The 288,358-nt window shown below is 44.6% G+C and overlaps 1 protein-coding gene across 1 annotated transcript; it reads left to right on the top strand.

Moving 5' to 3' along the window:
• Positions 1-87,778: 87,778 nt before the first annotated feature.
• LOC141257868 (sodium-dependent serotonin transporter-like) lies at positions 87,779-275,900 on the top strand. The gene is made up of 13 exons (XM_073672880.1): positions 87,779-88,050; positions 154,857-154,991; positions 164,911-165,130; positions 187,390-187,528; positions 195,616-195,750; positions 214,818-214,921; positions 222,357-222,484; positions 235,827-235,939; positions 236,648-236,779; positions 254,080-254,179; positions 269,160-269,260; positions 270,868-271,035; positions 275,033-275,900. Exons 1-13 carry the CDS (start codon positions 87,837-87,839, stop codon positions 275,111-275,113), a joined length of 1,770 nt encoding a protein of 589 aa, XP_073528981.1. The 5' UTR covers positions 87,779-87,836; the 3' UTR covers positions 275,114-275,900.
• The last annotated feature ends 12,458 nt before the right edge of the window (positions 275,901-288,358 follow it).

Genomic DNA, 288,358 nt, shown 5'->3' with positions numbered 1-288,358 from the left:
TCAGCGCAGGTCCTTCAATTCACTGCAAAGTGCCGGGAAGCAAGTAGGAGCGGTGCGCGGGCCGCCAAAAGGTAAGTATACATTTATTTTTTATTTTATTCTTTTTTTACAGATTTTTTAATGGTACCTGGGTGTGGATGAGACTCTCCTCTCATCTACACCCGGGTACCATCCGCACATTAGAACGCTTGGATTACGCATCTACATATACAGTGATGCGTAATCCATGCGGTCTAATGCAAGTCAATGGCGGCGAAGACGCAGCACTTCCGCAAAATAATTGGTAGTGCTGCGTTTTTTTCCGCAATGATAATCCGCAGCGGAAATTTCCGCAGCATATGCACAGCACATGCGGATTATCATTGGGGAACATTGCTGCCCTTCTACCATGCGTTTTTAATGCGTTTTTAATGCTTTTCCGCAGCTGCAAAAACGCTGCGGAAACGCATTAAAAACGCATCGTGGGCACACAGCCTTAAAGAGCAAATCTGCCCTGGAGAAGAATTGTCCTGGAGAAAGGAAGATCAGAGAAAATATTTTCTGTTCCCTTACATTCTACCAGCTGCATAACACTTGGACAATTCTGCTCCTGTGTACTAATAATACAACCAGAATATTTAATGACACAAATTAAGTGCTGAACTACACTGAACCCGTGCATTGCAAAAATGTCATTGTGTGTATATACAGTATGTGAGCATACGTATTTTATATATGAATTTGTGCATGTTTTTACTACGTATATGCTTGCTTAATGTGTAAATTTGTCTATTTAATGTATTCGTGTAGAGGGGGACACACGGGGGCCGCTACCATCACACTGTGTGCCGGAACTATCTTTTCTTCGCCCAGTGCCCCCTCTACTATTAAGGACTGAAACCGGAGTGTGTGCTGCAATGTAGGATTTGCTGTACTCACTGTTACACCGTTCATGGAACCGACACCGACTTCAAGCAAGACAGGAGATCATAGATCCAGGTTAACAGACTCACTTTTACTGTGCAATTCTTCCATACACGGCTGCAGTATACAGATCAAGACAAGTTCTTTAGTTAGTGAAGTACCCTTGGTAATGTGCGTTTCCAGTGTTTTCTCTCGTCCCTTCCTGAGACTCAACATCTTCCACATCTTCTGGGAGCCGGCTGAGAAACTCCCCTCTAGGGAAACAGAGGCCTCGCCTTGAGCACCTCTAACAGGCCATGAGCCTAGGACAATGCCAGCGTCCAGATTCTGTCTCAAATGTGTCCTCATTCTGTTATGATAACTTGCACCAGTAAAACACTTCTTCACTGCTGATACTGCTGATGGAGTCTGCTTTCCTATCTGCTCAGTCGTCCTCCACACTTCATCTCTCTCTATATATGGAACAGAACCTACCCCGGTTCTGTGCATTCGGGTCTCGAACCCAGGACTGAGGTGACCTGACACAGGCCTCCCTTGACGACAGGTGTACTCTGCAAATGGTCCTCAATACTCACTCTCCCCTCCTAGACTGTCTGTAACCAGGATATGATTTTCTATAAAACTGCTCTAAAGCTGTAACTCCTCCCAGCTGATGATGTAACCCCTGTCTTAATTCTCTATTGTTTAAGCAGTGTAGTGCAGCTGAATCCCTATCTATTGGATAGTTCCCCTTCTGGGCAGACCTCCCGCATCCCGGGGGCGGCCTTAGGCAGAGCCTATGGGAAAACCGGCATACAATAATCTGCCATAGGAATTTCACAGCAAACACTTTATCATAAGTCACATAAACATATAGCAAATACAAAACACTTAACAACCCCCATCTTGACCCGACGTCTTCATCACCCAGCCCCCTACATTAGCAGGTTCAAATGATATATACAGTACAGACCAAAAGTTTGGACACACTTTCTCATTTAAAGATTTTTCTGTATTTTCATAACTATGAAAATTGTACATTCATACTGAAGGCATCAAAACTATGAATTAACACATGTGGAATTATATACTTAACAAAAAAGTGTGAAACAACTGAAAATATGTCTTATATTCTAGGTTCTTCAAAGTAGCCACCTTTTGCTTTGATGACTGCTTTGCACACTCTTGGCATAGTTTTGATGCCTTCAGCGTGAATGTACAATTTTCATAGTTATGAAAATACAGAAAAATCTTTAAATGAGAAGGTGTGTCCAAACTTTTGGTCTGTACTGTATGTGTCTATATAAATTTCTCAATCTGTGGATCTGCTGCTATTATGTGTTGCTGCAGAAATTCACCTTAACACCTCCCCTTTAGGGCTTATGCAGACGTCCGTGGATTACGATCCGATCACAGACCGCAATGCATGGAGTGGTCACTGGTCTCTTGACCTGAGTGTGATAGTCTCATAAAAATATATGAAGTTTTCATTCAGCCAGTCCGTGTATTGTGGTCTGTGATCAGACCGAGATCCACGGACATCTGCATGAGACCTTAAGCTGTGCTATGCAGTAAGGAGATTGCTCCTGTCAATAGCCAGAATGGAGCAGCCTTATCGTCATCTGGACATTCCATACTTCGGGGAGGTGCTCTTAAGTTTTCAGCTTTTTTTCTCAAATAAGTTTTATTCTGGGAAAGTTTATATTTCTAGCAAACAAGCCTATTGTGGACTTCATGTAAACACAGGTATCATATATATTGTTCTATTTGGTATATAGTGATTGAGTATATAATGTATCAATCATATATTAAGTATTGTCCTACCCAGTAACCTCTTCATTGTGTTATCCTTTCCCTATTTTATCCTTTTATGTTTATTTTATCATATCTATTCAATAAACTTTATCTATTTTAATAATGTAGTTTATGTGTCACATATGTAGGTTGTCTTTGATATAGACACATTTACGCCTGAGCATATTTGTTTATAGTCCTTATATAAACAAGCCTCTTCTGTTTTATATCTGTACTATATCCTTAAAACTACTTTCTATCTAGGAACTCAGTTGATATTGGAATGTGCTGTAGATAAAACTTCACTTTTTTTTACTCCAGTCTTCACTAAGTAAACTGGCATTAGTGGTGCTTTGCCTCTTTGAGCAACTATTACTTAGTATTATACATTTTTTTGGTTATAAATTTCTAATTAATTTGTTTTTCCCTTAACCACTTCATGATCTAGCGGTTTCCTGCTTTTTTCCATTTTTTCCTCCCTTTCTTCCAAGAGCCATAACCTTTTTATTTTTCTGTCCACATAGCTGTATGAGGGCTTGTTTGTTGCGAGACGAGTTGTACTTTTGATTGACTCCATTCATTTTATTAGGTGATGCACTGGAAAGCGGGAAAACAATTCAAATATGTTGGAATTGTAAATAAAAGTTCAATTCCACAATTGTGTTTTTGTTTTTTTATTTACCATTTTCACTATATGGTAAATCTGACCTGACATTATAATTCTCCAGTACGATTACGATCACGCAGATACCAAATATGTATAGGTTATTTTTTTATCCAAGTGGTAAAAAAAATGTCAGAAATTTGTAAAAAAAATTTGAGGCCTGTAATGTTTTAAATTTTCAGAATATGGGGTTGTGTGAGGGCTTATTTTTTGCAGCTTGAGTGGACCTTTTTACTGATACCATTTTGGGGTAGATACGATGTTTTAATTGCCTCTTATTGCAATGTTGTGGTGGCCAAAAAACTGTAATTCTGGCGTTTTAATTTTTTTCTCGTTACACCATTTACCGATTGGATTAATTTATTTTATATTTTAAAAGATTGCACTTTTAAAAACGCTGCAATACCAAATGTGTATTTTTTGTATTTTTAATTGTTTTATTTTTAATGTGGCAAAAGGGGGGTAATTTGAACTTTTGTGTTTTTTTTATTTTTTTCATATTTGTTAAAACATATTTTTTTTACTTCTCATTGTACTTAATAGTCCCCTGGGGGGACTTGAAGCTGTGATCGTCTGATCGTGTGTCCTATACAAAGCAGAGCATCATGTATGTATAATGAAAATCACGATCTCCTAAGAAAACCAGCTAAACGCTGGTTTTCACAGGAGGATTGTCATAAAAAGCACAGAGATCTTCAGCAAACCCTGGGCTGTTATAGCAATTCATCGGTGCCCTGTGATCACATCATGGCTGCACCGATGCCACCAGGGTTTAAATGGCGCTATCAGAGATTAACAGCGGCATTTAACTGGTTAACAGCCAAGGGCGGGGCTATGCTCCCCCTGCAGCTGTTAGACGCATATGATGCCTGATTAAATCAGTCATCATCTGCCGCAAAAGACGCGGGCACAGCGTGAATGATCAATATGGTGAAATTATCACTACTGTATATGCTTGTAAATGGTCTGGCAGTATATTTTGTCTCTTATATTGCAGTATTGATGGTAATATTGTTCTTGCTAAAGTTGTGTTTGGTAATAATCAGTGTGGTGGCATTATTCCTTCGCTATATGGTGGTATTATGTGGTCATAGTAATATCATTTACCCTTATATAGTGGTATAATTGGTAATATTGTAATAGAGACCCACTATTTTGAGTGGTTGGCGTGACCATGGGGTAACATCGACGTGTGTGCTTACTAATGCCAGGGCTGAATTTCAGTCCCAGCCCCTAGATGACAGAACCAAACATACTGAGAGATTATGCAGTAGAATCCTCTAGGTAATATTAGATATGTACCTGTTGGGACACATCAAATCTTCTAGAACTGAGTGTGCCCTTAAAAGGTCTACTCTGCTGATCACAGTGGCACATTGAATTATGCCATCCATCCATTGTCTGTTAAATTCAAGTAGGCTCTTTGGCTCTGATCTGATTAGATCACGGAGAAGTTCATAAATTGAATTTCTGTGCAGAAAAACCCCACAGCTTACAATACTGTGCAGAAAAACATATATTGGTTGCTAAGGCCTCATTCAGATATCTGTTTTTCACATACGTGATCTATCCATGTTTTTCACCGATAAAACGCAAACACATTTAAGTTTTTTTTTTGTAAATCGTATTTCCACAAAAATTACACAGAGACATGTTCTTTTTGATCCAAGTCAAGGATCAAAATCACCCATACACACAGTGCTGAACTGGCCATTGTGCAAATCTGGCAAATGGGCTGGATTGGCCGTGGGCTGCATCAAATGCAACATTGTTAACAGCATCGGTGTCCTCAGAAACTTTTCGTATGGTACCTCGTGATTTGTATGTGCGTCTCTGAACAGTGACATTATTGCAATAAACAGGCAATGAAAGTCATTATTATCAAGGAGGCTCAATGGTGGATTATCATTATAGGGAGAGCACAGGAGACATTTTTATCATTATTATAAGAAAGGACAGGGGTGTTTGTAAGAAGGAGTTACAAGGTCATTACTTTTATAAAGGGTTAAACTGGAATTATTATTAAAGTAGGAATATGGGGACATTATTTCTATATGGCTGGAGTCACACTAGCGTATAAAAAAATCGGTCTCATGTTGATTCTGAAAAGTAGGACGAGTGTCATGCGAGTGTCATGTGATTACAATGCGATTTTTCTTAGCTAGCATTTGTATGACATCTGTACAACATGCGTATGCAATCCATATGCAATGCGTTTCTAACATCATCTATTTCATACTGTAATTCTCTATGTAGTTTAAAACGAGTTTCATCACATAACATTAATTAATAATTAATTAATGTTGTTATCCACACAATGACTCACCCCATCATATATTTGAAAAAAGCGCCGATAGAAAAGCGTCTTAGAAAATAGACATGCGCAGTGTATTGGCGATATCGGTGCTTTTTGCAAACATATGATGGGGTGAGTGGACAACAACACACATCTGACTTAATTATTAATTAATGTTTTGTGATGAACTGTATGCACTTTATTGTATTGTACACACTGTAATGCACTTTGGTTAACCCCTTTCTGGCCCAGGGCTTATTAATACGTATCTGTGCCCTGGGCCTTATGGGCCTGATACGTATTAATACGCCCTGGTGATTTCGCACACAAGCGGTGCGGGCGAGATCGCCGCCGGGTGTCAGCTGATTGTTACAGCTGACACATGGTGCTATGTGCAGGGAGCGGTCCCGCACCGCTCCCGGCACATTAACCCCCGAAATGCTGCGATCGAAATCGATCGCAGCATTCCAGTGGCAAGAGGAGGTAAGCGCTATACTTACCTTCTCTGCCGGTGTCCAGCGGAGTCTGAGTCCGGTCCCGGATGTTGCCATGGTGACCCGATGTCATCATGACAACATCCGGGTCACCAGGAGGCAGGAAGTTGCTTTGGTCATGCGCAGTGCACGACCAAAGTAACTTCTCCCTGTGCGGCGCTGACAGGCTGCATGGCATAGGGAGCAGCTGCTCTCTATGCTATACAGCCGATCAGGCTGCAAAAAGTGAAAGTCCCATAGTGGAACAAAGTGTAAAAGTCATAACAATGTCAGAAAGTGAAAGAAAAATGAAAAAAAATATTGTAAAAATATTTAAAAAAAATGAAAAAAAAAAAAAAAAATCTATATATATTGTACCCATAAATAAATAATCTTATGGAAAAAAAAAACAAAACAATAAAAGTACACATATTTGGTATCGCCGCATCCGGAACGACCTGACCTATAAAATTGTCCTGCTAGTTAACCCCTTTAGTGAACACGGTAAAAAAAAAAAAAAAAACGAAACATAAAACGATGTTTTATCATCATACCGTCATACCGCCAGATAAAAAATGGAATAAAACACGATCAAAAAGACGAATGTAGATAAAAATGGTACCGCTGAAAACGTCATCTTGTCCCGCAAAAAACAAGCCGCCATACCGCTCCAACGTCCGAAAAATAAAAAAGTTATAGCTCTCAGAATAAAGCAATGCAAAAACAATTCTTTTTTTAATAAAATAGTTTTTATTGTGTAAAAGCGCCAAAACATAAAAAAATATATAAATGCAGTGCCGCTGTAAACTAACTGACCCGAAGAATAAAGCTACCTTATCAATTTTGCCACATGCAGAACGGCATAAAAACAAAAAACAAAGAAACAATTCCTGAATTGTTGGTTTTTGTTTATTCTGCCTTCTAAAAATCAGAATAGAAAGCGATCAATATGTCACGTGCCCAAAAAATGGTACCAATAAAAATGTCAACTTGTCCCGCAAAAAACAAGCCCTTACATGACTCTGTTGGCCGAAATATGGAAAAATTATAGCTCTCAAAATATGGCGACGCAAAAACTAGTCTTTGCAAAAAAATGTGTCTTTTAGTGTATGACACTGTCAATCATAAAAACCCGATATGAATCTGGCATCGCTGTAATTGCACCGACCTGAAGAATAAAGACGTCTAATCACTTATACTGCACAAGGAACGGCGTAAAAAATAAACTTTAGGGTTACGGTTGTGCTAGGGTTAGGGTTGTGCTAGGGTTGGGGTTATGCTAGGGTTAGGGTTGTGCTAGGGTTAGGGTTGTGCTAGGGTTAGGGTTGGGCTAGGGTTAGGGTTGGGCTAGGGTTAGGGTTGTGCTTGGGCTAGGGTTAGGCTAGGGTTAGAGTTAGGCTAGGGTTAGGCTAGGGTTAGGGTTGGGCTAAGGTTAGGGTTGGGGTTGGGATTTTTTCAGAAGTAAAGAAAAAAATGATGACGATATGGCGACTAATGTTGAGCGCAAGTGCTCGCTACTTGAGTTTGCATCGGGTGTTCGGGTATGCTCTGAGTATAGCGGGTGCTCGAGTGACATGCTCGAGTCTCCACCCCAAATGTTTTGCAGCTGTTATACAGCCAAAAAAAACTCGCGGGGATTGCCTGCCATGCACGAGCGATCCTCGCATGTTTTTTTTTGGGTGTCTAATAACCGTGAAACATGCGGGGCAGGGACTAGAGCATGTCACTTGAGCACCTGCGATACTTGGTGCATACCCGAGTACCCGATGCAAACTCAAATAGCGAGCACTTGCACTCAAGACTAATGACAACTTATTCAATATGATGACCTAATGTTTTCAAATGTTCACTATACCCCTTGATAAAATACTGGAGGGGTGTAGTTTCCAAAATGGAGTCACTGGGGGGAGAGGGGGTGGTTTCCACTATTTAGGCACATCAGGGGCTCCCCAAATGCAACATGGCGTCTGCTAATTATTCAAGCAAATTTTACATTCAAAAACTCAAATGGCGCTCCTTCCCTTCCGAACCCTGCCGTGCGCCCAAACAGTGGTTTTCTCCCACATATGGGGTATCGGTTTTCTCAGGAGAAATTGCACAACAAATTGCATGGTGAAATTTCTCCTGTTACCCTTTTGAAAATGCAAAATTAGGGGCTGAAAAACATTTTTGTTGAAAAATGTGAAAATGTTATTTTTACGGTTCAATGTTATAAACTTCTGTGAAGCACCTGGGGGTTTAGGGTGCTCACCACACATCTAGATAAGTTCCTTAAGGGCCTAGTTTCCAAAATGGGGTCACTTGTGGGGGGTTTCCATTGTTTAGGCACATCAGGGGCTCCCCAAATGCAACATGGCGTCCGCTAATTATTCAAGCAAATTTTATGTTCAAAAAGTTAAATGGCACTCCTTCCCTTCCGAACCCTGCCATGCGCCCAAACAGTGGTTTTCCCCCACTTATGGGGTATCGGTATACTCAGGAGAAATTGCACAACAAATTGCATGGTGCAATTTCTCCTGTTACCCTTGTGAAAATGCAAAATTGGGGGCTGAAAAACATTTTTGTTGGAAAAATGTGAAAATTTTATTTTTACGGCTCAATGTTATAAACTTCTGTGAAGCACTTGGGGGTTCAAGGTGCTCACCGCACATCTAGATAAGTACCCTATGTGGTCTAGTTTCCAAAATGGGGTCACTTGTGGGGGATTTCCACTGTTTAGGCACATCAGGGACTCCCCAAACGCAACATGGCTTCCGCTAATTATTCAAGCAAATTTTACATTCAAAAAGTCAAATGGCGTACCTTCCCTTCCAAGCCCTGCCGTGCGCCCAAACAGTGGTTTTTCCTCACATATGGGGTATCTGCATCCTCAGGGGAAATTTCACAACTAATTTTGGGGTCCATTTTTTACTCTTTCCCCTGTGAAAATAAAAAAATTTGGGTCTAAAGTAACATTTTTCTGGAAAAAGTTAAATGTTTATTTTTTTCTTCTGCATTTCAAAAATTCCCGAGAAGCACCTGAAGGGTTAATAAAGTTCTTGAATGTGGTTTTGAGCACCTTGAGGGGTGCAGTTTTTAGAATGATGTCACTTTTGGGTATTTTCTGTCATAAGGGCCCCTAAAAGTCACGTCAAATGTGACGTGGTCTCTAAAAAATGGTTTTGTAAATTTTGTTGTAAAAATGAAAAATCGCTGGTCAACTTTTAACCCTTATTGCTCCCTACTAAAAAAAATGTTGGTTCCAATATTGTGCTGATGTAAAATAGACATGTGGGAAATGTTATTTAGTAAATATTTTGTGTGACATATCTTTCTGATTTAAGGGCATAAAAATTAAAATTTTGAAAATTGCTAATTTTTCAAAATTTTCGCCAAATTTCAGTTTTTTTCACAAATAAACGCAAGTGATATTGAAGAAATTTTACCACTATCATGAAGTACAATATATCTCGAATAAACAATCTCAGAATCAACAGGATCCGTTGAAGCATTCTAGAGTAATTACCTCATAAAGTGACAGTGGTCAGAATTGTAAAAATTGGCCTGGTCATTACCCTCGGGGGTAAAGGGGTTAAGAGTCATTGTAAAGCACTGTTATACACTTTATGGATATCATGTATTATACATTGTCATATACCCTTTATGTACATATTCAATTAATCACTTATTAGACAAGGCTAAGCACCAGAATTGGAGCATCTAATGGATGCTCCATTTCTGGGGCGGCTGAGGACTGGTCTTATTAGGCTGGGATGGGGCCAATATCCATGGACCTTTGACTTTCCAAGCCTATTAATATCAGCCTGCAGCTGTCTGATTAGCCTCTGCTGGTTATTAAAAATAAGGGGGATGCCATGTCATTTTTCTTTAGAGTCCCCCCTTTTTAATAACCTGTAAAGGCTAAGTAGACTTCTGTGAGCTGATATTAATAGGCTGGGAAGCTCCATGGTTATCGTACTCTTCCCAGTCTGGTAATATAAGCCCACAGCTGTCTGCTTTCCCTTAGCTTGTTAAAGATATTAAAAATATGGGGGACTCCACATAGTTTTTTATAAATAATGTATTTTTTTAATGGGTAAACTAAAGCTAAAAACCCTTTAGTGCCACATGAAAGGCAGTAAACGTTGCTAGTTTATTATATGTATGGGCTTGTGACATTACATTTTTACGTGACATCTATCTTTCTATCTGTCTATTGTTTCTATCTATTGTATCTATCTATTCTATATCTTTATTCTATCTATCTATCTATCTATCTATCTATCCTATCTATTCTATTCTAACAGTTCGGCCTGTAAATTTACTGTACTTGGCTGAAATGTCGGGTTTCTTTTGAGATGAGTGCATAAAAATCGGACGCCACACATATGGTCCATGTGCCATGCGATTTTTTTTTTCTTGCACCCATTGATCTGCATTGGCGAGTGCAATCCCATTCTCGCAGACAATCGCAGCATGCTGCAAATTTTTTTCTCAGTCCCATTCGAGCTGAGAAAAACCTTGCAGATGAGCACTGACTCATTAAATAACATTGGTCAGAGTGCAATGTGTAGCATCGGCGCCTCCGCCTCCTGCCGGGCAGCGACGCCGTTCCCCTCATCGCCGCGGTCCTGGTCCGGCGTCTTCCGGCTGCCCTGCTGCTGTGGCGCACACCGCGTGCAGCTTCCCGGGCACTGTGCTTAGGGCGCGCGCTCCCTCCCTCTTAAAGGGGCCGCACGCGCCGTCCTAAAGAGTCCCCGGCCAAAGGCCGGAGGACTTCTCCTATATAAGGCACCTTCTCCAAAATGGAGGTGCCAGTGCAAGGTTGTTGTTCCGTATGCTAACACTTGCTTCAGCCCTCAGATCCCACTGCCAGTCTGTCCTGCCCGCCAGTCTGTCTAACAGTCTAGTCTGCCAGTCTGTCTTCAGTCCAGAACGCCAGTCTATCTAATAGTTCTGCCCGCCAGTCTGCCAGTTACCTGCCATGCCCGCCAGCTTGCCTACCTGGAGCACCTGCCAGTTACCTGCCGTGCCCGCCAGCTTGCCTACCTGGAGCACCTGCCAGTTACCTGTTGTGCCCGCCAGCCTGCCTACCCGGAGTACCTGTCTGACTATCTGCCGTACCTGATTGGTGATCTACCCGGACCACCCGTCTGCCTTCCTGCCGTGCTCATCCGCTGTACCGGTCAGTTCCTGTCATCTGACCCGTGGGAGTCACCTGCTCTCACACAAGGTCGGTCCCAGAGTGGCACCTTGTTCACCTGCCCGGTCCCTCCCTGGTTCACGGAGTCGACTAAGTCGCCGTGTGACCTGGGTCAGGCCGAGTAGGCACTTAGTCACGCTCCTCTGGTCCCTCCTTGCACCGAAGCACAGAGGTTCCGCCACCCGGACTCGTAACAGTTTGCACAGGCCATGGAACCCGGTGGCCCCCAGGCTCCTTCGCTCTCTGACCTGTACCAGGAGGTCTCACGTCAGAGATCCGAACAGGAAATGATCCTGTCCTATCTGCGGACTGTCAACTCCTGCCTGGACACGCTGTCCTCCTCGTCTGTGTCCGTCTCTAGCCGAGCGGCACCCGCTCCGGCGGCACCTCAACCCAGTGGTGCTGTGGCACCCGGCTTAGGACCCTGGCTCTCTGCGCCTCCACATTTTGGTGGTGACCCGGCCCTATGTCGGGGCTACATAAACCAGTGCATGCTGCACTTTGAACTCCTGGCACACCAGTTCACCTCCGACCGGGCCAAGGTGGCGTTCATCATGTCTCACCTCACCGGGGAGGCATTTGCATGGCTAAACCCTCAGTGGGAAAGAGGGGATCCCCTGGTGTCCAATCTTCTGGCTTTCCTCGCTGCCTTCCGGAAGGTCTTCGATGAGCCCGGACGAAAATCTTCTACTGCCTCCTCACTTCTCCGTCTCCACCAAGGGATTCTCACTGTGGGCCAGTATGTCATACGTTTCCGAACCCTCGCATCTGAACTTGCCTGGAACAACGAGGCCCTGGTGTCCACCTTTTGGGAGGGTCTTTCCGGACGAATCAAGGATGAGCTAGCCGGTCATGACATCCTTTCCACCATGGACAACCTGGTGTCATTAGGATCCGTTTTCTGGAACATGCTAAGGAGAATACCCGGGAGAGAAGATTTCCGCATCTAGCTCCAACATTCCAAAGGCCAGCCTCGCAACCAGCAATTCCACGGGCATGTTCGTCTGAGCCAATGCAAATTGACCAAACCAAGATGGTTACGTCTCACCTGGAGACACGCCGAGCCAAGGGGAGTTGCTTCTACTGTGCTAGTATAGAGCATCTGATCCGTTCCTGCCCGGTGAGGCCGGGAAACTCCAGTGTCTAGGACCGCTTGGAGAAGTTGTCCTAGGCAAGAGTAAATCCACTCCGTCCTTGACTCTGTCTGTTTCTATTTCCAGTGGTGAGACACGCTTCTTCGAGACTACCCATGTGGATTCCGGAGCCGCTGGAAATCTCATTCAACAGGCTGTTGTGGAGCGGTATCAGATTCCTACCGTACGTCTGGCTGAACCGTTGGCGGTTGCCTCCATGGATGGGAGGCTTCTTCTGGAAACCATCTGGCTCGTCACTGAGCCTGTAACCCTTCAGGTGGGAATGCTCCACTCGGAGAAGATCTCCTTTCATGTGCTGTCCGATCTCTCTCACCCCCTCTTGCTTGGTCTACCCTGGTTACAAAGACATGAGCCCGTCCTGAATTGGAGATCTGGTGAAGTGCTCCTTTGGGGTCAGGAATGCCATGAGTCCTGTCTGGTTCGGGTTCGTCCTGCTCGACCCCTGTCTACTCCGGCTAATCTACCTAGTCTGCCAGCACCCTACTGGTCCTATGCTGATGTCAAAAAGGAAGCGGAGACACTACCGCCTCATAGGCCATATGATTGCCCCATCGACCTGGTACCTGGTGCTTCTCCTCCCATGGGCGAATCTACCCCTTGTCACTGGCTGAGACCCGGGCCATGTTGGAGTACATAGAAGAGAATCTTGCCAGGGGATTTATCCATAAATCCACCTCTCCGGCTGGAGCAGGATTCTTCTTCGTCAAGAAGAAAGACGGCTCTCTACATCCCTGTATCGATTACAGGGGCCTTAACCAGATTACCATCAAAAATAAGTACCCCCTGCCTCTCATCTCGGAGCTGTTTGACCGCCTTAAAGGCGCGAAGATCTTCACCGAGCTCGATCTTCGTGGGGCGTACAATTTGGTCGGATCCGCCAGGGAGACGAGTGGAAGACGGCATTCAACACCCGGGACCGTCACTACGAATACCGCGCGATGCCCTTTGGTCTCTGTAATGCTCCAGCCGTCTTCCAGGAGCTGGTTAACGACATCTTCCATGATCTCCTTTATTCTTGCGTAGTGGTGTACCTAGACAATTTCTTGGTTTTCTCTCCGGATCTGCCCTCACACCGGAAGGATGTTCATCAGGTTCTGCTAAGGCTCCGGAAGAATCGCCTATAAGCTAAATTCGAGAAATGCCTCTTTGAGCAGACCTCTCAGCCGTTCCTGGGCTATATTATCTCCGAGACTGGTCTGCGGATGGATCCCGAGAAGGTGTCTGTCGTCTTAACGTGGCCCCGACCGAAGGGGTTGAAGGCGATTCAGCGATTCCTGGGCATCTCAAACTATTACCGCCTCTTCATTCCTCATTTCTCCTCCCAGACTGCTCCCATCTCCGTGCTCACCCGTAGAGGAGCAAATCCCAGGGAATGGACTTCTGAAGCAGAGAAGGCCTTTGTCTCCCTTAAATAAGCCTTCTCCTCCTCTCCTGTGCTGCACCATCCGGATTGCAACAAGCAGTTCTTCCTGGAGGTTGATGCATCCTCCTCCGGAGCCGGAGCGGTGTTCACCCAGAAATCCTCGTCCGGGAGAATGGTAACCTGCGGCTTCTTCTTCAAACTCTTCTCCTCGTCCGAGCGCAACTACTACATAGGAGATCATGAGCTGCTGGCCATTAAATTAGCGCTGGAGGAGTGGCGCTACTTGCTGGAGGAGACTCTGCACCCGGTGGTCATCTACACTGACCACAAAAACCCAAAGACTAAATCCACGCCAGGCCAGGTGGTCTCTATTCTTTGCCCGATTCTGCTTCACGCTGCATTACCGCCTGGTGGACAAGAACATTAAATCTGACTCTTTATCCCGCTCATTCCTGTCTTCCGACCAAGAGGAGGAACCTCTACATATCATTGACCCCTGCAAAGTAATGTCTGTTGCTCCGTTTGACCTGTCTCATCTTCCACCCGGTAAGACCTTGGTAGCGGTTCCGGATTCTACTCTGGGGCCATTCATCCAAACTAGCCGGTCATGCTGGCCAGAGGAAGACCTTTCTGCTCGTTGCCCAACATTACTGGTGGCCTTCCCTGCGCAAGGATGATGCGGACTTTGTCGCGGCTTGTTCCTCTTGTGCTCGTAACAAGGTTCCCAGGCACCTTCCATCCGGCCGTCTACTTCCTCTTCCCGTGCCTTCCGCTCCGTGGCAACGCATTGCAATGAACTTCATCACGGATCTCCCTATTTCTGCCGGTTGCACTGTCATTTGGGTGGTCGCTGACCGCTTTTCTACGATGGCTCACTTCATCCCTCTGGTCTTCCGTCTGCATCTGTGCTGGCTAAGGACTTCATCCATCACATCTTCCGTCTTCACGGCCTACCCCTCCACATTGTGTCTGATCACGGAGTTCAGTTCACTTCGCGCTTCTGGAGAGCTACGTGCAAGCTGCTGGATGTCTCTTTGGATTTCTCTTCTGCTTATCATCCTCAGTCCAGTGGTCAAGTGGAACATTTCAACCAGATCCTTACCAGCTTTCTTCGGCACTTTGTCAACGCTCACCATAATGATTGGGTTGAGCTCTTGCCCTGGGCTGTGTTCTCCTTTAACAACCATGAGAGCGAGCCTTCTACTAAATCCTTGTTTTTTGCGGTCTACGGTCGACACCCCCGGATTTAGTTTCCCGTCTCCTCTTCTGTGGACAATCCTGCCGCGGAGTCTCATGTCAGCGAATTTTCGGCTATTTGAGAAAACACTAGATATGCACTTCTTCAATCTTCCGAGCGGATGAAGAGACATGATGATAAGAGACGTCTGGATCCGCTTCAATTCCGTCCAGGAGACAAGGTCTGGCTTTCCTCCAAATATGTCCGTCTCAAGATACCTTCTTATAAGTTGGGTTCGCGGTTCATCGGTCCGTTCGAGGTTCTGAACCAAATCAATCCCGTGGCTTACCAGCTGAAATTCCCGGTCACCTTACGGATTCCCAACTCCTTTCATGTATCCCTCCTCAAACCAGTTGTCCTTAATTCCTTCTCTGACGATCCAGGTACCACTCCAGCTCCAGTCTCCGCTGAGGACGTCATTGAGGTAAAAAACATTTTGGCCACCAAGAGGGTAAGAGGAAAGACTTTCTTTCTTGTGGATTGGAAGGGGTTTGGTCTGGAGGAGAGGTCTTGGGAACCCAGGGAGAACATTCATGCCCCTCATCTTCTTAAAGAATTTCTCGCGGGCCTAAAGAAGAGGGGGCGTAAAGGGGGGGTTACTGTAGCATCGGCGTCTCTGCTTCCTGCCGGGCAGAGACGCCGTTCCCCTCACCGCTTCAGTCCTGGTCCGTCGTCTTCAGGCTCCCCTGCTGCTGTGGCGCGCACCGCGTGCAGCTTCCCGGGCACTGTGCTTAGTGCGCGTGCGCCCTCCCTCTTAAAGGGGCCGCGCACGCCGTCCTAAAGAGTCCCCGGCCAATGGTCGGAAGACTTCTCCTATATAAGGCACCTCCTCCAAAATGGAGGTGCCTGTGCAAGGTTGTTGTTCCATGTGCTAACACTTGCTTCAGCCCTCAGGTCCCGATGCCAGTCTGTCCTGCCCGCCAGTCTAACAGTCCAGTCCGCCAGTCTGTCTTCAGTACAGCCCGCCAGTCTGTCTAATAGTTCTGCCCGCTAGTCTGCCAGTTACCTGCCGTGCCCGCCAGCTTGCCTACCTGGAGAACCTGCCAGTTACCTGCTGTACCCGCCAGCTTGCCTACCTGGTGCACCTGCCAGTTACCTGTTGTGCCCGCCAGCCAGCCTACCTGGAGCACCTGCCAGTTACCTGTCGTGCCTGCCAGCCAGCCTACCTGGAGCACCTGCCAGTTACCTGTCGTGCCCGCCCGCCTGCCTACCCGGAGTACCTGTCTGACTATCTGCCGTACCTGCCTGATGATCTACCCGGACCACCCATCTGCCTTCCTGCTGTGCTCATCCATTGTACCGGTCAGTTCCTGTCATCTGACCCGTATGAGTCACTTGCTCTCACACAAGGTCGGTCCCAGAGTGGCACCTGGTTCACCTGCCCAGTCCCTCCCTGGTTCACGGAGTCGACTAAGTCGCCGTGTGACCTGGGTCAGGCCGAATAGGCACTTAGTCATGCCCCTCGGGTCCCTCCTTGCACCGAAGCTCAGAGGTTCCACCACCTGGACCCGTAACACAATGCAATGTTTTCTCACATTGCACTCCTCCGTATAACACTGTGTTCCAAATTATTATGCAAACAATATTTTCTCAGATTTTCCCAAATTACCTATATGAATTGCAGTCATTGTAATTTTCCAGTCAAATAACTATTAGAGTACAATTGAAAGGTTTTTGTACAAACTGCCTATGATAACAGTATATTTTTTAAAAAATAAAAAACTCAAACTGCACTCAAAATGCATGTTCCAAATTATTATGCACAGCAGAGTTTTCAACCTATTCATTTTAATAAAGAACAAAAAAATGCTCATTTTTGAAATTATAAGCATTAGCAGGTTATTACAAACTGAAATCAAGCAGTTTTCAACTCAAAACTTTATTCTAGGTGATGTTACATTTGCACATAGGACCCCTTGTTCGAAAGGAGCTTGAGCTTGACTGGAAAATTACAATGACTGCAATTCATATAGGTAATTTGGGAAAATCTGAGAAAATATTATTTGCATAATAATTTGGAACACAGTGTATAGTATTATATGCCAGTGTGGGCGAGCCCGATGGTGCTAAGTGTGAGGAGATGCAGGGAAACACTATTACTATGAGGAAGTACAAAAGTAACATTATTTACTGTGTAGGGCCACTGCAGGAGGGTGCTATTACTATACAGAGCAAAGATGGGGCATTATTACTGTCCAGGGCACTGGTTATAGAACAGTATGGTTTGTGTAGAGGTGGGGGAATATGAGGAGGGTGCTGGAAAAACAATAAGCCAAAGATGTCTGTGTGTTATATTTTGTAGAGGCAAGTTATGGAAGGAAGAACAGGTCATGGCGGTCCATGTCGAATGGAAGAGAAAAGGGAAAATGAATGACTATGATCAATGAGAATATCACTAGTGAGAACCTGTACAGTATACACATATATGATCTGCAGAGCACTGCTGTAGAACTTATCATAGCATTATATGGTCACTATATGGTGGTAATATTAGTTCTAGTACAGTGGTTTTGGTTAATGACCAGTATGGCATCATTATCACTGTTATGCACACGCCCGGACTGACTGGCGTGTGCGGGAGTAGTGGTTCCACTAGACCATGGACCGGAGAGTGCCTGGAGGGGCGTGACTAAGTATCTGGCCGATCCGACCAAGGTGGCACGACGGCATACGACGCCAGTGCACCAGGGAGAAACCGGGCAGAGGGACCAGGTGCTACTCCAGGTCAAACTCCGGACACGGGGGTTGACCCACACAGGGATTACTGGAACAGGCAGGCTAGGCTGGCACAGACTGGTGGATATAAGCAAACACGGCAGGTATGTGACGCGCCCCTGGGCCTGTGTCGCACTGCGGTGCGCACGCGGGAACTTACCCGGAGCCGGATCCGTGGAGGGTTGTAGTCTCGTGGCGGTGACCCGGTCCGTGCCCAGGGAGTCAAACTGGACGGCAGTCTATTAGTAGTAAATAGTTGATGACTACGCCACCCGTTGAGTGCAGCCAGGAAGCTGCTGCTGCAGGGCAGACCGCTGAGGCCGGTGGTAGGATTGTGCAGCGTGATAGTATAACCCCCAACGGGAGGGGTATGGCCTCAGGGCAGCCGACGTGGATGATGGGGGTAGCAGGAACCACTCAGAGACGGTACGGTGTAGTTCAGGGTCTTTACTGGTAACAACGACAGACCCTCCCGGAGTACTTGCTAGCAAACGGGGCCTGGTCAGTCTTTGAGCAGATGGGATCTCCCCTGGCCAGGCGTAGTTGTAGGCCTCCCAAACTGACTGTACTCTTCTGGCTACCTTGCTAGAAGCTGATGTAAGTAGCCCACGTCCCTGAGTGTACCGTGTGGTGCTCACCCGTATGGCCGGTGACTCGGGGCCTTCTAATGGCTTCCGCTCCACGATGGCGGTGCTGGTCCCACGCGTGTGACCGTGCCTTCGGGCTTCTGGGCCAGAGGACCTGAAATCCCCTGCCCGACGGATTCTGCTGCTGGGTAGGAGTTAGTCCCCACAGCCTCGGACTCCGGGTCCGGTAAAGAATCTTCTTAGTCAGGGCGAGCTCTGTAGCTGCCAGCCCCTGACTCCTTGTAACTCTGCTGTTTCCTATGCTGCTTCTCTTCTCCACTCTCCTTGTCTGACTCACCCTGCCTCAGCCCCGGGTTTATACAGGGGAAGTTCTTCCCCTCCCAAGACTGGGCAGGAGGTGTGGCATGCACAGGATCCCTGACCAAAGGACCTCCCACCTGCTCTCAGACATAATATCTCTATCACTGTGGCAACCAGACCCCTGGGGTGTCACATATGCAGACGGGTGGATACAGGCGAATATGCAGGCAGGGAGGTACTGGCCGAAAGGACGGGCTGGAGCACAGAGAGGACAAGACCCAGTACAGACTGGGTCACAGAAACAGAACCGCAGATGCGGTAGCCAAACACAGCAGAGAGGGAACGCCCGAATCGGTGGGCAAGAGCAGAGCAGGACGGGACTGCCGGAGCAGCGAGCACAAGCAGAGCAGGACAGGACTGCCGGAGCAGCGAGCAGATGCAGAGCAGGACGGGGCTGCCGGAGCAGCGAGCAGAAGCAGAGCAGGACAGGACTGCCGGAGCAGCGAGCAGATGCAGAGCAGAAACCGCAGGAGCGGCAAGCAAGGCAAGAGCAGAGTGGAAACCGCAAGAGCGGTAAACAAGGCAGGAGCAGAGCGGAAACCGCAGAGCGGCTAAGAAGGCCGCAGCAGAGCGGAAACCGCAGAGCGGCAAACAAGGCAGGAGCAGAGCGGAAACCGCAGAGCGGTAAACAAGGCAGGAGCAGAGCGGAAACCGCAGAGCGGCTAAGAAGGCCGCAGCAGAGCGGAAACCGCAGAGCGGCAAACAAGGCAGGAGCAGAGCGGAAACCGCAGAGCGGTAAACAAGGCAGGAGCAGAGCGGAAACCGCAGAGCGGTAAACAAGGCAGGAGCAGAGCGGAAACCGCAGAGCGGTAAACAAGGCAGGAGCAGAGCGGAAACCACAGAGCGGCAACCAAGGCAGGCGCAGAGCAGAAACCGCAAGAGCGGCAAGCTAAGCAGGAGCAGAGCGGAAACCGCAGAGCGGTAAACAAGTCAGGAGCAGAGCAGAAACCGCAAGAGCGGCAAGATAAGCAGGAGCAGAGCGGAAACCGCAGAGCGGTAAACAAGGCAGGAGCAGAGCGGAAACCGCAGAGCGGTAGGCGAGGCAGAAGCAGAGCGGAAACCGCAGAGCGGCTAGAACCGCCGGAGCGGCGAACGAGACAAGGCAAGGGGATAGGACTCTGTTCACAAAGAACAGACGGAGAAGGAAAGGCAGAACCAGAAGCACACAAAGTACTTACAAAGAAGTAGCGAGCGTACACTAAATTCACAACAGAGGTACAGAAACGACGAGAAGGAATTTAGGAGCAAGTTCAGACTCTGCAGAAAGACGCAGAAAACAGACATAGAGGGAAAAGGGAGAAAAGGCTAAAGTAGAAACGAGGCACAGACAACTGGGAACCGAGGAACGGGAACAAATACAGCAAGGCTGGGACACAAACAGGACTCTGTTCAGACGGGAACAGATACCGCAAGGCACAGACAACTGGAAACAGAGGAACGGGAACAAATACAGCAAGGCTGGGACACAAACAGGACTCTGTTCAGACGGGAACAGATACCGCAAGGCACAGACAGGCAGATCTAGGAATACAGCCCCTAGAAGGCGAAAGAACAGGCTAGAAGCGTGTTCACAAGAACAGACCACAGTTCAGACACAGAACTGGAGAACAGGCAGGAAAACAGGATAGGACCTGGCACGTCAGAGACAAAAAGCCAACTGACAGGACACAATGCTCAGGCGCCATCTTGAGGAAGAAGGTGGTATAAATACCCAAAGATGGACAGCAATAGGCTGATGGTGCAACAGGGGCGTGTCCGCAGCAGGTACAAGAAACAGGAAGTTCAGCGGGCGTCGCCCTATGCAGCCAAAACAGACAAACAGACAGCAAGGAGGGAAGCCAGAGAGACATTCTGGACTGGAGATCAAGTGCGCGCTCTTGCACAGTGGGAGATGGACCACCATGCAAGGACGCTGCCAGGTATGTTACAATCACTACAGTATATGCTGGTTATGGTTTGGTGGTATTTGTCTGTTATATTGCTATATGATTTATTATTATATAGTGGTATTATTAGAAATATGTATTAAATCTTGATTTCCTACAAGCAAAGTTATATAAGTCATAAAGACACCCAATCTGGGAAAGGGGACAGAGCCGGCATGGGCCTGTGTGCTTTCAAATGCCAGGGCTGACTTTTAGTCCATGTCTGTCCCTGTATACAAGTATTTATGTCCAAGAAAATTATAAATATCACATGGATACCATCTGATGGTAAAAGCTGAAACACTATCCAAACACTGATTAAAATCTGAAACAGAACACTTCTGAAAGTTAATCTGATTTTCTTCACATACAGTATAGGTCAAAAGATTGGACACAATGATTTTCTTTGCTGTTATTGGAATCTACACTTTGTAGATTTAGGCCGAAGGCAGCAAAACCATGAAGAGACATATATGGAAACAAATACTAAAGAAACACATGTGAAACAATCCAAAATCTGAGTTAAACCTTAGATTCCTTGCTGTCATCTGCCGTACATGTATGGCGCAAGTTGGTAGTGGGTATATGGACCCATACCTGGCAGATAATGGTTGTGACAGACAGCCAGGGCCTGCCTCCAACAGCCGCGAGTGGAGCTGAGTGCCGCCCATGACTGTTAACCTGTTAAACGCTGCTGTCAAATTCTGACAGTAGCATTAACAGCACGCTGGCATGGGGGGGGCATCATTCTATGCTCCCATCGGCGCCCCCATGATGTGATTGCGGGGTGCTGAAGGGTTGGTATTGCAGATGGGGGTCTATTGAAGACTTCCATGCCTGTCATTCGGAGCTCCCTTGAAACCCAAACGGGCTTCAAAGTAGACCATTATTTTTACTATATGCAGCAATATTATGTTATTGCTGTATATAGAACAAGCGATCAGATGATCATAGGTTCTAGTACCCTAACAAATGCAGTGAAAAGTAAGAGAAAAAAGTTTTAAAAATATGAAAAAAAAACAAAAAACATAAATATTCACATCACCCCCCCTTCTTCCTCATTAAAAAGATAATAAATAAAAAAATACACATGTGGTATTGTCAAGTCCAGAAAAGTCAGACTTATCAAAATATAAAAATAATTAACCCGATTGGTAAACACCTCAAAGAGAAAAAAAATTCAAAACGTTAAAATTGCAGGTTTTTTAGTCGCCACAATACCGCAAAAAATGATGAAAGAACTGATGAAAATCTTGTATCTATCTGAAAATGGTATCAATAAAAACGTCTTGCCCCACAAAAATTAAGCCTTGACACAGGTCTATCGACCAAAAAATAAAAATGTCACGAGTCTCAGAAAATGGCGACACTGTCAAAAAAATATATATATATTTTTTTATAAATTTCTGATTTTTCATCATTAAAACTATTTAAAAAACTGGACAAGTTTGGTATCACTGTTATCGTACTGGTGAGGAGAATCATACTGCCAGGTCATTTTTACCACACAATGCACACATGTCAAAACTCGTCACCCCCCCCAAAAAAAAAGGCCATCTCTCATACGTCTGTATGGACAGAAAAATAAAAAAAGTTATTGGGAGAAGGGGAGGGAAAAACAAAATGCAAAAACTGAAATTGACCATGTCGGGAAGGAGTTAAAAAACCCTTTTTATGCAGAAAACAATGTTATACCATATTGTCATTTTTTCAAGCAGCTTCATCTAGTAGAGACCTGGAATGGCTTTACAACAGTCCTGAAGGAGTTCCCATTGGTGCTGAGCGCTTGTTGTTTGCTTCACAGTCCAACTCATCTCAAACCACCTCAGTTGGGTTGAGTTTGGAGGATTGTGGAGGCCATGTCATCTGACACATAACTCCATAACCCTCTTTCTCGGTCACATAGTCCTTACATAGCTCAGAAGTGTGCTTAGGGTCATTGTCCTTTTGCAACACAAGCAGGGCTAGCTGGGACTAAAAACATCAAAAGTCGAAACATTTTTGCACAACTTCGCGTTGTGCAAAAAGTTTTAAACATTTCAATCAGTTTTACACTAGAAAACTGGCGAAAACTGTTTGAAGAATCGGGGCCATTGAGTGCTTAATGCTGTGTTTGCTGATTTGTTTTAAGTTTGTCATTAGTCTATTTCATTTTTAGGACAGGGCATTGCGGCATGTTGTTTGATGATAATTCCCTAATCTGCAATGCGTTTCAATTAAATTCTAACTAGAAAAGCATCTTCAGCAGTACGAAACATCCTGTTTGTATATTTCCATTCATTTTAGCATTTTCTATCCTGCAGCAATAAATTGATAAATCTAAAAGTAAAGATCAAACTGTGTAACACGTTTTTAATTATATGAATCACTATAATACAATCAGGGCTGTAAATGGCACCAAAAAGGAACATGGATTATACTCAATGATATGTCTATTTCTACATGGCTATTTCTGAATGTTAGGCTGGGTTCACATACGTCTGGTTTTATATTGGACATTTTTATTAATGGGAGGAACTTATCCCATTGTTTTAATTAGGATTGTTCCCACCTGTCCAGAGGATCAGTTGTTGTGTCAGACAGGTGCAAGTGCTGGTCCTGAGGCCGGATCACAGCGTTTAATGTAACCTTGTATCTAGGACCAACGCCTGGGAGTATATGGGGAAATAGCCTGAAGGTAATTTATACATTTGTGCATAAATTGAGATTAAAAGTTGCATCAAGATAAAAAAAATGGGCCTGATGAAATGTATACACAGTATGTGAATTCATCCTTTTCAGCCTGTAAATGTTTGCAAGCCAACTTGTAAATGTGAAGCACATTTTAATTAAAAGATAAATAATTTACACATTCTTAATTACGGTAAGTCTCCTTATCTATACCACAGCAAAATAAGATTTCATTGTCCACTTGATCTCTGTATGTTTAAATATTGATTGCAAAGAGGACTTACAGATGCAGAACTCAGGTCAATGGAAATCAGGCAACGTAAATCTCAATGCAAAAATGGTGCAATTTATACAGAATGTAGAAGAAAGAAAACTCTGTGTACCTTCATGAAAAATAAGACATATTGGTGCCTAATATGAGCGGCATATGGATTCTTACTACACAAATCTGTATCATGATTGTATGCAGGGACCCTTAGGGCTTATTTGTACATAATTGCAAACATTTCTCTGGCTGAATATTTGTTTGCTATGTGTGAACACAGTCTATACATAAAGTATATATCCAATAGTCAGAACTTGTCGGCCTTAAAGGGTCAAGACGAGTGTATTTTACATCTGTGCACTGGCCATATGCAAACGGATAGCATACAGACAGCACACGGACCAATGCAAGTCAATGGTGTGGTTCATGTAAGCGTTTTTACAAACAGACCAATGGGTGAGTGCACTACTTTGATCTGTTTTTAAGATCAGGTTGTCCATTAAACTTAAAGAAGTTGTCCACTACTTTTACATTGATGCCCTATCCGTAGGAATTGAATGGGAGGCGGATCTGCAGTACACCGCGGCGGCCACTACCACTTGACGGCAGACTTCTAAGGTGGCCAGCAATGAGTCCAGACCTGAATCCCATAGAACACCTGTGGAGAGATCTCAAAATGGCAGTTTGGAGAAGACACCCTTCAAATATCAGGGACCTGGAGCAATTTGCTAAAGAAGAATGGTCTACAATTCCAGCAGAGCATTGTAAGAAATTCATTGATGGTTACCGGAAGCGGTTGTTTGCAGTTATTTTGGCTAAAGGTTGTGCAACCAAGTATTAGGCTGAGGGTGCAAATACTTTTGTCCGGCCCTTTTTTTGGAGTTTTGTGTGAAATGATCAATGATTTGATTTTTGCTTCATTCTCTTTTGTGTTTTTTCCTTGCAAGCAAATTAAATGAAGATAATAAGACCAAAGAATTTGTGATTGCAATCATTTTCAGGAAGAAACTGAGTATTATCTGACAGAGTTGTAGGGGTGCCAATACTTTTGGCCACCACTGTACATCATGTTTACCTAGCTTTCTGGCCCACTTTCTAGGGGGTCGCGGAACACCACTCTTGAAGCCAGACCAGTGTGAAAAGATTGTTGGTTGGATAGCAGATAATGCTTACAGTCAGTTTGCTACCACCACCCTGTCTTCCACACGGTCCAGTCTCAGTAGACGTGAGTCTGGACCACATATTCCTCACCCTGAACCTCCTTCCTCCCACCATGCCGAGTGCCCGGAGACAAGTAATCCCACGCTTGGACACTCCGAAAAGCTGTTCACATTTCCATTTATAGATTCTGGCCTCTCGCTCTGTCCACGTCAAGTGGGGCATGAGGAGATCGCATGTAGCGATGCATACGTGGAAAACGAGGTGGTGGACGATTAAGTCACTGACTCAACCTGGGAAGGTGACATGCATAGTGAGGACAGCAGCACAGATGGGGATGGGGCAGTAGCACCACAACAGGCAGGAAGAAGCAGTGGGGAGGCCACAGACACAAAGTAGGCAACTGTTCCCCAGATCCCCAGAAAACCAATACGAGGGAAGTTGGCAGTCCAACTCTTAGGTCTTCCCGAGTCTGGCTCTTTTTTTAAAGACTGTACATTTAACCCAAAATAGGCCATTTGTAACATCTGCCATGCCAGCATCAGCAGGGGCAACAAAACTATCAGCCTGACCACCACCAGCATGCTCAGGCAAATGACAGCAAAATACCCGACTAGTTTAGCCGAATGCCAGGGTCCAGAAACAGTGTCTGCGGGTGACACCACTGCCTGTGCCACTGTTGTGCGTGCACACCAATCCCCGGTCCATGACGCAGGCGAAGATGCCTCCCACCCTGCACCTGTCGATATACCCTTGCAACCACCGTCAGCAACCACGTCCACGTCCTTATCCCAGTGCAGCGTTCAGTTGTCCCTACCCCAGTCCTTGGAACGCAAGCGCAAATATGCAGCCACCCACCCACAGGCCAGAATACTAAACTGCCACATTTCCAGACTGCATGAGCTGGAAATGTTGCCTTTTAGGCTTGTGGAGATGGAAGCTTTCCACAATGTCATGGCGGCAGCCGTCCCTCTGTACTCTTTCCCCAGCCGCCACTATTTCTCCCAGTGTGTCGTCCCTGCCTTACACAAGCACATGTCCCAGAACATTACCCGTGCCCTCACCAACGCAGTTACTGGGAAGGTCCACCTAACCACAGACACGTGGACAAGTGGACAAGTGCTTGTGGGTAGGGACACTACATTTCACTGACGACACACTATGTGAATATTGTGGGACCCAGTCGGACCCTGGGACAGAACACGTGCTACTGACGCCGAGGATTGCGGGCCCTGGTTCAATCAGGGAAGCTCCCACCTTCTACAGCTGTTCCTGCACCTCCTCCTCCTCTTCTTTAGCCTCCATCTCCGAAACGACCACACCAGTCACTAGCTGGAAGCAGTGCAGCACTGCCTCGTCCAAGCAGCAACAGCTGAAGCTAATCTGTTTAGGTGACAAACTGCACACCGCTGCAGAGTTGTTGAAAGCTGTAACAGAACAGGCAGATCTGTGGCTCTCACCCCTGAACCTACAACCAGGCATGGTTGTGTGTGACAATGGCCAGAACCTGGTGGCGGCTCTGAAGCTTGGCAACCTAACAAATGTACCATGCCTGACCCATGTGGTCAACTTATTTGTTCAGCGGTTTCTCAAAACCTACCCTGATCTGCCTGAGCTGCTTGTAAAAATATGCAGCGTGTGTGCCCATTTCCGAAAGTTAGCTACAGCTTCCGTCGCCCTGACAGTGCTTCAGCAGCGATTGCAACTTCCAGCTCACCGACTGGTGTGCGATGTCATCACGCATTGGAACTCAACGTTGCATATGTTGTCAAGGATTTGTGAGCAGCAGAGGGCAGTTGTTGAGTACCAGCTCCAACACTCCTCCCGATATTCCGGTCAGCCTCCACCCATAAGAGTTGATGAGTGGACACGGATGTCTGACATCTGTGCGGTTCTCCAAAACTTTGAGGACTTCACCAAGATGGTGAGCGGTGATGACGCCATAATTAGTGTAACCATCCCACTTCTCTGTCTACTGAAGCGCTTGCTGCTCACAATTAAAGAACAGGCGCAGCACGATGAGATGGGAAGGAATTATACAGGGTGCCCAGCCTCATCTCATCTCAACGCAGATTGGGTGATAATGAGGAGGAGGAGGAGCAGGAGCTGGTTTTCTGCACTACACATGGTACTATCCACACCACATTCATCCCGTCTTTTCAGCGTAGATGGCCTGAAGAGGGGGAGGAGAGGGAGTACCAGGAGGAGGATGAGAAGGAGAACATGGACAGTCGTCCTCTTGGCAGGAACAGGGAAGTCTTGGCTGTTGGCAGTCTGGCACACATAGCTCAGTTTATGTTCCGCTGCCTTTCCCATGACCATCGCGTTGTATGCATTTTGAGCAACAGTAATTACTGGTTGATCACATTTCTAGACCCACGCTACAAGCAGAACTTTCTATCTCTTCTTCCAGTGACGGAAAGGTCTAATAAAATGTTGCAGTACCAGAAGGCCCTTGTTGAAGAATTAGTAAAAAAAAATCCCACCTGACAATGCTGGTGGCGCAGGTCACAGTTCCTTGGACAACCATGGAGTACAGGCGAGGGAGACACAAACCATATGCAGCAGAGGCAGGGGTACACTGTTAAAGGTCTGGGACAGTTTTCTCAGACACTCCCAGTGCCCAGGCACTGATGCGCAGGGTACTCTGACAATGAGGGAAAAGTTTTGGAAGATGCTGAATTAGTACCTTGGAGACCGTACCAGCGTCCTCCGTGATTCCTCTGTGCCTTACAACTATTGGGTATCCAAGCTGGACACGTGGCATTAACAACTGTTAAGAGGAGACTTTGTGCAGCAGGCCTTCATGGTAAAATAGCTGCTAGGAAACCACTGCTAAGGACAGGCAACAAGCAGAAGAGACTTGTTTGAGTTAAAGAACAAAGGGAATGGACATTAGACCAGTGGAAACCTGTGCTTTGGTCTGATGAGTCCAAATTTGAGATCTTCGGTTCCAACCACCGTGTCTTTGTGTGCCGCAGAAAAGGTGAACGGATGGACTCTACATGCCTGGTTCCCACCGTGAAGCATGGAGAAGGAGGTGTGATGGTGTGGAGGTGCTTTGCTGGTGACACTGTTGGGGATTTATTCAAAATTGAAGGCATACTGAACCAGCATGGCTACCACAGCATCTTGCAGCGGCATGCTATTCCATCCGGTTTGCGTTTAGTTGGACCATCATTTATTTTTCAACAGGACAATGACCCCAAACACACCTCCAGGCTGTGTAAGGGCTAATTGACCAAGAAGTAGAGTGATGGGGTGCTGCACCAGATGACCCGGCCTCCACAGTCACCAGACCTGAACCCAATTGAGATGGTTTGGGGTGAGCTGGACCGCAGAGTGAAGGCAAAAGGGCCAACAAGTGCTAAGCATCTCTGGGAACTCCTTCAAGATTGTTGGAACACCATTTCCGGTGACTACCTCTTGAAGCTCATCAAGAGAATGCCAAGCGTGTGCAAAACAGTCATCAAAGCAAAAGGTGGCTACTTTGAAGAACCTAGAATATAAGACATATTTTCAGTTGTTTCACACTTTTTTGTTAAGTACCGTATTTTTCGGACTATAACAAGCACTGGACCATAAGACACACCTATGTTTTAGAGGAGGAAAAAAAAAATAAAAAATTTAAGCAAAAAATGTGGTCATGATGCACTTTTAAGGGGGAGGGGGTCTTCTGCTGACACTGGTATAGAGGTAATGTCCCCCAATTCTGACAATATCCCCCATCCTGGTATATATGCCACCCCCCTTCCTTTTATACGTGGTCCCCATCCCCATCCTGGTATGCATGGAACCCCTCCATCCTGGTATGCATGGCACCCCTCATCCCTATCCTGGTATGCATGGCACCCCTCATCCCTGTCCTGGTATGCATGGCACTCCTAATCCCTATCCTAGTATGCATGGTCCCCCAAATCCCCCGCATGCTGCACATAAAAAAAAATAAACACTCCTACTCACCTCTCTTCTCTCCTCCAGCGCTGCGTCCTGTCTCCCTGCACTGATCTCTCCATGTGAGCCGCCCATGACGTCACTGCCAAGCACGGCTCACAAGGAGAAATCAGCTGCCGGAAGTCACTGCTCCCCACGCCGGGATTGTGTGCGCGGGGACCAGTGACTTCACTCTCCTTCATAGCTGGCACACAGCGGAGCCGCGCTGCGGCTCCTGCCGGCTATCTCGTGTGCCCGCTCATTAAAGGGCATGAATATTCACCCCCATGGGCGTGGAGAGAGGTTGAATATTCATACCCTTTAACAGCGGGCACAGGCGATTCCAGCAGCAGCAGGAGCCGCAGCGTGGCTACACTGTGTGCTGCTATTAAGGAGCATGAATATTCAGTGCTCCCCACGCCCCATGGGCATGGGGAGCAGTGAATATTCATTTTCTTTAGCAGCGGGGACAGTGTAGGCTGCAGCGGGCGGCTGCTGCCTCCTGTGCCCCGCTCCTCCACCTCTACCGCTCCCCCCACACCCAATATATATATATATACACCCCCCCAACATTCGGACTATAAGATGCACCCCCAATTTTCCTCCAAAATTTTGGAGGAAAAAAGTGCGTCTTATAGTCCGAAAAATACGGTATATAATTCCATATGTGTTAATTCATAGTTTTGATGCCTTCAGTGTGAATGTACAATTTTCAAAGTCATGAAAATACAGAAAAATCTTTAAATGAGAAGGTGTGTCCAAACTTTTGGTCTGCACTGTGTATATATATATATATATATATATATATATATATATATATATATATATATATACAGTGCCTACAAGTAGTATTCAACCCCCTGCAGATTTAGCTGGTTTGATAAGATGCAAATAAGTTAGAGCCTTCAAACTGCAAACGAGAGTAGGTTTCATGAACAGAAGCATAAATCTTACAAACCAAAAAGTTATGTTGCTCAGTTGAATTTTATTAAATTTTAAACATAAAAGTGTGGGTCAATTATTATACAACCCCTATGTTTAATATTTTGTGGAATAACCCTTGTTTGCAATTACAGCTAATAATCGTCTTTTATAAGACCTGATCAGGCCGGCACAGGTCTGTGGAGTTATCTTGGCCCACTCCTCCATGCAGATCTTCTCCAAGTTATCTAGGTTCTTTGGGTGTCTCATGTGGACTTTATTCTTGAGCTCCTTCCACAAGTTTTTAATTGGGTTAAGGTCAGGAGACTGACTAGGTCACTCCAACACCTTGACTTTTTCCCTCTTGAACCAGGCCTTGGTTTTCTTGGCTGTGTGCTTTGGGTCGTTGTCTTGTTGGAAGATGAAATTACGACCCATCTTAAGATCCTTGATGGAGGAGCGGAGGTTCTTGGCCAAAATCTCCAGGTAGGCCGTGCTATCCTTCTTCCCATGGATACGGACCAGATGGCCAGGCCCCTTGGCTGAGAAACAGCCCCACAGCATGATGATGCCACCACCATGCTTGACTGTAGGGATGGTATTCTTGGGGTCGTATGCAGTGCCATCCAGTCACGTGTGTGGTTGGCACCAAAGATCTCGATCTTGGTCTCATCAGACCATAGAACCTTGAACCAGTCTGTCTCAGAGTCCTCCAAGTGATCATGAGCAAACTGTAGACGAGCCTTGACATGCCGCTTTGAAAGTAAAGGTACCATACAGGCTCGTCTGGAACGGAGACCATTGCGGTGGAGTACGTTACTTATGGTATTGACTGAAACCAATGTCCCCACTGCCATGAGATCTTCCCGGAGCTCCTTCCTTGTTGTCCTTGGGTTAGCCTTGACTCTTCGGACAAGCCTGGCCTCGGCACGGGAGGACACTTTCAAAGGCTGTCCAGGCCGTGGAAGGCTAACAGTAGTTCCATAAGCCTTCCACTTACGGATGATGCTCCCAACAGTGGAGACAGGTAGGTCCAACTCCTTGGAAAGGGTTTTGTACCCCTTGCCAGCCTTGTGACCCTCCACGATCTTGTCTCTGATGGCCTTGGAATGCTCCTTTGTCTTTCCCATGTTGACCATGTCTGAGTGCTGTTCACAAGTTTGGGGAGGGTCTTAAGTAGTCAGAAAAGGCTGGCAAAAGAGATCTTTAATCCACCCATGTGAAGCTCATTATTCTTGGTGCCTGAACTACTTCTTAATACTTTAGGGGGACCAAACAGAATTCTTGTGGTTTGAGGGGTTGAATAATAAATGACACTCTGAATTAACTTTTAACGTTTTAAAAAAAAAAAAAAAAAAAAATTTGCTGCAGTGCATTTCCCACTTCCAGGCTGATCTACAGTACAAATGTCACAATGCCAAGTTAATTCCGCATGTGTCAACCAGCTAAATCTGCAGGGGTTGAATACTACTTGTAGGCACTGTATATATATATATATATATATATATATATATATATATATATATATATATATATATATATATATATATATATATATATACCATATATATACCCCACAGGGGTAAATGTTTTTCAGCCCATGCACTTAGTGCATGGGCATTACCAGTCTAGGAGACCCACTCCTTACTAAAGTGAATTTTTTTTTTGCTGAGGCCCTCCACTATGTCTCTTTAAAGTGGTATTGGAGTGTGTCCTAATTTTTGGTAACCCTTGCACATACTGCATTATTTTTATTAATTATTATTATAGTGCCATTTATTCTATGTCACTTTACATGTGAAAAGGAGTATACATAATAAAACAAGTATAATAATCTTAGACAATAGAAGTCACTGACTGGTAAGGGAGGAGAGAGGACCCTGCCCACGAGGGCTCACAATCTACAAGTTATGGGTGAGGATACAGTAGGTGAGGGTATTGGTGGTAGTGCAGCGGTATGGTGAACCTCTGGTTACTGTAGGTTGTAGGCTTGTCGGAACATGTAGGTCTTCAGGTTCCTTTTGAAGGTTTCCACGGTAGGCGAGTGTCTGATATTTTGGGGTAGAGAGATCCAGAGTAGGGGGGATGCATGGGAGAAATCTTGTATGCGATTGTGGGAAGAGGAGATAAGAGGGGAGTAGAGAAGGAGATCTTGTGAGGATCGGAGGTTGCGTGCAGGTAAGTACCAGGATACTAGGTCACAGATGTAAATAGTAGACAGGTTGTGGATGGCTTTGTAAGCCATGGTTAGGGTTTTGAACTGGAGTCTCTGGGTAATGGGGAGCCAGGGAAGGGATTGACAGAGGGGAGAGGCCGGGGAATAGCGGGGGGACAAATGGATTAGTCAGGAGGCAGAATTTAGGATAGATTGGAGGGGTTCGAGAGTGTTAGAAGAAAGGCCACAGAGCAGGAGGTTACAGTAGTCAAGGCGGGAGATGATGAGAGCATGGATTAGGGTTTTTGCTGACTTTTGAGTAAGGAATGTACGGATGCAGGAAATATTTTTGAGTTGGAGTAGGCAGGAAGTGGAAAGGGCTTGGATACTACATATGCAATAACAGTATAGGAGACCCACTCCTTAATAATTTTTAATACAATTTTTCTAAGGCACTTCACTACGTCTGTTCAAAGTGGTATTGGAGTGCTTCTTAATTTTTGTGAGCCCTTGCACTTACTACATATGAAATAGCAGTGTAGGAGACCCACTCCTTAATAGTTTTTTAATACAATTTTTCTAAGGCCCTTCACTACATGTCTTCAAAGTGGTATTGGAGTGCGCCCTAATATTTGTTAGCCATTGCACTTACTGTATACGCAATAACCGTATAGGAGACCCACTCCTTTATCATTTTTAATACAATTTTCCTCAGGCCATTGACTACGTCTCTTTAAAGTGGTATTGGAGTGCGTCCTAATTTTTGGCAGCCCTTGTACTGCATACAACTTAACAGTATAGGAGACCCACTCCATAATAATGGGAAGGCCAATTCAAATCGATTCTATATTCCACAATATTACCTCTCTTATCTGCAATTCGTGTATGGGTGAGCTATAGCACTAGGGATAGCGTATTACACACATCCAGCCAGGGATTATTGCCTTATACTCCGTGATGCTGCAACCAAAAAAAAAAAAGTCTATTCTATTTCCTATTAATACTGCTGTTAGCTGCATTTAGAATAGGGAAATGTGCTAGATATCATCAGCAGGAAATGAGTGTTCATTCTGGTCGCATATATCTCTTCCACAGTCCATAACATGTTTTTTTCCAAAAATCAGTGACCGATTCATGTTTTTTAATATAGTCTGCAGTCAGAAATTCATCAAAACAGGCAGGGTTGCTTGCATTCCTCCACAGTTTGGTGCTGCCACGTACCAAAAAAACTCATCGGGGCTGGTTAAAATCTATTGTATATTCTACAATATTACCTCTCTTATCTGCAATTCGTGTACGGGTGAGGTATCGCACTATGGATAGCGTATTGCACTCACCCAGCCAGGGATTATTGCCTCATATTCCTTGCTGCTGCAAGCAAACAAAAAAAAATTATATTCCCTATTGATACCGCTGTTAGCTTCATTTAGAGTAGAGACAGGTGCCGGGTGGTAACATCTGTTGGAAATGAGTGTTCATTGTCGTCAAAAACATCCCTTCCACAGTCCATAACTATATTAATTCTTTCCATACACTCATTGACCTATTCATAATTTTTATGATGATCTGTACTTGACAGAAATTAATCGAAGTTGGCAGAAATTTTTCAAATATGACAGAAATTAATCATGCTGTTCTCATTCCATTTCAGCCCTGTTTCCATAGATTTGAAAAATTTTCAGACCCCCTCCAGACCTTCAGGGGGAGGGGAGGGGTGCGCTGGAAAAATGCTCGAGTTTCCCATTGACTTCCATTATACTCATTACATCTGAGCACCCGGGCATTACGGTTTGCTCAACCCAACTAATGAGTACCTGAGCATTTTAGTGCTCACTCATCACTAGTAGTGAAGAAACTGGGAATATCACCATAGAAAACTTAAACCATAATGGGGAGTGTTGTACTCCAGAAGCATCCAGCAAATAGAGGGGTCACAAGAGAAGGGGAGTGTTTTAGCAAAGCCCCAGGGGGGTTGTGGGGCAGTTGTTTACTGTCTGGCCGGAGCCAAAGAGAAAGGTGGCTTATAATCTGTATCTCACAGAAGGCAAAGGAACAGAATTCAGGTCAGGAGGGAAGCTAACAGTGTGGAGTTTTATCGGCCACGAAGTTAAGGACTGGAAGGAAGCCTGTCATAGAGATCATCTCCCTCATCACACCCTTCCCCCCTCCATCTCCATGCAGGATAAAGAATGCTGTGTACTATTGAGTCCTTGTGAAGGAAAAGCTTGTGATTGTGTATGCATTAAAACTGTGCTGTACTGTGCTACCAGATAATAGACTGTGTACTGCTGTGCTGCAAATGAGACTGTACTGTTATTACTGGAGTCTGTTGCACAAAGAGACATTTGCATTGCACTGCCTGTGCCTCATTAAATGTTACTGTTCTACCGTTTATGAAGACTCTTGTCAGATGTGTCTGGTCAGCAACTGAATCTATCGTGTGCCTGAGAGAAGCTGCAGCCTATGGTTGCCCTGAGTAACGGTTCCCCCAGGATTCCAACGAATTCATGTAACTGGTCTCGCCCCTATCTGAACTTAGGAGGCGTGTATGTAACATTGGTGGCCCGTACGGAGAATCCTGAGCGGGTATTAGCGTGTAGAGGGAGAAGAGGAAAAGTGTCTGGAAAAACACAGCACCTCAACTCAACTCTGCTACACTAGTTAAAGGGGACCAGCCCTAAAGAAAACTCACTAGCAGCAATGGATGTGGAAATACAAATGGACAGAATTAGTGAGCTGCTTCTTCAGTTAACCTGTGAAGAATTGAGAACAGTAGCAGAACATATAAAGATGTCAGAAGAACAGATTTGTAAAGCACACAACCGCAGGCAACTGTTAGCTGCCATTAATGCAAAAATGGATGAGCTGGGGGAGAAAGAAGCTGAAGACGACATGGGGACATTCCTCCAGGAACTAACACAGTTTCTAGCCAGGTTGAAGTTGGAGGATGGAGGGGCGGCACCAATTACCAAAAGCGGGAATCTCCGTCCACAGACTGAACTACATGAATTGAAAGAACAATTCAAAGCCCTAACAACAGCCCTGCAGGAATCGACCAAAACCTCTGAATGGGTGATAGACTCAGACAGGACCTTTAACCTGCTCGGGTTAGATAAATCAGGGAGACAGTCCTCTCTCACATCACAAATCACCATAAAGAAAGAATTCAAGATCCTGGGACAGATTGGAGTGTGAACAGCAAGAGAGACTGTATTATAGGAACTTGTTGCACCAGATCGATGCTGGCTTACAGAAAGGCTACCAGCCAGATGAGATCCTTGAGGGGGTGGTGAAAGCAATCAGCCCAGGACTGAACCTCTGTAGTATGCTAGAAATGAAGAGTCAATTGACCTTGCAACAGCTGAAGATGATTTTAAAAGGGCACTATAAAGAAGAGAGTACTTCAGAATTGTTTCACCGACTCATTAACCTCTCACAGAAAAATAATGAATCACCCCAAAGTTTCTTGTTCAGAGCAATTGAACTAAAGGATAGACTGTTGTTTGCATCCAGAGATGTAGAAGCAGAAGAAGTTCTTGAGATTATTGGGAACGGGATTAATCAGCAAAGATATCAAGTTGCAGCTGAAACAGTACCTCAAAGATCCTGGCATTCTGGACAAAGTCCTAATTGAAAAAATGAATGAGGCCGTTAATTTGGAGACAGAGAGCGAACAGAAGTTAAAGAAAAGCTCTGCTCCTAAAATCACCAAAATGAGTCAGCCGAAGTTGGAGACCCCCGGTGGCCAGTCCGAAGATCATCATAGAGACCCTCCAGTGCCATCTCCGAGAGGGAACCTTAAATCACCAACAAAAGAGAGGCGTGCCAGCACTGACTGGGAGGAAGTAATAGGAGAACTGCGAGCCGAGTTGATTGAGGTGAAAAAGTTGATTCGTTCCAGGCCAGGTCGAGTATCCCTCAGACCCAGGAGTGGGTTCCAAAACAGAAGCTACCCGGCTTGTGAAGCGTGCCGTTCATCAAATCAGAGTACGGTGTGTGTCCACTATCTAAGATGTGGTGAGGAAGGACATTATGCCAAGGAATGCCAATGGTCACGGTCGTTTGGGTTAAAAGACAGGAGGTTACCAGTGCAGGCCACTGGTAACCGCAACACGGAGGAGGCCCCAGAAACAAATCCAAATCTCACCAAACCCCACAACGGCGCATGAGATAAAACTGCTGTGTCAGTACTATCCCCAAGTGTGTTCCCGTCTATGTTATGCACACGCCCGGACTGGCTGGCGTGTGCGTGATTAGTGATCCCACTGTGCCATGAACTGGAGAATGCCTGGAGGGGCGTAACTAAGTATCAACCCGATCTGACCCAGGTCGCACGCTGGCTACGACGCCGTGCACCAGGGAGGAACCGAGCAGAGGGACCAGGTGCCACTCCAGGTCAGACCCCGGACACGGCTGTTGATCCACACCGGGGAATACAAGAACAGGCAGGTTAGAGCACAGGCTGGGTAGGGTCCAGTACAGACTGGGAGATGGGTTCAGAGCCGCAGATGCGGAAATCAAGCAAACCGCAGGTGCGGTGGACACGGCTGAGCAAAGCGAAACCGCAGGTGCGGTGGACAAGGCTGAGCAGAGCGAAACCGCAGGTGCGGTGGACTGGGCTGAGCAGAGCGAAACCACAGATGCGGTGGACAAGGCAGAGCAGAGCGAAACCGCAGGTGCGGTGGACAGGGCTGAGCAGAGCGAAACCGCAGGTGCGGTGGACAGGGCTGAGCAGAGCGAAACCGCAGATGCGGTGGACAAGGCTGAGCAGAGCAAAACTGCAGATGCGGTGGACAAGGCTGAGCAGAGCGAAACCACAGATGCGGTGGACTACGCTGAGCAGAGCGAAACCGCCGATGCGGTGGACTAGGCTGAGCAGAGTGAAACCGCCGATGCGGTGAACTAGGCTGAACAGAGTGAAACCGCCGATGCGGTGGACAAGGCTGAGCAGAGTGAAACCGCCGATGCGGTGGACAAGGCTGAGCAGAGCGAAACCGCAGATGCGGTGGACAAGGCTGAGCAGAGCGAAACCGCAGGTGCGGTGGACAAGGCAGAGCAGAGCGAAACCGCAGATGCGGTGGACAAGGCAGAGCAGAGCGAAACCACAGATGCGGTGGACAAGGCAGAGCAGAGCGAAACCGCAGATGCGGTGGACAAGGCTGAGCAGAGCGAAACCGCAGATGCGGTGGACAAGGCAGAGCGGGCAGGAACCGCCGGAGCGGTAAGCAAGGCAGAGCAGAGGGGACAGGGCTCTGTTCACACAGAACAGACTGGAAGGGAAAGGCAGAACCAGATACACACAAGGTACTTGCAAAGAAGTAGCGAGTGGACTCCAAACTCACAAACGGAAGGACAGCGACAACGAGTAGGAGTTAGGTGCAGGTTCAGACTCTGCAGAAAAAGAGAGGAAATGAACATAGAGACAAAACAGGTAACAGGTTAGGAGACAGTTCAGACAGGAACTGTTACTGCAACGAAATACAGGAACGAGCCTGGGTATACGGCCCCCAGAGGCAGAAACGAACAGGCAAGGAGCGTGTTCAGACAGGCCTGGAAATACAGCCTCCAGGAAGGCGGACAGGCAAGAAAAAACAGAACAGGACCTGGCACCTCAGAGGCAAAAAGCCCTCTGAGGATAAACGTTGCTCAGGCACTAGCTTCCAAGTGAAGCTGGTTTAAATATCCAGTGACAGACAGCAATAGGCTGAGGACGCATAAGGGGTGTGCCCACAGCAGCTACAAGAAACAGGAAGTAACCAGGCCACCGCCCTAAACAGTCAGAACAGAGACAAACAGACAGCATGAATAGAAGCCAGGCTAGCAGACTGGACTGAAGATCAAGTTTGCGATCTTGCATAGTGAGAGATGGTGCACCATGCAAGCCCGCCACCAGGTATGTTACAGTCTACAACAGCTGCAAGGGAGACAGGGGCATCAGTTACTTAATGCCCAGTGCGGAGGTCAAACGATGTACTCCTGGGAGGAGGATTCCTCGGTCAGTGAAAATAGCCTCATCAGCCTAATCAGTGAAAGGTGCTTTATACAATGCCAGCTAGATGGACTCCAAGTAAAAGCACTGTGGGACACAGGCGCCCAAGCGACCTTTTAAATGTAGAATGGAGAAGGCGCTAGCTGCCACACACTTGCCTTCGGTCACTAAAAGAACTCTTGGGACCAGTGGAACTCCACGGCAAAGCCGTCAACCAGATCGAAATCCCTTTCATAGGCTGGGTGGAAGTGACTTTCCAACTCAGGGCCACGAAGAACAGCAACACCATTGAGCTTTTGGTACCTTTTCTCGTGACCAGTGATCAGAACGTGGCAGAGGATCCTATCCTGGGTTATAGTGTAATCAGTGAGGTCATCACGAAACACAAGGCAGAGGCGTTGGTGGTGGATGCAATCGCCACATCTCGCACCAAACCCAACACCGTGGCGGAAAACGTGATTCAAAGAGTAAAGAAAGCACAGAATACAATGGACCTAAAAGAAGTCAAGGTAGGCTTGCGCCCAACCATCATCCCTGCAAACCAAATGGTGGGGGTGAGGTGTGGAGTCCGGGTAGAACCGGGAAGAAAAGTCCAGAAAAGACTGTTCGTGCCAAAAGACTCCGGAAGGCCTAATTCAAGGTGAGACTGTGCTTACGATTCCTACTGGTGGGTTTGCTCGAGTGACAGTACCGGTGATAAATACTACGAAACACAAAATTAGACTGGATGCAAAGACTGTGTTAGGTCACATCGAAACCATTAAAACGGTATATCCAGCCAGTGTGAGACCAGCCCAGGGGTCTACCGTGAATTCAGTCTCCACACCCAGGAACAGGAGTTGCCCAGGGGAGGAAATTGCGCAACCCACCTCGGGGTCCTGGGATCCCCCAGTACCCCTGTAACACTTGTGTGCTGAAGATCTAGCGGTAGCAAAACCGATGCTGAGAGAAGAGTGTCATGCGTTCTCCAAAGATGACTCTGATATAGGCTGTATCCCGTCGTTGCATTAGAAAATCAATTTGAAAGACACGACCCCAGTAAGCTGAAGTTACATGTCTGTGCCAAAACCATTACATCGTGAAGTGAAAGAATATTTACGAGATCTCATAAACAGAGGTTGGGTCCAAAAGTCGAAGTCGTCTTATTCCTCTCCTATTGTTTGTGTTAGGAAGAAGGACGGTACGTTGAGACTCTGTTGTGATTACTGGGAACTAAACCGAAAGTCAGTACCTGATCAACATCCGATACCAAATATCCAAGATATGCTGGATAGCCTATCAGGAAGCACCTGGTTTTCTGTCCTCGATCAGGGTAAGGCATACCACCAAGGGTTTGTCGAACGGTCCAGTAGACCCTTGATAGCATTCATCACACCATGAGGATTATATGAGTGGATCCGCATACCGTTTGGGCTCAGTTCAGCTCCAGCAGAATTTCAGAGGAGCATGGAGACATGTTTAGAAGGATTGAGGGACGATATCTGCCAGCCGTACTTGGATGACAATGTGGTACACAGCAAAACCTTCCAGGAGCATGTTGAACATGTGAGGACCATATTACAACGGTATCAACAACACGGAGTTAAGTTGACTCCAAAGAAGTGTAAACTGTTCAAAAGACAAGTCCGATTTCTAGGGAAAATTGTGTCCGGAGAAGGATATACCATGAACCCAGCAGAAATCGCTCCGGTGCTGGCCTTAAAAGACAAGCCAGCCTCTACCGTCGTGGAGTTGAGGCAGATATTAGGATTCCTCTCCTACTATCGTACTTACGTTCGGAACTTCTCCAGGATTGCCGCCCCACTATGCCTCCTCTTGGGGGGGATGACAGAGACAACAACCCCCACGGAGAAAAAGAAGAACGCGGGGCTTAAAAGAAACAACGCCATTTCGTCCCAACAGCCCATTCTCTGGACAGCAGACCACCAGGAGGTATTGGAAGAACTAGTAGACTACCTGGTAAAACCACCCATCTTGGGATATCCTGATTTCAATTTACCATTTGTTCTTCATTGTTACGCTACTCAAGTTGGACTGGTAGCTGCTCTGTATCAGTATCAAGATGGAAAAATGAGAGTCATCGGTTACGGTTCTAGAACATTGACAGACGCTTAGAAGAATTACCATCTACATTCCGGAAAGTTGGAGTTCCTGGCATTGAAAGGGGCTATCTGTGAACGATTTAGAGATTATCTCTACTACAGCAAAGAGTTTGAGGTATACACTGACAACAACTCTTTGACCTATGTCCTTACTACAGCCAAACCGAATGCAACGGGTCAGAGATGGGTCGCTGAAGTTGCTGACTTCAATTTCAGCATCAAGTACAGGTCAGGAAAATGCAATGCGGATGCTGACGGATTGTCAAGAATGCCACTAGAGCCTGAGGAGTTCATACAAGAATACTCGGAGGACGTCAGTCTGGAAGCAATTGAGAGCACTACCCAAACAGTGCAAGCTTATCAGGAGGAAGACACACCATTGTGGTGTCCGTTGACGGTGGAAACCATGGAAACCACCATAAAAGCGAGAGAACAAGATGACCCCCGGTCTATTCAACAACTACCAAAAGGGAAAATCCGTGGAGCACAACAGGAAGATCAGATAATTTTCTAGAATACTACTTTATGTGAACCAAAATCGGTTTCCAAGTAAACGGGAGAGAGACAATGAGTCACCAGCAGTATCTGTTTTAATTAAAGAATGGACGAAGCTCTACCTCAGTGAAGACTGTATCCTGTATCGTAAAGGAGGACAAAACCGGCAGTTGGTACTACCCAGAGTTTTCCATAGGTTGGTCTTCAAATAACTCCATGAAAACACGGGACACCTGGGAGTGGAAAGGACAACAAATTTGATCTGTGAACGTTTCTTCTGGCCGTACATGCAGAGAGATATTGAGAGGTACGTGACCAGGGAGTGTGGGTGTCTGAAAGATAAACGTCCCAACACATCAACCCCAGGCACCTATGGGCAAAATCCAAACTATGTATCCGTTTGAGATGGTCTCAATAGACTTTCTACATCTCGTGACGTGCAAGGGTGGTTACAAATACATCTTGGTGATGATGGACCATTTCACTCGATTTGCTCTAGCATATGCCATCACCAATAAATCGGGTCGAACAGTGACAGAGAAAATCTTCAATGATTTTGCTTTGAGGTTTGGGTTCCCTATGAGGTTACAACACGACCAAGGAAGAGAATTTGAGAACCAGCTCTTTGCCAAGGTAGGAAAGTACTGTAGAATTCAGAGATCCCACACAATGCCCTATCACCCAGAGGGTAATGGACAAGTGGAACGTTTTAACTGGACATTATTGTCGATGTTGCGCACTTTAACAGCTGATGAGAAGAAAGACTGGAAGAGTTACTCACCCTTTTTCGCATTGTATGGATGACCGCCAAGACTGCCAATCGACATCATGTTCGATACTCCGGTGTCAGAGACTTACAGAACGTATCCGGAGTACGTTCGGAAATTGAAGGAACGGATGGCAGAGGCATACAACATAGCGTCCAAAGTGGTTGCGCAAGGACAGAGCAAGAGTAAGGAGTACTATGATCGAAAATGTTATGGAGCATAACTGGCACCGGGAAGCCGGGTGCTAGTCAAGAATGTACATCAGAAAGGCGGTCCAGGAAAACTTTGTTCGTACTGGGAAGACAAGGTGTATGTGGTCTTAAGGAGGAAAGCTGATGACAGCCCAGTGTACGAAATCCGATTGGAAACGGGAGACAAGAAAACCAGAATAGTCCATCGGAATTTACTACTACCCTGTGATTATCTCCCTCCGGAGGTGGATAGTGACCTTGAAAGTTCCGATGGAGAAGAACACACCCTTGTATTTCTCAGACCAGCAAGGAGAGGGATGTACCATCTTCAGGAGAGTGAACTAAGTCCTGAGGCTTCAGAGTTCGTACCAAGGAGTACAGATGAAGTCCAATTCAGATCTGAGGATCGAACATCGGTCCCTGAAGAGCCCAATCGACACTTAGGAGGAGCGGAATTACCAGACCGTGCGGAAACAAGCGAATCAGGAGAAGTACAGGAACCTACAGAGGCAGCTCCAAGAGCATCTGAGGAAGCAAGGGAAATGAGTGCAGCGGAAGAAACTTCTGTGGCTGAAGAACCTGAGTTCTCTGAGGAACAACCCACCAGAAGGATGTCGACTCGAAAAGTGAGGAGGCCCGTGATGCTGACGTATGAGACACTTGGTGAACCGAGCCAAGTGCCAAGGACTGTCGACTGGAAACATGTATGTCTGCCTGCGAACCAAGTAAGCCCACTTGAGTGGTATTCACCACCGAGAGGCAGTATGGAAGATTTTGCCTGGTGGAAAGACTTGTTTTCATGCTTTGATTTTCCTTAAAAGACTTTGTAGAAACAAAGAACTGTTAAATCATAGAGAGAGACAGCTGGTTGAAGACGTACGAAAAGCTCCAGCTGAAGAGATGCTGATTGTTTTAATTGTGTTAATTGTTTATTTCTTACAGGCATCCTACAAGAAAAAGGTCGTAAGATTAGGTTGTTATCAATGTTTATGAGCATCCAACTTTCACCACTGTCTCACAATTGGTCAGATTGACCAATCAAGACGAATGTCGAGGACGACATTCAAAAAGGAGGGAGGAGTGTGACATGCAGAAGTAGTGCTGTTGCAGAGTGTGACATACAGAAGTAGTGCTGTTGCTTTAAAAGCATTCAGCAACTATAAGAAGTAATGCAAGCACATGAGACAGGAAGTGTTGTGCTCCAGAAGCATCCAGCAACTAGAGGGGTTAACACAGTCACAGGAGAAGGGGAGTATTTTAGCAGAGCCCCAGGGCAGGGGATTGTGGGGAAGTTGTTTACTGTCTGGCCGGAGCCGAAGAGAAAGGTGGGTTATGATCCGTATCTCACAGAAGGCAAGGGAACAGAATTCAGGTCAGGAAGGAAGCTAAACAAAGGTCAGGTGCTGCAAAAATAAATATAAATAAGGGGAATACAAAAGAGCAGAAAACACACGCAAGGAACAGATAGGCTTATCAAGAATAACCATTTACTGTATATCTATTTAATAAAGAAACCCATTAGATTATGAATATATCATTATAGTAGGGATAATACATGGGGCTCTGGTCCAAAGATATAATATACATGTAAAAGCAAATTAATCAATATACCGATGATGCGAAAACCATTCGCATGACTCGGGAAGGATATCCAACATGACACTGCTTGCAAGAAAATAAAACAATGGAAACATTTTTGCAAAAAATAATGAAAATAAATATGAAAAAAATAATGAAATACTACAAATAATGAATACTAAGTGAAAAAAGATATAAAAAATGGTGTATACATGAAAGACACACAGACATAAAAATAAGCATATATTGAAAAATAAGGACACAGACATATAAACACATGGAAAATTACATAAAAACATAGATATAGTTCTTGCAGTCACATCCATATATACAGTAATCTGTTCCTTGTTTGTGTTTTCTGTTATTTTGTATTCCCCTTATTTTTATCTGGGTTATATATATCAGGTTATTACGTGACTTTAGCATTTTTTAAAGTCTGCACAACCTATTGTTTATATTTTGGTTGCGTGCCTGGCAACCGGTCACGTGACTTCTATGTATCTCCAACGTCTGTAGTCGGCAGCCCCGCATGGGTCCCCTCCTACCTTCATGCGGGGACATCAGCTTACTCACTACCCCTGCCGCAGCAGCGTCCTCTGGATCTTTCTCCTGCCTCTATGCACACCGCACTGTCTCCCGGCGGCGCCCCTAGTGCGCGTGCACCGGTGCCTTCCTGCTCTTAAAGGGGCAGCGAGCACATGGTAAATTCCCGCAACTAACAGCTGGGAGGCATTTAGTTAATGTGAACACCTGCAAGATGTCTCCCAGCCAATAGCTGGGAGGGTTATTGTATAAAAGGCACCCTCCCCAATAGGGATATGCCTGAGCAACCCCTATAGTTTCTGTTAGGTGGTTTGGTGTGTGCAACTGTATATTGCCAGGTCCCCTGTCCATCGTCTGTTAGTACTATTCCTGTATCCTGTGTCCCATAGTCTATTATAGAGATTCCCTATCCTGTACTGTCCCTGTAGTCGTGTGTAGATCATACATTACTGCATCCACGGTATCTGTACCCGTGGCCGCATCGGCGGTACCAGTACTGTTTCCCACTGGCTGTCCTGACTGCACAGTCTGAACCTGTCCCAAATGCCCGTCCTTGTCTAGGAATCTGAGTTAACGTCTCTGACTCTTGAGGTCAGCTGCTACTGCAGAACATCACCCTGGAGGGGCACCTAGCAGCTACCTGCCGCACCAGCCTGACTTCACCACTAGAGGCTGCAGTGAACACAAAGGTAGCTGCCTAGTTACGCCCCTCCAGGGTAGCTCCTGTCCTTTGGCACAGTGGGTCCACGAGCCACGTGCACCACCTGCGAGCGTGACAGTATCACTGTCATGTGATTTGGTGTATGTCATGTGTTTCACCATGGATGGCCCAAGACACTCGCTGGTTTCATCCCGAGAGCCGCACGCAGCATGGTTCAAGTACTTGGCGTGCGCCATGCTGGTCATGTAACCGGATCGTGTTCTTGTGATTCTTTGTTGGTTGTTGTGATCCGCTCCTTCCGCTGAAGTCAGCTTCCGGCCTGTATAGTGAGCATTGCTGTGTTCATAAATAGTGAGAGCACACATTGGCTGTTTACGTGTCAGGAGCCGGAGACATACCCCATACTGGTGCTGAGTAAGCAATACGGTGACTTTATTGGATGATTCCCATTTAAATACCCTGCATTCTCACAATATATCACCCCTGGACAAAGCTTTTCTTGCGAAACGTGCAGCGGGACATCACCCTCTACCTTTGTACTGTATTCTTGAAGCCATGTGGGTATATAATGGGTTTCTTTGTTACATAGCTTAACTTTGATTTTTGGCTAGATGGGGTGCTTATTGTAATTACTGTGTCTACTTACCTTATTCCCATATATACTTATTTTTCTCATTTACCTACTTATATTATATAGAGAATTATTACTTGTAATAAATATACCTTTGTGTCTGCATTTATTATTGAATTAGCAAGGTCCCCATTAAGGTTTAATTTTTTCTATGGTGATATTTCCTGTTTGCTCAGTACCTCTAGTGTCTTTGTTGTTTTTATATATTAATACTAAATATCTCATTGATTTTATTGGCTTGAATTGTTCTGAGATTGGTGTTTTCTGATTTTCCATGCATTAGAGCCTTACTATATTGATTGTGCATATAGGTGTTCATGCCTGGAAAATATGTGTAAGGCACTGAGTTCCCCTTGGAGTCAATTGAATATATTAATGTCCAAATGAGTTCCACCTATCTGGTTAAGGGAAAACGGATTGTAACAAGAGGTAACCAACAGCGTACTTAACAACACACTGCAGTATCAGACTTTTAGGCTATCTAAATTGTATAAAAAATTATCCCCTTTGGAGGAGCCGATACTTGCATTGATGTTTTTTATAGACAGGTGGTGCTAAAAGAAGAAGCTGTGCCATGTTCATTTGTTTGGGTGCAACAATTATCATTTTTTGTGGAAAAAATATCCCTTTAACCCCTTTACAACCCAAGGTGGTTTGCACGTTAATGACCAGACCAATTTTTACAATTCTGACCACTGTCACTTTATGAGGTAATTACTCTGGAACGCTTCAACGGATCCCCCTGATTTTGAGATTGTTTTTTTGTGACATATTGTACTTCATGATTGTGGTAAAATTTCTTCGATATCACTTGCGTTTATTTGTGAAAAAAATGGAAATTTTGCGAAAATTTAGAAAATGTAGCAATTTTCAAAATTTTAATTTTTATGCTCTTAAATCAGAGAGATATGTCACACAAAAAAGTTAATAAATAACATTTCCCACATGTCTACTTTACATCAGCACAATTTTGGAACTAATTTTTTTTTTTATTAGGGAGCTATAAGGGTTAAAAGTTGACCAGCGATTTCTCATTTTTCCAACAAAATTTACAAAACCATTGTTTTAGGGACCACATCACATTTGAAGTAACTTTGAGGGGCCTTTATGACAGAAAATACCCAAAAGTGACACCATTCTAAAAATTGCACCCCTCAAGGTGCTCAAAACCACATTCAAAAACTTTATTAACCCTTCAGGTGCTTCACAGGAATTTTTGGAATGTGGAAGAAAGGGGTAACAGGAAAAAATGGACCCCAAAATTTGTTGTGCAATTTCCCCTGAGCATGCAGATACCCCATATGAGGGGAACAAAAACACTGTTTGGGTGCATGGCAGGGTTCGGAAGGGAAGGAGCGCCATTTGACTTTTTGAAAGTAAAATTTGCTTGAATAATTAGCGGACGCCATGTTGCGTTTGGGAAGCCCCTGATGTGCCTAAACAGTGGAAACCCCCCACAAGTGACACCATCTTGGAAACTAGACCCCTCAGGGAACTTATCTAGATATGTGGTGAGCACCTTGAACCCCCAGGTGCTTCACAAAAGTTTATAACATTGAGCCGTAAAAATAAAATTTTCACATTTTTCCCACAAAAATGGTTTTCAGCTCCCAATTTTGCATTTTCATAAGGGTAACAGGAGAAATTGCACCATGCAGTTTATTGTGCAATTTCTCCTGAGTAAGCAGATACCCCATATGTAGGGGAAAACCACTGCTTGGGCATGCGGCAGGGTTCGGAAGGGAATGAGCACCATTTGACTATTTGAATATAAAATTTGCTTGAATAATTAGCGGATTTGCCCCTGATGTGCCTAAACAGTGGAAACTCCCCACAAGTGACACCATTTTGGAAACTAGGCCCCTCAGGGAACTTATCTAGATGTGTAGTAAGCACCCTGAACCCCCCAAGTGTTTTACAGAAGTTTATAACATGGAGCCGTAAAAATAAACAAATCAAACTTTTTCCACAAAAATTATGTTTTAGCCCCAATTTTTTTATTTTCACAAGGGTAAGAGGAGAAAATGGACCCAAAAAACTTTTGTGCAATTTCTCCTGAGTACACCAATACCCCATATGTGGGGAAAATACAGTGTTTGGGCACACAGCAGAGTTCAGAAGGGAAGGAGCACTGTGTGACTTTTTGAACGCAAAATTGGCTGGAATCGAGAGCGGACGCCATGTCGCGTTTGGAGAGCCCCGTTTTGGATGTGCCTAAATAGTGGAAACCCCCCACAAGTGACCCCATTTTGGAAACTAAACCCCTCAAGGATTTTATCAAGGGGTATAGTGAACATTTTTAACCCAGAGGTACGACACAGAATTTGATAACATTAGGTCATCATATTGAAGAAGTTGTCATTAGTCTTCAGCGCAAGTGCTCGCTACTTGAGTTTACCCGCGATAGTATGCACCATACAAAAAATTGAACAGAACAATATGGCAAGAGATTTTTACCATAATTGGTATATAATGAATATGGGTACTCCCAATATATATGCAACCTACAGACGAGCGGAGTAAGGTCCCCCAAAAAAAGGCATAAACCAGAACAATAAAGGTGCAGCCAAAGCGTAATTTTTATTAGACATACATGATAAATGACACAAAATCTTAAAAATAGCAGGTCAAATGGAGGGGAATGCACAAAAACAGAGTGGTAGTCCATTAGGTCCACATGGGATTATCTATGGGGTTGTTGCATGATTCAGGGTCTATAGATAATAGGCACATACATAATTCATCATAATAAACTTGAATATCTCTAATTCTAACCAAATGGGGCACAAGTAAGAAGTATAGAATGTTTAGAGTAAGGACCCGGTACCACGCTGAAGCCCCGACGCGCGTTTTGCATATGCTTCCTCGGGGGGCTGTGGTTGTGTGTGCGGGGGCACTCTTTATATATCTGTGTAATCCAGTGTACCTAGAACGCACGCCGATAGCGTGGCGCATGCACAGTGATATCCTCCACTTCCGTCGCATCATTTCCGGCCAGTTCCTGGTGAGAATGTGGGTGGGAACAATTGTTCCAGTGACATCAGTGACCCACACTTCCATCATACGGAAGCCTTGTGAGACGCAGCCGGACACGTGGCACACCGCGCATGCGCCACTAGCGGTGGCCATTTGTAAAGAGGGCCAGGTAAGGTCAAAAGACGGAGTTCAGAATCAGATAATGAAAACAAGTAAGTAGACAAGAAAAAGAAATGGACACCAACGGGTACCACATATAAACCATCAAATGAATACATCCATGGTAGTAACACATATTATTTTGAATGCATATTCATTTTCCAAAATGCACAACCTAAATAGTTTATATCTTGTATTATTTCATAAATATCGAATAATTGAATCTACAGAGTAAAAGAATACTTGTTAGCAGAAAATTACACCATATGATTCATATTGTTAAATATATGGGATGAAGACTTGTCCCTTGATTTTCAAGAGGTCCTGAGGCTAGTCCAGATATATGGAGGGAGTGGCCCCAATGTATAACACTACTATAAAGAACATAAAAATTATAAAAATTAGCAACACACATATTTAAAACATAGGGAAAATCTATGGGAGCGAGGCAAAGCTAAGTTGTTCATTTAGACCCAAAGGGGTCATTGTATCCAGGTTAACTATCCAGCGACACTCCAGCTGCGCCAGCATCCATTTGTAGTTTCCTCCCCTTGTGCCAAGGCTTACCTTGTCAATTCCTCTAAATTTGAGGTCAGAGGGGTCGCAATTATGGCACTGCCTGAAGTGTCGCGGGATAGTTTTCAATGTTGCTAAATCAAGTACATCCCGTGCAGCTATGATGTCCCTGATGTGCTCCCTAACTCGGACTCGAAATTCTCTAGATGTTAATCCCACGTAACGGAGATTACAGGTACACCTGGCTAGGTAGACTACATATGTAGAGCTGCAACAGATGTACTGCGTGATTTTAAAATCCCTGGTCCCGTCAACAGACGTGAATGAGGTGGCATGGACTATATTTCTGCAGGCTAAACAAGACCCGCAGGGATAACATCCCCATCTCTGTTTCCCAGCGCCAAATAAAGTGGGAACGGGAGCGACATAGTGGCTTCTAACCAAGGAGTCCCTCAAACTCCTACCTCTCCTTGCTGTCATCATGGGCCTATCCGGTAGGATTTTATTTAATATTGGTTCTATTTTGAGGACAGGCCAATGCTTGATTAAGATTTGTCGAATCTCTGACCAGCGACTATTGAAAGTAGATATAAACCTAATAGGTGGATCTCTCTCAGGTTGCTTGTAGGGGTTAGTTAGTAACAAATGTCGTGGAGCTTTCCTTGCACGTAAGTAACCCTTTCTAATACTGCGATTACTGTAACCACGTTCTCTGAATCTATGACCCAGGTCGCAAACCTGAGCCTCAAAGGTCCCATCAGTGGAGCAGATGCGTTTCATTCTAAGGTACTATCCATCAGGAATGGCCTGAATTGTCGAAGATGTATGTGCAGATTTGGCAAGTAATAAGGAATTAACCGATGTTTCTTTCCGAAAAACATCCGTTTGTATCAGGCCATCCTGCTGGACAATAATCCTAACATCCAAGAAGTCAATCTGATGCTTATCACACTTATATGTAAATTTGATGTTCCGATCGTAAACAGTTAAGTGTGGTAATAAAATCATGAAGCCCAGACTCGGGACCTTGCCAGATGATGAAAACATCATCAATAAATCTATACCAGCACTGCGCATGGGACGCGGTGCCCGCGCCGTCCCCAAAAATCCCCCTCTCCCAGAAGCCAAGAAAGAGATTAGCGTAGGACAGCGCACACGCTGCGCCCATCACAGTGCCCCGTTCTTGTAAGAAAAATCTGTCCTTGAATGTAAAGAAGTTATGGGTGAGTATAAATTGTAATAACTCCAGGATCAGGGAACGTAATGAGATATCCAGGTCACTAGCGCCAAGGAAAAACTCCACAGCCGGTAATCCATCCTTGTGCCCGATGCTGGTATAAAGCGACTCCACATCAACTGCAACTAATAACATATCCGCATCAAGGCACAAGCCATCAACCTTCCTAAAGACGTCACCAGTGTCTCTGACATAGGAGGTCAGTGTCTCCACCAATGGATGGAGATAGTATTCAATGAATTTACGTACGGTATAGCTATTGGGCTTAGTTATGAAATGATACAATATATAATAACTGAATTAGCTGTGTATCAATTAAAATTTAACTTTTAATCATAATCATAAAATAAGGTGCAGGTGCTCACAGACTGACATATACACAATAAAACAGTGATCCACTCGTACACTCCTTTTCTCCAGTTATCACACCCAATAACATCAGGTGTTCACATGAGCTTTCACATGTATAAATAGTTACCCCCACCTATATTCAAGGCAGGAACATTTTTTTTTGCTCAAATACAATAATGGTCATGCAACAAAACAGCATCTAGTGGTACCCTTCAGTGACTATCTTATTAAAATACTAACTAGATAAGGGTCAATGTAAAAGATGCTTGTTAGATAGGAGAAAATATAAAGGTAACATATTTATTTACCCATAAAGCAGCAATTTGTAGTGTTAAAGTCTACCCAAAATAAATAACCCTCTTTCATGGTTATGATACTAAAATTGTACACATACACCAAGGGACAGGGACGGACTCACTTAATTTCTAACCCTATACCACATATTCCCAGTTTAAATAGACCTGAGAAAGAGAAAGGGAATATAAATGGAGTGATCTCACCCGTAAATCTTAGAGACTTCTATTATTCATTCTCATAGAGGTGAGCATCATCATAAAACGAACCACCCCGAAGCGTTTCTTCAAATTGAGTCTTCAGGGGGAACAGAGGTTCAAAAGTTTCCATTCAGGGGGTAAGATATTCTTAGTTTGCGCTGCTACAGCACATGGGAAGGTCCCTCTTTTAAATATCACGCGCTGCACCTGGATTGGTTGCAGCCTGTCACATGCTGTCATTCCAAACCTATGCTAAAACCACTTCCTCCTCCGTGGAACGCTGCCTGACACGCACGCGTCATTTCCGGGGGTGTGGCTATGATGCACCTCCAGGTTTTCTATGACGCACTTCCGGGTTTGCGTGGAACGCATCTTCAATGCGCTCCGAAGAGTGCTTGTCACACCCAGGTGTGCGGCAATGGACCCAAACAAAGCGCTCAGGTCCATAGCCATAGAACACCCCTATTGCCAGGGAGATAGGCAGTCCCTGCGGACATCTGCATTCCCCCGTAGCCTATGCGGGGCATCTTGTGGAACCCTTATGTAAACTCTATAAAGGAGCTCCACATGCCCTTTCTCAGTATGTACGGAATCAAAAATTACGTTAATCTTGTTTTTATGCTTGACCGAAAGGGACAATACTAGCAGAGGCAATATCTCTGATTAGACAATAAATCCATTAAATTAAGAGAGGTGATGGTAACTAATATTTTGATGTTTTTCATTTGAAAAATTTAAATCACCACAAAAACTTGAGATGAAAAAGTAAGAAGGGGAAAATATATTAAACACATAACCCCATGGGCGTACCCAGGGTCAGAACTAGGGGGGGGGGGGGGTAAGCCATGGTCACAGATACCGAAGAGAAATATATATATAGTACAATGCAAAGATTTCACTTCTTACATTAGATGAGTGATATCTATTGTAAATTCCACAATAGCTCAGAAACCGGCGAATCGCTCCACACAGTATACTGGCCCCCATAAAATGCTCCATACGGGATACTGGTCCCCATATAACGCTCCATACAGACTACTGGCCCCCATATAACGCTCCATACAGGATACTGGCCCCCATATAACGCTCGATACAGAATACTGGGCCTCATATAACGCTCCATACGGAATACTGGCCCGCATATAACGCTCCATACAGGATACTGGCCCCCATATAATGCTCCATACAGAATACTGGCCCCCATAAAATGCTCCATACCGAATATTGGCCCCCATATAACGCTCCATATGGAATACTGGCCCCCATATAACACTCCATACAGGATACTGGCCCCCATATAACACTCCATACGGAATACTGGCCCCCATATAACGCTCCATACAGGATACTGGCCCCCATATAACGCTCCATACAGAATACTGGCCCCCATATAACGCTCCATGCAGGTTACTGGCCCCCATATAACGCTCCATGCAGGATACTGGCCCCCATATAACGCTCCATTCAGGATACTGGTCCCCATATAATGCTCCATGCAGGCTGTCCCCCACACATAATGCCTCATGCAGGCTGTTCCCCCCCACATAATGCCCCACGCAGGCTGTTCCCACCACATAATGCCCCACGCAGGCTGTTTCCCCCACATAATGTCCCATGCAGGCTGTTCCCCCCATATAATGCCCCATGCAGGATGACACCCCCCCTTCCTTATAATGCTCCATGCAGGATGTCACCCCCCCTCCCTTATAATGCCCCATGCAGGATGTCACACCCCCCCTCCCTTATAATGCCCCATGCAGTATGTCACCCCCCTCCCTTATAATGCCCCATGCAGGATGACACTCCTCCTTCCTTATAATTCCCCATGCATGATGTCACCCCCCCCTCCCTTATAATGCCCCGTGCAGTATGTCACACTCACCCCCTCCCTTATAATGCCCCATGCAGTATGTCACCCCCCCCCCCTTATAATGCCCCATGCAGGATGTCACACACACCCTCTCCCTTATAATGCCCCATGCAGGATGTCACCCCCCCTTATAATGCCCCATGCAGGATGTCACCCCCACTTATAATGCCCCATGCAGGATGTCACACACCCCTCCCTTATAATGCCCCATGCAGGATGTCACCCCCCCCTCCCTTATAATGCCCCATGCAGGATGTCACACTTCCCCTCCCTTATAATGCCCCATGCAGGATGTCACCCCCCCTTATAATGCCCCATTCAGGATGTCACCCACCCCTTATAATGCCCCATGCAGGATGTCACCCCCCCCTTTATAATGCCCCATTCAGGATGTCACAACCCCCACCCCCCCTCCCTTATACTGCCCCATGCAGGATGTCACACAACCACCCCATATAATGCCCCATGCAGGATGTCACACACCCCCACCTCACCTCCCCTCCCTTATACTGCCACAGGCCTCCATACAATAAAAAAAAAATCAAATACTCACCTCACTTCTCACCTGCTGCCGCTGCTCCGGACTCCAGCGTCGCCGGCCTCATCCCACTCTGCGCTGTGACTGCTCAGGAGAGAGCGCGGTGTAAAGACGTCACCGCGCCCTCTTACCTGAGACGTCACAGTGCAGCAGCCGCGGAGGATGCAGGAGCTGCTGCGGAGGAACGGGGAGGGGTAAGTATTGTGCCGGGTGCCGGGGCCCTGAGCAAGCGGGGAGGAGCGGACACTGACACTGCTCTCCTCCGCTTACGGGTCCCATAGCGCGCGGGGTGCCCGACGGTGAGGGCCCCCCCGCCTGCTCAAGGCCCCGGGATTTGCCCGGGTGCGCCGGGTGCTGACGCCGGCCCTGGTGTGCAGCATGCGTCCCTGCTTCTAGGGAGGGGCAGCTGCCCCCCCTGCCCCACAGTGGGTACGCCCATGAATAACCCAATAATAATTGAGTAACCAGTTCCTTTTGGTGGTGCGAGACACAGAGAACCTGAGCACATACAAACAGGAGGAAAGAAGGAAAAAGGACCAATGGGCAATATCCTCTTTATGTCCCTAACTGACTTAATCCCTACCTACGTGGAGGTTGGCACCCTACCATCCTAAGCCAGTGGTGCCCCCACTCAACGTCAGCTGTCCCTGCCTAAGCTGTCCCTCTCCTGACCCTTATGTGTTAATAAAGGGAGAAAAGGATAGTTGTTCATTCAAGCCAAACGGAGTGCTGGTCCTTAGTTCAAAAATCCACCGGGTTTCTTTTTGCAATATAAGGGCATCCCAATCACCTCCTCTAATTGGTTGGGTAATTTTGTCAATTCCCATTAATGTGATTTTCTTATGATCCCCTTATGCATGGTATTGGCATGGCAGGCCAAGGGAGTATCTCGTTTGTTAATAATATCTCTGATGTGCTCTCCTATCCTTTTCCGAAACTCTCTCTTAGTTTTCCCTATATATTCAAGTTGACATTCACATGTTGCTTTATATACAATCCCTTTTGTGCGACAGTTGATAAGGTGTCTAATCTCATAGACCACACCTGTTACATTTCCTGTAAAGTTTTTCCCTTGTGTGATGAAGTCACAGGACTTGCAGCCCCCACATCGAAAGGAGCCCCTACAACCCCGATCCAACCACGACTGAGCTCTTTTTGGCTGATAGTGACTATGAACAAGGCGATCTCGTAGACACCTACCTCTTCTATAAGTAATCTGGGGAGCTGTTGGAATGACATTTTTGAGATCACAATCCATGTGTAAGACAGACCAGTGTCTCTGGAGAATCGCTCTGATACCATTAGATTGATTAGAGAAGCGCGTAATAAATCTTACCACCTCATTTTTTCCATCTGTTTAGGCTGAGGGTTTAGAATAGATGTTCTATCTCTATTGAGGGATTCTTTAAAGGCCTCTCCCAAAATTTGCTTAGGGTATCCTCTTTCCCTAAATCTCCCCCTCAGATCCCATGCCTGCTCCTTGAAATTCTCAATATCCGAGCAATTTCTCCTCATTCTAAGGAATTGGCCCTTAGGGATACCCCTCTTCAGAGGAACAGGATGACAACTATGCCATCTCAGGAGGGAGTTGGTTGCTGTAGGCTTTCTGTAGGTATCAGTAACAAGTAAGCCATCGCAATTTTTCTGTATAAGGACATCCAGAAAAGATAGTCTAGATGTATGGGCCTCATAGGTAAATTTAAGGCCGATTGGATTGTCGTTTAGTTCAGTAGCAAATTCTCCAAAGCTTTCAGGACTCACCCTCCAAAGAGCAAATACATCATCGATGTAGCGAAGCCACATCTAGATGTTATTAACCTGGTCCCTGGGGGGTTCTCCAAATACAAAATTTTCTTCCCTCCAACCCAGGAGCAGATTAGCATAAGAGGGGGCACAGGGGCTCCCCATTGCTGTGCCCCTGAGCTGGTGGAAGTACGTCTGGTCAAACATGAAAATATTCCTTGTAAGACAAAATTCCAATGCTTTCATAACAAACTCATTATGTGCAGCAAATTGTTGTCCCCTAGATTTCAAATAGTATTGAACAGCTTTTAGTCCCCAGTCGTGGGGGATCGAGGAGTAAAGGGCCTCCACATCGATGCTACACAGAATTGTGTCTGCATCCACCGTAATACCGTCAATTTTGCCCAAAAGGTCCATTGTGTCTCGCACATAAGAACTAAGTGACACCACTAAAGGTTTCCAAATTTTGTCAATGTAGATACCTAAATTTTGTGTCAGACTGTTAACCCCTGACACAATGGGGGGAGTAGTTCCCTTGTGCACTTTGGGCAAACAATAAAATGTTGCCAAAACAGGATGGACCGGATACAGGAAGTCTCTTTCATTACTGTCAATGACTCTTTTTTTCAAGGCCATATTCCAAGAGTTTTTTTAGATCATTTGAGAATTGTTTAGTGGGATTTTCTAATAATCTCCTCACTTAGTAAGGAAAGGCATAACTCATGATACTTTATAGTGTCCATTATCACGATGTTCCCACCTTTATCCGAAGGTTTGATCGTTATGTCTTTATCTTGTTCTAGCCTAAGTAAACAATCCATCTGAGTCTTGGAGAGATTAAAACGACAGTCTGATTTGTCCATATCAAGAGCTCTAAGTTCACCAATCACAAGATCAAGAAATACATCTATTGGACTGATGTCTCCTGTGGAAGGGGGCATCTTCCGACTCCTACTCTTGAGATTGGTGAACGGGCCCATCCCATTTACATTTGGATTAATGTCTCCCAGATGGCATAAAATCAGACATCCTGCAAGAGTCCATCATCAATACCCAACTCAAGGCTTTTCTTTTTGTCTTCCCTGATGAAGTGTTTTTTCCATTTTAATTTACGTATAAATAGGTGCAGATCTTTTACTGTCTCAAAAATATCACAATCTGTAGTAGGTACAAAAGAGAGTCCTTTACTAAGGACACACATTTCGTCTGTAGAAATATTTCTTGAGGAAAGATTAATAACTTTGGAGTCTATATTGGATTGTATCCTGTTAGACGATTCCTGAGAGGGTAAATGGGGTCTAAAAAACCTCCCCTTTGGGGTGACCTTTTTCCCTTACCACGCCCTCGACCCTTCCCTCGTCCTTTTCCCTTTTGATTCCTACCTCGTCCCTCTGAGTCTGAAAAATCTGTTTCGGATGAGGATAGATCTGTTTCTATATTACTACGATTACGTATAGTTGCTACAGAATAGGCTTTGTTCTCTTTAAATTCCTGTAAATCTCGGCTGAAAAATAGATGTTTTTTTTCTTTCAAATGAAACTGGAACCTTTCAACAGTATTTTGTAAAGAGAGCTCCTTTTGTGAAAACTCAAACTCAGACATAAATTTCTTTGTTATTTCAATCTGACTATTTAACTTTTCATTAAGTGATGCTAAATTAATTTTTTCTTCTTCCAGAAGAAGTTTCATCAGTCTAATTGCACATGTTTTTGTGGTGATTTAAATTTTTCAAATGAAAAACATCAAAATATTAGTTACCATCACCTCTCTTAATTTAATGGATTTATTGTCTAATCAGAGATATTGCCTCTGCTAGTATTGTCCCTTTCGGTCAAGCATAAAAACAAGACTAACGTAATTTTTTATTCTGTACATGCTGTGAAAGGGCATGTGGAGCTCCTTTATAGAGTTTACATAAGGGTTCCACAAGATGCCCCGCATAGGCTACGGGGGAATGCAGATGTCCGCAGGGACTGCCTATCTCCCTGGCAATAGGGGTGTTCTATGGCTATGGACCTGAGCGCTTTGTTTGGGTCCATTGCCACACACCTGGGTGTGACAAGCACTCTTTGGAGCGCATTGAAGATTCGTTCCACGCAAACCCGGAAGTGCGTCATAGAAAACCCGGAGGTGCGTCATAACCACACCCCCGGAAATGACGCGTGTGTGTCAGGCAGCGTTCCACGGAGGAGGAAGTGGTTTTAGCATAGGTTTGGAATTGCAGCATGTGACAGGCTGCAACCAATCCAGGTGCAGCGCGTGATATTTAAAAGAGAGACCTTCCCATGTGCTGTAGCAGCGCAAACTAAGAATATCTTACCCCCTGAATGGAAACTTTTGAACCTCTGTCCCCCCTGAAGACTCAATTTGAAGAAATGCGTCGGAGTAGTTCATATTATGATGATGCTCACCTCTATGAGAATGAATAATAGAAGTCTCTAAGATTTATGGGTGAGATCACTCCATTTATATTCCCTTTCTCTTTCTCAGGTCTATTTAAACTGGGAATATATGGTATAGGGTTAGATTTTAAGTGAGTCCGTCCCTGGCCCTTGGTGTATGTGTACAATTTTAGTATCATAACCATGAAAGAGGGTTATTTATTTTGGGTAGACTTTAACACTACAAATTGCTGCTTTATGGGTAAAAAAATATGTTACCTTTATATTTTCTCCTATCTAACAAGCATCTTTTACATTGACCCTTATCTAGTTAGTATTTTAATAAGATAGTCACTGAAGGGTACCACTAGATGCTGTTTTGTTGCATGACCATTATTGTATTTGAGCAAAAAAAAATTTTCCTGCCTTGAATATAGGTGGGGTAACCATTTATACATGTGAAAGGTCATGTGAACACCTGATGTTATTGGGTGTGATAATTGGAGAAAAGGAGTGTACGAGTGGATCACTCTTTTATTGTGTATACAGTACAGACCAAAAGTTTGGACACACCTTCTCATTTAAAGATTTTTCTATATTTTCATGACTATGAAAATTGTACATTCACACTTAAGGCATCTAAACTATGAATTAACACATGTGGAATTATATACTTAGCAAAAAAGTGTGAAACAACTGAAAATATGTCTAATATTCTAGGTTCTTCAAAGTAGCCACCTTTTGCTTTGATGACTGCTTTGCACACTCTTGGCATTCTCTTGATGAGCTTCAAGAGGTAGTCACCGGAAATGGTTTTCACTTCACAGGTGTGCCCTGTCAGGTTTAATAAGTGGGATTTCTTGCCTTATAAAAGGGGGTTGGGTCCATCAGTTGTGTTGTGCAGAAGTCTGGTGGATACACAGCTGATAATCCTACTGAATGGACTGTTAAAATTTGTATTATGGCAAGAAAAAAGCAGCTAAGTAAAGAAAAACGAGTGCCCATCATTACTTTTAAGAAATGAAGGTCAGTCGGTCTGAAAAATTGGGCAAACTTTGAAAGTGTCCCCAAGTGCAGTTGCAAAAACCATCAAGCGCTACAAAAAAAACTGGCTCACATGAGGACCGCCCCAGGAAAGGAAGACCAAGAGTCACCTCTGCTTCTGAGGATAAGTTTATCCGAGTCACAAGCCTCAGAAATCGCAGGTTAACAGCAGCTCAGATTAGAGACCAGATCAATGCCACACAGAGTTCTAGCAGCAGACACATCTCTACAACAACTGTTAAGAGGAGACTTTGTGCAGCAGGCCTTCATGGTAAAATAGCTGCTAGGAAACCACTGCTATGGACAGGCAACAAGCAGAAGAGACTTGGTTGGGCTAAAGAACACAAGGAATGGACATTAGACCAGTGGAAATCTGTGCTTTGGTCTGATGAGTCCAAATTTGAGATCTTTGGTTCCAACCACCATGTCTTTGTGCGACGCAGAAAAGGTGAACTGATGGCCTCTACATGCCTGGATCCCATCGTGAAGCATGGAGGAGGAGGTGTGATGGTGTGGGGGTGCTTTGTTGGTGACACTGTTTGGGATTTATTGAAATTTGAAGGCATACTGAACCAGCATGGCTACCACAGCATCTTGCAGCGGCATGCTATTCCATCCGGTTTGCGTTTAGTTGGGCCATCATTTATTTTCCAACAGGACAATGACCCCAAACACACCTCCAGGCTGTGTAAGGGCTATTTGACCAAGAAGGAGAGTGATGGGGTGCTACGCCAGATGACCTGGCCTCCACAGTCACCAGACCTGAACCCAGTCGAGATGGTTTGGGGTGAGCTGGACCGCAGAGTGAATGCAAAAGGACCAACAAGTGCTAAGCATCTCTGGGAACTCCTTTAAGATTGCTGGAAGACCATTTCTGGTGACTACCTCTTGAAGCTCATCAAGAGAATGCCAAGAGTGTGCAAACCAGTCATCAAAGCAAAAGGTGGCTACTTTGAAGAACCTAGAATATAAGACATATTTTCAGTTGTTTCACACTTTTTTGTTAACTGTATAATTCCACATGTGTTAATTCATAGTTTTGATGCCTTCAGTATGAATGTACATTTTTCATAGTCATGAAAATACAGAAAAATCTTTAAATGAGAAGGTGTGTCCAAACTTTTGGTCTGTACTGTATGTCAGTCTGTGAGCACCTGCACCTTATTTTATGATTCTGATTAAAAGTTAAATTTTAATTGATACACAGCTAATTCAGCTATTCAATGAATTTGCAGATTGGATCACACAGCCCTCCAATGCCAGAGACAATGGGACATCCTGGAGGATCTGAGGGGTTCTTATGTATTTTTGGTAATAAATAAAAAGTAGGAACTATAGGGCACTTGACACAAAGACCATCAAAAATCTTTTTATGGATAATTCCCTGCATGTGCGTCTTAACTAGGATTTCAAAAAGTTCGGCAGAGAATGTAGCCAAAGGATTATTAGGGAGAGGAGTGTATGATGTACGGTCCCGAAGCTGTCTAAAGGCTTCCCTCTCATACTTCGCCACAGGCCAGACGACCACATTACCCCCCTTGTCCGCGGATTTAGAGACAACATCCTTCAGGGATTGTAACTCCCTAAGTGCCTCACGCTGTGTGCGGGTCAAATTGTCATTTCTAAGTCCCCCAGATAATGTCCTCAGATCTTTCATAACTAATTTATTAAAAATCTCTACCTGTGGACATAGGGAAAAGGGAGGGAAGGTGGTGGATCTGGCCATGACAGAGGTAGGGAAAATACCTGTAGGTGCTGGGGTACTCTCTCTTTCCAATTCCTCCAAGACAGATAAGGCCTCTCTCTCCATAGTAGTGTTCAGATCAACATCACGGGTGGGTCTGGTGTGAAGTTTACGCAAAATTACTTTCCTCAGGAACAGTTGTAAGTCCTTCAATACTAGGAAAAAGTTATAATTATTAGTAGGAACAAAGGTCAAGCCCAATGATAGAACCTCCCTTTGAGTATGGGATAATATATGACTCGAGAGGTTAATTACCTTCAAATTGTTAGATTTAGATTTTTTCTCCATAGACTGTGGGGGGGTTAATTTTCGTTTATAGTTGGATTTCCCCTTCCACTGTCCCAGGTATCTCTCACCCATAGGTTTTTGCCATGGTGATACCAGCCTGGCTGCTTCTAGATGATTCTACATCCACTAATGATAGGGATGAAGTTGAATTCCACCGATTCCCAGGAGATGTTCTATTAGAGCCCTTTTTACCTCTCCATCTGTAGACCTGTTTTTGATTGAAGTCAGAAAGGTCCCTCTGATATTTTTTGATTTTAGAAGCCACTATGTCTTTCTCCCACTTAAGAAATTCAATATCCAGTTCCTGATTAAATTTAGTCAATGCAATCTCTGCTTCGCTTTCAAATAGCGATGATTCATTAGATCAAATCAGGAGGTCCACATACAATTTGACCCACACACAGCGTGAGGCACTTAGGGAGTTACAATTCCTGAAGGATGTGGTCTTTAAACCCGCGGACAAGGGGGGTAATGTGGTGGTCTGGCCTGTGGCGAAGTATGAGAGGGAAGCCTTTAGACAGCTTCGGGACCGTACATCATACACTCCTCTCCCTAATAATCCTTTGGCTACATTCTCTGCCGAACTCTTTGAAATCCTAGATTAGGCTCACATGCAGGGAATTATCCCTAAAAAGATTTTTGATGGTCTTTTTGTCAAGTACCCTATAGTTCCTACTTTTTATTTATTACCAAAAATACATAAGAACCCCTCAGAACCTCCAGGACGTCCTATTGTCTCTGGAATTGGAGGGCTGTGTGATCCAATCTGCAAATTCATTCAATACTATCTCCATCCATTGGTGGAGACACTGCCCTCCTATGTCAGAGACACTGGTGACATCCTTAGGAAGGTTGATGGCTTGTGCCTTGATGCGGATATGTTATTAGTTGCAGTTGACGTGGAGTCGCTTTATACCAGCATCGGGCACAAGGATGGATTACAGGCTGTGGAGTTTTTCCTTGGCGCTAGTGACCTGGATATCTCATTACGTTCCCTGATTAAATTTAGTCAATGCTTCCGGGGTTAATTTAGTAACTAGATTGTCCTGAAGCCGGGCAATCTCTGCTTCGATTTCAAATAGTGATGATTCATTAGATCGAATCAAGAGGTCCATATATCCCTTAGAACACGTGGAGGATAATTCCTCCCACTGTTTTTTCAATGAATCATCCTCAAAATTGAAAGCTGGGAAAACCTGGATCCGGAGACCTCGCGGGATCAGTCCTTTCGCCATATAACGTTCCAAGGAGGCCTTATTCCACCAAAGGCGGTTTTTTTTATTGAGAAGGTCCTTCAATTTATACATCAAATCATCATTTTCCCTATAGTTTAAAACCACAGTGGACTCCTCTCCAAAACCTTATTAAGTTTAGTGAGTCAAGTCTGCTCACGTGCTTTATGATCCATATGTTCAGATTCCGAAGCTGTGAAAAGACACAGTATTAAACAGACATACAAAAAATTGAGCCGAAGGACCTTCTCATTAAAAAACCTGCCTTTGGTGGAATAAGGCCTTCTTGGAACGTTATATGGTGAAAGGACTGATCCTGCGAGGGGTCCAGATCCAGGTTTTCCCAGTTATCAATTTTGAGGATGATTCATTGAAAAAACAGTGGGAGGAATTATCCTCCACGTGTTCTAGGGGATATGTGGACCTCCTGAAGTCTGGGCTTCATGATTTTATTACCACACTTAACTGTAACGATCGGAACATCAAACTTACATATAAGTGTGATAAGCATCAGATTGACTTCTTGGATGTTAGGATTATTGTCCAGCAGGATGGCCTGATACAAACGGATGTTTTCCGGAATGAAACATCGGTTAATTCCTTATTACATGCCAAATCTGCACATACATCTTCTACAATTCAGGCCATTCCTGTTGGACAATACCTTAGAATGAAATGCATCTGCTCCACTGATGGGACCTTTGAGGCTCAGGCTTGCGACCTGGGTCATAGATTCCGAGAACGTGGTTACAGTAATCGCAGTATTAGAAAGGGTTACTTACGTGCAAGGAAAGTTCCACGACATTTGTTACTAACTAATCCCTACAAGCAACCTGAGAGAGATCCACCTATTAGGTTTATATCTACTTTCAATAGTCGCTGGTCAGAGATTCGACAAATCTTAACCAAGCATTGGCCCGTCCTCAAAACAGAACCAATATTAAATAAAATCCTACCAGATAGGCCCATGATGAAAGCAAGGAGAGGTAGGAGTTTGAGGGACTCCTTGGTTAGAAGCCACTATGTCGCTCCCATTCCCACTTTATTTGGCGCTGGGAAATAGAGATGGGGATGTTATCCCTGCGGGTCTTGTTTAGCCTGCAGAAATATAGTCCATGCCACCTCGTTCACGTCTGTTGACGGGACCAGGGATTTTAAAATCACGCAGTACATTTCTTGCAGCTCTACATATGTAGTCTACCTAGCCAGGTGTACCTGTAATCTCAGTTACGTGGGATTAACATCTAGAGAATTTCGAGTCCGAGTTAGGGAGCACATCAGGGACATCATAGCTTCACGGGATGTACTTGATTTAACAACATTGAAAACTGTCCCGCGACACTTCAGGCAGTGCCATAATTGCGACCCCTCTGACCTCAAATTTAGAGGAATTGACAAGATACGCCTTGGCACAAGGGGAGGAAACTACAAACGGATGCTGGCGCAGTTTGAGTGTCGCTGGATAGTTAACCTGGATACAATTGTGGCACCCCAGGGGTCTGGTCTCCACAATAATAGCAATATTATGTCTGAGAGCAGGTGGGAGGTCTCTTGGTCAGGGATCTTATGCATGCCACACCTCCTGCCCAGTCCTGGGAGGGGAAGAACTTCCCCTATATAAACCTGGGGCTGAGGCAGGGTAGAGAGAAAGAGAGAACAAGAGGAGAGAAGAGAAGCAGCATAGGAAGAAACAACAGGAGCTCTGTGGGAGCAGTGCTACAAGGAGTCAGGGGCTGGAAGCTGTAGAGCTCGCCCTGACTGAGAAGTTATCACCGGACCCGGAGTCCGAGGCTGTGGGGACTAATCCTTACCCAGCAGCAGAAACCGACCGGCAGGGGATTGCAGGTCCTCTGGCCCAGAAACCCGAAGGCACGGTCACACGCGTGGGACCAGCACCGCCATCGTGGAGCGGAAGCCAATAGAAGGCCCCGAGTCACCGGCCATACGGGTGAGCACCACACGGTACACTCAGGGACGTGGGCTACTTTTACCCGCCTCTAGCAAGGTAGCCAGAAGTGTACAGTTAGCTGGAAAGGCCTACAACTCCGCCTGGCCAGGGGAGATCCCATCTGCTCAAGGACTGACCAGGCCCCGATCGCTAGCAAGTACTCCGGGAGGGTCTATCTTTGTCACCAGTAAAGACCCTGAACTACACGCATCGTCTCTGAGTGGTTCCTGCTACCCCCATCATCCACGTCGGCTGCCCTGAGGCCATACCCCTCCCGTTGGGGGTTATACCATCCCCGCTGCACCATCCTTCCACCGGCCTCAGCGGTCTGCCCTGCAGCGGCAGCTCCAAAGCTGCATTCAACAGGTGGCGTAGTCATCCAACATCTACTGCTAATAGACTCGCCACTTAGTTTGACTCCCTGGGCACGGACCGGGTCACCGCCACGAGACTACTACCCCCATCTGATCCGGCTCCGGGTAAGCCCCCGTGCACGCGATGCCGCACGACACAGAAGGCCCAGGGGCGCGTCAACTTTTGGCGTAGTCGGCAGGATTTCGTGCCCGCAACCACCGGGTACTGCGTGCCTGAAACAGACTGTTCAAACTTACCAGTGGTGAAGTTTCCCGCCATCCGGCGCCATCTTTTGCCTTCTTCCCGCCATCCGCGAAGTTTTCCCGCCATCCGGCGCCATCTTCTGCCTTCTTCCCGCCATCCGTGGAGTTTTCCCGCCGTTGGACGCCATCTTGAAGACGCCGCGCGGGAAGAAGAGGGGCGTGGACTCCGAAGGCGCGCGAGAACTGAAGCCCCGCCTCACGTCCGGACGTTGCGTAAGGTCCTGGAAGGAGCCCAGCAGACGCCGACGTCACAGGAGCGCGACGGAAGGTCCTCGACCCTGACGATCCACTGCGGAGCCGCGGCCTACGGAAGAGGATCATCGCAAGGTAGGCCACGGTCCACTGGGGGGGAGGAAGATGTCGGATACGGAGGAGAGCTTCACTGCCTCAACCCCCGCCAGCGCCAGCGCTGCTGCAGTCATGCCTTTCACCATGCCCTATATCCCGGGAGCAGCCTGGCTACCCCAATACTCAGGGGAGTCACATACCCTGAATGACTTTAGAGAAAACCTGGATAGCCTCTTCCAGGTGTACCCCCTCACAGAAGAGCAAAAAGTGAGCATCCTGGTGGCCCAACTAACCGGGGCAGCCCAAAGGGAGGTAAAGTCCTGGCCACCTGGGAGGAGGACTGTCGCAGGGATACTAACCCGGCTGAGGGACACCTTTGATACCCGCACCTCAGCCGAGATTAAGCTTAAATTCTATGGGTGCAAGCAGCGAGCACATGAGAGTATAAGGGACTATGCACTAAACCTACAAGAGGCCCTGAGAGCCATTAAGCAGACCGACCCCGACAGCGTGGGAAACGAGGACAGGCTGTTGACCGAACAATTTATAGAGGGACTATATTGCAATGCCCACCGAACCCAGTTGCGGGCAATGGCCTTACAGGATCCTCATCTGGACTTTGCACAGTTCAAGGACAGAGCCATCCGGGTGCTCCGAGAACCGGCACCGGGTGGCGTTGTGACCCACAGGCGCCCAGCTATCACTTACCACCAGGAGGCGGCGCCCTTGTCGGCAGGGCCTGTGGGGGCTGATGCGCAGGCTTTGAACAATGACCCGGCTCCAGACCTGCACCATCAGGTCCAAGAGCTAGCTAAAAGCGTTGCTGCGCTAACCCGAACTGTGCAGTCTTTACAGGTTTCCACTCCAGGGAAGATCCAGCTGGCATCCGGACCGGAGGACATCCCATGGCGCCGACCAAGGAGGACCCCACCGGCCAGAGGAAGACCCAGCGACCGATACAACGAGGACGGACAACCCATCTGCCGCCGCTGCAATCAACCCGGACATATGGCAAGGTACTGTCCTTTAAACTGGCACAACCTGGGGTAGAGGGCCAACCCCCAGGAAAAAGATCACCAGGCCCATCGAGCTGGCGCGACAAATATGTGGGAGGACGTCCGGTCTTGCCTGTGGTACTGGATGGCATTCCTATGAGTGCCCTACTTGACACCGGGTCACAGGTCACCACCATCCCGTACGTGCTCTTCAAGCAGTACTGGAATGACTCGGATATAACCCGCTACCCTGATGACGACTTGAGTATCATCGCCAGCAATGGTCAACCCGTGCCGCAGATCGGATTTAAAGAGATGACCATTAAAATCGGTAGAGTCGAACTGGCAGCACAGGGACTGATCATTGTAGACATTGACAAGCGTGAGAGTCACCCAAAGATAACTCTAGGAACTAATGTGATTGAAAATTGTCTTGCAGAGGTGATTTTCATTTTACAGCAGGTTGCCAAGAACGCCAGCTCCGGCCAGCAGCGAGTGCTCCAGAAAGAGATCCGGGCACTGATGCGACGGCAACAGGTGGAACTCTCCGGCGGTGAGATTGGTAGCGTAAGAATGTGTGACCCTTTCCCTATTGCCATGCCCCCGAAAAGTGAAATGATGATTTGGTGTCGGGCAGCTATTGGTCTGAGAGGTAGAGATTACCAAGCAATGGTAGAACCAGCCTATTCAGACAGTAGGCCCACCATTTTGACAGCCCGGGGGGTGGTTGATGTACGCCATGGAAGGGTGCCCGTTCGCATAATAAATATCGGGAAGAGGGAAGTGTACCTACCCCGGTATGCCACGCTAGCCAAATTATACACCATCAACCAAAATTCTATACAGTCTGTGGAACCCTTGCCTCCATCTCACCCGGAGGAAGGTAACAGCTCTAAGAAAATAATGGAGGATTGGTGTCAGCAACTACATTTGGGTACTGACTCCACTCCCTCCCATCAGAAACAGGGAGTCTATCGGGTGGTTCAAGAGTACGAGAGAGTGTTTAGTAAACACCCGTTAGACTTCGGGCGAGTCAAGGGGGTGGAACACCACATCCCCACGGGAGACCATCCTCCCATAAAAGAGAGGTATCGACCCGTACCCCCTGCGCACTACCAACACGCCAAGGGGATGCTTAGAGACATGAAGGAGGCTGGGGTAATCAAGGATAGCTGTAGCCCCTGGGCAGCCCCACTAGTCTTAGTCAAAAAGAAAGACAACACCATGAGAATGTGTGTAGATTACCGGAAAATCAACCGAATCACACACAAGGATGCGTACCCCTTACCAAGGATAGAGGAGTCTTTGGCTGCTTTAAAATCTGCTAACTTCTTCTCTACCTTGGATCTCACTAGCGGGTACTGGCAGGTTCCTGTAGCAGAGGCGGACCGGGAGAAGACCGCATTCACCACCCCGATGGGACTTAGCGAGTTTACTTGTATGCCGTTCGGACTCTGCAATGCACCAGGAACCTTCCAACGATTAATGGAGTGCTGTCTGGGACACAGAAACTTCGAGACGGTCCTGCTGTACCTGGACGATGTTATCGTATATTCCAAGACTTATGAGGACCACCTGAAACACCTGGCGGAAGTGTTCGAAGCCCTGGCAAGTTATGGCCTGAAGGTGAAACCCTCTAAGTGTCACCTCCTGAAGCCAAAGGTGCAGTACCTGGGACACGTGGTGAGTGCTGACGGAGTGGCTCCTGACCCTGATAAGATCACCGCAATTAAGGAATGGCCAAGCCCCTCCAGCGTAAAGGAAGTGAGGCAGTTCCTCGGGTTGGTAGGCTACTACCGAAGGTTTATTCCCGGTTTCACCAGAAAGGCAGCTCCTATGCAGGACCTCCTGATAGGCCAGTCCAGGAAGGCCAAGAACCAGAAGCCACCCTTCAGATGGGAGAAGCTGGAAGAAGAGTCCTTCCGCCAGCTGAAGATGGCCCTCACGGGGGATGAAATCCTGGCATACCCTGATTATAGCCAGCCCTTTATCCTCTACACCGACGCCAGTAACATCGGGCTAGGAGCCGTACTGTCCCAGATTCAGCAGGGGAAAGAACGGGTAATTGCTTACGCCAGCCGAAAACTGCGACCCACCGAAAGAAACCCTGAAAATTACAGCTCATTTAAGCTAGAGTTCCTGGCAGTGGTGTGGGCAGTCACCGAACGCTTTAAGCACTACCTCGCTTCTTCCCGGTTCACCGTGTACACGGATAACAACCCGTTGACACACCTGAACACTGCAAGACTCGGTGCCCTAGAGCAGAGATGGATGGCCCGTTTGTCCAACTATGAGTTTACAATCAAATACCGGGCAGGACGCTCCAATACCAACGCGGACGCCCTGTCCAGGATGCCAAATCTACCGGACGTAGGGGAAGACTCAGAGGGACTGGAAGAAGTTGAACTCCCCACATTCCACCGTCATGGGACTATCCAGTATTCCCACCGTGTAAGGAGTAAATCCGCTACGTTCAACCCTTTACCTCATTACAACTGGGCGGAGACGCAAGACAGTGACCCTGCCGTCCGACTGGTAAAGGAGATGCTGACTCGGCCAGATGCACGCCTTGACCCAGACGCTCCGGAGGAAGCCAAGCAACTGTGGGCTGAGAAGAGTCGACTGTTCCTTTACAAGGGGAAGTTGTGCCGCAGAATGGTTAACTCCCGGACGCATGAATTAATCTGGCAAGTAGTGGTGCCAAGAAGAGACGCAGCTATGGTGATGGAGGCATACCACGACGGAGCTGGGCACTTCGGATGGAAGAAGCTGGAGTTCTTGCTGCGCGGGCGGTTCCATTGGGTGGGCATGAGAGGAACCATCGAGAGGTGGTGCAGAGACTGTGGCCCGTGCAACCTAAGAAGGAAGGACCGTGCCAGCCAGAAGACTCCCCTGCAGTCCATCGTCACCCGGCAGCCGTTGGAACTGGTAGCCTTGGATCATGTAAAACTGACCCCAAGCAGAAGTGGCTACGTCTACGCACTAACCATCGTGGATCACTACTCCCGGTTCTTGGTTGTCGTCCCCGTCAAGGACTTAACAGCTCGAACAGCAGCTAGAGCCTTCCAGCAGCATTTCTGCCGTCCACACGGGTACCCGGACCAAGTGTTGACGGATCAGGGACCTGCCTTTGAAGCGGAGGTCTTCCAAGAATTCTGCACTCTGTATGGCTGCCGGAAGATAAGGACGACACCCTATCATCCGCAAACTAATGGACTTTGTGAGAAAATGAACCAGGTGGTGATAGATCTTCTAAAAACATTGCCCCTGGAAGAACGCAGTCTGTGGCCCGAGAGGTTGCCCGACCTAGTGGACCTATACAACCACATCCCGGTAGGTTCCACTAACTGTACCCCGGCTTACCTGATGAGGGCAAGACCTGGTAAGCTACCTGTTGACCTGGAGATGGGAGTCCTGACACCCGAGGACACTTCACCAGAAGCAGACTGGGACACAGAGAGGCAGCAGCAGTACCGGAAAGTACAGGAGAGCGTGGAGCGTAGTCTCTGTCAAGCTAGGGAAAGACAAGAGAAAACTTACAACCAGTATGCTCCCGCTGTTCCCCTGGTGCCCGGAGAGCAGGTCTTGAAGAGGAAAAGACGGCTCCATAAGTTGGAAGACCAGTGGGAGAAGGACCCGTACACCGTACTGCCCTCAAGCCACGACAACCCGAAGGTCTGTACCATCAGCAAAGACGGAGGGGAAACCACAACCATTGTATCCCGGGATCACCTGAAGAAGTGTCCCGAATAGCTACGGAACCCTGAAGAGGAACAAGAAGACCCTCGACCCGTAGAGGAAGGGAAAGATATGGTTAGTACTGTGCTCGGAGACTTTCCTCGGTCCTGGACTCAAGTCAATGGTGCAGTTGTAGTACCCGTCCTCACGTTCCTCCAACCAGAATCCCAAGTACTTACAGAGCAACCGGTAGAGCTGGAAGAACAGCCGGTCCAGGAGGCAGAAGACTCCACACAAGCAGACCAGGAGGATCAACCCTCTGCTTATAGTGAGCCTGCCATACCCCTAGTGAGCCAAAGGGTCCGTAGACGGCTGCCCAGTTTACCCTTGACAGCTCCTATACCCTGTAGCTCAGGACCAGTCAACCAGCTTCGTAGGTCCACTAGGGTCACTAGAGGCCAGCTGCCCGTACGGTGGAGGATCTAAGTGTTTAAGTTATTTTATTAATGTTTATCTGTTATTGTTGCTTGTGTATAATTTTGTGTTTCTAGTTATTTACAGGAGTCTTTGGTGGATTTACCGGGAATCCTTTGTGTATAGTTGGAGCGTAACCCAGGACGGACTAAAGACTGTTAAGGACTCGGGGCAGGACAGACCCCTACCTGGTTACGTCTCCCTGTTTTGGTGAAATGGACACCTTTGTTTTCTTCAAAGACTGCACCCGGTTGCGGACACACCGTGACCATCTTTATGTGTTTCCTTATTGTATTTTATTGTTGTTGTTATACCCTGTTATGTTTTTGTAAAATATGTTTAGTCCCGGAGTACTAAATTTCACTAGGGGGGAATGTGGCACCCCAGGGGTCTGGTCTCCACAATAATAGCAATATTATGTCTGAGAGCAGGTGGGAGGTCTCTTGGTCAGGGATCTTATGCATGCCACACCTCCTGCCCAGTCCTGGGAGGGGAAGAACTTCCCCTATATAAACCTGGGGCTGAGGCAGGGTAGAGAGAAAGAGAGAACAAGAGGAGAGAAGAGAAGCAGCATAGGAAGAAACAACAGGAGCTCTGTGGGAGCAGTGCTACAAGGAGTCAGGGGCTGGAAGCTGTAGAGCTCGCCCTGACTGAGAAGTTATCACCGGACCCGGAGTCCGAGGCTGTGGGGACTAATCCTTACCCAGCAGCAGAAACCGACCGGCAGGGGATTGCAGGTCCTCTGGCCCAGAAACCCGAAGGCACGGTCACACGCGTGGGACCAGCACCGCCATCGTGGAGCGGAAGCCAATAGAAGGCCCCGAGTCACCGGCCATACGGGTGAGCACCACACGGTACACTCAGGGACGTGGGCTACTTTTACCCGCCTCTAGCAAGGTAGCCAGAAGAGTACAGTTAGCTGGGAAGGCCTACAACTCCGCCTGGCCAGGGGAGATCCCATCTGCTCAAGGACTGACCAGGCCCCGATCGCTAGCAAGTACTCCGGGAGGGTCTATCTTTGTCACCAGTAAAGACCCTGAACTACACGCATCGTCTCTGAGTGGTTCCTGCTACCCCCATCATCCACGTCGGCTGCCCTGAGGCCATACCCCTCCCGTTGGGGGTTATACCATCCCCGCTGCACCATCCTTCCACCGGCCTCAGCGGTCTGCCCTGCAGCGGCAGCTCCAAAGCTGCATTCAACGGGTGGCGTAGTCATCCAACATCTACTGCTAATAGACTCGCCACTTAGTTTGACTCCCTGGGCACGGACCGGGTCACCGCCACGAGACTACTACCCCCATCTGATCCGGCTCCGGGTAAGCCCCCGTGCACGCGATGCCGCACGACACAGAAGGCCCAGGGGCGCGTCACAATGACCCCTTTGGGTCTAAATGAACAACTTAGCTTTGCCTCGTTCCTATAGATTTTCCCTATGTTTTAAATATGTGTGTTGTTAATTTTTAGAACTTTTATGTTCTTTATAGTAGTGTTATACATCGGGTCCACTCCCTCCATATATCTGGACTAGCCTCAGGACCTCTTGAAGATCAAGGGACAAGTCTTCATCCCATATATTTAACGATATGAATCATATCGTGTAATTTTCTGCTAGCAAGTATTCTTTTACTCTGTAGATTGAATTATTTGATACTTATGAAATAATACAACATATAAACTATTTAGGTTGTGCATTTTGGAAAATGAATATGCATTCAAAATAATGTGTTACTACCATGGAAGTATTCATTTGATTTTCATTATCTGATTCTGAACTCTGTCTTTTGCCCTTACCTGGCCCTCTTTACAAATGGCCACCGCTAGTGGCGCATGCGCGGTGTGCCACATGTCCGGCTGCGTCTCACAAGGCTTCCGTATGATGGGAGTGTGGGTCACGGACGTCACTGGAACAATTGTTCCCACTCACACTCTCACCAGGAACTGTCCGGAAATGACACAACGAAAGTGGATGATATCACTGTGCACACGCCACGCTATCGGCGTGTGTTCTAGGTACACTGGATTAGACAGATATATAAAGAGTGCCTCCGCACACACAACCACAGCCCCCCGAGGAAGCATACGCGAAACGTGCGTTGGGGCATCAGCGTGGTACCGGGTCCTTACTCTAAACATGGGTGAGTCGCATGGGTTGTTTGATGGATAGTTTTTTCAGTCCTCTTTACTACTCCTACCTTATTTATGTCTGTCACTCAAGGGTGATACTTATTGTCTGAGGACAGGCACTGTTCTTCATTCTATACTTCTTACTTGTGCCCCATTTGGTTAGAATTAGAGATATTCAAGTTTATTATGATGAATTATGTATGTGCCTATTATCTATAGACCCTGAATCATGCAACAACCCCATAGATAATCCCATGTGGACTTAATGGACTACCACTCTGTTTTTGTGCATTCCCCTCCATTTAACCTGCTATTTTTAAGATTATGTGTCTTTTATCATGTATGTCTAATAAAAATTACATTTTAGCTGAACCTTTATTGTTATGGTTTATGACTTTTTTTTGGGGACCTTACTCAATTTGTCTGTAGGTTGCATATATATTGGGAGTACTCATATTCATTATATACCAATTATGGTAAAAATCTCAAAATCTCTTGCCATTTGTATGTCTGTTTAATACTGTGTCTTTTCACAGCTTCTGGATCCGAACATATGGATCATAAAGCACGTGAGCAGACTTGGCTCACTAAACTTAACAAGGTTTTTGGAGAGGAGTCCACTGTGGTTTTAAACTCTAGGGAAAATGATGATTTGATGTATAAATTGAAGGACCTTCTCAATAAAAAAACCTGCCTTTGGTAGAATAAGGCCTTTTTGGAATGTTATATGGCGAAAGGACTGATCCCGCGAGGTCTCCGGATCCAGGTTTTCCCAGCTTTCAATTTTGAGGATGATTCATATGCACCATGTATCGTGGGTGCTTGAGTGACATGCTCGAGTCCCCGCCCACATGTTTCACGGTTATTAGACACCAAAAGGAAAACATGCGGGGATCACGTGTGCATAGCAGGCAATCCCCGCAAGGTTTTTTTGGCCGCGAAGCATATGGGGCGGAGACTCGAACATGTCACTCGAGCACCCGCGATACTCAGTGCATACGCGAGCACCCGATGCAAACTCAAGTAGCGAGCACTTGCGCTTAACACTAGTCGCCATATCGTCATCTTTTCTTTTTTTTTTTTACTTTTGAAAAAAATCCCAACCCTAATGCTAGCCCAACCCTAACCCTAGCCCAACCTTAGCCCAACCCCAACCCTAGCCCAACCCTAACCCCAACCCTAACCCCAACCCTAGCCCATCCCCTAACCCTATCCCAACCCTAGCCCAGGGCCGGCGTCAGCACCCGGCGCACCCGGACAAGTGCCGGGGCCCTGAACAGGCGTGGGGCCGACTCGCGGTCGGGCTGCTTGCTCAGGGCCCCGGCAGCCGGATACTTACCTCTCCCCGTGCCTCCACAGATCTGCTGTCTTCCTGCTGTGCGCTCCCTGTGACGTCTCAGGTCAGAGGATGCGGTGACGTCTTTCTATCACGCCCTCCCCTGAGCCATCACAGGCAGCGCAGAGTGGGAAGACACCGGCGACGCTGGAGTCCAGACCTGAGCAGTGGCAGCAGGTGAGGAGGAGTGAGGTGAGTATTTGATTATTTTATTTTTCATGTATGGAGGCATGGGGCATTATATGGGGGGGGTGACATCCTGCATGGGGCATTATAAAGAGGGAGGGTGACATCCTGAATGGGGCATTATAAAGAGGGGGGGTGACATCCTGCATGGGGCATTATATGGGGGGTGACATCCTTCATGGGGCATTATATGGGGGGGTGACATCCTGCATGGGGCATTATAAAGAGGGGGTGACATCCTGCATGGAGCATTATATGGGGGGGTGACATCCTGTATCCTGTACAGAGCGTTTTATGGGGGCCAGTATTCTGTATGGAGCGTTATATGGGGGCCAGTATTCCGTATGGAGCATTATATGGGGGCCAGTATTCCGTATGGAGCGTTATATGGGGGCCAGTATTCCGTATGGAGCGTTATATGGGGGCCAGTATTCTGTATGGAGCGTTATATGGGGGCCAGTATCCTGTATGGAGCATTTTATGGGGGCCAGTATACTGTGTGGAGCGATTCACCGGTTTCTGAGCTATTGTGGAATTTACAATAGATATCACTCATGTAATGTAAGAAGTGAAATCTTTGTCCTTGCACTATATATATATTTCTCTGCCGAATCCGTGCATCATGAATCGTAGTATGTGTTAAAGGGGCCCACTGAGACTCTTTTGCCCGGGGCCCAGAAAAACCTGGAGTCAGCCCTGCCCTAGCCCAACCTTAACCCCAACCCCAACCCTAACCCTAACCTTAGCCCAAACCCCAACCCTAATCCTAATCCCAACCCTAACCCTAATCAGAGAGTTTATTTTTTACGCCATTCCTCATGTGGTATAAGATGACGTGATTAGACGACTCTATTCTTTGGGTCGGTGCGATTACAGCGATACCAGAATCATATCGGGTTTTTATGATTTACTGCTGTCACACACTAAAAGACGCATTTTTTTGTAAAATCTAGTTTTTGCATCGCCATATTTTGAGAGCTAAAATTTTTCCATATTTGGGCCGACAGAGTCATGTGATGGCTTCTTTTTTGCGGGATGAGTTGACGTTTTTATTGATGCCATTTTCAGGCACGTGACATTTTTTGATCGCTTTCTATTCCGATTTTTGGGAGGCAGAATAAACAAAAACCAACAATTTAGGAATTTTTTATTTTTTATTTTTTTATGCTGTTCCGCGTGTGGTAAAATTTATAAGGTAGCTTTATTTTTCGGGTCAGTACATTTACAGCAGTACCACATTTATATTGTTTTTCTATGTTTTGGCGCTTTTACACAATAAAAGCTATTTTATAGAAAAAAATATTTTTTTGCATCGCTTTATTCTGAGAGCTATAACTTTTTAATTTTTCGGCTGATGGAGCTGTATGGCCGCTTGTTTTTTTGCGGGGCAAGATGACGTTTTAAGCGGTACCATTTTTATTTATATTCGTCTTTTTGATCATCTCGTGTTATTCCATTTTTTGAGCTGATTCAACACACTTCCCTACTGACAAAATTTGTTGCCTCTTTGATGGGCTTCAAAAAGCAATATGCATCCCTCATTAGTTGCCAATGTGAGACCTCAAAGAAACCCATGCTGCAGTTTGACTGCTGCATGATGTAGCCCATGACTGATTTATGCTGTTCGTACAAATACTGCAACATATACAGTGCCCAACTACAGCGGATTGCGATGTCGCAAGGGGGCCATGCATGGAGCATGAGATATTTTGCCTGACTATAAGGCAGCCAGAATATTCCGACAATCACAGGAGCCAGCCAGTGGGTTAGTTTCCTCTTGATGCACAACAGCAACAGTCATGTAAGTTGAGTGGAATCTGGAGGAGGAGTAGGAGGAGACAGATAACTGCCATATGGCAATGTAAACAGACTTGGCTGCCAGTCACAGCAGCTTCACCACATGTCACAGATGCATTGCTGCTCAGGGGCGGACACAGACTGTAGTGGGCCCCTGTGCAAGAAATTTTTTGGGCCCCCCCCCCCTGCGCTTCATAAGGCAACAAAGTTATCTAAACATAACCCCCCCCCATGTGCATCTCTCGCCCCCCCATGTGCAGCTCTCATCCCCCCCATGTGCAGCTCTCATCCCCCCCATGTGCAGCTCTCATCCCCCCCATGTGCAGCTCTCATCCCCCCCCATGTGCAGCTCTCATCCCCCCCGTGCATCTCCCATCCCCCCCATGTGCATCTCTCATCCCCCCCATGTGCATCTCTCATCCCCCCCCATGTGCATCTCTCATCCCCCCCACTCCTAGTTAACTACTTGTATTTAAAACAAATAAAACTTGTTATACTTACCCCCATGCGATCCCTGCAGAATCCTGGCGCTCGTCCACGTCGCTGCCACCAGACGGTGCCACATGCATAGCCATCAGCTTTTGTTTTGGCCAAAAGATTTTTAAAGCCGCCACCACGATAAGGTAGACTCTTCTGGCAGGGCCCTACTCTAACCTATTAAAATTTTCTTAAAATATCCAATACTCTTTTTAGATATATTTTTATTTAGTTTTCTTTAAGGGAATGTGTCATATACATTTTTTTTTAAAAATGACCAATAATACCACATACAGGGAATACTGCCACACCATGACCAGACCACATATTACCACAACATAGTGACCGAATAATACCACACAGAAGGGGGAAAAACTGCCACACCATGACCAGACCACATATTACCACCACATTACTAATATTACCACCACATTACTAATATTACCATAAGTGTCATTATGCACGGGAGCTCTATACATGGTATGTATAATGTAAGTGTCCAGGTAATCTAGTGATCACCAGTGACATTATACACAGGAGCTCTGTATATAGTGTCAGTGTACAGGTAATACAGTGATCATCAGTGACATTATACACAGGAGCTCTGTATATAGTGTCAGTGTACAGGTAATACAGTGATCACCAGTGACATTATACACAGGAGCCCGGTACATAGTATATAGTGTAAGTGTACATGTAATACACTGACTCACTGGTGACGTCTCTAGGTGAAGTCCTTCAGCTACGCTTTTCTCCTTCATCCAGCACAGACCGCCATTACGTCTTCCAGCCAGGACTCGTCTCTGCATAAAATAACACAGTTATCTAGAGCACATTCCCCAACTTCTACATTACGCAGCTGAATACAGACGTGTATCCACCATCAATATATGGTTAGTTATTATACAACCTACCATTCCAAATATAAATTGTAATCCACCACGGTGCCCCCATTAACTGTAAATAGGCACTTAATATATAATTTAATTAGAACCTCTACTCTTTCCGCCAATTTGTTACCAGTTACACTCCTGCATCCGCAACGCCCCCTACTCTATACTTCCTGCTCCCCGCATTCATTATTTACATGCACCCCCTGCCCCAATTCATTATATCATGTCCTGCTCTCCCCACCCCATCATCATTTACTGTCCCCCACCCCACATTCATTATGTGCAGCTCATTATCCCCCTACTCCCAATTCCCCCATGTGCAGCTCATTTTCTCCCAATTCCCCCATGTGCAGCTCTCACCCCCCCATGTGCACATCTCTCATCCCCCTCCCCCACATGTGCCCCTCTCTCATCCCCCTCCCCCACATGTGCACCTCTCTCATCCCCCTCCCCCACATGTGCACCTCTCTCATCCCCCTCCCCCACATGTGCACCTCTCTCATCCCCCTCCCCCACATGTGCACCTCTCTCATCCCCCTCCCCCACATGTGCACCTCTCTCATTCCCCCTCCCCCACATGTGCACCTCTCTCATCCCCCTCCCCCACATGTGCACCTCTCTCATCCCCCTCCCCCACATGTGCACCTCTCTCATCCCCCTCCCCCACATGTGCACCTCTCTCATCCCCCTCCCCCACATGTGCACCTCTCTCATCCCCCTCCCCCACATGTGAACCTCTCTCATCCCCCTCCCCCACATGTGCACCTCTCTCATCCCCCTCCCCCACATGTGCACCTCTCTCATCCCCCTCCCCCACATGTGCACCTCTCTCATTCCCCTCCCCCACATGTGCCCCTCTCTCATCCCCCCCATGTGCACATCTCTCATCCCCCTCCCCCACATGTGCACCTCTCTCATCCCCCTCCCCCACATGTGCACCTCTCTCATCCCCCTCCCCCACATGTGCACCTCTCTCATCCCCCTCCCCCACATGTGCACCTCTCTCATTCCCCTCCCCCACATGTGCACACCTCTCATCCCCCTCCCCCACATGTGCACCTCTCTCATCCCCCTCCCCCACATGTGCACCTCTCTCATTCCCCTCCCCCACATGTGCACCTCCCATTCCCCCCACTCCTAGTAAATTGTATTTAAAAAAAAAAAAAACTTGTTATACTTACCCCCATGCGATCCCTGCAGAATCCTCGTCCAAATCGATGACACCAGGTTCTCCTGACTTCCGGTCATGTGACGGTGCCGTCACATGACCGGAAGTCAGAGAAATCATGACAGAGATGTTCCGGCCCCGGCGCTTAGCATGGGGCCGGGGGCCCCATGAGGAGAGAGACACACAAGAGGGGGGCCCCCAAGGGGGCCCCTACCGGCTGGGCCCCATACTGGAGTCAGGGCAGTCATGCCCTGATGGCGGCCCTGCTGGAGGCTGAAGGGGCCCCCTCTCCCTCGGGGCCCCCGTTCAATGAACCGGCTGCACGGGCGGTAGTTCCGCCCCTGTTGCTGCTGCTGAAAACATTCACCCAGTGAGCTGTGAAACTCATGTATTGTCCTTGGCCATAGTTGCTACTCCAGGTTTCTGCAGTATACTTTGGAGCTCAAAGACAAGTCCAGACAGCAGCCTAAGTTCTCCTTTACAGGAAAAAAGAGAGCGGGCTCCCCTTTCTGTGAGAAATAATGGTGGCTTGATTTCTTCCAGGGAGCCTAAGAACACACCATCATTTCTCAAAAACCAGCAGAATCCATAAGTTGGTAAGGCAGCGACTGAACCACAAGCAACTTGACAAGATTCAAATTTAGTTGGCAAACCAGCAGATGCCTGTCTGGGAGTGGTCAGTTGTTTCCTCACCACACAATCGGCAGTGGATATTTGCTGTTTCAATGGAGGAGGTGTAATTGGAATAAAACACACAGAAGAGGAGGATGACCATGATAATGGTGGTGACGACACCAAACAAGTGCTACCTAAGGGAGCTGCTTTGCTGACAAAAAGACGAAAGTGGCGAAGAAGGGTGAGGAGTCAACTTGAGGATTGCTCAAATTGCTGGCTGGCTTGACTTTGCCAGATAAGCAACTGATGCCCCTTCTTGTGCTGATGGAGAGCTATAATTCCTTGACTTATTTTCCTCTTGCAGAACTGCAATATGCCAAAGAATCATTTAGCATCAATGTGCAAATGAACTTGCCACACACAAGCCCCCATGTATCACTCACTTCAACGGCGATCAGACCTTTCAGGCTGTGTAGGTCCTCCACCAAAAGCACGTACAGCATTATCTGCCCAGAACTGACCGCAAGAAAAGCTGACTTGGTCCCAGAGGATGTATTTAACACATAGCCCCTGTGCTTGTTTATTGCCGATGAGCGCAACCTCCTTCTCTAATGACTGCAACTCCTCGTCACCCATGTCTGGTTCCAAGGTTTTGTCCAACAAAAAATCATCATCATCATAGTCATCCATGATTTGACTGACAGGTAAGTGTCTCTGCGCTCCTTGACCCTCACCCCTGTCTGACTCACACTCCAAAGTTTTCACTGGCTCAAAGTGCTAAAACGCGTGTCATAACATGGAAAAAATAAAAAAAATTTATGCAGCGTTTTTCCTGCCAAGAGACACATTTTTGACACATAAATGTCTAAAGCAAATATGTGCGCAAATTAATGAGGGCACATACCTTTATGCAAAAGATGTTATCTTATGATACTTGTCTATAATTGCTAGCTGCACGTTTCATAGACAGTACTAATTCACATTGACACTTACTAAAAATATATTTCCCCTGATTTGTAGCTGATTTTCCCTCTAGATCAGAGGCTAGAAAAACTCAGCAAACTATTTGTACGGCCAATCGGAGGAGTTTTTGGCCACATTGGAGCTTTGACTTTTCTGATTTGTGCCCTAATGATTGTTAGTTATCAATATAGATTTTCTTTTCACATATATAATACTCATCTGTAAAATTATCATATCGGTAAGAAATAGTATTGTAACAACCAAAACAAGATAGCCTTATGTAAGCCATGTCCATACCTTCCAACTCTTGGAAGAACAGAAAGAGGGCTAATGTTGGCATTGCGCAAATTTTGGCCACACCCCTAGCCACACCCAATCCACACACATTAGTCACTTTTTTCTCCCCTGGCAGGAGCAGATATCAGAGGGGTGGTGGCAGGCGACCCATCACATGACTCAATGACGTCACCGCAGGTCCTTCACACCACCGCGAACATTCCAAGAGACCGGACGCAGCAAAGATGACACCAGGAAGACACCGGAAGGTCAGTATAATCTTTTTTTTTTTTTCACCATTCTTATTCTTTTTTTAACTATTACTTGGTCACACTATATAAATCCATGCCGGTTGCATGGATTTATATTGTGTGACCAACTTGTCAAGCACTTTCCAAGTGATGCTCAAAATCGCTTGGAAAATTGCTTGAAAAAACGCATGCGAAAACGCATGTAAAAACGCTTCTCTCTGGCAGAAAAAACGCATGTAAATCTGCATGCATTTTTTTCTGCCAGAGAGAGGCAAAAACGCTCTGCATCAAATCTGCTACGTGGGCACATAGCCTTACATCTGCACCAAAAGTACATCAAATATGGGGGAGAACGCATAAAAGAAACACAGCAAACACACAATAATCAGAGAGGATTGTCATTGTGTCACCTGCAAAAAACATGTAGAAAAAAACGCAGTAGAAAAAACACAGAATTCATGCTACGAATGAACACGGCCTTAGCGTTACATTTTTACTACTTTTTATGGGTTTAATAGACAAAAATATCAATCACGCCATTTACCGATCCCTGTAAATAATCTGATCGCTGCGTTACGCAGGTTGCTACGATTACAGGGACACCAAATATGTCCGTGTTATTTGCTGATTTCTGATGTTTATTATACTTTTTAAAAATTTTATTAAAAATGACATTATTGTAATTGTTTTTCATAAATTTTGAGTAATTTCAAAGGTAGAAAAAAAAATCTCTTTTATTTTCTTTCTAGAATACAAATACATAGAAATACACTGCTATGTACAGATATACGTACATGAATATGAATGATAACAATAAAACTTTTTCTCCACTCATTGTTATTGGTTGGGTGAAGCCATTTATTGTCAAAGTACTGTTTTTTGTCTTTTTAAATCTTAATGACAACCTTTAACATCCAAATGACCATGATCAAAGGTTCACATACCCTGGTGATCTTGGCCTGATAACATGCACAGAATTTGACACAAATGGGTTTGAATGGCTACTAAAGGTAACATCCTCACCTGTGACCTGTTTGCTTGTAATCAGTGTATGTGCATAAAAGCTGAGCGAGTTTCTGGGATCCAGACAGACTCTTGCATCTTTCTTCCAGCCACTGACGTTTCTGGATTGTGAGTCATGGGGAAAGCAAAAGAATTGTCAATGGATCTACGGGAAAAGGTAGTTGAACTGTATAACACAGGAAAGGGATACAAAAAGATATCCAAGGAATTGATACCACGGTCAGGTAGACCAACAAAAATTTCGACCACAACTGCCAGGAAAATTGTTAGTGATGCAAAGAAAAACCCACAAATTGTTATGATCTGCAACAAGTACTAAGGAAAGAAAGGGGAAAGCTATCCCTACAGTAAGACTAAGCTGAATCCCTGCGATGTAGCGGGCTGCCTGTTCCTTGCGAACAGACCCGCCTTAGTCCTCGGCTAGTCTGAACGAAGACCTATAGCATAAAGGGGAGGAGTCCCTAAAAGAACTAAGGACTGGAACAAAAATGGGACACCTCCTTAACAGATAAAGTTGTTGCAGAACGCAAAAAGATAAACTGACAAAAAGGTACTAGAGGTCCCAGAAGGACCAAGCAAACTGACAGAGATAGGCACAGAAGCACCTGGCTATCAAAACAGTCAAACAACACTGATGTCCAGCACAGCCAAAAGGGCGGAGCTGGAATATAAAGGCAGATGGTCACGTGACCGCAAAACACAAGATGGAAAAAACAAACAGGAGGGTTCTAACACAAATAACATCAGCTGTTTTAAGATGCACAATAAGGAGGCACTTGAAGAAAAATGGGCTGCATGGTCGAGTCGCCAGAAGAAAGCCATTACTGCGCAAATGCCACAAATAATCTCACCTACAATATACCAAACAGCAGAGAGACAAGCCTCAAAACTTCTGGAACCAGGTAATTTGGAGTGATGAGACCAAAATTGTACTTTTTGGGCACAACCATAAACGTTACATTTGGAGAGAGGGTCAACAAGGCCTATGATGAAAGGAACACCATTCCTACTGTAAAGCATGAAGGTGGATCGCTGATGTTTTGGGGATGTGTGAGCTACAAAGTCACAGGAAACTTGGTAAAAGTTGAAGGAAAGATGAATGCAGCACGTTATCAGCAAATACTGGAGGCAAATTTGCACTCATCAGCCCGGAAGCTGCGCATGGGACGTACTTGGACATTCCAACATGACACCGATCCAAAACGCAAGGACAAGTCGACCTGTCATTGGCTACAGCAGAACAAAGTGATGGTTCTGGAGTGGCCATCTCAGTCTCCTGACTTCAATATCATTGAGCCACTCTGGGGAGATCTCAAGCGCGCCGTTCATGCTAGACATCCCAGGAATTTACAGGAACTGGAGGCTTTTTGCCAAGAAGAATGGGCAGCTTTACCATCTGAGAAAATAAAGAACCTCATCCACAGCTACCACAAAAGACTTCTAGCTGTCATTGATGTTAGAGGGGGCAATACACGGTATTAAGAACTGGGGTATGTGAACCTTTGATCAGGGTCATTTTGATGTTTTTGGTTGTCATTAAGATTTAAAAAGAGAAAACACAGTAGTTTGACAATAAATGGCTTCACCCAACCAATAACCATGAGTGGAGAAAAGATTTTTTTTGTTATCATTCATATTCTCTGAAACAAGGCCAAGAAAGCAACAATTCTGCTGGGGTATGTAAACTTTTGAGCACAACTGTATCTCTATGTACGAGTATCATCTGTCTATGGCGTAAATGGCTGCAATAAAATTCAAGTGTGTAAAATTCTCACAGTGACATCGCTGGTGCTTGTGGCTCATGGTTTTAGCTCCTGCCTGCAATTATAGAGGCTGTGGGTTTGAGTCCCAGAGATGTGCGACCCCCCACACCACCCCGCCATGCTGGGACAGTCCCACTGAATCTGGGATTGTTGGGAGCTATGCATGTCTCAGCCTTCACCCCAAATAATTTGTACACTTCTCTATGAGAGACATTGTCTCTGAATGCAGTCATTTGCTTTCCCTCTTTTTTCTTTACCGGACTTGAAACTCCATAGAGTATTCATAACTCTTCAGAGTTACATTCTTAGGAAACCTTTTTTTCTGTGGATTTTACTTTGTTTAAGGCTATGTGCCCACGATCAGGCAATAGTAGCCTTTTGGAAGCAGCGTATTTTCACTGCGTCCAAAACGTTGCATTCAAATCACGCAGTTAAATCCGCATGTGTTCATTGAAGCATGGGGATTTACCTCATCTAATGAATGGCTACTAGTGAAACTACGCGTCTCCGCTGCAGATAATTAACATGCTGCGGCTCGTAAACCCCGCCACGTATGAGTTTATGCGTCAAATAGAAGCACAGTGGACATGGGATTTCTATAAATCACATCCACTGTGCTTCTAATGTAGAACGCAGCGTTTTGTAAGCAGCGCAGGTCTTGGGCACATACCCTAATTGATTAAATATGTTTAGTTTCTCATTAAACACCACTCCTTTTTCTCAATTTCAGAGCAGAGATATAACTGTGAAGTTTTCTGACTCTGAGATTTGACCACTTTTAACTGGACAAATGAAATCTTGACCAGAGTGAAGAAAAGGTATCACACATTACTCAATACAGGGGCCAATTTTGTATACACAGATATATTCAGATCAGATGAAACTCTAATTCTACTCCCCTTTTTTGCTTGATAAGCATAAACACCCCCAGGGAAACTTTCCTTCAAGGAAGGAAAGTCCACAAAACTTTTATTTATTCAAACTGACACAAAAAATATGCTCATAATGAGGATTCCACTTCTACGCTTGACTAGCAGCCTCAGGGCAGGCATAAGCCTGATTTTTCATTTTTCTTGATACTTTGAAATTGTTATAGCGATATGCCCGTGTATTACACAAGTTTAATAAGGAGAAATAATAGAATAAAAGTTAAATTTGCAGATCATTGATACCATAGTCTCTATTTATCTTCATTAATAAATTGAATTTAATGATATAACAATGTTTGTATTGCTATTATATAGTCTTTAGATTTTTAAAGTTTAGATTCTAAAGTTCTAGAATTGTTTCCATTAGATTATATTTGGAAATTTCTTTCTTGTCCGCTTAGTTTCTTCTTTTAAAGAAAATTTGTTGGGGACATGATTTTGTGGCAGCTTCTTCCAATCTTCCAATTAAAAAATGCTTTCCTATGAGCAGTGTTATTCACTTAAAGAACCATTCCAGTATATATTTTTTTATTTCAGCACTGGAGTGGTATCACTAATCCATGTACCTTGCCCCAGTTATATACTTATCAGCTGCCATCAGCAGCGGTTCCTGACGCCACTTTGGCCCCTTTCTGCCATCTTATGACTGCAACTTCTGACTGATTGGATGTGTAAATCAATCAATGTAGTCTATGAGAGCCTCGCTTCAGCAAACACTGGAGCGATCCAGCAAATTACAGAAGACGACTGGAGCGACAGTGAGAATAGATGAAGATGGTGTCTGGTAAGTATATTACTCGGGGCAAAGAACTTACATTAGCTATGCCACTCCAGCGCTGAAATTAAAAAAAAAAGCTGATGTTGTGCTTTAACCCTTTAAGGAGGGAGCCAATTATGTACTTAATGACCAAGACAAATTATACAATTCTGACCACTGTCACTTTATGAGGTAATACCTCTGGAACGCTTCAATGGATCTCACTGATTCCGAGATTGTTTTTCGTGACATATTGTACTTCGTGATAGTGGTAAAATTTCTTCAATATGACTTGCGTTAATTTGTGAAAAAAAATGGAAATTTGACGAAAAATTTTGAAAATTTAGAATTTTTATGCCCTTAAATCAGAGAGATTTGTCACAAAAAAAAGTTAATAAATAACATTTCCCACATGTCTACTTTACATCAGCACAATTTTGTAACCAAAATTTTTTTTGTTAGGAAGTTAAAAGGGTTAAAAGTTGACCAGCGATTTCTCATTTTTCCAACAAAATTTACAAAACCATTTTTTTTAGCGACCACGTCACATTTGAAATGACTTTGATGGGTCTACATGACAGAATATACCCAAAAGTGACACCATTCTAAAAACTGCACCTTTCAAGGTGCTCAAAACCACATTCAAGAAGTTTATTAACCCTCCACGTGCTTCACAGGAACTGAAGCAACGTGGAAGGAAAAAATTAACATTTAACTTTTTTTCACACAAATTTTACGTCAGGCCCCAAATTTTTAATTTTCTCAAGGTTAACAAGAGAAAATGGGCCACAAAATTTGTTGTGCAATTTCTCCTGAGTAAGCCGATACCCCATATGTGAGGAAAAAACACTGTTTGGGCGCATGGCAGGGTTCGGAAGGGTAGGAGCGACATTTGACTTTTTGAATGTAAAATTTGCTTGAATAATTATCGGACACCATGTTGCGTTTGGGGAGCCCCTGATGTGCCTAAACAGTGGAAACACCCCACAAGTGACCCCATTTTGGAAACTAGACCCCTTAAGGATTTTTTAAAGGGATATAGTGAACATTTTGAACCCAGGGGTACAACACAGAATTTGATAACATTAGGTCATCCTATTGAATAAGTTGTCACTAGTCTTGAGCGCAAGTGCTCGCTACTTGAGTTTGCATCAGGTGTTCGGGTATGCACCGAGTATCGCGGGTGCTCGAGTGACATGCTCGAGTCCCTGCCCCGCATGTTTCACGGTTCTAACACATACGGGGATCGCTCATGTATGGCAGGCAATCTCCACGTGTTTTTCTTGGCTGTGTAACAACTGTAAAACATGCAGGGCGAGGACTCAAGCATGTCACTTAAGCACCCACAATACTCTGTGCATACCAGAGCACCCGGTGCAAACTCAAATAGCGAGCACTTGCGCTCAACACTCGTCGCCATATCGTCATCATTTTTTTTTCTTTACTTTTGAAAAAATCCCAACCCTAACCCTAGCAAAACCCTAACCCTAACCCTAGCCCTAATCCTAACCGTAACCCTAACCCTAACCCTGGGCTAACCCTAACCCTTGGCTAACTCTAACCCTAACCCTGGGCTAACCCTAACCCTAGGTTAACCCTAACCCTGGTCTAACCCTAACCCTGGCCTAACCCTAACCCTAACTCTGGGCTAACCCTACCCTAACCCTGAAAAAAAAAAATATTTTTATTTTATAATTTTTATTTACCTAAGGGGGGTACAAGAGGGGGTTTGATTTTTTATTTTGATCACTGTGATATGGTTTATCACAGTGATCAAAATGAACCAATAAGGAAAATTCCCTGTTGTTGCCGGGCAGATCTCGGTGGGGGCACTGCGCATGCGCCTGCCATTTTTTTTACCGGAAGATGCCGGGGAGCGGAGGGACATGTATATCATGTCAGAGGAGAGAGAAATGATTGCAAACCGCGGACACACTTTTTTTTTTTGTGATTGCCGCTATTCGGCGAATAGCTCCGATCACGTGACAGGGGACTGGAAAAACCGGCCCTGATCATATTCTCCAGGGTCTCAGCTACCCCCAGTAGCTGAGACTCTGGAGAATTTCCGACTCGGGTGGGGGGGGGCGCTACACCATGAAAATGCGACGCTGAGGAATAAGTACCCTTAACTGCCGCCGTGAAAATGTGTTACGGCGGTCGTTGAGGGGATAAGGAAGCTGATGGACAGGTCTGGTCAGATTTGGTCACATGCCTATGAGTTTAAAAACAGGACAGCTGTGAAGTCTGTGAGGAAGTCTGCTATGACACTAATATACTGCATTAATAAGTGTGCTGTTCAGCCATCCTCTGCAGAACTTACAGCTATTGCAGGGACATATGCCTAATATAATATGTTTTGAATATATTCCATAAGCTGGATGTACAGTGTTTGTATACCTTTGTTATAATATGTTTTCATGTATTTGTAGCTATAATTTCCCACTATGCCTTTCTCTTTAGCTCCTCCTATCCTGTTTTCTCACATCCTGTTCTTTCTGGTCAGAGCCATCTTGGCAGTAATGTGCTGGAGATAGGATTTTTTAGGTTAAATGGAATCTGTCACCCATTGGGACTTTTCAGACCGCTAATATGGGCATACAGGTTATAGAATTGTTAATCTATACTTACCTGTATGGCCCATATTAGCGGTCTGTTTTCTGTGTAATCGCATTTTTATTAAATGACTTCTTGGTGTCGCCCGGACGCTAAGAAATCCCCGCCTACTAGCCCTATTATCATACTTACCCCATCTCTCCTGCACATCACAGGGCCCTGTGACGTGCTGTTCCCGGCCGGATCCCGCACCTGCATGGCTCTGCTCTTCTCCCTGCCGTCTGTACAGCCTTGTGGAGCAGGGAACTTGTGCACAGGCGTCGGCCTTCCCAGCATTTCTATAACCTGTATGCCCATTTTAGCGGTCTGAAAAGTCCCAAGGGGGTGACAGATTCCCTTTAAATCTATCCTCTATCCTCCATCCTCTATCCTCCGTCTTTTATCTTCTACCCCTAATACTTGTCCCTTCATCTTGTCTAGACATCGCTACCTCATCATATCAAGGTACAGTGAATAAACTACCTAAAAGTTTGCCCACTACATCTCCCTCCCTAGATTATCGAAGTGCAGCTAGTCAGATTACTCACTATCCTCTCCTCTCTAATCTATCTACCATTGCTTGTACAGAGATCCGTGCTCATATCCCTTAGACACATCTCACATATGTACATTGGTGGCAGAATAATAATCGCCACAAAATCATTGTCACATTTACTCCAGGACTTGCTCCTGCGACGTCTGTTTTTTTCCACCAGGTGCTGCTGTATTCATTTTGTGGACGGCACAGGTGATAGAAGAGACATAAGAATCAGAAGCTCTAGGCGGTGCAGGCACTGTCCAGCCACTAAGATTAGGGTGGCTGGGACCTGTAGTGCCATTCAGCCTGGCAGTACGGATGTGTGTGCTGTCTAGCTAAATTATTGCTAATATAATAAAAGTTGTCTTTTTTAACATAAATGTATTTAACACCACACAGATTTTTCTAGTTTACATGATATTACATTATTTTCTTTTGGTCTGTGCATCAACATTTGGCACGCATTCTCAATTGCTTCCTGACATGAATGGGAAGCTTGCCATAAGGCAATTAGATATTTACAGCAGCGTGTCTGGCAGCACAATTGATGTATGATTGATTTTTATTTTACTTTTGTGAGACCCATTGTATGTTAAAGTTGCAAACAAGTGTTGAGCTAAAAGGAATACAGTTATTATTATTATTATTTATTATAGCGCCATTTATTCCATGGCGCTTTACATGTGAATACAGTTGTTTTATGTCATCTCCTTTAGTCGCAATGAACTATGCTTTTGGATTTGGCACAGTGAAGGTGGAGAATCCACTTTATATTATGCCCTCCTCCTTTTACTCTCTGCCTCCCATCAATAGGATTAAGAAATTCTCCCTGACTTACACTTATTTCGCTGAAATCCTGCCTGGTTTACACGAGAGACATCATGTCTGAGCAGAACTCCACAGCTCCTGGAGACAAGCTCTCCAAACATGATGCAGTTCCTTCCAACAATAACACTTTACCACTTTCAATTTCTCAGACTGATTCAAGGGACAAGTGGAGCAAAAAGATGGACTTTCTACTCTCTGTCATTGGATTTGCAGTTGACTTGGGAAATGTGTGGAGGTTCCCGTACATCTGCTATCAGAATGGTGGAGGTAGGTTATATATTTGTCAATGCAACTGAAAATATTTGTTAGTGTCAATAATTTTTAATTTACTAATTGCATAGTTTTGAATAAACACTAATCAAAAGTCTATGAATCAAGTACAAACTGAATGCAAAATCTATAATTAGAAAATACTAAAGTCTAATATTAGAATACATTAATAGTATTAATTCCCAGTGATTTGCAAACATGGTTCGTTTTTAAGAATAATATTCATATTAATTATATCGATTTTCAATTCAGTTTTTTTTAAAGCAAACACATAAATGATCGTTGTTATCATACTTTGTGTATGTGTTTATTGTACAACAGAATATTTACGTTTTAAAATAAGCATAATCCTGGGATCAAAAAGATGTAACATTTTAATATTTTAATATCTGTTTTGCAGCTGCAAGAGTCATACCTTTTCGGTTACCTATATTTGGTTTATTAGAACCATGGAGAATCTGAAGTTTGTTTTTGCAATACTGCATTTTTTTTCAGAGGTTGCAATTTTTAAGTATTTAATATTAGTGTTATGTAAGGAAAAATTAATGCAAGGCTAAATTAATGCATTTAATTTATCAATCGCTTTCATACAAAATGATACGATTACAAAACAACATTTTGAACGGTATGGTATGCTACTACAGGTGCTTCTCACAAAATTAGAATATCATCAAAAAGTTGAATTATTTCAGTTCTTCAATACAAAAAGTGAAACTCATATATTATATAGAGTCATTACAAACAGAGTGATCTATTTCAAGTGTTTATTTCTGTTAATGTTGATGATTATGGCTTACAGCCAATGAAAACACAAAAGTCATTATCTCAGTAAATTAGAATAATTAACAAAAAAAACCTGCAAAGGCTTCCAAAGCATTTAAAAAGGTCCCTTAGTCTGTTTCAGTAGCCTCCACAATCATGAGGAAGATTGCTGACTTCACAGATGTCCAGAAGGCAGTCATTGACACACTCCACATGGAGGGTAAGCAACAAAAGGTCATTGCTAAAGAAGCTGGCTGTTCACAGAGTGCTGTATCCAAGCATATTAATGGAAAGTTGAGTGGAAGGAAAAAGTGTTGTAGAAAAAGGTGCACAAGCAACCGGGATAACCGCAGCCTTGAAAGGATTGTTAAGAAAAGGCTATTCAAAAATTTGGGGGAGATTCACAAGGAGTGGACTCCTGCTTGAGTCATTGCTTCAAGAGCCACCACACACAGACGTATCCAGGACATGGGCTACAAGTGTCGCATTCCTTGTGTCAAGCCACTCATGACCAATAGACAACGCCAGAAGCTTCTTACCTGGGCCAAGGAGAAAAAGACCTGGACTGTTGATCGGTGGTCCAAGGTGTTGTTTTCAAATGAAGTAAATTTTGCATTTCTTTTGGAAATCAAGGTCCCAGAGTAGGGAGGAAGAGTGGAGAGGCACACAATCCAAGCTGCTTGAGGTCTAGTGTGAAGTTTCCACAATCAGTGATGGTTTGGGGAGCCATGTCATCTGCTGCTGTAAGTCCACTGTGTTTTATCAAGACCAAAGTCAGGGCAGCCATCTACCAGGAAATTTTAGAGCACTTCATGTTTCCCTCTGCCGATAAGCTTTTTGGAGATGGAAATTTCATTCTCCAGCAGGACTTGGCACCTGTCCACACTGCCAAAAGTATCAGTACCTGGTAACAGTATCACTGTGCTTGATTGGCCAGCAAACTCGCCTTACCTTAACCCCATAGAGAAACTGTGAGGTATTGTCAAGAGGAAGATGAGAGACACCAGACCCAACAATGCAGACGAGCTGAAGGCTGCTATCAAAGCAATCTGGGCTTCTGTAACACCTCAGCAGTGCCACAGGCTGATCGCCTCCATGCCACGCAGCATTGATGCAGTAATTGCTGCAAAAGGAGCTGTTAATCAGCCTTGTCTAGCATGTTACTTTCTTGTATTTTCAACCTATATCATAATGATCAAATATAATTAGCCTTTTTTGAAAGTTGCTTGTACTTCTAGTTGTGCCTTGTTAACATAAGATTGTAGATTGAATTGTATCATCGTGTTTGTACAATATGTTATGATAGAGAAATTGTATGCTAGTTTTCATTTTATTTTAGGCATCCATACTTTATAGTGACATACACTGACATTTTCCATACAGTCGGCAGTGAAAGGGAATCTGTCAGCAAGTTTTTGCTGTATAATCTGAAGAGTTTGGACCTCGTTCTAACATCAGTCTGTTTAACCCCTTTGTTCTGATCCGTTATCTTTCTGGTATTTTGACCTCGGACCGTTACCTGACTACGCCTTTGTCTCTTCCCTCTGTTTATGACGTACCCTCCTGGCTTTTGACTTAGACTCCTTGACTATCCCGACTCACGGCTTGTCCGTGAGAAGTGACTCAGCGTCACAGGTATACACCATAAGTGGTCTATTAAGTTTCTTGAGGGGCCTCATGAGAAACCATAACTGTTGTGTAGGGCAGAACCAATAAGCTGAAATAGATTCTGCTCAATATTAATATTAACATATTATTATTTTATATTAATATTCATTTTGGCACTTAATATTGAGCAGAATTAAGTATGGTGAATAGCTACTACTGCTAATACATGTTATGATAGGGCATATTGTAATGTATTTTCATCAGTAGCAGCTAATAAAACGTTTTAACAATTTCTGCTATTTATAAAGTTTATAAAAAGCAGTAAATCATACTACTACTGTTTTTCCAGCAATTGCATTGTGCTCAACAGTTTGCACCATGATCTACTCGCCGTTCCCCTCCTAAGTATGATGATCCCCACAGTCCCCCTTACATAGTATGATGGATCCTACAGCACATAGTTTGATGCCCTCACAGCCCTTCACACACAGTATAATGCACGCACAACCCACCCGCACAGTATGATATTCTCACATACAGCAAGATGTCCCCACACATAATATGATGCCCCAACAGCTCTTGACACTGTATGATGGCCCACACAGTCCTAGTTTCCTCAAATTCACAGGTCCACATGGATTATAACACTTTGTATTTCAATTTACAAGGATCGCAAAAAAAAAAATGCCCGGAGTCTTTTCATACACTGCTGAAGACTGAGAGAGCATGCTAATGATGTTAGGTGCAGCCGTGAAGGCTTCCTCATAATGCCCAGCTGCTATCGGATCACATGGCCTAGCATAGCCAATCACGTGCACTATCACAGTCTGGAAAAAAAATGATAAAAAGGCAAAACAGTGCCATTTTAGGAGTTTACAGCATAGTAATGGGAGTTCAGAGTTCATTAAAATAAAAGGATACAAAGAGTTTGTGATGGTTGTGATGTACTATTGCAGTGCTAAAACACATTGGAATTGGGAGTGGTAGTCTTAGTCTGTGAATACTAATCCAAAGATTCTAGTGATATAGGGAAGTGCTGTACCTGTATAGTCAGTGTGACTGTGAAATGATTGCTCTGTTACTGAAGTAACAGCACCTCAATAACAGCATTTTTTCTTCATACATTGAAAACAAGGAGAGCAGAACAAAACCCATCTGTCCTATTTTGCTACTAAGCAAAAAATCCTGAAACCAATGCTTGTGTGGCACAGAAAGTGTGCTTCCTGGCTTGTAAGACAGGCAAGCTACTTTTTTTTTAAGACAAAACAGAAATCTCCTTAATCCAGAAATTTAAACACAACTATCTGTCTCAAGTGTGAAAGCTCATCAAGAGAATGCCAATAGTGTGCAAAGCAGTCATCAAAGCAAAAGGTGGCTACTTTGAAGAACCTTGAATATAAGACATATTTTCAGTTATTTCACACTTTTTTGTTAAGTATATAATGCCACATGTGTTAATTCATAGTTTTGATGCCTTCAGTGTGAATGTACAATTTTCATAGTCATGAAAATACAGAAAAATCTTTAAATGAGAAGGTGTGTCCAAACTTTTGGTCTGTACTATATATATATATAGCTGTCCATGGTGCTGTTCTGACATGTAAATTTCTTTTATGTTTTCTACATGCAACAAAGTACTCACAAAAGTGGTGTTAGGAAAGCATCCAGAAATAGAATAGATGGGCTATGTGGCCTTTTTTGCTGTCAATCTTTTTTGTTTCTAAGTGATTTATTAATTGTCTTTTTATTGCTCATTTCATATAAGTACAGCGCCTTATGAAAGTATTTGGCCCCCTTGAACTTTTCTACCTTTTGCCACATTTTTGGCTTCAAACATAGATATAAAATTCTAATTTTTTTGGGAAGAATCAACAACAAGTGGGACACAATCGTGAAGTGGAATACAATTTATTGGATATTTTAAACTTTTTTAAAAAAATTAAAAACTGAAAAGTGGGGCGTGCAATATTATTTGGCCCCTTTACTTTCAGTGCAGTAAAATCACTTCAGAAGTTCAGTGAGGATCTCTGAATGATCCAATGTTGTCCTAAATGACTGGTAATGATAAATAGAATCTACCTGTGTGTAATCAAGTCTCCGTATAAATGCACCTGCTCTGTGATAGTCTCAGGGTTCTGTTTCAAGTGCAGAGAGCTTCATGAAGACCAAGGAACACACCAGGCAGGTCCGAGATACTGTTGTGGCGAAGTTTAAAGCCGGATTTGGATACAAAAAGATTTCCCAAGTTTTAATCATCTCAAGGAGCACTGTGCAAGCGATCATATTGAAATGGAAGGAGTATCAGACGACTGCAAATCTAATAAGACCCCGCCATCCCTCTAAACTTTCATCTCGAACAAGGAGAAGACTGATCAGAGATGCAGCCAAAAGGCCCACGATCACTATGGATGAACTGCAGAGATCTACAGCTGAGGTGGGAGAGTCTGTTCATAGGACAACAATCAGTCGTACACTGCACAAATCTGGCCTTTATAGAAGAGTGGCAAGAAGAAAGCCATTTCTCAAAGATATCCATAAAAAGTCTCGTTTGAAGTTTGCCATAAGCCACCTGGGAGACACAACAAACATGTGGAATAAGGTGCTCTGGTCAGATGAAACCAAAATCAAACTTTTTGACCACAATGCAAAACGATATGTTTGGCGTAAAAGCAACACAGCTCATCACACTTAAAACACCATCCCCACTGTCAAACATGGTGGTGGCAGCATCATGGTTTGGGCCTGCTTTTCTTCAGCAGGGACAGGGAAGATGGTTAAAATTGATGGGAAGATGGACGGAGCCAAATACAGGAAGAAAACCTGTTGGAGTCTGCAAAAGACCTGAGACTGGGACAGAGATTTATCTTCTAACAAGACAATGATCCCAAACATAAAGCAAAATCTAGAATGGAATGGTTCAAAAATAAACGTATCCAGGTGTTAGAATGGCCAAGTCAAAGTCCAGACCTGAATCCAATCGAGAATCTGTGGAAAGAGCTGAAAACTGCTGTTCACAAACGCTCTCCATCCAACCTCACTGAGCTCGAGCTGTTTTGCAAGGAAGAATGGGAAGAATTTCAGCCTCTCGATGTGCAAAACTGAAAGAAACATAGCCCAAGCGACTGCAGCTGTAATCGCAGCAAAAGGTGGCGCTACAAAGTATTAACTCAAGGGGGTCGAATAATATTGCACGCCCCACTTTTCAGTTTTTAATTTTTTTAAAAAGTTTAAAATATCCAATAAATTTCGTTCCACTTCACGATTGTGTCCCACTTGTTGTTTATTCTTCCCCGAAAAATTAGAATTTTATATCTTTATGTTTGAAGACAGAAATGTGGCAAAAGGTAGAAAAGTTCAAGGGGGCCAAATACTTTCACAAGGCACTGTGTATACTGCACTAAAACACATACTAATATATATTAAAGCGAACTTGTCATCATGATTTTGCTAAGTAAACTACATACACTGTCAGGTTGGTGTCATTACACTGATTAACATGATACCTGGGTTGATGAAATCTGTCTTTTGGTTGTTGGTTAATCTGTATTTTCAACAGGTCTTTATTTGGTCCCTTTTCTTATATTCATACTTACGGGCTTAAATAACAGGTCACTGAACATTCAGTGACCTGCCTCCTTTTTTAAATACTGTGCTTGCGCCGTTCATATTATGGTCTTTGAAAAAAAATGTAATGACAGCAAAATGGCTTTTGTTGAAGGAAAAAAATTTGGCTGCAGTAAAATACTTGCGCAGTAGTATCTATCGCTTGCCGGTGCTTGCGCAGTAGCATCTATCGCTTACCGATAGATGCTACTGTGCAAACGCCAGTGGAGGCGCAATTGTGCTGCAGCCAAATTTTTTTCCTCCAACAAAATGGCGTCGCCGGAGGTGCTTGCGCAGTAGCATCTGTCGGCAAGATAGACTACAACATGAAGTGCAGTATTTAAAATAGGAGGCAGGTCACTGAATGTTCAGTGACCAGTCATTTAAGCCCATACAGAAGAATATGAGAACAGAGCACCAAATAAAGACACCCCGCAGGCCGCCCCGAAGCATGAGAATCTCATTAACTGAAAACTGGAAATACAGATTAAACAACAACCACAAGACGGATTTCTTCAACCCATGTATCATTTTAATCAGTGTAACGGCGCCCACCTGACACTGCCTGTAGTTTACTTAGCAAAATCATGATGACAGGTTCGCTTTAAATACATTTTACAAATACAAGCCACATTCTACATTGTTCCAGTTACTGCTCATAGAATAGTTCTTAACAATTTGAGAATATGTTTCATTGTAAGTGTATTAAAATTGCAAACATATTAAAAATGAAATACATACACTTCCATTATGTTGCAATTATTTAATGGGATTTGTTGTTGTTACTATTAGCCATGTGGAACAGTCTTTTATTTGTTGTGTTTAATAGAAATATACAACGTAGTTCAAATAATTTTTTAATATACATTAGAGCAGGAAATTCTGTCATTACTTACACTTAATGTTTAAATGCCTTGTTTCTGAAGAGTAATTTTCAAATAAATTAGATAGCTGGAAACAGGATAGAAAACAGGCGGACAGCAAATGTGGTTACCTTTTAAAAAAATAATGAAATAGAAACTTTAAATAAGGAGTGCAGAGGGAGTAAGGAATCGTTAAAAAATGTATTGGTTTAACTGATAAGGTGGTGTGTGAAGCATCGTCATTGATACCAAGTTAAAATGGTTCTTTTATTTCACTGAGGAACAATTTTGAACATAATTTTTGTGGAGTTCAATTTTTTTGCTGATTTAGACTAAGATAAACATGCTGATTTCAAAACTGTTGTTCATTTTCTTCTATCGCGTCAGGTTTTCTCTCTACAGCTTATCTTAATGCGATTACTCTAGGCTGGATCGAGGTTAGCCCTAGTACTCTATTGGCCGAGAGCGAATAGCCCTTGAGTGGGTATGGAGTGGAGGACGACCTTGGCGACCAGGTTATTTGTCTAGGCTATTCAGTTGCACGTGAGACAGTGTGGCGATAGGTTGTATGCCGCTCTATACAGTAAAACATATTCCAAAAGTCTCTATACAAGGGGTTATCAGAATTTTTTTTTTTACATACTTATTTCCTTTCTCTTAGATCGTGTATGTTTCTGCTATTTCTCGTCGTTAGTGCCTAAACAGCCCTGATTCCTTTTGTTATATCTGTAGCAATTTCACCATTCCCAGTTGTCAGAGTTTCACAGCGACAGGGAGGAGATCACACAATATCTCACCGTGCCGTCACTTTGTCAGGATTTCGTCAGGGATTCGCAAGCACACGATCCCGACTACTCACTACGTAGGTATCGGCAAGCGACCAGTGAGCATATGGCGTCACACCTTTGGATTCCAACGCATGGAATATATGTATACGCCCCGTATGGTCACTGTCAGCTTCACGATAGCCCAATTATTATTATTCGCTGTCACCACCAGCCGAGTCTGAAATATAATACAGGCCTGGCTGGATGCCTGCGTTCTGGTAGCGTATATGGCTTAGGGGGCGGGAACGATTATAGAGCAAAAGAAACAAGGTTATTAAATTTTATATTTAATCCAAAAGGGAGGCAGTGTTATGAAAAATATACAAGATTTTACAAAAGGAAACAATTCAGTACAGAATATACAGTTACACAAAATAAACAGGATTAAAGAAGAAACTTACTCTATACAGTTTGCAGGGACGACTCAGTATAGGTAGAGGGGAGACACTCTAGATTTGACTGTTCTCGAACAGGATCCATTGCTATATTAAATATATACTCCCTGAAAAGTATGCTCATCCATCTTCCGTGGATTCTTTTATGTCTAAGCGGAGACCAGCCCACACACCCCCTGGGATGACATCACGGGGGCTGGTCTCCAGCCTGCACAATTTTATTAAGATATCTTGTTTTTATGATAACTTATAGTGGGTTGAATGTAGAGACCCGAAAGTGATAGCATATTTTCTGTTATGATTTTACCTTTCTCCAGAGACCACACACGGTATAGCAGCCAACTGCTATTTTGTTGCTTTTGTGCTAGAGCTCCCCAGAGAGGCTTACAGCAATGGGAAAATATCCATATTGTTCCCTAGCTGACCCTGTCACTAAAAATATAGGTCCCATTATTATCAGAATTATGGAACTTGAGATATTCCATATTTCGTATCGGTGCCAACCAGACTGGGGCTTCGGTAAAATTCCCTTTGACGTCCTGGGAACCAAGCCTCTACAGCTAGATGTAAATTGTCACGGGTCTGTGTCTAATTATCCCCTGCCTCTGCCATTTTAAGTGCGTTGGTAGCACCTTCTGTGCCAGCATTTGTTTACAAGTCACTTCTGCTGTAGGTGATAATTTGCCGAGAGATTTCTCTTTAGATTGTCAGCTCTTCTCTTGTAACAAATAGTGGATAAGAGAGGGGTGAGAGGGGCTTCAGGGAGAGAGAAAAATCCTTAATATTTTTCTTAATATCTCCATGACACCAGCCAAAGGACGAACATCAGAACATTTTTCAAGCAAGCCTATTTTGCATATTTCAAAGTAAAACTTGGTGAACAAGATAAGTCTTGGGCCCCTTTCAAGTTGTGTAACCAGTGTGTTGAGAGTTTACGGATGTGGACGAAGGGAACACGTGATAAGATGCCAATTGCTATACCTATGGTTTGGTGCGAGCCAAGAAATCATTCCAATGTCTGTTACATTTGTAAAGTGAAAACTTCAGGATAAAACAAGAAAAATATAAAATAGAGTATCTTAGTCTACTATAAGCTATATGTCCAGTGCCTCATTCAGCTGAAATACCAGTGCCAGTTTTTCTCCAACTACTCCCTTTTCAAGAACAGCATTATGGTAAAGGACAAAGTAACAGCAATGATGAAGATTTTGAAATTGAAGATGTCTCAGCATGAGTTGAACCATTTGGCACAAGATTTTGGACTATCAAAAAAGGCTTCAGAACTCCTAGCATCAAGACTGCATGAGAAAAACTTGCTTGAAGAAGGAGTAATGGTATCCTACTTTCCATCCAAAGAAAGTGCATTTCTGCAATACTTTAGAAGTGACAGTGGTTTTGAATAATGCCATAACATATATGGTTTAATTGAGAAATTGGGAATTCCAATCTATAACGAAAATGAATGGTGACTGTTCATAGCTCAAAGCGGAGCTTAAAATGTGTTTTCCTCCCCAGTGGCAATTTGTTTGGTGTAGTCCTAATTGGCTCTTTGGTTTCTCTTTGTGAAGAATATGAGAGAGTCATTGAGTTGTTGCAATATCACAAAAACAATTGGATTATCTGTGTGTCACGGGTGTATCAGAAGTGACAGACAGTCGCCCTGCAGTTGGTTGCAGGAGATCTCTAAGTTTGGCATTACAGACATCTTCTTAGATGAGAGGCTGTCTCTAGGACCTAGCGGCTACCTCCCTCTGGTAATTAGCTTCCAGGCCTGGGTGAATATATACCTGGTGTGTCTGAGAGAGAGGTGTCGGCTATATTCATTTCTACTTGTGAAGGCTTAGCAAGAGCAGTACTTCATCCTCTCTGGAGCTTGAGACCGACTTCGCATTTGTCTGGAGTCATCTAATGCTATACATTCTCCCCCTGTTTGTCTACCCTTGTTGTCTATAGAGTTTAGTGAAGATCGACTAGTGCTCATCTCCTCCCATCCCTAGCCTTAGCCATACGCCAGGGAAAGACAGGGCGAGGCACACATGCAGCCATTGCTGAAGAGGCAATATAGGGATGGTAGTTGAGACAAGGTGACACTAGACCAGACTAGGAGGTCTCCACTTCCCCCTTTCCCTAGTCTCTGTGCTCTCTTTCCCTCTTCCCTCTGTGTTGCACTAAGTCTTTCCCACACCTGGCGTGACACTGTGTTGACATTAAAATGTTATGCTTATTTCTTCGTTAGCAACATGGATGCACCAAGTATCCTTGTTTTCTGTGCATGTGGGACAGCAGAGCTTGCGAGAAGCATTGGGTGATGAAGGATTAGCCTCCAAGATCTGACCTCAAACCTGGTGATCCAAATATTCTACATGAGCCACTTGTTGACAGCAAGAACATTATTCCCACCTCTGCACATGAAACTGGGTCTCATGAAGCAATTCGTTAAAGATTTGCCAAATGAAGGAGACTGTTTCAAGTACCTCATTTTGGCATTTTCTAGCCTGTCATTTGAAAAAATAAAGGCAGGTGTGTTTGATGGTCCACAGATTCTGCCGCTCTTCAAAGATGAACATTTCATTGGGACAATGACAGAACTCTAAAAGAATGTTTGGTTATCATTCAAAGACTTTGTGTAGGACTTTCTTGGAAATACACAAGCAAAATTGTCCAGAAACTCTTGCAGACCTTCAAAATGCTTGGTTGCAATTGAGCATCAAGGTGCATTTTCTGCATTGCCATCTTGCTAACTTCCTTGAAAACCTTGGTGCAGTCAGTGATGAGCAAAATGAAAGATTCCACCAATAATAATAATAAGAATCTTGAACGTCATGGAGGGACAGTATCAGTGTAGGTGGGAAGTACATATGATGGCTGGTTATTGTGGGAGCATAAGGCGAAGTTGTCCACAGGTGGAACACTCCAGGAAAAGCTACAAGCGTAAATTTTTAACTTAACTGCTTCCTAACTTTACACAATTTGACTTACGGTAACATATCCTTGAATAAAATAGCTTTAAATAAACATTACATTCAGTTTATTTTTTGCATTATTTTACATTCTATGTACATTTTGTATGGTTTTGGAAAGAAAAGAAGGGTATCTTGTAACTTAAAATGTTGATGTCATAGAGAAAAACTGGGGTCACTTTTGGATTCAGAAGCCAAAAGTTAGTCAAAAACAAGTGTCTAGATCTAACTCAGCGAAAATTGTGTTTCCTAGATAATTATCACCTTGGTATGTTGCTCGCTCCTGTACTTGAGGTGTCTGAAACATGTATAAAATTTATGTGGGACACAAAAAACGAAATCCGAACAGTGAGTAACGTACTCAGTGTAAGGATTCCGCTGTTTCTACACTCCTGATGGTCATCACATAGCTGCTCATATGCAGTTTGCATGGTTGCAATCACATGCCCACTGCTTTCTCTTTCACTTCTCTCAATTATCTCATTTGAGGCTCACTGCTACTTCAATTCAGAGTTTAGAGTACTGTTTGTTGCTTAGATTTGTACTTCCTCCCCATAGAAGTAAAAAAAATGTTCTAACCCATGTCCTTCATACTTATGCCATGTGCAGTTTGTCAAGAAATCCCAGGGGTTGTCTCTTTGATGCTAGGATGGAATCCCAAGTGACGTAATCAATCAGGATATCCACCATCCAGGGCACCAAAAAGACATACAATGGGCACATCAACATCAGAGCGAGACCGTGGTGCAATGGAAGAAGGTGGCTTGGTGTGATGTTTTCTTTTACATCATTTGGATGGTGAGTTGTGTGTGTAAATCACTTACTTGGGGAAAACATGACATCAGGATTGGGTCCAAATATTCATGTTACATTGACACGTACACTTATTGTACCTCTTACATACAGGTGCTTCTCACAAAATTAGAATATAATCAAAAAGTTAATTTATTTCAGTTCTTCAATACAAAAAGTGAAACTCATATATTATATAGAGTCATTACTGTAACATACCTGGTGGCGTTCTTGCATAGTGCTCCATCCCCCACTATGCAAGATCGCAAACATGATCACCAGTCCGGTCTGCTAGCCTGGCTTCTTTCCATGCTGTTTGCTTGCCTCTGTTCTGACTGCTTAAGGGCAGCGCCCGATCTCTTCCTGCTTCTTGTAGCTGCTGTGGGCACACCCCTAATGCGTTCTCAGCCTATTGCTGTCCATCACTGGATATTTAAACCAGCTTCACCTGGAAGCTGGTGCCTGAGCAACGTGTTCATTCAGTGTGCTCTTTCACTCTGAATGTGCAAGGTCCTATTCTGTGTTTTCTTGCCTGCCTGCCTGCCTGCCTGTCTGCCTTCCTGGAGGCTGTATTTCCAGGCCTGTCTGAACACGCTCCTAGCCTGTTCGTCCCGCCCTCTGGGGACCGCATACCCAGACTCGCTCCTGTATCTCGCTGCAGTAACAGTTCCTGTCTGAACTGTCTCCTATCCTGCTTCCTGTTTTTCTCTCTGTCCATACCTTCCCTTTCTCCTGCATTGTCTGAACCAGTACTTGGCTTTACCTTGGCTCGTTCCTGTATTCTGTTGCAGTAACAGTTCCTGTCTGAACTGTCTCCTAACCTGTTACTTGTTTTGTCTCTATGTCCATTTCTTCCCTTTTGCTGCAGTGTCTGAACCAGCACTTGGCTTTACCTAGGCTCGTTCCTGTATTTCGTTGCAGTACAGTTCTTGTCTGAACTGTCTCCTGGCCTCTTACCTGTTTTGTCTCTGTGTCCGTTTCCTCTCTTTTTCAGCAGCGTCTGTACCTGCACCTAACTCCTACTCGTTGTCGCTGCACTTCTGTTTGTGAGTTTGGAGTCACTCGCTACTTCTTTGCAAGTACCTTGTGTGTATCTGGTTCTGCTTTTCCCTTCCAGTCTGTTCCGTGTGAACAGAGCCCTGTCCCCTCTGCTCTGTCTTTGCTCACTGCTTTGGCGGTTTATCTCTGTTCTGCCTTACTTACCGCTCTTGCGGTTTCTGCCCGCTCTGCTCAGCCTTGTCCACCGCTCTTGCGGTTTCTGCCCGCTCGGCTCAGCCTTGTCCACCGCACTTGCGGTTTCGCTCTGCTCAGCCCTGTCCACTGCACTTGCGGGTTCGCTCTGCTCAGCCCTGTCCACCGCACCTGCGGTTTCGCTCTGCTCTGCCTTGTCCACCGCACCTGCGGTTTCGCTCTGCTCTGCCTTGTCCACCGCATCTGCGGTTTCGCTCTGCTCTGCCTTGTCCACCGTATCTGCAGTTTCGCTCTGCTCAGCCTTGTCCACCCACGTGCGGTTTCGCTCTGCTCAGCCCTGTCCACCGCATCTGCTGTTTCGCTTTACTCTGCTTGATTACTGCATCTGCGGCTCTGAACCCGTCTCCTAGTCTGTACTGGACCCTACCCAGCCTGTGCTCTAACCTGCCTGTTCCTGTATTCCCCGGTGTGGGTCAACAGCCGTGTCCGGGGTCTGACCTGGAGTCGCACCTGGTCCCTCTGCTCAGTTCCTCCCTGGTGCACAGGCGTCGTATGCCGTCGTGCGACCTTGGTCGGATCGGGTAGATACTTAGTTATGCCCCTCCAGGCACTCTCCGGTTCATGGTCCAGTGGGATCACTAAACACGCACACGCCAGTCAGTCCGGGCATGTGCATAACAATTACAAACAGAGTGATCTATTTCAAGTGTTTATTTCTGTTAATGTTGATGATTATGGCTTACAGACAATGAAAACACAAAAGTCATTATCTCAGTAAATTAGAATACTTTATAATACCAGTTTGAAAAATGTTTTTAAAATCCAAAATGTTGGCCTACTGAAATGTATGTTATGCACTCAATACTTTGTCGCGGCTCCTTTTGCATCAATTACCCCATCAATGCGGCGTGGCATGGAGGCGATCAGCCAGTGGAACTGCTGAGGTTGCTTAGGTTGCTTTCATAGGAGCCTTCAGCTCATCTGCATTGTTGGGTCTGGTGCCTCTCATCTTCCTCTTGACAATACCCCATAGATTCTCTATGGGGTTAAGGTCAGGCGAGTTTGCTTGGCAATCAAGCACAGTTATACTGTTGTTTTTAAAACAGGTATTGGTAATTTTGGCCGTGTGGACAGGTGCCAAGTCCTGCTGGAGAATGAAATTTCCATCTCCAAAAAGCTTGTCGGCAGAGGGAAGCATGAAGTGTTCTAAAATTTACTGGTAGACGGCTGCGCTGACATTGGTCTTGATAAAACACAGTGGACCTACACCAGCAGATGACATGGCTCCCCAACCCATCATTGATTGTGGAAACTTCACACTAGACCTCAAGCAGCTTGGATTGTGTACCTCTCCACTCTTCCTCCAGACTCTGGGACCTTGATTTCCAAATGAAATGCAAAATTTACTTTCATTTGAAAACAACACCTTGGACCACTGAGCAAAAGTCCAGGTCTTTTTCTCCTTGGCCCAGGTAAGACACTTCTGGCGTTGTTTATTGGTCATGAGTAGCTTGACGCAAGGAATGCGACACTTGTAGCCCATGTCCTGGATACGTCTGTGTGTGGTGGCTCTTGAAGCAATGACTCCAGCAGCAGTCCTCTCCTTGAGAATCTCCCCCAAATTTTTGAATAGCCTTTTCTTAACAATCCTTTCAAGGCTGCGGTTATCCTAGTTGCTTGCGCACCTTTTTCTACAACACTTTTTCCTTCCACTCAACTTTCCATTAATATGCTTGGATACAGCACTCTGTGAACAGCCAGCTTCTTTAGCAATGACCTTTTGTTGCTTACCCTACTTGTGGAGTGTGTCAATGACTTGCATCTGGACATCTGTCAAGTCAGCAGTCTTTCCCATGATTGTGGAGCCTACTGATACAGACTAAGGGACCTTTTTAAATGCTTAGGAAGCCTTTGCAGGTGTTTTTTGTTAATTATTCTGATTTACTAAGATAATGATTTTTCTGTTTTCATTGACTGTAAGCCATAATCATCAACATTAACAGAAATAAACACTTGAAATAGATCACTCTGTTTGTAATGACTCTATATAATGAGTTTCACTTTTTGTATTGAAGAACTGAAATAAATTAACTTTTTGATGATATTCTAATTTTGTAAGACGCACCTGTATATTCTTTTGCAGACCAAATATACATCTTAAAGGAGTTTTCTGATCACAATATATTGGTGGCCAAGCCACAGGATAGGTCCTCAATATGAGATCTATGAGGATCCGACACATAGCATCTCCACTGGTCAGCTATTATTTACTCCATTCAAAGTGTATAGACCTGGCTGCCTCTGAAGAGAATAACAGATGATCAGTGGGGATGTCGGGTGTCGAACCCCCACCAATGTGATATTGATGACCTATTGCTGTGACTGGACAATCCCCTTAGGGCAATGGTAATCTGTTATGGAATTTTGCAGCAGGCACCCAACCGCTCTGCAAAGATTGTTTAGGGATGGTTTGAGGAACTTGATAAAGAGACAAAGGTAATAATTTGGCCTCCAAATTCCTTATATATCAATCTAATTGAGCATCTATGGTATATGTTGGAAAAACAGCTATGATTTGTTTAAAGGAACCGGTCTCGTCACAAAACGCTAATATACTGCAGATATTGAGTCCGCCTGGATGTTAATAACAGTTTAAAGCCATGCAACCGCTGCACTGAAAGCCAACTGCCAGGAGGAAATAAACTTTATTACTCCCGACAGCCCCCGGTTTCAGGCATAAAGATGCAGACAATGCAGCTTATTTCACTGCACAGTACATAGTGAGTGGCGGCTGAAACTATGCCCCAGTATTAACTGACAACTAACTCAGCAGTGCATCAGTGTTGAACCGGCAGGCAGTCAGTGGCAGATTGTGACTAGAGCTGCTACTCACTGTATACTGAGTGGTGACTGAAGCCACACCTCCATGACTGAAAGCCCAAGACTGCTGGGAAGAATAAATAAATTAAAAAAATGAAATCCTCCCTGTAGCTGGGCATAGCTTTAGAACGCTGCTAACCTGAAGATTAACCTCATATTTGCAGGTTAATAGCGTTTTAGAACATGACAGGTTCCCTTTAAAGGCTCAACATTCCAACTTTCATGATGTAAAGGATCTGCTGCTAACATCTTGACACCACATATACCTCATACCAAAGAGGCCTTTTTAAGTCTTGTGGAGTCAATGCCCCCACAAAAGCTACAAGATTCTCTTTAAAAAAAAAAAGCAATGCATCATTCAGGTGCATAAGGTGTGGCCCCATGTGGTGGTAAATAATAAAAAAAATATAATCCTAAAATGAGCTCTTGTATCATAATACTTTAAGGAGTTTTCAATTCTAGACAATTTTTATTAAAAATTATTTTATGTCCATACCTTCATACCACTTGGCTCCTGCTGTCATTATTGCATCACACCTAGTCCAGAACTTCATGATGTGATCACATCAGTGTCATTGTGCATGAAATTGTGCAGAGATGTATCTAGGGGGAGGCAGGTGGACATTTGCATCAGGCCTGCTGACTGCTTCCATTTCCATACACAGTTGTCATGCGTTTGCTGTGCATACGGAGCAGAAGCTGCTGGATCATAGGAGACCCAGATATCTCTGCTATGCAGCCAGTAGGCTGATTTTCCCTTGTAATGGTACAAATATACCAGTCTTAGTTAAGAGTAATAAAATGAAAATAAAAATGCTGAAATACTGAAATGCCTCCTTATCACCCCAAAGGTCTCTAATGACCTTAGGGGACATAATATCTAATATCAATAAATAAATAAAAAATATCAGGTAATAAATAAATAAAAATGGTCATTTAAATCCAAATCGCTATTACTAGCCCCACACCCATAAAAAAAACATGTCGGATATATAAAAATAATTATTATAGAATAAGAAACAAATTGTTAGATTAATTTTAGTGGTCATAAAAAAACAAACTAAAAAATGAGAAAAACAGACACTTATTTCCTTTATTTTCTCATCGATATTGCCTGACATCAGCAAAAAAAAAGAGAGACTATGACAGTAGCCCCTGAGCCCCTCCACACATGCGGGCTCCATTGGAGGATTTTAATTCATGTCCCAATGCTGTAAGGTGTTATTTAATTTCAGATTTATGTAGCTTATCCATGCTCTATGCAAAAAAGAAAAAACACATATTTATAAGGTTGAGAGTATATTTGTTGATCTTTGTTTTATTGCTTGGAAATCAAAATGTCGGGGCGTGGCCTGGACACTGAGGATGTAAGCCGCAGGAGTCCAGAGCTCCATGACTGTAAACTCTAAAGCAACTTCTACATCTACTGGAAGAATTTTTTTCATTCTATTTCCACTCTGGACCTTTTCAGCACCTAATTGGGATCATTCTGACACCAGACCTGTGGATATCGGACATTTATATCTGAAGATATTCCCTCCTGAAGCTGGCGGGTAAGCTGAACCCCAGATAAGGGATCTCCCCTGTCATGTCTGGCGCGCAGGCCAGCGCGGGAAAAGGTCGCGGCAACTCTGCTTGAGCTTTGTGCAGCCTATGGGTCTCTGCCCTACTTAATAGGTCCCACACTATAACTGGATCTTTGTCACAAACATTCTGACACCCTATATCTGAGATCCGGTGGCATCACAGCAGAGAAATTCACCGTTCTCTCTGGCGGTCCCTAGCTTCATCTGCCCCTGCTGGGAAAACTACGGTCCTCTGCTCCCCGTCATACCGCCGAGTGATTCCCTCATTGGGGGCCCTTCAAGAACTGTCTGTGCCCCCTGTTCAGCCGTGGTGGGGGTCACTGGACTGCTCCTGTGGATGTCCACTGCGGGCTCTGCAGTACACTCACACCAGCCACGGGGTTAAGCATCCCCGCCGCCTTCTCCGGTGTCCTGCACCCCCCCTCTACCTGGTCCTGCCTATTCTGCCCACCAACGGGTTCAGTGAGGGGCCCTGAGCAGATTGACACCTCTCATGAGGTGATCGGTGGTGGCACAGGGAAGATATTAAAGAAGAAAGCCGGCGGGTCTCCTGCCTGACTGCGGCGCCGGTAAAAGTGAAAGTGGATTGCGGTCCTCCTCTGCTCCGGTGTGCACCGCTATTGCCTGTGGGGATCATACTTACCTGAGCTGGTCTTCCACCTGGGACCCCTCTGGACATCCTCTGGTCACCCTCTGCTGGACTTCCCGCAGTGGCCGCTGTCCTGGAACACCTGCAGTCTCACAGAGCGTCTTCTCCTCCGCCAGATCCAGTGTGAAGTGCAGTTTGCACCAGTCCTCTTCTCTGTGGACATCCTCTCCTCTGGATCCACTGTGCTTTTTGCAGTCCATCCTGACCATCTATGTTGTCCTGGTCCGGACCTGGCAAGCTCTGCTGGGAGACTCTAGCAGAATACAGGGATTGCCTGCTTCTCTGCTGCACTACTTCCCTGCTCCTCTGCTGACCGTGGGAAGCATATAGCTCAATCTCTTTCATCATTTCACCAGCAGTATCTTTACTTTTGTGGTTCTTTTCCTCCCAGCCTCTCTAAAATTTTGGGTCTGGTAGAAATAATACATTTTGAAGGAACATTTTTGAATAAGTGACACTTGAACTCTAAAACACCTCCCTATTGTGAATCTCCAGAGTTCACAGTCCTTCAGTGATCTGTATACATAACTCACCTCCAGCTCCCTCTGGGATCCATCTTATTTTCCCTAAGGTTCCCACAGTGTGAACCACAACGGAATTTATTGCCAACCCTATGGAACACCGTTACTGTACACTTCTTCTGCCCGTAGGAGCGCCTACGGGATCTCGTCACCCAGTTCTTTCATCCAACGTTTGACACATTGCTGGACCTCGATATACTACTTCATACCTCTTTCCTGGCTGATAGTGGCCGTCGCAGAAGAAGAATTACGGCACCACTGGCTTTGCTGCAGCTTTTGTCTGGAATCTCCAATCAGAAACTTCTACAGGTTCGCCACTTCTCATCATCCTGACCTGTTCATCTAGTCTATTTCAAGAATCATCTGAACGCGTCGGAACTGTTTGATCACCTTCAGGTATTTTAGCTTCCACCGGGAGCCATTACTATTTCACCTTCGTAATCCCTACTGCGATAATACCCGCGGGGATTACAACACTCATCTCCCTTTTGACACGACATACCCCCAGAGGACTTTAGCTCAACAATTCTCTGGATCTCTCGGTGTTTGATTCTATATGGGATAGGAATTATTTGTTTTACAGTGATTCTACTATAAGCTGTGCATTGTAACAAAATTGTCTTGTTGTATTACTCCAATTATTGTATTACTTGCTTATATTCCTCAAACTCACTGTGTTATCATAATTCTTTTAATTCCATTCCTTAGACCTGCCAAAATAAGTCTCACGAAAAATAAAATTCCCTCCTCAAATAAAACTTCTGATCTCTCCAACAAATCCAAAACTCAGAGAGAAAAACTCTCCCACTCTCAATCACACTCCTGTGCCTCTTCCTCCAGAACTTCAGACGACCCTACCTATATTAACAGCCCAATTAAATCCAGATCCCCTCTTAAAAGAGACGATAGTAAAACTACTACTAAAAATAAAAACTCATTATCTATGCTTAATTCAGCCTTTGAAGTAGAGATGGATCTTTCCATCTCAACAAAAAATAAAGAGCCGGGTGATTGGGGCCATCTAAATACTTCTTCTCATGAAGTTTCAGAAGAGGAGTTCGGCTCTGATAAAAAACGCTTTAAAAAAGACTCGTTAGCTTCCCATAACACTCAGTCTCCCAGTTCCAGTCCTAGTATCCATTTTGGAACCGAGGAGAACTCTTTGGCTAACTTTATGGACAATCTAACTAGATCATTAAAAGAGAACATGAACCTTGGCTTTGAAAAACAAGCCGACCTCATTCAATCTAACTTTAACATCCTCAACCAAAAATTTGAGGGTAATAAAAAAAGAATTATCCAGGTAGAGGAAAAAACTGACATTCTCATAAAAGACAACCAAGACATTCACTTAGAGCTCCGCAAACTAAAGTCTAAAATAGCGGACTTGGAAGACAGAAGCCGCAGGAATAATTTAAAACTGCGAGGAATTCCTGAAAGTGTCACTCAAAATAACCTATCTGAATATGTCAAAACAATCTTCAAAAAGGCTCTTCCCTCACTAACTAACTATGATTTAAACATAGACAGGATCCACAGGCTACCTCGTCCATCTTCTATTCCCTCTGACAATCCTAGGGATATTATCCTGCGAATACACTTCTACAATACTATGGAAAAGATCCAAAATTACATTAAGGAAAACAAATCTTTTCCAGACCCTTACGGCCATATCAAGGTCTTTGCCGACCTCTCTAGAGAAACTATTGAAGGAAGAAAAGCATTTAGAGAAGTCATAGCTTCTCTGAGAAGTAAAAACATACTTTACAGGTGGGGTTTTCCCCTAAAAATCCTGATACTCTTCAGAGGTAAAACAATTCCGATCTTCACTCCTGATGAAGGAATTAACTTTATTGCTTCTCTCAAAGAAAGCTCTTCCCAACGGTCAAACGCTGAATGGTTTAATCTGAAATCCTAGTCTTCTTTACAGCTTTTCTTTTGATCCTAATAGGTTACATGGTATGAAAATGTTCCACGTTATGTTAAACTTTCAGAACATGGTATAATAATTATTTAATAAAATAATAAAAAATATAAATATATATATATATATATATATATATATATATATATATATATATATAAATAACAATTTTATTCATTTTATTATACCATGATGTCTTCATTCTCTGATATTACTTTCATGGTCCTCACTCACGAACTTTCCCCACAAAGAAGTAGAACCCTCCGCTGGGCTGGGTTCCTTCAGGAGGACTTGATTTAAAGCTTATATTTGAAGTTTATACTTGTGATTTGTGATTCATTAATATTTTCACTGTTATTCACTTCTGTTATCAATCAATATTTGATTATTTTATCTTGGTCTTTGTATTTTATTTGTTGCTTATTATTCACCCTAAAATCTAATCTGTCAAACCTGACTATCCAGACTCCCATTATCATTTCACATAACAACCAAAGAACTTAATCTAGTATATACCACTGTGCACCTACTACACCATGAGTATTACATTTTTGTCATATAATGTGAGAGGCCTAAACAGCCCAAACAAAAGACATTCCATTTGGAAGGAAATCAGTAACAGTCATGGCAGATGTGATATGTCTCCAGGAAACAAAATTTTCACAAATAAATCACCCAAAATTTTCACACAAAAATTTTCCCAATTTATTTTCGAATCCTTAAACCCCCCCAAAAAGCGGGAGTTGCCACAATAATAAAAAACTCGATTTCCTTTAAACTGATAGAAGAACATAGTGATTCCTCGGGCAGATATCATATCTTGATCTGCTATCTGAATAATCAATTGAGCACCATTGTTAATATTTATGCCCCTAATAAAAGACATATTTCTGTCTTGGACAAATTAATGAGAAAAGTTCAGTTAGTAAGAAAAGGTGTCTTAATTCTGTTAGGTGACTTTAATATAGCCCCAGATGGACACTTAGATTCCTCCTCCCCAACTCGTCATACCGCTGCCACTCTCAATAATTGGATCTTTAAAAATTAATTTTTTTGATGTTTTTCGGTGTATCAACACAACATCTGTCGAATATACCCATTTTTCTGACATGCACCAATCCGTTTCTAGAATTGATCTTATTATCACTGACGTGTTTTCTCTCCCTAAATTTAAGAAAGTAACAATTCTTCCAAGAACTGTCTCCGACCATTCACCAGTTGTGTGCGAAATCTCTTTAGGACCTAATCTCCAAAATAAAATCTTGTGGAAATGCAACTCTTCTCTTTTACAAAATCCCAATTATACGGAAGAAATTGATTCTGCCCTAAAAAATTTCTTTGTTGATAACTGTACCGAGGGAATGGACTCTTTCATCTGTTGGAATGCTCATAAAGCATTTATGAGAGGGGTCCTGATGCAGATCTCGTCTAGATGCAAGAAAAAATATAGAACTAAACTAACTTCTTTGCAATCTCAAATAAAAACCAAAGACCTCCAACTCAACTCCTCCTCTCCCTCTTTATTAATACAAAAGGAAATTTTCAATCTCAGACAAGAGCTAAAACATTAAATTTTCTCCTCTTATAACTCACTGATTAAATCCTCTAAATACAATTTCTATACTTCTGTAAACAAACCAACTAGATTCATGATGCGTCGTCTAAAATCCAACAGACTAAAAAATAGAATTGATAAAATCACTTCTTCTAAAGGGGTCCCGTCATCTCACCTGAAAGAGATTGCGGACATTTTTGCACATTACTATTACAAGCTGTATAACTTACACCTCAACCCTCTCTCTCCCCAACCAAATAAAAATGATATTGACTCATTCCTTTCGTCCACTAATCTTCCCAAGATTAACCCTAATGACTTAGATCAATTAACCGCCCCGTTCTCCGAAAAAGAAATCGAAGATACCATCCAAAATCTAAAAAAACATAATGCTCCAGGCCCTGATGGTTTTACCAATGAGTACTTTAAAATTTTTAACAAACATTTGATCCCAAAAATGACCCAAATATTCAACTTAGCCTCTTCCCAAGGATCTTTCCCAGCAGAAATGCTTAAAGCTAACATTATATTAATTCCAAAATCTAAAGACGAATTAGATCAGGTCAAAAATTTCAGACCAATCTCACTGCTTAATACAGACCTTAAAATTTACTCTAAAATTCTGGCAAATAGATTACAAAATACCCTCTGTGATGAAAGCCGGCCGGTGGGTGCAGCTCTCTGGCGCCCCCTTACCTCTCAGGTCAGTCAAGGTACTGCACCTAGAGAAAGTAGTGCCAGGAAGCTGCAACCAGCGCAGGGAACACGGTAGTGTGTTATCCCTTCAACGTCACTAAACCGTAACGTCACTACACAGCACAACTCGCTAGCGCCCTCTTAGCCTCAGGTCAGTCAAGGAACTGCACCTAGGATAAGCGGTCGCCAGGGAGACTGTCCTGTAACCTACTGGGTATCGGGGCCCTCTGTAGTGAGGGCGGTATATATATCTTCCTTGGCCGCGCCAGGAATATATATATCTGAACCTCCGACCGTCACTACCAGCCTTCCCCAATCCCCAGTTGGTATGCTGCCACCAGTCCCTATTTTAGATATACGCCCAGTCCGTGAATGGGCCTATATCGGGTCAGGAACCAACCCTGGGTAGCGTTTTTGGCTTGAGCCGAGCTCACACGGACGTGCGTTCGTTATGCAGAATAAAAGGCAGGCCCACAATTACTTGAGGTAATTGATTATAATAATACACTAGATACACGATATACAACTAAATATACACAGGTATAAGGTCAGGCTAAACTATACAACAATGGAATACAACACACAGAATCACCACAGCATATCAGTTACCGGTTTCTTGATTCTCTTGTGACGCAGGGAGAGGATTCTGCGGTCGCAGGCACGGTTCTTTGTTACAGGCTGAGGCCTACCACCGCATGGTCAAACTGCTCCTCCCCTTGGTGGCCTCAGCTGGTGCTCAGATGTTCAGCACCCCACTCTTGGGTCAAGACTGACTTGTCTCTTGTCTGTCCTGCTATCTTACCTGCCCTGTCCCGCCCACTGCTGGTGGGGTCAGCTGGCTCAGTCTCCACCCTCAGGTCTAACTTCGATCAGAAGCCCAAATTCTATGGAACCCAATAACTTCTTCTGGGATGGTCTCATGATACCCCCAGGGGTTCCCATGGATTCGGGCCGCCGCAACCGACCTTTTGATATCAATTATGATACCATACGGTCCTCAGGAATGGCTCCGCGCTATATCTTGGCTTCCAGAGCACGTACAAACGTCTACCGCGGAGGCTTGTGTGCGCAATGGCTCCGGGACGCCGTGATATTTTTTTATTGGCCCATCCCATGCAACATGCGTGTACTTTTCATGTTTCTATATCTTATGCCTCCATGCTTGTGACAGACAAAGAAACTAGTCCTATGGGACAAATGGTCAGGTACAGATAGACAAAGCACCCCCCCCTGCTGGCTGTGTTTCCTCTCGAAGTCTTTGAAGCTCCTAGCATTCAAGTGTTAAGTAGGCTTCTTATCTTACAGGAGCCTGGATGGGGGGAAACTATCTAGTTGACGTTTTAACAGAAGGTCCCAAGGGTGGGGGCTGCTGAAGTGTGGCCATCCCTGGATATGATTTATCATTACCAAGATGGCGGCTACAGGTTCATCACACCTCCCCCTATACGAGGGCGCGAGGGGGTAGCACATTCCTGTGTTCCCCCGTGCGTCCTTCTGCACCCTCCCCTTGCCGGGATAACCCGTCAGCGTTACCGTGGTCACGGCCTCTTCTGTGGCGAATGGAGAAGTGGTACTGCTGGAGAGCGAGGCTCCAGCGTAGCAACCTGCCATTCGACCCAGAGACCGTGTGTAACCAGCTGAGGGGGTTGTGGTCCGTCTCCACGGTGAAATGGCTCCCGTACAAGTAGGGCTGCAGACGCTGCAGGGCCCATACAATTGCCAGGCATTCTTTTTCCACCGTGGAGTAAGCCACCTCCCGGGGCAGTAGCTTCCTGCTCAGGTACAAGACAGGATGTTCCTGGCCTGTCGTGTTGACCTGACTTAGCACAGCACCGAGGCCAAAGTCACTGGCGTCGGTCTGTACCACAAACGGCCGGTCGAAGTCGGCAGCTTGCAGTACAGGGGAGCTACTTAGGGCGGCCTTGAGTGCCCCGAAAGCTGTCTCGCAGGCGACTGTCCAGTCGACTGCGACGGGCAGCTTCTTCTTGGTGAGGTCCGTCAGGGGCTTGGCCAGGGTGCTATAGTGTGGGACGAACCTCCTATAGTACCCGGCGGTCCCCAAGAAGGACATCACCTGCTTTTTGGTCCTAGGAGTGGGCCAGGATGCGATGGCATCCACTTTCCCCGGTTCTGGCTTCAGAACCCCCCCGCCTACCCGGTGACCCAGGTAGAGGACCTCACTCATGCCCAGCTGGCACTTTTCCGGCTTGATGGTCAAGCCTGCCCGGTGGATCCGACCGAGCACCTGCCGCAGGTGCTCTAGGTGATCCTCCCAAGTGGGACTGAAGACTGCAATATCGTCCAAGTACGCAGCCGCGTACCCTTCAAGTCCCTCAAGCAGCGTATTGACCATCCGCTGAAAAGTGGCAGGGGCATTCTTCATGCCGAATGGCATCACTGTGGACTCGTACAGTCCAAAAGGGGTGATAAAGGCAGAGCGTTCCCTTGCCGCGGGGGTCAGAGGAATCTGCCAGTACCCCCGGCTCAGATCCATGATGGTCAGGTACTTAGCCCCGGCCATCCGATCGAGCAGGTCATCGATGCGTGGTATGGGGAACGCATCGGTGGCCGTTACAGCGTTGAGCCCCCGGTAGTCCACGCAGAACCGTGTAGTTCGGTCCTTCTTTGGTACGAGGACTACAGGCGAGGCCCACGCGCTGCTGGATGCCTGGATCACCCCCAGCTTCAGCATCTCGTCTATCTCTTGGCGCATGTTTCCCTGCACCTCGAAAGAGACCCGATATGCTGAACGCCGGATCGGCGGGTGATCGCCAGTGTCCACGTCGTGGACAGCCATCTCAGTCCTTCCGGGCAGGCTGCTGAACAGCCCCCGGAAGGGGTGCAGGGTGGTCCCCAGCTGGGACCGTTGGTCCTCCGTGAGCTGGTGGCCAACCCCCACATCCTCGATGGACCCACCCGCCTTGGCTTGGGTGAGCAGATCCAGGAGGGTTTCTACCTCTCCTTCCTCGGGAAGGTTGCACACTGGGTGGGCAGTCGCTTCCCGCTCATGATGAGCCTTCATCATGTTCACGTGGAAGGCCTTCCTCCTTCCACGGGCGTGATCCAGGGTGACCAGATAGGTGACGGCATTGAGTTTCTGGTGCACGAAGTAGGGACCTTCCCAGGCTGCCTGAAGCTTGTTCTGTGGTACGGGGACCAGTACCCACACCTTTTGACCCACCTGGTAGGTCCTCTCACAAGCATTCTGGTCGTACCACCGCTTCTGGTCGGCCTGGGCCTGGGCCATATTGTCCTGCACCAGCTTTGCCAAGGCCATCATCCTGTCCCGGTGGCGCACGACATACTCGATGACCGACACCTCGGGGGTGGCCAAATCCCCTTCCCATGCTTCCTTCACCAGAGCCAGGGGGCCCCGTACCCGTCGCCCGTACAGGAGCTCAAAGGGGGAGAACCCCGTTGAGGCCTGCGGAACCTCCCGGTAAGCAAATAGGAGGTGTGGGAGGTAACGCTCCCAGTCTCTCCCGTGGGAGTCGACCAACATCTTAAGCATCTGCTTTAAGGTGCCATTGAACCGCTCACACAGGCCATTAGTCTGTGGGTGATACGGGCTGGCCACCAGATGTTGCACCTGCATTTGCTTACAGAGGGACTCCATCAGCCGCGACATGAACTGGGTCCCTCGGTCGGTGAGCATTTCTTGGGGGAAACCCACTCTGGAGAAGATCTCCAGTAAGGCGGTAGCCACCTTGTCGGCCCGAATGGACGACAAAGCTACCGCTTCCGGGTACCGGGTGGCATAGTCCACTACTGTGAGTATGAAGCATTTCCCGGAGTGGCTGGGAGTGGACAGAGGTCCAATAAGATCCACAGCAACCCTCGAGAAAGGCTCTTCGATGATTGGCAGAGTTACCAGTGGGGCTTTGGGGCGCGGCCCCGCCTTCCCCACCCTCTGACAGGTGTCACACGAACGGCAGTAGGCACCCACCGCGGCTCCCATCCCAGGCCAGTAGAAATGCTGAGCTATCCTGGCCTTGGTTTTAGCGATCCCTAGGTGTCCGGCCATCGGAATCTCGTGTGCGATCCGCAACAATTCCGCCCTGAACGGATAGGGTACCACTAACTGTCGGTCCCTGGGCCACGCCTCCGGTGAACCCTGCTGGACCGTTACCCGGTACAGCCGTCCCTGGTCCCAGACCACCCGCTCGCAGTCTGACTCCATGGGAGGCTGTGCCGCCTGTTCCTTGAGAGCTTTCAGGCTGTCGTCTGCTTCCAACGCAGCCTGAAATTCCTGACTTGATGTGGCCAGAATCGACGAAACTGCCACATCCTCTGTCAGCCCCTCCGGGCATGTCACCTGGCCGCTGTCTGACCCGGCAGACACTTGGTCAGAAGTGGGGAAGCCGTCGGACCTCTGCAAGGCTCCTTGGGCTCCGGCGCTCCCACTCCTGGTGACAGCGGCTATGACCGCTGTGACCGTGGGTAGTGCCTGCTTCCCCTCTGTTTCTGACCAAGCCGCCCGATCAGGCAGGCTTCCTAGGCCTTTGGACATCTCGGATGTGGGGAACTCCTGCCCTGGGGTCTTACCTGGCGGCTCCTCTCTTGGGACACCCCCACCTCCCATGGCCTGTTCCTCCCCCTGCAGTGGGCCTATACTCAGCAGCCTGGATACCCCTGGGAGCCCTACACTGCCGGTAGCTGCCCCCCTCTCCATCCCTGAGCTTCCCTCTACAGAATCCTGCCCGCCCCCTCCCTCACCGGAGGACAAGAGGTCACGGCACGCCGGCTGAGCACCTCTGCGGGCATCCCCACACTCCCCACCTGCTTTCACTAACCCTGTTTGTGTTGTGTCTGTGCAGGTGTTACCCTCAGGTTTCACTCCCTCCTCCTCAGCAGGACACACACTACATACAACATGGTTGGCATTAGCAGCAGACAAATCAATACACTCTTGGGGGGCCGAACTTGGGGGTTCAGAGGGTACATACTGCGATACTAGACGCCCCAAGTCGGTCCCTAATAAAACATTTGCGGGAATATTTGGCGTTACTCCCACCTCCCGCATCCCCCTTCCGGCACCCCAGTCCAAATACACCATGGCAACGGGAAGGGCCGGCTCCACGCCTCCAACCCCGGAGACGGAAAGAGTCTTTCCTGGTACCAAGTCCTGGGGGGACACCACCTCAGGCCGTACCAGTGTTCGTTCAGCGCCCGTGTCCCGCAGTCCCATGACCGCAGAACGGCCTATGGTGACGGGTTGGATGTTGTCCAGGGACCTACCACCACCCCCTCCCACACACAAAACATTGGGCGCTCTCTGGGACTGGGATGGGGTCTTTTGGCGCTGGGGACACTCAGCCCTAAAGTGTCCTGGTTTGTTGCATAGATGACAACGTCTTACGTCTGGTCCTTGCCTGGAGAGGGCAACAGGGGGATACACCCCTTGTGTTCTAGGGGCCGGGGAAACAGGGGCATGACTGGGCTTACCCCCTCTCCAGGTGCTGCTGGCAGACTTCTTCAGCTCAGGCGCCCTGTTATTGGCATACTCGTCTGCCAGGGCGGCTGTAGCAGAAGCCCCTGTTGGTTTTCGGTCACGGAGGAACTGTCGGAGGTCCTCTGGGCAGTTCCACAAGAACTGCTCTGTGACGAACAGTTCCTGGACCTCCTGGCGGGTAGTAAGCGCTAGACCCGAGGTCCAGTGCTCTGCGGCTCTCAACAGCGCCCGCATATGATCGGTCCAGGTGTCCTTGGGGCCACGCAGCAGGCTCCGGAACTTCTGGCGGTACGACTCGGGAGTGAGGTTGTACTGCCGGATCAGGGCCCGCTTGATGCAGTCGTAGTTCTGTACCTCCCCGGCAGGTAAGTCCCCCAAGGCATCCAGGGACTTACCCCTCAAACGGGGGGTCAGGTATCTGGCCCACTGATCCCGGGCCAGATGGTGCTGAAGACAGGTCCGTTCAAATGCCACCAGAAAGGAGTCCAGGTCCCCATCCTTCTCCAGTAGAGGGAAGTCCTCAGCTCGGACTTTGGACGACTTGGTCTCCTGATGGGTTGGTTGCTCTAGCGGAAGCCCCCGCTGGGCCAGGTCCAGTTGGTGCTGGCGCTCCGCAGCTCGCTCTGCACGCTCCGCAGCCTCCCGGCGCTCTGCAGCCCGCTCTGCACGCTCCGCAGCCTCCCGGCGCTCCGCAGCTTCGCGCTCCTCCTCCGCTGCCTTCTCTGATGCTGCCAGGAGGGTTTTGTAGACGGCATCGCCATGAGACTGGAGACTTGCCATAGCCGCTTGTAAAAGGGCTTGTGATCTGGACAGGCTGGGCTGGGTAGGTGGTGGGCAGCCCACTGCGGGACCGTATACTGGGGACTGGCTCCCTGAGGTGCCCGGGCTGGACTCCTCCTCGCCATGAGTAACAATGTCCTCCCCTCCTGCCACCCGGACCGTAGCATTAGCCTCCTGCAGGGTCTTGCTCCTGGTGCCGTCTGCCATCTTGGTAACCGACACCGCTGCAACCCTGAGTTTGCACACACCTTGTTATACTTTTAGCCTGACCGTCTAACGTTGGGCTGACCTTAAGACTCCAGCAGTGGAAGTTACCACTGGCAGTCTTTAGTGCCTGGGAGTAGGGGTCCCACAACACTATTATTCTGCAATCCCACCGCTCTGCCACCAATGTGATGAAAGCCGGCCGGTGGGTGCAGCTCTCTGGCGCCCCCTTACCTCTCAGGTCAGTCAAGGTACTGCACCTAGAGAAAGTAGTGCCAGGAAGCTGCAACCAGCGCAGGGAACACGGTAGTGTGTTATCCCTTCAACGTCACTAAACCGTAACGTCACTACACAGCACAACTCGCTAGCGCCCTCTTAGCCTCAGGTCAGTCAAGGAACTGCACCTAGGATAAGCGGTCGCCAGGGAGACTGTCCTGTAACCTACTGGGTATCGGGGCCCTCTGTAGTGAGGGCGGTATATATATCTTCCTTGGCCGCGCCAGGAATATATATATCTGAACCTCCGACCGTCACTACCAGCCTTCCCCAATCCCCAGTTGGTATGCTGCCACCAGTCCCTATTTTAGATATACGCCCAGTCCGTGAATGGGCCTATATCGGGTCAGGAACCAACCCTGGGTAGCGTTTTTGGCTTGAGCCGAGCTCACACGGACGTGCGTTCGTTATGCAGAATAAAAGGCAGGCCCACAATTACTTGAGGTAATTGATTATAATAATACACTAGATACACGATATACAACTAAATATACACAGGTATAAGGTCAGGCTAAACTATACAACAATGGAATACAACACACAGAATCACCACAGCATATCAGTTACCGGTTTCTTGATTCTCTTGTGACGCAGGGAGAGGATTCTGCGGTCGCAGGCACGGTTCTTTGTTACAGGCTGAGGCCTACCACCGCATGGTCAAACTGCTCCTCCCCTTGGTGGCCTCAGCTGGTGCTCAGATGTTCAGCACCCCACTCTTGGGTCAAGACTGACTTGTCTCTTGTCTGTCCTGCTATCTTACCTGCCCTGTCCCGCCCACTGCTGGTGGGGTCAGCTGGCTCAGTCTCCACCCTCAGGTCTAACTTCGATCAGAAGCCCAAATTCTATGGAACCCAATAACTTCTTCTGGGATGGTCTCATGATACCCCCAGGGGTTCCCATGGATTCGGGCCGCCGCAACCGACCTTTTGATATCAATTATGATACCATACGGTCCTCAGGAATGGCTCCGCGCTATATCTTGGCTTCCAGAGCACGTACAAACGTCTACCGCGGAGGCTTGTGTGCGCAATGGCTCCGGGACGCCGTGATATTTTTTTATTGGCCCATCCCATGCAACATGCGTGTACTTTTCATGTTTCTATATCTTATGCCTCCATGCTTGTGACAGACAAAGAAACTAGTCCTATGGGACAAATGGTCAGGTACAGATAGACAAAGCACCCCCCCCTGCTGGCTGTGTTTCCTCTCGAAGTCTTTGAAGCTCCTAGCATTCAAGTGTTAAGTAGGCTTCTTATCTTACAGGAGCCTGGATGGGGGGAAACTATCTAGTTGACGTTTTAACAGAAGGTCCCAAGGGTGGGGGCTGCTGAAGTGTGGCCATCCCTGGATATGATTTATCATTACCAAGATGGCGGCTACAGGTTCATCACACCCTCCCATACCTACCGTATATTCCGGCGTATAAGACGACCTGGTGTATAAGACGACCCCCCTACTTTCCTGTTAAAATATAGAGTTTAGGATATATTCACCGTATAAGACTACCCCTTTTCCAACGCATACCAAACACCGGTAAAAATTAAAAAAAAACAGATTTGAATTTAACATGGTCCTTTTTTTAATTTAAATTCTTATGACATGCAGGTATATAGCAGGAAAACTGTCACTCATAAACATATTAAAATAGGGGGGACCCCACGTCATTTTTTGGGGGGGTCCCCCATTCTAATAGCTAGTAAAGGCTAGGTATTCAGCTGGGGGCTGATATTAGTAGCCTGGGAAGCTCCGTGGGTATTACCCCCTTCCCAGACTTCAAACATCTGCCCCAGCCGTCTGCTTAACCTCCGCTAGAGACTATAATGATGGTGGATCCCACGCCAATTTTCTTTTTAAAAAATCCTTTATTTTAACACTAAATGACAATTGAGGGGTTAATAAAGATGCAGTCCCTAAATTATTATTAATTTTGTAATTAATTTTTCCCAAAAATGTTGACGTGGGCTTCGCCATATTTTTGTGTCCAGCCAGGTACAGCAGGCAGGAACGGGCTGCCCCCAACCACCAGCTGCCTATTTGTACCTGGCCGGACACAACAATATAGGGAAGCCCTTTTTTTTTTAATTATTTCATGAAATAATTAAAAAAAAAAAGACGTGGGGCTTCGCCCTATTTTTGTGTCCAGCCAGGTACAACTAGGCAGCTGGGGGCTGGAATCTGCAGCGCAGGGAGGCCCAAGCTTTCTGCCCCCCCCCCGCTGCAAATTGCAGTCCGCAGCCACCCCGGAAAATGGCGCGTTCATAGAAGCGCCATCTTCTGGCGCTGTACCCAACTCATCCAGGGCCCTGGTGCGGTGGCTCACTGGGTAATAAAGGGGTTAAGGCCAGCTTGGCATTATCAGCTGGCCCTAAGCCCGAAATTCATGGGGTCACGCCAATATTAGACATGACCGCCATGAATTTCTAGTAAAGTAATTAAAAAAAACACAAACACCCAGAATAAAGTCCTTTAATTGAAATAAAGACACAATTTTTTAATGTTCTAAATTAAACCATACTTACCATCACGCCCATTCCAGCTGAAGCCAACGATCTCCTGCAATAAAAGTAAAATAATAAAGCAACCTCATCCTTAACTCTCCATGGTTCCCAGGACCGGTCCAGCTCTGCTACATTCACATGACAGGCTGGACCGCAGCAGAACGCTGCCGTTCAGCTTGCCATGCGGCAGACACTGAGAAGCGCAGGCATGCTTGTGCTCCTCAGTGTCTGACTGTGACGGCATCCAGATGAGCCGAGATCATGTCCAATGAACTCGGCTCACCTCATGCACGTCACTGACAGCGTGGGAAAATTCTCCTGCTCCCCGCATGCGCAGTAGAAGTTTCCCACGCTGTCAGTGACGGACGTCCAGGAGGTGAGCTGAGTTCATTGTCGGCTCATCTGGATGCCGTCACAGCCAGACACTGCAGAGCGCAAGCATGCCTGCGCTTCTCAGTGTCTGTGGGATGACAGGCTGGATGGCAGCTTTCTGCTGCGGTCCAGCCTGTCATCTCGATGTAGCAGAGCTGGACCGGTCCTGGGAACCATGGAGAGGTAAGGATGAGGTTGCTTTATTATTTTACTTTTATTGCAGGAGATCGTTGGCTTCAGCTGGAATGGGCGTGATGGTAAGTATGGTTTAATTTAGAACAATAAAGAATTGTGTGTTTATTTCAATTAAAGGACTTTATTCTGGGTGTTTGTGTTTTTTTTAACTTTGACTATGGGGTTAGTAATGGGGGTGTCTTATAGACGCCTCTCCATTACTAACCTGGGCTTGATGTCAGCTGGCATTATAAGCTGACATCAACCCCAGCCCTATTACCCCCTGCCACCGCACCAGGGCAGCGTGGAAGAGCGAGGCTAAGTGCCAGAATTGGCGCATCCTATGGATGCGCCATTTCTGGGGCGGCTGACGGCTGGTGTTTCTAGCCTGGGAGGGGGCCAATATTCATGGCTCCCTTCCTGGGCTATTAATATCAGCCCCCAGCTGTCTGCCTAGCCTTTGCTAGCTATTAAATTAGGGGGGACCCCACGTCATTTTTTTTGGGGGGTCCCCCATTTTAATAGCTAGTAAAGGCTAAGTATTCAGCTGGGGGCTGATATTAGTAGCCTGGGAAGCTCCGTGGGTATTACCCCCTTCCCAGGCTTCAAACATCTGCCCCAGCTGTCTGCTTAACCTCCGCTAGAGACTAAAATTAAGGGGAACCCCACGCCAATTTTTTTTTAAATAAATCCGTTATTTTAACACTAGATGACAAGTACAGTAACCAGCACTGTCACTGTACTTCTTATATATGTGACTGACATGTTTCTATCTATCTAATCTATGTGTGATGCTCTATCTTTCTGTTATAAATTGTCGGGTACAGATGCTGAATTGCCGGCCGGCTTTTTTAAAGAGACGGTGCATGAAAACACTAATATTTGTTTTAATAAATCCTTTACACTAAATGACAAGTACAGTAAGCAATACTGTCACTGTACTTCATATATATGTGACTGACATGTTTCTATCTATCTAATCTATGTGTGATGCTCTATTCTTTCTATTCTAAATTGTTGGGTGCCGGCTTATGCCGCTGCTGAATTGCCGGCTTTTCATATATTGTCACAGAAGCGATGCGAACTTCCCTGCTCCGGACACAGCGCACCGCTTCTGTGACAAGTGAAAGCTGTCGGCACAGAAGCCCTGCGCTGTGTCCGGAGCTGGGAATACGCAGCGATGTGTCAGTTTCAGCACAGAAGCGCTGACTGTCTGGACCTACCGCCGCCGTATTTTAACTCCCTCCACCTTATATTAACTCCGACATGGCAGGGATACGGCCACGGCAGCTTATTAACACCCCCAGAGTATCCCCACATGTCAATTTCTGAAAGTTCAAAAGCATTACCGGCGTATAAGACGACCCCAGACTAGACAGAAGATTTTTCAGTCTTCAAAAGTCGTCTTATACGCCGGAATATACGGTAATTAACAATGACCAAATTGGTTTTGTTGAAGGCAGACAAGCCACGGAAGGAACAAGGAGAATTATTAATATTGTTAAACTGATCAATTCCTCGAAGCGTTCCGCAATTTTCCTTACCCTTGATGCCGAAAAGGCTTTCGACCGACTGAACTGGAGCTATTTAAATTCAACACTCCTTAAATTCGGCTTTAACGATAAATCACTTCTTTTTATTTCAGCTCTCTACTCAAATCCTAGCGCTAGTATCTACATAAACAACCATCTTTCAAAATCGTTTACATTATCCAACGGTACCAGACAAGGGTGTCCGTTATCCCCTCTCCTTTTTGCTCTCGCAATGGAGCCTCTAGCTCAAACAATAAGGGATAATCCAAAAATATCTGGAATCTCAATCCCCTCACGACAATACAAAATAAGTCTGTTTGCGGATGACCTCTTTTTGACTCTCTCTGATCCTGTCCACTCTATTTGTGAACTCACCAAAATTCTCAACACATTCTCAAAAATCTCATATTTCAAGATCAATGAATGCAAATCTAAAATTCTGCATTTCAATCTCAATGACTACTCCATAGATAAAATTAAAAACCTCTCATCATTTTCTTGGACAGAAAAAGAACTCCCCTATTTAGGTATCTCAACCACCAAAAATATTAATTCAATGATCTTTCTTAACATTGACAATTTAAACACTACTATAGCTAAGGACTTACTTGCCTTGGGTAATCATGACCTTTCATGGTTGGGTAAAATATTAATAATTAAATGTATCATTCTTCCGAAAATTTTATACCTTTTTAGAACATTACCTTTTACGATTTCCTCCTCCTCTTTATTGAGGCTACAAGACCAAATTAATTCCTTTATCTGGAATTATAAAAAAGCTAGAGTCCCCACTAACATTCTATACAAGAAAAATCAAAATGGCGGTGCCAGTCTCCCTAACATTACAGCTTATTATTTGGCCAATTTGATCAAACAAAGTTCTTACTGGTTCATTCCAGATAACCTTCCAGCCTGGTATAATCTGGAATTTCACCAAAATAATAACTCCCCTCCTTGCGACTTGTTATATAAACAATTATTTAAAAATTCTTCCAACTACTCTAATAACCCAATTTTCCAAGCTACTATTTTCGCTTGGGAAAAAATCTCAAAGCCCAGAAGGAAGGTAAAAAAAATTTGACATTATTAAAACTCTTCCTTTATCTTTTATAGCTTCTCCTAACAACTCCCTAATCTCCTCTCAATGGTCGAATCTTGGCCTTAAAAAAGTAAGAGATTTATATAATGGTGACAATATCTGTTTATATTCTGAATTAAAAACCAAATTTAATCTACCTTCATCTGATTTTTTTCATTTTGTGATTCTTAAAAGATTATATAAAACGATCTTAAAAAAAAATTATATTCCTAGTTCAACAACGACATTGAATTCGTTGAAAATTCATATTTCGCCAAATGGGAATCTGATTTAAAAATTTCTCCAGATTTAGATGCTATAAATTACTCCTACTCAGCTACTATATCAACATCTCTTCAAGAGTCTTATTATAAAATTTTGACTAGATGGTATTACACCCCCTCTAGATAATCCCATATTAGTTCTGAATCATCTCCATTGTGTTGGAGAAATTGCGGTATTAAAGCTGACCTATTACACATCTTCTGGTCCTGCCCGAAAATCAAAATCTTATGGGATCAAATCTCCTGCCTCATAAACCAGTTACTCAACAGGTCACTAAAAATCACCCCACAGATGGCTCTATTATCTATTGATTTAGAAACTCTGGAACCTCAGTGCAGATGTCTCCTCATACACATATTTCTTGTAGTCAAAAACTCATTGGCCGTCTTTTGTAAGTAAACAAACATTCCCAAATTATCAGATATTCTCGACAAAATCTCTACACCCAGGGAATTTGAACTTAGATTTGCTATTATAAATAATTGTCTTCCTAAGCATATCACGAAATGGGATCTTTGGTCTGATGCTTACTCTTAAAACCCCTTTGCTTGTAAAAGAAGATTTATATTCTGTTATTGGGTGAATATTGATTGCTTATTCTTTATAACTGTTCATTAATGATTATTACTAATATACTAAGATATCATTATGTTTTTGACATTACAACTTACCTTTGTCATATCTGTTTACTTTATTATGTCCTCCTTTATTTCCCTCCTCCCTTTTTCCCATTAGTTCCCCCTACCATACTCCCACCCCTCCCTCAACTCCCTTATCTTTTCCTCGTATTACATTTCCTCCTCCCCATTCACCCTCCCTGTTTTATAAAAATTTTATCAATAAAAATTATTGGAAAAGTAAATCAAAATGTCTTCTGTTATATACTATATATACAGTACAGACCAAAAGTTTGGACACACCTTCTCATTTAAAGATTTTTCTGTATTTTCATGACTATGAAAATTGTACATTCACACTGAAGGCATCAAAACTATGAATTAACACATGTGGAATTATATACTTAACAAAAAAGTGTGAAACAACTGAAAATGTCTGATATTCTAGGTTCTTCAAAGTAGCCACCTTTTGCTATAATGACTGCTTTGCACACTCTTGGCATTCTCTTGATGAGCTTCAAGAGGTAGTCACCGGAAATGGTTTCCACTTCACAGGTGTGCCCTGTCAGGTTTAATAAGTGGGATTTCTTGCCTTATAAATGGGGTTGGGACTATCAGTTGTGTTGTGCAGTAGTCTGGTGGATACACAGCTGATAGTCCTACTGAATAGACTGTTATAATTTGTATTATGGCAAGAAAAAAGCAGCTAAGTAAAGAAAAACAAGTGGCCATCATTAATTTAAGAAATGAAGGTCAGTCAGTGCGAAAAATTGGGAAAACTGAAAAAGTGTCCCCAAGTGCAGTTGCAAAAACCATCAAGCGCTACAAAGAAACATGAGGACCGCCCCAGGAAAGGAAGACCAAGAGTCACCTCTGCTTCTGAGGATAAGTTTATCCGAGTCACCAGCCTCAGAAATCGCAGGTTAACAGCAGATCAGATTAGAGACCAGGTCAATGCCACACAGAGTTCTAGCAGCAGACACATCTCTTCAACAACTGTTAAGAGGAGACTTTGTGCAGCAGGCCTTCATGGTAAAATAGTTGCTAGGAAACCACTGCTAAGGACAGGCAACAAGCAGAAGAGACTTGTTTGGGCTAAAGAACACAAGGAATGGACACTAGACCAGTGGAAATCTGTGCTTTGGTCTGATGAGTCCAAATTTGAGATCTTAGGTTCCAACCACCATGTCTTTGTGCTATGCAGAAAAGGTGAACGGATGGACTCTACATGCCTGGTTCCCACCGTGAAGCATGGAGGAGGAGTTGTGATGGTGTGGGGGTGCTTTGCTGGTGACACTGTTGGGGATTTATTCAAAATTGAAGGCATACTGAACCAGCATGGCTACCACAGCATCTTGCAGCAGCATGCTATTCCATCCGGATTGCGTTTAGTTGGACCATCATTTATTTTTCAACAGGACAATGACCCCAAACACACCTCCAGGCTGTGTAAGGGCTATTTGACCAAAGAGGAGAGTGATGGGGTGTTACGCCAGATGACCTGGCCTCCACAGTCACCAGACCTGAACCCAATCGAGATGGTTTGGGGTGAGCTGGACTGCAGAGTGAAGGCAAAAGGACCAACAGGTGCTAAGCATCTCTGGGAACTCCTTCAAGATTGTTGGAAGACCATTTCCGGTGACTACCTCTTGAAGCTCATCAAGAGAATGCCAAGAGTATGCAAAGCAGTCATCAAAGCAAAAGGTGGCTACTTTGAAGAATCTAGAATATAAGACATATCTTCAGTTGTTTCACACTTTTTTGTTAAGTATATAATGCCACATGTGTTAATTCATAGTTTTGATGCCTTCAGTGTGAATGCACAATTTTCATAGTCAAGAAAATACAGAAAAATCTTTAAATGAGAAGGTGTGTCCAAACTTTTGGTCTGTACTGTGTATATATATATATATATATATATATATATATATATATATATATATACATACAGTACAGACCAAAAGTTTGGACACACCTTCTCATTTAATGATTTTTCTGTATTTTCATGACTATGAAAATTGTACATTCACACTGAAGGCATCAAAACTATGAATTAACACATGTGGAATTATATACTTAACAAAAAAGTGTGAAACAACTGAAAATATGTCTTATATTCTATGTTCTTCAAAATAGCCACCTTTTGCTTTGATGACTGCTTTGCACACTCTTGGCATTCTCTTAATGAGCTTCAAGAGGTAGTCACCGGAAGTGGTCTTCCAACAATCTTGAAGGAGTTCCCAGAGATGCTTAGCACTTGTTGGCCCTTTTGCCTTCACTCTATGGTCTCTCTCACCCCAAACCATCTCGATTGGGTTCAGGTCTGGTGACTGTGGAGGCCAGGTCATCTGGCGTAGCACCCCATCACTCTTCCTCTTGGTCAAATAGCCCTTACACAGCCTGGAGGTGTGTTTGGGGTCATTGTCCTGTTGAAAAATAAATGACGGTCCAACTAAATGCAAACCGGATGGAATAGCATGCCGCTGCAAGATGCTGTGGTAGCCATGCTGGTTCAGTATGCCTTCAATTTTGAATAAATCCCCAACAGTGTCACCAGCAAAGCATCCCCACACCATCACACCTCCTCCTCCATGCTTCACGGCGGGAACCAGGCATGTAGAGTCCATCTGTTCACCTTTTCTGCGTCGCACAAAGACACGGTGGTTGAAACCAAAGATCTCAAATTTGGACTCATCAGACCAAAGCAAAGATTTCCACTGGTCTAATGTCTATTCCGTGTGTTCTTTAGCCCAAACAAGTCTCTTCTGCTTGTTGCCTGTCCTTAGCAGTGGTTTCCTAGCAGCTATTTTACCATGAAGGCCTGCTGCACAAAGTCTCCTCTTAACAGTTGTTGAAGAGATGGGTCTGCTGCTAGAACTCTGTGTGGCATTGACCTGGTCTCTAATCTGATCTGCTGTTAACCTGCGATTTCTGAGGCTGGTGACTCGGATAAACTTATCCTCAGAAGCAGAGGTGACTCTTGGTCTTCCTTTCCTGGGGCGGTCCTCATGTGAGCCAGTTTCTTTGTAGCACTTGATGGTTTTTGCAACTGCACTTGGGGACACTTTCAAAGTTTTCCCAATTTTTCGCACTGACTGACCTTCATTTCTTAAAGTAATGATGGCCACTTGTTTTTCTTTACTTAGCTGCTTTTTTCTTACCATAATACAAATTCTAACAGTCTATTCAGTAGGACCATCAGCTGTGAATCCACCAGACTTCTGCACAACACAACTGATGGTCCCAACCCAATTTATAAGGCAAGAAATCCCACTTATTAAACCTGACAGGGCACACCTGTGAAGTGAAAACCATTTCTGGTGACTACCTCTTGAAGCTCATCAAGAGAATGCCAAGAGTGTGCATAGCAGTCATGAAAGCAAAAGGTGGCTACTTTGAAGAACCTAGAATATAAGACATATTTTCAGTTGTTTCACACTTTTTTGTTAAGTATATAATTCCACATGTGTTAATTCATAGTTTTGTTGCCTTCAATGTGAATGTACAATTTTCATAGTCATGAAAATACAGAAAAATCTTTAAATGAGAAGGTGTGTCCAAACTTTTGGTCTGTACTGTATATATATATATATATATATATATAAAAATATAGATATCGATTATATATATATATAGCTATAGATATATATATCGATTATATATATACAGTTGTATGAAAAAGTTTGGGCACCCCTATTAATCTTAAGCTTAATGTTTTATAAAAATTGGTGTTTTTGCAACAGCTATTTCAGTTTGATATATGTAATAACTGTTGGACACAGTAATGTTTCTGCCTTGAAATGAGGTTTATTGTACTAACAGAAAATGTGCAATCTGCATTCAAACAAAATTTGACAGGTGCATAAGTATGGGCACCTCACCAGAAAAGTGACATTAATATTTAGTAGATCCTCCTTTTGCAAAAATAACAGCCTCTAGTCGCTTCCTGTAGCTTTTAATGATTTCCTGGATCCTGGATGAAGGTATTTTTGACCATTCCTCTTTACAAAACAATTCCAGTTCAGTTAAGTTTGATGGTCGCTGAGCATGGACAGCCCTCTTCAAATGATCCCACAGATGTTCAATGATATTCAGGTCTGGGGACTGGGATGGCCATTCCAGAACATTGTAATTGTTCCTCTGCATGAATGCCTGAGTAGATTTGGAGCGGTGTTTTGGATCATTGTCTTGCTGAAAGATCCATCCCCTGCGTAACTTCAACTTTGTCACTGATTCTTGAACATTATTGTCAAGAATCTGCTGATACTGAGTGGAATCCATGCGTCCCTCAACTTTAACAAGATTCCCGGTGCCCGCATTGGCCACACAGCCCCAAAGCATAATGGAACCTCCACCAAATTTTACTGTGGGTAGCAAGTGTTTTTCTTGGAATGCTGTGTTTTTTTGCCGCCATGCATAATGTCTTTTTGTATGACCAAACAACTCAATCTTGGTTTCATCAGTCCACAGGACCTTCTTCCAAAAAGAAATTGGCTTCTCCAAATGTGCTTTTGCATACCTCAGCCGACTCTGTTTGTGGCGTGCTTGCAGAAACGGCTTCTTTCGCATCACTCTCCCATACAGCTTCTCATTGTGCAAAGTGCGTTGTATAGTTGACCGATGCACAGTGACACCATCTGCAGCAAGTTGATGCTGCAGCTCTCTGGAGGTGGTCTGAGGATTGTCCTTGACTGATCTCACCATTCTTCTTCTCTGCCTTTCTGATGTTTTTCTTGGCCTGCCACTTCTGGCCTTAACAGGAACTGTCCCTGTGTTTTTCATTTCCTTACTATGTTCCTCACAGTGTAAACTGACAGGTTAAATCTCTGAGACAGCTTTTTGTATCCTTCCCCTGAACAACTATGTTAAATAATCTTTGTTTTCAGATCATTTGACAGTTGTTTTGAGGAGCCCATGATGCCACTCTTCAGAGGAGATTCAAACAGGAGAACAACTTGCAAGTGGCCACTTTAAGTAGCTTTTCTCATGATTGCATACACCTGGCTATGAAGTTCAAAGCTCAGTGAGGTTACAAAACCAAAAAAAGTGCTTTAGTAAGTCAGTAAAAAGTAGGTAGGAGTATTTAAAACAAGAAAATGATAAGTGTGCCCATACTTATGCACCTGGCAAATTTTGTTTGAATGCAGATTGCACATTTTCTGTTAGTACAATAAACCTCATTTCAAGGCAGAAACATTACTGTGTCCAACAGTTATTACATATATCAAACTGAAATAACTGTTGCAAAAACACCAATTTTTATAAAACATTAAGCTTAAGATTAATAGGGGTGCCCAAACTTTTTCATATAACTGTATATAGATATACTGTGTGTATGTATGTGTGTCTATGTATATATATATATGTGAAGCCTCATTATCAAAGAAGCCCTTTTAGTTTACCCTGGGTGATGGGGGACTCGGAGTCGGGTCCTGTGATGGAGAGATGTGGTGCAGCCATGGCCCGGACCTGACCCGTGCTCAGGGCCGTCACATTAAAAGAGATGGTGTGGGCTTATCCGGGTTGAGTGGCTGATTAACGACTACGCCACCTGTGACACCTGGTGAAGGCCACCAGCGCCGCTGCAGTCCGCTGAGGCATGGTGTTATGGCGGCCAGAGTTATTACTACTCTCCACAGGCGGAGCGAGGCCTCAGGGCAGAGAGACAGGAGGATGGGGGTAGTAGTAGAGGAAGACGGGCGCCGCGTCGTGCGGTGTAGCGCAGAATAAACAGTCCGGAGGCCATAGGGGTGAACTTCCAAGGCTTTACTCACTTTAGAGATGGCAAAAGGAAGGCGACTCCCTGCTCCTTGCGGAGTCCTGCGGTCACCAGAGACGGGGGTCCGACAACCTCCAGTAAGTCCAGCATTCAGTCGGGACCCTACACCAGAGTGTTCCTGAACTACAGACCAAATCCTTTCTTGTCCGTGTGTGTGCAAATAGGCCGGGACTCCCTCTGAGCTCCTCTCAGAACAAGGGCACGGGTGGCAGCTCCGCTCCGATACCCGGTGGGATCCTCTGGTACTACCGGGCTTTCCCATCCAGGGCATAGAGTAGCAAGGTCGGGTGTCAGGGGCCGGTACCCCTTTTGCAGCCTAAGTCCCTCTGAATAAATCAGCATGGCGAGGACAGGTGGCGTACGCCGCTCCGTCTGCATCCTGCCTGGGATCCATTTGCTGTGGAGCCACACTCTTAAGCTCCGGGTTCTTGGTCCTGGTCCTTGGCCGGGTTGAGACATTCCTGGTCTACAACCTACCTCTCGTCCCAAGGCCAGGGTACGAGGGCTGTGTCCCTTGCCAGTGCAGTCCCACACAGGATCTGCGCTCCGGGAGGGAGGTCACATTACATACAGTATTTGACAGCACAGAAGAACAGCCGAAAGACTAGCGAAAGGCTAGACAAAGGACCAAGATCAAAGATGGCTTTTTATTAAATATGAAATTTAAAGTGTAACTAACTTGTAAGTCCTCCACCCTCACCCACTAACTGGTTCCCCTAACTCTTGGTTCCCCAGTCTCCCTGTAACCAGGGGAGCAGCACCTAGTGCATACCAGCTCCATCTGGTGGAGAAATGTGGTGTTGGATGCAAAGGCTGGGTCACGACTATCACACTGTCCTTACCTCAGAGGAGGAACACCACACTCCATTAGAGAAGTGCAGCATCCCTGTGGTGGTCGAACCCTCAGGGGCGCCACATATATATATATATTTATACAGTATATATTGTAAGATGGCTGTTGGACACATAATTGAAGGGCGATAGGTATCATAGAAATGGTTAATAGGGAAAGTCAAGAACAGGGTTTACTATCAGTGAGAGAGTTGGGTCAGACTGGCTGCTCACATATCCCCACTCCGGACCCCCACTTCCTTCCTAAAGGAAGTCCAGCTGTATCATTAGCTGTCTGTGTGTGTAAGGTGAAAAGACCTTGCTTGAAGCTGAGTGAAGGTCTCACATTTAACCTTTTACAGCCTGTGCCGTATTAGTACGCACAGGCTGTAATCACCTGGTTCAGTGAGGGCTCCGACGCTGAGCCCTCACTGAACCGAGCACATGTCAGCTGATTATTACAGCTGACATGTGCCCGCAACAGCCACGGGTGGAATCGTGATCCACCCACGGCTGTTAACATGTTAAATGCCGCTGTCAATTTCGGACAGCGGCATTTAACAGCGCCGCGCCGAAGCGCGTCACTTACCCCGCCCATCGGTGACCCAGTCACGTGATCGCGGGTCACCGATGGGTGGTCATGACAACCCTGGGTCTGCAGCAGACACCAGTGGTTGTCATGAGCGGGTCGCTATGAGCGCCACCTAGTGGTCGGCGCTCATAGCACAGGACCATTTATGCTACATACAGGTGATCTGCTGATCATCTGTATGTAGCAGAGGCGATCAGACAGTTGCTGCTTCTAGTCTCCTATAGAGACTATAGAAGCAAGCAAAAAGTGAAAAAAAAAATGTTATTAAAAATATAAAAAAAATATAAAAGTTTAAATCACCCCCCTTTCGCCCCATTCAAAATAAAATAATAAAAAATAAACCCCACATACACATATTTGGTATTGCCGCATTCAGAATCGCCCGATCTATCAATATAAAAACAGAATTAATTTGATAGGTAAACGGCGTAACGAGAAAAAAATTTTAAATACCAGAATTACGTTTTTTGGTCCCCGCAACATTGCAATAAAATGCAATAACGGGCGATCAAAATATTGGATCTACCCCAAAATGTTATCAATAAAAACTTCAGCTCGGTGCGCAAAAAATAAGCCCTTACCCAGCCCCAGATCCCGAAAAATGGAGACGCTACAGGTCTTAGAAAATGGGACTATTTTTTTTTTTTTTTACCAAACTTTGAAATTTTTTTTCACCACTTAAATAACAAAGAACCTATACATGTTTGATATCTACGAACTCTTAATGGCCTTGGCGAATAATAATGTCAGGTCAGTTTTAGCATTCAGTGAATGTGGTAAAAAAATAAATAAAAAACAACTGTGGTATTGCACTTTTTTTGCAATTTCACCGCACTTGGAATTTGTTTCCCATTTTCCCGTACACGATATGGTAAAACTAGTAATGGCATTGAAAAGTACAACTCGTCCCGCAAAAAATAAGCCCTCACACGGTCATATTGACCAAAAAATAAAAACGCCATGGCTCTGGGAACAAGGGGAGCAAAAAACGAAAATGCAAAAACGCAAAATCCCAGGGTTGCTAAGGGGTTAAACGGGTGAGACCGTGCTGTATAAATATGGACTGTTTATTTTCTGTTTTTGTTTTTTTATACTTTTTGTACCCAGAAGAGGCTGTTTTTGTTTGTTAAGCCAGACGGTTTATGTACATTTAAGTAAACCGCATGTTTGTTTGAATCGGATCCCAGCATATACCTGAGAGCTGATCCCTTACAATATATATGTATGTATATATATTGTAAGATGGCTGCCGGACAGGTCCTTGAGGAGAGATATGTATCAACGAGGTTGGTAGCTTCGGTGATGTAAACCCAGGAAAGCATGCTCCAGCACACGTAGTGCTAAGAGGGTTAATAGGGCGTACCAGGGCCGGGTTTTACGAGCAGTCATAAGAGATGGGAGGGAATGGCTGCTTACATATCTCCACCGCCCGGGGGCGTTGTTTTTCAAATATAATGGAGACCAAGTGTCTCATTCAGTGTCTGTGGCAGGAGGTGTGGAGACATCCAGTGTGTTTGTGCTGAAGGACACTGACTGTGAGCAGGTGAACCCACAGTACTGTACAGACTGTTTATTTTCCTGTTTTGTTTTGTTACTTTCTGCCAGACAAGGCTGTGTTTAGTTTACTTATAAAGTGCGGTTTATGAAGTTCCAATAAACCTGCCTTGGACATTTTTAAAGAAACCGCTTCCTGTGCCTACCTCAAAAGCAACTGAGTGAGTAAAACCCTACAATTGGTGCTGGAAGCACGTGCAAGAATCCCAAGGGGCAGTGTGACTGCTACAGGAAAAAGTTTATGTCCTGGGTGAAGGCCGCCAGCCAGCAAGGGACTTTGGGCAGCATGGAGGAGCTGATAAAGCAACTAGTGTGTTATGGACACGCCCGGGCTGACTGGCGTGTGCGTGATTTAGTGATTCCACTGTGCCATGAACCGGAGAGTGCCTGGAGGGGCGTAACTAAGTATCTACCAGATCCGACCAAGGTCGCACGACGGCTAACGACGCCGTGCACCAGGGAGGAACCGAGCAGAGGGACCAGGTGCTACTCGAGGCCAGACCCCGGACACGGCTGTTGACCCACACCGGGGAATACAGGAACAGGCAGGTTAGGCTGGCACACAGACAGGTGGGTATTGGCAGGCATGGCTGGCATGCAGACAGGTGGGCACTAGCAGGCACGGCTGGAGTGCAGACAGGAGGATACTGGCAGGCACAGCTGGTATGCAGACAGGAGGGTACTGACAAGTACGGCTGGTGTGCAGACGGGGAGGTACTAGCAGGTTGGAGCACAGTCTGGATAGGGTCCAGTACAGACTGGGATTCAGGAAAAGAACCGCAGATGCGGTAGACAAGCAGAGCAGAGAGGAACCGCTGGAGCGGTGGGCAAGGCGGAGCAGGGAGAAACCGCCGGAGCGGTGAGCAAGGCAGAGCAGGCAGGAACCGCCGGAGCGGTGAGCAAGGCAGAGCAGACGGGAACCGCTGGAGCGGTGAGCAAGGCAGAGCAGGCAGGAACCGCTGGAGCGGTGAGCAAGGCAGAGCAGGCAGGAACCACCGGAGCGGTGAGCAAGGCAGAGCAGGCAGGAACCGCCGAAGCGGTGAGCAAGGCAGAGCAGGCAGGAACCGCCGGAGCGGTGAGCAAGGCAGAGCAGGCAGGAACCGCCGGAGCTGTGAGCAAGGCAGAGCAGGCAGGAACCGCCGGAGCGGCGAGCAAGGCAGAGCAGGCAGGAACCGCCGGAGCGGTGAGCAAGGCAGAGAGGACAGGGCTCTGCTCACACTGAACAGACTGGAAGGGAAAAGCAGAACCAGATACACTCAAGGTACTTGCAATGAAGTAGCGAGTGGACTCTAGACTCACAAACGGAAGTACAGCGACAACGAGTAGGAGTTAGGTGCAGGTTCAGACTCTGCAGAAAAAGGGAAAGTACGGACATAGAGAAAAACAGGTAGCAGGCTAGGAGAGTGTTCAGACAGGAACTGAGTGTTCAGACAGGAACTGACACTGCAGCGAGATACAGGAGCGAGTCTGGGTATGTGCCCCCCAGAATGGTGGACAAACAAGCTAGAAGACACAGATAACAGGTCTGGGTATGCGGTCCCCAGAAGGCGGGACGAACAGGCTAGGAGCGTGTTCAGACAGGCCTGGGAATACAGCCTCCAGGAAGGCGGACAGGCAGGGAAAACAGAACAGGACCTGGCACATCAGAGGCAAGAAGCCCTCTGAGGATAAGCATTGCTCAGGCATCAGCTCCAAGGTGGAGCTGGTTTAAATATCAAGTGACAGACAGCAATAGGCTGGGGACGCATTAGGGGTGTGCCCACAGCAGCTGCAAGAAACAGGAAGTAACCGGGCCATCACCCTAAGCAGTCAGAACAGAGACAAGCAGACAGCATGAATAGAAGCCAGGCTAGCAGACTGGACTGAAGATCAAGTTTGCGATCTTGCATAGTGGGAGATGGTGCACTATGCAAGCCCGCCACCAGGTATGTTACATAGTGCAGGCTAATCTCCAGCAGCATCAACAGCAGCAGCAGCAGTGGCAACAGCAGCAGCATCAGCAGCAGCAGCAGTGGCATTAGCAGCAACAGCACAAGCAGCATATGGAGCTCCTAGCCGAGGTGATCCGTGGCAGGGCAACCGCCCTACTCCCAAGTCCAGGTGATGACTCACACGTCAGGAAGACGGTAAGAAGAGCCTTACAAAAGATGACCCCGGGGGATGATGCCAAGGCATTCCTGACTGTATTAGAAAGGGTGGCAGAATGGGAGAAATTGCCTCCGGAGCCGTGGGTGGAGGTTCTGGTGCCATATGTAACGGGAGCCGCAGAAGGACTATTATGACCTGGCCTTGCAGGACGCAAAGGAGTACGCCAAAATAAAAACTGAGATCTTGTTGTCCTTGGGAGTGAATTTGACTGTCAGGGCGCAACAGGTGCACCACTGGGCCTATTGCAATGACAAATCTCCCCGATCCCAAATGTTAAACCTCCTACACCTGGTCCAAAAGTGTTTTCTTCCTCCCCAGCACAGATGGTGTAGAAAGTTGTCATGGACAGGTTCATACACTCCCTTCCGAGGTCGGTACAATCCTGGGTTGCCCAGGGAGATCCCTGTAATGCTGATGACCTGATGGGGTTGGTGAGAAGGTACCAGGCGGTAGAGAGTTCCTTGGGGAAGCAAGGGGTCATAGCATCTCCATACTGGAGTTCCCAAAGGGGGGCAGACACCCAAAAGAGGGGCACTAGAGCCACATCTGGGGGGCGTCCTAGAGCCAAGGAGGGGTCCGAGTTGCTGCCAAAGGCCCCTTCCAATGTCGTAATTTGTTGGAGGTGTCACACCCCAGGTCACATAGCCGCCTGTTGCCCCGGGCGCCGAGTTGCTGCCAAAGGCCCCTTCCAGTGTCGCAATTTGTTGGAGGTGTCACACCCCAGGTCACATAGCCGTCTGTTGCCCCATGACCAACAAGCCAATGGACTGCAGTGCAGGACGGCGCTGCTCGTATTTTGCATATCCTGCCTGCAGTGCTTTTCCTCAACCAGGCGAGGGATCGCAAGCATGCCCCGTGTCAGTGAATGGAGTGCAAATGACTGGTCTGTTGGACTCGGTGAGTTTGGTAACCCTAGTGAAGGCTACAATTCCTCATCGGCTGATTCCGGGGAAAAAGGTCAGCTTCCGTTGTATCCATGGCGACGCTAAGGACTACCCTGTGGCCCAAGTGGTCATAGACACAAACTGTGGCACCGAGTCCCATGAAGTGGGCGTAGTCAAGGATCTGTTGCACCCTGTTTATAATAGGGCAGGACTTTGCCTTGTTTTGGGACTTGTGGGAGAAAGGAAGGATGCTGACTTGTTCAGACAATAACCAGGTTGCTCCTAAAGAAACTTCATCGCAGGCCGCAGCCGATGGGTTTCCTTTTTGTGTGCTTGTTGGGGATGAGGATGAGGCAGCATCCCCAGAGGCCAACATCCCTGAGCTGAAGGTGTCCGAGGGAAACTTTGGAACCGACCAGCTCAGATACTTAACTCTAAAAGGGGTGTTTGATTATGTCACTGTTCTGAATGGTGTTGCTCAAGAGCCATACTTTGCCATAAATTGGGAGCTACTATATCAGGTCACCAAGCTCAGAGGAGAGGTAATAGAGCAGTTACTAGTGCCAGGGCCGTACAGACACAGGGTGTTAGATATGGCCCATGGACATGTCTTAGGTGGTCATCTGGGGGTAGAAAAAATCCATGAAAGGATCCTCCAGAGGTTCTACTGGCCCGGGTGTCACAGAGAGATCAGGAATTATTTTAGGTCCTGTCCCACGTGTCAGCTGACCTCCCCGGTGGTTCACTTCCGTTGCCCTTTAGTGCTACAGCCTATCATTGAGTTCCCATTCGATCACATCACCATGGATCTAGTGGGACCCCTGGTCAAGTCCGCCAGAGGACATCAGTATATCCTGGTGGTACTGGACTATGCTAAACGGTATCCGGAGGCCATACCACTACGAAACTCCTATTCCTAGTGTACAGCCCACGAGTTGATCCATATATTTTCCAGGACGGGGTTGCCTAAAGAGATCCTAACGGACTCCATTTATGTCAAAGGTGATGAAGAGCTGTGCAAGACCCTGCAAATCACACAACTCAGGACCTCTGTCTACCACCCACAGTCAGATAGCTTGGTAGAGAGGTTTAATAAAACCTTGAAGGCCCTGTTGAAGGTGGCAGAGAAAGAAGGCCAGGACTGGGACTGTCTTCTGCCATACCTTCTATTCTCCATCAGAGAAGTCCAACAGGCCTCTACAGGATTCTCCCCTTTTGAGCTGTTGTATGGCTGACACCCTGAACGTAGCGAAGGAGAGCTGGGAGGCGGAGTCTACACCCTACAGGAGTGTAATAGAACATGTGGCCCAGATGCAAGACAGAATTGCAGAGGTGATCCCCATTGTGAAAGAACACCTCCACAAAGCGCAAGAGGTACAGTCGAGAGTGTACAATAGGTCGGCGAGAGTGAGATAGTTCCTGGCTAAGTGGCAGGGCCCCTATGAAGTAGGGGAAGAGTTTGGCGATGTCAACTATAAAGTCCACCAACCAGGGAGAAGGAAGCCCTACTAGGTGTACCGCGTCAACCTGATCAAGCCATGGCGAGAATGGAACATGGAAGCTCCCAAAAGCAACAGTACCAAGAGTTGCTACAGCGGAACAGGGACCTATTTTCAGATCTACCAGAGTGTGCGCAGATCATAGAGCATGAGGTGCTTACTGAGCATCATGTCCAAGTAAACATGAAGCCATATCGGATTGCTGAAGCCCGTTAAGAGGTAATCTTGAAAAAGGTGAAGCACATGCTGAGTCTGGGAGTCATTGAAGAGTCCAAGAGTGTCTGATCCAGCCCCATAGTCTTAATGCCGAAACCAGATGGAGAATGGCGGTTTTGTAATGACTATAGGAAACTGAATGAGGTCTCTAAGTTTGATTCGTACCCAATGCCCAGGGTAGATGAACTAATCTAAAGGCTAGGGCCGGCCAGGTACATTACCAACCTTGACCTCAGAAAAGAGTATTGGCAAATTCATATGGCTCAAAATGCCAAGGAGAAGACAGCCTTTTCAACACCAGATAGGTGTTTTCAATACACAAAGATGCCATTTGGGTTGCAAGGGGCTCCAGCTACCTTCCAGAGAGCCATGGATTGGATCCTAGCTCCCCACAAGAAGTATGCAGTGGCCTAACTGGATGATATCGTGATCTACAGCCAGGATTGGGGAAGCCATCTGAGCAAAGTCCAGGTGATATTCGATGCCCTACGGAAGGCGGGGTTTTCCATCAACCTGAAGAAATGTGTTATGGGCATGGAGGAAGCCAAATATTTGGGCTATGTTGTAGGCGGAGGCGAGATAAAGCCCCAAATAAATAAAGTTGATGCGATCCAGGGTTGGACACAAAGCGCTCCTGGGCATCGTGGGCTACTGCCGCCAGTTCATCCCTAACTTCGCCATGATAGCCGCCCCTTTGACAGATTTCCTTAAATGGACAAAGTCGGCTATGGCTAAGTGGTCTCCAGAGGGTGAGACAGCTTTCCATTAACTGAAGCTAGCTCTGTATAAACAGCCAGTGCTGGTGGCACCGGATTTCTCAAAGGAGTTTGTGGTCCAGATGGATGCGTCAGATACAAGGCTGGGTGCTCTTCTGTCACAAGAGATGAACGGGGAAAAGCACCCCATAATGTATTAAAGCCGGAAGCTGACATCTTGTGAGAAAAATTACTCCATAGTGGAGAAGGAATGTTTGGCCTTCAAGTGGTCGTTGAACACTCTAAGATACTACTTCTTAGGCAGGAAGTTCAGGCTGGTATCAGACCATGCCCCACTAAGGTGGATGAGGGAAAAGAAGGGGAACAATGCCCGAGTGACCAGGTGGTTCCTAGCCCTGCAGGATTTTAGCTTCCATGTAGAGCATAGGCCCAGGAAACTGCATGGCAATGCTGACACATTGTCGATGGTCCACTGTTTGATAGTGGAAGGTGCCAAGCCCCCCGAATTTCGGAAGAGGGGAGGTATGTAAGATGGCTGCCGGACAGGTCCTTGAGGGGAGATACAGTGCTGGCCAAAAGTATTGGCACCCCTGCAATTCTGTCAGATAATACTCAGTTTCTTCCTGAAAATGATTGCAATAACAAATTCTTTGGTTTTATTCTCTTCATTTAATTTGTCTTCAATGAAAAAAACACAAAAAGAATTGTCCTAAAGCCAAATTGGATATAATTCCACACCAAACCTAAAAAAGGGGGTGGACAAAAGTATTGGCACTGTTTGAAAAATCATGTGATGCTTCTCTAATTCGTGTAATTAACAGCACCTGTATCTTACCTGTGGCACCTAACAGGTGTTGGCAATAACTAAATCACACTTGTAGCCAGTTAACATGGATTAAAGTTGACTCAACCTCTGTCCTGTGTCCTTGTGTGTACCACATTGAGCATGGAGAAAAGAAAGAAGACCAAAGAACTGTCTGAGGACTTGAGAAACCAAATTGTGAGGAAGCATGAGCAATCTCAAGGCTACAAGTCCATCTCCAAAGACCTGAATGTTCCTGTGTCTTCCGTGCGCAGTGTCATCAAGAAGTTTAAAGCCTATGGCACTGTGGCTAACCTCCCTAGATGTGGACGGAAAAGAAAAATTGACGAGAGATTTCAACGCAAGATTGTGCGGATGGTGGATAAAGAACCTCGACTAACATCCAAACAAGTTCAAGCTGCCCTGCAGTCCGAGGGTACAACAGTGTCAACCCGTACTATCCGTCGACGTCTGAATGAAAAGGGACTGTATGGTAGGATACCCAGGAAGACCCCACTTCTTACCCCGAGACATAAAAAAGCCAGGCTGGAGTTTGCCAAAACTTACCTGAGAAAGCCTAAAACATTTTGGAAGAATGTTCTCTGGTCAGATGAGACAAAAGTAGAACTTTATGGGAAAAAGCATCAACATAGAGTGTACAGGAAAAAAAAAGAGGCATTCAAAGAAAATAACACGGTCCCTACAGTCAAACATGGCGGAGGTTCCCTGATGTTTTGGGGTTGCTTTGCTGCCTCTGGCACTGGACTGCTTGACCGTGTGCATGGCATTATGAAGTCTGAAGACTACCAACAAATTTTGCAGCGTAATGTAGGGCCCAGTGTGAGAAAGCTGGGTCTCCCTCAGAGGTCATGGGTCTTCCAGCAGGACAATGACCCAAAACACACTTCCAAAAGCACTATAAAATGGTTTCAGAGAAAGCACTGGAGACTTCTAAGGTGGCCAGCAATGAGTCCACACCTGTGGAGAGATCTCAAAATGGCAGTTTGGAGAAGGCACCCTTCAAATATCAGGGAACTGGAGCAGTTTGCCAAAGAAGAATGGTCTACAATTCCAGCAGAGCATTGTAAGAAACTCATTGATGGTTACCGGAAGCAGTTGTTCACAGTTATTTTGGCTAAAGGTTGTGCAACCAAGTATTAGGCTGAGGGTGCCAATACTTTTGTCCGGCCCTTTTTTGTGTGAAATGATCAATGATTTGATTTTTGCATCATTCTCTTTTGTGTTTTTTTCCTTGCAAGCAAATTAAATGAGGAGAATAATACCAAAGAATTTGTGATTGCAATCATTTTCAGGAAGAAACTGAGTATTATCTGACAGAATTGCAGAGGTGCCAATACTGCAAAGCAGTCATCAAAGCAAAAGGTGGGTACTTTGAAGGACCTAGAATATAAGACATATTTTCAGTTGTTTCACACTTTTTTGTTAAGTATATAATTTCACATGTGTTAATTCATAGTTTTGATGCCTTTAGTGTGAATGTACAATTTTCATAGTCATGAAAATACAGAAAAATCTTTAAATGAGGTGTGTCCAAACTTTTAGTCTGTACTGTATATATATATATATATATATATATATACAGTACAGACCAAAAGTTTGGACACACCTTCTCATTTAAAGATTTTTCTGTATTTTCATGACTATGAAAATTGTACATTCACACTGAAGGCATCAAAACTATGAATTAACACATGTGGAATTATATACTTAATAAAAAAGTGTGAAACAACTGAAAATATGTCTTATATTCAAGGTTCTTCAAAGTAGCCACCTTTTGCTTTGATGACTGCTTTGCACACTCTTGGCATTCTCTTGATGAGCTTCAAGAGGTAGTCACTGGAAATGGTTTTCACTTCACAGGTGTGCCCTGTCAGGTTTAATAAGTGGGATTTCTTGCCTTTTAAATGGGGTTTGGACCATCAGTTGTGTTGTGCAGAAGTCTGGTGGATACACAGCTGATAGTCCTACTGAATAGACTGTTAGAATTTGTATTATGGCAAGAAAAAAGCAGCTAAGTAAAGAAAAACGAGTGGCCATCATTACTTTAAGAAATGAAGGTCAGTCAGTCTGAAAAATTGGGAAAACTTTGAAAGTGTCCCCAAGTGCAGTTGCAAAACCATCAAGTGCTACAAAGAAACTGGCTCATATGAGGACCGCCCCAGGAAAGGAAGACCAAGAGTCACCTCTGCTTCTGAGGATAAGTTTATCCGAGTCACCAGCCTCAGAAATCGCAGGTTAACAGCAGCTCAGATTAGAGACCAGGTCAATGCCACACAGAGTTCTAGCAGCAGACACATCTCTACAACAACTGTTAAGAGGAGACTTTGTGCAGCAGGCCTTCATGGTAAAATAGCTGCTAGGAAACCACTGCTAAAGACAGACAACAAGCAGAAGAGACTTGTTTGGGCTAAAGAACACAAGGAATGGACATTAGACCAGTAGAAATATGTGCTTTGGTCTGATGAGTCCAAATTTGAGATCTTTGGTTCCAACCACCGTGTCTTTGTGCGACGCAGAAAAGGTGAACGGGTGGACTCTACATGCCTGGTTCCCACCGTGAAGCACGGAGGAGGAGGTGTGATGGTGTGGGGGTGCTTTGCTGGTGACACTGTTGGGGATTTATTCAAAATGGAAGGCATAATGAACCAGCATAGCTACCACAGCATCTTGCAGTGGCACGCTATTCCATCCGGTTCGCGTTTAGATGGACCATTATTTATTTTTCAACAGGACAATGACCCCAAACACACCTCCAGGCTGTGTAAGGGCTATTTGACCAAGAAGGAGAATGATGGGGTGCTACGCTAGATAACCTGGCCTCCACAGTCACCAGATCTGAACCCAATCGGGATGGTTTGGGTTGAGCTGGACCGCAGAGTGAAGGCAAAAGGGCCAACAAGTGCTAAGCATCTCTGGGAACTCCTTCAAGATTGTTGGAAGACCATTTCCGGTGACTACCTCTTGTAGCTCATCAAGAGAATGTCAAGAGTGTGCAAAGCAGTCATCAAAGCAAAAGGTGGCTACTTTGAAGAACCTAGAATATAAGACATATTTTCATTTGTTTCACACTTTTTTGTTAAGTATATAATTCCACATGTGTTAATTCATAGTTTTGATGCCTTCAGTGTGAATGTACAATTTTCATAGTCATGAAAATACAGAAAAATCTTTAAATGAGAAGGTGTGTCCAAACTTTTGGTCTGTACTGTATATATATATATATATTTATTGTGTGTGTGTGTATGTATGTATATATATATATATATATATATATCTATAATATAACCGGGGATGCGGGTCTCTGTCCGAAGCCTCGATAGACTGCGCATGCGTGACGCGCAGTCTGGCTCCAGACAGAAGACCGCATCCAGCCGTTACAGGTAAGAGGAGGTGTATGGCGTCGGAGATCGCGGTATGCGTAGGCACTGAACGCACACTGTGATCTCCGGCGCCATACTTGCATACTTACCTGCCCGGGAAGAGCGTTGCCACGGCGCCTCTCTTCAGCGGAGACCAGGGGCGGAGTGAGACGTCGGATCGGCGCATGCGCATAGCGCTATCCGGCGCCATTTTACTGAAGACACATTTACAGTGTGTCTTCAGCAAAATGGCGCCGGACAGCGCGGTGCTCTGGCGCCGGACAGCGCGGTGCTCTGGCGCTGCACTCCTCCCCCGGCCTCCGGCAGAACAGGACGCTGCAGCGCTGGAGTACAGAGAAGAAAGGTGAGTATAACTGTTTATTTTTTGGGAGATGTGTGTATAGTGGGGGGGTGAGGGGTGCCACGCATACCGGGATTAGGGGAGCCATGCATACCAGAATAGGGATGAGGGGAGCCATGCATACCAGAATAGGGATGAGGGGTGCCACGCATACCGGGATTGGGGATGAGGGGTGCCACGCATACCAGGATTGGGGATGAGGGGTGCCACGCATACCAGGATTGGGGAAGAGGGGTGCCACGCATACCAGGATTGGGGATGAGGGGTGCCACGCATACCAAAATAGGGATGAGGGGTGCCACGCATACCAGGATTGGGGATGAGGGGTGCCACACATACCGGGATTGGGGATGAGGGGTGACACGCATACCGGGATTGGGGATGAGGGGTGCCACGCATACCAGGATTGGGGATGAGGGGAGCCACGCATACCGGGATTGGGGATGAGGGGTGCCACGCATACCGGGATTGGGGATGAGGGGTGCCACACATAATGGGATTGGGGATGAGGGGAGCCACGCATACCGGGATTGGGGATGAGGAGTGCCACACATAGCAGAATAGGGATGAGGGGTGCCACGCATACCAGAATAGGGATGAGAGGTGCCACACATCCCAGGATAGGGATAAGGGGTGCCACGCATACCGGGATTGGGGATGAGGGGTGCCACGCATACCAGGATTGGGGACGAGGGGTGCGACGCATACCAGGATTGGGGATGAAAGGTGCCACGCATACCAGAATAGAGATGAGGGGTGCCACGCATACCGGGATTGGGGATGAAGGGTGCCACGCATACCGGGATTGGGGATGAGGGGTGACACGCATACCGGGATTGGGGATGAGGGGTGCCACGCATACCGGGATTGGGGATGAGGGGTGCCACGCATACCAGGATTGGGGATGAGGGGTGCCACGCATACCGGGATTGGGGATGAGGGGTGCCACGCATACCGGGATTGGGGATGAGGGGTGCCACGCATACCAGAATAGGGATGAGGGGTGCCACGCATACCAGAATAGGGATGAGGGGTGCCACACATACCGGGATTGGGGATGAGGGGTTCCACGCATACCGGGATTGGGGATGAGGGGTGCCACGCATACCGGGATTGGGGATGAGGGGTGCCACGCATACCAGAATAGGGATGAGGGGTGCCACGCATACCAGAATGGGGATGAGGGGTGCCACACATACCGAGATTGGGGATGAGGGGTGCCACGCATACCGGGATTGGGGATGAGGGGTGCCACGCATACCAGAATAGGGATGAGGGGTGCCACGCATACCAGGATTGGGGATGAGGGGTGCCACGCATACTGGGATTGGGGATGAGGGGAGCCACGCATACCGGGATTGGAGATGAGGGGTGCCACGCATACCGGGATTGGGGACGAGGGGTGCCACGCATAACGGGATAGGATGGTGGGGGCAGCACAAATACCAGGAGGGGGACAGCACATACCAACATGGGAGACCATATACCAATAAAAATGCTCGCCACCCGGGCGTAGAACGGGTTCAATAGCTAGTATATATATATATACACACACAGTGGGTGAAATAAGTATTGAATACAATTTTTCTCACCTGATGTTGGTAGCAACTAGTGATGATCGAGTATGCCTCATTAACCCTTTTGGCGAGCAAGCTCTGTTGCTCAGCAAGTATTTTGGCTGTTAGACAGCTGTGACACATGCAGAGATGTATGTATGTATATAATATATATATATATATATATATATACAGTACAGACCAAAAGTTTGGACACACCTTCTCACTTAAAGATTTTTCTGTATTTTCATGACTTTGAAAATTGTCCATTCACACTGAAGGCATCAAAACTATGAATTAACACATGTGGAATTATATACTTAACAAAAAAGTGTGAAACAACTGAAAATATGTCTTATATTCTAGGTTCTTCAAAGTAGCCACCTTTTGCTTTGATGACTTCTTTGCACACTCTTGGCATTCTCTTGATGAGCTTCAAGAGGTAGTCACCGGAAATGGTCTTCCAACAATCTTGAAGGAGTTCCCAGAGATGCTTAGCACTTGTTGGCCCTTTTGCCTTCACTCTGCGGTCCAGCTCACCCCAAACCATCTCGATTGGGTTCAGGTCTGGTGACTGTGGAGGCCAGGTCATCTGGTGTAGCACCCCATCACTCTCCCTCTTGGTCAAATAGCCCTTACACAGCCTGGAGCTGTGTTTGGGGTCATTGTCCTGTTGAAAAATAAATGATGGTCCAACTAAACGCAAACCGGATGGAATAGCATGTCGCTGCAAGATGCTGTGGTAGCCATGCTGGTTCAGTATGCCTTCAATTTTGAATAAATCCCCAACGGTGTCACCAGCAAAACACCCCCACACCATCACACCTCCTCCTCCATGCTTCACGGTGGGAACCAGGCATGTAGAGTCCAATCGTTCACCTTTTTTGCGTCTCACAAAGACACGGTGGTTGGAACCAAAGATCTCAAATTTGGACTCATCAGACCAAAGCACAGATTTCCACTGGTCTAATGTCCATTCCTTGTGTTCTTTAGCCCAAACAAGTCTCTTCTGCTTGTTGCCTGTCCTTAGCAGTGGTTTCCTAGCAGCTATTTTACCATGAAGGCCTGCTGCACAAAGTCTCCTCTTAACAGTTGTTGAAGAGATGTGTCTGCTGCTAGAACTCTGTGTGGCATTGGCCTGGTCTCTAATCTGAGCTGCTGTTAACCTGCGATTTCTGAGGCTGGTGACTCGGATAAACTTATCTTCAGAAGCAGAGGTGACTCTTGGTCTTCCTTTCCTGGGGCGGTCCTCATGTGAGCCAGTTTCTTTGTAGCGCTTTATGGTTTTTGCAACTACACTTGGGGACACATTCAAAGTTTTCCCAATTTTTCTGACTGACTGACCTTCATTTCTTAAAGTAATGATGGCCACTCGTTTTTCTTTACTTAGCTGCTTTTTTTTTGCCATAATACAAATTCTAACAGTCTATTCAGCAGGACTATCACCTGTGTATCCACCTGACTTCTGGACAACACAACTGATGGTCCCAACCCCATTTATAAGGCAAGAAATCCCACTTATTAAACCTGACAGGGCACACCTGTGAAGTGAAAACCATTTCCAGTGACTACCTCTTGAAGCTCATCAAGAGAATGCCAAGAGTGTGCAAAGCAGTCATCAAAGCAAAAGGTAGCTACTTTGAAGAACCTAGAAAATAAGACATATTTTCAGTTGTTTCACACTTTTTTGTTAAGTATATAATTCCACATGTGTTAATTCATAGTTTTGATGCCTTCAGTGTGAATGTACAATTTTCATAGTCATGAAAATACAGAAAAATCTTTAAATGAGAAGGTGTGTCCAAACTTTTGGTCTGTACTGTGTATATATATATATATATATATATATATATATATATATATATATATATATATATATATATATATATATATATATATATATATATATAGTTAGGTCCATATATATTTGGACAGAGACAACATTTTTCTAATTTTGGTTCTAGACATTACCACAATGAATTTTAAACAAAACAATTCAGATGCAGTTGAAGTTCAGACTTTCAGCTTTCATTTGAGGGTATCCACATTAAAATTGGATGAAGGGTTTAGGAGTTTCAGCTCCTTAACATGTGCCACCCTGTTTTTAAAGGAACCAAAAGTAATTGGACAATTGACTCCAAGGCTATTTCATGGACAGGTGTGGGCAATCCCTTCGTTATGTCATTCTCAATTAAGCAGATAAAAGGCCTGGAGTTGATTTGAGGTGTGGTGCTTGAATTTGGAAGGTTTTGCTGTGAAGTAAACATGCAGTCATAGGAGCTCTCCATGCAGGTGAAACAAGCCATCCTTAAGCTGCAAAAACAGAAGAAACCCATCCGAGAAATTGCTACAATATTAGGAGTGGCAAAATCTACAGTTTGGTACATCCTGAGAAAGAAAGAAAGCACTGGTGAACTCATCAATGCAAAAAGACCTGGGCGCCCACGGAAGACAACAGTGGTGGATGATCGCAGAATAATCTCCATGGTGAAGAGAAACCCCTTCACAACAGCCAACCAAGTGAACAACACTCTCCAGGAGGTAGGTGTATCAATATCCAAATCTACCATAAAGAGAAGACTGCATGAAAGTAAATACAGAGGGTTCACTGCACGGTGCAAGCCACTCATAAGCATCAAGAATAGAAAGGCTAGACTGGACTTTGCTAAAAAACATCTAAAAAAGCCAGCACAGTTCTGGAAGAACATTCATTGGACAGATGAAACCAAGATCAACCTCTAACAGAATGATGTAAAGAGAAAAGTATGGCGAAGGCGTGGTACAGCTCATGATCCAAAGCATACCACATCATCTGTAAAACACGGCGGAGGCAGTGTGATGGCTTGGACATGCATGGCTGCCAGTGGCACTGGGTCACTAGTGTTTATTGATGATGTGACACAGGACAGAAGCAGCCGAATGAATTCTGATGTATTCAGAGCCATACTGTGTGCTCAGATCCAGCCAAATGCAGCCAAACTGATTGGTCGTCATTTCATACTACAGATAGACAATGACCCAAAAGATAAAGCCAAAGCAACCCAGGAGTTTATTAAAGCAAAGAAGTGGAATATTCTTGAATGGCCAAGTCAGTCACCTGATCTCAACCCAATTGAGCATGCATTTCACTTGTTAAAGACTAAACTTCAGACAGAAAGGCCCACAAACAAACAGCAACTGAAAACCACCACAGTGAAGGCCTGGCACAGCATCAAAAAGGAGGAAACACAGCGTCTGGTGATGTCCATGAGTTCAAGACTAGTGTTGAGCCACCCCCGTAGTGTTCGGGTTCGGTTCGTCGAACACCGGGATGTTCGAGGAACTGTTCGTCGAACTGTTCGTTGAACACCTTAGAACACCGTCGAACACCGTTAAAACCAATGGCAGGCAAACAAAAACACATAGAAACACATAGAAAACACCTGCAAAGGTGTCCAAAAGCTGACAAACTGCTCAGAAGACACTCTCTTTAAAAAAGCCGGCCGGCAAATTCAGCAGCGGCATACACCGGTACCCGACAATTTAGACAAGAAGGAATAGAGCATCACACATAGATTAGATAGATAGAAACATGTCAGTCACACATATAAGAAGCACAGTGACAGTGTTGCTTACTGCACTTGTCATTTAGTGTAAAGGATTTATTAAAAAAAATATTAGTGTTTTCATGCACCGTCTCTTTAAAAAAGCCGGCCGGCAATTCAGCATCGGTAACCGACAATTTAGAACAGAAAGAATAGAGCTTCACACATAGATTAGATAGATAGAAACATGTCAGTCACATTTATAATAAGTACAGTGACAGTGTTGGTTACTGTACTTGTCATTTAGTGTTAAAATAAAGGATTTATTAAAATAAAAATTGGCGTGGGATCCCCCATAATTTTAGGCTCTAGCGGAGGTGAAGCAGACGGCTGGGGCAGATGTTTGAAGCCTCGGAAGGGGGTAATACCCACGGAGCTTCCCAGGCTACTAATATCAGCCCCCAGCTGAATACTTAGCCTTTACTAGCTATTAAAATGGGGGACCCCCCCAAAAAAATGATGTAGGGTCCCCCCTATTTTAATAGCTAGCAAAGGCTAGGCAGACAGCTGGGGGCTGATATTAATAGCTCAGGAAGGGTGCCATGAATATTGGCCCCCTCCCAGGCTAGAAACACCAGCCGTCAGCCGCCCCAGAAATGGCGCATCCATAGGATGCGCCAATTCTGGCACTTAGCCTCGCTCTTCCCACTGCCCTGTAGCGGTGGCAGTGGGGTAATAGGGCTGGGGTTGATGTCAGCTTATAATGCCAGCTGACATCAAGCCCAGGTTAGTAATGGAGAGGCGTCTATAAGACACCCCCATTACTAACCCCATAGTCAAAGTTAAAAAAAACACAAACACCCAGAATAAAGTCCTTTAATTGAAATAAACACACAATTCTTTATTGTTCTAAATTAAACCATACTTACCGTCACGCCCATTCCAGCTGAAGCCAACGATCTCCTGTAATAAAAATAAAATAATAAACCAACATCATCCTTACCTTTCCATGGTTCCCAGGACAGCTCCAGCTCTGCTACATCGAGATGACAGGCTGGAGCGCAGCAGAACGCTGCCATCCAGCCTGTCATCCTGCGGACACTGAGAAGCGCAGGCATGCTTGCGCTCCTCAGTGTCTCGCTGTGACGGCATCCAGATGAGCCGAGGTCATGTCCAATGAACTCGGCTCACCTCATGCACGTCACTTACAGCGTGGGAGAATTCTCACGCTGAAGCGCTGAGTGCAGGAGAATTTTCCCACGCTGTCAGTGACGTGCATGAGGTGAGCTGAGTTCATTGGACATGAGCTCACCTCATGCACGTCACTGACAGCGTGGGAGAATTCTCCTGCACTCAGCACTTCAGCGTGAGAATTTTCCCACGCTGTCAGTGACGTGCATGAGGTGAGCTGAGTTCATTGGACATGACCTCAGCTCATCTTTATGCCGTCACAGCGAGACACTGAGTAGCGCAAGCATGCCTGCTCTTCTCAGTGTCTGCGGCATGACAGGCTGGATGGCAGCTTTCTGCTGCGGTCCAGCCTGTCATCTCGATATAGCAGAGCTGAAGCTGTCGTGGGAACCATGGAAAGGTAAGGATGAGGTTGGTTTATTATTTTTCTTTTATTGCAGGAGATCGTTGGCTTCAGCTGGAATGGGCGTGATGGTAAGTATGGTTTAATTTAGAACAATAAAGAATTGTGTGTTTATTTCAATTAAAGGACTTTATTCTGGGTGTTGTGTTTTTTTTAAATACTTTACTAGAAATTCATGGCGGTCATGTCTAATACTGGCGTGACCCCATGAATTTTGGGCTTGGGGCCAGCTGATAATACCAAGCTGGCCCTAACCCCTTTATTAACCAGTGAGCCACCGCACCAGGGCCCTGGATGAGTTGGGTACAGCGCCAGAAGATGGCGCTTCTATGAACGCGCCATTTTCCGTGGTGGCTGCGGACTGCAATTTGCAGCGGGGGGGGGGCCCAGAAAGCTTGGGCCTCCCTGCGCTGCAGATTCCAGCCCCCAGCTGCCTAGTTGTACCTGGCTGGACACAAAAATAGGGCGAAGCCCCACGTATTTTTTTTTTAATTATTTCATGAAATTCATGAAATAATTAAGAAAAAAAGGCCTTCCCTATATTGTTGTGTCCGGCCAGGTACAAATAGTCAGCTGGTGGTTGGGGGCAGCCCGTTCCTGCCTGCTGTACCTGGCTGGACACAAATATAGTGCGAAGCCCCACTTCAATTTTTTTTAATTATTTCATGAAATTCATGAAATAACTAAGAAAAAAAGGCCTTCCCTATATTGTTGTGTCCGGCCAGGTACAAATAGGCAGCTGGTGGTTGGGGGCAGCCCGTTCCTGCCTGCTGTACCTGGCTGGACACAAATATAGTGCGAAGCCCCACTTCATTTTTTTTTAATTATTTCATGAAATTCATGAAATAATTAAGAAAAAAAGGCCTTCCCTATATTGTTGTGTCCGGCCAGGTACAAATAGTCAGCTGGTGGTTGGGGGCAGCCCGTTCCTGCCTGCTGTACCTGGCTGGACACAAATATAGTGCGAAGCCCCACTTCAATTTTTTTTAATTATTTCATGAAATTCATGAAATAATTAAGAAAAAAAGGCCTTCCCTATATTGTTGTGTCCGGCCAGGTACAAATAGGCAGCTGGTGGTTGGGGGCAGCCCGTTCCTGCCTGCTGTACCTGGCTGGACACAAATATAGTGCGAAGCCCCACTTCAATTTTTTTAAATTATTTCAGGAAATTCATGAAATAATTAAAAAAAAATTGACGTGGGGCTTCGCACTATATTTGTGTCCAGTCAGGTGCAGCAGGCAGGAACGGGCTGCCCCCAACCACCAGCTGCCTATTTGTACCTGGCTGAACACAACAATATAGGGAAGCCCTTTTTTTCTTAATTATTTCATGAAATAATTTAAAGAAAATTGACGTGGGGCTTCGCCCTGTTTTTGTGTCCAGCCAGGTAAAACTAGGCAGCTGGGGGCTGGAATCCGCAGCGCAGGGAGGCCCAAGCTTTCTGGGCCACCCCCGCTGCAAATTGCAGTCCGCAACCACCCCGGAAAATGGCGCGTTCATAGAAGCGCCATCTTCTGGCGCTGTACCCAACTCATCCAGGGCCCTGATGCGGTGGCTCACTGGGTAATAAAGGGGTTAGGGCCAGCTTGGCATTATCAGCTGGCCCTAAGCCCGAAATTCATGGGGTCACGCCAATATTAGACATGACCACCATGAATTTCTAGTAAAGTATTTAAAAAAAACACAACACCCAGAAAAAAGTCCTTTAATTGAAATAAACAAACAATTCTTTATTGTTCTAAATTAAACCATACTTACCGTCACGCCCATTCCAGCTGAAGCCAACGATCTCCTGAAATAAAAGAAAAATAATAAAGCAACATCATCCTTACCTTTCCATGGTTCCCATGACAGCTTCAGCTCTGCTACATCGAGATGACAGGCTGGACCGCAGCAGAACGCTGCCATCCAGCCTGTCATCCCGCAGACACTGAGAAGCGCAGGCTTGCTTGCGCTCCACAGTGTCTCTCTGTGAGGGCATCCAGATGAGCCGAGTTAATGTCCAATGAACTCGGCTCACCTCATGCACGTCTCTGACCTCATTGAGCTTTGAACTTCATAACCAGGTGTATGCAATCATGAGAAAAGCTACTTAAAGTGGCCACTTGCAAGTTGTTCTCCTGTTTGAATCTCCTCTGAAGAGTGGCATCATGGGCTCCTCAAAACAACTGTCAAATGATCTGAAAACAAAGATTATTCAACATAGTTGTTCAGGGGAAGGATACAAAAAGCTGTCTCAGAGATTTAACCTGTCAGTTTACACTGTGAGGAACATAGTAAGGAAATGAAAAACACAGGGACAGTTCTTGTTAAGGCCAGAAGTGGCAGGCCAAGAAAAACATCAGAAAAGCAGAGAAGAAGAATGGTGAGATCAGTCAAGGACAATCCTCAGACCACCTCCAGAGAGCTGCAGCATCAACTTGCTGCAGATGGTGTCACTGTGCATCGGTCAACTATACAACGCACTTTGCACAATGAGAAGCTGTATGGGAGAGTGATGCGAAAGAAGCCGTTTCTGCAAGCACGCCACAAACAGAGTCGGCTGAGGTATGCAAAAGCACATTTGGAGAAGCTAATTTCTTTTTGGAAGAAGGTCCTGTGGACTGATGAAACCAAGATTGAGTTGTTTGGTCATACAAAAAGACATTATGCATGGCGGCAAAAAAACACAGCATTCCAAGAAAAACACTTGCTACCCACAGTAAAATTTGGTGGAGGTTCCATCATGCTTTGGGGCTGTGCGGCCAATGGCGGCACTGGGAATCTTGTTAAAGTTGAGGGACGCATGGATTCCACTCAGTATCAGCAGATTCTTGACAATAATATTCAAGAATCAGTGATAAAGTTGAAGTTACGCAGGGGATGGATCTTTCAGCAAGACAATGATCCAAAACACCGCTCCAAATCTACTCAGGCATTCATGCAGAGGAACAATTACAATGTTCTGGAATGGCCATCCCAGTCCCCAGACCTGAATATCATTGAACATCTGTGGGATCATTTGAAGAGGGCTGTCCGTGCTCGGCGACCATCAAACTTTACTGAACTGGAATTGTTTTGTAAAGAGGAATGGTCAAAAATACTTTCATCCAGGATCCAGGAACTCATTAAAAGCTACAGGAAGCGACTAGAGGCTGTTATTTTTGCAAAAGGAGGATCTACTAAATATTAATGTCACTTTTCTGGTGAGGTGCCCATACTTATGCACCTGTCAAATTTTGTTTGAATGAAGATTGCACATTTTCTGTTAGTACAATAAACCTCATTTCAAGGCAGAAACATTACTGTGTCCAACAGTTATTACATATATCAAACTGAAATAGCTGTTGCAAAAACATCAATTTTTATAAAACATTAAGCTTAAGATTAATAGGGGTGCCCAAACTTTTTCATATAACTGTATATACAGTACAGACCAAAAGTTTGGACACACCTCATTTAAAGATTTTTCTGTATTTTCATGACTATGAAAATTGTACATTCACACTGAAGGCATCAAAACTATGAATTAACACATGTGGAATTATATACTTAACAAAAAAGTGTGAAACAACTGAAAATATGTCTTATATTCTAGGTTCTTCAAAGTAGCTACCTTTTGCTTTGATGACTGCTTTGCACACTCTTGGCATTCTCTTGATGAGCTTCAAGAGGTAGTCACCGGAAATGGTTTTCACTTTACAGGTGTGCCCTGTCAGGTTTAATAAGTGGGATTTCTTGCCTTATAAATGGGGTTGGGACCATCAGTTGTGTTGTGCAGAAGTCTGGTGGATACACAGCTGATAGTCCTGCTGAATAGACTGTTAGAATTTGTATTATGGCAAGAAAAAAAGCAGCTAAGTAAAGAAAAACGAGTGGCCATCATTACTTTAAGAAATGAAGGTCAGTCAAACCGAAAAATTGGGAAATCTTTGAAAGTGTCCCCAAATGCAGTTGCAAAAACCATCAAGCGCTACAAAGAAACTGGCTCACATGAGGACCGCCCCAGGAAAGGAAGACCTAGAGTCACCTCTGCTTCTGAGGATAAGTTTATCCGAGTCACCAGCCTCAGAAATCGCAGGTTAACAGCAGCTCAGATTAGAGACCAGGCCAATGCCACACAGAGTTCTAGCAGCAGACACATCTCTTCAACAACTGTTAAGAGGAGACTTTGTGCAGCAGGCCTTCATGGTAAAATAGCTGCTAGGAAACTACTGCTAAGGACAGGCAACAAGCAAAAGAGACTTGTTTGGGCTAAAGAACACAAGGAATGGACATTAGACCAGTGGAAATCTGTGCTTTGGTCTGATGAGTCCAAATTTGAGATCTTTGGTTCCAACCACCATGTCTTTGTGCGACGCAGAAAAGGTGAACGGATGGACTCTACATGTCTGGTTCCCACCGTGAAGCATGGAGGAGGAGGTGTGATGGTGTGGGGGTGTTTTGCTGGTGACACTGTTGGGGATTTATTCAAAATTGAAGGCATACTGAACCAGCATGGCTACCACAGCATCTTGCAGCGGCATGCTATTCCATCTGGTTTGCGTTTAGTTGGACCATCATTTATTTTTCAACAGGACAATGACCCCAAACACACCTCCAGGCTGTGTAAGGGCTATTTGACCAAGAGGGAGAGTGATGGGATGCTACCCCAGATGACCTGGCCTCCACAGTCACCAGACCTGAACCCAATCGAGATGGTTTGGGGTGAGCTGGACCGCAGAGTGAAGGCAAAGGGGCCAACAAGTGCTAAGCATCTCTGGGAACTCCTTCAAGATTGTTGGAAGACTATTTCCGGTGACTACCTCTTGAAGCTCATCAAGAGAATGCCAAGAGTGTGCAAAGCAGTCATCAAAGCAAAAGGTGGATACTTTGAAGTACCTAGAATATAAGACATATTTTCAGTTGTTTCACACTTTTTTGTTAAGTATATAATTCCACATGTGTTAATTCAAATTAAGTTTTGATGCCTTCAGTGTGAATGTACAATTTTCATAGTCAAGAAAATACAGAAAAATGTTTAAATGAGAAGGTGTGTCCAAACTTTTGGTCTGTACTGTGTATATATATATATATATATATATATATATATATATATATATATATATATATGTGTGTATCTCAAAGCGCACCTTGTTGATAACTGGTCATAGTTGCACAAAAAGTTGACCAATATCAAGATATCTCAATGATCTATAATATCAGTGATTTCTAGTATTTTTTTTTTCCAGACATAAAAAAGACAAGCTTTGTACTGTATATCATGATCTCTATGTTGTACTGACATTGTATTATCTATTATTTTAGGAGCATTCCTGATTCCATACACCATTATGGCTCTATTTGGTGGCGTCCCTCTCTTTTTCATGGAGTTGGCTTTAGGACAGTTTCACAGAACAGGTGCTATTCCCATATGGAAACGCATCTGCCCTATTTTTAAAGGTAACATTGTTCTTGTTTGTATACTTTTGTGTCTAGAACATTCACTTTCTAATGTAATTCTACATTTTCAAATAATTTTCAGGCTACCTTCAGGAGGTCTAAAACCTACAAAAGACAAAAAATATATCACATGCTCTACCATCATTATATATAAATGTAAAGCAAAGTTGCATATGAAATATAGGGCACTTAGTGAACTATTTTTGATCAAAAAAAGTATACAAGCCGTCCCACCAGCGACAAGGTGACCCTATTTGGGACGGTCCTACACTGTCTATATTAAAAACCTTACTGTATATCAAAGTTGAAGTAATGCATATAAAAGGGTAGACAAATAGAACCGGTCCCAAAATCAGACCACCCAAGCCCATGGTAAGCTACATATATACTAACCAGCTCAACAAGGGGGATGCCACACCCCTAATTTGCACAGAATGCAAACAAGACAAAAAAACAAGCAATGTGAACTGAGAGCTAAGATGGTAGCTAAGATGGTACACATGCAAGAAATAAGAGCATGTTCACACTAGCAAAAAGATACAAATAATATAATAATAATAGTTGTCTGAAATAATACAAAGTTGAGTAGAACGGACCAATAAAATAATTTAGTGTGAAAATTTACATTATTCTTTAGCCCAAGTGGATGAAATTATCCTGAGGAGCTTCCCATCAGCCACGCATACAAAACATGCACACAACTTATTGTCTTGTGTACTGTGCTATTTTTGATGGAAGCACATCTATATATATAATTGTCTTATCCTGTCTGTCTGTCTGTCTGTCTATCTGTCTGTCTGTCTGTCTGTCCAGGAAATCCCGCGTCGCTCATTGGTCCGGCAGCGGCCAATCAGCGCCGCGGGATTTCTGAAAAAATCACCAAATTTAAATATCGGCCGCGACCAATCAGCACAGCGGTGTTTAAATCTGGAGCCAAGATCGGTGATTGGTCGCGGCCGATATATAAATTTGGCGCCCAAATCGGTGATTGATCGCGGGCAGCGCCAGCGACCAATCAGCGATTTTTAACACAATGTCCGGACCTTTGTAACACCATGCGGATACTGTGGGGACATCAGCGGCTAGGGTGTGAAGGGAGGACCGGGGAGCGCCGCTGCCTGTGCGGATACTTCTGCTGCGAGAACCAGGGACATGAGCGGCCGCTCGCAGCAGAAGTATCCCGACACGCAACGCCGCTCCCTGGTCCTCCCTTCACACCCTAGCCGCTGATGTCCCCATAGTATCCGCATGGTTTTACAAGGTCCGGACATTTGTGTTAAAAATCGCTAATTGGTCGCAGGCGCTGCCCGCGACCAATCACCGATTTGGGCGCCAAATTTAAATATCGGCCGCGACCAATCACTGATCTTGGCTCCACATTTCAACACCGCTGTACTGATTGGTCGCGGACGCTATTTAAATGTGGCGCCAAAATCGGTGATTGGTGGCGGGCAGCGCCTGTGACCAATTAGAGATTTTTAACACAAATGTCCGGATCTTTGTAACACCATGCTGATACTGTGGGGACATCAGCGGCCAGGGTGTGAAGGTAGGACCGGGGAGCGGCGTTGCGGGTCCGGATACTTCTGCTGCGACCGCCCGGTCATGTCCCGGCTTCTCGGAGCGGAAGTATCCGCACAGGGAGCGCCACTGAAATCCATGCGGCTAGCGTGTGTAGGGAGGACCGGGGAGCGGCGCTGCGGGTCCGGATACTTCTGCTGCGAGCGCCCGCTCATGTCCCGGCTTCTCGGAGCGGAAGTAGCCGCACAGGCAGCCGCTCCCCGGTCCTCACCAATACGATACGCTGATTGGTCGCGCCCTCCCGACGCGACCAATCAGAGATTTCAACGCTGAATTCAAACACACTGTCCGCTGCTTAGTAACACGGCGCGCGACATTTAAAACCTGCTTCTATGATTGGTCGCGGACAGATTTCCGCGCCAAATTTAAACACGCTCTCCGGCCAATTACCACAACATTTCAAATATCTACGCCACGTACGGGAGATAGCACGACTAACTCCGCCCATGTGGTCTTGTGACTTACAAAATGCTCATAACGTACTGAGCAGGTTTTCTCTGTCACACTGTGCGAGGGACTTCAGTCAGACTGTGCGAGGGACTTCTGTCACACTGTGCGAGGGACTTCAGTCACACTGTGCGAGGGACTTCAGTCACACTGTGAGAGGGACTTCTGTCACACTGTGCGAGGGACATCAGTCACACTGTGCGAGGGACTTCTGTCACACTGTGCGAGGGACTTCTGTCACACTGTGCGAGGGACTTCAGTCACACTGTGCGAGGGACTTCTGTCACACTGTGCGCACTGAAGAGATACTTCTTTACGCTTCCTGTTTTATAATGGGTCGTAAGCGAAAATACGCCATGGAGGAAGACAGAAAAGCAGCGGAAGCAGCAAGAAAACGACAACGTCGAGAGCAACAGACACCACAACATACTGCCGCCAGACAAGCCCAGGATGTGGAAGCTCACAAAAAACGTCGGGAACAGGAGATACCGCAACACACTGCCGCCAGACAAGCCCAGGATGCGGAATCTCACAAAAAACGCCGGGAACAGGAGACACCGCAACACACTGCCGCCAGACAAGCCCAGGATGCCGAATATCACCAAAAACGCCGGGAACAGGAGACACCGCAACACACTGCCGCCAGACAAGCCCAGGATGCAGAAACTCACCAAAAACGACGGGAACAGGAGACACCGCAACACACTGCCGCCAGACAAGCCCAGGATGCGGAAGCTCAACAAAAACGCCGGGAACAGGAGACACCGCAACAAACTGCCGCAAGACAAGCCCAGGATGCGGAAGCTCAACAAAAACGCTGGGAACAGGAGACACCGCAACACACTGCCGCCAGACAAGCTCAGGATGCCGAATCTCACAAAAAATGCCGGGAACAGGAGACACCGCAACACACTGCCGCCAGACAAGCCCAGGATGCCGAATCTCAACAAAAACGCCGGGAACAGGAGACACCGCAACACACTGCCGCAAGACAAGCCCAGGATGCGGAAGCTCAAAAAAAACGCCGGGAACAGGACACACCGCAACACACTGCCGCCAGACAAGCCCAGGATGCGGAATCTCAACAAAAACGCCGGGAACAAGAGACACCACAACACACTGTCGCCAGACAAGCCCAGGATGCGGAATCTCACATACAATGTCGGAAACAGGAGACAACACAACACACTGTCGCCAGACAAGCCCAGGATGCGGAATCTCACAGACAACGTCGGAAACAGGAGACAACACAAGACACTGCCGCCAGACAAGCACAGGATGCGGAATCTCACAGACAACGTCGGGAACGGGAAACACCGCAACACACTGCGGCTAGACACGAACACGATGCAGAATCCCATAGACAATGTCGTCTGAATGAATCTCCAGAATCCAGGACAAACCGAGAACAACACGATCGACAAATTTATCAAAAAAGAATGCTCTACCAACTAAGGCAAACCCAGCAGAACATTCAACAACTTGCACGTCACGTAACAGACAATGAAACTATCATTATTCAACACTACTGTGGGAAGATGAATGTAGTTTGTTCAAAATGCGAATCTATGAATTTTATCGAGGAAAAAACATCTGACAATCAGTTTACTCAATGCTGTCAAAAAGGAAAAGTGATGCTACCAAGATGTCACTACTCAGATCTGTTTGAGCAGTTGATGAAAGGAACGCATGAACACAGTAGAAATTTGATGGAAAATATCAGAAGTATCAACAGTTCTCATGCGTTTGCATCATTTGGTGCCAACATTGCACCGCCCCCTGGATTCGGACCGTATTGTTTTAAAATTCATGGCCAGATCTACCACCGTACTGGAACACTTCACCCAGAACTAGGACAACCACCAACATTTGCACAATTATACATCTTTGATCCAAATGAGGCTACAGAACAAAGGATGAACCGAAAAGAAAATGAAAAGTGTAATGCAGAACTGATGAACCTAATTGCCGTACATTTACAAACAATCAGCCCATTTGCTGCCGCATATCGCATGCTAAAAGACGTTGAAGCTGAGGAGGAACAGAGAGCTATACAAAATGGGACGGAAATGCCTTCTATTATCATGGCCATTAAACAAGAACGTCAACAAGATCCCCGATGTTACAACAAACCACGTGTAAGTGAGGTCGCAGTTGTTTTTCAAAACGATGATGGAGAGCCTCCTTTTCATAGAGATATATTAGTCCATCTTAAGCCAGACAAAAACAACCCTTTCGTTCCTAAAACACAACGGATTAGCATTTTGCACAGCAACCTTGATGCTCTTCTGTATCCGCTATTCTTTCCAAGCGGTGATCAAGGGTGGCATGAAAACCTACACCAGCAAGGAACTTCAAGAAGAATTACACAACTACAGTACCACAGTTTTCTTCTGTCTGTGCGAAAATACTTCAATCCTATTTTAAACGGTGGGAAACTGACACAACAGTACTTAGTAGACGCATACGTTAAAATTGAAGCAAATCGGCTCAATTTCATACGAAGAAATCAAAAACAACTTAAAGTTGAAGACTACTGCGTTCTTCAAGAACATTTGCAAAAACAATCCATTCAAAAAGGAATTCCAATTGGAAAAACAGTAATTCTCCCGTCGTCCTTTGAAGGTAGCCCCCGCAACATGCCACAGCGTTATCAAGATGCAATGGCAATAGTAACAAAGTATGGAAGACCTGACATTTTTTTAACAATGACCTGTAATCCTAAATGGCCGGAAATTACAGAAAATCTACAACCCTGGCAGCAAGTTGAACACAGGCCGGACTTAGTTGCACGCGTATTTCGACTAAAACTCAGCAGCCTTTTTGAAGACATCAAAAAAGGCCTTTTTGGAACAGTCGTAGCAATGGTACACGTCATAGAGTTTCAGAAACGAGGTCTCCCACATGCGCATGTACTAATTATTTTAGATGCGGATTCCAAGTTTCGCACGGAGGATGAAATTGACAACATAGTGTGGGCTGAAATTCCTAACCAAGAAAAGTATCCTGAACTGTATAATATTGTAATCTGTAATATGGTTCATGGCCCATGCGGTGTAGCAAATCCAAAAAGTCCATGCATGGAAAACGGAAAGTGTACAAAAAGGTTTCCAAAGCAGTTGAAACAGCACACTGTTAAAGATTTGGACGGCTACCCATCCTACCGGAGACAACTGATTGATAACATTGTACACAACAAAAAGATTATAAATAACTCATGGATAGTTCCATACAACCCGTACTTATTAAAACGCTACAACTGTCACATCAACGTTGAAATCTGCGCTTCAATAAAAAGTGTTAAATATCTTTTCAAGTACATCTACAAGGGGCATGACAAAGCTAACGTCGAAATTCAACAAAAAACAGTCAATCACGATGAATCATCACGGTTTGTTGACTCAAGATATGTCAGTGCTCCAGAAGCTGCTTGGAGAATATTTGCATTTCCAATGCATTCACAGTCCCATGCCATTATACGTTTAGCTATTCATTTACCAAATCAACAGCAGCTTTATTTCTTTGAAAATGCTCAAGTCGAAGATGTCTCCAAAAATTTAAGCACAACGTCAACATTAATGGAATGGTTTTTGCTGAACCAACGTGACGAAAACGCAAGGCAGTATTTGTATCGAGAGATTCCAGAGCATTACGTTTGGAATAAAACTTGGAAGCCAAGACAACGAGGACTTAGCAGAATAATTGGACGCATGTATACTGTTAGTGTCAAAGATCAAGAAAGATATTGCCTTCGGCTGTTACTACTGCATGTCAAAGGAGCTAGAAGTTACTAAGATTTGAAAACAGTTAATGGAGTATTGCACGATACATTTAAAGCTGCAGCTTAGGCTTTGGGACTTCTATTGGATGATACTATGTGGACACTTACTTTAGAAGACGCAGTTACTCTACATATGCCTAAGAAACTTCGTGAATTGTTTGCCTACATTTGTGTCTTTGGACCGCCTACAAATCTGGCTCAACTTTGGACAAATTTCAAAGAACATATAATTGAAGATTACTGCTTACGTCTTCACAACAAAAGTGGAAATTGTCACAATTGCGAATCTTATGCCATGCAAGATGTCCAAAATATCCTACTACTGCATGTAAAAAAGTTTTCAGACTTTAATTTGCCACAGCCTGCAAGTCAAGTTGCACTTATTCAAGAGTATGACGAAGCTTATGAATTATTGTTGGCAACAGAGAAGAAAAACTTCTTAAATCAAGAACAACGGATTGCACATGACACTATTGTGAGCGCTGTAGAAAACCAAGCCGATCCAACGCCAAAATGTTTCTTTATTAACGGTCCTGGAGGCAGCAGTAAAACATACCTATATGAAGTTTTAATGCATTACGTTAGAGGGTTAGGAAAAGTCGTATTGCCATCGGCTACAACAGGTATTGCAGCAAACCTTTTACGAGGAGGTCGCACTATGCATTCACTCTTTGGGATACCAGTTCCGGTCAATGAAATCTCCGTTTCCAGAATCAAACAAGACACATTTGCAGGAAAACAGTTGAACAGTGCAAATCTTTTGATACTTGATGAGTGCACCATGGCGCCCAAATATGCTTTGAGCTTAATTGACAGTCTTCTGCGTGAAGTTATGACTACAAATATTGCTGAAAAAAATGAAATTCCTTTTGGAGGTAAAGTTTTTGTCCTTGGCGGAGATTTTAGGCAATGCCTTCCAGTTGTACCGAATGGAACAAGAACAAATATTATCAAGTCAACCTTAAAAATGTCAGATCTTTGGAAAGAGTTTAATAAACTACAACTAATTAACAACATGCGATCTTCTGACCCAGAGTACAGCAACTGGCTTCTTAAACTTGGTAATGGTGAACTGAGCAATGAATATAACCTTGGAGAAGACATTATTGAAATACCAGAAGACATGGTGTGCACTGACTGCATCGTAAGTGATGTTTTTGGACAACGCGTTGAAATAGATGTAAACGACCAAAGCAGTGTTGAGAGGGCCTCTTCCTATGCAATTCTCTGTCCCAAGAACGATGACGTAGCTCTGCTAAATTCCTGTGTGATGGATAGAATGCCTGGAGAGTATAAATTATACAAAAGTGATGATTCGGTGGATGTCGACAATGAGGATGAACGAGAGCATTATCCAGTTGAATTTTTAAATAGTGTTACTCCATCAGGAATGCCATTCCACAGACTACAACTTAAAGTTGGAGCAATCGTAATGTTACTTCGGAATCTAAATACAAGAAATGGTCTATGTAATGGAACTCTCCTTATTGTTACTGGACTCCATTCCCACATAATTCAAGCAACAGTGATCACTGGATCTGCAAAAGGAGAGGAAGTGTTCATTCCACGCATTGATTTATGTCCTTCAGACACCGGTCTTCCATTTAGGCTTCGACGTCGACAGTTTCCAGTAAAACCAGCATTTGCCATGACAATAAACAAGTCACAAGGTCAAACTCTACAACGTGTTAGCATATATTTACCGGAGCCCGTTTTTGGACATGGACAACTCTATGTTGCATTTTCAAGAGTTAAAATGAGATCCAATGTCAAGGTGCAAGTTTTGGATACCCATTTACAAGGAAAGTTGCTTCCAGATAGTCCAAAAGTATTCACCAAAAATGTCGTGTACAAAAATATTTTAGGTTGATATTGTTAATAAATAAATTCTAGGGTCGTACTTCTTTTGTCCGATGATTTATTGTAAAATATTGTTACATATTCATGGAATGGTTTATATATTTTGATCATCTGTTTAATAATTTTGTTCCGTTGTATTAAGTTCTATAACCAATAATAGTTAATAAAGTATTATTCTGTGTATTCATTGTATTATTGTTAAATCTTCATAGTGGCATCTGCAGCATGTGCTACTAAAGTGAATGCAGATTTGTGCCTCTCCACGCACTTAGTCCCGGCGTGGAAAGCAGCGAATCTACAGACAGCAGCTAATCACAGCAGTATCTGAGAGCGCGTGCTGTGCCTCACATCCTGCGAGGAGCTGCTGAAAACAGGACAGACAGCGCTAGAGCAGAGAAAGGAAACAAGGGGAGGATTAGGGTTTAGTTTTTGAACTGTGCTGTAGAGATGGGGGAATGAGTAGGTCATACAAAACCAGGATAAGGGGGCCATACAAGCTAAGATGAGGAAGGCGTACAATCCAAAATAAGTCAGCCATACAAACCAGGATTAGAGGAATGAGGCAGCCATACAAACCACATTGACAGACCGCGCTGTGGATGCTGGATGTGACACGATGACGGATAACCCCGGCCACAGCCCGTCATTCACTGTGGTGCGTGGAACAGCAGACCCCTGGCTGCAGCCGCAAATAGTTGTGATGTAAACTGAAGCAACATACGGCTGCAGGCGGGAGAATTACGTGCTGGCTGTGTGTCGTCAGCGATGTTGTCACAAGCAGGATTGACAACATGACGTAATGACAAAATTCATTAGGGGCACCGAGGGGATACATTGTGAAGTTAATTAAAAGTAGTGCACAACCCATTTAAACACTGCTTCACTGCTTAGTGGCGCCCGGTCAGCCGCATGCATATTCTAGATTACCCGATGCATTAGAATCGGGCCACCATCTAGTTTCATGTAATCAGATAGCAGTGATATCTTATTTGTGAAATAAGAAAAAGCTATGATGAATCCATTTTTAGACCCTGATTTGTTTAGGCCTTTGTAATTTGTCAAAATATGAGCCCACTAGAAGATCTCCAATTCACCTACAGTATGGACTATTCAAGTCTTGGATAAAATATATGATTAGCCTGTTTTCATTAATTACCCTAAAATAAGGAATAAATCTTCTTATTTTGGAGATTTGTGATATCTTTATTAGAAAACAACAATATACATGCACTTATTCAGTTGTCATAATCTTACTGGGTGTCGTATCTGGTTGTTTCTATGTCCTACGCTATAAAACATTGCCCCAATTCATCAAGACCTTTTTCGCCGGTCTTGATGAGGGGCCGTGTTGCGGTCAGTCGTTCCTGATCAATTAAGTGGCGAAAGCCTTTTAATGAATCAGGAGAGTCTGACAAGTGGCAGGTGCCTCTATTTACCTAGCCACTAATCCTACTCCAGTTAGAGATTGAGTAAAATTTCTGGCTTAAGGTAACCACAGCTCATTATGAAGTAGACAAGCTGTGGAGTCACACTCATGCTGCGTCTTGTCCCTCCCCATCTGTGCCCATTTTCGCAGAGCTTTAAGAAAGTGACGTGTAGCTACATTTTTGTGCAACTCCGAGTAGTGCAAAAACTTTTCAACTTTTTAAAGCAATTTGCGCCAGAATTCTTGTAGAATTGCTTTAAAGAATCGGGGGCCATGATTTCATATATTGTACTAATGAGAGTTAACAAATCTAAATCAGCTTTATGTAGGTCACAATAAATTAATCTTAAGAACCAGACATATGCCTTAATCTGTGTGCATAGTGGATAAAAATGCAAAAAAGAAATAATTTGTATGTACAATAAAACCCTTATTTATTGCATTAATAAATGAAATGATGCCTTACAAAAAAAATGTCATACGTCATTATCGGTGGAGTTTTTTGTTTAATCTATTTGTTCATCTCAGGTTAGGCTAAGTTTATACTAGCATTCGGTATTCTATTATAGAAATAGAAAGACTGAACTCCTACAAAAAACAAATCTGTCCTATGACAGATACAGTGCCAAACAAACATCATTCGCTATTAAGGAGTCTGGTTTCCAATCGAAAGGCTATCAGGTTAACAAAGGCTCCAGCATAAGTATGAATCTAGCCTTATTTTGTCTTATAAAAATGGAAAATACTTTTTATTTGTCAGATTTAAGGCGTTTCGCATGTTTAACACAAAGAAAACAATATTTTAATCAGTGCTTTGCTTCTAGGTATTGGATTCGCTATATGCATCATTGGATTGTATGTGTCCTTCTACTACAATACCATAATTGCTTGGGCTTTGTACTACTTATATTCCTCTTTTTCCACAACTTTACCATGGACAAGTTGTGACAATCCCTGGAATACAGCAAACTGCACTAATTATTTTGGAAAGAGCAACATCACTTGGACTAATGACTCCAAATCTCCGGCAGAAGAGTTTTATACGTAAGTGCATGTAAGTGGATTTAACTTAGATGGTCTAGATTTACGATATTGTTGAGTTAAGACTAAGAGATGATTTACTAGATATTTTAAACCAATACAATAACTGATTATCTATCTATCCACATATAATATATATATATACACTACCGTTCAAAAGTTTGGGGTCACCCAGACAATTTTGTGTTTTCCATGAAAACTCATACTTTCATTTATCAAATGAGATGCAAAATGAATAGAAAATCTAGTCCAGACATTGACAAGGTTAGAAATAATGATTTTTATTTGAAAGAATAATTTTCTCCTTCAAACTTTGCATTTGTCAAAGAATGCTCCCTTTGCAGCAATTCCAGCATTGCAGACCTTTGGCATTCTAGCTGTTAATTTGCTGAGGTAACCTTGAGAAATTTCACCCCATGCTTCCTGAAGCCCCTCCCACAAGTTGGATTGGCTTGATGGGCACTTTTTGCGTACCATACGGTCAAGCTGCTCCCACAACAGCTCAATGGGGTTGAGATCTGGTGACTGCGCTGACCACTCCATTACAGATAGAATACCAGCTGCCTGCTTCTGCCCTAAATAGTTCATGCATAATTTGGAGGCATCTCATCTTTTTATCTAGTTTCAGATGCGATTTTCATATTCACACCTGTTACTAGCCACAGGTGAGTTTGAACGAGAATCACATGGTTGAAATAAAGTTGTTTATCCACAATTTTGGAAAGGTGCCAACAATTTTGTTCTGCCTATTTTGGGGGTTTTATGTGAAATTATGTCCAATTTTCCTTTTTTTGCTCTGTTTCTTTTATGTTGTTCTAATACACACAAATGACATAAATATGTATATAACAAAACATGTGTAGTTGCAATAACTTTCTGGGAGAAATACTTAATTTTCTGGAATAATTTCAAGGGTGCCAACACTTTCAGCCATGACTCTATATACAGTGCTCAGCACAAAAAAATAAAGCCCCTTTGAAAAGTAAGATTTTAATCAATATCTCACTGAATACAAGAACTAAATTGTGTTCCAAATTATTATGCAAATAATATTTTCTCAGATTTTCCCAAATTACCTATATGAAATGCAGTCATTGTAATTTTCCAGTCAAATACCTATTAGAGTACAATTGAAAGGTTTTTTGTACAAAATGCCTATGATAACAGTATATTTTTTAAAAAATAAAACACTCAAATTGCACTCAAAATGCATGTTCCAAATTATTATGCACAGCAGAGTTTTCAACCTTTTCATTTTAATAAAGAACAAAAAAATTGTCATTTTTGAAATTATAAGCATTAGCAGGTTATTACAAACTGAAATCAAACAGTTTTCAACTCAAAACTTTATTCTAGGTGATGTTACATTTGCACATAGGACCCCTTGTTCGAAAGGAGCTTATGAACTCTCTCATCCATTGAATTTGTCAGGTTTTGGATGGTTTCTGCTTCAATTGTTTTGCATGAGGACAGAATACCCTCCCAGAGCTGTTGCTTAGATGTGAACTGCCTCCCGCTATCATAGACACTCCTTTTGATGATGCTCCAGAGGTTCTCAATGGGGTTGAGGTCAGGGGAGCATGGGTGCCACACCATAAGTTTGTCCCCTTTTATGCCCATATCAGCCAGAGATGCAGATGTGTTATGTGCAGCATGAGACGTGGGCATTATCATGCATGAAAATGATCTTGCTGCGGAATGCACGGTTCTTCTTCTTGAACCATGGCAGGAAGTGCTGTTTGAGAAACTCAACATACATTATGGAGTTCATCTTTACCCCTTCAGGGATCCTAAAAGGGCCGACAATGTCTCTCCCCATGATTCCAGCCCAAAACATTACTCCACCTCCTCGTCAGCGCCGTAGCCGTGTTTGCATGGGGTGTCCATCAACCAGCCATCCTCCACTCCATCCATCTGGACCATCGAGATCATTTCATGCATGATAATGCCCCGTCTCATGCTGCACATAACACATCTGCATCTCTGGCTGCTATGGGCATAAAAGGGGACAAACTTATGGTGTGGCACCCATGCTCCCCTGACCTCAACCCCATTGAGAACCTCTGGAGCATCATCAAAAGGAGTGTCTATGATGGCGGGAGGCAGTTCACATCTAAGCAACAGCTCTGGGAGGGTATTCTGTCCTCATGCAAAACAATTAAAGCAGAAACCATCCAAAACCTGACAAATTCAATGGACGAGAGAGTTCAGAAGCTCCTTTCGAACAAGGGGTCCTATGTGCAAATGTAACATCACCTAGAATAAAGTTTTGAGTTGAAAACTGTTTGATTTCAGTTTGTAATAACCTGCTAATGCTTATAATTTAAAAAATGACCATTTTTTTGTTCTTTATTAAAATGAAAAGGTTGAAAACTCTGCTGTGCATAATAATTTGGAACATGCATTTTGAGTGCAGTTTGAGTTTTTTATTTTTTAAAAAATATACTGTTATCATAGGCAGTTTGTACAAAAACCTTTCAATTGTACTCTAATAGTTATTTGACTGGAAAATTACAATGACTGCAATTCATATAGGTAATTTGGGAAAATCTGAGAAAATATTATTTGCATAATAATTTGGAACACAGTGTATTTCTAAAATGTTAACAAGACTGAGTTTCATAGAACATTTATAACCCACTACATGAAAGTAAGGTTAATAATATAACTTTCATTATAAAATCTTCAGTTTTACTCAAATTAGTTGATGCAAAAATTAATACACCCCACATAAAAAACTACTATATCTAGTATTTTGTATGACCTCCATGATTTTTAAGGACATCTCCAAGTCTTCATGACATGGAATGAACAAGTTGGCAACATATTGCAATATTTATCCATTCTTCAAGAATGACCTCTTTTAGAGTCTAAATCATGAATCTCCATGAGATGAGTTAATAAATGAGAGCTCAATTTGTCTCTTCAGAATTCCCCATAGGTGTTTCATTTGGGTTCAGATTAGGAGACATATTTGGCCACTGAAATACTTTCACCCTGTTCTTCTTTAGAAATGCAACAGATGTGTGTTTTAGATCATTGTCATGTTGGAAAAGTAAATTTCGACGAAGGATTGTCAGTTTGATAAAGCTAATCTGTCATAGTATGCCAAGATAACAATGAAAATGTGGCTAGTGAGATGCACATACCAATGTCTAATCACTATATATGTTAATTTCCTTGATACTTAACAGTCCGCAAGTGATGTTATTGTGCATTTTCGTGGTGGTTTTCCCGCGCGGAAACGCCGTGAAAACGCATCAAAAACGCTCTGCCAGCTATTGCAATGGTAATCCTGATGTGCTGTGAACATGATGCAAAAATTTCCGCTCAGGATTACCATTGTGGAAAAAAACGCAGCATGTCCATTATTCGGGTGTTTCCGCCGCAAACTCGCGCCAATTGACTTGAATTGAACTGCAGCAAATGTGTGGGTGGTACCCGGGTCGGGAGAGGAGGACTACTACTCCTCTCATCCGACTGCCGCTCCTGCTGATAACAGCGATAGCGGTGTGGCTGGGGGGAGCAGTAGTCTCCTCAGCCAAGCCGGCGTGCCTGCGATGGTAAAAAAAGAAAAAAAAAAAAAAAATTAAAAAAAAAAAACACTATACTCACCTGTCCAGCGCCTGCCGGTGTCCTCCTGGTCCTAGTCCCCGGCGATGTTCTCCTCCCGGCAGCTGGCAGTACACTGCGGGGAGCGCGCTTGCTCCCAGCAGTTTACTGCGCTGCCAGGACCTCTGGTCACGTGAGGGATCAGCTGATCACTCACGTGACCTCACCATGGGAACATTCTGAAGAATGTTCTACTGGTATGAGCTCACCGGGGCTGATCAGCTGATGAACCCCAGTGACCTCACTCCTGCAGTAGCAATGTACACTGACAGGAGTGATTTTACACTCCTGTCAGTACACATTGCTGTCTTCTACAGCAGTGACATCAGTGATTGCTGATGTCACTGCTGTTGAAGTGACCCGGATCGCCGTCGTGATGGAATCGTGGACTGTGTCATGACGGCGGACAGGTGAGGGATATGGTTGTTTGTTTTTTCACTTTTTTTTCAGAAGAGCAAGGGCTTCGCGGACAGAGTACAATAAAAAAAAAATTTAAAACCGTGTGTTTTCTATTTCATTAAAATACTTTATTGAAAAGGCGGCGATAACTTTACTACGCAGTTAGTAATGAGGGTGTTTTATAGATGCCTTCCAATACTAACCTGGGCTTCAGAGCGGAGGTTGAGCGCCAGATTTGGCGCATCTTGTGAATGCGCCATTTCTGGGACTGCTGAGGGGCAATATTAATAGCCACGGAGGGGGCTAGTATCCATGACCCCTTCCCTGGCTATTAATATCAGCCCGCAGCTGTCTGTTTAGCCTTTTCTGGTTAGATTTTATAGGGGAACCCCATGTCAATTGTTTTCTGGGGTCCCCCTGTAATCTAGCCAGTAAAAGCTAAACAAACAGCTGTGGGCTGATATTAATAGCCAGGGAACGATTTTGGCTAATAGCCCCTTCCCCGGCTACTAATATCAACCCCCATTGGTCAGCTTTCCTTCTGCTGGATATAAAAATGACGCGGGAGCCCATGCCATTTTTTTTTAAATTTTAGGCTCTGCGCCCATGATCCGGACGTAGTAGCGCTTTGGACGTATATTTTTTGCTGCGTCCAAAACGTTGTATTCTATTGAATGCAGGTAAATCCACATGTCTTCACTAAACCATGTGTATTTACCGCATTCAATACTTTCTAGTGGTCAAATTTATGTTGCGGAGACTAGCAACTCAGCAAGACAATTTGACATGCTGCGGTCCTGAAAGACGCGCCACATGTCAGTGTCCACGGGTGATCCGCAGCCTCAGGTACACGCATAGTGGACATGGGATTTCTAGAGATCCCATCCACGATGCTGTACCATCTGGACTGGTCTCTTGACCTCAATGTCATTGAGCCACCATTGAGCCACTCTGGGGAGATCTCAAGCTCGCAGTTCATGCTAGACAGACCCAGAAATTTACAGGAACTGGAGGCTTTTTGCCAAGAGGAATGGGCAGCTTTACCATCTGAGAAATTGAAGAACCTCATCCACAACTGCCACAAAAGACTTCAAGCTGTCATTGTTGTAAGAGGGTGCAATACACGGTATTAAGAACTGGGGTATGTGAACTTTTGATCAGGGTCATTTGGATGTTTTTGGTTGTCATTAAGATTTAAAAAGAGAAAACACAGTAGTTTGACAATAAATGGCTTCACCCAACCAATAACCTTGAGTGGAGAAAAAGTTTTTTTGTTATCATTCATATTCTCTGAAACAAGGCCAAGAAAGGAAAAATTCTGCCGGGATCTGTAAACTTTTGAGCACAACTGTACCGATAACAAAAGTGCCGCATTAGAATTCCACGTTTTGGAAGCAGCAAAAATATGCTGTGTCCAAAGCGCTGCTGAGTGCTGATCGGAGGGACATAGCGGCTAAAGAAACAGCTGTGAGCTGTTAATAATGGCCAAGCACCATGTTTTCAAATGGCACCTTCTTAGGCTAAAAATAGCAGCTCACAGCTTCCCCATAAATTACATGAATGTAAATGCTAATAAGATTGGGCGAATGGGATTAGCTGACACCTAGCTCTTTTGCTTGGTGATGACAAGGTGTCAATCAGACTCTTTCATCACCAAGCCTAATTAAAGTAAAGTAAAGCGTTAAATAAACACACAGACATAGAGCAAACACTTTATTTGAAATACAACAGACACATTCTTTAATCTTATCAATTAACCAATATACTCACACCAGTTATGAAGGTAATCCAAGGGTTTAAGCAATGTCCCACCAAATAACTTTATTTAGGTACAAAAAGCATTCATTGATGTATAAAAATGCTTCAAAAACCACGGCAAAATCGCGTGTTTTTTCCGCAGCGTTTTTCCTGCCAAGGAGAGGCAGAAACGCTCAGGAAATTTCTGCTTCAAATCCTCAACGCCTAAAGTAGTAACATTTTTATTTTTATTTTCTAAACCCTTTCTGTGCCGCTGTACTTTCTGGTAATAATGGCATCTCTCTGGAGGGGAAGGAGTGAAATCACAAGATGCACAGCAGAGAGAGGGAGTAAGACAAGCAATGCTTACTTCTCTCTTCTACAGTTAGTGTGAAGGTTAAGTGAACAAAGAAACACAGTAAGGAAGCCGTGGTGCTTTCCACTAAGGAGGCAATTGATTTTCTGAACACACCTACATACAGTATCTCATTGGTCCGATGGAGCTTGGGCATAAATATGAGAAGCAAGCATGATGCATAAGGACAGAAGGATAGAAGCTGAAGGTAGGTAGTGACATAGTGGGGGTGGGAACTTACTGGGAGAGGAAAGGAGGTGAGAACCCTTTGCCAAGAGGGCTAGAAACGATCTTGTAGATATATAGTACACGCAAAGATTTTTTCTAACCCTCTCAGCAAATCTATTTCACCTCCTTCCCTCCACAAGTGTGCTTGAGAGCCATGTATATACACTTTTTCATTCTGTTCTGAGCCTCATTTCTCAACTGTTCTAAGCCAGAATATGTCAAGAACTACTCAACTATATGTCAAGAACTACTCAACTATATGAATAAAAATGACAGTCCCAGTCCATCATTACTTTAACTCATAAAGGTCAGTCAAGCCGGAAAATTGCTAGAACCTTGAAGGTATTCTAAAGTATAGTCAAAACCATTAATCACTATGTTGAAACTAGCTCTCATGAGGTCTGCCCCAGGAAAGGAAGACCAACTGCAGAGGACTGCAAACAAAATGAATAGACTTGTTTGAGCCAAACAACCCAGGGACTGGACATAGATCAATAATAATCTATACTGTGGTCTGATGATACCAACCACTGTATTTTTGTGAGCAACAGAAAAGCTAAGTATCTGGTCTCTACATGTGTGGTGCACACCATGAAGCATGGAGGAGGAGGTGTGACAGAGTGGTGGTGCTTTTCTGCTGACGCTGTCAGTGATTTTTTCCAAATTCAAAGCACACTTACCCAGCATGGCTATTCCAGCATTCTGAAAGGACATGCCATCCCATCTGGTTTGCACTTAGTGAGACCATCATTTGTGTTATAACAGGGAAATGACCCAAAACACAGGCTATGTAAGGACTATGTGACCAATAGTGAGAGGGATTGTCTGCTGCATCATATGACATGGCCTCTACAATTACCCGACCTCAGCTTAATTGAGATGGTTTGGAATAAGTCGAACCACAGGGTAAATGCAAAGCAGCCAACAAGTGCTCAGCACCTCTGGGAACTCCTTCAAGACTGTTGGAAAAACATTCCAGGTAACTATCTAATAAAGCTGTTAGAGAGAGTGCCAATGGGGTATATGACGCGCCCCCTGGGCCGTGGGGGGGGCACCCGGAGCCGGGCCTAGTAGACGCTGGGGGTTGTAGTCACCGTGGCGGCGACCCGGTCCGTGACCCAGGGCGGTCAAAGCAGGGTAGTCTAAGTGTATAGGCCGACTACGCCACCTGTGGAATGCGGTTATTAGGAACCGCCGCTGCGGGGAAGTCAGCTGAAGCTGGTGGTGTGCGCAGCAGGGTGATGTAACTCCCCACAGGTAGAGTGTAGCTTCAGGGCAGCGTGAGTGGATGATGGAGGTGATGGTGCAGGGAATCAGTAGTGACAACGCGGAATCTTTGCAATGCAGTCTCAGGGTCTTTACTCACAGTTCTTTCACTCCAAGTCATTACTGCAGGTTTATAACTTCCCGCGTCGTCCTGTGTTTACTAAGTGAGGGGCTCAGACGACTCCCAGGTAGCTCCGGAGCATTTAACAGGACCCCCTTCTGTGTGTCCTCTCTGGCCTCTCTCCTTGTACCTCACATCTAGCGGCACCTCTGTCCAGTGTCCTCGGGCCTTGGCGGCCAACGTGTGTTCCGTCCCCTGGCCCTATGTGGCTACTTTCCTGGTGGCTGGTGTGGGCGGCCTGCTGTACTTGAAGTGCTGCAGCCTCCGGTTCCCAGTTGAGCCCTGAAGTCTCTGCTGGTTGGGGGACCCGGTTCCCCTTCTTTGCCTGACCCCCTTACTCTTCTAGTAACGGCGGGCGTACGGATGACCTGCTGCACGGCCCGTACCCCTAGGGTCCCTTCTCTCCTCGTCCTGGAGCCATCCTGCTCCCTCTCCTTTCCAGGCTCAGGCCTAGTGGCAGGGCCTGCCTGTGGAGCAGAGCTCATACAGAGCCTCTGCCCCCTGCCTGCACCTCAGTCTGACTGACTGGAACTCTCCCACTGACTACTCACTAATCTAAGATGGTTCCTCACTAATATACCTTTTACTACTGTGCTCCCAGGATCTACGTCCTCCACCCATCCACTACATAGTTCCCCCTCTCTAAGTGGTTCCTCCCCACTCCAGCCAGGGCTTAGGGACAGTTGTGCTCTCCCGTAGGAACATTGTCGCCCTGTCCCCCGGAAATGTGGTGTAATGGATGTACAGTAGTGTTAGGGTCCTGAGCCATACTCCTTCCTTACCTGAGAGTGAGATACCACACCTCTGGGTGAGATGCAATACCTCTGTGGCGACCGAACCCTCAGGGGCGCCACATATACACCTGTCATCAGAATAAAAAGAGGGTACTTTGAGGAATGTAAGATTCAACACCTATTTTGGTTTGTTTTACATGCATTTCTTTTTTTTTTTTCCCGTACGTGCTCCTTCATGGTTTTGATTGGTACCAAATATGTTTGTTAATAGTTTAATATATATATATATATATATATATATATATATATATATATATATATATATATATATATATATATATATATACAGTACAGACTAAAAGTTTGGACACACCTTCTCATTTAAAGATTTTTCTGTATTTTCATGACTATGAAAATTGTACATTCACACTGAAGGCATCAAAACTATGAATTAACACGTGGAATTATATACTTAACAAAAAAAGTGTGAAACAACTGAAAATATGTCTTATATTCTAGGTTCTTCAAAGTAGCCACCTTTTGCTTTGATGACTGCTTTGCACACTCTTGGCATTCTCTTGATGAGCTTCAAGAGGTAGTCACCGGAAATGGTCTTCCAACAATCTTGAAGGAGTTCCCAGAGATGCTTAGCACTTGTTGGCCCTTTTGCCTTCAATCTGCGGTCCAGCTCACCCCAAACCATCTCGATTGGGTTCAGGTCTGGTGACTGTGGAGGCCAGGTCATTTGGCGTCGCACCCCATCACTCTCCCTCTTGCTTAGATGTTCTTTGTAAAAAATAAAGTCTTCTGTCTTGACACCTCACCCCACAAGCCAGACATATGAAGAATATGGAAGATTGTTGTCACATGCAGTACGCAACCAGTACTTTCCAGAAATTCCTGTAGCTCCTTTAATTTTGCCTCTTGGCAGCTTCCCGTACGAATTTTCTTCTTGTCTTCTTATCAATTTTTGAGGAACGTCTAGTTCTAGATAATGTCACTTTTGTGTCAAATTTAAGCCACTTCTTGAGGACCACCTTCACAGTGTTCCATGGTATATCTAATGCCCTGGAAACATTTTTGTACCTCTCTCCTAACTGATAACTTTCAAGAATAAGATCCCACTGCTGTGTTGTAAGCTATTTACGGACCATGTATTTTGCTATAAAATGCAACTAAGAAAAGTTGCTAGAGTTGATCAGAATCACTTTAAATGATGGCAGCTTTATACTGACTACATAGTTACATAGTTACATAGTTTATAAGGCTGAAAAAAGACAGGCGTCCATCCAGTTCAGCCTATTTCTTGTGCACTGCAGCTATTCCGCAGCGTTGATCCAGAGGAAGGCAAAAAAAAAAACATGCGGTATAGGCCAAATTACACTCATTGAGGAAAAATTCACTTCCCGACTCCAATCTGGCAGTCAGATTAAATCCCTGGATTAATTAACTATCACTAAGCATAAGATGTTATTTTATTGTTCTCAAGAAAGGCGTCCAGGCCTCTCTTGAACTCATTAAGTGAGTTGGACATCACCACTTCCTCTCCCAGAGAGTTCCAGAGTCTCACGGCTCTGACCGTAAAGAATCCCCTTCTCTGCTGGTGCAGGAACCTCCTTTCCTCCAGACGCATAGTGTGCCCCCTCGTCTTTGTCACCATCCTTGGTATAAACAGGTCATGGGAGAGATCTCTGTACTGCCCCCTGATGTATTTATACATGTTTATGAGGTCTCCCCTAAGCCTTCTCTTTTCCAACCATTCCCTTTATTACCTTAGTCGCCCTCCTTTGTACCCTCTCTAGCTCCAATATGTCTTTCCTGAGCACCGGAGCCCAGAACTGTGCACAATATTCTAAGTGCGGCCTTACCAGCGCTTTATACAGATGAAGAACAATGTTCTCATCATATGCCCCTATTCCTCTTCTGATGCATGCCATGACTCTATTTGCCTTCGCAGCTGCTGCCTGACACTGGGCACTCCAATTTAATTTGTTGTTAACCAAGATGCCCAGGTCCTTCTCCATGTCAGATTTCCCCAACGGTTTCCCATTTAATATGTATGGGTGACTGCTGTTTTTCTTTCCCATGTGCATGACCTTACATTTAGCGACATTGAACCCCATTTGCCATTTTTTGGCCCAACTCCCCAATTTATCTAAATCCTCCTGTAGCTGTGCCCTATCCTCATCTGTATTAACTACTTTACAAAGTTTAGTATCATCTGCAAATATTGCTATTTTACTATGCAACCCTTCCACTAGATCATTAATAAATATATTAAATAACATAGGGCCCAAGACAGACCCTTGAGGCACCCCGCTAGTAACCCTGACACACCCTGAGCTTACTCCATTGATAACCACCCTCTGCTTTCTATCACTCAGCCAGCTATTTACCCACTTGCACACATTATCCCCCAGACCAAGCATTCTCATTTTATATACCAACCTTTTGTGTGGTATGGTATCAAACGCTTTGGAGAAGTCAAGGTATACAACATCCACTGACTCTCCCCGGTCCAGCTGTGAGCTCACCTCCTCGTAGAAGGCCATCAGGTTTGTTTGGCAGGAGCGATCCCTCATGAATCCATGTTGATATGGAGTTAGACAGTTATTATCATTAAGATATTCTACAATGGCATCTCTAAGAAATCCTTCAAACAATTTACCCACAACAGACGTTAAGCTTACTGGTCTATAGTTCCCAGGGTCACTTTTAGACCCCTTTTTGAATATTGGTACCACATTTGCTTGGCGCCAGTCTAGTAGGACAGTCCCTGTCCATAAAGAGTGCTTGAATATAAGATACAGCGGTCTGTCTATCACATTACTTAATTATTTTAGTACCTGGGGGTGTATGTCATCTGGGCCTGGTGACTTGTCTATTTTGATATTATTTAGGCGTTTCTGAACTTCCTCCTGGGTTAGGTGGGTGATATTTAGTGATATTTAGTGATATTTAACGTGTTTAAATGTAATTGACTAATTTTGAACAAAACGCACCCCCAATAAAACTAGGGAGATCACACTTATGCAACTGCATTATTTTAGTTTTGTTATTTTTTATTTCCACTCTGTATATGTATACAGTAGGTGAAATAAGTATTGAACATGTCACCAATTTTCTTTGGAAATATTTCAAAAGGTGCTATTGACATGAAATTCTCACCAGTTACCAGTTACCAGTAACAACCCATCCAGTCCACACCGGTAAGGAAATCAAACCATAGATGTGCATAAATTAAGTTATGTGTAATAATGAGAAATATTTAGATAAGCCTGAGAAATACTGGGAGAATATAGTCTAGTCAGATGAGACCAAAATTGAACTCTTTGGATGCCATAATACACACCATGTTTGGAGGCCACAAGGCACTGCATATCACCCCAAAATCACCATATCATAAGTGAAGTTTAGACATGGGAACATAATGATGTGGGACTGTTTTTCAGCATACAGCACTGGCAGACTTTGTATAATTGAAGGAAGAATGAATAGACAAATGCACAGAAAATATTCTTGATAAAAATCTGCTGCCCTCTACAAGGATGATGAAGGTGAAATGAGGGTGGACATTTCAGCAAGAAAATGATCCCAAACACACAGCTAAGAAAACTCTAAATTGGCTTCTAATAAAGAAAATAAAGCTGCTAGAATGGCCCAGGCAATCACTTGACCTGAATCCAATAGATCATAGAATCATAGAATCATAGAATCATAGAATGGTAGAGTTGGAAGGGACCTCCTGGGTCATCTGGTCCAACCCCCTGCTCAAAGCAGGATTCACTAGATCATCTCAGACAGATGTCTGTCCAGCCTCTGTTTGAAGACGTCCATTGAAGGGGAACTCACCACCTCTCGTGGCAGCCTGTTCCACTCATTAATCACCCTAACTGTCAAAAAGTTTTTTCTAATATCTAATCTGTGTCTCCTCCCATTTAGTTTCATCCCATTGCTTCTAGTCTTTCCTTGTGCAAATGAGAATAAAGATGATCCTTCTACAATGTGACAGCCCTTGACATATTTGTAGACAGCTATTAAGTCGCCTCTCAGTCTTCTTTTTTGCAAGCTAAACATTCCCAAATCCTGCAACCGTTCCTCATAGGACATGGTTTGCAGACCAGTCACCATTCTGGTCGCTCTTCTCTGAACTTGCTCCAGTTTGTCTATGTCTTTTTTAAAATGTGGTGCCCAAAACTGTACACAGTATTCCAGATGAGGTCTGACCAAAGAGGAGTAAAGACCAATAATGACTTCACGTGATCTAGACTGTATGCTTCTGTTAATACATCCCAGAATTGTATTTGCCTTTTTTGCTGCTGCATCACACTGTTGACTCATGTTCAGTCTATGATCTATTAGTATACCTAAGTCTTTTTCACATGTACTGTTGCTTAGCTCTATTCCTCCCATTCTGTATATGCTTTTTTCATTTTTATTGCCCAGATGTAGTACTTTGCATTTTTCCCTGTTAAAAACCATTCTGTTGGTTGCTGCCCACTGCTCCAGTTTATTTAGGTCTTTTTGAATCCTCTCTCTCTCTTCTCTAGTATTAGCTATCCCTCCTAGCTTTGTGTCATCAGCAAATTTAATCAGTTTACCCTCAATTCCTTCATCTAAATCATTGATAAAGATGTTGAACAATACAGGTCCCAGGACGGAGCCCTGTGGTACCCCACTTGAGACATTCATCCAGCTGGATGTGAAGCCATTTACAACCACCCTTTGAGTCCGATCACTAAGCCAGTTATGAATCCACCTAACAGTTGCCTGGTCCATTGCATACTTGGTCATTTTTTCAATAAGGATGATGTGAGATACTTTGTCAAATGCTTTGCTGAAGTCAAGATATACTATATCTACAGCATTTCCCTGATCCACCCAGTCAGTGATTCTGTCATAGAAGGAAATTAAGTTAGTCTGACATGACTTGTTAGTTACAAACCCATGCTGACTCTGGTTAATCACTTCATTCTTATCCATGTACTTACATACATGTTGTTTAATAATTTGTTCAAAGATCTTTCCTGGTATAGAAGTCAGACTCACCGGCCTATAGTTCCCTGGGTCCACCTTCTTCCCCTTTTTGAAGATAGGAACAACATTTGCTCTTCTCCAGTCTTCTGGGACTTCTCCTGTTCTCCAAGAATTTTCAAAGATTATGGAGAGTGGTTCTAAAATTTCTTCTACAATCTCCTTCAGTACTCTGGGGTGTAATTCATCTGGACCTGGAGACTTGAACTCATTTATGTTAGCTAAATATTCCCTCACAATCTCTCTGTTTACTGATAACTTGGATTCCTCTATTCCTTTAAAAGGACAGTGAAGATCAGTTGATGTTACATTTTCTTTCTGAGAGAAAACAGATGCAAAATAGGAATTAAAAAGTTCGGCCTTCTCAACATCCTCTCTTACCATTTCTCCATTTTCATCCTGTAAAAATCCTATAGCATCTTTGACTTTTCTTTTACTTTTGACATACCCCCAAAATCCTTTTTTATTGCTTTTGACATCTCTTGCAAGCCTTAATTCATTGTCAGCTTTAGCTAACCTGATACGTGCCCTACAGGATCTGCAGACTGCATTATAATCTTCTTTAGATATGCCTCCCTCTTTCCATTTAATAAACATTTCTTTCTTTCTTTTTAGCCTGTGTTTAAGTTCTGTGTTCATCCATCCTGGTTTCCTTAAATGCTTCCCATTTTTCCTACTTTTCGGGATTGTTAACGATTGTGCTTTGAGAATCTCATTTTTAAAAATTTCCCATCCTTCCTGGACATTTTTGTCCTTAAGGACATCCAGCCATTGGATCCCTCCTATTCTCTTTCTGAGTCTCTTAAAATCTGCCTTTCTAAAATCTAACCTTGAAGTTTGAGTCTTCACATGTCTTCCTCCTCTAGTTATCCAAAATTCTATAATAGCATGATCGCTGCCTCCTAGGGTCCCAGCCACCTTTACCTCCTCAACCATTTCCTCCCTGTTTATAAGAATTAGATCCAAAGTAGCAGATCCCCTTGTTTTCTCCCCTACCTTTTGGAAGATAAAGTTGTCAGCAAGAGAGGATAAGAATTTGCTTGACCTGTTAGTTTTACTTGAGAGAGATTCCCAACAAATGTCTGGATAGTTGAAATCTCCCATGACCACTACGTCATATTTTTTGGAGAACTTGGTCATTTGATACATAAAGAGTTCATCCATATCTTCAGCTTGCCCAGGTGGCCTGTAGTAAATGCCTACAATGGTGTCCTTTCCGTTGTTCTCTCCTTGTATTCTTACCCAAACAGTTTCCACAGAACTCCCAGTCTCTGAAGCTTCAATCTCTGTGCAGATATACGCTTTTCTAACATACAATGCAACACCTCCTCCTCGTTTATCAAGTCTGTTTCTTGCAAATAAGTTGTATCCTTTTAGCCTTTTATTCCAATCATGTGTATCGTCCCACCAAGTTTCAGTGATTCCAATGACATCATATTCCTTTTCCTGCATTAGTAGTTCCAATTCTCCTTGTTTGTTGCCCATGCTTTGTGCATTTGTATAAAAACATTTTAGTTTGTGATTGGTTTCTCTTCCTCCCATATTTTTATTATTTCGATTTTTTTGTCTTTGTTCTTCTTTTCCACTTCCAGTAGCAGAGATCTCAATAGTATTTGTCAGCTGTATGGCTTTTTCTGGCCTTTTGCTTCCACTCCCACATTGTTCTAGTTTAAAGCTCTTCTGATGAGTGTAGCAAGGCGACTTCCAAATACATGTTTTCCAGTCTTCGTAAGGTGCACCCCATCTCTAGCAAGTAGTCCATCGTATAGGTAATTCATTCCGTGATCCAGAAATCCAAATCCTTGTTGACGGCACCATCGACGTAGCCAGTTGTTCACCTGTAGAATCTTATTCCACCTCATTGTTCCATGGCCATCCACTGGGAGGATGGATGAGAAGACCACCTGCGCTCCCAATTCTTTCACTTTCTTGCCTAAGTCTTCAAAGTCACTGCAGATGGTTTCCAGGTCCTTTCTTGCGGTGTCATTTGTCCCCACATGTATTAGCAGGAATGGGTAGTGATCTGTAGGTCTGAAGAGTCTTGATATCCTGTCAGACACATCTTTAATTTTTGCTCCTGGAAGACAGCACATTTCTCTTGAGGTTATGTCTGGTCTGCAGATAGCGGTCTCTGTTCCTCTTAACAGGGAATCCCCCATGACCACCACTCTCCGTTTTTTCTTCACAACATTCTTCTTTCTCCATCCAGGAGGATTCTGAGGGCTTACAAGGTTATTCATTGCTGGCAAAGTCTTATCTTGCTGTATTTCTTCATGGTTCTCCTGTGTGAGAGCCTGGTACTGGTTCCTGAGCAGTATGGGTGCTGACTGCCTCTCGATCCTCCTGCTTCTGTGGGTCACATGCTTCCATTCCTCTGTTTCGTCAGGTGCAGTTCGAATTTCTTCTCTTTCTGAATCATGAAGAGATAATTCTGCTCTGTCTAAGAACTCTTCACCTTCCTTAATGATTTTCAAGGTAGTTAACCTCTCTTCTAGATTTCGCAACTTTTCCTCCAACAGGGACACAAGCTTGCATTTCTGGCATGTGAAGTCTGGCTTTTCCACTGGCAAGTCTGTGAACATGTAGCAGGATATGCAGCTCACCAAATGGCTCCTGGACTCTTCCATGTTCTTATTGTTAATGTTCTGAAAACAGTGAAAAAAGCTTAAAAAAAAAGGTTCAAAAAGCTTCAAAATGCGCGCGCCGGTAGGCGCGCGGTTTACCGATGTCCTTTTTTCAGCTCCAACAGCCAAAATCCAGTGTTCTTTGAGCTCGCGGAGACTCTTCACTTACCCCAAAATGCAGTGGGAATATGCAAATTATCTCCTCAGGACTCCTCCCCTGGTTTACCGATGTCCTTTTTTCAGCTCCAACAGCCAAAATCCAGTGTTCTTTGAGCTCGCGGAGACTCTTCACTTACCCCAAAATGCAGTGGGAATATGCAAATTATCTCCTCAGGACTCCTCCCCTGGTTTACCGATGTCCTTTTTTCAGCTCCAACAGCCAAAATCCAGTGTTCTTTGAGCTCGCGGAGACTCTTCACTTACCCCAAAATGCAGTGGGAATATGCAAATTATCTCCTCAGGACTCCTCCCCTGGTTTACCGATGTCCTTTTTTCAGCTCCAACAGCCAAAATCCAGTGTTCTTTGAGCTCGCGGAGACTCTTCACTTACCCCAAAATGCAGTGGGAATATGCAAATTATCTCCTCAGGACTCCTCCCCTGGTTTACCGATGTCCTTTTTTCAGCTCCAACAGCCAAAATCCAGTGTTCTTTGAGCTCGCGGAGACTCTTCACTTACCCCAAAATGCAGTGGGAATATGCAAATTATCTCCTCAGGACTCCTCCCCTGGTTTACCGATGTCCTTTTTTCAGCTCCAACAGCCAAAATCCAGTGTTCTTTGAGCTCGCGGAGACTCTTCACTTACCCCAAAATGCAGTGGGAATATGCAAATTATCTCCTCAGGACTCCTCCCCTGGTTTACCGATGTCCTTTTTTCAGCTCCAACAGCCAAAATCCAGTGTTCTTTGAGCTCGCGGAGACTCTTCACTTACCCCAAAATGCAGTGGGAATATGCAAATTATCTCCTCAGGACTCCTCCCCTGGTTTACCGATGTCCTTTTTTCAGCTCCAACAGCCAAAATCCAGTGTTCTTTGAGCTCGCGGAGACTCTTCACTTACCCCAAAATGCAGTGGGAATATGCAAATTATCTCCTCAGGACTCCTCCCCTGGTTTACCGATGTCCTTTTTTCAGCTCCAACAGCCAAAATCCAGTGTTCTTTGAGCTCGCGGAGACTCTTCACTTACCCCAAAATGCAGTGGGAATATGCAAATTATCTCCTCAGGACTCCTCCCCTGGTTTACCGATGTCCTTTTTTCAGCTCCAACAGCCAAAATCCAGTGTTCTTTGAGCTCGCGGAGACTCTTCACTTACCCCAAAATGCAGTGGGAATATGCAAATTATCTCCTCAGGACTCCTCCCCTGGTTTACCGATGTCCTTTTTTCAGCTCCAACAGCCAAAATCCAGTGTTCTTTGAGCTCGCGGAGACTCTTCACTTACCCCAAAATGCAGTGGGAATATGCAAATTATCTCCTCAGGACTCCTCCCCTGGTTTACCGATGTCCTTTTTTCAGCTCCAACAGCCAAAATCCAGTGTTCTTTGAGCTCGCGGAGACTCTTCACTTACCCCAAAATGCAGTGGGAATATGCAAATTATCTCCTCAGGACTCCTCCCCTGGTTTACCGATGTCCTTTTTTCAGCTCCAACAGCCAAAATCCAGTGTTCTTTGAGCTCGCGGAGACTCTTCACTTACCCCAAAATGCAGTGGGAATATGCAAATTATCTCCTCAGGACTCCTCCCCTGGTTTACCGATGTCCTTTTTTCAGCTCCAACAGCCAAAATCCAGTGTTCTTTGAGCTCGCGGAGACTCTTCACTTACCCCAAAATGCAGTGGGAATATGCAAATTATCTCCTCAGGACTCCTCCCCTGGTTTACCGATGTCCTTTTTTCAGCTCCAACAGCCAAAATCCAGTGTTCTTTGAGCTCGCGGAGACTCTTCACTTACCCCAAAATGCAGTGGGAATATGCAAATTATCTCCTCAGGACTCCTCCCCTGGTTTACCGATGTCCTTTTTTCAGCTCCAACAGCCAAAATCCAGTGTTCTTTGAGCTCGCGGAGACTCTTCACTTACCCCAAAATGCAGTGGGAATATGCAAATTATCTCCTCAGGACTCCTCCCCTGGTTTACCGATGTCCTTTTTTCAGCTCCAACAGCCAAAATCCAGTGTTCTTTGAGCTCGCGGAGACTCTTCACTTACCCCAAAATGCAGTGGGAATATGCAAATTATCTCCTCAGGACTCCTCCCCTGGTTTACCGATGTCCTTTTTTCAGCTCCAACAGCCAAAATCCAGTGTTCTTTGAGCTCGCGGAGACTCTTCACTTACCCCAAAATGCAGTGGGAATATGCAAATTATCTCCTCAGGACTCCTCCCCTGGTTTACCGATGTCCTTTTTTCAGCTCCAACAGCCAAAATCCAGTGTTCTTTGAGCTCGCGGAGACTCTTCACTTACCCCAAAATGCAGTGGGAATATGCAAATTATCTCCTCAGGACTCCTCCCCTGGTTTACCGATGTCCTTTTTTCAGCTCCAACAGCCAAAATCCAGTGTTCTTTGAGCTCGCGGAGACTCTTCACTTACCCCAAAATGCAGTGGGAATATGCAAATTATCTCCTCAGGACTCCTCCCCTGGTTTACCGATGTCCTTTTTTCAGCTCCAACAGCCAAAATCCAGTGTTCTTTGAGCTCGCGGAGACTCTTCACTTACCCCAAAATGCAGTGGGAATATGCAAATTATCTCCTCAGGACTCCTCCCCTGGTTTACCGATGTCCTTTTTTCAGCTCCAACAGCCAAAATCCAGTGTTCTTTGAGCTCGCGGAGACTCTTCACTTACCCCAAAATGCAGTGGGAATATGCAAATTATCTCCTCAGGACTCCTCCCCTGGTTTACCGATGTCCTCTTTTCAGCTCCAACAGCCAAAATCCAGTGTTCTTTGAGCTCGCGGAGACTCTTCACTTACCCCAAAATGCAGTGGGAATATGCAAATTATCTCCTCAGGACTCCTCCCCTGGGGATTTGCACAAAGTGCTGTTGTAAAGCATTGTGTGCTATATGTGAATAGTCATTGGTGTGGTCCCAGGCTCAGGAGTTATCCTAGCTTACAAGCGAGTTTGAGTAGCCTTCAGCACATGTGCAATGATATACTGGCTTTTTTTTGCATATTGCACATGTTCTGAATGTCACTGGAGCCTGCAAATTAGGACTGTACAACTGTTCCTGAGGTTTGGACCTCCCCAATGATTATTCACAGGTACTGCTTCTGACTTTATAACTTTTCTTTCATGCTAAAAATGACACTTTAAAGAGTGATATAATTCTGTTATTATCCTGTATAACACTAAGGCGTGAGGTATTGGGCATATATGATGAAATCTTCCCCCCTTCCCTCGTGGCCATTTTCTTTTTTTTGCACTCTTGTCCTTCTTTTCAGAGCCTTAATGTTTTTATTTTCCCACCAATATAGCCATGAGCTTGTTTTTTTTGGTGGAACAAGTTGTGGGTTTCAATATTCTGGAAAAAAAATTCTTGAATATGACATATTGAAAAAATTACACCTTATTCACCCTGTGACAAAAAAATTACCCATTATTCTGCGAGTCAGTATGATTTTGGCAATACAAAATATGTATTAGTTTTTTTTATATTTTACTAAATTAAAAAATATTTTTTTTTTATTGTTCCATAATTTTTTTTACAGGGTTGACTTTTTTTTGACAGGGATTTTTTGACAGAGATTCCACAGGCAGATAGACACGAGGCGGAAACAGTCAATGGATTATTTATTTCCTCCAATATGGCGGGAACTTACAGTAGTTTGGAAACTGTTAAACAGTATGGAACAGAGTAATCACAAGTAAATTATACAATACGAAATACATAATAGATCTTAGAGTTCAATTTGAATGACAGAGAATTCTCTTAGGAATTATACTTGTGTCCCTCTGACAGGGGTGGTACACCCATTCCTGTGAGAGCTACTGTGTTGGCTCCTCCTGAAGCAATGGCCTTAGCGAGGGTCACCGGGTTTTTCCGCTAGGCCGCAAGTCCTCCTAACAAAGTCTACCAAAGCACGTTGAGCCTTCTACTCTCCAACTGACCGCCACCCTACTTGTTGTCCTAGCCCAGGTTGACCCCTGTACCATACGTCAGTGATGGAAGTGACGGTCCAGCTCACTCGCGTCTTCCCTCCACCACCGCAGGCATTCTCTGGTCAAAAGTCTCCTCACGGATCTTTGGTGCTTAACTAACGGCAGGTGTCTCCCAGGTCTGAGGAAAAGAGAGCTGGGTTCCGGCTCTTGACAGGCGTTGTCTGGGCTCTGGATCTTGAACGGTGCAGGTCTGAGATTCGGGCCTTGTCTGGCATGGCCTGGGCTCCGTGTCTTGATTGGGTCCTTGGGTGTGTCCGCAAGTCTTTATCGGCATAGTCGGGGCTCTGGATCTCACTTGGTGCGATCTCGGTCCTGTCTGACAGAAGCCAGAACCCTGCAGGCACACGCTTCCCGCTGAGGCCTGTCACTCTAGCTACAGTGTCTTCTCTTGTGCACATCTGCACGTCTCTCTTGGCACCAAACCTCGCACCGGTTTGACGCGCAGGCACTTTATATTCAGGAACTTCGTCACCAGAGGCACCTGGCTGGGTGTTGCATTTGAACTCGTCCCCCCTGCAACTCTTCTTGTTCTGGTTAGTTCTGCATGGTCCTGTCTGGACAGTAGGTGGCAGTCTCCTCGCATTGTCGCCTCCTCCTACACCATTTTGGAGTAGTTCAAATTCAGACTTAGTTATATCACAGTCTGAATATGGATGCCGATGCACAGACTGGCTTGACGTCTCCTGACACAAACTCACCAGCCTTGTAGGCATATATGAGGCTGTTGAGTTCAGGTCAGTAGACCCATAGCCAGTGTGTACTTTGCTGTCCATACATGGATGATGACATACGGACATCTGAATATGGCCTTATACTCATCCTTATGACAGTGTGTCTTGATTCCAGTCTTTCACATTGCCAGATATGAGTCAATGGATGTAAATGCTTATTTTTTCTCTGGCTGGGTCCTACAAAGCAGTTGGAGCATGACTGCTGATTGGCTGAGGTGCAGGTGCAATGCTGCAGCTTCATAAAATTTGCAGCATCTTTCATCTGTACTACTAGAATCTGTTTTCACGATGCCTATTGTTATTGACTGTGTAAGTGTGCAGAAACCGCCCAGCCATCAACAATATGCAATCAATATGCAATCCATTTCTAATTATACAGCTATGAATCTGCAATTATACAGTTCATGAAGCTGCTGCATCACTGCCGAGCCTCTGTCGCTTGGTAGCCTCACTTCATGGGGCTTCAGGTTTGACTGTGTCTGATTACTATTATCTTCATTAGTCCAGTCTGCAGAGTGATGATATTCAGTCCCTATATGGTGGTAATATTCTCTGACAATATGTGATTTTTTTTGGTGATCCTGTAATATTATTTATTCAGCAACAGTGTGGTAGTGGTATTCAGTAACTACATTGTGGTATTATCCAATTCACTGTATTGCGGTGTTATTCAGTTGATGTATGACGATGCTATTCATTTTCTGTATGGTGGTATTATCCAGTCATGATCCAGTGGTATTATTCCGTCACTGTACAGTTGTGTTATCCATATTATAGAATGTTATGTTATCCTGTCATGATATGGTGGTGTAATTCACTATCAGTTTGATGGCATTGTCCAGATTCAATGTGGTGATGTTATTTAGTAAAAGTATGGCGGTATTATCCAGCCATGGTAGGGTAATAATATTTAGTAAGTCTGGAGTGCTCTGTTTCCATGGTCCTGCAGTGAGAAGGAGTGGGGGACATGAGACCCCTGTTCTAGTAATGGATGGTGGTTGTAGACAGAGCTATTATACATTCAATACCTATCCTATGGATACATGTTAATAAGTGTTACTTGTGGGGAAAAAACATCAGGTAAAGAAAACCTTGTAGTCTTTAATCTGCTATCTGTAATCTGAGAAGGTATATTGCCATGGCTGAGTGTCTCACTCTATTATTTTATATATTAGTAGCTAAAACACAAGAAAAAAGACAATCAGAATACAGTTTGTAATTGTGTGAAAGTGTGTGGCTTACACATTGTGTATCATTGTGTTGTTGCAGGAGGCACGTTCTGGGCATCCATGAAGCAGATGGTTTAGATCACGTTGGAGGGATCCGGTGGCAGCTCCTTGTCTGTCTGTTTCTCATTTTTACTATTGTTTACTTCAGTTTGTGGAAGGGCGTGAAAACATCTGGAAAGGTAAGCTGTATTATATACCTCTCCAACACCTTTGTTCTTGTGTACATGGAGCATTTTCTTTTAAAGGGAATCTGTCACCAGGTTTTTGTTACCCCATTTGAGAACAGCATAATGTAGGGGCAAAGTCCCTGATTCCAGCGATACTTCACTTACTGGGCTACTTGAAGTTTCATCTGTGTCAGATCTACTAATTCTCTGAATGCTGAGCTGTGTATAACCCCATTCTCACCACTGATTGGCAGCTTTATGCCCATATACAGTGTACACAGAAATCTGCCAATCAGTGGTGAGGGCAGAGTTATACGGAAATTATGAATATGCTTGACTACCTGGCAGCAGGTTTACTAGTCCTATAGTGATAATCTCCTGCTGATAAAACAGTGATTTTATCAAACTACACCAAGCAACCCACTGCTGGAATCAGGGTCTCCGCCCTGATATCATTCTGCTCTCAGATTAGGTGAGAATGCAGCACACAGAAGAGTCTGTCTGATATATAAAGTACAACTCACAAAGTCATATGATAGTCACAGTAAAAATGTGAAAGGTACATAAAATGTAACTTACTCTATACTAAATGCACTTAAAATACGGCCACAATATATTAAAGAAAAGTTGGTAAGATCATCAAAAGTTTTATCTGTCACCTAACGAGACGCAGGAATTATAATATCCTAATGGTATCTAACAGAAGTTAGTTAACCCCAAATCTGTTAATATCCTTTAACATATCACATAGTAATCATAAAGCAAAAACCAAGTATGTAAAAAAGGAACAATCTCACCCATTCAGTTGATCAATATGGTAGGATATGTAGATACCAATAATATTGGAATCATCCAGAGGCACTCAAGTAGCGGGTCCTATAAGTCCCAAAGACATGGTGCTGCCTGGCCCTAAGGTCCCTTTGACGTCTGCCCTAATCAGAACAGTGCACAGCTATCCCTGCCAAAAATATTGCCCTACATGTTCCCTATGTGCTTCCCAAGCACCTTGATCCCATGAATGGGTGAAATCGTTCCTTTTTTATATACATGGTTTTTGTTTTATGATTACAATGTGATATGGTAAAGGATAGTAACAGATCTGATGATACTACCCACTGTTAGATGCCACCAATTTGTCCTGACTCTATTTGTCGCTTATGCTCATTAGTTGGGGTATATCAGTTTGTATATGGTCTGACCACTGTCATGATCATCTTTAATCTTTGAGTCAATTATATGATCCTTAAAGAGGTATTCCCATCTCAAAGATCCTATCCCAATATGTAGTAAGTGTAATAATAATAATATTTGCAAATACCTCCAATTAGAAATTTAGTTTTTCTGATTCGCTATGTCGCTTACCCCATGTGCAGGGCATTGCAGTAGCTTAGGAATCCATGGTTACTACCACTCATATAGTTACAGTTAGTTGTTAGTGGTCGCAACCATGGATACCTAAGCTACTGCAGTGCCCTGTACATGGGGTAAGCGACATAGCAAATCAGAAGAACTATTCTACTTTTCTAACTGGAGGTATTTGCTAATTTAATTATTATTATACCTTCTGCATATTGGGATAGGATCTTGAAGATGGGAATACCCCTTTAACTGTTTGTTTAACATCTGCATACACTGTAGTGTTTTACAGCTAATTAGATTACCCTTTTGAGATTCACTCTTAGACTGCTGATTGGTGTAGATAAGAGTCCTATAAGAAGAATTTGAACCTTTCAGACATTAATTTTATATACTTTTGATATGCCATAAATGTCACAGAAGGTCATACCCTTTTAATTTTTTGTGTGGCACCCGGATTGTTTCAGATTGACAATGTGGGCCTTGTACCAAAATAAGGTTGTGCACCCCTGATGTAGATACCTTGTACCAAAATAAGGTTGTGCACCCCTGATGTAGATACCTTGTACCAAAATAAGGTTGTGCACCCCTGATGTAGATACCTTGTACCAAAATAAGGTTGTGCACCCCTGATGTAGATACCTTGTACCAAAATAAGATTGTGCACCCCTGATGTAGTTGGTGACTTGGATCTAATCAGAGTCCCTATAGCAAAATTTCCTGAAATATTAACAAAAGACTCCAGAGTCTGGTTTGCGAATCTGACAATATAACATAAAAATGAAATAATACTAATTTTACAAATGTTTTAGAATTAGCACACATGGACATGGACAAATAGAAAATAATTATAGAATTTTTTTAGGGTAATATAAAGGCAACCTTGTGCCATTGTGGAGCCCTATCATTTAAATAATTGTATGTGTTTATTGACATAACATATATAAAATGCTGTGCAAAAGTTTTATTCAGGTATGGAAAAATGCTGTAAAGTAAGTATGCTTTAAAATAGAACTGTTAATAATTTATTTTTATCAATTACCAAAATTCAAAGTGAATGATCAAAAAAAAGAAAACTAAATCACATCACATTTGGTGTTACCCTTTGCCTTCAAAACTGCATCAGTTCTTCTAGGTACCCTTGCACACAGTTTTTAAAGGAACTCTGCAGGCAGGTTGTTCCAAATGTAAGGGGGATGGACGCCACCACCCCTTTAAGAAGGACTTTTCCTTGTTATTATTCCCACATGCATCAGTAGTTGTCCCTGTGTGAGTGTAATGTCTAATGTAATGTTGATGCTTTTATGTGTTCTCCCTGTATTGTACAGTGCAGTAGTTGCCTAGTTACAGCAGCATGGCAGAGCTGGCCAGGGGGAAGAGCGTAGCAGGGAGGAGCAGAGGCAGTGAGCTGAGAGACAGGAGACAGGAAGTCAAGGAGCAGTGTCTGGGCGGCCATGCCCAGGACAAGGTGTCAGTGAAGAGCTCCAGAGAAAGGGAGCTTGTGTGAAGACGGGGGTGTCCCCGCAAAGAAGAAATCGAGGCAGTGGGGCCGTAAGCCCACGAGTGAGGACCTGCTCGTGACAGGTCAGGACCGAGGACAGGTCGAGGCAGTGGGGCCGTAAGCCCATGAGTAAGGACCAGTGATGGTGTAAATGCACTCAGAGAAGAGGCCAGTACACGAGACATCAAGGGTCCATGTGAGTACCAGAGAGTCCGGCAGCCAGAGACCTGAGCCAGGGTTAGAAGGTGCGCGGGAGAGAGAGAGAGTGCCGGCAGCCCTCAGCAGGAGCTGAGGACCGAACAGAGGCTGTGGAAAAGGGATGTACATATATATATATATATCTGAGTAGCACAGCGAGAGAGAACAGGGACTGTGGAAAAGGGATAGGAGCCTTATCCGAGTAGCACAGCTTCCCTAGGACAAGCGGCAACCAGGACAGAGGGTGTGCTGAAGGTGAAAGTCTGCCTGCTGTGATAAACTGAGTCGGAAAGTAGAGAAACGGCTTATTGTCCCTGCATAAGACCTGGGCCTGAGAATATCTGCTGCACCTGCCTGTACACTGCAATCTGTCAGTAAAGTTGGTTTTATTTAAAAGCACTAACTCTATCCGTTTATTCTTGTGCGAGGTGCCGGGGTGCTCGCTGAAGGTTGCTCAGTAGACTAGCCCACGACTACGACCCCTTGCCACCTCGTTGCACAAATATCTTGGAGAAATAACCACATATATTCTATGGATGATGACTTGCACAAATCCTTCTATCTCTTCATATAATCCCAGATAGAACTGGATAACATTTAGATCAGGACTCTGTGGGGACCATATCAGTATTTCCAGGACTTTTTGTTCTTCTTTACACTGAAGATACTTCTTCATAACATTGGCTGTATGTTTGGAATCTTTGACCTGCTGCAGAATGAATTTGGAACCAATCAGATGCCTCTTTGATGGTATTGTATGATGCATGTGTCTGCCAGTATGTCTCAGCATTGAGAATACCATTAATCATGACTAAATCCCCAATTTTCTGAAATGCAGTCCCAAACTTGCAAGAAACCTCTCCATGATTCACTGTTGCTTGCAGACACTCATTATTGCATCGTTCTCCAGCCCTTCAGTAAACAAACTACCTTCTATTATAGTCAAATATTTCAAATTTTGACACATTAGTGCAGAGCACCTGCTGTTGTTTTTCTGCTCCTCAATTCCCATGTCTCCATGGATAGTTGAGTCACTTGTTTCTATGTCAATGGTATGGCTTTTTGGCCACAATTCTTCAATGAAGACCACTTCTAGCTGAATAGTAGATGGATGTACAGGTGCTTCTCACAAAATTAGAATATCATCAAAAAGTCAATTTATTTCAGTTCTTCAATACAAAAAGTCAAACTCATATATTATATAGAGTCATTACAAACAGAGTGATCTACAGTACAGACCAAAAGTTTGGACACACCTTCTCATTTAAAGATTTTTCTGTATTTTCATGACTATGAAAATTTTACATTCACACTGAAGGCATCAAAACTATGAATTAACACATGTGGAATTATATACTTAACAAAAAAGTATGAAACAACTGAAAATATGTCTTATATTCTAGGTTCTTCAAAGTAGCCACCTTTTGCTTTGATGACTGCTTTGCACACTCTTGGCATTCTCTTGATGAGCTTCAAGAGGTAGTCACCGGAAATGGTTTTCACTTCACAGGTGTGCCCTGTCAGGTTTAATAAGAGGGATTTCTTGCCTTATAAATGGGGTTGGGACCATCAGTTGTGTTGTGCATTTGTCTGGTGGATACACAGCTGATAGTCCTACTGAATAGACTGTTAGAATTTGTATTATGGCAAGAAAAAAGCAGCCAAGTAAAGAAAAACGAGTGGCCATCATTACTTTTAGAAATGAAAAATTGGGCAAACTTTGAAAGTGTCCCCAAGTGCAGTTGCAAAAACCATCAAGCGCTACAAAGAAACTGCCTCACATGAGGACCGCCCCAGGAAAGGAAGACCAAGAGTCACCTCTGCTTCTGAGGATAAGTTTATCTGAGTCACCAGCCTCAGAAATCGCAGGTTAACAGCAGCTCAGATTAGAGACCAGGTCAATGCCACACAGAGTTCTAGCAGCAGACACATCTCTTCAACAACTGTTAAGAGGAGACTTTGTGCAGCAGGCCTTCATGGTAAAATAGCTGCTAGGAAACCACTGCTAAGGACAGGCAACAAGCAGAAGAGACTTGTTTGGGCTAAAGAACACAAGGAATGGACATTAGAGCAGTGGAAATCTGTGCTTTGGTTTGATGAGTCCAAATTTGAGATCTTTGGTTCCAACCACCGTGTCTTTGTGCGACACAGAAAAGGTGAACCAATGGACTCTACATGCCAGGTTCCCACCGTGAAGCATGGAGGAGGAGGTGTGATGGTGTGGGGGTGCTTTGCTGGAGACACTGTTGGGGATTTATTCAAAATTGAAGGCATACTGAACCAGCATGGCTACCACAGCATCTTGCAGCGGCATGCTATTCCATCCGGTTTGCGTTTAGTTAGACCATCATTTATTTTTCAACAGGACAATAACCCCAAACACACCTCCAGGCTGTGTAAGGGCTATTTGACCAAGAAGGAGAGTGATGGGGTGCTACGCCAGATGACCTGGCCTCCACAGTCACCAGACCTGAACCCAATCGAGATGGTTTGGGGTGAGCTGGACCGCAGAGTGAAGGCAAAAGGGCCAACAAGTGCTAAGCATCTCTGGGAACTTCTTCAAGATTGTTGGAAGACCATTTCCGGTGACTACTTCTTGAAGCTCATCAAGAGAATGCCAAGAGTGTGCAAAGCAGTCTCATCAAAGCAAAAGGTGGCTACTTTGAAGAACCTAGAATATAAGACATATTTTCAGTTGTTTCACACTTTTTTGTTAAGTATATAATTCCACATGTGTTAAATCATAGTTTTGATGCCTTCAGTGTGAATGTACAATTTTCAAAAAACACCTGCAAAGGCTTCCAAAGCGTTTAAAAAGGTCCCTTAGTCTGTTTCAGTAGGCTTCACAATCATGGGGAAGACTGCTGACTTGACAGATGTCCAGAAGACCGTCATTGACACACTCCACAAGGAGGGTAAGCCACAAAAGGTCAATGTTAAAGAAGCTGGTTGTTCACAGAGTGCTGTATCCAAGCATATTAATGGAAAGTTGAGTGGAAGGAAAAAGTGTGGTAGAAAAAGGTGACAAGCAACCGGGATAACCGCAGCCTTGAAAGGATTGTCAAGAAAAGGCCATTCAAAAATTTGGGGGAGATTCACAAGGAGAGGACTGCTGAGTCATTGCTTCAAGAGCCACCACGCACAGAGGTATCCAGGACATGGGCTAGAAGTGTCGCATTCCTCGTGTTAAGCCACTCATGACCAATAGACAATGCAAGAAGCGTCTTACCTGGGCCAAGGAGAAAGAGGCCTGGACTGTTGCTCAGTGGTCCAAGGTGTTGTTTTCAGATGAAAGTAAATTTTACAATTCATTTGGAAATCAAGGTCCCAGAGTCTGGAGGAAGAGTGGAGAGGCACACAATCCAAGCTGCTTGAGGTCTAGTGTGAAGTTTCCACAATCAGTGATGGTTTGGGGAGCCATGTCATCTGCTGGTGTAGGTTCACTGTGTTTTATCAAGACCAAAGTCATGGCAGCAGTCTACCAGTAAATTTTAGAGCACTTCATGCTTCCCTCTGCCGACAAGCTTTTTGGAGATGGAAATTTCATTCTCCAGCAGGACTTGGCACCTGTCCACACTGCCAAAGTACCAATACCTGGTTTAAAAACAACAGTATCACTGTGCTTGATTGGCCAGCAAACTCGCCTGACCTTAACCCCATAGAGAGTCTATGGGGTATTGTCAAGAGGAAGATGAGAGACACCAGACCCAACAATGCAGACTAGATGAAGGCTGCTATCAAAGCAACCTGGGCTTCCATAACACCTGAGCAGTGGCACAGGCTGATCGCCTCCATGCCACACCGCATTGATGCAGTAATTGATGCAAAAGGAGCCCCGACCAAGTATTGAGTGCATTTACTGAACATACATTTCAGTAGGCCAACATTTCGGATTTTAAAAACATTTTTCAAGCAGTTGTTATAAAGTATTCTAATTTACTGAGATAATGACTTTTGTGTTTTCATTGGCTGTAAGCCATAATCATCAACATTAACAGAAATAAACACTTGAAATAGATCACTCTGTTTGTAATGAATCTATATAATATATGAGTTTCACTTTTTGTATTGAAGAATTGAAATAAATTAACTTTTTGATGATATTCTAATTTTGTGAGCAGCACCTGTAGCTGGCACCCACTGCTTACTGCCTGTTTCTGAGCTAATTATATTGCTGGACATCTGATTTAGAAGGGAAATCAGCATGATATGCCTTTCGCCTGCTGCAATAAGTTTCTTTAGCCGACCACTGCATCTATGGTCTTCAAAGTTTCCCGTTCCCTGGTGCTTCTTAAAAAGGGCTTGAAGATAACATCTTGAAACCCCAGTTTGCTTTGAAATCTTTGTTTGGGAGAGACCTTGCTGATGCTGAATAACTAACTTGTGTCTTGTTGCTGTGCTCAGTCTCACCGTAGTTAATCACGTGTGACAGGAAACTGTCTTCCATAACCTCACCTTTTGTAGTAGAGTTTGGCTGTTCTCCACCCGGTTTTAAAACTCCTGAACAGCTGTTTCTGTTGATGCCTGTATTTCAACCTAGATATGAAAATGATGTAAATGATCACTTATTTGGTATAATTGGTTATTCATACACCTGACTATAATCTTAAAAAATCCCTGTGTAGAATAATTTATACTATTTTGAAGGCAAAAAAAGGGTGGTCACACCAAATATTGATTTTGATTTAGATTTTTTTTTATTTATTTGCATTTTAATAATTGATACATAGAAGCAATATACAAACAATTTTATTTTTTAATGCATTCTTTCTTTGCAGCATTTTTTTACATCTGTCTAAAACTTTTGCAAAGTAGTGTATGTAGCTTAAATAATTGAAATGAAGAGAATAAAATCTCTAATTAAATAATAAAGCTACTAGGAAGGGCTGATGTGAAGTTTATGAGGGGTAAGCAGTGACCTACCAATAGAGAACTGAAAAGATATCTTGATGTTTGTGCCATAGAAAAAACTACTGTGAAGAGAAAGAGAAATGGTCCTGTAAAATGTCAATTCTACAGTTACACCCACGGCTTTGCCTTCCAGGTAGTATGGGTGACAGCGACTCTTCCCTATGTGGTCCTTCTAATACTCCTGATCAGAGGTGCTACATTGCCCGGAGCATGGAGAGGAATCCTGTTCTACCTGAGACCCAACTGGCAGAAGTTGACAGACACTGCAGTAAGGAACAAAATGCCATAAATGTGAACATACTGTTTGTAAGCACAAACACATTCTTCTCCTAGGTGAACCATACACAAAGTAATTTTTCTTAGCAATATGATTGAATATCATATATATATATATATATATATATATATATATATATATATATATATATATATATATATATGTATGTATATATATATATATATATATATATATATATATATGAATATTTTGTTCACAGCAAATAGGTCATCAGCTAGGTCTACCATTAACTATAATGCAATTCAGAATGCCCATACTAAAATATCACACCACACAATTGCTTATATACAGATTGTGAATTATAGGGATTGTATGGTTATCCGCTAGCTTCCTGGAATTCTGACCTCAGACTGTGACCTGACTACGCCTTTATCTTACCCCTCTGTTTATGACGAGCTCTCTTTTTATCTGACCCTGGATCTCTTGATTACCCTGTCTCACCGCTTGTCCATGAGTCAGCGTCACATTATGACTGGCCTTATACTTTTTTCCCCACTAGTATGGATTCAATTCGTACACTTTACAATCAGGTGGCGAATCTGACCCAGATGATTCTGGATCTGGCCAAGGAGCACCAGAATCTAGAATCATCGCAGTCCCAGCTGCAGGGTCAGTTTTCTTGTGTGATGAGTGTTTCCCAGAGCTGTCCACTACTGCCAGTAGCTATGACATCTGTACCTTCTGACGTGCAATTGGTCTCTCACGAACCAGTAGTGGCCCTTCCTGATAAGAATAAACAGTTTAGTAGGGTGTGCCAGGAGAGCTGTAGGCTATTTTTTACCCTGCAACCCTGGTCCTCAGGGGATCAGTCCCAACGGGTGGGAATAATCATGTTCCTACTGTGAGGAAGCCCTCGAACTTGAACATTTTCTTTGTCCCCACAAGCCCCAGAACGGTCTTCTGTTGACACCTTTTTTGATGCCTTAAGGTTGATCTATGACAAACCTGACAGGATCCAGGTCGCAAAGAGGCAAGGACCTGACACAGGGGGGCCGCACCGCTGAGGACTATACTACCGAGTTTCAGCAATGTTACATAGTTACATAGTTTATAAGGCCGAAAAAAGACAAGCGTCCATCCAGTTCAGCCTATTTCTTGAGCACTGCAGCTATTCCGCAGCATTGATCCAGGGGAAGGCAAAAAAAAAACATGCGGTATAGGCCAATTTACATCATTGAGGAAAAATTCACTTCCCGACTCCAATCTGGCAGTCAGATTAAATCCCTGGATTAATTAACTATCACTAAGCATAAGATGTAATTTTATTGTTCTCAAGAAAGGCGTCCAGGCCTCTCTTGAACTCATTAAGTGAGTTGGACATCACCACTTCCTCTCCCAGAGAGTTCCAGAGTCTCACGGCTCTGACCGTAAAGAATCCCCTTCTATGCTGGTGCAGGAACCTCCTTTCCTCCAGACGCATAGTGTGCCCCCTCGTCTTTGTCACCATCCTTGGTATAAAAAGGTCATGGGAGAGATCTCTGTACTGCCCCCTGATGTATTTATACATGTTTATGAGGTCTCCCCTAAGCCTTCTCTTTTCCAACGTAAATAGGTCTAATTTTGACAACCTCTCTGGGTATTCTAGTCCCTCCATTCCCTTTATTACCTTAGTCGCCCTCCTTTGTACCCACTCTAGCTCCAATATGTCTTTCCTGAGCACCGGAGACCAGAACTGTGCACAATATTCTAAGTGCGGCCTTACCAGCGCTTTATACAGAGGAAGAACAATGTTCTCATCATATGACCCTATTCCTCTTCTGATGCATGCCATGACTCTATTTGCCTTCACAGCTGCTGCCTGACACTGGGCACTCCAATTTAATTTGCTATTAACCAAGACGCCCAGGTCCTTCTCCATGTCAGATTTCCCCAACGGTTTCCCATTTAATATGTATGGGTGACTGCTGTTTTTCTTTCCCATGTGCATGACCTTACATTTATCGGCATTGAACCCCATTTGCCATTTTTTGGCCCAACTCCCCAATTTATCTAAATCCTCCTGTAGCTGTGCCCTATCCTCATCTGTATTAACTACTTTACAAAGTTTAGTATCATCTGCAAATATTGCTATTTTACTATGCAACCCTTCCACTAGATCATTAATAAATATATTAAATAATATAGGGCCCAAGACAGACCCTTGAGGCATCCCGCTAGTAACCCTGAAACACCCTGAGCTTACTCCATTGATAACCACCCTCTGCTTTCTATCACTCAGCCAGCTATTTACCCACTGGTAATGGTCCACTGAAGTTCTGTGGAATGATGCGGTTCTCAGGTGCCAGTTCCATAGAGGCCTTTCTGAAACACCTAAAGACGCTCTGGCTCTGCATACTCCATCTTGTTCATTGGGGGAGGCCATGACCCAGGCCATTTGGATGGATCACAGAATTCAGGAGAGGTGTGGTGAGTGGAATGGTGTTTCAGTCATTCCTCCGAATCTGTCTACTTACTTGAGGTGGAACCGATGGAATTTGGAGCTGCCAGCTCTCGGGCCCTTGAGAGGAAACGTTGACGCAACCTCGGACTCTGCATCTACTGTGGTTGCACTGGGCATTTTCTTAAGGATTGCTCGATACACTCTCAAGAAAGCAAGTAGTCGGGAAACGCCTAACTCTGGGTTATTGTCAAGGGGGTCACCCAGACTTTCAGGTACCTTTTTACTCCTCAGTGAAAATACTGCTAAACATGGAACCACTTTTCAAGAACCAGTTGTTATCAGCGTTAGCTTTCATTGTCTGCGGGTCTACAGGCAACTTTATTGATTCTGGACTGGTTCAGAAATTAGGATTAGGGTCAGTTAGATTGGAAAGACCCATTAAAAATGTTGCCATTGATATTACACCGTTACTTCAGATTCTTGTCCAGCTGGTAATAGTGGAGGTCACACTGCAAGTGGGAACACTTCACTCTGAGACCATCTCCTGTTTTGTTTTGGATAGTTTACCTGCTGGGTTGGTGTTGCAATTTCCATGGCTGCTTATTCACAATCCGGTTATCGATTGGTATCAGAAGGATATTGTTAAATGGAGCCTCAATTGTCATAAGAGATGTCTTAGTTCTGTACAAATTTGCTCTACAAGTCTGGGTTACCGAAAAGACTTTGGGGATGTGTTTTTGAAAAAAGTGGTAGAGATAGTACCTCCCCATCATCCTTATGATTAACCCCTTAATAACATCTGACGTACTAATACGCGTCTGTGCCCTGGGACTTAAGAGCCAGACCCGTATTAGTACGTCATCGCGATCGCGCGCGCACACAGGCTGTGCGGGCGCGATCGCCGCCGGGTGTCAGCTGATTGTCACAGCTGACACCCGGTACTATGTGCAGGGAGCGGTCCTGCACCGCTCCCAGCACATTAACCCCCGCGATGCTGCGATCGAAGTCGATCGCGGCATTGCGGGGGCAAGGGGAGGTGATCGGCGATACTCACCTACTCTTCCGGCTTCCAGCGCAGTCTGCAAAGGCTTCCCGGGTGTTGCCATGATGACCCGATGTCGTCATGACAACATCCGGGTCACCAGAGAGCAGGAAGATTGCTTGGACATGCGCAGTGCATCTCCAAGCAATCTTCACACTGTGCACTTCTGACAGCCTTCATGGCATAGGGATGGTGCTCCATTCCTGTGCCATGCAGGCGATCAGAAAAAAAAAAGTGAAAGTCCCAGAGTGGGACAAAGTAATAAAGTTTATAAACTGTGTGAAAGTGGAAAAAAGAAAAAAAAAAAATGTGCAAAAATATTATAAAAAAATAAAAAAAATAATACACCAAAAATAAAAATATAATGTACCCATCAATAAATATTATTATAAAAAAAATAAAAAAAAAACAATAAAAGTAGACATATTTGGTATCGCCGCGTCCGGAAAAACCTGACCTATAAAACTGTCCCACTAGTTAACCCCTTTAGTGAACACGGTAAAAAAAAAAAAAAAAAAAACGAAGCAAAAAACAATGCTTTATCACCATACCGCCAAATAAAAAGTGGAATAACACGCGATCAAAAAGACGCATATAAATAAAAATGATACCGCTGAAAACGTCATCTCGTCCCGCAAAAAACAAGCTGCCATACAGCTCCATCAGCCGAAAAATAAAAAAGTTATAGCTCTCAGAATAAAGCGATACTAAAAAATATTTTTTTCTATAAAATAGCTTTTATTGTGTATAAGCGCCAAAACATAGAAAAATGATACAAATGTGGTACCGCTGTAAACGTACTGACCCGAAGAATAAAGCTACCTCATCAATTTTACCACACGCGGAACAGAATAAAAAAAAAAACAATTCCTGAATTGTTGGTTTTTGTTTATTCTGCCTCCCAAAAATCGGAATAGAAAGCGATCAAAAAATGTCACGTGCCTGAAAATGGCACCAATAACAACGTCAAGTCATCCCGCAAAAAACGAGCCGTCACATGACTGTCTGCCAAAATCTGGAAAAATTATAGCTCTCAAAATATGGCGATGCAAAAACTAGATTTTACAAAAAATGCGTCTTTTAGTGTGTGACAGCTGTCAGTCATAAAAACCCCATATGATTCTGGTATTGCTGTAATCACACCGACCCGAAGAATAAAGTCGTCTAATCACTTATACCGCACAAGGAACGGCGTCAAAAATAAACTCTTGGGTTAGGATTGGGCTAGGGTTAGGGCTGGGTTTGGGGCTAGGGTTGTGCTGGGGCTAGGGTTGTGCTGGGGCTAGGGTTGTGCTGGGGCTAGGGTTGTGCTGGGGCTAGGGTTGTGCTAGGGTTAGGGTTGTGCTAGGGTTAGGGCTGGGGTTGGGATTTTTTTCAAAAGTAAGAAAAAAAGATGACGATATGGCGACTAGTGTTGAGAGCAAGTGTTCGCTACTTGAGTTTGCATCGGGTGCTCTGGTATGCATTGAGTATCGTGGGTATTTGAGTGACATGCTCGAGTCTCTGCCCCATATGCTTCGCGGCCAAAAAACTTTACGGGGATTGCATGCCATGCACAAGCGATCCCCGCATGTTTTTTTTTGGGTGTCTAATAACCGTGAAACATGCGGAGCAGGGACTCGAGCATGTCACTCGAGCACACGCTGTACATGGTGCATACCTGAGTAGCCGATGCAAACTCAAGTAGCGAGCACTTGCACTCAAGAATAATGACAACTTATTCAATATGATGACCTAATGTAAACAAATTCTGTGCCGTACCTCTGGGTTCAAAATGTTCACTATACACCTTAATAAAATCCTTGAGGGGTATAGTTTCCAAAATGGGGACACTTGTGGGGGAGCTCCACTGTTTAGGCACATCACGGGCTCTCCAAACGCGACATGGTGTCCGCTAACAAATTGAATGGAAAATCAGCTCAAATTGTTAGCGGACACCACATTGCGTTTGGAGAGCCCCTCTGTGCCCAAACTTTGGAGCTCCCCCACAAGTGACCCCATTTTGGAAACTAGACCCCCCAAGGCACCTTTCTAGATGCATAGTGAGCACTTGGAACCCCCAGGTGCTTCACAAATTGATTCGTAATAATGAAAAAGTGAAAAAAAAACACTTTTTCATTTTTATGAATCAATTTGTGAAGCACCTGGGGTTCCAAGTGCTCACTATGAATCTAGATAGGTGCCTTGGGGGGTCTAGTTTCCAAAATGGGGTCACTTGTGGGGGAGCTCCAATGTTTGGGCACACAGGGACTCTCCAAATGCAACATGATATCCGCTAACAAATTGTCGGCTCAAATTCTTAGCGGATATCATGTTGCATTTGGAGAGTCCCTGTGTGCCCAAACATTGGAGCTCCCCCACAAGTGACCCCATTTTGGAAACTAGACCCCCCAAGGCACCTATCTAGATGCATAGTGAGCACTTGGAACCCCAGGTGCTTCACAAATTGATTCATAAAAATGAAAAAGTGTTTTTTTTTCACTTTTTCATTATTACGAATCAATTTGTGAAGCACCTGGGGGTTCCAAGTGCTCACTATGCATCTAGAAAGGTGCCTTGGGGGGTCTAGTTTCCAAAATGGGGTCACTTGTGGGGGAGCTCCAAAGTTTGGGCACAGAGGGGCTCTCCAAACGCAATGTGGTGTCCGCTAACAATTTGAGCCGATTTTCCATTCAATTTGTTAGCGGATACCATGTTGCATTTAGAGAGTCCCTGTGTGCCCAAACATTGGAGCTCCCCCACAAGTGACCCCATTTTGGAAACTAGACCCCCCAAGGCACCTATCTAGATGCATAGTGAGCACTTGGAACCCCAGGTGCTTCACAAATTGATTCATAAAAATGAAAAAGTGTTTTTTTTTTCACTTTTTCATTATTACGAATCAATTTGTGAAGCACCTGGGGGTTCCAAGTGCTCACTATGCATCTAGAAAGGTGCCTTGGGGGGTCTAGTTTCCAAAATGGGGTCACTTGTGGGGGAGCTCCAAAGTTTGGGCACAGAGGGGCTCTCCAAACGCAATGTGGTGTCCGCTAACAATTTGAGCCGATTTTCCATTCAATTTGTTAGCGGATACCATGTTGCATTTAGAGAGTCCCTGTGTGCCCAAACATTGGAGCTCCCCCACAAGTGACCCCATTTTGGAAACTAGACCCCCCAAGGCACCTATCTAGATGCATAGTGAGCACTTGGAACCCCAGGTGCTTCACAAATTGATTCATAAAAATGAAAAAGTGTTTTTTTTTTCACTTTTTCATTATTATGAATCAATTTGTGAAGCACCTGGGGGTTCCAAGTGCTCACTATGCATCTAGAAAGGTGCCTTGGGGGGTCTAGTTTCCAAAATGGGGTCACTTGTGGGGGAGCTCCAAAGTTTGGGCACAGAGGGGCTCTCCAAACGCAATGTGGTGTCCGCTAACAATTTGAGCCGATTTTCCATTCAATTTGTTAGCGGATACCATGTTGCATTTAGAGAGTCCCTGTGTGCCCAAACATTGGAGCTCCCCCACAAGTGACCCCATTTTGGAAACTAGACCCCCCAAGGCACCTATCTAGATGCATAGTGAGCACTTGGAACCCCTAGGTGCTTCACAAATTGATTCGTAAAAATGAAAATGTGTTTTTTTTTTCACTTTTTCATTATTACGAATCAATTTGTGAAGCACCTGGGGGTTCCAAGTGCTCACTATGCATCTAGAAAGGTGCCTTGGGGGGTCTAGTTTCCAAAATGGGGTCACTTGTGTGGAGCTCCAAAGTTTGGGCACAGAGGGGCTCTCCAAACGCAATGTGGTGTCCGCTAACAATTTGAGCTGATTTTCCATTCAATTTGTTAGCGGATACCATGTTGCATTTAGAGAGTCCCTGTGTGCCCAAACATTGGAGCTCCCCCACAAGTGACCCCATTTTGGAAACTAGACCCCCCAAGGCACCTATCTAGATGCATAGTGAGCAGTTGGAACCCCCAGGTGCTTCACAAATTGATTCGTAAAAATGAAAAAGTGGGTTTTTTTTCACTTTTTCATTTTTACGAATCAATTTGTGAAGCACCTGGGGGTTGCAACTGCTCACTATGCATCTAGATAGGTGCCTTGTGGGGTCTAGTTTCCAAAATGGGGTCACTTGTGGGGGAGCTCTAATGTTTGGGCACACAGGGGCTCTCTAAACGCAACATGGTGTCCGCTAATTATTCAAGCAAATTTTACAATCAAAAAGTCAAATGGCGCTCCTTCCCTTCCGAGCCCTACAGTGCGCCCAAACAGTGTTTTTTCCCCAAATATTGGGTATCTGCGTGCCCAGGGGAAATTGCACAACAAATTTTGTGGTCCATTTTTTCTTGTTACCCCTGTGAAAATAAAAAAAATTGGGTCTAAAGTAACATTTTTGTGAAAAAAGTTAAATGTTCATTTTTTTCTTCCACATTCAAAAAATTCCTATGAAGCACCTGAAGGGTTAATAAAGTTATTGAATGTGGTTTTGAGCACCTTGAGGGGTGCAGTTTTTAGAATGGTGTCACTTTTGGGTATTTTCTGTCATAAAGACCTCTCAAAGTGACTTCAAATGTGATGTGGTCCCTAAAAAAATGGTTTTGTAAATTTTAACCCTTATAGCTCCCTAACAAAAAAAAATTTTGGTTCCAAAATTGTGCTGATGTAAAGTAGACATGTGGGAAATGTTATTTATTAACTCTTTTGTGTGACATATCGCTCTGATTTCAGGGCTTAAAAATTCAAATTTTGAAAATTGCAAAATTTTCAAAATTTTCGCCAAATTTCCGTTTTTTTCACAAATAAACGCAAGTGATATCGAAGAAATTTTTCCACAATCATGAAGTACAATATGTCATGAAAAAACAATCTCAGAATCAGGGGGATCCGTTGAAGCGTTCCAGAGTAATTACCTCATAAAGTGACAGTGGTCAGAATTGTAAAAATTGGCCCGGTCATTAACGTGCAAACCACCCGCGGGGCTTAAGGGGTTAATATCACAATCTTGTCCCTAATGCCATATTACCTAAAGCTCACTTATACAATTTGTTTGAGCCTGAATGTGCCGCCATGAAAGAATATGTGGACTAAAGGTTACGGAAAGGTCATATCCGTCCTTCCTCCTCGCTGTTTTTTTTTTGTTTAAAAGGAACATGGTAGCCTCCGTCCTAGCCTCGATTTCTGTGAATTAACCAAAATTATGGTTAGGAATACATGCCCATGTCCTCTCATCCCCAACTTATAGAATCAGCTTATGGAGGCTAAGTGGTTTTCTAAACTTGATCTTAGAGGGGTTATTTGTAAATCTTGCCATGCCTTTTGGGTTAACCAATGTGCCAGCAGTATTTCAAAATTTTATGAACGATATCTTTTCTGATTGCACTGGAAGGTTTATTGTGGTATACCTAGATAATATTCTAATTTTTTTTGCCCAATCTGGATTTGCACTATGAACATGTCCACTTTGTATTACAGAAGCTGAGAGAGAATTCTTTGTTTGCTAAAGTGGAGAAATGTACTTTTTCTGTTCAAGTAATATCGTTCTTGGGGTTCATTGCATTAGCTGAAGGGTTTAAGATGGATCCTGAAAGGTGCAGGCCACAACCCCGAGATACGAATCTGGACAACTAATCATATGAAAAATAGTTGCAAGTCAAATTTATGTATGAGATAGCCAAGATGATTGTCTATAAAATGATAAAATGATGGTAGTCTCACGTTTGAAGCAGTAGTGGATGGTAAGATATGGAGCCTGAAAGTCAAAAGTTCAAAACATTGTTACCCTTTTGCTCATCAGTGTATATCACATAGTGTCTGATAGATTTCAGCTGGTGTCATGACTTTCCATGGCTTTTTGCACCTCTCTTTCTTCATGTGTTCAATACTTTTCCGTGTGTCATTTCTCATTATTACACATAACTGTGTAATACCACATCTGTGGTTTGATTTCTTTGCCTGTGTGGATTGGATGGGTTGTTACCGACATCTGGTGAGAATTTCATGTCAATAACACCTTTAGAAATATATTTACTTAGAAAATTGGTGACATATTCAATACTTATGTCACACACTGTATATACAACAGCCTCAGTGTCTCCTATGTGATGTATATACAGCAGTAAGCAGTGATTCATTTCTCTCTTTAAGGAGACATGTAGTGTAATATACATATGTGTTCGGAACAAGTTACTGCTGTGAGCCGTTCTTTACAAAACTCATAATCACATTAGTCACCTGCGTTCCAAATGAAAGCAAATCTGGAAAAGCAGCTGCAAATAGCAACATCATCACTACCACCTAACATCACAGTCTCACCGAAGAGTAGCCGCTGCAGCCATCATATTAGCAATGAGTTAATTAAATGTTTGACCAAATATAGCAGGCTAATATTTAAGATAATAATTGCGTATGGCCCCTGAATGATGATATAAATATCGGCCCATGGCAGTAAAAAGGTTCCCCACTCTTGGTTTAGATGAATGGTGCCTAAACCATGATGCATATACTCCAAAGGATATGCATTATGGGTCCAGGGGGATATGAAGTTGCCGCCTATCATGTTAGAGAAGGTCTGCTGTGGCTTTCTGAAAATTGTAGAAAACACCTGATAATAGGTTAATAGATAATATAAGTGGACACACTTAAATTCTGCATAAAAAATCTTCTTCCAGTAATGTCAGCAGAAAGCAAGGTGAAAAAAATGGCTCCCTCCCTGCTTGAAAATCTAAATAATGGCAAAGGAATTATCATTTTTTGTAGGGCAGTATGTCTATACTGTGTTTGTGCATTTTTTTCATGAGTAGTGTACATGTGTATTTATTGTATTAATTTATTTTACTCGCTGATATAATCACATTCATTTTTCAGTGCATTACATACATCATCATCACTGTCCCCATTGGGGCTCACAATCTAAAATCTGTATCAGTATGTCTTTGGAGTGTGGGAGGAAACCAGAATACCCAGAAGAAACCCACTCAAACATGGGGAGAACATACAAACTCCTTGCAGATGTTGTCCTTGGTGGGATTTGACCCCAGTACCCCAGCACTGTAAGGCTGCAGTGCTAACCATTGAGCCACCATGCTGCTCATTGAATAGGTGTGTGCGTGTGTGCAGGTCTTTACATTTTGAAATGCATTATAAAAATCAAAGTTAATTTCACACATCACAGTTTGTTCTTTTTTTGATAGTACTATGTCTGTGACCGGATAAACTGTACTGAGGTGGGTGATGATAATTGCACTGGAATGGGTGGTGGCATTAATTGTACTATGGGTGTATGGCGGCATTAACTGTGTAAAATTGTTCATCTCCAGATGAGTGAAATCGATGTTCTCTTGTGGTGTTTTTTTTTAATAATCGGTCATTATTTGTGATTTATTTATGCATGACTTTGCATTTATGACAACATCACAATGTAATCAGCTGTCAGCTAAGTTAAGATTGCAGTGAAACATAGCTTTAGGGGTACTTGGCTGAATTTTTTTTTTACTTGGGGGTACTAAGAAAAAGAAGCTTAAGAACACGGTTGTAGATGACAAAAGGCATTTATTTTAAGGATGCATTTGATGACAGCTACCAGTATGGTTTCTTGCATTCTGATTGAGAAACCTTTTAAAATGATCTCTAACTAGATTTCATGAAAATGTAGTCAACATTTATTCAAATTTTCCATGGATTCCATAGAAATCATCATAAAGTTTCAACATTTCTACTTGGTGTTTCTAATATAATTGGGCTTTGCTGTGGCATACTATGCTTATTGTTCGACTAGATCTGATCAAATCTTATATTATGGTAGGAAATTTTAATCTTTTATTAATTAGATTTATTATGTGAAGTATAGCCAAATGTTATACAGGACATGTTCTTAAGCTACAAAATGTTTTATATCTATGTAATAAGATGGAAATAGAGAGACAAAAGCTAATAAGATTCACATCCATTGAGCTCTATGTCTGATTATGTAGGGGCAGCTGGTTTAACATCAGACATGCTTGTATTTGTAGAGCTGATTAGATCAGAGATGTGAATAGTAAATATTGCATTGTAATATCCTGTGTACAGACAGAAGAAACCCTTGGAAATGTAAATGTTTCATTCAATTACACATCTCATTTTTCTCAATATTGTATTAATGCTTTTTCTTCAGTTTTGCAAATCCCAGATTACAATAGACTTCCTGTCTGTAATTACAGACCAGGAATCTCTCTTAAAAATTTGAAATTCAATTAGGTTTATACTTTCAAATGATCATGTTAAGTAACATCCAGCTACCATCTGATTTATAAATAGCACATAGTGTATTTAAGTAGTGTGTATATGTATGAAAATTATAGACCTTTTCTATGCAAAAAAGCAGTACTATTAAATTCTTCATCACTCCAGTGGAGATGGTCCCGCATCGGTGCAGCCAAAACAAGCCGTATCAGCACAAGACATGATGCCAGTATATACCGCACATGAATGCTGCAGCCAGCCTCTGATTGTTTGCTAAGATCATATACTATTAGGACTAAGACTGGTGAGGAACAATGTGATCATCAGTGATAGAGTGATGGGTGACTTAGCATATATATATATACACTCACATTTTAACAAATGCAGGTGCCAACATTATTTAAAAAGCAGTCCTGTCTATGATTAGCACTAGTGATGAGCGAGCATGCTCGTTGCTCGAGATTTACGAGTATGCTCAGGTGAGCACCTATTATCTTCAGCGTGCTCGGGCTTTAAGTTTCCGTCACTCCGTGAACATGATTTGCAACTGTTTAACAGCTTTAATACATGTGAGGAATGCCTGTTTTTCCAGCATTCCTCACATGTATTAAAACTGTCAAACAGTCGCAAATCGTGTTCACGGAGCCGAGGAAAACTTAAAGCCTGAGCACGCTGAATATAATAGGTGCTCGCCCGAGCATACTCGTAAATCTCGAGCAACGAGCATACTCCATCATTACTAATTAGCACTTCAACACTTTTTTTCTATATTTTTAAAACACATGACATCTCTGTTTGGTAATAAATACCCATTGTACATTTTTACGTTAGCAATAACATATTATGTTTATTATGATTTCATTTTCCTAATTTTGAAATTTGACCCCAGCATAACACCTCTATGTAATAACATGATAAAAGTACAACATAGCAAAACTGTATAAAACGAAATAAATATGAATGAAAGTGGTTCAATCTAGCTGACATTCAGAATAAAAAATAAGCACCCAACGCTATTAAAATTAGTTGATAATGGAATAATTTTAATATAAATTTATTTTACCTGATATCAAGAAGAAAGAAACGTAAGGTACTTAAAGAAAATGAATGTGTGGCCAGTAATCTGCCAATGCAAATTCAATGGGAAACTCGGTCTTTGAGTCGTCAGTGTCCATGTGCTGCTCCCTAAGTAATGGGCAGCAGTCTGGTTATGCCATGTAGGCACTGTGAGGCAATGAGGGGGATCATATGCGAGGGTCATTACGTTTCTCCCAGGATGTACATAGAAACATACTGAACCCACTGGAGAGCATTGTAATTACAGCCACAGCTGTGGTTACAATGCAAAGTAAAAGAGAGTGTGGACTTGGTCAAGCTATTTGACCAAGTCAAATTTAGGAAAGCATTACAAGGTCTGTGTGAGACTGAACACAGGTCAGAGCTAGAAAGAGCAAAGCCATTGCCACACCCACGAGTTACAAGGTGGTGCAGTTGTCCACGGCTATGGATTGATATGGACTGTTACGGACAATCCGGCTGCGAACCGTAGGATAACGTTTGAGTTTATTTTTGTAAGTTGCCAAAATAAAGACATTTGAGTTGAACTATCTTGGGTCACTGCCTCATTACCGCACTGTTATGAAAGCCGCTGCCTTACATATGGTGGAGAATGCGGCAGTGTGAACTAAGGCATACCCCAAAGAAATCTCACCAAAGAAGAAAATGGAGTACTTTACTATTAATCTCTATTAAAGTTTATTAGAAAAAATGAATAACAATTAAAATAATAATCAAGATAGCATATGGTTTAAAAAGACGACCAAAAGATGTCCCAGTAATGTGCAAGAAACACGATAAAGCATTAGTTTCTAAATATATAGGGTAAGTATTCATTCGTGAAAGTGATCTACCATTTCAGTCATGATTGTTATAGTCCATACGGTAAGTATATACAGTGCATTGTGAAAGTATTTGACCCCCTTGAACTTTTCTACCTTTTGCCACATTCCTGGCTTCAAACATAAAGATATAAAATTCAAATTTTTGGGGAAGAATCAACAACAAGTGGGACGCAATCGTGAAGTGGACCGAAATTTATTGGATATTTTAAACTTTTTTACCAAGTTTTAATCATCTCAAGGAGCACTGTGCAAGCCATCATATTGAAATGGAAGGAGTATCAGACCACTGCAAATCTACCAAGACCCGGCCGTCCCTCTAAACTTTCATCTCGAACAAGGAGAAGACTGAACAGAAATGCAGCCAAAAGGCCCATGATCACTCTGGATGAACTGCAGAGATCTACAGCTGAGGTGGGAGAGTCTGTCCATTGGACAACAATCAGTCATACACTGCACAAATACTGCCTTTATGGAAGAGTGTAGCAAGAAGAAAGCCATTTCTCAAAGAAATCCATAAAAAGTCTCACTTGAAGTTTGCCACAAGCTACCTGGGAGACACACCAAACATGTGGAATAAGGTGCTCTGGTCAGATGAAACCAAAATCGAACTTTTTGGCCACAATGCAAAACCATATGTTTAGCGTAAAAGCAACAAAGCTCATCACCCTCAAAACACCATCCCCACTGGTGGTGGCAGCATCATGGTTTGGGCCTGCTTTTCTTCAGCAGGGAAAGGGAAGATGGTTAAAATTGATGGGAAGATGGACAGAGCCAAATACAGGACCATTCTGGAAGAAAACCTGTTGGAGTCTGCAAAAGACCTGAGACTGGGACGGAGATTTATCTTCCAACAAGACAATGATCCCAAACATAAAGCAAAATCTACAATGGAATGGTTCAAAAATTAACGTATCCAGGTGTTAGAATGGCCAAGTCAAAGTCAAGACCTGAATCCAATCGAGAATCTGTGGAAAGAGCATAAAACTGCTGTTCACAAACGCCCTCCATCCAACCTCAATGAGCTTGAGCTGTTTTGCAAGGAAGAATGGGCAAGAATTTCAGCCTCTCGATGTGCAAAACTGATAGAGACATACCCCAAGCGACTTGCAGCTGTAATCGCAGCAAAAGGTGGCGTTACAAAGTATTAACTCAAGGGGGCCGAATAATATTGCACGCCCCACTTTTCAGTTTTTAATTTGCTAAAAAAGTTTAAAATATCCAATAAATTTCGTTCCACTCCACTTGTTGTTGATTCTTCCCAAAAAAATAGAATTTTATATCTTTATATTTGAAGCAAGAAATTTGGCAAAAGGTAGAAAAGTTCAAGGGGGCCAAATACTTTCACAATGCACTATATGTATAGAAACACCTTCACCCATGCAAACAAGGCAACTACAGTGTCAAATATCATGTGGTTGCTCTGATGTAATGCTGAAATATCACTTAACTATGTTTCGCAGATTGGTTTCTCACATCCACATCCACAACCACCTCTTAATTTAATCAAAATAGTGCATCAAACCAACCTAAATAATAACACCTAGTCAACCCAATGTCAAAAATGGAATGAATTACCCCCTAATAATCATGATTGTTTAATAAAGTGCTACCCCAAAGAAAACTGCATGTCAGTGATAAAGCCTGCAACATTACAACTCTGGCCCAAGGACAACATGGCGCAACAGCAGTAGACTAACAGCGTGTTAGCACAGCAGATTGTGGCTCTACATGATACACCCCCACCAGGGACCCCGGTCTGTCCTGAGGCCCAGGACAAAGTCAGGTCAGTACTGAGGAAGATGAGTCCGGAGGACGACATGGAAGCCTTCCTAACAGTCTTTGAAAGAACCGTGGAGCGGGAGAGTTTGCTGAACTCCCAGTGGGCTGAAGTGGTGGCCCTGTTTCTGATGGGAGATGTTCAGAAGGCCTACTTTGACCTCACCCAGGAGGATGCCCAGGACTAAGGGAAGTTCAAAGGTGAGATCCTTGCCCAGATGGGGGTTAATATTTATGTACAGGCACAGAGAGTTTTCCAGTGGACCTTTGTGGAGGCCCGACCCGCTAGGTCTCAGGTATATGACTTGTTGCATTTAGTAAAAAAACTGGCTGCAGCCTGAGACTTTGAGCCCAGCAGCCCAGATGGTAGAGAGGATAGTAGTCGACTGGTTGGTGAAAACTCTGCCTGTACCTGTAGCACTGGGTGGGATAAGGGGACCCAGGTAACCCAGATGAGATGGTTAGCCTGATCGAGCGTTATATGGCCACCCAGGAATTGGTATGGGACTCTGCCCCACTACGGGTATCACGCTGGCTCCTTCAAGCCCAGGAGCCTGGAAAAGGGATACGTCCCTCTGCTGGGGTCAGCCAGAACTGAGCCCATAATGAGGGGTTTCCCCAGAATGAGGGTGGCAGGAGATCAGTTTCCCCTAAACCAGTCTTGTGGACTAGCAGTGCCACCGCTATCAGGTGGTGGCTGTGCCAAGGGCCAGCACTTGTGACTGCTGAACCCATGTACTGTGGGTTTACTTGCCGGGTATGGATGTATGCCCAGACCGTCTACACCACGGATGTCGTCGCCACAGCTGGTGGACACCATGATGTGCCAGGTGCGCCTCAACGGACACCAGGCAGGGGCTCTCTTGGACTCAGGGAGCCTAGTGACACTCGTCTATGAATCATTGATTTCTGGGTTAGAACCCACCCCGGTAAAAGTTGGGGTCATTTGTATACACAGCGAACTCTGAGAGTATCCGACAGCGTAGTTTACCTTTTCCACTAGGTGCAGGAAAGTTAAACAGAGGTGGAAGTAGTGAAGACCCTTCCTTATAGGACTGTTTTGGGAAGGAACTTGCCCCTTTTCTGGTCCCACTGGGAAGTAAAATTAACCCTCCCAGAGTAAAGGTCTGTCCGGGCACAGAACCTGAAGATCTGTAGGAAGGTAGTGAGACGGATCTCTCCCTCTAATCTGGGGCTTGGGAGTGGCCCATGTCCACGATTCCCATTTACATTTTCAGTTACGGTTTGGGTGTGTGAGTATTTGGTTTTGCAAACAACAGAGCAAGAGCTGTGTTTGTTAGGTCTGTGTGAGACTGAACACAGGTCAGAACCAGAGAGAGCAAAGCCATTGCCGCACCCACGAGTTACAAGGTGCTGCAGTCGCCCAAGGCAACGGATTGATAGGGACTGTTACGGACGACCCGGCTGCAAACTGGAGGATAATGCTTGAGTTTATTTTCGTAAGTTGCCAAAATAAAGACATTTGAGTTGAACTATCTTGGGTCACTGCCCCATTACCGCACTGTCGTGAAAGTCGCTGCCCTACAGCACACATTGCTTTGTTGACTTATGCCATCCCACAGCCATGCCATGCTGAACCACTAAGTAATAAAGTACAAATGAGCAAATATGTTAATTTTGTCACGTTTCTAATAAAACCCCTTTAATACTCTTTTCTACTCATAATACTTTCTGTTATTTGCAAAGTACTGTAAGTGATTAAATCTTTTTTGCTATGTGTGAACATATACATCCTGTCAACTGAGCAATGTTAACACTCCACTACTAACAGTTTGGAAGCCTATAAAAGCTAACTTCTGCATGACATATAGTATATTAGTGGTTATGTTTAGTTAATAAAATCACAATTTCAGTCTGCAATCTTCATTCCTTCATTTTTTTTAGCCCCCATGATAGGCAATTTGCAGCCTGATCTAAGTTTCAAAATTTTATATTGTGGGGGTGTCTCTGTCAGTAATACATGATGCAAGCACTGTACAAGGTACAGCTTATACATTAGCACAACTTCTATCCTTCATTTATACAGGGTGGGCCATTTATATGGATACACCTAAATTAAATGGGAATGGTTGGTGATATCAACTTCCTATTTGTGGCAAATTAGTATATGGGAGGGGAAAACTTTTCCAGATGTGTGGTGACCATGGTGGCCATTTTGAAGTTGGCCATTTTGGATCCAACTTTATTTTTTTCAATGGGAAGAGGGTCATGTGACACATCAAACTTATTGAGAATTTCATAAGAAAAACAATGGTGTGCTTGGTTTTAATGTAACTTTATTCTTTCATGAGTTTTTTACAAGTTTATGACCACTTATAAAATATGTTCAAAGTGCTGTCCATTGTGTTGGATTGTCAATGCAACCCTCTTCTCCCACTCTTGACACACTGATAGCAACACCGCAGAAGAAATGCTAGCACAGGCTTCCAGTATCCGTTGTTTCAGATGCTGCACACCTCGTATCTTCACAGCATAGACAATTGCCTTCAGATGACCCCAAAGATAAAAGTCTAAGGGGGTCAGATCGGGAGACCTTGGTGGCCATTCAACTGGCCCACGATGACCAATCCACTTTCCAGGAAACTGTTCATGTAGGAATGCTCGGACTTGACACCCATAATGTTGTGGTGCACCATCTTGTTGGAAAAACTCAGGGAACGTGCCATCTTCAGTGCATAAAGAGGGCAACACATCATTATGTAGCAATTTCAGACATCCAGTGGCATTGAGGTTTCCATTGATGAAGAATGGCCCCACTATCTTTGTACCCCATATACCACACCATACCATCAAGATACGAGATGTGCAGCATCTGAAACAACGGATACTGGAAGCCTGTGCTAGCATTTCTTCATGCGGTGTTGCTATCAGTATGTCAAGAGTGAGAGAAGAGGGTTGCATTGACAATCCAACACAATGGGCAGCACTTTGAACATATTTTATAAGTGGTGATAAACTTGTAAAAAAACTCATGAAAGAATAAAGTTATGTTAAAACCAAGCACACCATTGTTTTTCTTATGAAATTCTCAATAAGTTTGATGTGTCACATGGCCCTCTTCCCATTGAAAAAAATAAAGTTGGATCCAAAATGGCCAACTTCAAAATGGCCACCATGGTCACCACCCATCTGGAATAGTTTTCCCCCTCCCATATACTAATGTGCCACAAACAGGAAGTTGATATCACCAACCATTCCCATTTAATTTAGGTGTATTCATATAAATGGCCCACCCTGTAGTTTGATTTGCAGCACATTTGAGATTGTACATACTTTCTACCTTGTCCATATTGTGGAGACCTGTGTACAAGTGCTATCTCCAACACTGAGAGAACGAAGGCATAGAGCAGAGAGAGACATCAGGACTGAGCTGGAGCTTTGACTGATTTTTAATATGTTTAAGCACTCGGCTAAAAAAAGGACTAACAGATTCTCTCTTCAGCTGCAAAATGGTCGATTTTTTTTTAAAGAAGGCTAACAAGAAAGTTGCTAACTTTGCATTTAGGAACAATAAAAAAAATTATCTGCTGTACATAGTCATTAAACAGCCTAATTCAATAGCATTAAGAAAATCAGTAATCAAAACATACAGTAAATATCTCTAATCTTTTAGTGATAAGGTGCAGTTCCCACATCACTGTCTCTAATTCATGAAACACGCTTTGTCGTATGCATTCTGTTGGTAAATAATGTGTTGTCGTTTCGTCCTCAAGGTGTGGATAGATGCCGCAGCTCAGATCTTTTTCTCATTGGGACCTGGATTTGGTGTTCTTCTAGCACTAGCAAGTTATAATCCATTCAACAACAACTGTTACAGGTAGGATACTACAACATTATCTGATCATACCAATTAGTCTGCAATTTATTCATTTTATTTCCAATCATTCTTACAGAAAACTGTAGTGTTCTGTAAAGTTCGAATTTACTGTATATAGACACTTTATATGGCCAAAAGTATGTGGACACCTGACCCTCACATAATATGGACAAACTTTAGTAAGGTAACAGGTCCCCTTCTGCAGTTTAGAAAACCTCTGCTATAATATTCCATAATATTTGAGTGTGTCTGTGAGACTATATACTTATTCAGCCAAAAGAGCATTTGCTTGTCAATGCCTATCAAGCTTAACAACAAAGATAGGAGCATAACTATAATAGCTGCAGTAGTTTCTGTCGCCCCCGGGTCCTTGAGCCTAAGGGTTCCCCAAAGAGTATTTTGACCTATATGAAAATACCAATACTATTAACCCCTTTACCCCCACTCCATTTTCCATTTTTGTTTTTTGCTCCCCTTCTTCCCAGAGTCATAACTTTTTATTTTTAGGTCAATATGGCCATGTGAGGTCTCATTTTTTGCGGGACAAGTTGGACTTTTGAACAACACCATTGGTTTTACCATATCGTGTACTGGAAAATGGGAAAAAAATTCCAAGTGCGGTGAAATTGCAAAAAAAGTGCAATACCACAGTTGTTGTTTTTATTATTTTTACCATGCTCACTAAATGCTAAAAGTGACATTATAATTTCCCAGGTCATTACGAGTATGTAGATACCAAACATGTATAGGTTCAGTTTTATTTAAGTGGTGAAGAAAAAATCCAAAGTTTGTTAAAAAAAAAGTCGCCATTTTCCAGGACACGTAGCATTTCCATTTTTCGGGATCTGGGGTCGGGTGAGGGCTTATTTTTGCGCGCCGAGCTGACTTTTTTGGGGTAGATACGATGTTTTGATAGCCTGTTAATGAATATTATTGCAATGTCGCGGAGACCAAAAAAATGTAATACTGGCGTTTTTGATTTTTTTTCTCATTGCGCCATTAACCGATCGGATTAATTCATTTTATATTGATAGATGGAGTGATTCTAAAAGCGGCGATACCAAATATGTGTATATATGAGATTTTTTTTTATTGTTTTATTTTGAATGGGGCGATAGGGGGGGTGATTTAAACTTTTATTTTTTTTATATTTTTAAAAACTTTTTTTTTACTTTACACTGGCTTCAATAGTCTCCATGGGAGACTAGAAGCTGTGATTGTTTGATCGCCTCTGCTACACACAGGTGATCATCAGATTGCCTGTGTGTAGCAGCAATGCTCACTGGCTATGAGCACCAACCACTGGGCGGAGCTCATAGCCTCCCAGCAATGACAACCACGGGGGGTCTTCTGAAGACCCCGGGTTGTCATGCCAACCCATCAGCGGTAATGTGACTTGGGCGCCGATGGGTGGGACTTTTGACGTCCTTCTGTCGCGGCCATGTTAAATGCCGCTGTCAGAGATTGAGAGCGGCATTTAACATGTTAACAGCCTTGGGTGGATCACTATTCCACCTTCGGCTGTTAGTGTGGCGCCCTGCTGTGCACTGGTGCCACAGAACCCAGAAGGGTGCATGGATGGACTTCTCCACAAGAGGCCCTCACACATTCACACACTTCCACCCTACCACCTCAGACCAGCAGAGGGAGTCCGTTAGGGACTTATATAGGGAGGGTGGAGCCAGGCAGCTCAGTAGTTGGTGAGATCAGTCAGACTGAGAGAGAGTCTGAGAGCGTGCTGACGCTCAGAGAGCAGCGAAGAGGCAGCACGCTGGCTGCTGTGCTTAGGCGAGCCAAGGCCTACAGCACGAGTGAAGGCCTAGTGAGGGCCCTGAGTGTGGCTGAAGGCGAGAGGAGAAGGAAGAAGTAGCGAGGGGGCAGAGGAGCATACCAGGCTCACCCCGAGGTATATACCGGACACCTGGTCCGCGCCTACGGGGTCCCTTATACCCAGTAGGGACCACCGGAACCCCTGGAGGACTACAGGTCCCAGGTTTACCAAACGCTGAATACAGTACCAGGGCTAGGAGTCACGGAGGCCCCAGCGACCAGGGAGAGTGATCTCCAAGAGAAGGCCCTACCACCAGGTCAGCAGGTGCAAGAGAGAGACAGTAACCAAGCTAGGCCTAGCTCCAGGCAGGTCAGAAGCTTAGCGAGTAAAGCCACGGATCTGGAGGCCCTATACCCGCTCACTGGGGAGAGTCCAAAAGTGCGCCCTTCGTCCGGAGTACCCTGGACCGTGCCTGCATCTTCACCAGTAAAGGTACTGAAGCTTACCCCCGTGTGAGTGTCCGTCTTTCCTCCGGGACCGTCCTGCCGTCTCTCTCCCCTGCACCACCACCCGTTACATCCCACGCTGCCCTGAGGCCTGCTCCACCTGTGGGGAGCCGTTCCATCACAAGCTGCCCTACCATCTGCCTCAGAGCACTGCTCCGCACGGTGGCCCCCCCTTTTGCCACATTCCACAGGTGGCGTCACAAACTTTCCAAATTCTCTATAAATAATCCCCCTTTTTATTGACCGCCCTGGGTCACGGACCGGGCCAGCCACTGTGATATCCCCGCCGTACCGGCATCCATAGGCCCGGCTGCCGAGTACCCCACGGCCCAGGTGGCACGTCATTAGTGGCACATGACAGCTGAACAGATCATGTACGGTACATTTCGGAAAGGGGTTAAAGAATTAAAGACCAGTAATAGTTGAGGACCCTGTTGGAAATTTTGTACATGTCTTGTGCCTATGTAACTTCCAGATGCAGTTTGAATTTAGTGATGCATCAGGGGATAGGTGATGTATATGCTCCACTCTGTTCAGTACTCCATAAGGTTATGTAGGGTGCTGCCTCTGGCTGAGCTGTTGCTACACCTAGATGCTTCCAGTTCAATGGTAACCACCCAGCAATAGGTATGGCCTAGCAATGACGAAAGACAACAATAAAGTAAAAAAATGATAATTTACTTAATATTACTTTACATAAGTTTCTTTAACTGTGTGATGGCTAAAGTGCAATGCAGTGTGATAAAACAAAAATAGTTCCTTAAGTTTATTGGTCACTTCTCAAGGAGTCACATTCAGGTGGACTCCTGGATGATGCACGTACCCATAGGCGGATTATAATGAGGGCAATTTGGGCTACCGCCCGGGGCCCCGGGGCTCCAGGGGATCCATGGCCAGATTGCCCTCATTATAATATGTGCCGGGCCCCCGGACCGCTCCCCCAGCAGCGGCTCACCGCCGCTACTTCTTCTTCGGCCGGGCCAGCACTGCACCTGTTAACTTCCCTTTGTGCTGGCCCGGCCGCGTCACTACTAGGAGACACGGCCCTGTGTGCGGCTGTGTCTGCTAGTGTGACGTCACGCAGTGCGCGCTGCACTGCTGCACCGGAGAGGAGCTCGAGGACTGGAGCCGAGCCGGGGGAGAGTGAGTGTGTGTGTGTGTGTTTGTGTGAGAGTGTGTGTGAGTGTGTGTATGTGTGTGTGTGATTGATTGAGTGAGTGAGCGTGTGTGTGTGTGCAGGCAGGTATCATTGTGTGATGTCTGTTTATATGTATTTTTGTGGTTCAAATGTGTTTATACGTGTATGTATATGTGTATGTCTGTATATGTTTGTGTGTGTGCGTGACTGCGTGCGGCCTCCCACTGTGTATAGATGGTGCCGTGCGGCCTCCTGCTGTGTATAGATGGCGCCGTGCGGCCTCCTGCTGTGTATATATGGCTACGTGCGGCCTCCTGCTGTGTATAGATGGCTACGTGCGGCCTCCCGCTGTGTATAGATGGCTACATGCGGCCTCCTGCTGTGTATAGATGGCTATGTGTGGCCTACCGCTGTATATAGATGGCTATGTGCGGCCTCCCGCTGTTTATAGATGGCTACGTGTGGCCTCCTGCTGTGTATAGATGGCTACGTGCGGCCTCTCGCTGTGTATAGATGGCTACGTGCGGCCTCCCGCTGTGTATAGATGGCTACATGTGGCCTCCTGCTATGTATTGATGGCTACGTGCGGCCTCCTGCTGTATATAGATGGCTACGTGCAGCCTCCCGCTGTGTATAGATGGCTACGTGCGGCCTCCTGCTGTGTATAGATGGCTACGTGTGGCCTCCTGCTGTGTATAGATGGCACATGCGGCATCCTGCTGTGTATAGATGGCTATGTGTGGCCTACCGCTGTATATAGATGGCTACGTGCAGCCTCCCGCTGTGTATAGATGGCTACGTGCAGCCTCCTTCTGTGTATAGATGGCTACGTGCGGTCTCCTGCTGTGTATAGATGGCTACGTGCAGCCTTCCGCTGTGTATAGATTGCTACATGAGGCCTCCCGCTGTGTATAGATGGCTACGTGCAGCCTCCCGCTGTGTATAGATGGCTATGTGCGGCCTACCGCTGTGTATAGATGGCTATGTGCGGCCTCCCGCTGTTTATAGATGACTACGTGTGGCCTCCTGCTGTGTATAGATGGCTACGTGCGGCCTCTCGCTGAAAATAGATGGCTACGTGCGGCCTCCCGCTGTATATAGATGGCTACATGTGGCCTCCTGCTATGTAATGATGGCTACGTGCGGCCTCCTGCTGTATATAGATGGCTACGTGCAGCCTCCCGCTGTGTATAGATGGCTACGTGCGGCCTCCTGCTGTGTATAGATGGCTACGTGCGGCCTCCTGCTGTGTATAGATGGCTACGTGCGGCCTCCTGCTGTGTATAGATGGCTACATGCGGCATCCTGCTGTGTATAGATGGCTATGTGTGGCCTACCGCTGTATATAGATGGCTACGTGCAACCTCCCGCTGTGTATAGATGGCTACGTGCAGCCTCCTGCTGTGTATAGATGGCTACGTGCGGCCTCCCGCTGTGTATAGATGGCTACGTGCGGCCTCCCGCTGTGTATAGATGGCTATGTGCGGCCTCGCGCTGTTTATAGATGACTACGTGTGGCCTCCTGCTGTGTATAGATGGCTACGTGCGGCCTCTCGCTGTGTATAGATGGCTACGTGCGGCCTCCCACTGTATATAGATGGCTACATGTGGCCTCCTGCTATGTATTGATGGCTACGTGCGGCCTCCTGCTGTATATAGATGGCTACGTGCAGCCTCCCGCTGTGTATAGATGGCTACGTGCGGCCTCCTGCTGTGTATAGATGGCTACATGCGGCATCCTGCTGTGTATAGATGGCTACGTGCGGCCTCCCGCTGTGTATAGATGGCTGCATGCAGCCTCCCGCTGTGTATAGATGGCGCCGTGCGGCCTCCTGCTGTGTATAGATGGCTACGTGCGGCCTCCTGCTATGTATAGATGGCTGCGTGCGGCCTCCCGCTGTGTATAGATGACTACGTGCTGCCTCCTGCTCTGTATAGATGGCTACGTGCGGCCTCCTGCTGTGTATAGATGGCTACGTGTGCTCAATATTAAGCCATACAATTAATGTAAGGCTATGTGCCCACGATGCAGAAATGCTACAGATTTTTTTTGAGTGTTTCTGCTCTCCCTGGCAGAAAAAAATGCATGCGGATTGTACATGCGTTTTTCTTGCCAGGGACAAGCGGATGTGAAGCGTTCTTCACGTGCATTTCCGCATGCGGGTTGTCAAGCGCTTTCCAAGCGATTTTAGCATCACTTGGAAAAGTACTTGACAACTTGGTCACACTATATAAATCCATGCAACCGGCATGGATTTAGATAGTGTGACTGTAAAAGAATGGTAAAAAATAAAAAATAAATATATACTTACCTTCTGATGGCCTGCCGACGTCAGCGGTTGCGTGATCCGTCACATGACTAAATGATGTCACCACAGGTCCTTTAGTCTACCGCGAGCTGCCGGCAAGCCAGGACGCATCGGATAAAGACACCGGGGGCCATCAGAAGGTAAGTATAATATTTATTTTTTATTTTACTCTTTTTTTTACAGGTTCTATGGTACCCGGGTCCAGAGGAGAGTCTCCTCTTCTCCAGCCACGGGTACCATCCGCACATTGAAACGCATGGAATTCGCATGTACAGATGCAGTGATGCGGATTCCATGCGTTTCAATGCAAGTCAATGGCGGCAAAAACGCCGCGCTTCCGCAAAATAATTGGTAGTGCTGCGGATTTTTCCGCAATGATAATCCGCAGCGGAAATTTCCGCAGCATGTGCACAGCACATGCGGATTATCATTGGGGAACATGGCAGACCTTCTACCAAGCGTTTTTTTAGGTGTTTCTGCAGCGGAATTGCTTAAAAAACGCATAGTGTACACAGACTAAAAAAAATTATTATAATTAATATATTAATATTGTGCCAAATTAATTTCACGTGAACTATCACATGATCTATCACAGGGGATCATGTGACATGTGATTGATACATCAGGTGTGGGGGGGGGGCGCTCCTTCTAAACTGCCCGGGGCCCTTGCTACTCTTAATTCACCCCTGCACGTACCAAAGAAATATGATCATGGTTTGACAACAGCTTACACCAGGACTCCAACCAGTCTCTCTTTTATGGGGATTGTGTCTGCAGCACTCTCTCTCTACTGATCAGCCATCTCAAGAAGATCCTATGGTAGGCTGTCATGCAACTTTCTGACAGGTTGTCAAAGGCCAATGGTTCCCACACACTGCTACCCCCTCCACCAAATATTATGATTCAGACTATGTGATGACCATTCTAGCACTTTCACTTTGTTGTCTATAAGAAATTTTATCACTACTTTGAAGGTTTCAACTTTCAAATTTCAATTGCAGGCTGATATTTTGATGAGTTGTCGCTTCAGTATTTCTAGATACACTCCTTTTATTATGATGCCATCTATCTTCTAAAGTGGTACAAAAAGAAAGGCTTACACACAAAACCAGGCTTTTCTTTTTTGTCGCACTTGTCTCCTTTTTACAAATTGGCAGCAGTCTGTTTTTAGCTATCGGTAGTGTCCATTCTTTTTATGTATTAATATCTATTTTCTAAAGTACACCGATTCTTTATGTAGAAAAAAACAGGCTTAAAACAAAGGACTTATATAAAAAATGGTTTATTTGTGTTTCTACCACATAACCCCTAAAGAGTCTCACATTCCAAGAGTCATACCTGTTTAATTTTTTCTTTCAGTTGACATTTATATTGATACAACATTTAGAACATTTCTCATTCTGTTTTTGGGGAGTCAAAGTGACTTAAAAACAGGAATTCTGCATTGTTTTTTATTTCAGTGTTGACTGTGCAAATTGCATATAGTCATAAATTTCTAGTCTGGTCTGTACAAGCACAAGAATAACAATTATATGTATGCAAAATCTCTATGACAAAAATGTATGTCACGAAGAATTAATAGGCAACCACCCATGATGTATATTTTCTTTATGGGTCCTTTAGTGGTTAAGTAAAATAATTGGTATCATAACTACTTGTAGTATTAGGTTGACAGTAATCAACCCTTGCATGTACTTTTATTGCCTTTCAGAGATGCTATTATCACCAGTGTGGTCAACTGCTTGACCAGCTTCCTTTCCGGATTTGTAATCTTTACAGTGCTGGGTTATATGGCTGAAATGCGTGATGTCGAAGTGGAAGATGTTGCAAAGGACAAAGGTAAGCAGTCAGTCTTCTGTGTTTCTAAATTCATATTATATTGATATTAGTTATTAATATTGCAAGAATAATGGATTTCAATGTATTTTATATTGGAATACCCCCCCAACCATAATCCAGCTCACATGGCAATCTGACAATACTTAACTCCTTACCCCTGAAGGCTGTTTGCACGTTAATGACTAGGCCAATTTTTACAATTCTGACCAGTGTCACTTTATGAGGTAATAACTCTGGAACGCCTCAATGGATCCCACTGATTCTGAGATAGTTTTTTTGTGTGCCATATTGTACTTCATCATAGTGGTAACATTTATTTGATATGACTGGGGCTTATTTGTGAAAAAAAAAATCAGAAATTTGTCAAAAATTTTGTGATACAAAAATAGAATATACCTAGCCGACATGTAAAGTAAATATAATAATATGGACAAAATAAATGCCATATATACTCATGTATAAGCCGACTTTTTCAGCACATTTTTTATGATGAAAAAGCCCTCCTCGGCTTATACTCGAGTGTATACTTACATTCCGGCTGTGGAAGGTGAGTGGGGGGTTGCGGCGGCGGAGGAGCAGTGCACAGGCAGTAGCCTGCTACTGCAGCTACCACGTGTGCCTGCTGCTAAAGAAAATGAATATCCACTCTTCTCCACGCCCATGGGCGTGGAGAGGAGTGAATATTCATTTTCTTTAATAGTGCACGTGTTATGCACACGCCTGGACTGACTGGCGTGTGCGGGAGAAGTGGTTCCACTGGACCATGAACCGGAGAGTGCCTGGAGGGGCGTGACTAAGTATCTGGCCGATCCGACCAAGATGGCACGACGGCATACGACGCCAGTGCACCAGGGAGAAACCGGGCAGAGGGACCAGGTGCTATTCCAGGTCAAACTCCGGACACGGGGGTTGACCCACACAGGGATTACTGGAACAGGCAGGAAAGGCTGGCACAGACTGGTGGATATAAGCGAACACGGCAGGTATGCAGACGGGTGGATACAGGCGAATATGCAGGCAGGGAGGTACTGGCCGAAAGGACGGGCTGGAGCACAGAGAGGACAAGACCCAGTACAGACTGGGTCACAGAAACAGAACCGCAGATGCGGTAGCCAAACACAGCAGAGAGGGAACGCCCGAAGCGGTGGGCAAGAGCTGAGCAAGACGGGACTGCCGGAGCAGCGAGCACAAGCAGAGCAGGACAGGACTGCCGGAGCAGCGAGCAGATGCAGAGCAGGACGGGGCTGCCGGAGCAGCGAGCAGAAGCAGAGCAGGACAGGACTGCCGGAGCAGCGAGCAGATGCAGAGCAGAAACCGCAGGAGCGGCAAGCAAGGCAAGAGCAGAGTGGAAACCGCAAGAGCGGTAAACAAGGCAGGAGCAGAGCGGAAACCGCAGAGCGGCTAAGAAGGCCGCAGCAGAGAGGAAACCGCAGAGCGGCAAACAAGGCAGGAGCAGAGCGGAAACCGCAGAGCGGTAAACAAGGCAGGAGCAGAGCGGAAACCGCAGAGCGGCTAAGAAGGCCGCAGCAGAGCGGAAACCGCAGAGCGGCAAACAAGGCAGGAGCAGAGCGGAAACCGCAGAGCGGTAAACAAGGCAGGAGCAGAGCGGAAACCGCAGAGCGGTTAACAAGGCAGGAGCAGAGCGGAAACCGCAGAGCGGCTAAGAAGGCAGGAGCAGAGCGGAAACCGCAGAGCGGCAAACAAGGCAGGAGCACAGCAGAAACCGCAAGAGCGGCAAACAAGGCAGGAGCAGAGCAGAAACCGCAAGAGCGGCAAGCTAAGCAGGAGCAGAGCGGAAACCGCAGAGCGGTAAACAAGGCAGGAGCAGAGCGGAAACCGCAGAGCGGTAGGCGAGGCAGAAGCAGAGCGGAAACCGCAGAGCGGCTAGAACCGCCGGAGCGGCGAACGAGACAAGGCAAGGGGATAGGACTCTGTTCACAAAGAACAGACGGAGAAGGAAAGGCAGAACCAGAAGCACACAAAGTACTTATAAAGAAGTAGCGAGCGTACACTAAATTCACAACAGAGGTACAGAGACGACGAGAAGGAATTTAGGAGCAAGTTCAGACTCTGCAGAAAGACGCAGAAAACAGACATAGAGGGAAAAGGGAGAAAAGGCTAAAGTAGAAACGAGGCACAGACAACTGGGAACAGAGGAACGGAAACAAATACAGCAAGGCTGGAACACAAACAGGACACTGTTTAGACAGGAACAGATACCGCAAGGCACAGACAGGCAGATCTAGGAATACGGCCCCTAGAAGGCAAAAGAACAGGCTGGAAGCGTGTTCACAAGAACAGACCACAGTTCAGACACAGAACTGGAAACCAGGCAGGAAAACAGGATAGGACCTGGCACGTCAGAGACAAAAAGCCAACTGACAGGACACAATGCTCAGGCGCCATCTTGAGGAAGAAGGTGGAATAAATACCCAAAGATGGACAGCAATAGGCTGAAGATGCAACAGGGGCGCGTCCGCAGCAGCTACAAGAAACAGGAAGTTCAGCGGGCGTCGCCCTATGCAGCCAAAGTAGAGCAGAGCAGAGCACAAGGAAAGAAGCCAGACCAGGAAGCTGGGCGGGAGATGAAGTTTGCGATCTTGCATGATGAGAGATGGAACACCATGCAAGAACGCCGCCAGGTATGCTACAGTACCCCCCCCCCCTTACGCCCCCTCTTCTTCAGGCCTGCAAGGATCTTCCGCAGGGAATTTGGGGGCCAATCCCTCTCTTCAAGGAGATTACTTCTATTGTCCACAGGAGGAGACAAAACTGGTTTCATAATCTGGATGGCTAGGATGCGACTTCCCATCCAGCCATCTTCAGCAACAGATGAAACGGGTGAAGTACCAGAAACAGCACACAAAAAAGTCTCCCTACATTTATTTTTAGGCAGCACCCCAAAAAGTTCAGGAGACAACTGGAGGTCCTCCGCCGGGTTGGAGGGGTGCAGAGACTCGGGGGTAGCCTCTGCTTCGGGGTACATCTTGCCAAGCTCACAGGATGAAATGGGCAAAGTATCAGGTACAAGGTGTAGAGAAGTCACTGCCTCTTTGCTATGTGGTGGTACCCCGGAGGATTCAGGAAACAACTGGGGGTCCTCCGCCAGGTTGGAGGGGTACCGAGACTCGAGGGTAACCTCTGCTTCGGAGTACACTAGGTCAGACTCACTGGAAGAAGCGGGCGAGGTATCAGGTACCGAGTAAAGGAGAGTCTCTGTCCATTCGTTATCAGGTAGCACCCCGAAGGGTTCAGGAGACGACTGGAGGTCCTCCACCTGGTCGGAGGGGTGTAGAGACTCGGGGGTAACCTCTGCTTCGGAGTACACTAGGTCGGACTCACTGGAAGAAGCGGGCGAGGTATCAGGTACCGAGAAAAGGAGAGTCTCTGTCCATTCGCTATCAGGTAGCACCCCGAAGGGTTCTGGAGACGACTGGAGGTCCTCCGCCTGGTCGGAGGGGTGTAGAGACTCGGGGGTAACATCTGCTTCGAAGTACACTAAGTTGGACTCACTGGACGAAGCGAGCGAGGTATCAGGTACAGAGAATAGGAGAGTCTCTGTCCTTTCGCTACCAGGTAGCACCCCGAAAGGTTCTGGAGACAACTGGAGGTCCTCCGCCTGGTCAGAGGGGTGTAGAGACTCGGGAGTAACTACCACTTTGAGGCACCCATTGTCAGGCCCACAGGACTGAGCAGACGAAGTATCGGGTACCGGGTGTAGGGAAGTCTCTCTCCAATTGTCATAGAGTGGTATCCCGGAGGATTCAGGAGGCAACAGGGGGTCCTCCGCCAGGTAGTAGAGGTGTACAGACTCGGAGGAAATCACAGCTTCGGAGCATCCTTGGACATGCACACTGGTTAAAGTGGGTGTAGTATCTGATGCCAGGTGCAGGAAGCTCTCCTGTGTGGACTCTGGATGGGTAGCAGTCTCTTCTGGCAGGAGAACTGGTGCACCACCCACGCACATCACCCGCTGGGGCTTCTCCGGGATGCAGGGAGATGAAGCTTCAGTAGGGACTTCAAGGTAGGGGTCAGGAGGTCTCTGGGAGGACAGACTCTGGCGTGACGGCTTGCCTCTTCGTCTAGCACGTCTGGACTGCCTCTTGAGGTTGGGAGAAGTATTCCAGAGAGTGTAGTCATCCTGAGTGGATTCTGGGCAAGCAACAGTCTTTTCGGGCAGGAGAACTTGTGCGCTACCTATGCACATTACCCGTCGGGGCTGCTCCGGGATACAGGGAAGTGAAGCTTCAGCAGGGGCTTCAGGGTTAGGATCATCGAAAGCCAAAAGGAAGGCCACCAGGAAGGCCTGTAGGTCAAGAACGATAGGATCCTGTGCTTCCCATAGGGGGTTGATCCATTCCAAGGCATCACCCGCTAGGTTGGACATTATAAATCCCACCTTAACCCGATCGGAAGAATAAGCATTGGCATAGAACCGGAACTGCAGCAAGCATTGCCACACAAACGCACGGCATTGTTTTGGATCCCCGTAGTACCGTGGTGGATCCGCGGGAGCAGGTGCAGCTTCAGCAGGGACTCCAGGATTGGGGTCATCGAAGACCATTAGGAAAGCCACCAGGAAGGCCTGCAGGTCAAGGACGATAGGATCCCAAGCTTCCCATAGGGGGGTGACCCACTTCAAGGCATCACCCGCTAGGTAGTCAATTATAAATGCCACTTTAGACCAATCAGAAGGAAAAGAAAGAGGGTAGAACTTGAAGTGTAGCATGCATTGCTCCACAAATGTACGACTTAGTTTTGGATCCCCATAGTACTGGGGCGGATCCGCAGGAACGGCTGCAGAAAGCTCCATCTGGACGGGTGCGTAATTCGCCTGGAACTCAGCTAGAGAAAAAAAAAAATTATTTATTTATTTTTAATGCACGTATTTAGCTGAAAAACGCCTCAGAGAGCGAAGGCCGTGGGGCTCAACGGGAACCATGGCCTGAGCATGCTGTTATGCACACGCCCGGACTGACTGGCGTGTGCGGGAGAAGTGGTTCCACTGGACCATGAACCGGAGAGTGCCTGGAGGGGCGTGACTAAGTATCTGGCCGATCCGACCAAGATGGCACGACGGCATACGACGCCAGTGCACCAGGAAGAAACCGGGCAGAGGGACCAGGTGCTACTCCAGGTCAAACTCCGGACACGGGGGTTGACCCACACAGGGATTACTGGAACAGGCAGGAAAGGCTGGCACAGACTGGTGGATATAAGCGAACACGGCAGGTATGCAGACGGGTGGATACAGGCGAATATGCAGGCAGGGAGGTACTGGCCGAAAGGACGGGATGGAGCACAGAGAGGACAAGACCCAGTACAGACTGGGTCACAGAAACAGAACCGCAGATGCGGTAGCCAAACACAGCAGAGAGGGAACGCCCGAAGCGGTGGGCAAGAGCAGAGCAGGACGGGACTGCCGGAGCAGCAAGCACAAGCAGAGCAGGACAGGACTGCCGGAGCAGCGAGCAGATGCAGAGCAGGACGGGGCTGCCGGAGCAGCGAGCAGAAGCAGAGCAGGACAGGACTGCCGGAGCAGCGAGCAGATGCAGAGCAGAAACCGCAGGAGCGGCAAGCAAGGCAAGAGCAGAGTGGAAACCGCAAGAGCGGTAAACAAGGCAGGAGCAGAGCGGAAACCGCAGAGCGGCTAAGAAGGCCACAGCAGAGCGGAAACCGCAGAGCGGCAAACAAGGCAGGAGCAGAGCGGAAACCGCAGAGCGGTAAACAAGGCAGGAGCAGAGCGGAAACCGCAGAGCGGCTAAGAAGGCCGCAGCAGAGCGGAAACCGCAGAGCGGCAAACAAGGCAGGAGCAGAGCGGAAACCGCAGAGCGGTAAACAAGGCAGGAGCAGAGCGGAAACCGCAGAGCGGTAAACAAGGCAGGAGCAGAGCGGAAACCGCAGAGCGGCTAAGAAGGCAGGAGCAGAGCGGAAACCGCAGAGCGGCAAACAAGGCAGGAGCAGAGCAGAAACCGCAAGAGCGGCAAACAAGGCAGGAGCAGAGCAGAAACCGCAAGAGCGGCAAGCTAAGCAGGAGCAGAGCGGAAACCGCAGAGCGGTAAACAAGGCAGGAGCAGAGCGGAAACCGCAGAGCGGTAGGTGAGGCAGAAGCAGAGCGGAAACCGCAGAGCGGCTAGAACCGCCGGAGCGGCGAACGAGACAAGGCAAGGGGATAGGACTCTGTTCACAAAGAACAGACGGAGAAGGAAAGGCAGAACCAGAAGCACACAAAGTACTTACAAAGAAGTAGCGAGCGTACACTAAATTCACAACAGAGGTACAGAGACGACGAGAAGGAATTTAGGAGCAAGTTCAGACTCTGCAGAAAGACGCAGAAAACAGACATAGAGGGAAAAGGGAGAAAAGGCTAAAGTAGAAACGAGGCACAGACAACTGGGAACAGAGGAACGGAAACAAATACAGCAAGGCTGGAACACAAACAGGACACTGTTCAAACAGGAACAGATACCGCAAGGCACAGACAGGCAGATCTAGGAATACGGCCCCTAGAAGGCGAAAGAACAGGCTGGAAGCGTGTTCACAAGAACAGACCACAGTTCAGACACAGAACTGGAAACCAGGCAGGAAAACAGGATAGGACCTGGCACGTCAGAGACAAAAAGCCAACTGACAGGACACAATGCTCAGGCGCCATCTTGAGGAAGAAGGTGGAATAAATACCCAAAGATGGACAGCAATAGGATGAAGATGCAACAGGGGCGCGTCCGCAGCAGCTACAAGAAACAGGAAGTTCAGCGGGCGTCGCCCTATGCAGCCAAAGTAGAGCAGAGCAGAGCACAAGGAAAGAAGCCAGACCAGGAAGCTGGGCGGGAGATGAAGTTTGCGATCTTGCATGATGAGAGATGGAACACCATGCAAGAACGCCGCCAGGTATGCTACAGCACGCAGTATCAGTCGCAGCCGCCGGCTTCCTGCTGCGGCTCAGTGATCCTCTGTGCATGCTACAAAAAAGAATGAATATTCACTCTTCTCCACGCCCATAGTCTCGACGTGGAGAGGACTGAATAACCCCGGAGCTCACCTCAGCGTCTCAGGGCGCATGGCAGTGATGTCATGCGCTGCTTAGATGCTGAGATCAGCTGCTGCTGGCAGCAGAAGAGGTCGCAGCGCTGGAGCAGAGGGGAGGGAGGTGAGTAGAAGTGTTTATTTTTTTAATGTATGCAGTGATGGAGAGCCATGTATACCAGGATAGGGGGGCTCTGCATAACAGGATTGGGGATGAGGGGGCCATGCATACCAGGATTGGGGATGAGGGGGCCATGCATACCAGGATTGGGGGTGAGGGGGCCATGCATACCAGAATTGGGAATGAGGGTGCCATCCATATCAGGATTGGGGATGAGGGGGCCATGCATAACAGGATTGGGGATGAGGGGGCCATGCATACCAGGATTGGGGATGAGGGGGTCATGCTTACCAGGATTGGTGATGAGGAGGCCATGCATACCAGGATTGGTGATGAGTGGGCAATTCTTACCAGGATAGAGAAATTTACCAGTAGCTGCTGCATTTCCCACCCTAGGCTTATATTTGAGTCTATAAGTTTTCCCAGTTTTTTGTGGTAAAATTAGGTGCCTTGGCTTATATTTGTGTCAGTTTATACTCAAGTATATATGGTAATATTAAATTTCACCATAATAAATAATAAAATGTATAGTGGCAATAGAAAAGTAATAAGTGAATCAAGTAATTACAATAAAATAAAAAATAAACAGAAAATAAATACACAATGAAAAAAATAAAAAAGCTAAAAGTAAAAAAGAAAATAAATAAATAAAAAAAATTATGAAAGAAAAATAAAAGTAAAAAAAGAGAATAATGAAATGAAAAACAATAATAATAATAATAATAAATGTAGACAAAAATAGGCCATCAAATGGCACCCCTTCATTTTTTTCATAGACTGTACAATATCTTCAGAAATAAATGGAAACGTACCAAAGTTATATGCCTAGGATTTTTTAATTAGTTGTCCAAAGTAATACAACAATAAAACATTGTTTTTCAACTTCCATGTTGCAATTTCAAAGAAGAAACTGAATAAACAGCATGTGCAGCAATAAAAGCACCCCTAATTAATACTTGGTTGCACACCCTTTGGCATTGATGACAGCCTCCAAACATTTTTTGTAGCCATCTAAAAGCTTCTTGAACTTCTCAGGTGCAATTTTCTCCCACTCTTCCTTTGTAATTTGTTGAAACTCTTGAATGTTTGCCGGGTTCTTTTTCCCAATGGCAGATTTCAGCTTACCCCAAAGATTTTGACTCATTGCTAGCCATTTTAAAACAGTACACTTTTTCTTTTTCAACCATTCCTGTGTACTTTTGGATGTGTGCTTTGGGTCATTGACTTGCTGGAGGACCCATGATCTTTGATCAAACCAAGTTTTCTTATACTGGTTAGGACATTTTGCTCTAAAATCTCTTGATAATTCACTGATTTCGTGATTCCTGTGATACGGTCAAGGCCTCCAGTACCAGATGCAGCAAAGCAACCCTACAGCATTATGGATCTTCCACCATGATTAACTGTTGGTAAGGTGTACTTTTCCTTATAAACTTCATTGCGACGACTGTTGCTTTGCATTGCCAAAAACTCTATTTTTCTCTTATCTGTCCACAGAACTTTTTCCCAGAAGGATTGTGGTTTGTCAAGGTACTCTTTGGCAAAGATCAGTTGTTCCTTTTTATGTCTTTTCTTCAGCAATGGTTTATTCCTTGGCCTTCGCTCATAAAGCTCTGCTTGGTTTAGTGTGCGGTGTATGGTACTTGTTGAAACCATGACCTCAGACTGTTCCAGGTTGGCCTTCAAGTCTTTGGATGTTTGCCATAGTGTTTTTTCCACCATTCTCACCAACCTTCAAAGACATCTCTTGTCAATTTTCCTCTTTCCCCCTTGTCCAGGGAGGTTCTTGACGGATCCATACTTGGCAAACTTCTTACTAACATTGCGCACTGTTGAACCTGGGATACCAAGGTTTTTGGAGATAGCCTTATACCCTTTGGAAGTCTTGTCTTTGCTAATAAAAGCAGTTTTGATGTCGTCATACAGCTCCTTTGTCTTCATCATTGTGAGAAAGGAACAGGGCCTACCATGTGGCTTTTTAAAACACTGAAGTCATCATTTATTGGCTAATTCATGTCACATGGGCACCGACAATCACAGGTGAATCTCTTTTGTGATTTACCACAGGCGAGTCAAAATGTGTTTCCATAGCAAGCTTTAGGTTTTTCTATTTTTCCCTCCCATTGTTTTTGGTTTTAAATTATTGTTTATCATTTGCTCTTTTGTATTTAACACGAGGGCTCTATACAAAAAAACTGTTTCACTTGATTGATTTTTTTAGGAGATATTCCACATTATGTACTTAAAGTTCATGAGTGCCAATAACAATGAGCAGGACTGTACATTTAAAAACACACCAGCAGCATACCTTCATAATATAATAATTATGGGAAAACCCCTATTTAGCCCACACATATAAGAATGAGAGCTATATTCCTCCTAGCTTGTATAGCAATATCACTGTGCACTAAAATAAATGTGAAAGACATATGCAAGAGTTGTAAATCAAAGTTTCAAAAAAAGCAAATAATGGCACATGATAAATGGCAAATACTAAAGTGCAAATGGAGGCAATCAGAGTGCTGCTGCGGAGGTAAGGGATGACGCTTTGCACTGTGGCCAAGTACAGCTTTGTCAGGGGTATCACCCACAGGATAGGTGATAACTTGCTGATAGGAAGGTGTCCAAATTCTGGGACCCACAACAATCGGTAGAACAGGAAACAATAAGCAGGACTGTAAAAGTAAATCTTCTTTAATGAAATTGAGACACACCATTTAGGTCTATACAATGAATGGAAATATACTGTTTGCAGTCTATCCCCTATTCTACAGTGGATATTGTGTGTCTACTATATTGTTGTTATACTCACATGAAGAAAGAAGAATCCACTATGAATTTCTTTTAAAAGCCATGTTGCCTCCAATTTTGGCAGTGTGTCTCCTGATGAGTTGCTCAAACAGAGCGACGAAACGCGTCGAGACTGAGATATCATGTATATAATTCACTTGGGGATAGTTTTTTTGTTTTTGTGTTTTATCTAGTCGATTCTCTATGTCACTCTGAGAATTGAAATACATGTGTGCACCATGTTGTATGATATACAGGTTATTTAATATAGGATTTTTGATTAAAAGTTATATTTTAGCATCCCTTTCTGTGAGTCCTATTAGGTAGGATATATATAGGATATATATATTGTAGTGCGGTGGTGTTCACAATGTGCGGTAATGAGGCAGTGGCCCAGTAAAGTGCAACTTAAATGTCTTTATTTTCCAAAAACTCACAAAGTAAAGGTAAACGGTATCCTTCAGATCGCAGCCGGGTAGTAACACAGTCCATCTCCAAACCCGTTACTGTGGGCTACTGCACCGCCATGTCGCGCTGATGTGCGCCAGAAGTTTTGCTTTCCTTGACTCTGTGTTTGCTTCACACAAGCCTGTGTTGCAGTGCCACTTGCTCTGCAGCTTGCAGACAAAACACTGACACACTAAGACCTTTGCTGCCGGTTTTTAAATGGAATCTGTGGCCATGAGCCACTTGTAATACCCGGCTGGAGGGAGTGAACCGCCCCACTGCCACCTGTAGTTCACTCCCAAAATAAAAGCCCATGCCGAGTTTTCTTAAATCCAACTTAGCCAAATAGCTTGACCAAGTTCAAACTTTACTTTTATTCTGCACTGCAACCACAACTGTGTCTGTGATTGCAATGCACTCCCGCGGGTTCAATCTGCCTCTATGCGCATCCTGGGGGATACATACCATCCCTCATATATGATCTCCCTCACTGCCTCACAATACCCTTCAGTGATACTTACTGAAGAGCAATATAATCAGAGGAACCTGAAAAAACAAAATACAAGAAAAAAAACAAAAATAAGTAAAGAATAAAATTAAAGGCCCAATAATTATTAAAATCGAAAAAGATTTAAGAAAAGACTTGAAACTGACTGCTTCATTAAGGCCGTGTGGTGCGACTGTATTAAGAGTAACTATCCAAAGTGTCTCCTTTTGGAGAAGTATACTCTTAATATCGCCACCTATAATACCCAGGTAAGTATGGTCAACACCACATGCAAGACAACTTTTTGGATTACAATTATGATGGTCCTAAAAGTGTCTTGGAATTGTTTTTAACTTCTCAAAATCATGACAATTGGCTGTATTTCTAATGTCTCTCACATGCTCTTGGACATGCAAGCTGAGGGTTACAGTGGTCATACCTATATAGATTAGGCCACAAGGGCAAATGGCATAATATATGACTGCCTCTGTGTTACATGTAATGTGATGAACGATTTTAAAGGTCTTGTCGCTTAGCGAATTACAAATTTCCGTAGTCCTTGAAATACTGTATGTCTGCAGGCAGAACATCCACCACAGGGAAATGAACCACATGGTGGACCTCTACCTCCAAACAAGTAGCGATTTTTTTGGAGGAACATAATGACTATTGATCAGCATGTCCCACAAATTGCGTGACCTGCGCCAAGTGACAACTGAATATATAGTGAGATGTTGTTTATGATCCCTATTGGTGAGGAGGATGGGCCAGTGCTTGGAGAGAATATTTTTCATTGGAACCCAATTAGAGTTAAAAGTAGTGATAAATCAGGGTTTCAAATCAGACAAAGGTTGTTTGGTCTTAAGTTGGCCTGAGAGAAGGGAATGCCTATTCGAAAGTAGTGATGTCATAAATCCTTTTTTGATGTCCCTGTGATTATATCCTCTACCTTTGAAGCTAAGGGTAAGATCATTAGCTTGCTGAACAAAGGTACGGTCATTGAAACAGATCGTTCCAGCTCTCAAAAATGGACTGATGGAAATAAATTGCTTCAATTGTGGGAGATGTGAGGTGGTAGAATGAAGTAAAGCGTTTGTACTGTTGCCTTGCGGAAAATATCTGTACCAAAAGTACCATCAACTGATTTTATAATCATCACATCAAGGAAGTCTATCTGTGATTGACTATATTTCCAAGTTAGTTTTATGTTAAGATCATTAACATTAAGATAATTAAGAAAATTGTCTAACTGCGATGTGGAGCCCTGCCAGATGAAAAGAACAACATATATACATATAGTGAGACCATAAGATAATGGTATTATGGCCATGCGTATTAAGTACAACCTCTCTCTCCCACAACCCCAGGATACTAGGAGATGAACTGCACTAGGAAACCTAAGTTCAAGCTCGGTGTGGAGGGTGGAACTACCTAATATATCATCTGATTGCAAGGGATAGGCCAGAAAAGTTAAACTCTGCAGGACACATAGGGGTTAAATTCCTGCAGAGTCTGGTCACACCTCCCTATAGCCAGGTGGGGATTCTCCAATGCAGCAATGCTTGAAAAGTTGCAAGAGGGAGTTCAGCATGATGGCCCAAGACTGAGAGGAGCAGAGAGCGCAGTGAGTAGAACGGCGCTGAGAAAGCGTGCAAGCTACCAGATTGACAGAGAATATGATGGATTATGACACATTAGCACTTTTAGCTTCAGTTCTGGACCTGCATTCTGTGATATATTACATGAATGTATTATGATGCACAAGAATAGTTATACAATAATATATTCTGGTTATATTATTGTTCAGACATTGTGGATGTTATAGCTATGTTGCATTGGCACTACCCTTTTAAAGAAAGACCTATATATAACTTTATGAATTGTTGTCCTTCGTGTTGTTCAATAAAGCTTTGGTTTTATTTGTAGGATACTTTAGTGGCTCTAATTTTAAAGTGGTACATATTCTGTACTGAAAGATATAAATACAGACATATGATAAAATAACAGAACTGTCAACACCAACTTGTTGACAGTTTCCAGGTATCAATGGGTGTTTTATTTAAAGGGGTTGTCCACTAATTAGGCAACCCCTTCTGAAACCCTAGGTCCCCCCCCCCCAGCAAAAAAATAATACTTATACTCGACTCTGGTGCCTGCACTGTTCCAGTGGTGTTGGTGCTGCCTCTCCCAGGGATCGCGTGACATTGTTATGTCCCTCAATCCCTGCAACCAATCAGCGCTGGCTTCACTCAAACAAAATAAAAACAAACCGAAAAAATAAAAGCAACATAAAGGTTATATAGAAAAATTGCTGGATTTTGCGTATATAATATGTTAGCTATATAATTAATAATACTCAAAAGTGGTACCTTTTATTTATCATGAGTTACATCACAATGTGCTATTTAACAACTATGCAGTGAGAACATGGTTTAATATGCTTTGCATTATTTTGTATGTTTTCTCAATAGGACCTAGCCTTCTGTTTATAACATACCCAGAAGCAATTGCTAACATGGTTGGCTCAACTTTCTTTGCTATTATATTTTTTCTGATGATGATCACTCTCGGTTTGGATAGTACAGTAAGTCAACTCAACTCATGTACCATCCATCAAATTCATATTCTTCCTATCTCTTCCATACATACATTACAAAACAATCAAAATAGATTTATACTGACAGCAAACAAGTATTATTGAAAGCATTATTAAAAGCAACCAAAGATTTAGCTAAGGGAATCATTTAGAAAATGAGGTTGCCTGATACTTTAATATTGATGGCTATTATAATAATATTGATAAGACATAAATATCAGATCGGTGGGGGTCGTCACCCCTGCCAATCAGATGTTCCCAATGCTTGAGGCAGAATGGAAAACCACAGCTCCATCAAATACGTAGAGGCTGGAGTGGGGTACTTCATATCCACCAATATTCATTTTAATAGATTTACAGTAACGGTCCATGGCCACTATGCAGTTGACGGAGCTGTGCTGTGCAGCTCATCGTCTAGTCAAATCCGTCCGGCGCTGCCACCTGGAATAGCTGATTGTAAGGGGTGCTGGATGTCACACCCCCCACTGATCTAATATTGCTTACTTATCCTAAGAATAGGCCATCAATAATAAAGTACCAAAAAACCCTTTAATACAATTTCAAGAGGTGGTTTCTGACTGTAGCCTTTCAATATATGATAGAATTATTTCAATCATTTGTACACCAATTTTCCACTTGCCTATAACACCATTCCAGTATTAATAATAATACCATTTCTATATTTATCATGATTAGTTTGGAGGTCTTGAAGCTGTTATAACCGCAATCATGGATGAATATCCAGACATTTTGGGTAAGAGGAGAGAGCTGTTTGTCCTTGGATTGGTCACAGTCTGCTTTACTGGTTCACTCAGCACTTTAACGCAGGTACGATGGAATTCTGAGAAAACAGACATCATTCAAGTACTGCGGGTTATATACAATGATAGTACCATATGTAACACAAATTGCTACATTATATGAACTTGTTCTCCAATATGCAAACTTGATTTATAGAACCTGACAGGGAAGATTTCACTATGAACCAAGAAGACTTTGCATTTTAACCCCTTCTTGACCTTGCGATTTTCCGTTTTCGTTTTTTGCTCCCCTTCTTCCCAGAGCCATAACTTTTACATTTTTCCATCAATGTGGCCATGTGAGGGCTTGTTTTTCTTGAGGGACGAGTTGTACTTTTGAACAACACCACTGATTTGACCATACAGTGTACTGGAAAACGGGAAAAAAATTCCAAGTGTGTTGAAATTGCAAAAAAAGTGCAATTCCACAATTGTTTTTTTTTTTTTTTACCATGTTTACTAATTGCTAAAACTGACATGCCATTATGATTCTCCAGGTCATTACGAGTATGTATATACCAAACATGCATAGGTTTCTTTTTAGTATTAAAAAAAAAAAAAAAAAAAAAGCGCCATTTTTTGAGACCCTTAGAGTCTCCATTTTTCAGCATCTGTGTGCGGATGAGGACTTATTTTTTGCACATCGAGCTAACGTTTTTATTGATACCATTTTGGGGTACATATGAGGTTTTGATCACCGGTTATTGCATTTTATTGGAATGTTTCGGTGAATAACAAAATGTAATTTTGGCGTTTTGATTTTTTTCTCATTACACTGTTTACCATTCGGATTACTTGTTTTTATATTTTGATAGATTAGAAATTTCTAAATGCAGCGATACCAAATATTTTCATACTAGGTACCTTCCATGCAGGGTGCAAACTTTTGCATCTGGCCGTTTTCCTTTTTTTATTTTTCAAAACGTAAAAGATGAATATATATACTGTATATTGTTACGGGTCCAGGTGGTGGAACCTATGTGCTTAGGAGCAAGGAGGGACCAGAGGGGTGTGACTAAGTACCTACTCGGCCTGACCAAGGTCGCACGGCGGCTCAATCGACTCCGTAAACCAGGGAGGGACCGAACAGGGGGACCAGGTGCCACTCTGGGACAGACCTTGTGTGAGAGCAGGTGACTCCCACGGGTCAGATGGCAGGAACTGACCGGTACAGCGGATGAGCACGGCTGGAAGGCTGACGGGTGGTCCGGGCTGATAAGCAGGCTGGTTCGGCAGATAACCAGATGGGTGCGCCGGGTAGGCAAGCTAGCGGACATGACAGGTAACAGGCAGGTGCTCCAGGTAGGCAAGCTGGCGGGCACAACAGGTAACTGGCAGGTGCTTCCAGGTAAGCAGGCTGGCGGGTAACGCGCCCAAGGGATGGGGACTCGGCGCCCGGGCCTTGCTGTTAGTTTTAGGGGATGCCGCGGTGGCCAGCTCCCGAGGCCGTACCCTGGGGCACTCTTTAAAAGAAAGAAGGAATAATGGGGGAAAGGTGTATGGGATAGGAAAGAGTTTGTGACGCCACCTGTGGTGTCTTGTGAGGATCACCAGCGCTGCTACAGTCCTCTGAGGCCGATGATCGGGCAGCTTAGATGGTGCGGCTCCCAACAGGTGGAGTGGGGCCTCAGGGCAGCGTAGGAGAAGGGATGCAGGACAGAGGGGACCCAGCCGGGTCGGAGGAAGAATAGGCACACACACGACAGTTCACTTCAGTACCTTTACTGGTGGTGTTTCAGGCACGATCCAGGGCACTGTAGGGTGAAGGGCAGTGTTTAGCGATACCTTCCGATATCGGGAAATATCGGATCGGATTGGATCGGACCGATACCCAAAAAGTATCGGATATCGCCGATTCTGATACCGGAAACCAATGCAAGTCAATGGGACGCTAATATCGGAATGCCATCCCAGCGTGAGAGAATTCTCCTGATTGTTTAAAAGCCGGCGGGCGGTAAAAAGCCGGCGGGCGGTAAAAAGCCGCTGGCTTTTAAACAATCACACAGCCCCATACTGCTTCCCCGCAGACTCCCACCCCGATCCTGCGCTCCCCCCGCCACCTCACATCCCGATCGTAAGTTAGGACCGGGCACCAGGGAGCGGGGAGCAAAGGACCCGGGCGGGGAAGCCGGCAGTGAAAAGACTTCACCGCCGGCTTTCCCGTTCTGTGCTGCGCTCTCCCACCGGTTATTTCAAATGAACAGCTGAGGTATCAGGTGATGCTGATCAGCTGTTCATTTGAAGTAGCCACGGTGCCCTCAGAGGGTTCATGTGAGTTCATGCTTGACTGCATTGCATGAACTCACATGAACTTTCCCACGGCCGCACAGGTCAGCCACACCTCCCAGACCATCATGATTGGTGTGTGCGCGGTGTCTGTGCGATGTCTGCGGGTGTGTGCACGATGTCTGCGGGTGTCTGCGTGCAGGCAGACATAGGCCGATGTGACACTACTACTCCCATCGGCCTATGTCTGTCCCCCGTCCACTCGTGCCAGCAGGATCAGCTCGATGGGAGCAGTAGTTCCCATCAGCCTGATCCTGCTATTTAAACTGCCCCATATGTTATTTTTGCCCCTATACATCTTTTATTCTTTTAGGCCCCCATATATTTTTTTTGTTTTTGGTCCCCAATAAATTTTAAATACATTTCATTGGTGGCCAGTGGTTACCTAAAATAAATTAGTTTATACATTACCTGTCCCCGCCGATCGCCACCTAAAATTAAGTAAAAGATAAAAAACTACACCTATACTCACCTAGACACCTAATTCCCCGAAGCCATCGATCTCCTGTAATAAAATATAAAATAATAAACCACAACCTTATCCTTACCCCTCCGTAGTAGTCCACGAGTGTCCCACGAAGATCTCCAGTTTAGAGCAGCCACATAGAATGTGACCGCTCTGAACCGCTGCCGCCGCCAGAGTGACGGGGCCGTAAAGCAGCCCCGTCATTGCATAAGCGGGCTCGCCGGAGTTCAGGCAGCGCTGCTCCGGTTAGCTCCTTTACGGCCCTGCTGTACCGTGAGAAATTCCCAGCAGTGCCGTAAAGGAGGTCACCGGAGCTGCGCTGACTGAATGCACTCCGGTGACCTCAGTCAAGGCTCACGCTGCCGGGAGCGGACGTGTTCCCGGCAGTGTGAGCTTACAGCAGGCATGCACAGCTGTCACCATCTCCAGATGTGACAGCTGTGCATGGGAGATCAGCGCAGGAACGTGGACAGGTAACTATTTTTTTTAGTAAAGTAAGAATTAAATAAAATGATGTGTTTTATTTCAAATAAATTAGTTTTTTCTGGGTGTAGTGTGTTTTTTTCTTTTTAACACTTTGTAGGTTAGTAATGGTGGTGTCTTATAGACGCCCATCATTACTAACCTGGGCTTCATGGCAGCTGGCGCTGACATGAACCCCACCACTATTACCCCCTGCCACCGCACCAGGGCAGCGTGGAAGAGCGAGGCTAAGTGATGGTCTGAGAGGTGTGGCTGACCTGTGCGGCCGTGGGAAAGTTCATGTGAGTTCATGCAAAGCAGTCAAGCATGAACTCACATGAACCCTCTGAGGGCATCGCGGCTACTTCAAATGAACAGCTGATCAGCATCACCTGATACCTCAGCTGTTCATTTGAAATAACCGGCGGGAGAGCGCAGCACAGAACGGGAAAGCCGGCGGTGAAGTCTTTTCACTGCCGGCTTCCCCGCCCGGGTCCTTCGCTCCCTGCTCGTTGGTGCTGCGCTCCCCGCCCGGTCCTAACTTACGATCGGGATGTGAGGTGGCGAGGGGAGCGGAGGATCGGTGTGGGAGGCTGCGGGGAAGCAGTATGGGGCTGTGTGATTGTTTAAAAGCCGGCGACTATTTACCGCCCGCCGGCTTTTTACCGCCCGCCGGCTTTTAACCCCTTTCCAACCCTTGCCGTATTAGTACGCACATTTGCGTACCCCCGGTTCAGTGAGGGCTGCTGCGCTGAGCCCTCACTGAACTGAGCACAAGTCAGCTGATTCTTACAGCTGACATGTGCCCGCAACAGCCGCGGGTGGAATCGCAATCCACCTGCGGCTGTTAACATGTTAAATGCCGCTGTCAATCTCCGACAGCGGCATTTAACGCGCGCTTCCTGGTTGCGCATCATAAGCCCCGCCCACCGGCGACCCCGTCACGTGATCGCGGGTCACCGATGGGCGTGCATGACAACCCAGGGTCTGCAGCAGACGCCTGTGGTTGTCATGATCTGGTCGCTATGAGCGCCACCTAGTGGTCGGCGCTCATAGCACAGGACCATTTCTGCTGCATGCAGGGGATCTGCTCGTCCCCTGTATGTAGCAGAGACGATCAGACAACTGCTGCTTCTAGTCTCCTATGGAGACTATTGAAGCATGCAGTAAGTGAAAAAAAAAATGTTTTTAAAAATATAAAAAAATAAAAAAAATATAAAAGTTTAAATCACCCCCCTTTCGCCCCATTCAAAATAAAATATATATATAAAAAAAAATAAAACATACACATATTTGGTATCGCCGCATTCAGAATCGCCCCATCTATCAATATAAAAAAAGAATTAATCCGATCGGTAAACGGTGTAATGAGAAAAAAATTCTAAACTCCAGAATAACGTTTTTTTGGTCGCCGCAAAATTGCAATAAAATGCAATAACGGGCGATCAAAGCATCGGATCTACCCCAAAATGTTATCAATAAAAACGTCAGCCCGGTGCGCAAAAAATAAGCCCTCACCCAGCCCCGAATCACGAAAAATGGAGACGCTACAGGTCTCGGAAAATGGCGCTATTTTTTTAAAGTTTTTTTTACCAAATTTTGGAATTTTTTTTCACCACTTAAATATAAAATAACCTATACATGTTTGGTGTCTACGAACTCGTAATGACCTGGAGAATAAGAATGGCAGGTCAGTTTTAGCATTCAGTGAACGTGGTAAAAAAATAAATAAAAAACAACTGTGGTATTGCACTTTTTTTGCAATTTTACCGCACTTGGATTTTTTTTCCCGTTTTCCCGTACACGATATGGTAAAACTAGTAATGGCGTTGAAAAGTACAACTTGTCCCGCAAAAAATAAGCCCTCACACGGCCATATTGTCCACAAAATAAAAACTCTATGGCTCTGGGAACAAGGGGAGCAAAAAACGAAAAAGCAAAAACGACAAAACGTAAGGTTGCGAAGGGGTTAAACAATCAGGAGAATTCTCTCACGCTGGGATGGCATTCTGATGACAGGCTGGATCGCAGCTGAGCGCTGCCATCCAGCTTGTCATCCTTCAGAGACACTGCAGAGCGCAGGCATTATGGGAACTTCCGATTCCGGTATCCGATATTGTAAAAGTATCGGAACTCAGTATCGGAACTCCGATACCGCGAATATCGGCTGATACCCGATATTACAGTATCGGAATGCTCAACACTAGTGAAGGGTGCATTTCAGGACTCTCCCCAATGAGCGGGTGTGGGGCCTCCTGTTTCTTGCCTTTTCCTGTTAAGTTTATGACCTGCCTGGAGCTAGGCCTAATTTGGTCTCTGTCTTGCACCTGCTGACCTGGTGGTAGGGCCTTCTGTTGGAGATCACACTCCCTGGTCTCTTGGGCCTCAGCGATTCCTGACCCTGGTATTACCGTCAGCTGTTGGTGTTCCTGGGACATATAGATCACCAGGGATTCCGGTAGTTTCTGCTGGTCCTAAAGATCCTTGCAGACGCGGACCCGGTGTCCGGTAAATGCTTGTGGGGTGAGCTGGTTAAGCTCCTCTGCCCCCTATGTAGCTCGCTTACTCCACTTGCCTTCGGCCTCGCTCGGGGCCCTCACTAGGCTTCACACTGGCAGTAGGCCTCGCTACTCTTCACCGCTCTTATGGCGTCGGCACGCCGTAGGCTCACTAGTCTGAGCCCTCTCTGGACTGAGCTCCACTGCAGGCTGACCTCTCTCAGGCATCTCTACTGCAGGAACGACTGCCTAGCTCCACCTTCCCTTTTTATATCCCTATCCAGGCTCCCTCTGGTGGTCTGAGGTGGAAGGTGGAGGTGTGTGTATGCTATGAGGGCCTCTTGTGGAGGAATCCATCCATGCACCCCTCTAGGATCTGTGGCACTCATGCGCAGCAGGGGCGTCACATTCCCCCCTAGCAAAGCTCAGTACTCCCGGACTGAAGTACTTTTTATAACAACAACAATAACAGTCTTCCCTTTATGGGAGGCACTTGCTTGAATGTTACATAATAAACATTATAAATAATAAATAGATATATACAATTTAATAAGCAACCTCAGAATTCAAGTCTCTTTTGGTGAGGTTCCCTAACAGGATGTCCATCTCACAGGGCAGAGTACTTGGTAGCTTGAGGGACCTGTCCAAAACCCTCCATGTAGGCCCTGGGGTGGCTGCAGGGCATGGAGATCCTGAGTTGGACCTCCGTTAGTGCCACACCAGACAGGTTTTTCTTCTGAGGTCACCTAAAGGGGCACTCCTGGGAGTGAAATTATTTACAAGAAGCAGTTTTTGGGCTGCACATAGTCCTCAGCCACTAAGTTCTTTATGTAACAAGGGAAGTGTCCATTTCACTTAAATTGTCCATTATAAAGCAAAACCCAAAGTTAGTAAATACATACATGAGAATATACGATATAATACCCAAGGGGCAACTATTTACACTGTCGGAGCTTCTTTCTTTACTCTCTGTATCTGACAAGAGTCTGACCTTGTGTGCTATGTGTCGATCTGCGTAGTACGGGAGTGTGGATGGTATCTGTGTCTGCACCGTCTGCTACCGTGTCAGTTCTACGTGTGGGTAGATTGTAAAACTGCCTTAACCGCTCTATGGGACTGGCAAGTGTACCATTGGCTGGGCCTTCTTGCTCTGCTCCAACCGGGGATCGTTCTTCCGGGGATTCTTCTTGAGCAGGCTCTTCTGAAGCACTTACAGGCTCTACTTGCTGTGGAGGGTCTTCTGGCTGTTGAAAGAAGTGGATCACAGGGATTATTACTGCTCCTCCTAATTGAGGCCAATCTGCCGGGAAATCTCCTAAGTCAGTATGGAGTACTGCTACTTTAGGCTCCTCCGGTACGGTGAGAGGCACTTCTTCTTGGGGCTTTAGCAGGTCTGGACACAACTTCAGATGGTCTCTAGATACCGCTGCAGTCGTTCTTCCTCCGTCTTTGCTGACCAAACAGGTCTTTTTGTTATCAAATCTTGAGTTTAACACAGTGTAGGGTTCTCTCTCCCACTGGTCATCAAGTTTGTGGTTTCTCCTCTTCCTTTTTAACACCACTTCTCCTGGTGTGAAGGGTTCTGCGGGCGCACTTTTATTGTAGTGGGCTTCCTGCTTGTCGCTTACCCGAGTGAGACTGTCTTCGACACAGGCCTGTACTCTTCTGTACTGCTCCTGTCTGGTCGTGTCCCAGTCCTCAGTGGACATATCTGCTTCTGGTTCTACTACACCAAGCTCCAGGTCCATGGGCAACTTCCCGGGTCTGACTCGCATGAGATATGCTGGAGTACAATTGGTGGAACTCACAGGTATGTGGTTGTACAGATCTACCAGGTCAGGTAGTAGGTCTGGCCACTGATTTCTCTCCTCTAGTGGTAAGGTCTTCAGCAGGTCGATGACGATGTTATTCATCTTTTCACAGAGCCCGTTGGTTTGGGGGTGGTACGTTGTAGTCCTGATCTTTTTACACCCGTACAAATGGCAGAACTCCTTGAACAATTTGGCTTCAAAGTCTGAGCCTTGATCTGTCAGCACCTGCTCTGGGTATCCATGGGGCCTGCAGAAGTACGCCTGGAACATCTTCGCCGCAGTTTCTGCCGTCAGGTCCTTGACGGGGGCGACCACCAGGAACCGGGAGTAGTGATCCACCATGGTCAAGGCATAGGAATATCCTGACCTGCTGGGTGACAGCTTGACATGATCCAGGGCCACGATCTCCAAGGGACGAGTCATCTTGGTGGGTTGCAGGGGTGCCTTCTGGCTGCTGTAGTCTTTTCTTCTGAGGCTACAGGGTCCACAATTCCGGCACCACCTCTCAATGGAACTGCGCATTCCTACCCAATAAAACCGACACTTCAGCAGGGTTTCTAGCTTCTTCCAGCCAAAGTGCCCCGCCTGATCGTGGTAGGCTTCCAACACCATCTGGATGTCTGTCTTGGGCACCACTATCTGCCATACCATCTCATGGGTTTTGGGGTTGACGTACCTCCGGCACAGCTTCTCTCTATAGATGAACAGCCGGCTCTTCTTATTCCACAGCTGCTTGGCTTGTAGAGACGCGTCTTTCTCCAGGGAGGAACCTTCCTGGGTTATCAGCTCTTTAATACGGCTGACAACCGGGTCGCTGTCCTGGGTCTACTTCCAGCTGTGGTGAGGCAGGGGGTTTAACGTTTTACCGCGAGGCCTCCTGGAGGCTCGTTGCTCGTGGACCATCCCATTCCGATGAAAGGCAGGTACAGTAGTTCAATCTCCTCCAGGTCATCCACTTCTTCTTCAGTGTCTGACTGATGAGGCATCCTGGACAGGGCATCGGCGTTGGCGTTCTTGCGGCCCGCCCGGTACTTAATAGTGAATTGGTAGTTTGACAGCCGAGCCATCCATCGTTGCTCCATGGCTCCTAGCTTGGCTGTTTCTAGATGAGTCAAGGGGTTGTTATCAGTGAAGGCGGCGAACTTACTAGAGGCTAGATAGTGCTTGAACCGCTCGGTGATGGCTCAGATCAGGGCCAGGAACTCCAACTTGAAGCTGCTATAGTTCTCTGGGTTCCTCTCGGTCGGGCGGAGCTTCCTGCTTGCATAGACGATCACCTTCTCTTGGCCATTCTGCTTCTGACTCAGTACAGCTCCTAATCCTTCGTTGCTGGCATCAGTGTACAGCCGGAACGGTTGGCTGTAGTCAGGGTAGGCTAGGATCTCTTCGCCGGTCAGGATCTCCTTCATCACCTTAAAGGATTCAGCTTGCTCCTTACCCCACTGGAACGGGGGATTTCTGCCTCTGGGGGACTGTCCTACCAGGAGATCTTGCAAAGGCGCCGCTTTCTTGGTATAATCCTTCACAAACCTCCGGTAATACCCGACTAGTCCCAGGAACTGACGTACCTCCTTGAGGCTCTTCGGCTCCGGCCATTTCTGGATGGCAGTGACCTTCTCCGGGTCTGGTGCCACTCCCTCTGGACTAACGATGTGCCCCAGGTACTGTACCTTTCGCTTGAGCAGGTGGCACTTTGAGGGCTTCAGCTTCATCCCATACCGGGACAGCGACTCAAATACCTCCGCCAGGTGCTTCAAGTGGTCCTCATACGTTTTGGAGTAAACTATCACGTCGTCCAGGTATATTAGTACAGTCTCGAAGTTGCGGTGTCCCAGGCAGCACTCCATCAATCTCTGGAACGTTCCGGGGGCGTTGCAGAGTCCAAACGGCATACTATTGAACTCGCAGAGTCCCATCGGGGTGGTGAAGGCCGTCTTCTCCCGATCCTCCTCAGCAACAGCTACTTGCCAGTACCCACTAGTGAGGTCAAGGGTGGAGAAGTAATTTGCAGACTTTAAGGCAGCCAGGGATTCCTCTATATGTTGCAAAGGGTATGTATCTTTATGTGTAATGCGATTTACTTGTCTGTAATCTACACATATTCTCATGCTTCCGTCCTTTTTCCTGACTAGAACTAGGAGAGCTGCCCAGGGACTACAACTATCCCTTACTACCCCTGCCTTCTTCATGTCGTGCAACATCTCCTTCGCCTTCTGGTAGTGTGCTGGTGGTATAGGCCTATAACATTCTTTGATGCGTGGATGGTCACCTGTGGGGATATGGTGTTGAACCCCCTTAATCCTCCCAAAGTCAAGTGGGTGCTTACTGAATACCTTCGCGTATTCCTGAACCACCCGGTGTACACCCTGCTTCTGATGGGCAGGAGTGGTGTCTGTCCCAACATGGAGCTGTTGACACCAATCCTCGACCTGGGTTGCCGGGTCATTATCCTCCACTTCGTCTGGTGAGGTTAAGGACTCCGCCGTGTGTATGGAGTTATTTACTGTGTACAATTTGGCAACAGTGGCATAGCGTGATAATCTAACCCCGTCCTCCCCATAGTTTAGGAGGCGTACGGGCACCCTCCCATTGCGTACATCCACTACCCCTCTGGCAGTCAAGAGTGTAGGCCTATGTTCCGAGCTAAGGAGCTCTACTACCGCCTGGTAGCTCCGTCCTTTAAGACCTATTGCTGCTCTACACCAGATCAGCATTTCACTCATCGGGGGAATCACAATGGGTACCGGGTCTGTCACCCGTACATTACCAATTTCACCGCCGGTTAGCTTTACCTGTTGCTGGTACATAAGGGCTCGGATCTCTTTCTGGAGCGCCCTCCTCTGCCCTGGTCTGGCAGTGTCAGCTATCTGTTGGAGCAAAAACAACACTTCTCCCAAACAGTTACTAACAATATTCATGCCAAGTACCATATACAAGTCTGTATCATCAGGATTAGTCTCTACTACAATTAGTCCCTGGTCCTTCAGTTCCACTCTTCCCACCTTTACTGCCGAATCCTTAACCCCGACTAGGTTAAGGGGGAGGCCGTTTGAGGCATATACGGAAAGATTTGGATCTGGTGGGTGAAGTTCGTCTATGGACCAGAACCTTTTGTAGAGGACATCAGGCAGGATGGTTACCTGAGATCCTGTGTCCAGCAGAGCAGGTGTCGCGAGGCCGTCCAGCATGATGGACAGAAGAGGTCTTCCTCCCACGAACCTGCGGTACCAGTTTGATGGGCCTGAGGGGTCTACTCCTGGGTGTCGGCCCTCGGCCCCAGGGTTTGCTCGTTTAAAGGACAGCTCCGGACGGCGTGACCTGTCTTGTGGCAGCAGTGCCAGACAGGGTCTGTCAGCGGGCGGCATTGGTCGCTGGTCCTCCCAGGGGGTGGCGTTGTCCTCTTCCTCCTTCTCATCCAGGGGACATCCTCGGGGCTGTCGGCTAGCAGGATCCTCCCTTCCTCCTCGGGCTGCTTCCGCTGCTGCAGGGCACTCAGTACAGTGGTCAGGGTTTTGCTCAACTGACGCACTTCAGAGCGCAGGCTGTCCAGCTCACTAGGGGACGTTGCTGGAACCTTGGCTTCAGCAGCCACTGGGAAAAAGGTGGACACTGCAGGTACTGGGGTGGCCCCACCCTGGTAACATTGGATAGCAGTTGTTTCCAGGGACTGCAGTCCTTTTATAGCCATGTCCTTAAGGGTGTCAATGGTGGCATCTGGATGATCCAGGGACCACCAACGCACAGTCCTGCTCTCCTCTTGAGACCTCAGTCCCCGGATAAACTGTTCCTTCAGCATTTTATTTTCATCATTGATGCTGGTTGGACTAACCTGTTTCAGAGCTCGCAGGGCCCCTTGTAAACGCCAGGCATAGTCCCGAACACTGTCCTCCGGTTGCTGAGAGCAGTTGTAGAACCTCATCCGGAGGTCTGTCTCAGTACGATTCTCAAAGACAGTCTGTAACTTTTTAAAGATTGCGGACGCTGACTCCTGGTCTGCGGCCAACCAGGTTTCTACTTCTCGCTCCGCAGCACCAGTCAATTGTTCCAATACAACAGCGGCTCTTTGCTTGCCTGTCATAGAGTACATGTCCAGTATACCGCATATTTTCCTTTTAAATCCAGACAGGGTATCTGGTTTGCCGCTGTACTGTGGGAGCCACTTTGCTCCAGGGATGTACGGTAGGGCCATGGGTATGACAGGGGTGACAAGCCCTGCTGGTGGAGCGGCTGCTCCGGCCTGCTCGGCGCCAAGCGCGGGTTGATTATCAGAGCGGCTAACCGGTACTCCGGCGTTGTGCTGTTCTTCGGACATTCTGGCGCCCCCCTAGCGAACCGTGGCCTACCTTCTTTTCTTCCGGTAGGCCGCAGCTCCGCAGGTGACGGTCTTCTTCAGGACCTTGCGTTGCTTGCGTCCTACGTCAGAGCGTTTACCGGCGCTCCTTCCAGGACCTGGCATTTCCTCGTTTGACGTCGAGGTGTGGGGCGTGTCCGGGGCTTCGCGCGCTTCAGCCGGTACGCCTCTCAGTTTCCCGCGGTTACGCTCTTCTTCCCGCTCGGCGGCACAACAATGGCGGCGATCTTCGCCACAGTTAAATACACAGTTCTGATTAAAGGCGCACAGTACCCGGTGGCAACGGGCACAACACTCCGTCGTTACAGCTGGCATGGAATCCTGTTTGTGACGCCAGGAAGAGATGATGCGCCCAAGGGATGGGGACTCGGCGCCCGGCCCTTGCTGTTTTAGGGGATGTCGCGGTGGCCGGCTCCCGAGGCCGTACCCTGGGGTCACTCTTTAAAAGAAAGAAGGAATGATGGGGGAAAGGTGTATGGGATAGGAAAGAGTTCTTGACGCCACCTGTGGTGTCTGGTGAGGATCACCAGCGCTGCTACAGTCCTCTGAGGCCGATGATCGGGCAGCTTAGATGGTGCGGCTCCCCACAGGTGGAGCGGGGCCTCAGGGCAGCGTAGGAGAAGGGATGCAGGACAGAGGGGACCCAGCCGGGTCGGAGGAAGAATAGGCACACACACGACAGTTCACTTCAGTACCTTTACTGGTGGTGTATCAGGCACGATCCAGGGCACTGTAGGGTGAAGGGTGCATTTCAGGACTCTCCCGAATGAGCGGGTGTGGGGCCTCCTGTTTCTTGCCTTTTCCTGTTAAGTTTATGACCTGCCTAGAGCTAGGCCTAACTTGGTCTCTGTCTTGCACCTGCTGACCTGGTGGTAGGACCTTCTGTTGGAGATCACACTCCCTGGTCTCTTGGGCCTCAGCGATTCCTGACCCTGGTATTACAGTCAGCTGTTGGTGTGCCTGGGTCATATTGTTCACCAGGGATTCCGGTAGTTTCTGCTGGTCCTAAAGATCCTTGCAGACGCGGACCCGGTCTCCGGTAAATGCTTGTGGGGTGAGCTGGTTAAGCTCCTCTTCCCCCTATGTAGCTCGCTTACTCCACTTGCCTTCGGCCTCGCTCGGGGCCCTCACTAGGCTTCACACTGGCAGTAGGCCTCACTACTCTTCACCGCTCTTATGGCGTCGGCACGCCGTAGGCTCACTAGTCTGAGCCCTGTCTGGACTGAGCTCCACTGCAGGCTGACCTCTCTCAGGCTTCTCTACTGCAGGAACTGACTGCCTAGCTCCACCTTCCCTTTTTATATCCCTATCCAGGCTCCCTCTGGTGGTCTGAGTTGGAAGGTGGAGGTGTGTGTATGCTACGAGGGCCTCTTGTGGAGGAATCCGTCCATGCACCCCTCTAGGATCTGTGGCACTCATGCGCAGCAGGGGCGCCACACGGGCACGGCAGGTAACTGGCAGGTGCTTCCAGGTAAGCAGGCTGGCGGGCACGGCAGGTAACTGACAGGTGCTTCCAGGTAAACAGGCTGGCGGGCACAGCAGGTAATTGGCAGGCAGGCTGGCTGCAGGACTGACAGGCGGAATGGCGGGCAGGACTGAAAGGCAGCGGGACCTGAGGCTGAAATGTTAGCACAAGGAACAACAACCATTAAACAGGCACCTCCATATTGGAGGAGGTTCTTTAAATAGGGGAAGTCCTCCTGCAATTGGCCGGGGACATTTTAGGACGACGCGTGTGGCCCCTTTAAGAGGGAGATAGTGCGCGCGCCCTAAGCACAGTGCCCGGGAAGCTGCGCTCAGAGCGCGCCACAGGAGCTGCAGGGCTGGAGCTGGAAGACGCCGGACCAGGGCCGCGGCGGTGTGGTGAGCGGCGGTGAGGTGAGCTCTACCCGGCAGGAGGCAGTTTCGCCGATGCTACATATATATTGCCTAAAAATATAAAGGAAATGTGACTTTAACTTTAGGCCTTTTAGAGATCATTTAATCTTTAACTTGCTTAACTGTTCACAATAACAGTCATTTTGACCAGGGGTGCCCAAACTTTTACATGCCACTGTACATACATATATACAGTTGAGACCAGAAGTTTACATACACTATATAAAAAGACACATATGAATGTTTTTCTCAATATCTGACATGAAATCAGAATAAACCTTTCCCGTTTTAGGTCAATTAGGATTATCATAATTTTTAATATTTGCCAAATGCCAGAATAATGAGAGAGAGAGAATGTTTTAAGGCATTTTTATTACTTACTGCAAAGTCAAAAGTTTACATACATTTCATTAGTATTTGGTACCATTGCACTTAAACTGTATGACTTGGGTCAAACGTTTGGGATATCCTTCCACAAGCTTCTCACAATAGTTGGTCAGAATTTGGGCCCATTCCTCCTGACAAAACTGGTGTAACTGATCCAGGTTTGTAGGTCGCCTTGCTCGCACCTGCCTTTTCAGCTTTGCCCATAAATTTTCAATAGGATTGAGATCAGGGCTTTGTGATAGCCACTCCAAAACATTGACTTTGTTATCCTTAAGCCACTATTTCACCATTTTGGCAGTATGCTTTGGGTCATTGTCCATTTGGAAGACCCATTTCCGCCCAAGCTTTAACTTCCTAGCTAATGTCTTGAGATGTTGCTTCAGTATTGCCACATAATCTTCTTTTCTCATGATGCCATCTATTTTGTCAAGTGCATCAGTCCATCCTGCCGCAAAACATCCCCACAACTTGATGCTGCCACCCCCGTGTTTCACAGTTGGGATGGTGTTCTTAGGTTTCCAAGCTTCTCCCTTTTTCCTCCAAACGGAACGATGGTCATTATGCCCAAAAAGTAAAATTTTAGTTTCATAAGACCACAGGACATGTCTCCAAAAATTAAGGTCTTTATTCCTTTGTGCATTTGCAAACATTAATCTGGCTTTTTCATGTTTCTTTTGGAGTAATGGCTTCTTCCTGGCAGAGTGGCCTTTCAGCCCATGTTGATACAGTACTCATTTCACTGTGGGTATTGACACAATCTTACCAGCTTCCGCCATCATTTTCACAAGGTCTTTTGCTTTTGTCCTTGGGTTGATATGCACATGTCGGACCAAAGCACGTTCATCTCTGGGACACAGAACCCGTCTCCTTCCTGAGCGGTATGATGGCTGGACATTCCCATCTTGTTTGTACTTGCGTATAATTGTTTGTACAGATGAACGAGGAAACTTCAGGTATCTTGACATTGTACTCAAGGATGAGCCAGACTTGTGCAAGTACACAATTCTCTTCTTGATATCTTGGCTGATTTCTTTAGACTTTCCCATGATGCTACACAAATAAGCAGTGTGATTCAGGTGTGCATTAAAATACATCCACAAGTGTGTCTCTAATTAACTCAGATGTTGCCAAAAAACTATCAAAAGCTTCCAAATACATGACATCATCATATGGGCAGTCCAGAATTGTTTAAAGGCATAGTAATCTTAGTGTATGTAAACTTTTGACTTTGCAGTAAGTAATAAAAATGCCTTAAAACATTCTCTCTCTCTCATTATTCTGGCATTTGGCAAATATTAAAAATTATGGTAATCCTAATTGACCTAAAACGGGAAAGGTTTATTCTGATTTCATGTCAGATATTGAGAAAAGCATGCATATGTGTCTTTTTATATAGTGTATGTACATTTTTTGTTTCAACTGTATATATATATACAGTACAGACCAAAAGTTTGGACACACCTTCTCATTTAAAGATTTTTCTGTATTTTCATGACTTTGAAAATAGTACATTCACACTGAAAGCATCAAAACTATGAATTAACACATGTGGAATTATATACTTAACAAAAAAGTGTGAAACAACTGAAAATATGTCTTATATTCTAGGTTCTTCAAAGTAGCCACCTTTTGCTTTGATGACTGCTTTGCACACTCTTGGCATTCTCTTGATGAGCTTCAAGAGGTAGTCACCGGAAATGGTTTTCACTTCACAGGTGTGCCCTGTCAGGTTTAATAAGTGGGATTTCTTGCCTTATAAATGGGGTTGGGACCATCAGTTGTGTTGTGCAGAAGTCTGGTGGATACACAGCTGATAGTCCTACTGAATAGACTGTTAGAATTTGTATTATGGCAAGAAAAAAGCAGCTAAGTAGAGAAAAACGAGTGGCCATCATTACTTTAAGAAATGAAGGTCAGTCAGTCCGAAAAATTGGGCAAACTTTGAAAGTGTCCCCAAGTGCAGTTGCAAAAACCATCAAGCGCTACAAAGAAACTGGCTCACATGAGGACCGCCCCAGGAAAGGAAGACCAAGAGTCACCTATGCTTCTGAGGATAAGTTTATCCAAGTCACCAGCCTCAGAAATCGCAGGTTAACAGCAGCTCAGATTAGAGACCAGGTCAATGCCACACAGAGTTCTAGCAGCAGACACATCTCTACAACAACTGTTAAGAAGAGACTTTGTGCAGCAGGCCTTCATGGTAAAATAGCTGCTAGAAACCACTGCTAAGGACAGGCAACAAACAGAAGAGACTTGTTTTGGGCTAAAGAACACAAGGAATGGACATTAGTAGTGCTTTGGTATGATGAGTCCAAATTTGAAATCTTTGGTTCCAACCACCGTGTCTTTGTGCGACGCAGAAAAAGTGAACTCTACATGGACTCTACATGCCTGGTTCCCACCGTGAAGCATGGAGGAGGAGGTGTGATGGTGTGGGGGTGCTTTGCTGGTGACACTGTTGGGGATTTATTCAAAATTGAAGGCATACTGAACCAGCATGGCTACCACAGCATCTTGCAGCGGCATGCTATTCCATCCGGTTTGCGTTTATTTGGACGATCATTTATTTTTCAACAGGACAATGACCCCAATTACACCTCCAGGCTGTGTAAGGGCTATTTGACCAAGAAGGAGAGTGATGGGGTGCTACGCCAGATGACCTGGCCTCCACAGTCACCAGACCTGAACCCAATCGAGATGGTTTGGGGTGAGCTGGACCGCAGAGTGAAGGCAAAAGGGCCAACAAGAGCTAAGCATCTCTGGAAACTCCTTCAAGATTGTTGGAACGCCATTTCCGGTGACTACCTCTTGAAGCTCATCAAGAGAATGCCAAGAGTGTGCAAAGCAGTCATCAAAGCAAAAGGTGGCTACTTTGAAGAACCTAGAATATAAGACATATTTTCAGTTGTTTCACACTTTTTTGTTAAGTATATAATTCCACATGTGTTAATTCATAGGTTTGATGCCTTCAGTGTGAATGTACAATTTTCATAGTCATGAAAATACAGAAATATCTTTAAATGAGAAGGTGTGTCCAAACTTTTGGTCTGTACTGTTTATATATATATATATTTTTATCCTGTATACCATTTTCCCTTCCAATTTTCATAATTCTGTGCAGTATTCTATTGCCTTATGTCTATATTACTGATAATATAGTCCACTGCAATTATCATGTCATTTTATTAGGGAGGAGCATATGTCGTGAAGCTTCTGGAGGAATTTGGGGCTGGCTGTTCTATTATCGCAGTTGTATTCTTAGAAGCAATTGCTGTGTCTTGGTTCTATGGTAAGAAAAACATTATCTAGTGATTTAACATCTAGTAATATATGTGTCATGTTTCAAAATGTTGCTGAACAATATTTGTTTTTATTTTTTGATGAGGCACTGGTGTCCCTCACTGCTTCTATCTCTGCCCCCTGATGACATCCTCTTTCACAGTTAGAAGCATCGGCGGCGTAGATAGAAGCAGAGTGCAGACGCTGCACTCACATCTCCCATGGATTCTATCGCCTTGACCATGGATTCAGGACATCTTCAGATGGTGGTGATGCAAGAAACTTTAGTAAGTAACTGCAGCGCTTCCCCCTGATGACATCTTGTTCCCAGAGGGGCGATAGACACTGCAGAGAAGTGAGTGCTGCCCCAGCCTCCTGTGATGTCCTGTTTGAGACTAGTCTCAAGAGAAACGTTACAGGATGTGAAGTACAAAAATACACAATTAGGTGTTAGATAGATAGGGAGAACAGTAGGGTATTGTGTAATAAAGCTAATTACAAGTGTGGTTAGGGTAAAGATTAATCAGTAGAAAGAACATTTTAGCAGTTAAAGGGATCCGTCAGCAGTTTGTAGTATGTAATCTGAGAGCAGCATGATGTAGGGATAGAGACCCTGCTTCCAGAAATGTATCATTTACTAGGCTGTGTTTTGCTGTTTCAATAAAATCAGTGTTTTATCAGCAGGAGATTATCACAAGAGGACTAGGTGTCTCATGCCTCGTGGTCCAACCATGCCCCCAATACTAATTAGCAGCTTTCTGTCCATATACATTGAACACAAAAAGCTGCCAATCAGTGGTGTGGATTGGGTTATACACAGCTCAACATTCCGAGCTCTGCTAGATCTGCAGCAGAGAAAACGAATTCGATCACAACTGCTGCACCCAGTAAACGAAGTGATACATGGCTGGAATCAGGGACTCTGTCCCTACACCGTGCTGCTGTCAGATTGCATTACAAAAACCTGCTGCCAGATTCCCTTTAAGTATGTTAAAAGCACCTTGGAATAGCAAAGATGAGTAGGCTGGCAGGTTTCTTCAAACAGCAATGTTGAGGGTGCAGACAGCATCTAGAACAGCAGAGCTGAATTGGTAGTAGAGCTGGATGTTAAATAGTGCTCAGGAGCAGCTGAGTAAAATAATCATGTTCCTGGCTGTATCACATCCAAGTGGGAAGTGTGGCTAGCCCCCTAGAAAGCACAACATCGTAGTAGCTTGCACTACTACCTGAACACACAGGCTGCTCAAAGCAGACTGGGCCAGCCTTAAAAGACCTTAGATCACACATGTCAAACTCCGACCCGTGGGCCAAATCTTTCCCGCAGGGTGGTTATATTTGACCCCCAACACCAGAACCGCCAACCCTATGTGGGGCCATTATTCTGTAGGGAGGACTATGTGAGGCCCATCATACTGTATGGAGAACTATGTGGGGCCATTATTCTGTATAAAGGACTATGGGGGCCCATTATTCTGTATGGAGGGCTATGTGGGGCCCAGTATTCTGTATGGAGCACTATGGGGGGGGGCCCAGTATTCTGTATGGAGCACTATGTCAGGTCCATTATACTGGTTGGCCCGCGACTTTGTCCAAGTTTTTCATTTTGGCCCTCTGTTTGTTTAAGTTTGACATCCCTGCCTTAGATGATGACATTAGAGTTGTATGTCATTTTACCATAGTAACCCAGTGCGGACCTAGGATAGTCAGATAGCCAGGTCAAAACCAAGAGGGCCGCAAGGGTACAAATTTGTCAGGCAGGAGAAACATCAATAAACAAGCCGAGGTCAGAACAGGAAAACACAATACTAAACAGGAGAAGAAAACACCTACCTTAACCAGGAAAGCACAAAGATATACAGTGGGTACGGAAAGTATTCAGACCCTTTTAAATTTTTCACTCTGTTTCATTGCAGTCATTTGATAAATTCTAAAAAGTTCATTTTTTTCCCAATAAAGTACACTCTGCACCCCATCTTGACTGAAAAAAACAGAAATGTAGAAATGTTTGCAAATTTATTAAAAAAGAAAAACTGAAATATCACATGGTCATAAGTATTCAGACCCTTTGCTCAGACAAAATAAGTCCTATAACGAGAAGGAAGTACCACAAATTTTAATATATAAATCCAAAATACCTCAGACTCAGAATAACAACCACAAAAGAAAGGTATAAAGGAACAACACAATACCCATAGTAGTTCATAAATTAATTTTTATTCCATTTAAACATCAGAAAACGGACAACAAGAAGGATTAAAAATTCTTTAAAAACATAATTAAAATACAGCTCGTGAGGGGGGGCAAAGAGAAATGGGGGATGCTCCCAATAATTATAGCGATAATTATCTCCTCTAAAGATCTAAGCAGTAATAAATAATAAATAAATATGTATTTCATACAAAGAAAACACTAGAAAAAATCAGTACTAATAAAGTGCATGTGCAATAAATATATAAGGGTAGATTTATCAAATGTATTATACTGCTGCCAGAAATGGGATTTCTTAGGTATTTCAAGCTGCCTAAATAAATATCATAATTATATCCCAAGTGGGTAGCCACAGCTATACTTAAACATCCCAAGAGGATCACAATCATAAAAATGCAATAGGAGACATACCCCAAACCCCCTCACACCACTCCAACGCCGTTTCGCTCCTCGCTTCATCATAATTTAACACTCAAAACGTATTATATAATTTTGACAGTCAATGAAAATCAGAAAACTTGTGCGAAGCCACTTATTTTGCAGTTCTGTCTTAGACTATATTTAGTAGATTATTTTTTCTATTTACTTTGCGATTCTTCACTATCTGTTATCTCAAAATGTTATCAAAATTCAGTAGTAATTGATATAGGAGAATTCCCTCTCTATTTTTCTGAAACGCAGTTTACAAGAACTGCTGTTTTTTATTCCATGTATAAAAATAACCTGTTGCAATAATGCCTTTGTCTTATTATGCATTCTTACTATCTGAAATTTCATATATCCATATTTAAAATAGTTGTATTCCATAGTATGTCCATACATGAATTTTTTGCTTATATATTTTTATTTAGTATACAGTGGGTACGGAAAGTATTCAGACCCCTTTACATTTTTCACTCTTTGTTTCATTGCAGCCATTTGGTAAATTCTGAAAAGTTCATTTTTTTCTCATTAAAGTACACTCTGCACCCCATCTTGACTGGAAAAAAAAACAGAAATATAGAAATTTTTGCAAATTTATTAAAAAAGAAAAACTGAAATATCACATGGTCATAAGTATTCAGACCCTTTGCTCAGACACTCATATTTAAGTCACATGCTGTCCATTTTCTTGTGATCCTCCTTAACCCCTTCAGGACCCAGCCTATTTTGACCCTAAAGACCTTGGCATTTTTGTCAATTCTGACCAGTGTCCCTTTACGAAGTAAAAACTCTGGAACACTTCAACGGATCCTAGCGATTCTGAGATTGTTTTTTCGTGACATATTGGGCTTCATGTTAGTATTAAATTTAGGTCGATAATATTTGCGTTTATTTGTGAAAAAATCAAAAATATGGGAAAAATTTTGAAAATTTTGCAATTTTCAAATTTTGAATTTTTATTCTGCTAAACTAGAGAGTGATGTGACACAAAATAGTTAATAAATAACATTTCCCACATGTCTACTTTACATCAGCACAATTTTTGAAAAAAAAAAAATTTTTGGTAGGAAGTTAGAAGGGTTCAAAGTTCATCAGCAAATTTTCTTTTTTCCAGCAAAATTTGCAAAGCCATTTTTTTTAGTGACCACATCACATTTGAAGTCCCTTTGAGGGGTGTACATGACAGAAAACACCCAAAAGTGACACCATTCCAAAAACTGCACCCCTCAAGCTACTCAAAACTACATTCAAGAAGATTATTAACCCTTCAGGTGCATCACAGGAACTAAAGCCACATGGAAGAAAAAAATGAACATTTTTATTTTTCTAACAAAAATTTTCTTTTAGCCTAAATTTTTTAATTTTCACATGGGTAACAGGATAAAATGCATCCTAAAATTTGTTGGTCAATTTCTCCTTAGTACACTGATACCTCATATGTGGTCATAAACCACTGTTTGGGCACACGGCAGGGCTCAGAAGGGAAGGAGCGCCATTTTACTTTTTGAATGGAAAATTAGCTCCAAAAGTCAAATTGCGCTCCTTCTCTTCTGAGCCCTGTCATGTGCCCAAACAGTGGTTTACGACCACATATGAGGTATCAGTGTACTCAGGAGAAATTGACCAATACATTTTAGGATGCATTTTATCCTGTTACCCATGTGAAAATTAAAAAATTTAGGCTAAAAGAAAATTTTTGTGAAAAAAAAAGTACTTTTTTGTTTTCACAGATCATTTTGTGAAGCACCTGGGGGTTCCAAGTGCTCACTATGCATCTAGATAGGTGCCTTGGGGGGTCTAGTTTCCAAAGTGGGGTCACTTGTGGGGGAGCTCCACTGTTTAGGCACATTAGGGGCTCTCCAAACGCAACATGGTGTCCGCTAACAATTTGAGCCGATTTTCCATTCAATTTGTTAGCGGACACCATGTCGCGTTTGGAGAGCCGCTGTGTGGCCAAACATTGGAGCTCCCCCACAAGTGACCCCATTTTGGAAACTAGACCCCCCAAGGCACCTATCTAGATGCACAGTGAGCACTTGGAACCCCCAGGTCATTCACAAATTAATCCGTAAAAATAAAAAAGTGTTTTTTTTTCCACTTTTTCATTTTTATGAATCAATTTGTGAAGCACCTGGGGGTTCCAAGTGCTCACTATGCATCTAGATAGGTGCCTTGGGGGGTCTAGTTTCCAAAATGGGGTCACTTGTGGGGGAGCTCCAATGTTTGGGCACACAGCGGCTCTCCAAAAGCAACATGGTGTCCGCTAACAAATTGTCGGCTCAAATTGTTAGAAGACACCATGTTGCGTTTGGAGAGCCGCTGTGTGGCCAAACATTGGAGCTCCCCCACAAGTGACCCCATTTTGGAAACTAGACCCCCCAAGGCACCTATCTAGATGCATAGTGAGCACTTGGAACCCCCAGGTCCTTCACAAATTAATCCGTAAAAATAAAAAAGTGTTTTTTTTTCCACTTTTTCATTTTTATGAATCAATTTGTGAAGCACCTGGGGGTTCCAAGTGCTCACTATGCATCTAGATAGGTGCCTTGGGGGGTCTAGTTTCCAAAATGGGGTCACTTGTTGGGGAGCTCCAATGTTTGGGCACACAGCGGCTCTCCAAAAGCAACATGGTGTCCGCTAACAAATTGTCGGCTCAAATTGTTAGAAGACACCATGTTGCGTTTGGAGAGCCGCTGTGTGGCCAAACATTGGAGCTCCCCCACAAGTGACCCCATTTTGGAAACTAGACCCCCCAAGGCACCTATCTAGATGCATAGTGAGCACTTGGAACCCCCAGGTCCTTCACAAATTAATCCGTAAAAATAAAAAAGTGTTTTTTTTTCCACTTTTTCATTTTTATGAATCAATTTGTGAAGCACCTGGGGGTTTCAAGTGCTCACTATGCATCTAGATAGGTGCCTTGGGGGGTCTAGTTTCCAAAATGGGGTCACTTGTTGGGGAGCTCCAATGTTTGGGCACACAGGGACTCTCCAAACGCAACATGGTTCCAATTTGTTAGTGGACACCATTGTGTAGTGTATGTCAGGTTGGTGTGCGGTGTGGTATATTGTAGTGTATACACCACACACACACACACACACTACAACACACACACCAACCTGACATAGCCTACTAAGCTGAGTACGCCCTAGACTGGGATGAGTGGGACGGGCGGGACATTTTGTGTGCTGTGTGCGTGTGTAAAAAAAAAAAAAAAAAAATCGAAACTTTATTATAGTGTGAGTGTACGTGTGTGTGTGTGTGTGCTTGGTGTAACCTTCTGCAGTCACGTGTGGGGGCTGTCAGGCGTAGGGGGCTGTCAGGCGTAGGGGGCTGTCAGGCGTAGGGGGCTGTCAGGCGTAGGGGGGGGGCTGAAGAGATGGAGGAGCCAGCAGCTGCAGCAAGGGGGGTGATCACTGGGGCAGGAGCCGGCAGTAGCAAGGGGGGTGATCACTGGGGCAGGAGCCGGCAGCAGCAAGGGGGGTGATCACTGGGGCAGGAGCCGGCAGCAGCAAGGGGGGTGATCACTGGGGCAGGAGCCGGCAGCAGCAAGGGGGGTGATCACTGGGTTTGCGGGGGGGGGGGATGATCACTGGGATGGGGGGGTGCACACTGGGGATGGGGAGTGAACACTGGAGACAGGGGGGGTGAACACTGGGGACAGGGGGGGTGAACACTGGGGGGGTGAACACTGGGGTCAGGGGGGGTGAACACTGGGGACAGGGGGGTGAACACTGGGGACAGGGGGGGTGAACACTGGGGACAGGGGGGGTGAACACTGGGGACAGGGGGGTGAACACTGGGGGAGGGGTGATTATTGGGAGGTGGGGGGTGATATCACTGGGACTGGGGGATGGTGGGTTTGATCACAGGAGCAGGGCATTTACACTGAGCCTGCTGCTGCTGTGATCACAGTCCACCGGCTGTCAGAAGGAGAGCAGCAGCCGGTGGATGAAGACGTGGGAGAGGGAGCAGAGGGAGCGGAGGTCGGGGTGCAGGTATGAAAGTGGAGGGGGGGTCGGGGGTGGAGGGGGGGGCAGGGTGGAGTGGAGGGGGGGTCGGGGGGGAGCGGGGGCAATACTACCTGATGCAGATCAGCGGCGGCAGCAGGCGATCAGCGGCGGCAGCAGGCGATCCACGGGGGGGCAGCTGCAGAGGGTCCACGGGGGGGCAGCAGCAGAGGGTCCACAGGAGGCAGCAGCAGAGGGTCCACAACGGCCGGCACCCGATCCATGGACGGGCAGTTGCGGCCATCATTAAAAACTCCCTCCACATCTGATTGGGGCTAGTATCCATGTGACGCTAGCCCCCCAATCAGATCTGGGGGGAGGGGGGGACAGAGGTGACACTCCCCCCAGCCAATGGCTGATGCTGTAAGCATCAGGCCATGCCCAGATTTAAATATTACACCAATTTTCATTGGTGAAATATTTAATTCATACCGATTGGCAGTTTCATTAAAAGTGAAAATGAAACAGCCAATCGGAGGGGTCCCAGGCACGGGGGGGTTAATCCACCCCCCGGGGGGTCGACTTCAGGATGTCCAGTTGCAGTAGCAACTGTGACACCTGAGCGACCCCGCTCGCAGGCGCTGCAGGGGGTCTTTCCCTCCATGTCACAGACGCTGTGACATGGGTCGGGAACGAACTGTTTTCCATGTCACAAACGGTGTGACACGGGTCGGGAAGGGGTTAAGATGGTTCTACTCCTTCATTGGAGTCCAGCTGTGTTTAATTAAACTGATAGGACTTGATCTGGAAAGGCACAAACCTGTCTATATAAGACCTCACAGCTCACAGTGCACGTCAGACCAAATGAGAATCATGAGCTCAAAAGGAACTGCCCAATGAGCTCAGAGACAGAATTGTGGCAAGGCACAGATCTGGCCAAGGTTACAAAAGAATTTCTGCAGTACTCAAGGTTCCTAAGAGCACAGTGGCCAACATAATCCTTAAATGGAAGAAGTTTGGGACCACCGGAAGTCTTCCTAGACCTGGCCGTCCAGCCAAACTGAGCAATCGTGGGAGAAGAGCTTTGGTGAGAGAGGTAAAGAAGAACCCCAAGATCACTGTGGCTGAGCTCCAGAGATGCAGTAGGGAGATGGGAGAAAGTTCCACAAAGTCAGCTTTCAATGCAGCCCTCCACCAGTCGGGCCTTTATGACAGAGTGGCCCGACGCAAGCCTCTCCTCAGTGCAAGACATATGAAAGCCCGCATGGAGTTTGCTCAAAAACACATGAAGGACTCCCAGACTATGAGAAATAAGATTCTCTGGTCTGATGAGACGAAGATAGAATTTTTTGGTGATAATTCTAAGCGGTATGTGTGGAGAAAACCAGGCGCCGCTCATCACCTGCCCAATAAACAATCCCAACAGTGAAACATGGTGGTGGCAGCATCATGCTATGGGGGTGTTTTTCAGCTGCAGGGACAGGATGACTGGTTGCAATTGAAGGAAACATGAATACGGCCAAGTACAGAGATATCCTGGATGAAAACCTCTTCCGGAGTGCTCTGGACCTCAGACTTGGCCAAAGGTTCACCTTCCAACAAGATAATGACCCTAAGCACCTCACAGCTAAACTAACGAAGGAGTGACTTCAGAGCAACTCTGTGACCATTCTTGACTGGCCCAGCCAGAGCCCTGATCTAAACCCAATTGGGCATCTCTGGAGAGACCTGAAAATGGCTGTCCACCAACGTTGACCATCCAACCTGACGGAACTGGAGAGGATCTGCAAGGAAGAATGGCAGAGGATCCCCAAATCCAGGTGTGAAAAACTTCTTGCATCATTCCCAAGAAGACTCATGGGTGTACTAGCTCAAAAGGGTGCTTCTACTCAATACTGAGCAAAGGGTCTGAATACTTATGACCATGTGATATTTCAGTTTTTCTTTTTTAATAAATTTGCAAAAATTTCTACATTTCTGTTTTTTTTCAGTCAAGATGGGGTGCAGAGTGTACTTTAATAAAAAAAAAAAGAACTTTTTAGAATTTACCAAATAGCTGCAATGAAGCAAAGAGTGAAAAAATTAAAGGGGTCTGAATACTTTCCGTACTCACTGTATATTGCAGCCTCCAGCAGTAAGCTGGAAGCTTTGGTAGGGTGTGGTGCTTTCCAATTGGCTGAAGCAAGTAGCTGATAATATCAGCTGGACAGCACACACACCTCTACTGTCAGACTGGACAGCACTGCAGGTCCCAGCCACCCAAAGCTTAGTGGATGGACAGAGCCTGCGTTGTCCAGAGCTTATGAATCCAAACTCTCTTCTATCATCAGTGCCGCCCACAGAGTGAATACAGCGGCCCCTGGCGACAGAAGCCGACATAGCAGGAGCAGATTCTGGTGGAGATGTGACAGTACCCCCTTTTACGAAGGGCCTTAAGACCAGGTTTATTTGGAAACAGCAGATGAAAGTTCCGGATCAAGTTTTTGGCATTGATATTACTCGACTGAACCCAGGATCTCTCTACTGGGCCATAACCCCTGCATTGCACCAGATATTGCACATATCCTTTCACCATACGAGAGTTCAGGATTCTCTGCAGCTCATATTCCAAATTGCCTTTAACTACCACAGTAGGAGAAGAATTTCTGACTGGGTGAATTGGGGGAATGATATGACTTGAGGGATTTGTGAACACAGTATGTATCTTAAAAGACGGACGAAGTTTCAAGCGGAAAGCTGCAGGGTTAATGACCTAGATTATTTTATAAAGACCAATAAATTTTGGACCCAGTTTGGCATAAGGTATCTTAAGCTTAATATTTTTTGTTGAAAACCATGCCTTGTCCCAAAGTTTGGGCCTCCAGAACGTCTCTTAATAACAGCTGATGTCTGACTACCCTGTGCCTTCTTTAGGTTCTCCCTGACTTCAGACCAAATAAACTTTCATTTATCCAGTTTTTTCAAACTTTGGAATACCCATCACGGTGGGTTGAAAAGGAACCAAAACTAGGATGAAATCCAAGATTGGATTCTTGATATTGATTAGTAATAGCAAATTCAGGTAACGAAAGATGTTCCAACCAGTCCGGTTGATGATCAGACAGATAACACTGAAGATATTTAATTAATACGTTATGTCTGACCATTGGTCTCTGAGTGGTAGGCAGAAGAATAAAACAGCTCAATATTGATCTTTTTACAGCATGCCCTCCAAAATTTAAAAATGAACTGAGCCCCCCGGATGGAAACTATGTTTTCCGGAACACAATATAAATGGACAATGTGATTAATGAATAACTTGCTTAAGGCTTGAGCGTTAGGCAACCCAGACAGCGGACAAAATTACACTGTTAACTGAACCTGTCAACCACTACCCAGATAACAGTCTTCCTTACTGAGGGTGAGAGGTCAGTGATGAGGTCCATGGAGAGGTGGGTCCAAGGATTCCTAGGTGTGGGTAAGGGCTGGAGAAAACCGGCGGGATGGCTTAGGGCCGTCTTAGTTCTGGCAAAATTTCACAAGCGAGCACGAATTGCCTACAGTCTTTAGCTATGGTTGGCCACCAAAAATTCCTGGTTACCAGTCGAATGGTATTGTTAATATCAGGGTGATCTGCAAGCTTAGAATCATGAGACTCCTGAAGAATACATAGGTGAAACTGGGGAGGAACAAATACAGTGGTGTGAAAAAGTGTTTGCCCCCTTTCCTAATTTCTTATTCTTTTGCATATTTGTCACACTTAAATGTTTTAGATTACAAAACAAATTTAAATATTAGACAAAGATAAGACAAGTAAACACAAAATGCAGTTTTTAAGTGAAGGTCTTTATTAATAAGGGAAAAAGAAATCCAAACCTACAGGGCTCTGGGTGAAAAAGTGTTTGCCCCCTAAACCTTATAACTGGTTGGGCCACCCTTAGCAGCAACAACTGCAATCAAGCGTTTGCGATAATTGGCAATGAGTCTTTTACAATTCTCTGGAGGAATTCTGTCTCACTCATCTTTGCAAAATTGTTGCAATTCAGCCACATTGGAGGGTTTCCGAGCATGAACCGCCTTTTTAAGGTCCGGCCACAGCGTCTCAATCGGATTAAGGTCAGAACTTTGACTAGGCCACGCCAAAGTATTAATTTTGTTTTTCTTAAGCCATTGTTATGCTGCATAACCCAAGTGCGATTCAGCTTGACGTCATGAACAGATGGCCAGACATTTACCACAACAAGTCTTCCAGGTCCTGAAGCAGAAAAACAGCCCCAGACCATCACACTACCACCACCATATTTTACTGTTGGTATGATGTTCCTTTTCTAGAATATTTTTGTCTCGTCATTCCACAGAGTATTCTCTCAAACGTCTTGGCGATCATCAAGATTTTTTCTGGCAAAACTGAGAAGAGCCTTTATGTTGTTTTTGCTCAGCAGTAGCTTTCTCTTGTAACTCTGCCATGCATGCCATTTTTGCCCAGTCTCTTTCTTATGGTGAAGTCATGAACATTGATTTTAACTGAGGCAAGTGAAGCTTGCAGTTTTTTGGATGTTGTTGTGGGGTGTTGTGGGGTGTTTTGTGAGTCGTCGCTGCGCTCTTGGGGTAATTTTGGTCGGCTGGCCACTCTGGGAAGGTTCAACACTTTTCCATGTTTTTGCCATTTGTGGATAACGACTCTAACTGTAGTTTGCTGGAGTCCCAAAGCTTTAGAAATGGCTTTAGAACCTTTTCCAGACTGACAGATCTCAATTACTTTGTTTTTCATTTGTTCTTGAATTTCTTTGGATCGCAGCATGATGTCTAGCTTTTGGGGATGTTTTGGTCTACTTCACTTTGTCAGGCAGGTCCTATTTAAGTGATTTCTTGATTATAAACTGGTGTGGCAGTAATCACGCCTGTGTGTGGCTAGGGAAATTGAACTCAGCTTCCCAAAGATGTGATAAACCACAGTTAATTTATGTTTTAAGGGGGGTGGGGGGGCAATCAGTTTTTCACACAGGGCCCTGTAGGTTTGGATTTCTTTTTCTGTTAATAATAGAAACCTTCATTTAAAAAACGCATTTTTTGTTTACTTGTGTGATCTTTGTCTAATATTTAAATTTGTTTTGTGATGTGAAACATTTACATATGACAAACATGCAAAATAATAAAAAATCAGGAAGGGGGAAAACACTTTTTCACACCAATGTAGTTTTGGGTAGAGATAGTGTCAGGGGCTTGTTCTTGGGATCTACGGATCTCTTCTACAGGATCTAAAGAAACAGGCAACACAACTATACCTTCAGCTAAAATAGGAACTGGTTCAGAGTCCTCAGACTGAGAAGGACAGAAACTTCGGGAGTGTGCATCAGCTTTTATGTTCTTAGTGCCAAGTTTGAACTTCACAACAAAATCAAATCTAGATAAGAAAAAAGCCCATGTAGCTTGCCAAGGGTTGAATCTTTTAGCTGATTGCAAATAAGTCAGATTTTTGTGGTCCGCGAGAACAGTGACATTATGTTTGGCACCTTCGAGGAAGTGGCACCATTCACGATTACCAATGTCATAATTCCTCTCAGCAGAAGAAATTTTTTGTGAAAAGAATGTGCACGGACAAAGCTGAGTGAGATACGGGGTAACTTGCTATAGCTCTGCTCCTACTCCAACCTCTGAGGTGTCAACCTCTACAATAAAAGGACGCTCTAGATCGGGTTTAACCAACATCGGGTCAGATGAAAAACGTTCCTCTAACTCAATGAAGGCCCAGATTACCTTAGGCTTCCAGTTAACCACATTTGCCCCCTTTTGGTCAAGTCAGTCAGTGGTTTTGCAATCTTGGAAAAAATTGTAATAAATTTACGATAATAGTTTGCAAACCCAAGAAAATGCTGCAGGGCTTTTAGAGACTTGGGTTGCACCCACTCCTTAATAGGTTAGACCTTAGAGGGGACAATAGCAGACAAAATATTCCCCAGGAAATTCATTTCTTGAACTAAAAAAGACAAATTTTTTGAGTTTAGCAAATAAAGAATTGTTGCTAAATCTTTAGAGTATAATGCATACATGCCTGATGTGTGAATTAATATCAGGTGAATAAACCAAGATGTCATCCAGATAGACAATCACATGATGACAACTGATATCTCCGATTATATCATTGACAACATTTTGAAAAACATCCGGCGCAATAGTAAGCTCAAATGGCATCACAAGATACTCTCATAGTGACCCTCAGATGTGGTAAATGCCATCTTCCACTCATCTCCTTCTCTTATACGAACCAGGTTATACGCACTCCTGAGATCAAGCTTGGTGAACCAACGGGCTCCCAGCAGCTGGTTGTAGAGATCAGGGATGAGTGGCAGAGGATACTGATTCTTTACAGTAATCATTAAGTTCCCGATAATCAATACATGGTCTTAAGCCACCATCTTTTTTTATCAACGATAAAGAAACCTGCCTCTACTGGTGATATGGACAGTTGGATACAAAATCGTCAGGCAAGAGAAACGTCAATAAACAAGCTGAAGTCAAAACAGGAAAACACAATACTAACAGAAGAAGAAATCACCGACCTTAAAGGGAATCTGTCACCACATTTGACCTATCTAAACTATTAATATGGGCGTAAAAGGTCATTTACATAAAGTGATAAAAGATTATTTCTCAACAGCAAGGCATCTGATATGAGGCATATAGGTAGGACTTTTTCAGCATTCTATAACCTGTAAGGCCATATTAATAGTTTAGATAGGTCAAATGTGGTTTACAGATTCACTTTAAAGTTTTATTCAACCACTGATTGGCAGCTCCATGGGTACAGTGTATATTATGAGCACACTGCTAATTACTGGTGAAGGCGGGATTAAACAGATTAGGACTGCTATGCACATGGGACCTAGTTAGGCAGTGATAATCTCCTGCTGATAAAACACTGATTGTATTGAAAGTACAACACACAGACTAATAAGTGACACATCCCAGTAATAAGGCTCTCTTTCCCTTTGTTATGCTGCTGTCAGATTACCGTATTTTTTGGACTATAAGACGCACTTTTTTCCTCCAAAATTTTGGAGGAAAATGGGGGGTGCGTTTTATAGTCCGAATGTTGGGGGGTGTGTATATTTATGTGTGGTGTGGGGGGAGTGGTATCGGTGGAGGAGCGGGGCACAGAAGGCAGTAGCCGCCCACTACAGCCTATACTGTCCCCGCTGCTAAATAAAATGAATATTCACTGCTCCCCACGCCCATGGGGCGTGGGAGCACTGAATATTCATGCTCCTTAATAGCGGTATACAGTGTAGCCGCGCTACGGCTGCTGCCGGCTATCTCCTGTGCCCGCTGTTAAAGGGCATGAATATTCACCTCTCTCCACGTCCATGGGTGTGGAGAGGGGGTGAATATTCATGCCCTTTAATGAGCGGGCACAGGAGATAGCCGGCAGCAGCAGCCGCAGGGCGGCTACGCTGTGTGCCGGCTATGAAGGAGAGTGAAGTCACTGCTCCGCCCACACACAGACCCGACGTGGGGAGCAGTGACTTCCGGCAGCTGATCTCTCCTTGTAGGCCGCGCCTGGCAGTGACGTCATGCGCGGCTCACATGGAGAGATCAGTGCGGGCAGACAGGACGCAGAGCTGGAGGAGAGAAGAAAGGTGAGTAGGAGTGTTTATTTTTTTTTAATGAGCAGCATAATGGGGATTAGGGGGATCATGCATACCAGGACAGGGATGAGGGGTGCCATGCATACCAGGACAGGGATGAGGTGTGCCATGCATACCAGGACAGGGATGATGGGTGCCATGCATACCAGGATAGGGATTAGGGGTGCCATGCATACCAGGACAGGGATTAGGGGTACCATGCATACTAGGACAGGGATGAGGGTTGCCATGCATACCAGGATAGGGATGATGGGTGCCAGCCATGCATACCAGGATAGGGATTAGGGGTGCCATGCATACCAGGACAGGGATGAGGGGTGCCATGCATACTAGGACAGGGATGATGGGTGCCATGCATACCAGGATAGGGATTAGGGGTGCCATGCATACCAGGACAGAGATGAGGGGTACCATGCATACTAGGACAGGGATGAGGGGTGCCATGCATATCAGGATAGGTATGAGGGGTGCCATGCATACCAGGATAAGGATGAGGGGTGCCATGCATACCAGGATGGGGATGGGGACCACGTATAAAAGGAATGGGGGGGGCATATATACCAGGATGGGGGATATTGTCAGAATTGGGGGACATTACCCCTATACCAGTGTCAGCAGAAGACCCCCTCCCCACCTTAAAAGTGCATCATGACCACATTTTTTGCTTAAATTTTTATTTTTTTATTTTCCTCCTCTAAAACCTAGGTGTGTCTTATAGTCCGAAAAATAATAGCAAAAACCTTCTGACAGATTCTCTTTAAATCATGTTGTCCTCAATTTGCAGGAATACAAAGGTTCTGTAATGATGTGAAGGCCATGCTGGGATTTACTCCTGGGATTTATTGGAGAGTTTGCTGGGTGGGAATCAGTCCTGCATTTCTTGCTGTAAGTATATGTCTTAAAAATTAGAGTACCGTAATTACATCTCAATGCAAAGTCAAGGCAGACACCTATAGGTTACATTTGGTCTTAGAACAATCAGCTAACAAAATCACCACCAACAACAATTAAATTAAAAGTGATGGAACAAAGGGAAGTAGACTAAAGCCCCCGTCTCACATAGCGAGATCGCTAGCGAGATCGCTGCTGTGTCACGGTTTTGGTGACGCAACAGCGACCTCACCAGCGATGTCGCTATGTGAGACACTTTGCAGCGATCAGGCCCCTGCTGTGAGGTCGCTGATCGCTGCAAAGTGTCCTGGACCATTTTTTGGTCGTTGCCCTCCCACTGGTCAGCACACATCGCTGTGTGTGACCAGCGGGAGCAGCGATCAGGCTGGTAACCATGATAAACATCGGGTTACTAGGGGCACACGCGCACCTAGTAACCCGTTGTTTATCATGGTTACGAGCCTGCTAAAGTGAGCGGTAACCTCCCGCTCACCGTAGCAGAGTGGTAACCATGATAAACAACGGGTTACTAGGTGCGCGTGTGCCCCTAGTAACCCGATGTTTATCATGGTTACCAGCCTGGTCCTGCTTCAGCAGGCTGGTAACTGGAGCAGGACATCGTGGAAAGATTCTTTCCACGATGTCGCTGCTCCCCTGATCGTTGGTGAGCCTGCCTGTTTGACATCTCACCAGCGACCACATAGCGACGCAGCAACGATCCCTGACAGGTCGTATCGTTGTCGGGATCGTTGCAGCGTCGCTAAGTGTGACGGGGCCTTTAGGCACCCTTGTTACATTGTTGTGATACTAACACTACAGGAATACAACTAGGCTTCATTGACAGAAACCTTTATCAACTATCCTGTTCATGTTATATTGCAGTCTGTACAGGGCTTTTTTTAATCTATTTTAACTTTCCAATGCCCCGCGTGTGATGTGAACGTGGGGTGCCATTGTGTTGCCATGATGACCGGGGACCTTCCAAAGAACCCCGGTCCTGGCATGACGCTTCTCCTCTTAAACCCAGTCTATGGCTGGCATTCATAAAAGACCGTGATTTTTGCTATATACAGCAATACTGTGGGACTACAAAATACCAATATTGAATTACACATCACGCACATAGATGTATAATATGTACAACTGTAAGATATAATTTGACCACAAAATATTATTCAATTCTCTATTGAAGAAAAGCTAAATGTTTTATGCACAAGACTGCTTCTCGCAGAAAATCCTTAGGGTGCTTTCACACTGCGTTTTGGCACGCGTTCGATGATCCCAACAGGGCTTACATCCGAACACCCAGTAAAATGGTCTTCAGGCGTATACACCGATGGGGGCCATAGACTGTCGTGCATCATTTTTGGGTGTGTACACCTACTGTAGACGGACACTCAGACGCAGTCTACTACAAACCATTATAGTCTATGGCCCCGTCTGCACATAAGCCTGAATCCCATTTTGCGGGGGGAGGCGGTGAGTGGGGTTTGGATGTAAGCCTCGATGGAACCAATGAACGGGTGCCAAAACGCAGTGTGAAAGTACCCTTGCAGACAGATCACAATTTGAATTCTCATATCAGCTGCCTATCTGCTTAGTTTATCATAGTAAGCTCATTTATGGATCAACCACCTCTGATGCTATTTGACTACAAATATCCGGAATGGACCATTTGGGTTGGATACCTAATTGGAGCATCATCCTTTATCTGGATTCCAATATACATGGTGTATAAACTAGTATGGACTCCAGGATCCCTCAAACAGGTAAAGTGTGTGCAATAGAAAATGCTTTCAATATTAATCTGTTTTCTTTATTAAACTGAATTCTGATGGGATCCAAAACAGCACTGTATACTGCAGCTAGGTCCATGAATATGCTACAACTCACGATATACAGTAGGGAAAATAAGTATTTGATACACTGCTGATTTTGCAAGTTTTCCCACCTACAAAGAATGGAGAGGTCTGTAATTTTTATCGTAGGTACACTTCAACTGTAAGAAGCAAAATCTATGCATTTTATTTCATGAATTAAGTATTTGATACAATAGAAAAACAGAACTTAATATTTGGAGTTGCAGAAACCTTTGTTTGCAATTACAGAGGTCAGACGTTTCCTGTAGTTCTTCACCAAGTTTGCACACACTGCAGCAGGGATTTTGGTACACTCCTCCATACAGATCTTCTCCAGATTTTTCAGGTTTCGGGGCTGTCGCTGGGCAACATTGAGTTTCAGCTCCCTCCAAAGATTTTCTATAGGGTTCAGTTCTGGAGACTGGCTAGACCACTCCGGGACCTTGAATTGCTTCTTTCGGAGCCATTCCTTAGTTTCCCTGCTGTGTGTTTCGGGTCACTGTCATGCTGGAAGACCCAGCCATGACCCATCTTCAATGCTCTTACTGAGAGAAGGAGGTTGTTTGTCAAAATCTCGCAATACATGACCCCATCCATCCTCCCTTCAATACGGTGCAGGCGTCCTGTTCCCTTTGCAGAAAAGCACCCCAAAATATGATGTTTCCTCCACCAAGCTTCATGGTTTGTTCTTGGAGTTTTACTCATTCTTCTTCTTCCTCCAAACACGGTGAGTGGAGTTGATACCAAAAAGTTCTATTTTGGTGTCATCTAACCATAAGACCTTCTCCCATACCTCTTCTGGATCATCCAGATGGTCATTGGCAAACTTTAAACGGGCCTGGACATGTGCTGGCATGAGCAGGGGGACCTTGCGTGCCCTACAGGATTTTAATCCATGACGGTGTAGTGTGTTACTAATGGTAATGTTTGAGACTGTGGCCTAGCTCTCTTCAGGTCATTGACCAGGTCCTCCCATGTAGTTCTGAGCTGATTCCTGACCTTTCTCAGAATCATCCTTACCCTACGAGGCAAGATCTTGCATGGAGCCCCAGTTCGAGGAAGACTGACAGTCATCTTGTGTTGCTTCCATTTTCTAATAATTGCGCCAACAGTTGTTGCCTTCTCATCAAGTTGCTTGCCTATTGTCCTGCCCATTGTTATGCGCTACGCAGAGAGACCCAGTAAGACTGGCACCAAACCTTCAAAGGAGTAGCCACAGAAGCACTTGGCGCAAGCTGCCCAGCTAGGCGAGCTCATGAGGGACAGGAATACTCTTCACACAGCTCCCAGTATATGGAAGGGGGACTTTGGCAGAGCCCTTCCCAGGCCCACTGTCACCGGACAGCTGGCGTCTGGTGAGGCGGTCGGTGCCTAGTCAAGGACCAGGTGAGTACCTCTGCAAAAGCACCAGGAAGTGTAACCAGAAAAGAAAATGAGAAAACCCCTGAAAAGATGGCAACACGACTGCTAGCACCACTCACCACAATGGCACATAGGAACTGTAATAAACAGCAAAGGACTGAGCAGGGAACAGGGTTTTATAACCCGTCTAATGATCAGGTGTTGAATACCTCCCAATCATCCCCAGACAACCACTCCCTGCTACCTTGCATAGCAGAATGGACAACATCCCACCACTGCCTAGTGCCAAACACAGCAGTGTCCTGCATTGCCTGGCAACCGGGAAAATCAGTGAGAGACAAGGCATCCTGCATCCTCACACATCCTACAACAGCAGAACGCGATGCTCCATAAGATTGGGATGGTTTTCCCGCATGTGTAGTAGCTTCGCCTTCAGGGTCAGGACAATGGCGGCGCCTGTGACCGGAGTAGCATAGTGCCGAACCTGATCCATTCCCAGGTGGGTGTTATGATCTGCAACACAGGCTAAGGAAAGATGGGGAGAGCTGTCCCTACAGTAAGACTAAGCTGAGCCCCTATGTTGTAGCGGGCTACCTGTTCCTTGTGAACAGACCCGCCTTTGTCCTCAGCTAGTCTGAACGGAGACCTATAGAGAAAGGGAGGGGTCCCTAAAGGAACTAAGGACTGGGACAAAAAAAAGGGACACCTCCTAACAGAAGTTGTTGCAGAGCAAAAGATAAACTGACAAAAAGTACTAGAGGTCCCAGAGGACCAAGCAAACTAGAGAGAGATAGGCACAAAAGCACCAGGCTAGAGAGACAGTCAAAACAATACTGAAGTCCAGCAAAGTCAGAAGGGCGGAGCTGGAATATATAGGCAGCTGGTCACGTGACCGCAAAACACAAGATAGCAAAAACTAACAGGAGGGTTCTAACAGTGGGAGCACAGAACCACAATTCCTAAAACCCATCCCAGCCTTATGCAGGTCTACAATTTTGTCCTTGGTGTCCTTAGACAGCTTTTTTGTCTTGGCCATGGTGGAGAAGTTGGAGTGTGATTGATTGAGTGTGTGGACAGGTGTCTTTTATACAGGTAACGAGTTCAAACAGGTGCAATGAATACAGGTAATGAGTGCTGAGTAGGAGGGCTTCTTAAAGAAAATTAACAGGTCTGTGAGAGCCAGAATTCTTGCTGGTTGGTAGGTGATCACATACTTATTTCATGCAATAAAATGCAATTTAATTATTTAAAAATCATACAATGTGATTTTCTGTTTTTTATTCTTAGATTCTGTCTCTCACCGTTGAAGTGTACCTACGATAAAAATTACAGACCTTTCCATTCTTTGTAGGTGGGAAAAATTGCAAAATCGGCAGTGTATCAAAATACTTTAGATACTGTAGATATTGGAACAAAGCAAAAAAATGAGAGGTATTAAATTATAACTTTTAGTAAGTATCAATTAGCCACAAAAACGTTACAAATAGAATAGTGAATAGTCTACTAACCAAATTGAATATCATATAAATCTCTATCAAATATAGATGATCCAATTGGAAATAATCTATGTAACAACACTACTATATATTCGGTTGTAAGGTATCTAACTCAGGGTAGTCACATACAGTTAAATAACAACAGTGGTCATACTACATATCAATATACCCCATTTTCCATGTATCTGCCACATACAAATTCAACAAGAAAAAAATGATACCCAACAGTAGTTCAGGTGTCACTAGATGCTATTGTGGAACACAAAGTAATCCCTCTATTGAAAAAGACTATGTGTATATAAGAGTAAATAGAACAATCTCTCCAATTTGGGTGATCTGATTGGCGGGATGTGTGGCTACACACACGTTGGAGGCATCCAGAGGCACTTAAAGGCCCTAAAAATCCACCAAACCAGGTACTGTCTCTCCCTAAGGTCCCATTAAACTCTCGCCATTACAAGGGGAGTTCACAGGTGTCCCTGTAAAAATTGGCGGCAAAATGCAGCCACTTGAGAGACACCTCGGACCACCACATCAGGCGGCCCAATGGCACCTGAGGGAAATGCCCAGACTGCCACCCCCTAGATATGACCTTTCTATAATCTAATACAATCAAATTCCCATTATTAATCAATGTTGATTAATAATATTATTTATGATTTACTTATATAATGCCATCATATTCCACAGCACTTTACATACAAGCTGTCCCCAATGGAGCTCACAATCTAAATTCCCTATCTGTATGTCTGGGAGGGAACTGAAGTACCAGGAGGAAACCCACACATGCTCCTTGCAGATGTTATCCTTGGTGGGATTTGAACTCAGGACCCCAATGCTGCAAAGCAACAGTGCTAAACACTGAGCCACCATGCTGCCCGAAATATTATGATATCTAAATATAATATGCTATCAGCATTAATAAGCTACCAGCAATATGAAGTGATCACTTAGAAAAGGGATTAAATATATCTAAAAAAAAAAAATTGGTTTTATGTATTTTGTTGCCTGATAATGATTGATCTTTTATTTTTTTCATTTGTCTTCAGAGGCTGGCGATTTGTATTCGACCTGAAAATATTGGGAAGGATCAGCCATCTGATTCCTTGTGTATGGCAATGGCACCCTAGTTACACATCTCTTGCCAGAGGGTTTTGCAGACTAACCTGAGATGTGGCAGGGAATTAGCCAATGGTGCTTTAAAACAGTCTTCACTCCTCTTGCAGGGGTTTTGCCAAGTCAGAAGCTACTGCTGTAGGTGCAACTGGAGAAATGCACACAGTCATGTTCTTTTATATGATAGCAGTTAAATTATGACACAGAATTTGTCACTAAGATGTATTATAGTGTCTAGTTTCTGTCTGTTACAGAGTTATTAATATGAGGCATAATATCTAAATGTCTGTCCCAAACTCCACTAAAATATATATTTTGATTACTAATTAATTCTCAACAACTAATTCCATTAATATGGGGATGTAGTACCATAATCTAAATGCCAAGTATGTAGATTTAGATGATTCTGTAGCATTGTATAAATAAAATAAAAGTATCCGCACCAATGATAGAAGCTAGAATAATTTGGGCTCTTCCTCAATATTTGCCTCCTTACCTCCTCCTTCACCGATGAGAAGATAAAATTATTATTAGATTATAGGATATAGTTGTCAATATGTATATGGAATGGATAGTTACTTCTAAGCATATATTTATTATCTATTTTGAAAAAGCACTGTACATGACAAGAGGAACTTTACTTGCTTTACGGAATTACTTGTGTTTTCAGTGTATTCTAAATTTCTTTATGAAACAAAACATGTCCATTAATAATTAATGTTAATATAAGATCTGACAATTGACATAGGAATTGACAATGTACAGTACAAGTGCTTCTCACTAAATTAGAATATCATCAAAAAGTTAATTTATTTCAGTTCTTCAAAACAAAAAGTAAAAATCATATTATTTAGAGTGATTACAAACATAGTGATTTATTTCAAGTGTTTATTTCTGTTAATGTTGATGATTATGGCTTACAGCCAATGAAAACACAAAAGTCATTATCTCATTAAATTAGAATACTTTATGGCCAATCAGGCACAGTGATACTGTTGTTTTTAAACCAGGTATTGGTACTTTTGGCAGTGTGGACAGGTGCCAAGTCCTGCTGGAGAATGAAATTTCCATCTCCAAAAAGCTTGTCGGCAGAGGGAAGCATGAAGTGCTCTAAAATATCCTGGTAGACGGCTGGGCTGACTTTGGTCTTGATAAAACACAGTGGACCTACACCAGCAGATGACATGGCTCCCCAAACCATCACTGATTGTGGAAACTCCACACTAGACCTCAAGCAGCTTGGATTGTGGCCTCTCCACTCTTCCTCCAGACTCTGGGACCTTGATTTCCAAATGAAATGCAAAATTTACTTTCATCTGAAAACAACACCTTGGACCACTGAGCAACAGTCCAGGTCTTTTTCTCCTTGGTCCAGGTAAGACGCTTCTAGCGTTGTCTATTGGTCATGAGTGGCTTGACACAAGGAATGCGACAGTTATAGCCCATGTCCTGGATACCTCTGTGTGTGGTTGCGCTTGAAGCAATGACTCAAGCAGCAGTCCACTCCTTGTGAATCTCCCCCAAATTTTTGAATGGCCTTTTCTTAACAATCCTTTCAAGACTGCAGTTATCTCTTTTGCTTATGCACCTTTTTTCTACTGCACTTTTTCCTTCCACTCAACTTTCCATTAATATGCTTGGATACAGCACTCTGTGAACAGCCAACTTCTTTAGCAATGACCTTTTGTGGCTTACTCTCCTTGTGGAGTGTGTCAATGACTGCGTTCTGGACATCTGTCAAGTCAGCAGTCTTCCCCATGATTGTAGAGCCTACTGAAACAGACTAAGGGACCTTTTTAAACGCTTAGGAAGCCTTTGCAGGTGTTTTTTGTTAATTATTCTAATTTACTGAGATAATGACTTTTGTGTTTTCATTGGCTGTAAGCCATAATCATCAGCATTAACAGAAATAAACACTTGAAATAGATCACTCTGTTTGTAATGACTCTATATAATATATGAGTTTCACTTTTTGCATTGAAGAAGTGAAATAAATTAACTTTTTGATGATATTCTAATTTAGTGAGAAGCACTTGTAACATTTTAAAATATTCAAATTCTTGACTGTCTTCTGCAGCTCTAGAATGTCTACATCCTCAACATAATAATGATTCTTAATGTTCCTAGATGACATCACAAAAAAAAACTAAGCTACAGTGGGTACGGAAAGTATTCAGACCCCTTTAAATTTTTCACTCTTTGATTCATGGCAGCCATTTGGTAAATTCTAAAAAGTTCATTTACACTCTACACCCCATCTTGACTGAAAAAAAAAACAGAAATGTAGAAATAAATTTTTTGCAAATTTATTAAAGAAAAACTGAAATATCACATGGTCATAAGTATTCAGACCCTTTGCTCAGTATTGAGTAGAAGCACCCTTTTGAGCTAGTATAGCCATGACTCTTTTTGGGAATGATGCAACAAGTTTTTCACACCTGGATTTGGGGATCCTCTGCCATTCTTCCTTGCAGATCCTCTCCAGTTCCATCAGGTTGGATGGTGAACGTTGGTGGACAGCCATTTTCAGGTCTCTCCAGAGATGCTCAATTGGGTGTAGGTCAGGGCTCTGGCTGGGCCAGTCAAGAATGGTCACAGAGTTGTTCTGAAGCCACTCCTTTGTTATTTTAACTGTGTGCTTAGGGTCATTTTCTTGTTGGAAGGTGAACCTTCAGCCAAATCTGAGGTCCAGAGCATTCTGGAAGAGGTTTTCATCCAGGATATCTCTGTACTTGGCCACATTCATGATTCCTTCAATTGCAACCAGTCGTCCTGTCCCTGCAGCTGAAAAACACCCCCATAGCATGATGCTGCCACCACCATGTTTCACTGTTGGGTTTGTATTGGGCAGGTGATGAGCAGTGCCTGGTTTTCTCCACACATCAAGCTTAGAATTATCACCCAAAAGTTCTATCTTCTTCTCATCAGACCAGAGAATCTTATTTCTCATAGTCTGGGAGTCCTTCATGTGTTTTTGAGCAAACTCTATGCGGGATTTCATGTCTTAGACTGAGGAGAGGCTTCCGCCGGGCCACTCTGCCATAAAGGCCCGACTGGTGGAGGGCTGCAGTGATAGTTGACTTTGTGGAACTTTCTCCCATCTCCCTACTGCATCTCTGGAGCTCAGCCACAGTGATCTTGGGGTTCTTCTTTACCTCTCTCACCAAGGCTCTTCTCCCACGATTGCTCAGTTTGGCTGGACGGCCAGGTCTAGGAAGACTTCTGGTGGTCCCAAACTTCTTCCAATTAAGGATTTTGGAGGCCACTGTGCTCTTAGGAACCTTGAGTAATGCAGAAATTCTTTTGCAACCTTGGCCAGATCTGTGCCTTGCCAAAATTCTGTCTCTGAGCTCCTTGGGCAGTTCCTTTGAGCTCATGATTCTCATTTGGTCTGACATGCACCTGTCTTATATAGACAGGTGTGTGCCTTTCCAAATCAAATGCTATCAGTTTAGTTAAGACTGGACTCCAATGAAGGAGTAGAACCATCTCAAGGAGGATCACAAGGAAATGGACAGCATGTGACTTAAATATGAGTGTCTGAGCAAAGGGTCTGAATACTTATGACCATGTGCTATTTCAGTTTTTCTTTTTTAATAAATTTGCAAAAATTTCTACATTTCTGTTTTTTTTCAATCAAGATGGGGTGCAGAGTGTACTTTAATGGGAAAAAAATGAACTTTTCTGAATTTACCAAATGGTTGCAATGAAACAAAGAGTGAAAAATGTAAAGGGGTCTGAAAACTTTCCGTACCCACTGTATACTAAATAAAAATATATAAGCAAAAAATTCATGTATGGACATACTATAGAATACAACTATTTTAAATATGGATATATGAAATTTCAGATGGTAAGAATGCATAATAAGACAAAGGCATTATTGCAACAGGTTATTTTTATACATGGAATAAAAAAGCAGTTCTTGTAAACTGCGTTTCAGAAAAATAGAGAGGGAATTCTCCTATATCAATTACTACTGAATTTTGATAACATTTTGAGATAACAGATAGTGAAGAATCGCAAAGTAAATAGCAAAACTAATCTACTAAATATAGTCTAAGACAGAACTGCAAAATAAGTGGCTTCGCACAAGTTTTATGATTTTTATTGACTGGCAAAATTATATAATACGTTTTGAGTGTTAAATTATTGTTTTACCTTATTTAAAGAGTTCAAATTATATGATAACTAATGTATTGAGTACAATCAAAATAAAGTAACCTATAATACCAAGTGGTGTGTGTAGTACTTACAAGCAAAAATGAAGGCATGACTGTGTTTCTTTATCCTTATGGGTAATTACTATCTTCTCCTTTATGTAAGGGTCCCAATATAACTTACATTAAAGTATGTTACTAGCTGAACAATCGTTTATTAAAAGATGGTTAAATGAACGTTCATAGTGCTGATGCATGCTTATTTAAGTCAAAACAGGCCATAAATGTTTAGTGTTAGCCATACAAGCAGAGATTAGAAGTCTATGTCTATATGTAACCACTCCTGACTTCACCACTCCCTCTGTTAGGGAGCTCACATGGGCTACAGTGGTGGCCAAAAGTATTGGCACCCCTGCAATTCTGTCAGATAATACTCAGTTTCTTCCTGAAAATGATTGCAATCACAAATTCTTTGGTATTATTATCTTCATTTAATTTGCTTGCAAGGAAGTATATGGTATCAAATAATATTACAAGTGATAGCCAGCACAGTTTTATTAAATGAAGAAATTAGTAGAATCCTGGACAGACAGGTGGATATAGTGTTTTTAGACTTTGTAAAGGTGTTTGACACTGTCACACTTAGACATCTAATGGGTAAATTAAGGTCTCTAGGTTTAGAAAGTAAGGTTTGCTATTGGCTTGAAAACTGGCTCAAAGACTTCACCCAGAGATTTATAGTGAATGACTTCTATTCTGAATGGTGACTGGTTATACAGTACAGACCAAAAGTTTGGACACATCTTCTCATTTAAAGATTTTTCTGTATTTTCATGACTATGAGAATTGTACATTCACACTGAAGGCATCAAAGCTATGAATTAACACATGTGGAATTATATACTTAACAAAAAAGTGTGAAACAACTGAAAATATGTCTTATATTCTAGGTTCTTCAAAGTAGCCACCTTTTGCTTTGATGACTGCTTTGCACACTCTTGGCATTCTCTTGATGAGCTTCAAGAGGTAGTCACTGGAAATGGTTTTCACTTCACAGGTGTGCCCTGTCAGGTTTAATAAGTGGGATTTCTTGCCTTATAAATGGGGTTGGGACCATCAGTTGTGTTGTGCAGAAGTCTGGTGGATACACAGCTGATAGTCCTACTGAATAGACTGTTAGAATTTGTATTATGGCAAGAAAAAAGCAGCTAAGTAAAGAAAAACGAGTGCCCATCATTACTTTAAGAAATGAAGGTCAGTCAGTGCGAAAAATTGTGCAAACTTTGAAAGTGTGCCCAAGTGCAGTTGCAAAAACTATCAAGCGCTACAAAGAAACTGGCTCACATGAGGACCGCCACAGGAAAGGAAGACCAAGAGTCACCTCTGCTTCTGAGGATAAGTTTATCCGAGTCACCAGCCTCAGAAATCGCAGGTTAACAGCAGCTCAGATTAGAGACCAGGTCAATGCCACACAGAGTTCTAGCAGCAGACACATCTCTTCAACAACTGTTAAGAGGAGACTTTGTGCAGCAGGCCTTCATGGTAAAATAGCTGCTAGGAAATCACTGCTAAGGACAGGCAACAAGCAGAAGAGACTTGTTTGGGCTAAAGAACACAAGGAATGGACATTAGACCAGTGGAAATCTGTGCTTTGGTCTGATGAGTCCAAATTTGAGATCTTTGGTTCCAACCACCATGTCTTTGTGCGACGCAGAAAAGGTGAACGGATGGACTCTACATGCCTGGTTCCCACCGTGAAGCATGGAGGAGGAGGTGTGATGGTGTGGGGGTGCTTTGCTGGTGACACTGTTGGGGATGTATTCAAAATTGAAGGCATACTGAACCAGCATGGCTACCACAGCAGTAGCATGCTATTCCATCTGGTTTGCGTTTAGTTGGACCATCATTTATTTTTCAACAGGACAATGACCCCAAACACACCTCCAGGCTGTGTAAGGGCTATTTGACCAAGAAGGAGAGTGATGGGGTGCTATGCCAGATGACCTGGCCTCCACAGTCACCAGACCTGAAACCAATCGAGATGGTTTGGGGTGAGCTTGACCGCAGAGTGAAGGCAAAAGGGCCAACAAGTGCTAAGCATCTCTGGGAACTCCTTCACGATTGTTGGAAGACCATCATTTCCGGTGACTACCTCTTGAAGCTCATCAAGAGAACGCCAAGAGTGTGCAAAGCAGTCATCAAAGCAAAAGGTGGCTACTTTGAAGAACCTAGAATATAAGACATATTTTCAGTTGTTTCACACTTTTTTGTTAAGTATATAATTCCACATGTGTTAATTCATAGTTTTGATGCCTTCGGTGTGAATGTACAATTTTCATAGTCATGAAAATACAGAAAAATCTTTAAATGAGGTGTGTCCAAACTTTTGGTCTGTACAGTAAGTGGTGTCCCCCAAAGGTGCATTGCTCAGTCCACTATTATCTAACTTATTTATTAATTGTATAGAAAGCGAGATTTATAGTGTTGTTTCTATTTTTACAGATAACATTAAGCTGTAGTATAGTATGGCAGAGGTTAATAAGTTACAAACATACTTGGACAAAGTGAGCATTTGACAGATGAGGTTCAGTGTGGATAAATGTACAGTTACTGTATACATGTACTAACAATATGCGGGTATCGTATGTTCTAGGGAAGTGAAGGCGAACCTTTTAGAGACAGAGTACCCAAACTGCAACCCAAAGCCACATACGAGAACGAAGAGACGTGGCATGCTCACCAAAGGTGTCCGTCTTCTGCAAGTCAATGCAACAGTTCACAAATCACATGTTGCCTAAATGGAAGCATGCTCCTGTGGCTTTGAAATGCGACTGCATTCCCCTTATTCACCCGACCTCGCACCATTGGATTTCCTCCTCTTTCCAGAAATTAAGTTATTTTTGAAGGGCGAGCATTTTCCAGATGATGAGACTCTGATTTCCGAAGTCACAACGTGGCTTTTGGAGCAACCTGTCGACTTCTACAAGCGAGGTGTTTACAGTTACTTAAAGAGATGGGAGAAGTGTGTGTCCCTAGGTGGCACCTATGTAGAGAAGAACTAATTACTGTGCCAAGTTTCATTGCTCTCAGTCCACAGGAAGTGGGTCAGGGGAAATCTTTAATGAACGCCCCTCGTATTTATCACAAAGTGCCAAAATGGCAATTTAACCTGAATATTGAGGTTTTAGTTTAGAAAAAACAACTTGTACATTAACATCTTTCGTCTTAAAAGAAAAAAACGATATGATTGGCTCATAGTTCCCGTATACACAGTATAATGCCCCAACAGCTCCTCCATACACAGTATAATGAGCCCACAGGTCTTCTACACAGTATAATGGGCTCACAGCTCCCCTATATACAGTATAATGCCGCAACAGCTCCCTTATTATTATTATAGCGCCATTTATTCCATGGCACTTTACATGTGAAGAAAAGGTATACATAACAAAAAACAATTACAATAATCTTGAGTAAAAACAAGTCAGCGACTGGTACAAGAGGAGACAGGACCCTGCCTGCGAGGGCTCTCAATCTACAAGGAATGGATGAGGATACAGTAGGTCCGGGTAGAGCTGGTTGTGCAGCAGTATGGTGGCAAGAGGGTTACTGCAAGTTGTAGGCTTGTCGGAAGAGGTAGGTCTTCAGGTTCCTTTTGAATGTTTCCACGGTAGGCGAGAGTCTGATATGTTGAGGTAGAGAGGTCCAGAGTAGGGGGGATGCACAGGAGAAATCTTGTATGCGATTGTGGGAAGAGGAGATAAGAGTGGAGTACAGAAGGAGATCTTGTGAGGATCGGAGGTTGCGTGCAGGTAAGTACCGGGAGACTAGGTCACAGATGTATGGAGGAGACAGGTTATGGATGGCTGTGTATGCCAAGGTTAGGGTTTTGAACTGAAGTTTCTGGGCAATGGTGAACCAGTGAAGGGATTGATAGAGAGGAGAGGTCGGGGAAAAGTGTGGGGATAAGCGGATTAGTGGGGCAGCAGAGTTTAGGATAGATTGGAGGGCTGCGAGAGCGTCAGAGGGGAGGCCACAAAGCAGGAGATTGCAGTAGTCGAGGCAGGAGATGATGAGGGCATGCACTAGTGTTTTTGCAGATTCTTGATTGAGGAATGTGGGGAGCCAGGAAATATTTTTGAGTTGGAGTCGGCAGGAAGAGGAAAGGGCTTGGATTTGTGGTTTGAATGAGAGATTAGAATTCAGGGTTACTCCGAGGCAGAGTATGGGCACAGTATGGACCCAGAGCTCCCTTATACACAGTATAGTGCCCCCACAGCTCCCCTATACACAGTATGATTTGCTCACAGCTCCCCTATATACAGTATGATGGACTCACAGCTCCCCTATACACAGTATGATGGTCCCACAGCTCCTCTATGCATAGTATGATGTCCTCACTACTCCTGCAAAACACAGTATAATGACCCGCACAGTAGTCCTGTATAATGGCCACCACATTAGCTCCCACTCTGTATAATGGTCCCTACAGTAGCCTCAACAGCACTATATGATGGCCCCCACAGTAGTCCCCACATTGTATGATGGTCCCCACACTGTATAATGGCTCTCATATTTGCTCCCACACTGTATGATGACCCCCTCAGTAGTCCCCACACTTTGAGGGCCTCCTCAATAGACCCAATACTTTGAGAGCCCCATAATTATCAGGAACCCCACATTAGCTCCCATGCTGTGTGAAGGCTCCCACAGTAGTTCCCACTTTGAGGGCCCCCAAACTTTATGAGGGCCCCATAATAGCCTCCACATGGTATGATGGACCCCACCTTAGCCCCTTTACTGTATGAGGGCCCTCCACAGTAGTCTCCAAACTGTATAATGGCCCCCAAATTAGTTCCCACACTGAAAAATGGCCCCCACACTTTGAGGGTCCCCCACAGTAGCCCCTACAATATATAAGTGCCCCCCTCTGCAATATATGAGGGTCTCTTACACTGTATGAAGCCCCCACAGTCACACCAAAAGTTTTAAGTAAAATACAAAACATCGTATACTTACCGTAATCCGGGATCCCGATGAGTCCACATGGCGGAACGCGTTGAAATCACCACGATGCGACTCTGATGTCCTGTGCGTTCATCGGCGCATCAGCCACAGCATCATCTTGCCGTTCTGTAGACCGCAGGTTTAAAGGGATCTGCAGTCTACAGAACAGAGAGCAGTAGTGTGGGTATATTGTGTCTCCCTGCTCTACCGCAGGGCTTAACTGCTACACTACTGGGGTATATGCTGGAGTACAGCTTACAAATACTCATGAGAAGTTTGGGGATGGTTCAACGGCTTCAATGGCATCCACCAGTTTATTGTTCTTAGAACATTTAAAGAAGCACTCATGTTATTTTTTTTATTCTTAAATCTGTGTAAATGTTAGTGTAGTGTAAGTGTTAGTATACTTACCGATCGCTGTCTTCCCCAGTTTACAGCACCACTTCAGTCTTCTTCAGAGTCAAATTACAGATTTTCTGATTCGCTGATTTACACTGGGCTTTATGTGTGAATCAGAAGTTGCCTTTACAGTGTATGCCTATGGAGCGTCAGAACAAGGTTCTATAGCCTTACACTGTAACAGCAACTTCTGGCTCACACATACAATGCAGTGTAATCCGGAGAGTCAGAATTGAAGTCAAGTGACTCAGAAGGACCAAAGCTAGACGCGTGAAACTGGGGAATACAGCAATCAGTGAGTATATTAACACACTTACACTATATTAGCATTTACACAGGTTTAGGGAATAATAAAAATAAGGGGAGTGCTTCTTTCATAGGTGTAACAGAAGCTTTCTAGTATTTTTTCCATTACTGCATCCTTCATCTGATTGTTTTTCACATTTTGGACTTAAAGGCCCCGATTCATCAAAGCAGTTTCTCCAGAATTCTGGTGTAATTTGCTTTGAAATGTTGGTTTAACTCGGAGTTGCCCAAAACTTTTGGTATTTTCAAGCTAGTTTTTCCCAGCAAAGCTAAAATGAGAAGAGCTGGGTGGAGCTTTGGCGTAATGGGTGTGTGATGCTAAAACTCGTCTAATTCATGATGAGCTGTGGCGTTCCTGGCGCCAGAAATATTGCACCAGTCCCAGGCGGGCAACCTTTCATGAATCAGGAGCATCTGACTCCACCATGTCCCCTCATCAGGGCCCTAATGTATACACACTACCCTCCATTTCACCTTTCTGTCTGGTTCTCTTCAGACTCCATATTTAAAGTAAACCTATCTTTACAAAGTACACATATAGTTTTATTCATAATAATACATATGCAGTCGCAAAATTATAATATTTCTAGATTTGCTCACTAAACGGAAAAAAAAGACACTACTATTTTGCTGCCTACAAAGAACCTGTTTCTCCAGGATGATTCAGGTGCAGACCTTTTGGTTGAGGTATCCCAGAAAACAAGATTTTGCAAGTCCTCAACATCTCACAATTTTAACCTAAAGAGCGCTGCCTTCAAAATTACCAATCGGTAACTTTATTACAATTACCAATCAGTTAATTATTTTTGTTACTGTTGCAGGTAGCATTCCTCTAGTCCAGACCTGGGTAAACTGCAGCCCGCAGACCACATCCAACCCCATGGCTGTTCCAGTCCGTCCAGCGGACCGAGATAGTCGAAGGGCTGAAACAGTGGTCCACGGGTCGCACTGTGCCCTCCCCCGCTGTCCATCCGCCACCCGCTGTCACCATTATCTGCATCCTCAGGATGTAGACAGCAGTGAATACATTGGTAGAAGAGAGGCTGCCGGCTCCTTCTTCCACCAATCAGCATGTGAGACAGCAGACGCGATGATATCATTTCATCCTGCTGCTGCTGAGACTCAGTGTTATTTTTTTTTCATGTGTATGGGATATTTGTATGTATATAGAAAGCTATGTGGGGCTCACACTGTATAAATGGAGGCTAAGTGGGAGTTCATAATGTAGATAGGAGGCTATGTGGGGGTACATACTGTATATAAGTGGCTATGTGGAGGCTCATACTGTATATAAGAAGCTATGTGAGGGCTCATATTGTATATAGAGAGGCTATGTGTGGGCTCATACTGTATATAGCGGGCTATGTTGGGGCTCATATTGTATATAGGAGGCTATGTGTAGGCTCTTACCGTACATAGGGAGCTGTGTGTGGACTCATACGGTATATAGAGGGATGTCAGAATACTTAATTCTGCTCAATATTAAGTGATATGATTAATATTAATAATTATAATTAATATGTTAATATTAATATTGAGCAGAATTAATTTCAGCCTATTGAATTGGCCCTCCACAACAGACATGGTCTCTCATGTGACCCCTCGGGAAAATTAATAGTCAAAACGTAAAAATTTTGTGATAACCTGCAAGTCTCCTAGGCAGAGAGTGCATTGCCTACAAGCTCTTTTCTCTAAAGCTTGTAAATGCTTTTATGAACCTGTCTGAATTGATGGCTTTAGCCAGATTCTGTGCTACTGTGTTATTCTGATGCTGCAAAAGCAACGCAGTCTCTGCTTACAGCATCGGAGAGAGTACAGCTCGGGCCAGCAGCATAACGATGCAGTTAGTCCGATTTGTTAATAAATCAGTCAAAAATAATAGCAATGCACTCCTAATTGTGTTCAAGTGCTCAAGTAGGGGTCCACCCCTTGTTACATATTACAAAGAAATTGACATTCCTTTTCATGATGCAATTGATATTTCACTCAGTCAGCAATTCAAAATCATTCATATGATATTTCAGTCTTATATAATCAGCCCTTCATCAGATATGGATTGCAAGTAGAGGAGAAAGAGAGATAGGTAGGTGTAGAAGAGCAACGCTGGTACTGTTGCAACATCTCACAGACATTTGCTGTTATACTCCATACATTTAAAGAAACAAAGAATTTTGCATTCAGACATATTAGTTTATACAGCGGCATTGTTTTCACCTGCAAATTGCTTACAAATTTGCAGTCTCTTCGTTATGATGATTCTTAACAATCTCCTCTTTCCTTTTGTCAACAAGTAATTTACAGAAAATAAATCCTCCACATTTACTCACAACCCCCCCCCCCCCTCTATTCAGAGTGGTAAACCCTTTCTCAAAAAATTGGCAACCCCTATGAATTTATTCAACTGGTTAGCCAAGTGAAGCTAAACCGATTTGCCTTTCACTGATTCACTTGCCTCTTGAGATGCACTAGTGAAACAATTCACCATGTTCATGAATGCGTTTAGGCAAATTTGTGAGAAAAATAGGTTAATAAATTCTCCAATTGTAGTCTATGGACCAGCAACTTGACAAATAGTCAAGAAGGGAAAATTTCTAAGTCCACACTAAATCATCAGGACAAGGTTCTGTTTATCAGTACAGAATTGGCAATGTGACATTGTGGAATAGTCAAAGGTCAACTTTGTGCCATTATCCATGCCCCTGAGTTTCATCTGCATTCATTGAAAACCCTGTTTCATTGTCATTTAGGATAAATTGGGGAAATGGCTCTCCACTTCAGCAATACAGAAAGCCAAGGAATAAAGGGACACTGAAAGAGATTGTTGACGTCTACAGACCCTTTGGACTTGCTCTTAAATGACCCAATTTAGAAATTTTGCTATGATTGGTCTCAGTTGTGATCAGCCATCTCTGTGAGATCCGTGTGTGTATTGTGTGTTTCCTTTCAAACAAGTGGAGATTCCAGATAATGGCAGTTAGAAAATCGTTCTGCACCATGGCCTCCTGTATTCCAACAAATTGAAGGATGTTGATCAGGTCTCAGTTCTAAAGATGTTCTCATTCATTGCGGTATTGCATTCCTATCTCTCTACATTGTGTAATTGATCATTCCAGGTCAGTCAAGGTAAGCTTAGCGATAGTCATCTTATTTACCAGATTAGTTATTTTTTTAGCTGATATTTGTGCTAATGCCAAGTTAACTGAGACACAAGAAATATCTAATCTTTCGTCAAATAATAGTGAGAGTAAGTGAGTGGGAAGACTCTTGAACAATTGGTGTAGCTTGTAAAATATCAAAATCTAGTGCTTTTGCTGGATTACTATTTAGTGAATGGTCATCATTGTTACAGCATTTAAGAGAGTAAATGGACCACTTATTGTACAAATA

Source organism: Phyllobates terribilis, unplaced genomic scaffold, assembly GCF_046119375.1.
Source record: "Phyllobates terribilis strain yellow unplaced genomic scaffold, ASM4611937v1 Scaffold_1__5_contigs__length_1240528914, whole genome shotgun sequence".
In the NCBI taxonomy this organism is placed as follows: Eukaryota; Metazoa; Chordata; class Amphibia; order Anura; family Dendrobatidae; genus Phyllobates; species Phyllobates terribilis.
Note: the sequence above shows the minus strand (reverse complement) of the source record. Positions and strands in the feature narration are given on the sequence as shown.

Coding starts and splice junctions, on each gene's coding strand:
- LOC141257868 (XM_073672880.1), top strand. CDS start 87,837: ATGTCTGAGCAGAACTCCACAGCTCCTGGAGACAAGCTCTCCAAACAT. Junction 165,131..187,389: donor CCGGCAGAAGAGTTTTATAC/GTAAGTGCATGT, acceptor GTGTTGTTGCAG/GAGGCACGTTCTGGGCATCC. Junction 187,529..195,615: donor GCGTGAAAACATCTGGAAAG/GTAAGCTGTATT, acceptor TTTGCCTTCCAG/GTAGTATGGGTGACAGCGAC.